The sequence below is a fragment of the Felis catus genome, chromosome B2 (assembly GCF_018350175.1).
Source record: "Felis catus isolate Fca126 chromosome B2, F.catus_Fca126_mat1.0, whole genome shotgun sequence".
Lineage (NCBI taxonomy): Eukaryota > Metazoa > Chordata > Mammalia > Carnivora > Felidae > Felis > Felis catus.
In genome coordinates this window covers 76,151,549-76,439,906 of record NC_058372.1, presented here as the reverse complement: position 1 = coordinate 76,439,906, position 288,358 = coordinate 76,151,549, and the positions used below count along the sequence as shown (strand labels likewise).

At 40.3% G+C, this 288,358-nt stretch overlaps 1 long non-coding RNA gene across 1 annotated transcript; it reads left to right on the top strand.

The window, feature by feature from the left end:
- The first annotated feature begins 138,819 nt into the window (after window positions 1-138,819).
- Window positions 138,820-280,366, top strand: LOC111560496. The gene is made up of 6 exons (XR_006597979.1): window positions 138,820-138,901; window positions 143,390-143,522; window positions 144,080-144,189; window positions 189,086-189,207; window positions 270,053-270,201; window positions 280,069-280,366. It is a non-coding gene; the product is annotated as an uncharacterized LOC111560496 (long non-coding RNA).
- The last annotated feature ends 7,992 nt before the right edge of the window (window positions 280,367-288,358 follow it).

Genomic DNA, 288,358 nt, shown 5'->3' with positions numbered 1-288,358 from the left:
GTTCCATGCCCTCCATGACTTAAAATTCATCCTGACTTCAGAAAATCATGACCCAGAAAAAACAAAGGAAATTGTCCTGTGTCTTTCTACTTCTCCAAGGGGCTGGTCCTCACCACCATGGGAAACATCTCTTCTGGAAGGCTCAGGAGCATGGGGAAAACTGGCCAATGTAATTTCTAAACTTACTTTTCCTGTTAATATGTGCACATCGTTATTTTAAATCCTTCTAAAGTGAAGTAAGGGATAAAAATATGAACACGGTATGTATTATGGGTTGAATTGTGACCTCCAGTGCCTAAAAGGTTATGTTGGAGTCCTAACCCTGAGTACCCCAGAATGTGACCTTATTTGGAGACAGGGTCTTTATAGAGGTAAACAAAGTCATTATGGTAGCTCTTATCCAATATGACTGATTTCCTTATAAAAAGGGGAAATTTGGACACAAACATGCGTAGAGAGGAGATGACATGAAGAAACCTATAGAGAAGATGGCTCTCTACTAGCCTGGAACAGATCTTCCCCTCACAGTCTTCAAAAGGAACCAGCTTTGCTGACACTGTGAATTTGGTCTTGTAGCATCAAGAACTGCAAGACAATAAATTTCTCTTGTTCAAGCCACCTAATCTGTGGCACTTTGTTACGGCAGCCCTAACAAACTAACACAGTATGTACAGTAAAACCTTGGTTTGTGAGTATAATTTGTTTTGGAAACATGTTTGTAATCCAAAGCACTTGTATATATCAATGAGAATTTCCCCATAAGAAATAATTGCAACTCAGATGATTCATTCCACAACCCAAAAATATTCATATAAAAATGATTACAATACTGTAATATAATACAAAATGATAAAGAAAATACAGAATATAAGGAAAAATAAACAAATTAATCCTTACTTAACCTTTGAAAACCTTCGTGGCTGGTGTGAAAGAGACAAGAGAAAGGAGGGTTTTGTGTAGGACGAATTTCACCATCACTAACAGAGTCACTGATATCTATTGGCTCAATGGGATGTTTTCTCTTCATGCAGCTTTAACAAGGAACCTATCCAATGAACTTGCTTTTGCATCCTTTTGAGGATTTCATGGAAATGTGACATTGCATTGTTGTTAAACAGATTCATCGCTCGCCTTATTTGGGTGGTGCTTTTCTACAAAATTTTGCATTGTTTCCCACATTTTACACATCTCCCTAATCTCACTTAAAGTGAGGGATTCATCCTCCTTTTTCTCCTCCTCCTCTGCAGATGAGATCTCCATAACCTCTTGTTGTTGTTTGTGATGCAGATCCATCAGTTAGTTGGTGGTCAGGGTCTGGCCGTGTTCCTTCAACAGCTGGCAGCTCCTGCTCACAACCAAGCCCCTCTAAGTCATGTCTAAGAACGCAGTCAGGCCACAGGATTCTCCAAGCAGAATTCAGGGTTCTTTTGATGATCCCACCCCAGGCTTTATCAGTGATCTTGAGGCAGTTCACCATGTGGAAATGATTTTTCCAGAACTCTCAGAGGGTAAGGTTTTTTCCTTTGGTCATCACCTTGAAGCATTGCTGAAATAGTGCTTTGGTTTAAAGCTTTTTAAAATTTGAAATGACCTGCTGATTCCTGGGCTGGAGGATTGGAGTGGTGTTGGGAGGAAGGAACTTGACCTTAATGAACTCAAATTCCTCCAGTAAGTTGTCCTTAAAGCCTGGAGGCTGAGCAGGAACATTATTCATAACCAGCAAGGCTTTGAGTGGCAGATTTGTTTCCAAAAGATATTTCTTCATTGTATGACTGAAGACCTACCTCACTGATCCACTCAACAAACAAGATGCAAGTGACCCAGACCTTGCTGTTGGACCTCCACATAACGTTTAACTGGCTCTTCTGGACCTTGTGTTTCTTGAAGGGTCGTGAATTCTTGGAATGATAAATGAGCAGAGGCTTGATTTGGAAATCCCCGCTTGCACAAAACAAGAAGGTGAGACAGTCTTTCATGGGCTTGTGACTGAGCATTGCATTCCCTTCTTCTGTAACGTAGGTCCTCTTTGGCATCTTTTTTCCAAAAAATCCCCATCTCATCGCAGTTAAAAACTAGCTCCAGCAGGTAACACTTGAAAACCATGAGCTTCTGGAACTCGGTAGGGAATGCCGCAGCTGCCTTAGTATCCAAACTGGCAGCCTCTCCATGCCTCACAACACTATGGATGCCACTTCTCCTCTTAAAGTTATCAAATCATCCCCTGCTTGCCTTGAAGCCTTCTTTATTTTCTGTTGGCGTACCTGGCAGTTTACTTACAAGGTTTGTGTACTAAGCCTTTGGCTTCTCTCAGAGAAAGTTCTCAGTCACAGTATCACCTGCTAGTTGCTTCTCATTTATCCAAACCAGAAGCAGCTTTTCTATATCTTCCAGAGCATATGGCTGTTGCTTTGACATTCTTGTGACTCCTTTTGCTGGATCTAGCCCCCTTCTTTCTTCTTTAATATTGTGCAAATGGTCAATGTAGACTTCTTATTAAATCTTAAAATTTCGACCACTTGCATACCTCATTCATACTTCTTGATGATTTCCTTCTTAAGTTCCACTGTAATCATCTCCTTCTTACCACCTTTCTTTTCAACCTTTTTCTGCATGGGGGCCATTGTATATGCTGGCACATATGTTGACTACTATATAGTATTAATAAACTCTTGTCATATCTTGTATTTAATGTAACTGGCAATAAGGCAGCAGAGAAAAGGGCCTATTGCTGCAGGCAGCCTGACCTAGAATGAAGCAAAGCATTCCAAAACTTACCCTTGTATGGAAGAGCAAAGGATTTCCCATATGTGTTTTGAAGTGACAAAAAATACACTAGTGCCAGTTGTGGGCACCTTCCAGCGTTCTGAAAAATCACTGATTTCTGCCAAACACTGCGACCTGAGACTGAGCATCTGAGCATGGGAGACGATCACTCACAATCCTGCAGAGAGAGAGAGAGAGAGAGAGAGAGAGAGAGAAGAACCATTGGCTCAGTTGTGATCATGTAATATTCAGCGTTATGCACTACTCATATTGCAAGACATCCCTCATTCATCAAATTAAAATTTATTAGAAATGTTTGCTCATCTTGCAGAACACTCACAGAATAAGTTACTTGCAACCCAATGTTTTACTCTGTATATAAAAATAATAACATAATAATAATTTTATCATTGCATGTTTATCCATGTTATCCAAGGTGAATACTAAAGACATCTAACTGATTCTGTAGGGAAAAATGAAAATCAGTTTCATTGTTTATAATGAGTTGTTTATAATTATACTCTATATAAAGGAAGATTTAGATCAATGCCATGAAACATACTTTCCTTCAAATGCCTGAATTATGCCATGAAGGAACTACAGTATTTTCACCTGTATACTTTTGTGAATGCTAATGGGCATTTATTTTGTGACTGCAGTTCATTAGTTGGCTGTTCTCCCAGAGTCTCAAGATGAATTTGGGTGTTACATCTTCCTTGAACTCTTCCTTTTCTTCTTCCATTTTTGATCTGTATTTGTAAATTAATTTTGGCGTTCATCAAATTGGAAAGGTCAGTTTGGATTGGTATTAACTCAACTTTATTTTTAAGTATCGTGAACAGTGATGCAGCAGCTTGAGACAACTGTTGCTATCTCATTATACCTGGGCACCTTGTTTATCACACCTCTTCGGTCAGTTGCTCTTAATTGTGCACACTGAGTGAAGGCTATTATATTTATGGAGACAGGAGGGGAGGAGGAACTTCAGAAACAGTGGGCACCCTGACGGAAAGGAAGAAAATTTCTAGTTATGAAGTTAAGTGATCCAACAGCTATAGCAAAATCAATCCAAGCAAAACTCTAGTTATTGGCGAAACAAACTTCATTACGGTGGGGATGTTTGACTCTGAGGTGGGTGATAAATTCAGGAGCTGAGATTTTGGATGCTGTGTTGTTTAGTTTTGCTTTAAAGACCTCTAGGTATAGAGCCAAATGAACAATTCTAGGCACTTAAGAATTTGGAAATACCATTTTTTACTGGCATCAAATAAGAAGTGAAATCTCAATTGAGATGATGGGGTCCAAACTAAATTCAAATGTGAGAAGTCTATAAATCACCATGCCAAGACTTGGAGCACAGGGGATGCTGGCCATAGCCTGTGGTGAAAGACTTCAAGCCAATGTCAGGACTGTGGCCACAAGACAGGAAGTAAGATCAGGAAACCAAACAGGGGTGCAGGCATTCCTACTGGAGGTGCAGCCGGGTCTGTAAGCCAGGAGTGAGACAGCCAAGAACATCAGGCCAGCATGCAGACAGGACTTTGGTCAAGCAGAAACAGAAGTGGAATCAGTGCTTTGGAAAACCAGAAGTAGGTTCTGCTCCACCGGTGCTCGTGGCATGTCCCTCCTGTGTGACACAGTAGTCCAAGGAGATGGTGAGTGGGCAAAGGCATCTGGAAGAGCCAAGAGTGGGTTATCCTTGGCGTAGAAGATTGTGAACAAGTAGGAGACCAGGTAGCTCTGAAATACTCTTTTCTGAATCATGCCACAGTTAGGGCATTCCAGGTCACCAGCCCTTTAACATGGACCTAAATTGATTATGGCACTAATGTCATAATGATATACTATAATATGTATATTACATATATTATGCAATATGTAATGATTCTACATAGATTGACAGACTAAACCAGATAAAAGCAGAATCTCACTTAGCTATCTTGAAATATTAATTGTGGGAAAAAGAGCCAAGGAGCCTTTAATTCAACAATTATTAAATGTTTTCTATGAACCCAACACTATACAAGGCCATATGCCTACCAAGATGAAAAAGATTCAGCCTCTGACCTCAAAGAGCTCACAGACTAGAAAGGCAGGTAGAATGCAATAATCACAGTGCAGCCAGATGTGCAAACCAGAGCTATGTGCATAGTTGTGGCTCAAGAGCATAAAAGGGACTTAAGGATCACAGTCTCATCGGGAGGTGGTGGTGGCTAAGGTAGGACTTGTCTTGAAGCTGTGTTTGCATATAATCATATCTCACTCAGGTTGTACACTCTTTGGGGTGGTAGAAGGATAGGGTTTGGTGCCACCAGAGCTGGGCCTGTGGTAAGATATGTGAGGCACTTGTCTTGCCTTGACTGCACCAAAAAAAAAAAAAAAAACAACAACAACCAGTTTTCAAGATAAATAATATTTTAGTGAAATATTTTTGAAAATAAAAATTAATGCCAAAAAATCCATGACAAACAAAATAACAGAGATTTCAATGCAGACTGGATTAGTGCTAAGCCACATTGGAGCCAGAAGGAAAAATCAGTGATACTGATCCTATCTTTGTCTAAAATTTTGATATTTTGTTCATCATGAATTTTTGTTCTACCCATCAGAGACACAGACTCTACAATTAGATAAAAAAAAAAAAGCGCTGTTGGTTGAATGGCTCTGCTTTTTGCTAAGAAGAAGCTATTTGGAATGGTGGTTCTGAGTTTGGTTTTTGGAAGCCAAATCATAGTTCTGCTACTTACTGCTGAGTAGCTGAGTGACTTCAGGAAAGTTTCTCGTCTTCTTGGTTCTTCAGTTTCTCCATTTGTAACATGCAGATAATGTTAATAACCACCTCATGACATTATCAGGAGGATTAAATGAGTTACTATTTGTGAAGCACATAGAACTCATCTGGCACATAGTGAGTTCTAAATGAGTGTTAAAATATAAGAAATAATGTTGTAGATCACCTTTCTGAGGCAATTGTCAAAGAAGACCAGGGTAAAATTCTGGGACTTTTTAGTGTGAAAGCATTATTAAATATGGGTAGGATGTCTAGTGTCTGGGAAGTTGAGAGATCCAGGTAGGTAGATGTTGTCCACATAAGGGAAAACTCTGGCGCTGGGACATGGTACAAGAAGCTATAAATCTGCGAAGACAAAGCAAAAGAGCTTGGTGGGATCCAGAACTCTCAGTAGGTAGACCTTAAAATTGGAAGAATGCCCACTGTGTACAAGGCTTGGCCACTTGTCTCTCATTCCCCAAGATAGAAGCTGATGGTTTGCTGCAGGAATTTTGTCAGTTTCTGGAAAGGGTTCATTGGCTTCTATAATCTTTTTGTGTGGTGGGGGGAGGGGTTGGGGGGAGTGCCAGTTTTATAGAAATAATGTCATAAAGACATGGATACCCATGACAGTTTCACATTCAATGACTTGACCGTCTCTGCCTGGCAGTTAGTTGCTTTTCATGTGCTTATTACTCTGCCTGAAATGCTTCTCCCTTCCCTCCTGCCTCAACCCTCAGTAACTCCATTTGTCCTCTTGGTTTCAGTTTTAACATCACACAGGAAAACGGTCTCTACTCCCCTAGTTTATGTATGCTCGCATGACATTGCCTTTATGTCCTTTGTTGCACTTTGTAATACATTCATTTTTGGATTACTTATATGTTGCCTATTTTCTCCCCTGCACAACAAGCTCCATAAGGGCAGGTTTTTGTTGTCGTTGTTGTTGTTCACCATTGTATCTTTGATGCCTGCGTAGTGCTAAGACAATGTAAGTGCTCACTAAATATTTGTTGAATACGATGATATTTTTGTTGAATAATGAATGACTGCATTGATGCTATGCTATACTCAGCCACCCAAAAGGTCTCTTGGTTTTCTGAATCCATGGGGATTCCTTTGGTAGTAAATGGTTTGGGTGTTTGGAAGCTGCTTTCAGATTGGGATTGATAATCTACAATGTCTGATGATCAGGGCTTTCTTACGGCAGATGAAACTCCAGAGTAGCAAGCTGAGTGGCATGGAACTGGGTCTGTCATCTCAAGTGGGCTGTCCTTGTCCTCCTGTGGTTCTTGAGGGACCACCTCAAAGATCACCAATGGTGCTGATCTGTTGCCTGGAGTGGGAGCATTACATGGAGTGGGACAAGTTGAACCCCTCATAGTTTTGTCACACACCATTAGTAATAGGGAACAATGCCACCGAGATGTCATCAGGTCTAATGTGGCTGACCGTATTAAATGCTAGAAATAATAATGGAAGAAATGTGAGCCTCTCTTTGCTGCAGTATGTGTTGTTGAGGAAATGAAGAATGTCGCATTCAAAACCTCATTTCCTCTCTTAACTGCAAGGGATTTTAGCATCAAAGGACTTCATACCCAGACTTCTGCCTTATAAAAACTCAGCCTATAAGGGAAACCAGCAGGGGGCACTGCTACCCTTTCTAAGAATCCTTTAGCTCTCGCTGTAGAATAGTGACATCTGGATTATGAACCAAAGATGATCAAGTCTGATATTTATGACACCCCAGTTACAAACCTGAAAAGAGAAGGGTTTATGATGGTATAATTTATATGCTTTCTTAAAAAGTCACATGAACCAAGTTTGTGTTAGCAATCTGTTTGCCCTGTAAAAATGTTCCCATTTAGTCTGGGAAAATTACCTTATGAAAGAAAGGATGACCCAAGCTTTGGAAACATTGATTTAACGTGATCCAAATTCACACGTCAGTTTAAGGTCATCTGAGTTACAAGGGCTTGTAGGAATTTGGATGTGACTTCTCAGTGAATGTGGAAACCAGTAAGGGAGGTTGAAAGATGATTTTGATAAATGAAGGGGGGGCTTTTCATAATGATTACACTAAATATCAAAATCTGATTGTAGCCTGAGGGAGGCCTTCAGGGAGAGCATACAGCAAGCAGGATGTTAAAGGGAAGCGGGTGGTCTTATCTGCAGAGGTGTAGCTGGCGTATCTAACTCTCTGGGACACAGCCCTGATGTGAGCCGCCTGGGTTTTTAAAAATCTGTGCCACCTGAAAAGAGTTTGACCCTGAAAGTCTCGCTGTTTCCAGGTGGTTTTGGGTTTCTCTCAGGTTCATGTCATTGTAGACTATAGTGGACAGTCCCAACAGTAACCTCAAGCCTCCTCTCTTCTGTTGCTGAAATTGAGGCAGATGATCAGACAGGATCAGCCTCTCACAGTGGGGTGATGGCCCTTAACCCATCTCCAGGGCGGTCTGTCTGCTGAGAGCTGGTGAGATGTGGTGCTGGCCCCATTCTCCTTACATGATCCTGGCTGCTTTGATGGATGCTACGGACAACCCCATATGTTTCTCTCAGGCCATTTGATGACCAACGGGGTGGGGTGGGGGTGGGGGGAGACCTTAAAGCACTGATGGGGGGAATGGAGGAAAGGCATTTCAGGAGCCGCTCTGAGGTGGAATGATACAAGTGACAAGGAAAGCGGACATTCCTCTCAAGGTTGCTGAGTGTTCCTCATTCACGTTTCTGGCCACAAACATTTCCTGGGAAACATCGCTGCTAGTACCTGTTTCTTTAGTCCTGGGGCTATTTCTAGCACTTCCAATTCTTTCATATTAACAAGGAAGAAAAGTTTCCTGCCCTGCTGTTTCAAGCCAGCAGAGTGGGAATTTTGGTAGAAGTCAGCCCTGCAAAACTTGAGGCTTGATTGGGAGTTTGATTTGGGGAACAATTATCAATCCCCTGTTAAAAGAAGGGGGGCAAATATTTCATATGTGTCACATGCAGCCTCCCTAATTGAAGATCTATGAGTCTTTTTTCCCTGAGAAGAATGAAACACTCCCAGGCTCCTGAGTGTTTAGGAATTTGCCTCCCCTCACGCTGGCCTCTTAGAAGCCGAGGGCTGCCAGTGGCCATGTGGGGGATGGTGGGGGGCCCTGGCTGCCTGAGACCCACACCTGTGCCTTAGCCCCCACGGAGATTAGAACAAGACTGTCGGCTCAGGGGCCAGAGCTGGGTGACACCGCACACATAAGCGGGGGCAGATGTTGGAATGTTTAGAGACAAGGGGGCTGGTCCTATTTGCTGGGGTGGGATTGATTAATGGAGGTGGGGCCAATGCAAATTCAACAAGCCAAGGAGACTGCTGGCAGGAGAGCTGGTGTTTGAACACTTTTTGTAAAGACTTCGTGGAGGTCTTTAAAAACAGGGTAAGTCCCCATGTGTCTAGAGGTTTAGTGGGAGGTCTTCCCATAAGCTTGGGTGTGGATTCGATGAACCCTCAAAGTCTTTCTAACATTCTGATTCTGTGGTCAAGATTAGACAGACACATGTGGCCACAAAAGAAACAAAATAGAAATCCAATGGAAAATTTTATGTTCTGTATCTTTAGTTCCTGCCTATTTCCAAATGGAAGATAATCTCTTGTATGCTGCAAGACTGATCCTGTCCTGTCTCTGTTTCAAAAGCTCCATAGGATTGATTCTCTTCATCTTGACCTTAACATTCTGCTTTAATGTAGAAACACTTATTCCAAATCCTTTTTAAGAACTCAAAGCAAAGGGTTTGAGAAAATGTACTCTTCTAGGATATGACAGATGTACCTATTTGAAATCATTCATTTAAACCTCTCATTCCCAATTCCACCAACATAATTTGTTTTGTTCTGTTAACATTTACAATTTGTCCCAAAAGAAATAACAACCATCCAAAACAAACCAAAAATTCAACAACTGTCTTACAGAAACTGTCTTTTTCTTTGTTGGTGCTTTTTGCTTGAAACAAGAGGATCTTGTGGTGTGATAAAATATGTTTTGAATACCCAAGGAGGGCCTCCTTTTGAAGGTTTATGCACTGCAGTCTCTCCCAAGATTTGAATTTACTCAGAGAAGAAAGGTGAACTGCATTTGTTCCAAGTCAAATATACATCTGTATTATTCACCATCGCACCCCTATTCCATTATAAACAAATACTGACCTTGTTCTTCTGATGTGAAGCCAGAGGGGGTGTGAAATATAGCAAGGAGAACAGTCTGATGCAGAAATATGAACGTTCCAAGCAACAGAAACACAATATTTAAAAGGAGTAGGGAAGGTCCCAAGTTGGTCTTTCTAATTCCTATTCTGCTGCTGACCTTGGGGAAAGTAATGCAATAGTTATCAGTCACTTTGGGAAAATTGCCTGTTATTTCAGATTGCCAGTTGCTTTTTTTTTTCCTTAGGATCTATTTCTTGGAAGTCCTTCTGTTTCTTTCTTTTGGACTTAAAAAACTTCTTTCGAAAATTTTTTTTTGGTGAACTTTTGGCCTAGATACTAGAAACCAGTTTCCATTTGGATGCTGAGCAAATCCCCTCCTTTCTGTGGGGCTGGAAGCTACTCCCCTATTTGTGATTTTTCTTAGCATGACATCCTAGGAAAGGCTCTTGAATGGTGGAGGTCCTTGGCAAACATTATATTAGAAGAAAGAAAGGGAACACAAGTTGGAAGAAGACACTCAAGATGTGGGATTTTGACATCAAATGGAAACCACACTCAGTGTTCCGTGCTTTCTCTTGTAAAGTAGGGATAAAAGGAGGATTAAATGAGACAATACAATTATTTCTGCTACAGTGTAATATGTCTTCCTAAAAATCAAGGCATTATAGAATTTCATGCAATAAAAATGATGGGGCTTATGGGAAAAATAGAATTGGGTAGAACATTCAGCACCTGTATAGTCTAGTAAGGAATACCCTTCCAAAAACCCAATAAAACTTTTAAACATCTTAAGTCCCCAATAAATTAAAAAAAAAAACTATGGTATACATAGCACTTCACAGAAAGCATGAGGTTTGCACAGTGGCATCATTACGTGAAATGTGGGGCTTTCTGAGTTCTGGAGGAAGAGAGGGAGGGGAGGAAACAGGACAGAATGTTGTGACACCAGAAGTGCGGTGCTTTGTCCCGTTTTCCTTCTGCATTACCTTAAAACAGATATCCAGTATTTATTGCTTTGCCATGTCCTTCTTTCTTTATGAAGCAGCCAGTGCGGCTGTTAAAGGGAAGCCATGATGTGCCAGCTGCTCTGCATGGTGTTGGAGGCATTGCCGGCCATCCATGCAGGTGCCTGTCAGCCCAGTTCCAGCAGGCCACAGTCCTGGTGTTTTCGGCTCTGGTGGACAGCCATCTGACCTCATCATTAGTTCTGCATCAGCGGCCCCAGCGCTGTTGCTTGCAGCCTCTTCAGGCTTGTTCAGGAGGCACTGCAGCCACCACACTTTCTCCTGCTAAACAACTTTCTATGATGTTTGCTGCGTCATCACTGATGGTGCACCAGGCTAATTTCCTCAGCCTCTTGCTGTTGCGGTATCACGAGTTCTCTTGTTTCTTTTTATGTTTTATCATTTTAAGCTTCTCCTCAAGATCTGGAGCTTTCCTTTTGCATTTGCTATTTGGGTTCATCTACTCAGGATGCTATTCATGTTTAGGTGGTTGCAGTAAATACTTTTAGCAGGAAAATTACGTGAATTTGGGAAGAACTATATACACACATTGGGTAAAGCAGGTAGGTAAAGTGGGGAAATAGAGAGATGAGGGATGTATGTCTGTGTTTCCCCCATGGTCACTGCGTGCAACTGTTTGGCGTTTTTGAATTTACTTGGTATTGCTAGGTGATATAAATAATAGTTATCTTGTGAAAAATTGTATAGCTACCACTGTTTTGTGTCTTGGGGACTGTATCCCCTATTTATCCATCTTGTATGAATAAATAGGCACATAAAAAACAAGTTCTGCAGCTGAAAGAGTGTGCGTGAAAAATGCTTACAGCCATACCAGACATATAATACAGCAAGCACTCAAGAATTATCAGTGAACGATATGTAAATGAACAACAGTTTTGAATTGCTAGGCACTTTCAGTAGTATGGTTGATATGTGTGCATGGTGAGGTTTTCCGTTGTGTAATTAGTGAAGACAATTGGACGAACCCCGGTGGAATAAGGTATGAACTGGTACATGCTCGCCGCAGCTCCAAGCCTTAGTTTTGCCACATCCTAGCAATATGACTGCAAAAAAAAACCAAAAAACCCCCCAAAAAACACTACTCCACATCTTTGACTCTCTATTCTCAGCTCCAACTGAAAGATGGAGCTATTAAAACCTGCCCTCCCTCTGTACCTGCTGCAGCAATTTCTACCTGTGAATTCTAAATGGGAGAGTGAATGAGAAGGCTCGCTGAAAAGTGTGAAGTACTGTGAAAACGTGCAGTCTCATTCAGTCACTGATCTAAGAGACCACAGTGCAGGAAGGTGAAAATTACTTGTGGGTATACAAAGGGCATTTTCCTCCTCATAGGAGCATCTTTTTGCTTTCCTGTTCCCACCTCATGGGATAGCTAGCCACATGCCTTCCATAATTTTATAGATGTTGCAGAATTTCTGCATGTGTGCATGTGTTCTTTTTTGCTTGCATTAGGACTGTGAAGGGGAGGTCTCTACCTAGGGTCTATTTCAAGCCAAATCAGGATACGTATGGAGAAACACTAAAAGCTGTGCCCCTCATCCCCAAATCTCTTCCCAGGGAAGCTTTGGAGAGTGTCTGAAATTCTTCCACAAGGTTTATTTTGTTTTTTAACTTGGGCAAGAACACGGACATGGTGCCAAGGTGCTCATAAAGGCAGTGCAGCATCCACATTGTCATCTGGAACACTCGCACTGGGTTGAGTAAGAAATTCAGGTATCCCAAGGCCATGATGGTGGGAGGAAGCCGAGGCCTCAGAGGGAGGCCGTGCAAGGTGCTCTGATTGACAGTCCCAGCTGAGTTCTGCTTCTGCTGCAGTCAGTGTAGCCCCCAAGCTAGACATGGGAGGGAAGGAGCTTCCAGATGGTTCCTATCCTCAGCTATTGAGTCACCTTCGGCGTTTGAGTCTTCTCAAGTGAGACCAAAAGATAAACATCCCCGCTGTACCCTGTTTGATTTACTGTCATAAACAAATGGTTGCTTCAACCACTGATTTGGGGGGTGGTTTGTTACCGAATAATATTAACCAGGGCAGTGGACATCCGCAAATGTCCACCTCAAGAAGGTTCAGCACCATCATCTAAGCATGTTCACCTCACTCCACAGAACAGACAGATTTAAAGTTGTATATAAATAAAAATAAATACAGTATCTTTAAAATTATGAATATAACCTAAGCTATGAATATAAAATGTTAATTGAATCATGTTTGAAAGGACTAGTGCGTTTGTTCCTAAGCACATGTGTAGGCCAAACTCTGGGTTAGCCACTTAAAAATAAGGATTCCAGAGCCCAATCTCAACCATGTTCAATCAGCCTCTCCAGGTGTGGGAATCAGCATGTCAATGTTCAAAATCTGTCTAGGCTACTCAGAGGCACACCCCTAGCTGAGAAACATTGATTTAGACATTTTACATGAGCCATTAATATCAACATGCAGTTGGTGTCAGACTGATAAATTATTGATGAAAATATAAAATGTGAAAATGTGTGAATCTTAAGGGTTGATTAAAAGTTGAAGTTGGCCTTGTACTCAAGTCTTTCAAAGCATATTTCAGGTATGTTAACAAATTGCCAATTCTGCATGACTAGTTGAGGTAGGAAGGCCAAATTGTGGCATAATTCAGATATGTTTATTTTTCCAGTGCACTCATTCTTCCTAATGAATTAAATTAATTTAAATTGCTATGTGTTGAAGGGTAACGGACCCACAAATACCATTATGAATGAATTAGGAACCCCCAGAAGATTTTGAAAGTAGCATGTTTTGAAATTAAATTGACACAAAACATTAATGTACCATTTGGAATCCTTCTGAAGTCATTGGCACACCCAAACGCACGCAGTATTACTGCTCGGAGTTGCCCTCTAAGATCTCTCATAGCTCCATCTTGAGTGTTTTCTCCCATTTGGCAAGTGTGGCTGGTCACATGGAGGCCATTCACAGCCACACGTGGTCCTCGTTAGCACTTCATTGCTCCGCATCACAAAGTCTAATACCTGGGTGATTAATTGGATGCTATCAGCAGTAGACTTACTGAGAAGGCCGGACCACTAAATGAATGCTGAAGGTGCCATGGTGTAGCATAAAGGCTCTGTTTAGGATACTTGTATTTTATGATGACTAGAGTTGAATGTGTGGATTTTCCCCCAGAGTGGTAGGTGCCTGTTTAATGATTCCCTCTGCTTAATATAATTGGAAAACACCTTCTCCATTTAGAAATTCATACTTTGAGGATTTTTTAGAGCTCATGGCAAAGAAAGGTAGATGTTGACTTTATGTTCTTTGAGTGGTGAGCAGGGAGCTGAAAAAAACTAGTGTGAACTCCTATTTTTTGCCAACTTCACCAATGATTTGACAGTTGGTATAGATTATGAGAGTAAAGAGTTTGGAATTTGGGAAATTCTAAGAACTTTATGGAGAGAGACTATGTTGTTTAAAAACATTTTGGATATAAAAAGGGAAATTTGATTTTTCAATTCATGGAGGGCAAAGTGCTTACACTGCAGTGTTCTGGAGAAGCTCAGGACCTGTCTAACTACATTAATGAGTAGTAATGGATTACATTTGAGTAGGCACATATGGTTTACCAGCAAAACAAAAGGCAGTATTATTTGGATATATGCAAAGCAGCAGCTGGCCAGTTTGGGGACATAGTAAACATAAGCTACAGCATTGGGGAATACATGTGGATACCATCTCAGCTGTGTGTGTGAGGGAATGTTCTAGATCTTTGAGGGTGTATGTACTGTTGGCTCCAGTGGAAGATGAGTTAGGCCTGGGGTGGGCCAGAGACTTGCGGGGTTAGCTCTTGAGATGCACATGCTGTGAAAACAAATCTTGCATTCCCGGGGGGGGGAGTATCAACATCCAGGAGACAAATACTGGTCTTTGGGGGCAAAATATCATACTCTTTCTTTTTTAATATATGAAGCACAGATACATACTTGGTACAAAAACAGATGTACAGTTTATCTGTGGCATTACATTTTTATTGGGGAGTTTGGCTGGCTTAAAAGTGCTCTCTGTAGGGGGGACAATAATGAAAACCAGTTTAGCCTAAATAAAGAGGAAAAGTTACTCCTAACACAAAAGTCCAAACAGGTCAAAGCGTTTCCATTATCTGGAACATTCTTTCCAAGTTCATGTCCGGAAAGGCATAAGCCCATGGGAGGGAACATCATCAGATGCTCATGAACATTTCTGCTATTTCCGTCCTGACATTCCAAGAGATGTTCCATGTAGTGTATTTGCACCAGTGTCTTACTTAGAATGGGGCCTTCCTTTAGGGCCCTTTCTTAGAAAATGTGTACACTAGGCTTTTCTGTATTGCTTCCTAGGAGATTTCTAGAAATAATGACAATGCATCTTAATCTTGGGGTGAATGGGTGCGTACAACTCAGAACAATGCCCCCAAGCCTCACTTGTTCTAGCATACTGCAGTCAAGGAACAGCTGAGATGTTTGTACCTGCTCATGAGGGGCCACAACTCCTCCCACAAACCCTTCTAGTAGGCCCTAGGTGAGTTTCTCTTTGTGTTCCTGGGACTCAGGCTCTTCATATATCTATTTTTCCCCTCTAGAGTCTATGTTGGTGTCCACTGCTCACAGGGCAGTTAAGGGAGGGACCTTGCCCTTGCCCTGTTGCTGGTGTCATCCACCACAAAGGGTCACTGGACTCCCCACTTCTTCACTGCAGCTCAGCCCCAGAGCTGTTTTGGAGAAAGGGAAACTATCCTCCTGAGCTCAGGGGTCTGATGGAGCCTCTAAGTCGGTCTGGAGCCAATGATATATCCTTCCTTCCATGGTCCTTGTCATCTCTATCCCTCTTCTAAGTTACTTTTTTTTAAATGTTTATTTATTTAGAGAGAGAGCGTGCCCATGAGTTGGGGAGGGACAGACAGAGAGGGAGAAAGAGAAGCCCAAGCTATCCCAATCTGTGCTATCAGCACAGAGCCTGACACAGGGCTCAATCCCGTGAACCTCGAGATCATGACCGCAGCCAAAATCAAGTCACTTAAACAACTGAGCCACCCAGGAACCCCTCTTCTAAATTCTTAACAAGATGATTTTCTTCCCACAGGATCCCTATGTCCCCATGTGTGTTAGGCTGCTCAGGCTACTGTAACACAATGCCACAGACGGAGTGGCTTATAAACAACAGAAACTTATTTCTCACAGTTCAGGGGGCTGGAAGTCTGAGGTCAGGCTAGCAGTATTGTTGGAGGAGGGCTCTTTTCTCAGTTGCAGACTTCTTTCTGTATCCTCACATGGCAAAAGGGGCTAGGGAGCTCTGTGGGGTCTCTTTTATAACAGCACTCATCCCATTCATGAGGGCTCCACACTCGTGACCTAACCTAACATAACCCATCTCCTAACACCATCTCATACTATTAGGATTCCAGCTTGTGAATTTGGGGAGAGGACAAACATTCAGACCACAGCACCATATGAAGGAGCTCGCTCATTAGATAGTGGGAGAGGGAATACTCCTGACCTCACATCCAGCCCTCTGTCAGTGTAGGCTCCATAAGACCACTTAGCTACAAGCGCATGGTAATAATGATCAGTGGGGGCAACGTGTAACTTAGCAGGGGTTCCGGAACACTGAGTTGTCCTTTACTTCAAGAGAACTCACAAATGAGTTAACATACTCACCCTCAAATTCCCAGAATTTTCATAGGTTGCTTTTTACTGGGGAAGTGTTGATAAGTACCCCTGCTTTTTTAGAAACAGTAAACGCCCAGAGGAAAGAAACGGGAAAATAAATTTCTGGGAACTTTTAGCAGAGTATGAGAGAGATTTTTAAAGAGTGACAGGGCACAGCCTGGGTGGTAGAACAGACACTCGGGAGCTGGGAAGGGGCTAGCTAGGAAGTGAGCAGGACCTCACAGGACCAGGAGAACTAACATGGCAGGTGTGTAGTGGGGCCCAGCATGCCACCTTGAACACAAGCCTAACCTTCTTCTGGTATCATTGGTTTACAGCCCTATGACACAGTACATCAGAAGATTTTCTTCAGGGATCAAAACCTTCAATTTCATAATGAAAATCAAAGTACAAGTTGGGTTATTATTACAGCATTCTCTCTTTTTTAATGCCAGCTTTGCTTTACTATATCTCTGGAGATATAGGGTTATTTAAACATTGACTTCCTACTTTATTTAACTGTGAAGTTAACCCATTTTTCCAGGATCTAGAGATAACTATGATGACCCTAAAGGGAATCAGGAGATAGGTGCTGAAAATAGAATGAATACAGTTCTATTTCTGACAGTATTATATCTGTGTATTTATGTATCTCTATCTCTCTCCCTCTGTCTATCTCTGAGAATTGTTATCTCCATATCTGTCTCTCCATCTCTGTATAATCACACACAGCCCAGGAATTCACCAGTAAGAATGGATACCTCTGTAGGTACCAGGCACTAACCTTTTATTTGCTAGATTGTTGATGGCTGGAGAGGGAGAGGGGCACTCAGGTGGTTTAGAAATAGTCCAGCCTTGGGGCGCCTGGGTGGCGCAGTCGGTTAAGCGTCCGACTTCAGCCAGGTCACGATCTCGCGGTCCGTGAGTTCGAGCCCTGCGTCGGGCTCTGGGCTGATGGCTCAGAGCCTGGAGCCTGTTTCCGATTCTGTGTCTCCCTCTCTCTCTGCCCCTCCCCCGTTCATGCTCTGTCTCTCTCTGTCTCAAAAATAAATAAAAACGTTGAAAAAAAAATTAAAAAAAAAAAAAAGAAAGAAATAGTCCAGCCTTTAACTAGATAGGACAGGCATCTTGATGGATATTTGCTTTTCTTTGTTTAGATTTCCCTTTAGTTATCTTTTCCTTTAATGAACTTTTCATTTGTTTATTATGATTTTGTAAGGGACCGGGGCAGGAGATGAAAATGATTACAGTGTTTTATTTTTTCTTTATACTAGGCATATGGGCAAATATGGAAACTTAGGGAGACCTGGGTTGGTGAATATGGCCAGGGCCAAGGAAACCATTGTAAGCCAAATGGTTTTGCTATCGGAGGCCTCCTGATTTTTGAAAGCTGTTTGCAAGAGTGATTTATTTGCAAAGAGGTACTGCAGGGAAAGGTTTTTTGTATCTCTACTGTTGAAGGCCACCCAGTTCAACAGTGTAAAAGTTCCTAGGATCAAGTATGATTCCAGACTCACTGTTTAGTTATTCAAAGACTCATTGGTCTTCTTAAGAGGGTGAATGGAATTTAAAAAAATGGGTAAGGCCTTTTTACGCTCCATTTAGTTCAAACAGTCCAAAAGTGCCAAGAAAATGTTCTCAAGTTCATGTCTTACATGGTAGACGGCTTTGAGCTTGCTGGACTGTAATGTTTATCATTTCACTGTTTTTATGTTACTGCTCCTAGTACCATCATTTTTCCAGAGTGGTAACATAGAGCTACTTTTGTTGCTTAACTTTAATTAAATCTGAGAGATTGAAAAATGTAATGATACTTCTTTTCTCAGAATTGTACTATGTAAGTCTTTTATCTTACAATTGTTGGAGTCATATATAGGTTTATGGTTTGAAGTAGAACAGAAGTATTATTCATGGTTCAATTAAGGTAAGAAACTCTATTCCTTTTCTTACTGAAAGTGCTGCAGTATACAGCTGGATCCCACCTGTGAATACTGGGAAGAGTGGTTCTAGTAATAACATTTCCTTTTGTGGGCCACCCACCCCTCTAGCATCAGTTCCAGTCCTTATTCATTATTTTTTCCCCAAATCATCACTTCTGTCCAAAGTTAGCTTTCCCCGTTTAAATTCACCCTAGCAAGTGCCTCATACTTGTAATCCCTTTCGCAAGTTTGTACCATAGCACGTTGTGATTATAGATTATTTGCTCATTTGATTTTGTCCTTAAATGAACCATCCTATAGCACTTCATTCATTCGTTCAACAAGTATTTCTTGAGTGTCTAGTATGTGTACCGTGTCTCTTATATCACGAAGGCTACATTATTGGCTGAATGAATGAAAGAGTGAACACCAGTCAGTCCACTGGTGCTGCTCATTCAACAATAAACAAAAGAGATGAACTTCTTAACCTCATGGAGCAAATAGCTTGGTGGGGAAAGAAGGTAGATATTAAAAATTACATATAATTACATAATTAATATTTTATATCATATAGTTATATAACTAATCATTTAGCTATCACTACTCTACAAGCTATTAAGGAAAGGCATATGGTGCTAAGTCTGTTTAATAGAGGGACCTGACCTAGTCTGGGAGTGAGGTCAGATCTCCCTGAGGAAATGGCATTTTATTTATTTATTTATTTATTTATTTATTTATTTATTTAACTTTTTAAATATTTTTTTTTAAAAGTTTATTTATTTTGAGAGAGAGAGAGAGAGAGAGAGAATGGGGGAGGCAAAGAGAGAGAGAATTCCAAGCAGGCTCCACACTACCAGTGCAGAGCCTGACATGGGGCTTGAACCCAAGAGCCATGAGATGGTGACCTGAGCCAAAGTCAAGACTCACACGTTCGACTGAGCCACCCAGGAGCCCCTTCATTTTTATTTTTTGGGAGAGAGAGTGTGCATGCACCCAGATGAGTGAGTGGGGGAGGGACAGAGGGAGAGGGAAAGAGAGAATCCTAAGCAGGCTCAATGCTCTGCGCAGAGCCTGACTTGGGACTCAATCTCATGACTGTGAGATTATGACCTGAGCCAAAATGAAGAGTTGACACTTAACTAAGCCATCCATGTACCCTGGAAGTGGCATTTTAAAATAAGACCTGAAGGATAAGTAGCCATTACACTGATAAAATTGTAGTGAATACTTATAGCTCTCCAAATATTACGACATCTTTGCATCTCTTGAGTTTGGCACAGTGCCAATGCCAAGTAGGTACTCAATACATGAGAATAAGTAAATCTCAATAGTGAATATTAAACTTGTCCTATTATGAACCAGTCACTGTACTGGTTTTGTTAGAGAAGGGGTGGGTGGGTGCCCAGGATGTGGTGTGGGGCAGGGAGGAATTTCCAGCATCATCTTCCCCAACCATCATAGGCTCTCTCCCCAGTGCCCTCCCTCACTGTTGCCCCACTTTCCTCTCAGCACAGATCCTTAGCTGCTTCTTTTCAGACAAACTGAGTCCATTTGTATGGACTTCGTCAGCTTCCTACTGCCACTCTGCGAACTTCCTTTCTTTGTTCTCTCCCTTGCCAGCCTTATCACCAACCTCACCTTCCTTTCCCCAAACTGATTTCTCCACCTGTGCTCTTGATCAGATCCTCTTAGATCTGTCTTTAAGGACTGTACTCATATTGTTGAATTCAAAGGAATCTTTGTCATTTCTCATTTTTGTCTATGTCCTTGGTAGAATCTGTTGCTTTTGAGTGTCTTCATTCTTGAAGTGTTCTCCAGCTTCAGGACTATTTTTGTTATACCAGACCCCTTGGTCTCCCTCCAACTGGAGAATATTCTGCTCTTTTCTGTCTTTTATACTGTCCCCTCCTCCTCTATTTGCTCCTAACATGGTAGAGGAACACCAGTTTCTATCCTCTGCCTTATTCTCTTTCTCTACACACTTCTTCATGGATCTTACCTGCTTCTCTTACTCAGTCTGACACCTGTAAGTGTATGGTGCCCAAATCCATAGTTCCAGTCCAGACTTCATCCCCAATCTCTCAAACCATTTATCCAACTGCCTTTTGGATGCCCCCACTTGTGTTTTGTACAATTGCTTCAATGTCAGTCTGTGCAAAATTGAGCTCATTCTTTTCTCCACAAGCTGAACTGCTCTTCCCATTAGTTCTTGCCTTGATAGATAACACTGCTCTACACCCTGGCATTCCAACTGAAAAGCTGACAGTCATCTTTGACTCTGCCCTTTCCTTTTCCCTTAATTCTTAATTGGTGAACAAGTGTGTGCATTCTCAAAGACTCTCTTTTATGTTCCTCCTGTCTCTTCTGCCACTAATTTATTTCAGGCTTTTTGCCTGCAACAGCCTTCTATCTAGGATGCTTCCCTTCAGTCTCTGAAATCTCCAGCCCATCCTCCATGCTGCTGTTAGAGTGAGTTTTCCAAGGTACAAATCTGACCATGTCTCTCTCACTTTAAGCCCTTCAGTCATTCTTCATTGCTAAGGATAAACTTCAAAGTGTTTAGGTAGCTTTAAAGGTCTTTCATATCTAGATCTTATGCCTGCTCTGGTCTTACTTTTTCTACACCTCACCATATGCTGTAGTTCTTCATACTATTTCATAACTTCATGCTCTGTACTATGTTTTACTCTGTACTTATGTTTTACTCTGTGTAGAAAGCTGTTTTATCCTTTGATTGCCATGGTAAAGATTTAGGCCCTTCTTAAAATACAGTGAAAGGACCAAATGTTTCTCAGGTTTAAAGCATATGCACGTCTGTATGTGTATGAATAATATAACTCATTCATATACACCCAGCACACAAACACGATTAATTTAAGAGTGGGGAAGGGAGTTGTATATGGTAACACTTTTTTGGGGCCTTTGGTTATTCATATATCTTCCTTTTTAGATTACCAGGAATAGCAACGCAAAGGTTCTAATACATTCGTTAGGAATTCTTTCACATAGAAGGCCCTCAGTAAAACCCTGATGGTTGGCCAATTATCTGACATCAAATGTAGCAGGCTAAGAGACTTTCCTAGCTTGATGAGTCAAAGGGGGTAGGTTGGGGGCAGGGCACAAAGCTGGGAAACAAGCCTGGAGAAAGAGTAAAAGAAAAATAGGAGGCTTTGAGTCTATTGTTGGTTTGTTCATTCAATGTCTTGGGATATTGGTGGAGTCAAGTGACATCTGGCTCTCAGGTGGCAAATACCTACATGGACAGGGCACTGGGTAGAACTTGGGTCTTCCTGACTATTCTGGGTCCTCTCATATTTTGGCAAAGTGAACCCACAAGCCAAAGGGCAAGTTTATTATACTAAAGCAATCTCTTAGCTATCTCTCTATTTCTCTTTGTGAAAATGAAGGAAAGGGGGGCAAAAAATGAAAATGGATATGGGGCGCCTGGGTGGCGCAGTCGGTTAAGTGTCCGACTTCAGCCAGGTCACGATCTCGCGGTCCGTGAGTTCGAGCCCCGCGTCGGGCTCTGGGCTGATGGCTCGGAGCCTGGAGCCTGTTTCAGATTCTGTGTCTCCTTGTCTCTCTGCCCCTCCCTCGTTCATGCTCTGTCTCTCTCTGTCCCAAAAATAAATAAAAAAGGTTGAAAAGAAAACGGATAAATCTCCAAGTGTGAGGATTCATAGCCTTCTGAGAACAAGTCTGAGTGACTTTGAGAATTGCCTGCTGAATCCCAGTAAAGCCCCAGAAGTATACGTGGTGTTTCTTTCTAGCTGGCAGAATAAAAGGCAGTTGGCATAAAGGAGAAAGCCAATGTTAATAAATAGGCTAAAATAATAAATAAATAAATAAATAAATAGGATAGAAAGTTTGATTCTTTCTAAATGTGCGGTTCAATTTGCTAATAAAACCACTTATTTACTTTAGCAAAGCCATAGGTTTAGCCAGAGTTCAGTTTTATAGGTTTAATATATAATTTCAGCATCACTTATCATAATCATGCTCTTAAAATTTTTGACTTTCAGAATCTTGAGAAGGAATAAAGTAGAAAGTATATTGGACTTGCAAGGAGTGGAGGCAAATTTTTCTTTCTTTTTAAAAAAATGTTTTTATTTATTTTTGAGAGAGAGAGAGAATCAGCAAGGGAGTGGCAGAGAGAGAGTGGGGACAGAGGATCCAAAGCAGGCTCCACACTGACAGCAGCGAGACCAACATAGGGCTCAAATTCACAAACCGTGAAATTATGACTTGAGCCAAAGTCAGATGCTCAACTGACTGAGCCACCCAGGCGCCCCAAGGCAAACTTTTCAATGGAAATTTTATAGTAAAGAGTAATTTGGAGGAAGATTTCAACTTTGTTTTCAAATTAACTTTAGTCTGAGATGGTTTCAGGAGTAGCAAACCTATTTGTTTGGTTCTGTAAAACTTTATACTCTAGGCAGGCAGTCAAACTCCCTAATCTTGTCAGGTTTCCTCTCTTGAATAGAAAAAACAAAACAAAACAAAAACCCAGGGGTCTTGGTAGGACTGCTCTGGAGAACGATTTTACATTAGTGTGACTTTGAAGTGGAACGCCTGTTGATCCTATTAAATCTCTACTAGAGGAGACTAGCTGCCACCTATTGCTGAGGTTTTAAGTGCTACGTAGCCTGAATGCCAGTCATTATAGAAAATCTGCTCTCACCATCAGGGCTCCTTCCAGGGCCCCACAATACTTGGGTCATTTCTGTCATGGACTCGTATGCCCTATTGTAGGGATTTCTTTGAGTTTTTTTGAATCCATAGGACCGGGGGGAATCTTGCACATCTAAGGAATCTTCAAGGTCAGTTGGACCACTTAACTTCTCTCTCAGGAACCCATTTACAGGTCCAGAAAAGCCATTTCCTCATCTCAGACCAAAAACGATCTAGGGTTTCCAACATCTCTGTGGCATGAAACTACATTAATTTGATATTAGGGTTTTTAATCTCCCTCAGACCTCTGGGATGGCTCATGTTCAGTTTGAGAGGTATATAGCACCTGAAGAGGCCTCCTCACAAGACTTGTGAGCTGGCACGCCCAGTTGTGACTGTATTTCCCACAGGTTCACTCTAAACTGATGTGTATACCATAAGACCGATTGGTTTGTTTATTGTGAGAATTGTTCTTGGTGAGGGCTGGACACTTGAAAGTTGGCAAATACTTTTTCTCCTGAAGGTTGTGCTTGGTAGGTACAGAACAAGAGCCATGAGAATCAGGATCTTGCAGGATTTTTTTTTTTTTTTTTTTTTTTTTTTTTTTTTTTGGCTACAGGGTAACTGCCCCTCAATAGAAGGTTTCTCTTTAGTCTTCACATTTATTCTTTTTTATAATTAGTTCTTTTCTTCCTTGACAGGACTGAGTAAACTTTGACAAATTCTTACTCCTTAGTTAAAGAGTTAGTTCACATATGCTTTCTTCAGGTATGTTGAGGCCACTAATAACACTAAAGATTTTGTTTACATTTCATCAAGACTAAATTATTTTTTCAGCTTCCTTCCTTCTGTTTTTGATGTGGAAGCTACAAGCCTTCTGCAGATATCCAATGTCATTTGCCACGTGCTGCTTTTAACCAGTTTAACCCTTCAGATTCAGGGATTCTTAACTCCATAGGTACTAACTACAGCATATGTTTGCAATATTTAATTAAAGTGAATTACAACATATTTTGTTTTGAGAATTACAACAGAATTGGAAATAATAAGACACTATAAACAGATTAGAAAATGTCTGCCTTAGAATAATTGCAAAATTATAGACAATTTTTTTTCATTTGGGAAACTCAGAAGGGATGTTGAAATTTGTTAAAGGATAAAATGGAGGAGTATAACACATTTACGATAGCAAAATAAGCCAACAGAAAGTGCTAAAACATGGATAGGGAAAACTGTAAAACATCCTGAGAAACACAAAAGTGGACTTGATCAAATGGAAATGCATACCAAGTTCCTGGGTAGAAAGACTCAACATCATAAAGATGTCAGTCCTGAGTTAACCTATACGTGTAATGCAATTCCAATAAAAATGTAACATTCTAGAAAGCAGAACAAAGATGCAAGAATATTCAGGAAACCTTTTTAAAAAAGAGCAATGAGCAGAGTGAATTCTGTGAGAATATTAAAACATATTACAGAGCTTCTATAATTAAAATAGTGTAGTGTTGATTCATAAACCAAATTGCAAATGGATATAGAAGTTATTATACAGGCAGCATCAGAGTTCAGTGGGGAAAAGATAGAATTTTATTTATTTTGTTAATCTGAATTGTATGGAGAACTCTCATGTAAACTTTCCTAAGATTTCCTAAGATTTACTTTATCATTTCCATTCTATCTCTGTCCGCTCTACACACACACACACACACACACACACACACACCCATATACACACACACACACATCTATATATCTATATATATAGATATATAGATGTGTGTGTGTGTGTATATATATAGATGTGTGTGTGTGTGTGTATATATATATATAGTATAGATATAAATATTTAAGAAGAGGTGCACAATCATGTCCTTTTACCTGATAATATTTTAGTGCATATTTCATAAGAAAAAGAGTATTCTTTTATGTATCCACAGTACAGTCATAAAATTTGAAAATTTAATATTGATACAGCACTTTAATATATAATCCAGATTCTAGTTCTTTCAGTTATCTCATAATGTCCTTCGTGGCAATTTTTTCCCTAGTACTATATGCTGTGTAGAATCACATATTGCTTTTAGTTGTCATATCTCTTTAGTTGCCTTTCTCTGGCCTTTGCTGTTGTTATAGTTTGATGAATATAGATCAGAACTTTTAGAGAATATTTCTTGGGTTTCTGTGATGTTTCCTCTTGATAGATTCAGATTATAGGCTTTTGGGGGGCTGAAACAGAAGATAGAGTTTTAAATGAGTAGTAATAGGATAATAGCATAACCATGTGGAAAAATATACTATTTACCAGGATAAATCTAAATGTTTTAGAAATTTATTATGAAAAAATGAAAGCGATTAAAGCATAGATGAGTTTCTTTATAAGATGGGAATTATTTCCTGTAATTCAAAGTCCATGAGCAGTAGGAGTTGATAAATATATAAGAAAAAATCTTTTTTATGCCCTCCCTCCAAATAGTATTCATAAATATAGTAAAATGGCAAGATGGCAAAATATTTGCAACTTCTCTCACAGATAAAGGATTAATATCCTATTATTTAAAGGGCTTCTAAAAATAAAAAAAGAGCAAAATCCTACAGAAAAATAAATAAGAACTAATAGCAAAAGAAATTCAAATGGTTTTTAGAAATGTGAAAAGATACTCTGTCTTGTTTCTAATAAGAGAAATATACATCAAAACTACACTGAAATACAACTTATCTGCTATCACAAAAGTTTTACATTAAATACTGTCAGTTTGTGGAGAAATACGTACTCTTGGGCATTACTAGTGGAAATGCAAACTACCAGATTCTGACAATATTTAGCAAAGTTACATACACATTTATCCTCTGGTCAAGCAGCTCCACTTCTAGGAATGTGTCCCAAGGACATAATCTATCCCCAAAGTTATGCCTCCAAGTTATGTCCAAGACAATTTATTGAAGTAGTATTTGCAAGAGCAAAAGGCTAGAAGGCACATTTGTCCACAATAGAGGACTGGTTGAATAAATTATGGTATAACCACCTCCTGGAGTGATATGTGACTGTAAAAATAAATGAGGACCACTATGTAACTATAAAAACAAACAAATGAATATGTCTGTATACTTTCATGACATTGACATTATTGCTGAGCTATGTTGTTAATATATTAAGTGGAAAGAGTAAGGTGGAGAAAAATGATCAACAAAAGGGGATATGTATGTATGTTTTTGTTTATATACATATCTATTATATGTATATGTATGTAAAATCTCTAAAATATCAAATGGAAATGAAAACATGGCAAACAGGCACATGAAAAAATGCTCAACATCACTAAACATCAGGGAAATGCAAGTCAAAACCACAATAAGATATTATGTCACATTATATCAGATTGGCTACTATCAAAGAGACAAAAAATAACAACTGTTGGAGAGGATGTAAAGAAAAGAGTACCCTCTGTTGATGGGAATGTAAACTGGTGCACTGCTATGGAGAACAATATGGAGGCTCCTCAAAAAATTAAAAATAGAACCATATGATCCACCAATTCCACTTCTGGGTATTTATCTGAAGAAAATGAAAACACCAATTTGAAGAGATATATGTACCCCCTATGTTCACTGAAGCATTATTTACAATAGACAAGATATGGAAATAACCCAAATGTCCACTGATAGATTAATGGAATAAAGATGTGGTGTATATATAATAGAATATTACTCAGCCATAGAAAAGAATGAAATCTTGCCATTTGCAACAACATGGATGCACCTAGAGGGTATTGTGCTAAGTGAAATAAGTTAGTCTGAGAAAGACAAATACCATATACTTTTACTTACATGTGAATTCTAAAAAATAAAACAAACAAACAAAACAGAAACAGACTCATAGATTCAGGAAACAAACTGTTAGTTACCAAAAGGGAGAATGGTTAAGGGGTGGGCAAAATAGGTGAAGGGGATTATGAAATACAAACTTCCAGTTATAAATAAATCCTGGGGATGTAATGTACAGCATAGGAAATATAGTCCATAATATTGTAATAACTTTGTATGGTGACAGATGATGACTAGACTTATCATGGGGATCATTTACTAATGTATAAAAATACCAAATTACTATGATGTACACCTGAAAATAAGAGGATATTGTATGTGATTTATACTTCAATAAAACGAAAGGAAACAAATGAATCCAACTAAGTATCAAGTTGGTGACATAGCCACATAAAGGTCTATTTCCAACATATTTTAAAACACATCTCTCATGATGTTTTCCCTAAAATCAAAAAGTGTACCTTCCAGAAAATAAAAAGAGAGGGAGGGAGCCAAACCATAAGAGACTCTTAAAAACTGAGAATAAACTGAGGGTTGATGGCTGGTGAGAGGGAGAGGAAAGTGGGTGATGGGCATTGAGGAGGGCATCTGTTGGGATGAGCACTGGGTGTTGTATGGAAACCAATTTGACAATAAATTTCATATTAAAAAACAGTGTACCTTACAGAATTGTCTGACTTCAGCTCTGCAGTACAAAATATGTAAGATGAGCCTGGAATAGCTTATAACATAAAATGAAGAATTAAAGACCATGGGATCATGACAAAATAATTCAGGAACCAACTTGAAGGGATTCTGATTAATTAAAAATGGAACAGATACCACCTCATGCCTGTTAGAATGGCTTAAATCAAGAAGACAAGAAACAAGTATTGGTGAAGATGTGGAGAAAAAGGAATTCTCATGCACTGTGGGTAGGAATGTAGATTGGTACAGCCACTGTGGAAAATGTATAGAGGTTCCTCAAGAAATTAAAAGTAGAAATACTATATGATTCAATAATTCCACTATCAGGTATTTACTCAGGAAAAACGAAAACACCAATTCGAAAAGATATACACATCCCTGTGTTTACTGCAGCATTATTTACAATAGCCAAAACATGGAAGCAACCTAAGTGTCTATCAGTAGATGAATGGATAAGGAAAACATGGTATATACACACAATGGCATATTACACAGCCATAAAAAGGATGAGATCATGCCATTTGAGACAACATGGATGGACCTAGATGATATAATGCTAAGTGAAATTAAGCCAGAATGAGAAAGTCAAATACCAATATGATTCCACTTGTAAGTAGAATCTTAAAAAATGAATAAACAAACACACAGCAGAATCAAAACTATAAATACAGAGAACAAACTGGTGGTTGCCAGAGGGGAGGTGGGTAGAGGGTTGGGCAAAATGGATGAAGGAGAGAGGGAGATACAGACCTCCAGTTATGGAATGAGTAAGTCACGGGAATAAAAAACAGAGTAAGGAAAACAGTCAATGATATTGTAATAGCAATGTCATGGGACAGATGGTAGCTATACTTGTGATGAACATAGCATAATGTATTAACTTGTCAAATCGCTAAGTTGTACACCTGAAACTAATGTAGCACTGTGTGTCAACTATACTCAAATTTTAAAAAAGGGGTAATTCGAGCATCAATAAACAAGGGACTAATATCTGCAATAGATGAAATGTACAAAATACTTTTAAATTCATGAGTTCATAATGATAGTAAAAGTAAAAACAGAAAAATCCTTTTATGGATGCTAGGGAATGAACTCAATTTTTTGAAAATTGATAAAGAGAAAGAAAGATCAAGCATTTTACCTTCTTTCCTGTTCAAAGTAGACCCCAGGGCAATCAAATCATTGATGAAGGAACAATTCTCTTAAAAGAAACATTCAAGCTAAATGAAGAAAGAATAGAATGAGAATCATCTCCATTTTGCAGCCACTAATGAAACAATTCAGCCAATGGCCTTCAATGTCTGCTAATATCACAAAAAGAGACGACCAGGTATAATGACATAATGTGCTTCTTGAGGCCTGCATTTAACCACACATGGGGTATTTTTGTCAAAAAAAAAAAAAAATCAAACCTAAATTTAATCAAGCCTTTAGACCTAATTAGTAGTTTGCAGTAAGAAATAGGCAAAGAGGGACATGTTAAATGACACTATGGGGATACAGCTGGTAAAATTCATAGTGTGAGAAATGATTCAGGAAAAAAATCCTGGTCTGTTCAATAACAAACAGCAAGAGAGAGTACTACAGACTGAAGTATGAGATGTATCAGTTGCAACATATAAGGACCTTGATTTCAATGAGTAACGAGTTTGATTACTTACTGGATGTTTGATGATATTAAATAATTGTTTCCAAGTTTTCGTATATGTTAATGGCTCTGTTAAAAAAAGAGTCCTTGTCTTTTAAAGATAGACCGATATGTTTACAGACGAGATTGTGTGATGTCTAGGATTTGCCTCAAGGAATCCAGTGTTGGTGGAGCAGAGTGAATGAGTTATAGATGCAGCATGATTGGCCAAAAGTTGGTAATTGTTGAGACTAGGTGATAGATGATGGGTTCATTATGTTAGTCTTCTATTTTAGTATATGTTTGACACTTTGCATTAAAAAGAGAGAAGAGGTATACTTAGAGATATGCCTTTCTTTCATAGGTATGGTGAAACCATGGAATAAACTGGCCCTTTCTTCATTAAATGGGAAGCTTAATTGCCATTTTGGAATCTTTAGAGTATTGTGACAAAAGCAGGTGTATCCCCTATAAAATGCCATGGGTCTTCCTAGAGGTGTTATGTGCACTTGATGACTTCTAGCTCAGTGCGTCCCCTCTAGGACATTGAGAAGGACATTAATGATTTTGGTTCCAAGGTCAGCTCTTGCATCTTGTTCCCAGAAGGCTGCACCAACAGAGTGCTTTGAGGGACTCAGCTGTGCCTTGTCTGTGAACTCAGAGTGTGAAGTGTATGTAACTGTCTCTGCTTCTGTTCCAGAAGTATTTGACTCCCCTCTGTGTAGTCTGTCAGTGGCTGATCAGGTGCTGAATGGGAGTCAGGTGGACCCCTTACCAGGAGCCATTCTAAGAACTCCATCTTAATTTGCTGAGTGAGGCTGTCAACTGAAATTGGTTTTCTGAAGGGAAAAGTAGATTTCCTATTACCATTGCCAGAGCCGTTGTTCCCACCAGTGGTATTTTAATTGCATACCAAGCAGCTGTCTGCATATTTTGTTGTCCAACATGTCTAAATTTGTTCCCCAAATGATTCCAGTGCATTTTCTTTTTCAGCAACAGAATGGAGTATCTTAAAGGAGGATGTGTTGCACAGACATTTATCAGGGTGAGGTCCCTAACTGTCTGGAACTGATACAATGACTTACTTTAACATCAAAAATTTAATTCTTGAAATGGTAGAGTCCCTTCTTTCACACATTTGGAGGCAATATTAAGAATACAAGAGGTATAAATCATTGCTATGGTACAGTTGATAAAATTTTTGTCAACTTTAGATTATTTCTGTCTGGAAATAAAACTGGATATGTTGATCTCACTGCATTTTATTACCTGTTCCCATGGGTAGCTGAGGGCATATTCCCACAGAAGAGTGTTCTCAAAATGTTCCCTTGGCCTGACTTAGCTTGAGAAATAAAGCTTAAAGCTATTGGATTATCTTTGGGTTGGGAAGCAGGAGGCTAGTTCAGGACCAGAATTCAGACCTTTTCCACACTCGTCCTGGTTGAATCTGTTGATGTTGGCCTGTGCCTGTCCTTAGCTGTGTCACGCATTCAGAGACTTTTTATCCCCAGCAAGTGTGTCCAGAAAGCATCAACGTGAAATGGAAGACAATGGCCTACTCCAAGTGTGTGTCACTTGTCAAGACCTTGTGTCTTGATACGGGGTTAGAGCTGAGTCTACTAAAGTGTCTGGAATTCCATTCTGAGCCTGTGCTATTTCTGGATTTTCTGTCTTAGATGCATCATTTCAACTTGGATAAGGAATAAGTAGAAAATAAACCCTCATTTATTTTTAAATATTGTGCTCTTGTCTTGGGGAAATCATATTGTCAAAGTGCTTCAATATCTGACTTAAAAACAAAAGCAGAGTTTCTTGGTCAAAAGTAAACTGAGATAAGTTCAAAAACACTCATTTAGTTCACACTGTGGAAATTTTAGTCCTTTCTTGCATTTGGCCAAGTGTGGCAAAACTGAGGAAGACATTGTTTTTTTCTTCAAAGAATTCTCAGCATAAGAAACCCGACAGTTATAAAACTGGACCTTTAATGTTCATGGATTTGATATTAGAGATTTTGACTCTTCTGAAGTTATCCTCAAGGCCTAACAGGGAGCCATTTAGAATTTTGCTGAAACCAGATCATTGTCAGGGGAGGGGTATGGTCACTGAACTGGTGATTGAGTCCAGCAGGCTCCCCCATCCCTTCCCTCCCTCCACAACAGTCCTTTTGGAGCTCAGTTTTGTTGTTATGTACTCCAGCACCAATTTTATAGTGTAGACTATAGGCTTGGTGATACTGAGGGATTTGCTGATCTGTGATGATTTCAGGAGTGCTAAGCTGAAGAGAGATCTCACAATGTGAGAGTCAGCAGAGAAGCACTGACCCAGCCTAGATAGGTCAGAGATGGCCCCATGTAAGATAAAATGCCCTAGCTGAGCCGAAGAGAAGTGGTGGGAATGGGCCAGGGGAACACATAACTGGCAGTCACTGATGATGTGGAATGAATTTTGCATTCTCTTCAGAGAAAATAGGACATTCATAGAGCAGGGGGGTGGACAGCATGACATATTTTGGAAGGAAAGTAAGCAATTCATCTGTTCAACATTTGATAAATATTTATTTATTGAGCATCTCCTACATGTTTAGGTTCTATTGTAGGGGTTAGGGATATAGTGGTGAACAAGACTGATAAGCTCCCGTTTTCACAGAGCTTGGGGAAGATAGTAGTTAAATAATCAATAAATAAACAAGATAATTTCAGACAAATATAACTGCAGGAGGATATACCAGAGTGATTAAGACTCAGGCTAATAATTTAGTGTAGTACTTCTCCTAGGGCTTTACATTAAAAAGGCTGCTTATTTGTTCATAGGATTGAATGTCTAATTATGACATTTTAGAGGAAGTTTTATGTTATAGCAGAAGAGTCCTTTTGACTGTCTCTCAAATCATCCAACATGATATTGATCTTGTCCATGAGAATGAATGGGGGCATAGGCAGTATATGATAAGGGAGAAGAGGGGAGAAACTAATAGTGTTAGGCTAAGAAAGAAGAGGGAAAGAGTGGTAGAAAGAATGAGAAGACCAGGGTGCATATTGTGGAGTGGATTATTAAAAATAATTGCTGGCATTTTTTGAGTGCTTATATTGATCAGGCATGGTGCTAAGTGATTTAGATATATTAACTTATTTTATCCTCACCACAACACTCTGAATTAGTTATCAGTATCACCCTCATTTTATACCTATGGAAACTGAGGCAGAGAGGGATTTGATGACTTGTCCAAGGGCTTAAAGCCAGAGGTAAGCGTCAACCCAGACTGTTTCCTCAGTCCAAACTCCTCCCCATGAATTTCACTGCTGCTGCCAATGGCCTGGGACAGCTTCCTGGTGCTACATCCATTTATGTGCACACAGGATTGGGAGACTCATCTTTGCAGTCTTGGAGCCGGGCCAGCCTTGTGATTTTGCAAAAACGATTTTAATCTTTCTAGTGTCATAGCTTTGGGCTCATTTCTGTTTTGCCTCCTAAGAATGTCACCCAAGTAGACTTTGAGGATCCAGGGAGAAACGTATAACCCAATACAGGGTGTTATCAGAATCTCTGTTCCCCTCCTACGGGGATGAACACGCACATAACCTAGACCACTGGATGGCCTGTGAAAACTCTGGTGCTTTAGAGTCATGGAAATGAAGACTGGAAAGGAAACATAGGCATTGCCTCAGTGATGTCATGATGATGAGAATCTAGAGACAAATTCCAATACCTTCAGGAAAGGTGACTTCACAGCATTCTTCAGTCATTCATTCCTATGTCTAACCACCCTGCGATCAGCATATTTCTTTTCCTCTCTTAGTCTTATACTTAACTGTGACTTCATTGCAGATGAAGTGGCCAAAGGGTACTTCGAGGTGGGCTGAATTGAATGCTGTGAGCAAGAGGAGATGTCAGCTTCCTTCCCAGCAACCTCCACCCCAGCCCTTTCCCTTTGATACAACTGAACTCTCTCCAGAATTTTCAGTTATTTGGGATAAATACTCACCTTCTTGACAGAGCTTTTTCTGGACTTTCCTGGGGAGTTTCACACGTTAACCTGAGCAGTCTATTTTGGGGAGGATTATATGATGCATATAAAATTTTCTAGTTTCATGCTTAATTTGTAAAATACTTCTGGAATTATAATTTTATTTTTGTATATCAATTATTGCAAAATTGCTTCTTTGTATGGAAATGAACGTTGATTTGCATGATGGTAGACAAGAAATACCACAATAATATTTTTAAAATAATGCTACATGAGGGACAGGGCTGGGTTTGTGCAGCAGAGGCCCAAGTCCTGGCTCCATTGCTCACTGGTCACCCTGGAACCTGTAGTTTAAATATTTCATACCTCAGTTCATTCAGCTGAAAATTTAAAATTTAGATGAGATCATTTTAAAATTCTTTCCAGTTTTCAAAATTAAAGACTCCAAACTCTTAGAAACCAAAAGTAGGGTGGTGGTTCCCAGGGACGAAGAGGAGAGAGGAAAGGAGAATTGTTAATGCGTATAGAGTTTCAGTTTTGCACTATAAGAAAGTGCTAGAGATGTGTTGCACAACAGTGTGAATACAGTTAACATTACTGAATTATAAATTTAAGTGTTATGTGTTTAAAAAAATTTTTAATGTTTATTTATTTACTTAGAGAGAGAGAGAGTGCAAGTGGGGGAGGTACAGAGAGAAGGAGAGACAGAATCCCCAGCAGGCTTTGCAACATCAGCGCAGAACCTGATGCAGGGCTCGAACTCACGAACTGTGAGATCATGACCCACGCTGAGATCAAGAGTTGGATGCTTAACCGACTGGGTCATCCCTAAGTTATATGTGTTTTTTACCACAATTAAAAGTCACGAACACTAGCAGGTTTCTATGTTTTGTATCTCAGGATAAAATTTTTTTAAAATTTGGAACGTGAATACACTAAAATTGTAAGTCATATTTATCTTGAGGTCTACGTGAACTTGAACTCCCAGACACATCTAACTCCCTACTTCAGAAGGCACACTCTCTCTACCTCTGTCTCTCTTTTTCTGGGGAGTCTCTATAGAGTTGTCCCTTTTGGGTGCATTTTAATGGCAAGGAAGTTGTCACAGTGCTCCCAAAGTGAAGATTGCTTGTCTGGATTCATTTATCTTCAAGAACTTTTTCTTCATGATGGGCCTGGAAAAATTTAGCATTTATCTCCAACATGGGAAATATTATCCTGCAGTAGTCTTTTCAAAGCTTGTCCTCAAAGCCAGAGAGTTGGCAAAGGCTTACATTTGGTTTTGGAGCAAAGAGAACTGAAGTGATTGTTGCTTCTGTTCAGAGTGTGTGCCTGAAGGAGGTCCTCCACGTTGCTTTTTCAACACTTTGTTGGATCCTCTGTGTTGACATGGTAACTTGGAAGAGAGTTGAGCTGCTCTGTGAACATCAGAGCATCCAAATCTAGTGGGGCCAGGGGGTACTTCGAGGTGGGCTGAATTGAATGCTGTGAGCAGGAGCAGATGTCAGCTTCCTTCCCAGCAACCTCCACCCCACCCCTTTCCCTAAACTGTGTGTGTGTGTTTGTTTGTTTGTTTATTTATTTATTTATTTATTCACTTATTTATTTATTTCGTACCAGTAACATTTCTCCGTTGTATATATTGATACAGAATACATTAGTTTTGCTGAAGCTTCAGGAAGTTTTAGAAAGGAAAATGTGAATATTCTTCTACTGAACATTTAGAAAATTAAGACTACTGTGCCTACCAAAAAAGTAAAAGAAAATAGAGATTCCACAAAGGGACAAATGCCTTTAGTAATGGTGAACTTCATTGGGCTACTTCTGTTGGGATGTTGTGATGCCTGTCTTACCTTCTATAGTTTATGGAAAGCTGTGGACTAACTCAAGGCACAAACTAACTCTGCATGTTTCCCTTGTGGTAAACTCTGGCTTTCTGATCCCTTCAGGGCAGAAGAGAGGCAATGCTCGGTGGGCATGTGGCTTTGTGCTGGTGATGGTGGGCTGGCGGGGGGGGGGGGGGGGGTTGTGGGATGGGTTCTCCAGCTGAAACCAATAAAATCCACCTTGGAAGAATTCTGCAAAAGTCAGATGATGGCTTGACAGTCTCAAAATGCTCACACAGTTCCAACAGATGTGCAGTCCTTTAAAAAAAAAAAGAAGAAAAACAAGTTTCATGGAAAAAAAAATAGACAATGGTTCTGAATTTGTCTCCCCACCCCCACCCTATGTCTTCCTCTAGGTCCATGATCATAAGCACTTACTTCTGAGTGATGTTAATTCATTAATCATTGCAAATACCCCCTGTTCAGACATCTCTGAAGTTGGCCACAACATTTCTTGATTTTTGGTAGAAGTGTGGTCAGTTTCATCCCCATTGATTTTGTCTGGGTGGAGAACAGGCTCTGTGTTAAGTGTGCTCAGGGGCCACTAGCCCAGGGGTTTTGCATTTTGATATGTGGCTAAGAAAACATCCAGGCTTTCTACTTTACTGGGTCTGGGTTATCTTTTAAGTTAGTATTACTGCACACCTTGCAACTTGTAGAGAAATGGGTGCTGAGTTGCTATCTTAAAAATGTTTCTCCCTTTCTTTTGCCATAAATGATTCCTACTTCTCAGAAACTTGCACATAAATTGTTTATAACAACATTGTTCATATTAGCCAAAAGGTAGAAACAGCCCAAGCATCCATTGATAGATAAATGGATAACCAAAATGTAGTACATAAATAAAATAGAATATCATTCAGGTATAAAAAGAAATAACGTACTGAGACATGGCACAAATTGGATGAACCTCAAAAAGACACAAACTGTATGATTCTTATTATGTGATAAATCCAAACTAGACAAATCTATAGTCAAAGAGAAGGTGAAGTTGGTGGGGGGTGGGGTGGGGAATTGTATGGGTATTTTTGGCCCTTGAACTAGGCACAGTTACTGTTTAGCTTATTTCCTTATATTCTCCCCCAGAAATTTATACATTCATGGTATATCATTTTCATAGTATATTATTCATAATACCATTTTCTTTTTTTAATTATTAAATTTTTTTTAAAAAACAGGGAGGGGGACAAAACATAAGAGACTCTTAAATATGGAGAACAGAGGGTTACTGGAGGGGTTGTGGGAGGGGGGATGGGCTAAATGGCTAAGGGGCATTAAGGAATCTACTCCTGAAATCATTGTTGCACTATATACTAACTAATTTGGATGTAAATTAAGAAAATAAAATTTAAAAAAATTTTAATGTTTATTTTTGAGGGAGAGAGAGAAAGCACAAGCGGGGGAGGGCCAAAGAGAGGGGACAGAGGAGCCAAAGCAGGCTCCGTGCTGACAGCAATGAGCCTGATGTGGGGCTCGAACTCATGAACTGCGAGACCATGACCTGAGCCAAAGTCAGACACTTAACCAACTGAGCCATCCAGGCACCCGACATACCATTTTCTTAGTGGCAGATGTATTCTTTTGAAGAGTCTATACATCTGTGTTCATATCTAGCTCTGATTACAACTGAGAACTCTGGAAAACTGGTGGAATCTCTGGAACAGACAACTTGAGATGACTAATTGGTTAGCTTTGCACAGCCTTATGGGTCAGACTACAACAAATACAGTTTTATTTTCTCTTTTTCTTTATTTCTTTCACTGAAAAATCTCCTTTGCTTCTGTTCTTTTATTCAATTTCCTTGGCTGGTTTCCTACGTCGAATGTTTTAATAAAGGAAAGAGTTTTTCTTTTGCTTAGTATTCTACTGGAGCCTCAAAGTAATGGGAGATGCTAAAGTGAGCCTGTTTGTAAGAGTAGAACGCTGTATATCCCACTGTCACTGGGCAGTGGTAATTCATATTCTGGATAAGAGTGTCTCACTAGGAGGAGAACATGACTGGGAGGAGGCTGTAGAGGAGGATGGAGAGAATGAATAGAAGGCAGGTAGAGAAGTCCACTGGGGCCCATTAGAAGTGGAAGAAAAGCAACAAGAGTGGACTTTTAGAGTACTGGGGCCTTTGCATGCATTGTGAGGCAAGACTTAAAATAGGGTCACTGTGCTCCCCTGTTCCACTATACAATTCTGGATAGAATTGTATTTCAGTTTCGTGGTCTTGCTCTTTTTTTTTTACATCCCTTAGCTACAAGAGACAAGGAGAACAGTTTTTCTCCTAAAACTAAGGACAACCTAATGTTGAGTAAATTTAGTGTTGAATCACTTGGGGGCCAGAGTGACCAACAAAACTCAAGCCAAAGCAGTGCAAGGTTCAGGTTTCATATACTGAGGGTGAAAGTCAGTGTTGTTCATAAGGAAAGGGCTGCAAAAACTTTTTAAAGACCTTTGGACTTTGGGTAACTTGGTCAATATTGAGATGAGTTAAGTGAAAATTAACACATACATTGAAGTTTATCTTATAGCACATGGGTTTTAAAATGATAGAGGTTAATTAGCATAAAAGTCTGAGGAATTTCAGGAAACTGCTTCTTGTATTGCATTTCTAGACATAGAAATTCTTAGATAAGAATTCAGATTATCCAGAAGATTCTGAAACCAGATCAGATTACTCATTTTTTACAAATACTTGTTCTTGCCATATCAATTGGTGGTTGTTTCATAAGAGTTTCAAAATATAGCTAAAAGGGACAGTTCTTAAAAGAATAAGGTTTTCATGTAAGAACATCATTGTTTTTGGAATAAAATCTAAAATTAAGGCAACAGAAGATTGATTTGACCTATTCTTATATGAGAGTTTCATGTTTCTCCCAGCTACATTCTCAGAGTGCCAGAAAGGAGTACCTTTAATCACAACTGATTGGATCATGTGTGGGCATGTGACTCAAGATGGACTAATCAGATTTTATCACCTGGAGAAATATGGAATTGGGGCATGGTGACTGTACCAGTTCACTCTGAGTATCTGGGGAGTCATGTTGAATTGGAAGATGAAGTTGCCATTGATAAGTGGATAATTAAATTGAGAAGCTGGCTTGAAGAGAGAAGATAATTAAATATGTATGAAGAGACACACAGAATTAAGTGAATATTTGGTCCCAAAGAGAGAGAGGGAGCAAAGGTACCTGATGACTTCCCAGTTTCCCTAAGGCCCCACTCTGTTTCCTCTATTTGTTCTGCTTAAGATTCTCTTGTGTTCTCATAATAAACTTTTCATTCGTGCTTGCTTGGGTGAGTTTCAGTTTCTCACAATCCCCAAATGATCCCCAAATAATTCAATACTCTGCCTATTCCCCAGAGCCAGAACCTCTAGGGCAAATAGTGATTTCCTTCATTTTAAAAGCTTTTCAGGGATGGGGATTCTAACTCTCATAAAAGCCTATTGCAGTATTTAGAAACCTTTAATTAGAGTCTTTTTTATTCCATACCAAACTTTTACAGAGATGAGAGCCCTTTTTTTGTTGTTTCTTTTTGTCCAACGAGATAGGTAACAGTTTCATTTCTTACTCAAAGTAGATTTCAGATCCTTCATTAATATTTCCCAAACTTGCTTCATTATAGGAATCATCCAGGAGGTATGAGTTAAAAATTCAGATTCCCTGTGTCTTTTTCTGGATCTGATCCAGAAGGTCTGAGGTGGAGCTAGGAATCTGCATTTTTAACAAGCATCCTTAGTGATTCCTATAATCAGGGAAGTTGAGAAACATTGTACTTAAAGGTAGTTAATAAGTTATCCCTTGTGATTTACTGTCTCCAAAAAATTTCCTCACCTCTAATTGCCTCCCCACCTATGTCTACAAGTTCAAACTCCATTCTCTTTAAGGCTCAGAACAAATGCCAATGTCTTCATGATCCCACAACTGGAGGAAATCTCTTCTTTCATTTTAAGTATAGAAGACAATTCCTGAACAGTGCTTGGTGCAGTACAGTCTATCCTTGACCTTATCTGTGGCTCTTTATGGAATTTGTTCTACTTTGCCATTATGATTCTTCAGCTACTTTTTGAATATTTCCTGTCAGACTGTATACCCATTCATTCTGGAATTCTTTGGAGCACCCAGCAAAGGGCTCTAGAAAAAGTAGATTCATGTGGTATGTGTGTATAGGGACTGAGGGAGATCCTCTTTCCTGGAAGCCATTCAACAGTAGCTCAGGGGTAGGTTATAGTGGGACACACACCCCCCTTTACCTGGCATTGGGAACATTTACTGAATTCTCTCAGGCCAAGTCCAAAAAGGGCTTGCTTCTTAATGTCTGTCTCCCTACCCTACCCCATTGAGAGAGGCTCAACAGTTTTGAGATCTTTATCAAGAAAAGGTAAAAGAGGGTGAGTGAATGACCTGATTTTGGGGAGAATGTAGAATTTGTCAAGATGCAATGGTATCATTCTCCTCTCTTTGCCTTGGAGAAAAGGAAACATTTGATTTGTTCCTTTGACTGTCGACAAGATTGGGGTACTCAGAATATTCTTCTCTCTATAGTTAGGAATGGGTAATAGTTTCTTCTCTGTACCCCTAAACCCTAAACCATCAGAATGTGTAATACTGCTTGTGAGAAAAAGGAGCAGGAAAAGAGATGGCAGAAGAGAGAGGGAGTTCTAGGATGGGGTGGATGGTAGTTCCCACTCTCTGCCTTCCCATTGTTTGACTTGACAAGGAATTCTGGGAGTTCCCTGTGGTCAAATGGAGACCTCAAGTGGGGACTGAGCTTAAGTTCGCTGAATTTTGGTAGCAGCCTCTAGGGGTGATGCTTATTTGGGCAAAGGGAATTGAGGCCCAAAAGGATATGGATTGGGCTGTCCATTTTGGTGAATGATGGTGGGGAATAAGAGGCATAGCCACAGAACCTCAGCAGACTTCTCACCTAGGGGGGCATTAAGCAGGGAGAGGTCACTGAGTGCCCTTTGAAAAACAACATGTGCACTCCCATGAGACAGTCAGCATTTGGCTGCCTGTCATGGTGAAAGAAGCAGCAAAAAAGAACCAGCAAAAGGGACAGTGGACTTACTATCTATGATTTTTGGCTACTGAAGCAAGAGGTGCCAGACCTCCCCAGCACTCACTAAAGAAACTTTTGCAGTGACCATATGCTAGAAGGGTAAAGAAGGAGGAAGAAAGGAGGGAAGTGAGAAAAAAGAGTGGGAGAGCAGACCAACCCCCACCTCCCCAACCCAAGCAGCTTGAATCAATAGTTCAGCTAGACCTGGAGAGAGAAGGAAGCTTTACACAGGACCTGAGATGGTTTTAATTGCAAAATAAATGATGGGAAAATAATGGAAGTGACATTTTGTCAGAAGGGAGATTTTGTTAAGGGAGGTAGCTACTCAGCAGAAAGGGGATTTTGAAATGGTGACACTAGTAGCTGTTAATTAGGAAATTTCAATAATCCAAGCTCATATTTCTTAGTCCAGCCAGTTACATATGCAATGAATAGATTTTCTATTGAATTTCATTCTGTCATTTTTCAATATGGACCCTAGACCAACCTCTTTACTCAAATAAGGGAATGACCAGTGCCATTACATTATTTGCCAACTCTTGCACAACAATACCACGTTGCCTTTCTGACAGTAATACAAAAATGATGCATAAATACACTGAGCTGTCCATTATAATGCCAGTTCCTTTTTCTTCATTTGGAATTACTCTTTAACTTTTATTTTATGTTTATGTGTTTGTTTACTGTTTTACTGAGGTATAATCGACACAATCAAGACAATGAACATACGTACTACTCCCCAAGTAGTACAAGGAAGTACTACTTCCTTGTGTCCTTTTATAATTCTTCCTTCCTGCTATTCCTTTTTACTGTTCTCATGCCCCACATCTCCCATCCTCCAAGGGCCCAGGCAACCACTGATCTGCTCTTGGTCATTTTTAGATTAGTTTGTGCTTTACAGAATTTTGTAAATGGAATTATGCAATGTGTAATCCTTTTTTTTTTTTTTTTGGCTCCTTTCATTCATCATAATATTTTGCAATTCATTCATGTTGCAGTGTGTATTAACAGTTCATTCCTTTTTATTTCAAGCACTTCATTGTGTGGATATACCACAGTTTCTTTATGCAAACACTTGGTAATAGCCAATTGAGTTGTTTCCAGTTTTTGGCTATTGCATATAAAGTTGCTGTAGGGGTGCCTGGGTGGCTCTTAAGTGTCCAACTTCGGCTCAGGTCACGATCTCGCAGTTCGTGAGTTCAAGCCCTGCGTCGGGCTCTGTGCTGACAGCTCAGAGCCTGGAGCCTGTTTCAGATTCTGTGTCTCCCTCTCTCTCTGACCCTCCCCTCTTCATGCTCTGTCTTTCTCTGTCTCAAAAATAAATAAACGTTAAAAAAAATTTAAAAAAAGGTTGCTATAAACATGAGTATACAGATCTTTGTATGGACATAATCTTTAATTTTTATTCAGTAGATACTTAGGGATTTGAATGATTGGATCACATGGTAAATATATGTTTAACTTTTTAAGAAATTGGCAAACTGTTTTCCAAAACAAGTACAGCATTTTGTGTTCCTACTAGTAGCGTATGAGGGTTTATTTTATCCATGTCCTTGCCAACATCTCTTATGTTCAATTTTCTTAATTTTACACATACTACGAGCTATGTAGTGGCATCTCATTATGGTTTTAATTTGCATTTCTCTAATGACTGATGATAATGATTAACATCTTTTCATCTTGTTTGCCATCTGTATGTTTTCTTTAGTGAAGTATCTGTTCATTTTCTCCCCATTTTTAAAAATTTGGTTTATTTCTTTTCTTATTATTGTGTTCTGTTTGGAGTTTTTTATATATTCTACACACAAGACCTTTATCAGGTAAATGACTTATAAATATACTCTCCCAATCTGTGGTTTGTCTTTTATTCTCTTAACATTATCTTTTGAAGAGCAGAAATTTAAAACATGTTGAAGAAGTCTATGTAATTTTGTTTGTGTGCTTATTTATTTATTTACAAATCATGCCTTTGATGTTATATCTAAGAAATCATTGCCTCACTAAATGTATGTTTGTTTTTAATCCATAAGCATTCTTAAAGAGCATCATTTTGGTTTTAGCCAGATACCTTTATTTATTTGTACATTTTAATTAATATGAAATTTATTGTCAGATTGGTTTCCATACAACGCCCAGTGCTCATCCCAACAGGTGCCCTACTCAATGCCCATCACCCATCCTCCCCTCCCTCACACCCCCCATCAATCCTCAGTTTATTCTCAGATTTTAAGAGTCTCTTATGATTTGCCTCCCTCCCTCTCTAACTTTTTTTCCCTTCCCCTCCCCCATGGTCTTCTGTTAAGTTTCTCAGGATCCACATAGGAGTGAAAACATATGGTATCTGTCTTTCTCTGTATGACTTATTTCACTTAGCATCACACTCTCTAGTTCTATCCATGTTGCTACAAAAGGCCATATTTCATTCTTTCTCATTCCCACATAGTATTCCATTGTGTATATAAACCACAATTTCTTTTTTTTTTAATTTTTTTTTCAACATTTTTATTTATTTTTGGGACAGAGAGAGACAGAGTATGAACAGGGGAGGGGCAGAGAGAGAGGGAGACACAGAATCGGAAACAGGCTCCAGGCTCCGAGCCATCAGCCCAGAACCTGACGCGGGGCTCGAACTCACGGACCGGGAGATCGTGACCTGGCTGAAGTCGGGCGCTTAACCGACTGCGCCACCCAGGCGCCCCGAAACCACAATTTCTTTATCCATTCATCAGTTGATGGACATTTAAGCTGTTTCCATAATTTGGCTATTGTTGAAAGTGCTGCTGTAAACATTGGGGTACAAGTGCCCCTATGCATCAGCCCTCCTGTATCCCTTGGGTAAATTCCTAGCAGGGCTATTGCTGGGTCACAGGGTAGATCTGTTTTTAATTTTTTGAGGAACCTCCACACTGTTTTCCAGAGTGGCTGCACCAGTTTGCATTCCCACCACAGTGCAAGAGGGTTCCCGTTTCTCCACATCCTCGCCAGCATCTATAGGCTTCTGATTTGTTCATTTTAGCCACTCTGACTGGCATGAGGTGGTATCTCAGTGTGGTTTTGATTTGTATTTCCCTGATGAGGAGTGATGTTGAGCATCTTTTCTTGTGCCTGTTGACCACTTTAGAGAAGTGTCTATTCATGTTTTCTGCTCATTTCTTCACTGGATTATTTGTTTTTCGGGTGTGGAGTTTGGTGAGTTCTTTATAGATTTTGGATACTAGCCCTTTATCTGATATGTCATTTGCAAATGTCTTTTCCCATTCCGTTGGTTGCCTTTTAGTTTTGTTGATTATTTCCTTTGCAGTGCAGAAGCTTTTTATCTTCATGAGGTCCTAATAGTTCATTTTTGCTTTTAATTCCCTTGCCTTTGGAGATGTGTCAAGTAAGAAATTGCTGCGGCTGAGGTTGGAGAGATTTTTTCCTGCTTTCTCCTCTAGGGCTTTGATGGTTTCCTGTCTCACATTCAGGCCCTTTATCCATGTTGAGTTTGTTTTTGTGAATGGTGTAAGAAAGTGGTCTAGTTTCAATCTTCTGCATGTTGCTCTCCAGTTCTCCCAGCACCATTTGTTAAAGAGACTGTCTATTTTCCATTGGATATACTTTCCTGCTTTGTCAAAGATTAGTTGGCCATACTTTTGTGGGTCCAATTCTGGAGTCTCTATTCTATTCCATTGGTCTGTGTGTCTGTTTTTGTGCCAATACCATGCTGTCTTGATGATGACAGCTTTGTAGTAGAAGCTAAAGTCTGGGATTGTGATGCCTCCTGCTTTGGTCTTCTTCAATATCACTTTGGCTATTTGGGGTCTTTTGTGGTTCCATACACATTTTAGGATTGCTTGTTCTAGCTTTGAGAAGAATGCTGGTGCAATTTTGATTGGGATTGCATTGAATGTGTAGATAGCTTTGGGTAGTGGTGACATTTTAACAATACATATTCTTCAAATCCATGAGCATGGAATGTTTTTCCATTTTTTATACCTTCTTCAATTTCCTTCATAAGCTTTCTATAATTTTCAGCATACAGATCTTTTACATCTTTGGTTAGGTTTATTCCTAGGTATTTTATGCTTGGTGCAATTGTGAATGGGATCAGTTTCTTTATTTGTCTTTCTGTTGCTTCATTATTAGTGTATAAGAATGCAACTCATTTCTGTACATTGATTTTATATCCTGTGACTTTGCTGAATTCATGTTCTAGCAGACTTTTGGTGGAGTCTGTCAGGTTTTCCATGTATGATATCATGTCATCTCCAAAAAGTGAAAGCTTGACTTCATCTCTGACAATTTTGATGCCTTTGATTTCCTTTTGTTGTCTGATTGCTGATGCTAGAACTTCCAACACTATGTTAAACAGCAGCAGTGAGAGTGGACATCCCTGTCATGTTTCTGATCTCAGGGGGAAAGCTCTCAGTTTTTCCCCAGTGAGGATGATGTTAGCTGTGGGCTTTTCATAAATGGCTTTTATGATGTTTAAGTATGTTCCTTCTATCCCGGCTTCCTCAAGCGTTTTTATTAAGAAAGGTTGCTGAATTTTGTCAAATGCTTTTTCTGCACTGATTGACAGGATCATATGGTTCTTTTCTTTTCTTTTCTTTTCTTTTCTTTTCTTTTCTTTTCTTTTCTTTCTTTTATTAATGTGATGTATCACATTGATTGATTTGCGAATGTTGAACCAGCCCTACAGCCCAGGAATGAATCCCACTTGATCATCGTGAATAATTCTTTTTATATGCTGTTGAATTCAATTTGCTAGTATCTTGTTGAGAATTTTTGCATCCATATTCATCAGGGATATTTAGCCAGATACCTTTAGATCACCAAATTCTATTCCTATTTTTTCATAGTGTTCCCAATTTGTTGTCGAACATTCCAGTGACATTGTGTTTCTTATCCTGCCAGCTAAGTTGCTGATAAAGCCATTAATGAATATCAACCATCTCACTCAGTGACACCCCTTAACTTGAGTTGAGTATAACCAAATTTTGGGTTTAGTCCTCTGGTTGATTGTGTGCGCTCACACATTAAAATATTCTAGACAGTGTATTTTTCAATTATTCATAAAAATGTCATATTTGGAGAATCAGATTCTCTGGAAATATTTTTTTTTTCCTTTTTGACATCATCTATCTATTGAAGAAGAAAACTAAATTGACCCGGCATAATTCTCCCTCTGGGCTCTCCAAACATTTTACACACACCTATCTTTTAGACTCACCTAATTTAGATATTGATTTACACTAGGCACAAATAATCAGTGACATGAATGAGCATATTTTCAGATACGTGATGACTAGTAAATATCCTTTGAACCTCTTCTAGCTATTAGTTAAATTGACTTAAAATTTTGGGACCGTTTCTACCTTTTTTTTTTAATTGAAGGAATCACATCACTAATTTTTTTTTCACTTCACCACTCTTCAGGGTTCTCTTCTGAATTCAGAGCGCTCTGCCTCTTCTTTTGACTTCTTTTCATAAGGTTTGCAGAGAACTCACATTCCATCATAAGGAATTTACCTCTCCATTAGGCTTTTATTGTTCAGCTTGTCATAAACCTCTTATTTATGGCTTATAATCACTCTTCCTGGGTGTGTTGCTTCCAGCTCCACACATGTCTTAGAACAAAGTTTACTCATACTATTTTCAACCACAATTCAACATGTTTCCCTTTGTATTTCCTGCGTGGCTGTTTTCCATCAGATTTCCAATTCTTATCTCTCCCTTCTTTGACATAGTAGCTCTGTTGGAGACTCAGCCTTATTGACTTTTGTGGAACAATCAGACCCATGATTCTTCCATACATCTGTCCACCATCTTTCTACAAAGAGGCTAATTGTCTTGACATGCCAATTTGTCAACATGAAAGTATATTTTATGTGAACTCTGTCTGTGGCCCCTTTAGAAAATTTAGAGATTTGAAAGTATTTTTTGCATTCAGCTTCAGTATGATCTTGACAGTTCTGGGAGATTCTGAAAATACAACAAATAAATGAATACATGATGAATGAATGAATAAATAAATAAATAAATAAATAATAACATCTTCATCCCCTGTGGGCTCTTAAATGAAATGTATATATTCACTTGATTTATTCAATGATGAATAAACCTGGTGCTTGACAACTGTTAAGTAGCATGCTTTGGCTCCATCTTCTTCCACCTGCTTTGCCTAGGTTACTGCTTTACTGTTATAAGAGTTCTGGAGAGAGGATTTTGGATTGATCTGAAGTAACATGTGAAAATGTGGTCATGGGTTCCTTATGGTCTCCAGTGGAAATTTGTCCACATCAGAGAACCTTTGCATGAGGTGGCATGACTGGCTTTATGTGTTCCAGGGAGGCCTAGTATTTGACAAGTTGGGAATGTTTTGGATTAAAATGGAAGCACGTTGGCAGAATGATGTGGGGAAGCTTGCATAATGTATAATGCCTGTCAGCACCCTGCCCTGATCGAGCCAGTGCTTATGAGTCCCTCAGTTTAATGAGTCCAATATACACCTATGAGTTTTTATAAGCTAACACCAAAGCAAGTTAGAAAAAGTTGAAACACATATGTTTTTTGACCAACTGTGATATTCTCAGGGACTCACCCACGAGACTTTAAAATGCCTATAAAATTTTCTATTGGAAGCAGTTTCTGGCAACAAGAGTGTGCTTAGGGTCTAAATTTACACAGGCCTATGAAGGTGTGTCACCTTCATGATCTGAAGATCTGCCTTGTGGTGATTCCTTCTTCCCCATTTTTCTATAGTCTTGTATTCATTTATTTTGGCTAGAAGCTGAAACCTTTTGCTTAATCTAATGCCCCTTGATCCATATATTTATTCAAATTTTGAAAGTCCTGGAATTACCAAAAGCATTCATGAGTAGTAGAGTTGAGTGCTTATAATAGAATTATCTGGTTAACTGAGGCTTGACAGTGAATGCATTTTTGTTTCCTTCCTCACTGATGAAAATCCTATTTGAACATTTCCTAACCTTAGTAAGTTCAATATAGTAAGCATAAGCTATTTTTTTCTCTAATGATTGAAAACATTGTGCTGAGGTCACATATCTGAACATTTTCTCTCATTTGGAGCAGTCCTTAGCATACAGTAGGTGCTTGGTGAATATTGCTTAGGAAAAGTGAATGAACTGCAAAGTACTGCCATTACAGAAGATGTGAGAGAAGGACTTAAATCCACACTGACATCAGGGTATGCATTGCCTGTTTTCCTGTAAAAGATTTTCTCCTACTCTTTATTATTTTTTTCTAAAGATGGAATGCAGAATCATTCAATTAACTGTGAAATTTAGATGAGTTCTAATTAACAAATGATATTTTTCTCCTTGCGTCCTTTGTAGAGAAAATATTCAAAAGACTGACATTATTAGTAAGAAACAGGTTTGCTCAGATGTAGCTTAAGACACTGTAAAGCTGTCTTGAGCATTCAAGAATGTAGTGGGTTTTGTGTGTGCCAAAACCCTTTAGCTTATACCATCCCAACTCCAAGATCAGAAAGTTCAGTGATCCACAGAGTCAAAAGGGGTGCAGCTCAAGCCAAAAAGAATGACAGGATACACTGTATATATTGTATATTGCCCTCTTTTAAGAGATGCTTTTTCAAAGAAGACATGAAATGAGAATTCCCTAGCCAGGCTCTCTACTCTCATCATTACAGCATAATTGGCACGATGGTTTCCCTGACATCTGTACCAAAGATGTTGCTGATTGCTGAACGCATGATATTGGCAATAGTTGTCAGCTGTTCTGGGTTAGCGTAGCTGATGTAATCACCAAAGTTTCATTCATAACAAGCGCTCATCTTATATGGCCCCTTAACCACTTGAATATGGATTTGTGCTGTATGGGTCAAAGTTCGAGTATATATGCAGCGTGAAGCAGTCCAGAATGTTCTGGTAGGTATTTTATTTGCCAACAATGTTTCTTTCAGTTCTGTCCAATAAAAATAGTTTGAGTGGATGGATGGTGTGGAGAGACAAGGTTCTTATACCTATAGGTCTCTCTGATCTTTCATCTTTCCCCCTGAGATCTCTACTACACTTTTCATCAAAAGCACCAGATACACGCTTCGTCAGGATTGATTCTCATGGCTGTTTCACAGCAATTGATGATGTGTGCTTTCCTTGTGTAGCCATGTGCATGGTGTAACTGATCTTCCTTGTTTAGCAGTTAATAAGCACTTTTCTTTGCCTGGCAGGCTCCTACTTCTCTTTTAAGACTTGGCTCAAGCATTCTCTCTGTAAGACTCATTTCTTGACACTTCTCCTGCCCCCAACACTTCTGCTTCTGCTCTCATAACATCATGTGTTTATGTCTGTCAAAGCACTCATGGCACTGTATTGAAATTTTGTGGTATATATCTGTCATCCTCTCTAGAGTGTAAGTTTTTCTAGGTCAGTGGCTGCCTGGGATTTCAACTCCAATTTTTCTGATTTTAATCCCCCCACAAACTCTTCACACTTTGTCACACATGGGTTACAAAGTGAAGCTATGGATGCCTGAGTTCTGGAAATTTCTAAGAGCAATACATTTAATTTAAGCACACAGTGTTACATGACTGCGCACAAATCCTTCTTTTAAAAATTTTTAAATGTTTTTATTTATTTTTGAGACAGAAAGAGACAGAGCATGAGCAGGGGAGGGCCAAAGAGAGAGGGAGACACAATACGAAGCAGGCTCCAGGCTCTGAGCTGTCAGCACAGAGCCTGATGCGGGGCTTGAACTAATGGACAGTGAGATCATGACCTGAGCTGAAGTCGGATGCTCAACCGACTGAGCCACCTTCTTTTAGAGTCCAGAGTGCTAACCATTACACGATGGAACCAAGCCACCTTCTTTTAAAGAGAGAGCAGTATCTGAGGGCTCTAGCAAAGCACATACCAGGGGCCAAACTCATTTAAGAGTTGATTGTCATTGTCTTAAGTTTCCTATTGTGAGCATGATCTTTGTATAGAGGTAGATTGGCTGGAAATGTTTAGGGTCTGTGCTTTATTTCCCTTTGTTTTTTTTTTTCATGGTTTTGTAAGAAGATGGGAATCTTAAGTGGTCTTACAGGTTGAGAGAATGATGTTGGTTCAGAATGGGTGGCTGTGAGCCCATGATATATATGGAATGGCGGAGGGCTTCACCTCTTTTCTGCATTAACTGTGAGGAGTAAATGCTACTGAATGGGTTCAGAGACTTTCCCCAAAATGCTTAATTTCCCTCTTGAGCAGAATATAGCAGAGTTATGTAATCTCAGATTTGGAAAGCACTTCAAAGATTATGTTAATATATTGGTGACAGATAGATTGGGTAGATAATTCTAACTTCCCATATCCACAATGCTCAGTAGTTGGTTAATAAACCAACCATTAGCTCTTTTCTCAGACAAATGCTTTGCATTAACAAAAGGTAGAGACACTTAGATTGATTTGCTTTGTTAGCCTGATCCATTACACATACCACTTGATACAATATTCCCAAGTGGTGTATATATGTTTCTAGAGTAAAATTCAAAAAATATTTTACCAATATATGTTATAACTGTACACATCTTAGTCACATTCTCAGGTGTACAAAAAAAGTAACTGTCTTTAATTTCCTGTCACTTGAATTTATTTCTATGTCTCTATCTACATCTTTGCAGAAAATGAAATCTTAGAAAATGCTAGGCAAATATAATCATCTTAGATTAAAACTCAGTCTATTCATGATTTCATTCTGCCTCTTTCCCCAGGCCATGCCTTCATTTTCCAGGATTCCATGCAGGAACTCTTGGACTCCCAACAAGCTCCCATCGGAGTAACAGGTAGGAGACACAGGCCCAAGGATTCTTAGAAGTTGTCATCAGGCAACTCTTCCTGCCACTCTCTAGTCCTTCTCTAGTCTTGTCTCATGGAATCTTTATTGAATCTAAACTGACAAACTCATGATAACCAGTATTACATCTGTCCTTGTTGTTCAAACCAGGACTCAAATGATGCAGAGGATTCAGGAATTTTCAGCTCAAAAGCCTTCTTCACAAAGCCATAGTTTCTTCTAAAGATTCATGATTGTGTTTGAGCCTCAAAAACTGAGTCTGGATCACTTGATGTTGGGCATGTTGGAGTTGATTTTATTATAAACTTTTATGGAATACATATATATTATATATGTATAGTTTTTCATGAGTGAATATTAAAAAAAAAAAACAAACTGATCAGTAACTTTCTGTATCTTGGCAGTACAATTCAACTCTGAAAGTATGAGGCTGGAACACCTGGCTGCCTGGACTTCTGGTGGCAGGGACTCTAGGAAACAAGGACGTGCAGGAGATGGAGGCCATACATTACAAATTATTCAAATAATCATCCTTCCACATATATGGAATCATTCATTTTTATAAGTCTGATGAGGCATTAAATGTTATGATACTTCTAATCTCATTATAATAAAAGCTTATTCTTTTTTTTTTTTAAGTTTATTTTTGACAGAGACAGAGTGGGAGCATGAGCCGGGGAGGGGGGTGGGCAGAGAGAGAGGGAGCCTCAGAATCCTAAGTAGGCTCCAGGCTCCAAGCTGTCAGCACAGAGCCTGACACGGGGCTCGAACTCACGAACTGTGAGATCATGACCTGGGCTGAAGTCGATGCTTAACCGACTGAGCCACCCAGGCACCCCTAAAAGCTTATTCTTATAGTCTACTGAAGGGCTCGATTTTTTTTTCTCTTGAAATTATTAATCACAATCAATAAAATATGGAAGAGGATAACTTTTTTTTATTTAAGTGCTTCAGCAGAAAATGTATTTAAACATAATAATTTTAATTTTACATATTTTTCATGTTGTTTAAGATAAGGGTATATTTTGAGGGGTGGATTAGAGTGCTTTATCGCCATTGGAACGTAGGATTAAAATGGTCAGTAATATTGTGAGTGTCTAGCAGTTGCCCTGGGCGCTGTCTGGCAGGCCCCTGATACCCTGAGGAGAGCAGAGCCTCTGGAACCAGACTGCTTGATTGCATATGCTGGCTTTTTTCTCTCTCTCTCTTTTCGTTGTTTCAAGTTTTTATTTAAATTCTCATGAACATATGGTGTAATATTGGTTTCAGGACTAGAGTTTAGTGATTCATCACTTACATGAAACACTTAGTGCTCATCCCAACAAGTGCGATGTCCATCACCCATTTAATCCATCCTCCTGCCCACCTCCCCTCCAGTAACCCTCAGTTTGTTCTCTATAATTAAGAGTCTCTCATGGTTTGCTTCTTTTCCCCCCTATATTCATCTGTTTTGTTTTTTAAATTCCAAATATGAATGAAATCATATGGTATTTGTCTTTCTCTGACTGACCTATTTCACTTGGCATAATACTCTCTAGCTCCATCCACATTTTTGCAAATGGCAAAAATTCATTCTTTTTGCTGGCTGAGTAATATTCCATTGTGGTGTGTGTGTGTGTGTGTGTGTGTGTGTGTGTGTGTGTGTGTGTATCTATCTCTATCTATCTATATTATCTATTCATCAGTTGATGGACATTTGGGCTCTTTCCATAATTTGGCTATTGTTGATAATACTGCTATAAATATCAAGGTGTGTATACCCTTTGAATCAATATTTTTGTATCCTTTGGATACCTAGTAGTACATTATTGGATTGAAGGATAGTTCTATTTTTAACTTTTTTAGGAACCTCCATACTGTTTCAGAGTGGCTGCATCAGTCTGCATTCCCACTAACAGTGCAAAAGTGTTCCCTTTTGTCTGCATCCTTGCCAACATCTATTGTTTTCTGTGTTGTTAGTTTTAGCCATTCTAACAGGTGTGAGGTGATACCTCGTTGTAGTTTTCATTTGCATTTCCCTGATGATGAGTGATGTTGAGCATCTTTACAAGTGTTTGTTACTGACTTTTCGCTTAATGAACAACCTACCTATGTGTTCAACTTCCTTACCTGTGAGATAGCAACAATAACACTACTGCAGAAGGTTGTTGTAGGGATAAAATGAGTTAATGTATGTGGAGAATTAGGTCAGGGAATGAAATCTTAACCATTAAACCTTGCCTTTTACCCAAATCCAAATGAACATTTTTTTCCCTCATAAACATGATGTCTCAGGGCCATAATCATTAGACTGACAGACTTCTCACAAACAGAGGACAGACAGACTCGTTTCAGAATACTCCTGTCAATGGATGTTGTCAGATTACATCCTTGGGCAATTATTGGATATTTACCATGTGTCAAGTGGTATGCTTGGGTGGATGGCAGGAATATGAAGTGGCCTTAAACGTGGTCTGTATCCAGGGAATTTAGAAACATGACAATAAAATGGGCACATAATGGGTAGTTTTCAGAGCAAGATAGTTTGCACAGGGTCAGTTGAAACCATAATTGTGCAAAGAGAGTTTAGCTTATGTTGACATGGACTGGTTGTCCAGGACTTTGTATGTGGTACTCTACTTCATGCTTCTTTTATTAGAAAGATATCTTTTTCCTCCTTGAGGAAGCTTTCACTGACTCTACTGCCAGTCTCCTCTGGCACACTGGGCAAAGAATGGGGAGGGCATTCCATGTAGGAGGAACAATATAAACAAAGCACTGAAAACATTGGAGAGCAAGGAGATCCTACATGGGTTTGGTTTTGTGAAAAGGTAGTGTGTACCATGGAACGTGATAGGAGTGTTACTGAGACAGGGCAGGTGATGGCAGGCCATCAGAAGCTTTTAGGCAAAATATTGTTATAATCAGGCTTTACATGTTAGGAAATAATCCAATGTCCATGTGGAGGATGGTGTTCCCAGAGACAGGACAGGAAATAGGGAAATCATTAGGAGGCTATTGTAATAGTCCTAGTGAGGCTTGTTGCTGGCACTTGTTGTGGCTTAGTCAGTGGTCATAGGCATGGAGAGGAAGGCATGAGCTATTTGGGAGGAAAAATCTGCAGAGGTCAGGAGTCATATGAGTGATTGGGATTCATTAGAATATGTCATTGCCTGAGATAGGGGACATAGGAAAAAAAGCAGGATCAGACAGATGGGAATCGTGAGTGTAAAGAACCCATTAGACATCCAGATAGCAGAGTCTTGTTGAGGTCAGATGTGAGTCAGTTACTAGCATATGTGGATGAAATGGGCCAGAGAGTATGTGGACTGGGCAGAGTGGTAGGCCAGGATGGGGTCTGGGAAACACTCATATTTAAAGGTGGGAGGAGAAAGAAGAGACACAAAGGAGCCTGAGAAAAAGCAGAGATGGGGGCGGGGACAGGACTGTAGGGAATGGGAAGGAAGTGGGAGGAAACCAGTGTGGCTTACGTTTGAAAACTTGACTAGTCAGGTTTGGAGAGACAAACACTAATTATAAGAGAATAGGCAGAAAATAGGTAAGCAAAGGGAAGTTTGAATAGGAAAACCAGGATAATCCTGCTGGAATGGTCCAGGCATGGGGTTGTGACTGTATGAACCAGAGTGACAACAGAGAATAGAAGAAAAGGACACTAGGAGGCTGGGAGACTGGGCAAAGATGATGCTATTGTCAGGAAGGTCATCCCCAGTCAGGCTACTTCCAGGGATGTGTTCTTCTAGGTTGATCATAGTGTAGAAATTACATATAAAACAGGATGTAATAGTGTTATTATTGAAAATCAGATTCTATTTGTATATACTAGTAAAAAGTGTTTCAGTGATGTTTTTCACAGGCACTCACTTTTTTTTTAAATTTATTTTGACAGAGAGAGAGAGGATGTACAAGTGGGGGAGGGACAGGGAGAGAGAGAGAGAAACAGAGAGGGAGAGAGAGTCACAAGCAGGCTCCCTGATGTCAGTGCAGAGCCTGATGTGGGGCTAGATCTCATGAACCATGATATCATGACTTGAGCCAAAATCAAGAGTCAGATGGTTAACGAACTGAGCCACCCAGGTGCCCCATGGGCACTCACTTCTTATTTAAATGTGCTGAGACTGTGCCTTAAAGTGACAAATGAAGATAATACCAATTTGCATCTCTCAACTGGAGGGCAACTAGTATAACATACTGTGTAAACTCTCAGACCCTGCTAGTTCCCACTTGTTTAAAGATGGAGCAGTAGAATACCTTCCTGAAAATGTTGTTTTGATAACTCAATGAGATCAGTGTGCACATAAACATAGTGACTGGCACATGATAAGCACAGAAGAAAAGATTCATTGTTAGTGTTATTCTTATAGTGGAAGTTACTCTTATGTGTGATTTTTATGCAAATTGAAATTTATTGTACAGTTTCAGTAATTTGAAAATTATTATTATAAGTAAGCTTATATTTGCTTCCAAGCTATTAGCAAGAAGGAGATATTATTAGCAAAATAAAATGTACAGAAATTATTAAAAGGAACTATTTACCTACTTGAGAAAGCTGCTTTTTCACCATTTTAGGAAAGCTCTTCATATACACATGATTGAATTCCATGTAAACTAAAGCTAATGTGCAGATAATTGGAGTACATTAGAAGTTATTCAAATCTGTCAAGGAGTGCAGAATGTCTACTAAATAACATTTAGCCCAATTTAGCCACAGGGAACTTAGTCTTAAAATTCTGTTTGTTTGTATATATTCTATAGCAGAAAAATTGTATTCAGTTCAGAAAATATTTCTTTCCAATAGGTCAAAATTACCAGGGATTTGGTAACTTTTTAGTTTATTTTGGGGTGTGTATGATTTTATGGCCGAGACTAGGAAGGGCTTTATTTTATGTTCCCTCTGAAATGTGGCATTCTCTGGGACTGTATTATACATATGGGAAGTATTCACTAAATATTACTAGTATTTGTGCAGGAATAAAATAAAATTTTTGCAATAATTTCAGAAATTGGTTCATCATTGCATGCAGTTTATTGGAACATTTTAATGTTTATTTTAGTCATCTAGTGTCAGGATAGGAAGATATCTTACTTTAATTAATGGTTTGATTATCTTCTGGAGCATGTATTTACAAATTATTTCTCTTTCTTTCCCAGAGAATAGACTAATTCATTGTAACTAGTCTTCCTGAAAATTTGATGCTTACCATCAGGCTGTGGCTATTCTATTTATGAGCAAGCAACAAGAGTCAGGTTTCTTCTTCTCATGGACAACTAAGGTTTCATATCAAGGAGTATTTTATTTATCAATCTCATTTCCTTCATCAAACTCTGTGAGATGTGATCTATTTTAAACTCAATCTGAAATATACTAAGATTTGTAACAGTCTTGAAGTAAATTGATTCCTCAAAAGGTTTTTCAGTTAGCTATTGATTTCCCTTTTCACAACTGTGGTTTTGGTCTTCAGTGTAGAATAAAGAAAAGAGATGAGTTTCACCCTTCCTTGTCCAGGGTGAATTTTAGGCCTTCTTGAGTTAAATCAAAAGAGAAATTATTATATAATCTTTCACTCCCATTGTAGGTGAGATTGCTCATCCATCGTAATGAAGATATTTCTCCCCCCTCCCCCCATTTGACAATATCTGTTTCCTGTCTTTGGAGAAAAGCAATACCTTTTCAGAAACGAATCTGAAGGGATTCCAGCATGGTCTGTATGGCCTGATTTAGTTGGAGGTAGGGGGTCAAGTTTGAGAGAAACTGTCTGAACTGGGGAAGAAGATCCCCAAGATGCCAGAACCCCATCTTGATAATGTTTTGGGTCTTCCTTCTTCGAAATCTCTAAAATATCTATTTCAGGGAGTTGTACTGAATAAAATATTCCAATGAGGTAGTCTGATTGTTTATAGCACTTCACTAAATCCAATAGTTTATGTGCATCTATAACTTTATATTTTGTGACTTGTGAAATGACCTAAACCTCATTGGTCAAGTCAGATAAGACTTGGTCTTCCCAATCACTGTTTTAGTTTCTCCAAAAGAAGAAGAAGAAGAAGAAGAAGAAGAAGAAGAAGAAGAAGAAGAAGAAGAAGAAACAACCATGCATTAAAAAATGGGCAGTACTTACCAAGAGCAAAACAAACAAACAAACAAACAAACAAACAAAACCCCCTTTTAGGAGCCTGATGCTTGATGAGACTTGACAAAAGAAATGAATTCTGTGATAGATCCTCTGATTTTAAGTCTAAGGAGCCCCTTTGTTAGCATTATAAGCAGTATGCAATTAAAAACACTCTTGGTGAATCTTTTTTTTTTTCTTAAACATATTGTGATTTGCCAGTCTCTTATTTTTCCACATCTATTTCATCTGTTCATTGAGGTTTCAAATTCCCTTAAAAACCAGATAAAACCTTTTTTTCCCCAATGATAAGATTTCAAGCACAGATAGAGTGTGGGGGTTGAGTAATTCAAATTCACCCTAAGGTATACAATGACTAACACCAGAGTCTTTGCACAAAGCAGAGATCATTTGCTCCTCAAATGGAGGGCCTGAAACTGGTCTGTTCTAGGAGCAGGCATAATGCAAATTGGATGTGTTGTTCACCATTTCTTCTGTTTCCGTGTGACTCTGTTTATGTCTTGAATCACCAGATTGACTCTATATATCACCAATAACACATTCATCACTTCTGCATGTTATCTCTTGGCTTTTGGATAGTGTATAGAATTGGAATAATTATAACTCAGGCTGTTCATAGATTAAAAACATATGATTTGAAACAAACATACCTTTAAGAAAAGACAACATTTGGAACTTGTTATCTTGTAAGAATAATTTTTTTTGAAAAGACAATCGTATGGGATTCTAATGCTCTGGCTGACCTAAGAGAGGAGCAGTAAGGGGCTTAATGCTTTTCTTTCCTCACACAGTTTTCCTGGCCAGTGCCTGCGATCTGAATGATTGGCAAGCCCTGTAACTGAGTTCTTGGGAAAACAAATGATCTCATAGATGGAGCTGCTCCATGTTAGGAAGTGCAAGAATTATGAAATGCAGTCACAGCAGGGAAAGAAGTTTGTTTGCATTTGGATGGCGACCTTTTGTTTCTAAGGTACCGCGGGGTGGATGAGGCTAATAAATGCCTTTACTGGGGTCCTGGGGAGAAATTCTGGTTTCTTTTCCCTACCCTCCTCTCATTTAATTCTTTTTTTTATCTGGGTTTTTGGCAGCACCTCTGAATCATGGGATATGCTTGAGGCAACCAGGTGAGAATACCTTTTGGCTTAAATTTGATTCCAGGAAGCAGAGCTTCCTGGTTCCTGGCTCTTTTAGAGCATTCATCTATGTAGCCCTTTAGTGGTTTATGGTCATTTGTCTATGTTGAAGTGATGTATATTATTTCCTATATGTTATAGGAATTCAACAAGTTTAACTAGTACCCTTTTACATCTTCTCGTATATTCAGGAAGCTGTAGATAAGGGGGAGAGGTGGAGATCTTGCCCTGGGAAAGGGCTTGTTCTGTGATGGGACTGAGACCAGGAAGGAGAGGTCTCAGTAGTCTCAGTCACCAGCACATCTGGTCATTCCAGATCCTGTCAGTTCTATACTCTATACTCTACCTGTGTCTATACTCTACCTGTGTCTGGGTAGCTCCTAGCAACCTAACTTAAGCTTTTATCTTTCTGTGGTCTATTTCTTAAGTGCTTTCCTGGACTCTTGGGCTCAGAATATTAACAAAGAAGAATCTTCTTCCATCCTTCTAGTTTTGATCTCCAAGCTTCTCCTGATTTTCCTCCCTTTTAAAGTCTTTTATTTTTTTATTTTATTTATTTATTTATTTTTTTCAATGTTTATTTATTTTTGGGACAGAGAGAGACAGAGCATGAACAGGTGAGGGGCAGAGAGAGAGGGAGACACAGAATCGGAAACAGGCTCCAGGCTCTGAGCCATCAGCCCAGAGCCCGACGCGGGGCTCGAACTCACAGACCGCGAGATCGTGACCTGGCTGAAGTCAGACGCTTAACCGACTGCGTCACCCAGGCGCCCCCCTTTTAAAGTCTTTTAAAATAGACTTTATTTTTCAGAAAAGTTTTAGGTTCACAGGTAAATTGAGTAGAAGTACAGAAATTTCCTATATACCTCCCACCTCCCTATCAACAGGTAGCAAGACAATGGTGCATTTATTGCAACTGAGAACCTACATTGACTCATCATGATCACCCAGAGTCCATAATTTACATTAGGGTTCACTCTTGGTATTGTACATTTTGTGGGTTTGGACAAATGTATAATGACATATAGCCATCATTATAGTATCATGCAGATAGTTTCACCACCCTAAAAATCCTTTCTTCTCTGCCTGTTCACACCTCCATCTTTCCTAACCCTTGGCCACGACTGATTCTTTTACTGTCTCCATAGTTTTACCTTTTCCAGAAGGTCATATATTTGTAATCATATAGTAAATAGCCTTTTCAGGTTGTTTTTTCCACTTAGTAATATGCATTTAAGTTTTCACCATGCCTTTTCCTGGCCTAATTGCCATTTTTTTTAAAGTGCTGAATGATATTCCATTATCTGAATGTACTACAGTTTATTTATCCATTCACCTACTGGTGGACATCTTGGATGCTTCCAAAGTCTGGAAATTATGAAGGAAGTTGCTATAAACATCCTTGTGCAGTTTTTTGTGGAGATACATTTTCATAAAATTTATAAGTAAATTTTCAGCTCCTTTAGGTAAATGCCAAGGAGTGTGATTGCTAGATCGTATGGTAAGAGTGTGTTTAGCTAAACTGTCTTCCAAAAAATGGCTGTACCATTTTACATTCTTATCAAGAATGAATGAGAGCTCTTATTGCCCCACATTCTTGCCAGTATTTGCTATTGTCAGTGTTCTAGATTTTGGCCATTCTAATATGTGTAGTGGTATCACATTGTTTTTTTTGTTGTTGTTGTCGTTTGTTTTGTTTTGTTTTGTTTAAGTAGGCCTCATGCCCAGCATGGAGCCCAGTTTGGGGCTTGAACTAATGACCCTGAGATTAAGACCTGAGCTGAAATCAAGAGTCTGATATTCAACCGACTAAGCTACTAAGCACCCCACATTGTTGTTTTAATATATAGTTCTCTAATGACATTTGATGGTTGGTTCTCAACCGTCTTTTCATATGCATATTTGCCAGCATTATATCTTCTTTGGCATGGTGTTTGTTCAGGTCTTTAGCCTATTTTAAAAATCAGACCATTCATTTTCTTATTGGTAAGTTTTAAGATTTCTTTGTATAATTTAGATAGCAGTCCTTTATCATATAGATCTGTTTTTTGTAAACATTTTCTCCCAGTCTGTGGCATGTCTTTTTATTCTCACCATGTCTTTTGCAAAGCAGAAGTTTTTAATTTTAATGAAGTTCAGCTTATCAAATTTTTCTTTCATGCCTTTGGTGGTGTATCTAAAAAGTCATCATCATACACAAGATAATCGAGATTTTCTTCTATGTTATCTTCTAGGATTTTCATAGTTTTCTGTTACAGTTAGTTCTCTGATCTATTTTTTTTTTAATTTTTTTTTCAACGTTTATTTATTTTTGGGACAGAGAGAGACAGAACATGAACGGGAGAGGGGCAGAGAGAGAGGGAGACACAGAATCAGAAACAGGGTCCAGGCTCTGAGCCATCAGCCCAGAGCCTGACGCGGGGCTCGAACTCACAGACTGCGAGATCGTGACCTGGCTGAAGTCGGACGCTTAACCGACTGCGCCACCCAGGCGCCCCAGTTCTCTGATCTATTTTGAGTTAATTTTGTGAAAGATATAGGGTCTGTGTCTAGATTCACTTTTTTTTTTTTTGCTTATGGACGTCCAGTTGTTCCAGCACCATTTGTTGAAAAGACGATCTTTTCTCCATTATATTCCCTTTGTTCTTTTGTCAAGGATCAGCTGACCATATTTATGTGGGTCTATTTCTGGGCTCTCTATTCTGTTCTATTGATTTATGTTCTTTCACCAATACCAGACTGTCTTCATTATTGTAGCTTTATAGAAAGTTTTGAAGTTGGTTAATGTTAGTCTTCCAACCTTCTTTTCCTTCAAAATTACATTGGGTGCTTTGGGTCTTTTGCCTTTTCATATAAACTTTATAATTTTTGTTGATATCCAAAAAATAACTTGTTGGGATTTTGACTAGATCTACAGATCAAAGTTAGGAAGAATTGACTTCTTGGCAATATTGGTCCTGATTATTTTCTCAGTTCAGAATTGTTCAGCCATGCACAATCTTATTTATACCATATGATAACCCCATGATGAGCAAACTGCAAAAACCAAGGTTCAGAGAGGCTGGGTAATCAGTTCAAGGTCACCAGGTGGGAAATGATAGAGACAGGATTTGAGTACAAAACTGCCAGGCCCAGAGTCCTTGCTCTGAGACATTTTCCATGGTAGTGTCATGGAGTGCTTCAGCAAGCAAGCTTTGGTGTCAATATAGCAGGATTTAAACCTTGGCTCTGGCACTTGCTGGGTGTGTCACCTGGCATGTAAGGTAACCTCTTTTGCTTCAGATTTCTCATTTGTCAAATAGAGTGATAATAATAGTACCTGCTTCATAGATTTGTTTTGAGAATTAATGGAATTGGTCACAGGCAGTGATGAGAACAGTGCCTGGAACATAGTAAGAAGTTAATGAGTTTTAACCATTGCCAGTATAACCACTCCCTGTTGGTCATAATGCTCTTTGGAGCCTGGGAATTGGCATTTGGGCAATGCAGTCTAAATATTGTAGAAAGGGCAGTGACCATCTGGCATGTTGGAAGAATGCCTACTCACTCACTGGTACAAAGAGAGCTTTGAACCTAGTAGGGGTGAGCCCATGTGATAGTGCAACATCTTTTGTTCCCAAGTTTGATAAAAGACTTAAAATGAAGATATATTTACAAAAGACAAATCTTTCCTTAAGATTTTTCTAAGGTAGAGATGATTGATATAGCAGATATTTTCCTTGGCACAAAAAGATTGTGTACCAGAACTTGGGATCAGGGGCAGAATAGAAAGGGAGAAGAATGCTAAAATTGGAAACCAGAGACACTAAAGGCAATTTTCATTACTAAATATATGAAAGAAACATCATTAACAAAACTAAGTCTATTCTAGATCTAGACCAGTGTCTCTTAACCTTTTTTCATTGCCCGTATGTTTAAGGAGAAAACGAAATTAAATATAAATTAATGAATTAAATAAATTAAAATAAAAATGAATTTGATTTCTCCCTAATAAGAGAAGTCAAAACCCAAATCCTAAGAAATGATATTTTGTTACAAATATTATCATCATAAATATTATTAAAAAGTATTAAATATCTAAGATATTTTTCACACCCTGTTTCCCCACCAAGAACCAGTTATTGTCCCTTTGGGGGTGATAAAGCCCTTGTTGAAAAGGTATAATCTATACTATAGTAGCCTATGAATTACTATGATAAGCTTATAACTGGGCTTGATGCCTTTAAACCTTTTAAATTGACCTACAGACAAAAGGACTTTTGATGGAGGTTTATTTTTGGTTTGAGACTGGTTGGAGAAGATGAATTTTGGGATTCTCCTTAACATTTCCTCACCACTTTGTTTTCAGTTGGATCTAATACTTGAATTGAGTATGATTGCCATTAGTATGTCATAAGATTATGCCTAAATTCTGTAGCATCTTATTTTAGGCCTCTGTCAAGGGCTGCTTGGTACCTAATACCTCTGGCCTCTTAGGACCCATCCATAATAGCCAGGCCCATCACTTTGCTTTGCTCTGTATCTCAGGTACTATTCCTGTCTCTAAGATTTCGTTTTAGTGCTTTTCTGTTTATTCACAAAGCCCTCTCTGTATGTTTTCAGTCCACACAGATACCATTCTTCCTTTAACAATTTGCTCAAGAATCATTTCTTGTGTTATCCACCCTATATTCGCCTTTTATTTCTCAAGAGGTCATTTGCTCTTAGTCCATGCTACACAATCTTGCCCTTGGCAAGATGTGTGTGCACGTGTGTGTGTGTGTGTGTGTGTGTGTGTGTGTGTGTGTGTGTTTGCTTGGTTTCTTTCTAGTTCACGTGGGTGCTTGTTGTTTTACAACTAGACTATAGATTCTTTTTTTAAAAATGTTTTAGTGTTTATTTTTGAGAGAGAGAGAGAGACAGAGCACGAGTGGGGAAGGGGCAGAAAGAGAGGGAGACAGACAGAATCTGAAGCAGGCTTCAGGCTCTGAGATGTCAGCACAAAGCCCGATGTGGGGCTCAAACTCACAAACCATGAGATCATGACCTGAGCCAAAGTCAGATACTTAACTGACTGAGCCACCCAGGTGCCCCTAGACTACAAATTCTTTACTGAAAAGGACAGTTCTTTCTCTCTTCTGCAGGAATTCTAAGATTTGTACTGAGTACACGGAAGATGCTCAGGAAATACTTCTAATTTTAAAAACTCTGGTATCTTGGGGCGCCTGGGTGGCACAGTTGGTTAAGCGTCCGACTTCAGCCAGGTTACGATCTCGCGGTCCGGGAGTTCGAGCCCCGCGTCAGGCTCTGGGCTGATGACTCAGAGCCTGGAGCCTGTTTCCGATTCTGTGTCTCCCTCTCTCTCTGCTCCTCCCCCGTTCATGCTCTGTCTCTCTCTGTCCCAGAAATAAATAAACGTTGAAAAAAAATTAAAAAAAAAAACCTCTGGTATCTTGAGTAAAGCATTCATTTAGAAGTCATCATGGAAACCTCACATTCATCTTCTGTTGCCATATGTAAGCTGCAAATTTCAGGAGGACTGGACTAGCTTAGTATCTCTCAGACTTTGGATTCCATGGACCAGTAGAATCTTTAAAAACATATTTTGGGGCCTAGGGTAGAATTGTTTGCTTTTTTACTTTGTTAATTGTGGACAAAATACTAGGAATTATCTCGTATAGTTACATCATTTCACAAAAGAAAGGACATTTATACATCAGAAAAATAGAAATGACATATCTCAATTATGTAATCATTTAAATAAATTTAACTCCATTAAAAGCTCATTGTATTTTCCTTATTGTGCCTAATTTTCCACCCATGAGTGAAAACTGGCATACACTAACAGAGTGCACTGATGAGATCCATTCTTCTTTTGTTTAGTCCTCCATAATATCTCTTTCTAACTAATTCTGGAAATGGCTCGATGGCCCTAAGTAATATTTAAAAATCCACTACAGTGGCAAAAAATTATTTAAAAATTAAGTGTCATTATTCTGATAATTTCCCTATCCATATTATTACATATGGTTGAGAGTCAAGTACAGAATGTGCTCTAGTGCAAGTATTAAATTGACTTTCAGATCACCTGTGTCATAACTCTATCTGTTACTTAATTGTGGCCTTCTCTTGTTTCATCTAAAGGCTTCTGTAAAACAATGATATAATGAACACAATATTTGTAGCAGTTGACATTTTGTTCAAAAATTTAGTTTCTGAAAACTGAATATACCCAGAAGAGTTAGAGAGAAGCAGCTATTTGTCTGTATATTTGCAACTTTAGTACTGGGATTCTAGAGTAGCAAGTGTCCTGGAGAACACAGAAACTAAAGGCAGAGTATGTGGTAAGCTCGTGCCCAAATGACAGGATATCAGCTCTGATGTCCTCAAAGGAAAGATGAAGCTTATAAAGTTATCCCAGAAATTTCATACATAATTCTTGTCAGCAAGGCAAAGAAAGCATGAGTTGGAAGCTGTGGTCAGCAGTCTTCCCACTTTGCTTTCTGGGGCCCGCTGTGGTCTCTGGGATTTTAGGTTACACTTGTTTGTGAAATGCAGGATACCTCTCCTAGACTGCTGTGTGTGTGTGTGTGTGTGTGTGTGTGTGTGTGTGTGTGCGCGCGTGTGTGTGTGTGTGTGTGAAGTTTTTATACTCTGCATGTAAGAAGTTTCAGGGGCTAGATATTTATTTCTCCTCTAGGTGGATTGTGTGTGATCAAGACATCATAGATAATATTCTGTTTGTATAAGGCCATTTTAAAGGTCTGTGCAATTTTGTGGGTACCCCAGAAGCTCAGTTCCATGTCCCCACCTTAGAGACCTTCCTGTCCTGGGGAGTTTTACTGAACAAATGAATTAACTCTCAGCTAAGTGGACATGCTTGTCACGTTACATGTTACTTATCTGTAAGTTATAGAAATATTTGTGCATTACTTTATATAACCTTTAAATGAATTCTACAGTGATTACTTCCCTATTTCTGAACGTTTTAACACGAGTGTTTTTTACAGCAAAACAGCAAAACCTTTAGTAGTTTTTTTACTAATCTTCTGCAAGTTTTGTCTATGCTTTTTTGTTTGTTCTAAATGAATAAGACACACTGAATGTTTGATTTCTGTTCTTTCTTGCTGCCAAAAGTCTGTTATTGAACAGGCAGTATGGCATTGTTTGAGGGGTTTACAAAATAGGCAGCATAAGACAGAAAATTATGGCAGATTGGGACAGACTCACCAAGTAGATGTGCCATCATGATATGCATTTGAGAGGTAAGGGAGTAGGAAAGGGAGGCACTCTGTGAATAGCATATTGGGAGAGATCATCGCTTTCATTCTAGGTTGTGGAAATGGTCAACTGGAAGAGGTTAGAGGTCATTTATATAGAAACTCCTTTAAGTATTTTGTGTGCTTTTGAGGAAGAATACAATGTTGAGACAGAAATGGGTTCCAGTTCAGATTCTTTGCTGCCCCTTATTATCTAGGATTAACTTCTCTGTGACTTAGTTTTCTTACCTGTAAAAATGGAGCTAGTGGGAAGTCTTTACTGTCATTCAGGGGTGTAGGCTGATGGAGGCTCTGCTTTCACAAACATGTGGTCTTCAACCTTGTGTGATTGTCTCATCCAGTTACCTGGAAGGGGAGGAGCACACAAGACTTAATGAGAGAGACCTGGAAGTGGCTCATACTACTTACACGCATCCTCCATTGGCTCCATCTCATTACAGGGCCAAATCTCACTGCAAGGAAGGCTGAAGAATGGGATTAGCTGTGTGGTCAGGGAGGAGAAAAAGCAACATGGATTTTGGTAAAGATTCAGCAGTCTAATACCAAATGTATTAACACTCAGCAGAGTGTTTTTGTTACTATGACCCTTCAGCTTGATGTACTCTGTATGCTCAGAAAATATTAATTTATTTGCTTGTTTATTTGTGTCACAGATATTTGTTAAGATCTACTATGTGCTATTCATTATGCCTGGTTCTGATAGCTAAAATGGAGATGACTGATCATTTGTTTATTTATTTATTTTTGGTAGCAATGGAGAAAAATTCCAAAATTTCACAACATATATGTGTTATGTTGCATCATAATCTATAATTGAAAGCAGAAGTCAAGCGAAACCCTAATTTCTTTTGCATCAGTCTTATACATCTTCCAGATCTCCTTTCTGACTTGGCACAGTTCTGACTGAACATATAGTAAGCATTCAAATATATTTGTTGATTAACAGTGTATTTATTTGATCAAGGAAAAAGTGTGCCTGAAACCCATTAATAAATATTAGTCACTCTCTCCCTTATGTTCCCTGATAGGATTTGAATTCTAAGAGAATATTTTGGTTTTTATTAGATATTTTGGCTAAATCATTGACCACTTCATTTACTACTGTGTAGACAGGACCTTTAATGCTTGGGGTAATAGATCTTATGGGACCAATTTAGTTTTATTCAGAAAAGCAAATTTCCCTCCTTGAATGAGATCTGATTTTCATTAGATGGGTTTGCTACGAGATTATTTAGTGAAAGTAATGTCCAGAAGCTTCTGACTCAATTCAAACTTAGCTTCTTCTCATCCACGTGCATCCCTATGGTGCCTGAGTCTGGAAGCAGGTTGGAATTTCATTTGGGAAGCTACCATTAACACAATTTGGGCTGAAAGCATAGCTCTCTATGGAAGACAAATGAAAGGATGTTTGAGCATGACTTTCTCAGAAAAATAAATTGAAGATTAATATTGCATTCCAACTAGAGTTGGTCAGTGATTATTCTTTGTGCCATGCTTTCTCAAATAGCATAATCCTTGGGTGAATCTCAGAAATAAAAGGAATAAAGGAAAGAACTAGACCAGCTCAGGGGGGCAAATTGCATGGGAAATATTCTGAACTACCTAAAGCATATTTTAATTAGCCACAGTGGAGCAAGCACCAGGTTAACTATGCTTTGGACCCAAGACACCTTGAAGCAGCTAGAGGGATTTGGAGAGATGAATAGCTTTAGTTTTGTCCAAAGAAAACCATTATATAACACATCTGTTGGTGGTTAGCAGATCTTCAACCAACATGTCTGAAAGACTGAAAAATATTGTATATTTAAGGGGTATAACTTTGAATTCTCTGCTTTCTCATGAATTCAGTGGTAGAAAGAAAAACTTATTAGAAATGGGGCTTCCAAACTTACTTATGAGAACTTTTAGAACTATTCTAAGAAAAAAAAATTCCATCTAAAAAAGCCATGGCGGTGGCCGGCCGGGGCGGGGTGGGGGGTGGGGCGCCTGGATGGCTCAGTCAGTTAAGCGTCTGACTTTGGTTTAGGTTGCTCAGGTTATGATCTTGCAGTTCGTGAGTTTGAGCCCCCATCGGGCTCTGTGCTGACAGTGCAGAACCTGCTTGGGATTCTCTCTCTCTCTCTTGCTATCCCTCTCTGTCTCAAAATAAATAAATAAACTTTAAGAAAAAAGAAAAAAAATTCCATGGACCTTCATAGTACCTGGAGGAAAACCCAGCAATCTAAGGAAACTTTAAGACACTCCTCTCAGCCTAAGCACTATGTCAGCAGAAGAATATGCTTGTAAGAGCTGTGCAGTCAAAATTGTTGATCTTTGTTGGCTCTCAATTCTCTATTATACACTTTCTCTTCTCATTTGGGTAATTATTTCCTAAGAAGATCTTTCAGAAGACTGGAACTGGGGAGAAAGTTGTGTGTGGATTGGGAGTGGGAACACATGGCAACTCAGAATGCCTTCCCTGGAAAGGCTGGTTGTTAGAGCAAAGAAGAATCTAGAAATTGTTTTCATAACTGCTGGGGCTGCTGCCTCCAGTTACCCTGTAAACCATGTTGGTGCTGCTTGTCTCAGAGTTGGGGGTTTTGGACAATGGAAGGTCCCTGGAAGAGATGAAGTGGTTCTCAGTGCTGGGTGCATGTTTGAATCTCTTGAAGAGTTTAAGAAATAAAGATGCCAAGACTCATTCTTAGATATTTAGTTCAATTGATTTGGGCATCCCCAGATGTATTTAAAAATAGTCCTCAGGTGATTGCTGTGCAATTAGCATTGAAAGCCACAAAGGCAGAGGAAGCTCTGTATTTACCAAGGCCCCAGAGGACAGTTGCATGCTAGATGAATTGCTTTCTTCCATAGTCACTTGCAATTTGTCTTTTTCAAACCCCCATTCAATTTTTCTGCCCTTCTCACTGACTCTTCTGTTAATAGACATTTTTAGAAAAGGTATAGCATTGTTCTTTAACGTTGGATACTAATCAGGGATAGTTCCCACTTTTTCAGTTGATCTACATTGCTTGTAATACGTTACTTCAACTACCACAATTAACTAGAGTAAACCATATCCATGGCTGATTAGGGGCAGGTTAACTTCTCTTTGATGCTTTGAATTATTTTATAGTTTAGTTAGTCTGCTGTCAGTCAGTGATGTGAAATAAAATTTGGTGCGTATCATACAGAATGTATAATAGTAAAATCTGGCATGAAAAGTTCAGTGAGTCTACAATGAAAATATCCAAATCACATCTCTACCTAAACCTTTCCTAGTCAACACTCCCATTCTTTTTAGGATAAACATGCCTGTTTGTATCATACAGTTTATGCAAACCATATTTTGTGGATGAAGTTGAAATGGGTTTCTGTGCAGTGCTAAATTGGCTTATTGATCTAACCCTGCATATTTGCATTAAGTTATAGTCTTAGTTTATAGTCCTATAGTTTCAGTTACATATAGACTAAATAGTCTTAGTTCCCTATAGAGTAGAGTTACTTCTTTGCTGGATCTGAAGTTATGGAAACATTCTCAAGAAAATCCAGTTGTAAACATCAATAATCAGCAATAAATTGAGTAGTCTATTATTTGTTTTGTTAAAAAGATTATTATAGGCTTTCTTTAGGGATTCAGTTTTTAGGTATTTAAAAGGCGGGCCACACTTGTGTAGAAGAGTATGATAGCTTATTGATTCCATTCCACAAGGAGCACCCGTATAGCCTTTCATGAGAAACCTCAGTGTAATTTTACCTAAAACAACAAAGTTTGTAAGGACATTAATCATGATTAGTAGGTGAAATGCTTGGTTAGTTTGTATCCTTCTGAAGACAACAGACCTGGGGAAGCTGAGGATGGCAGAAAGAAAACCTAGAGGGAGTGGGGAGCATCAGAGAGAGCACCAGACTGGGAATGGAGGAGATAACATGGGGTTGGTTCTGTCACCTGCTCCATCTGATAAATGACCTGGCTGAGCTTGATTATGCCTCACTTTCTTTCCAGTCCTAACAATCTAAGTTTTGTTCATTATCTAAGGTTCATTACCATGTTTTACGTCTTTGTTTTTGTGTATCAGGTCATTTCCTCATCATGCTTAGGACCAGCATTGATATGGTCTTAAGTGCTGATGGCATGTAGGGCGGTGCTTCTCATTTGCCTTATTAAAGTCATAATGGTTTTTAAATGATTGTTAATTTTTGTGTTTTTAATAAAGGCATGCTTCTTGCTGTCTTCTCAGGATACCTTAGGAGGGGCTGGTCACTGAGTGCCTTTGAGGAAGGGTTGTGAGTCAGGGGAATTCTAAAGGGATGAGGGAATTAGTGAGAAGTTGGGTGAGTGGGGAAGTGTATGAAAGAACATGGAAACATGTGAAAGAAGATAGGTGTGGGAGAGGTTTTATTTAAAAGTTTCCTTCCTTGTCTCTGCAGTTGAAATTCACACAGATGCCAATTGGTATTATTATTTTTTAGAACAAGTTCATGAATTGTAGTTGTTACTTTGAAGCTTTCCCAACCACTTGAAAATAAAGATTACTGAGAACAAATCCCCTAGAAGTTAATCTACCTGAGTACAATCCCAACTATCCAGGCTGTAATTCTGGGCTGATGTCAGATTGGCGATCAGAGGCCAATCATTGGCGAACAATGATTTCTGTTTTTCCTAATCCCTTACTGGCTCTCCTGGGCATTACCAAAGCCAAACTGAGGTGGTCTTAGGAGATGTGGCTGCAGAGCTGGCCTGAAAAAAGGAATCTTAGGAAATTTCTGTGGGGGTCTTTGTTGTTGCTTCCACATTCAGGATAAGACCCTGCTCTCCATAAAGCAGCAGGTAAGAAAGGAATTCAGCTAGAAACATGGACAGGCCCAGCAACCCCATCACTGAGAGAGCAGGTCTGGGGTCATTGTTATCTCAAGTTCTATTAGCATTGACTGAAAAATTTTCAGGGTGCCTGGGTGGCTTGGTCAGTTAAGCATCTAACTCTTGATATTGGCTCAGGTCATGATCTCACAGTTCATGGGATTGAGCCCTGCATCAGGCTCTGTGCTGATAATACACCACCTGCTTGGGATTTTCTGTCTCCTTGTCTCTCTGCCCCTTCCCCTGCTGATATACATGCATGCGTGCTATCGCTCTCAAAATAAATAAATTAACTTAAAAAAAAGAAAAATTTTCACAAAACTGGAAAATGTTGTATTATAATGAGATAGTTTGCCCTTTTAGAATTTTTTTTTTAAAAAGCTGGGTTTTTTTGTCAACTTTATTTTTTTAATATATGAAATTTATTGTCAAATTGGTTTCCATACAACACCCAGTGCTCATCCCAAAAGATGCCCTCTTCAATGCCCATCACCTCCCCTCCCCTCCCTCCCACCCCCCATCAACCCTCAGTTTATTCTCAGTTTTTAAGAGTCTCTTATGCTTTGGCTGTCTCCCACTCTCACCTCTTTAAAAAAAAAAAACTGTTTTATAATGACTTTTTATCAGTTTGTTTTACTTCAACAAAACATCAAAACCACTGGATATGTTGACAGGTTGGGAGAGTTGGGACTAACTCAAGGAATATTTTCATTTTTGTTTTCTACTTTTGTTCTTCCCTTTTGTTCACTGACTACTTCACTGGGCCAGACATCCTTCTCTACATACCTCATGACTTCCCTTGACACAGAGACCCCTCAGTGTTACTCACTGCCTGGGGAGTATTACTACTCAGTGTTACTACTGAGCTTTTTGATACTCTCCTTCATTCTGCCTCTCACTTCCTTATTAAAATGGCAGGGCAATGTACTTGTTTCCTCAGAGCTTGTTAGAAGAGGGGCCAATCTAGTAAATTAATTCAGGATGAAGGGTTAATGGACCACAATTGTCTAAAGCAAAGACCTGCAAGCTTTTTCTTTAAAGGTCTTGGTTGTAAATATTTTAGCCTTTGTGGGCCATGTGGTCTGTGTCACAACTACTTGACTCTGCCATTTTGAGAAGGTAGCTATAGACAATACAGCATGGCTATATTCCAAGAAACCGTTATTCATGGAACACTGAGACATGAATTTCATATAATTTTCATTTGTCGTAAAATACTTCTCTTCTTTTGAATATTTTCAACAATTTACAAATGTGAAAACCATTCTTAACTCATGGATCATACAAAAATAGGCAGCAGGCTGGATTTGGCCCACATATACGGGACATTACATTTCTTTAACAAAAGAAATAATTAGCAATTTCGTGTGTTGTGTGTATGAAGGGTAGAAAGTAACTGTCTGTTACTCTTGCTTCCTTAAGACCAGCTGTGGAAAGAGCCCCATTTATCAAGTGCATCTTGTCAGCCCTGTATAAATAAGTTCCATGGTTGACTAGGTTTCACTGAATAAACAACTTGTACTTCTCATTTAGGGTCTAGAGCCCAGAAGGCTCTGATTCACAGTGTGTGCCAATCATGGAGCCCTACTGATTTATCTTTGGAAATACTGCCAATTCTTCCTTTTTTTTTTTTTTTGAGTCATGCTCTCTTGTTATAACACTAGTCCACAGTGGTCCACCATCCTTGTTTCCTTCTTCTTTAGGGTATGTCAACTTTGGGAGTATGTAACAACGTTAAAAACCCTAGTGGCTTAACAAGTAAAGGTTTGTCACAGTCCAGTGCAGATTGATGGGCTGTGTGGTCGGATGCAGGTTGTGGGAGATGTCTCTACTCCATTCAGTTCCTCAGGGACCCAGGGTCCTTCACCTAGTGGCTTTGTCATTCTCCAAGGCTTGAAATTATCCAACTAGACTGCATCTGAACAGCAGACAACAGAATATATAGAGGATCTTGTGAAGGGTGCTTTAGAGGCTAGGCTGGGAGACCAGCTTAGAATTTTGGCCAGGAGCCTCAATTACTCTCCATCAGAGTCTCTCTGTGGCACTGTTTCGACTTCCTCACAGCATGGCAACTGGATTCCACAAGCAATGCTCCAACAAAGAAGACGGGAATGAGAAACTGCCAGTCTTTTAGAGCCTAGGCCTGGAAAAGGGCACAATATACCTTCTGCTGTATTCTATTGGTCACGCAGTCACAGATGTAATTCCAATTAAAGAGGAGAGTATAGAGATCTTAGCTCTTCCAACAGAAGAATTTCAGAGAATCTGCACTCACTTTGAATCTACCAAAATGTTACGCTGAGGGTTGATATGAGTGAGTACAAGAGCATGATGCTAACACAGAAGTCCATCTGTATTCACATCCACTGTGAACTATGGATCAGCCATTCTGGGAACATGCTGGGGCTTCAGGTTGAGTGCCTACAGCAAGGCTCAGCAAACTACAGCCTGTGAGTCATATCTGGCCATTGTCTATTATTGTAAATAAAGGTTTATGAAACACAGCCATCATCAGTTTTATATATATGTGCATATGTATATATGTATATATATGTATATGTATATGTGTACGTATGTATATATATACATATATATAGTTTGTAGCTGCTTTTGGGCTTCAACAGCAGAGTTAAAAAATTGTGATAGAGGTTATGTGGCCTGCAAAGCCTAAAGTATTTACTCTTTGACCTTTACTGAAGAAGTTTGCTGATGCCTGTTCTTAAGAGACTCAAAAAAATCCCCATCATTAGGACTGAGTGAAATCAGCTTGAAAAAGCAGGATCTTATGATTGACATGAGAACAAGCACATTACTGATGGGTCATGAGTTTCTATGGCTTTGATAACTGAGTCCTTTAAAAGTGTGCAGGTTGTGCATTCTGCTATCAAATCACCCAAATCTCTAGCAGGATTGAATTTTCTGGTAACTTGAGTATTTTCATTATTGGCAACTCCTGCCCAGAACCTTGGAAAGCTGTATGTTCCCTTTTACCATTTTGCTCAGCAGTATCTAACTCCGTTGCTTGCAATGATGGTTGCAGTGGGCAGGACTTGGGGTGTGTTTTCCTAGCCTGATGGGGCTGATTTAGGAGGCTTCTGATGCTAAGTTGGTCTGGACTTTGCTGTGGGTCTTCTCAAACATTGTTGACATTATTGTTGGTGGACAAGGATCTCTCACTTGATACCCTTTCTTTTAAAGCAAAATTCCAAGCACTGGTCTTATGTTTTCTTTTTGTTCTTGAAGTCATTTCTAGATTATCTGTATTACTAGCATATGTGTGTATGTGCTGTAGGGATAAATTAAAAATGAAGAATAATCTAATCACTTCTTTAAAATTGACATTTGGAATTCTTTTTCTTTCTTCTTTATTTTCTTTCTCTGTGAAGGAGTTCTTTAATCAAGTATTCACAGAAAATCCGCATTGAAAATTCACATGTAAAAAGCCTGACTTTAGGAAACCTGAGAGTAACTTTTCAAACTTCCTCTCTGTGTTCTTTTCTGTCCCTCTTTCTCCTTCTGCAAGAACAGAGAGGGCTTATTGTCACAGAAATGACTTGGAAACCCAGTCAGATTACATGTGCTATGTTCTGTTTATATAATGGGTCCTTTGGTTGACGTTTTGTCTAAAGGCATGTGGAGGAGGATCTTTGTTTAACCTCTGTTTTATCATCTCACCATTCGATACCAAGGAATACACAGAAACCTAAAGATTTCACTCTCAAGAAAGCCAGGTATTTGAAAGTATCCTGAACTAATGCTTTCTGTTTTCTTTAGACTCCACATCAACACAAAATTGTGTGTTCTCCTTTATTATTATTTTGCAAATTCTATCTTGTTTTTTATTTAGTTTCTTATTGATGTTAATCTGAAACAGGCTGCTAATTCAAAACAGTAGAAACATTCACTGATTTGATTCCTCAACATTTTATAAATACTTAGCAGAAGCCAGATTCATAGACGTGTGTATTAGGTAGGTTCCCCGCCCCACCTTTGCCCATCAGGTCAAGTGAAATCAATATCAGCACAGGCTGTAACTGTTATTACCCCTACATTCATTGGCTTTTCTTAGCTATATTGGGACCAGTAGAGAGAGTTTACTAGCCAAGGGAAGTGGCAGTGGAAATGAATGTAGCACTTAACAATATTGGAATATGGGTTTTAGGAAATGCATCCTTTCCTCCAAGATAAATGCATATGTTCTCTCCTTAAGAGACCATGAAAGCATTCTGGGAGGTTCTTATAGGTAAACATAGCTCTTCATATGCTCACAATCAGACAGTTCTACCTGCAGACATTTCTATCTTTCCCTTTGATAGGCAGCCACCTTAACCAGCTGAATCAGTTTGGGCCATCGGTAAGGCGAGCAGTGCTAAATCCCTGACATTCACTCCCTGGAATGTTATTTGGCACATTATTACAGTTGAGATTTACTAATTAGTGCCCTAGTGTAGTAAAAAAGTTTATATCTCTTTCAAAATACTGAAAACATTGCATAAAATACTTCTGCTTTGGAAGAACTGGTTTTACCCTTTGTATCTTTAAGTAAGAATGGGGCTTAGTTCTGAGTATAACACTTTACAGACAAGAAAGTAGGGCAAACTGATGGCAAATGTCTTGCTTGAGTTTCTGAGCAGGACTTGAATAGTCTATAAGTATTGGTATTCCTTTCTCCCTTTCTCTTCCCCAGTTTTCCTCTCTCCCTTCCTTCTCAACTGGATTATCTCCATTAATCTCTGCCTCACTCTGGGCCAGAATCTACGATGGACTCATGGCCTTTTCTTTAGCTACTAAAGCTCCTGGCTTTTCCTCTTTCCTTATAGAGTCTCCTAGGCAGAGTTGTCCTATGTATGTGTGTTAGGAGGACAGTTGGTTGATTAGGAATTGCCCAGTGATTTCTCTTAGGCAAATATTCCCTCTTTTAGGGCATGGTGTTGGCTGGCTTCAAGCCTGAGAGAAGGGAGTGAATCTATTCTGTGTGAGGCAGAAAAACTTTATGGACTGCTGAGAAGTTGTGGAGGACAGAGAGTAAAGGGCCATGGGATAGTGTGATGCTATCCAGTACATTACAGGACACTCCCCTTGATTGGTGAAATTACTAAACTCACACATCATTTTGCAAGAACAGATTTCTTTGTGGAAGGTGAAGAAAAAGCTGACAGCAGAATTAGAAGAGATCTCCTGGAAACACACCCTAAGCAATTTACAGAAACCATGAGGAGTTTGGACTGTCATGGACCATGGAATTGAGCACTCCAGTTAAGTGTATGTAGGTTCTCAAGAGTTGAGAAAGCCTCAGGTAACATCTGGGATATTGGTCAATCTGTCAGAAGCAAGGGGGTTTAGGTCACTATTGAACCAATACATGTATGGAACCCTTCGTTCCTCTAATAGGGAGGCTTAAACTTGGCAAGGAGCGGGGATAGAAGTTCTCAACCATTTTTTTTTCTTGGAATTTAAGTTAGGACATGTTTGAGTGAAGTCACCAGAGAGGGACATCTCTGACTACCATATACTAGAGATGGGGTGCCAGGAACAAAGAGTAGCTAGTGGACACTTGAATAACTGGACTATAACCCTCTGTGTGCCTGTCTTTGCTTCTCTGTCTCTGTCTCTCTCACAAGAAGGCAACTCAACATGGAGGGAGCAAGATGGGCTGTGAAGTCATAGTGTCACCTGGATGGGCATTTTCTCTGGACAGAGGAGGTCCCTCTTTTTCTGATTCCCATCCCCTCAAGGCTAAAATGCCTTGATCAAGTATTAAAGACTTTTGCTCATCAATTATAAATAAGGCCTAAAACAAGTGTTCTTGAAAGGGGCTCTACCTTGATTTAAAATCACACTATGTGGGGCACCTAGGTAGCTCAGGCAATTAAGCATCTGACTCTTGATTTTGGCTCAGGTCATGACCTCATTGATGAGATCAAGCCCCATATTGGGCTTTGCACTGACAGTGTGGAGCCTGATTGAGATTCTTTCTCTCTGGCCCTCCTCAACTTGTGCTCATGCATTCTCTCTGTCTCCCTCTCAAAGTAAATAAAAAACATTAAAAAAATAAAATAAACTCACACTGTGGATCATTGGCTAGTATCAAGGCCTGGTATGGAGAATGGGGAGGAAGAAGGCATGAGGAGGGCTGGAATGCAGGAGGGAAATAACAGTTATGGAAGGTCCACAGTTTTAGACTCTCATACATTTTTTTTAAAGTTTATTTATTTATTTTGAGAGAGAGAGAGAGAGAGAGAGAGAGAGAGAGAGAGCAAGCAGTATAGAGGCAGAGAGAGAGAGAGAGAGAGAGAGAGAGAGAGAGAGAGAAAGAATCCCAAGCACAGCCCAACATGAGGCTCATACTCAAGAACCATGAGATCATGACCTGAGCTGAAATCAAGAGTCAGAGGCTTAACTGACTGAGCCACCCAGGAACACCTAGACACTCCTACGTTTTAATCTTTGCAAGAACTCCCTTGAAGAGGGCATTATTTTCTTCAACTTACAAATGAAAAGAATGTCTTTTTATACAAATAGGAAAAGCAAGGCACTGAAAGTGACCATTGGATGCCCAGCAGTGGTGAGGTGAGGTGGGGAAAGGTGCATAAAAGGGAACACAGTGTTCTGAAGAACAAATTTTCCTCTTTCATAACTTGCCTTGGGCTGGCTATGATGGTTGTTGGGGCTGGGGGAGGAGAAGGGAAAGATCAGGTGAATTAGGGAGGGAAACTGATGAGATCAGGGGAAGGACTAAACGTGAGAGAGGAGAGAAAGAAAAGTAGGAAAGAAACGGGTGTGAGGAGGAATGAGAGAAGAGCTCAGCTTTGCAGCAATAGATATTCATATCCATCGGTGGTGAATTTCCCTTTATGCTCTATCTGAACAGAATAAATTCAGTAGGATGTCATAAGTGAAATTCAGCAAAAATATTGTGCATGGTCTGGAATTGGTTTTAAAAAAATCAGAACAGTCTCGGAGAGATTCTTTATTTTTCTGACTTAAAAAAAGTTGCAGATAAATGTGCTTCTGATCAGAGGGGAAGCAAGGAGAGGGCGTTGGGCCAAACATATGTAGGCAGGTGCTGTACAACTTCTCCACACAGCTCTGCCAAAGCACCCCGTGGGTGACCTTGGCATTTAATGGGAAATGTGTGTTTCTCTGTGCACACATCAGGAGGAGGATGCGACCTCCTAGCCAATCTGGATTTGATATCAAGACGATATGTGAGCACATCACTGTGAAGGTGTCAGAATGGGCAATTCCCTTTTCATGTTTTGTTCTGCCCCACGCCTCTACCCAAACTCACTCTAATGCCCTAGTTGTGGTTTATCCAGCAACAAAGGATGGGAGCCTTTTTATCTCCTAGAGTGATGAGGCTGCCGAGCATCAGTGTTGGTAGAGTTTGAAAAAATAAGAGAGAATAACTGCCTCCTGGCCCAATCCCCTATCCTTAGAATAAGCAAGATTTGCTGATTTGTCCCTCAACTTTCTGTGGTTAGCAAATATAAGGCCAGAGGAATGAAGCATAATGAGGTGGAGTGCATTTATATTGTCTGAGAATAGGTATGGGGGAGGGACTCATCTTCAGCCAGAGTGGGTGTCTTAGTTTCCAATGGCTGCTATAAAAATTACCATAAATTTTGGTGGCTTAAAACAGCAGAAGTTAACCTCTTACAGTTTTGGAGACAAAAAGTTCAAAACCAAGGTGTCAGGTACTATGCTCCTTCTGAGACTCTGGGTAGAATCCTTCCTTGCCTCTTCCTAGCTTCTGGTGGTGGTCATCATCCATCCTTGACATTCCTCATCACATGGTGTTTTCTGTCACTGCCCTCACATGGTTTTTGCCTCTTCTTATAAGGACAGCAGACATATTGGGCTGGGCCCACTTTAATGGCCTCATCTTAATTTGATTACATCTGCACAGACCCATTTTCCAATTAAGGTCACATTTCAGGTACCACAGAGTAGGACTTCAACATCTATTTTTTTGGTGACACATTTTAGCCTATAACAGCAAGTGTTCAGGTCTGATGTGCTGGTGGGGCAGGTGCTACTGTAGGGCCTAACTATTCTTGCTGATTGGCATGGGGTAAGGGTGGGGGGCAAGAAGGGAGAAAGGACAGGGTCAGTGCAGGTCTGTTGCAGTCCCTGGTTCACCCCAAGGAGACAAGTTTGAGGCCAGCAGAGAAGGGCCACAGACTGAACTGTCAGGAAACTCTGGGGAGGCTCAGGCCACAGACAGTCACTGCTCTGGGGCCCAAGTGATACAGCATGCAGAGAGGGAGAGGATGAGAGACTTTCTTTACTTTTTCAAAAAATACAGTGTGGCTTTGGCACATTGAGAACCCCAGGGACACACAGCACTTCTTGGCAACTTAAGGGCTGACATTCTTAAGTGTGTGGGGGGAGAGTAGAGATGTTAATGGAGACAAATGGCAGTGGCAAGATGAGGCCTTCTCAAGATAGTTGGGATAGGAGTAGAAGGGCAAGAGAAAGCAATAAGCCCCAAGGACTCTCAGATTGCTGCTTTTCAGAAGAGTGGCCACATAGACAACTGTGTGAACTGGGAGAGTAGCAGGAGTCCCCTGCATTGCTGGGACTTCTCAAGCGTCATGGTCCTCTCCTCTTTAGAGACATGTGCAGTGTGAGTAGGACAACCCCTTTCAGTGCTGACCTTAATAATAGGGGGCAGTGGGTCTATAGGGCAATAATCATTTTTTTTTAATGTTTATCTATTTTTGAGAGAGAGACAGAGCGTGAGCAGAGGAGGGGCAGAGAGAGAGGGAGACACAGAATTTGAAGCAGGCTCAGGGTTCCAAGCTATCAGCACAGAGCCTGATGCAGGGCTTGAACTCACAAAGTGTGAGATCATGACGTGACCTGACATCAGACGCTCAGCTGACTGAGCCACCCAGGCACCCCTATAGGGCAATTATCTTTTACTGAATTGAATTGATTTGGAGGTGGGCTACAGGTGACAGTGCAATTGTTTTGACTTCAGACTTAACTTTTATTTTTATTTAAAATGTTTTAATGTTTATTTTTGAGAGAGAGACAGAGCATGAGTGTGGGAGGGGCAGAGAGAGAGGGAGACACAGGATCCCAAGAAGGCACCAGGCTCTGAGCTGTCAGCACAGAGCCCCATGTGGAACTCAAACTCATGAACCATGAGATCATGACCTGAGCCGAAGTTGGACGTTTAACTGACTGAGCCCCAGATGCCCCAAACCTAGCTTCTTAAAATGTCCCTTTTTTAAGCTAATTGAAATGATACAGATTTTGCCTTTGGACCAAGAGTCCCTCCAGAATAGTGTCCCCCTTTTTTTGAGACAATGCAAAGGCTGCAGGTAAATGCACAACAGCTGCTTGTACTGGTGGAGGGCCCTGGCTGGGGGAGGGAATGACCTTACCTGAAACACTGCTGATACTGGCAGGTTGATTAGAATAGCAAGTGATCACCATTGACACCAGAAACTGAAGTGATGAGGGTTCCATGGAGGACTTGGGGACTGGGAAAAGGGCCATTAGACACTTGCCTGAGTCCAACACCTAATTGAGGGCCGGGGAATAGAGGCTAGTGGGGGGTATGGTGGTGCTGAAAAGGGGTCTTAGGAAAGGGCACAAGAAGAACCAAAGATATGCTATGTCTACTTCTCAAGTATCTAGAAGCAATCTCTTTTATACCTGGAGGGAATCACTGGTGGGAGAATTCAGATCCATTTAGTGTCTCTTCCTGGTTGGTTACCATCCTTCTCTAGGAACCAGGCTGCCTGGCTCCCCTGAAAGATATTTGGCTCCAAATATGACATTAACAACACAGATACTATTATGGGCATTTCAGGGGCTCCCTGATTGCTACTCTAGAAGAATGCAAAGAGCTGAGCTGTCAGAGAGAGTCTTTGTGAAGGCCAGTGAAGTTTACCCCAGCTGTCCTAGGCAGGCAGTGAGAGTGTCTGAGGCTAAGTCTGGCCCTGCATCTTTTCTAGTAATGCCATGCCATCATCTGGGATGCTGCGAACTTGGAGATGTATGGAGAAAAGATCATCAGTGTTCAGTAAGCTTTTACTTGCAAGAGGCTAATAGCTTAGTGACATTCCATTCCGTTTATAAGTGACTAATGACCATTTTTTTTTTTTTTTTTTACTCAGCTTTATTTTAGTCTTGTTCAGCCACGCATGGTCCTTGGGACCTTCAATATTAAAACAGTGACGTTTTCTCTAAACATTGCATTTCTGATGAACTTACTCTTTGGTACTGACCTCTGTGACTTCATATTTTCTAAGTCTATAAACTTTATGAGCTGTTTGATAGCATTTACTCTTTCTAACTTTATCTTTCATTATGCCCTTCTTAAATCTTACAGCTATTTAGTAAGTTAGGGCTGATCCAGTTGAAAACATATTACTGGGCCCAGATTAGAACTTTTTCGAGTGGCAATAATTTGAAAATTATTAATTTACTTTTCTCTTTTGTCTTATGGAAATAGAAGCTTTGTTCTAGTTAGCCTAAGGCATCTGTTTGTTTCGGGGGGAGGAGGGCTTGCTGCTGGCACAGTGTGAGGAGAGAGGAATATTCAGCTTCTTTCTCAGTCCAGGTCACTCAGGAAGACAGAGCTGCTACAAGGATGGTGGGAAGAGGGATTTAGTGTCAGAATTAGATCTGACACAAATGTGGGAGGAGCTGGGCAAGGGGTGGTCTAGGGGAAGGTTTTGGGACACCAAAGAGAGAACCCTTCCCAATGCACTGGTTGCTGGTGAACTAGTGAGGGCCTGCAGGGAAGCCCAAGAAAGCCAAGCACATGTGGCCACTGAAGCGAGACCATGAAGGGAACTCATGGAGAGGTCTATGGGAAGCTATTGACCTTGATAGCTGCTGTCCCGTAGGTCTGTGTCCAAGTGTCTGGTGGTACTGCTGATCAGCAACATCAGCAGTCTGGAAGACGAACATTACAATCTTTTCTCACTCTTCATTTGGACAAAGGTATATTCTGTTGGAATTACTTCTTACTTACTCAAAGGTTGAATGGAGGGTAATCCAAAATCCTCTTGCTGATCAATTATTGCTAAGAGGAAGTCTTATGTTGAAGGAACAGTGCAGCTGGGAAGGAGATGTGAGATGAATGGCAGTGCAGGTGGACAGGGAATGGCCATTGCGACCCCTGCTTTGTCAGGATGTTGATTTGCTGTGGTTTGTTTTATAGTCCTGTTTGAGAGATTCCCAGTTCGCTTTTCCAGATACATAAATTCTCCACAGCACAAGATGAAACCATTTCATCACTCAAATCAGCCTTGTATCAAATATGCGAACTTTAGGTCTGACACCTGTCTTACATCGTCTCTGCTGAGTAAATTAAAATGAACAAGCAGAATAACAAGAAGGAAGTATCTTTATGACTTTTTAAGCTTAAAAGTCTGGGTTAGTTGTTTTATTCTTTTGTTCACTTTCAAGCTTATGGCCACCTCTACTTGGTTCATTCTCTCCTCTCTTTTTAGGGCTCCCATTATGCATGTGTTGTTATATTGATGGTATCTTACACATCTCATAGGCTCTGTTTATTTTTATTCATTTTTTTCTTTTTGTTCCTCAGACTGAATAAGCTCTATTTATCTGTCTTCAAGATCACTGATTCTTTGTTCTACCAGCTTAGGTCCCTTGTTGAGCCACTCTAGTGATTATTTATTTCTTCAGCAATTGCACTTTTCACTCTGAAATTTCTATTTGGTTTTTAAGTTTATAGAATTCTACCTCTTTATTAATATTATTTATTTAATGAGATATAGTTGTCAGACAACTTCCCTTTAACTCCTTAGCTGTTTTAAAAATCTTTTTCTGGGGCGCCTGGGTGGCGCAGTCGGTTAAGCGTCCGACTTCAGCCAGGTCACGATCTCGCGGTCCGTGAGTTCGAGCCCCGCGTCGGGCTCTGGGCTGATGGCTCAGAGCCTGGAGCCTGTTTCCGATTCTGTGTCTCCCTCTCTCTCTGCCCCTCCCCCGTTCATGCTCTGTCTCTCTCTGTCCCAAAAATAAATAAACATTGAAAAAAAATTAAAAAAAAAATAAAAATCTTTTTCTGACAAATCCACATATGGGACCACCTTAGGGACAATTTCTACTAACTGCTTTTTGTCCCTCTGTATATGGGCCACACTTCCCTGTTTCTTTGCATGTCATGTATACCGGTATTTTTCCCTAAATATTGGACATTTTAGATAATATAATGTGGCAGCTCTGGAATCAGATTTCTAATACCCTACCCCTGGAGTTTGTTGTTGCCATTTTGTTATTGTTTGTTTAGTGACTTTTTGGACAAATTCTATAGAGTCTGTATTCCCTTCAGTATGTGGCCACTAAAGTTTATGCTTGTTTTTGTTTTTTAAATTAATTTATTAAAAACTTAATTTTTTATTTTTATTAAAATTTTTTTATTTTTGAAAGAGAGAGAGAGAGAGAGAGAGAGAGAGAGAAAAGGTGAGGGGAAGAGAGAGAGGGAGACGCAGAATCAAAGCAGGCTCAAAATAAACTCTTTAGATTTTTGCAAGCTCTTGCTTAATTTCCAAAATTACAAAAAAAAAAGTTGATGTTAATATTTTTGCCAGTATTTTTGTGGTTTTGATGGAGCACTGGATTTATGGAGGTACTGATTCTGCTATTCCATAAGTCCTGCCTCCCCCTCTACTGGTTCCATTTTATAATATGTTTTGGTTGATGCAGGTTTCTTCATGGACAAAATAACCAGGAAGCATCATTTCTCAATCCAGTGAATTCAAATCACAAATCATATGCATCTCTGGTCAAATACTCTGTTTGCACTAAATTATAATTCCATGGAAAAAAAAGGGTATATCCATAGTGAATATCCTTGGACTCAGGTCTTTTGTTTTCAGTGTCTAAGAATGTGGCAGTGGTATAAACATTCCAAACATTCTGGATGTTATTCAGCAATATTAAGTTAAACAGAAAGAATTTAAAACAAATATTGCTGAGAAGGACTCTAACATTTACTGAGCATTTAGTACATGCCATTTCATAAGAAAAATATCTTAGGTATCTAATACATAGTAGTTAAGCAATGAATTCTTCTTTTGGGTTCCTGCACTGGAGGTAAGGGAGAATTACTGGACAAAAGAGTGCTTTGAGGCCACTTTAAGATACCACATTCCCTCAGCACAAGTCTTGCTTATTTCTATGTGTAACTGACAATGTTACATGTATATTCATGGTAAATAATAAACATTGAGTGAAAATGTTAATACATATATACATTTAAGTTTTGTTCATTTTTGCTTTTGCAAGCGCTGGTAAATTTGTTTTTGATCCCCTTTCTCTATTCGATCCTAAGTAATTTGCCTATTTCTTTTTAATTCGTAAGTGTTGTGGGTATAGGCCCATCCCTGTGCAACAACACGTGTTCAGAAAGTTGCTGACTTACTGACTGTCCACTTTGAAACCCAGTTTGAGACTGGGCTGTGCCATGCCTGTACCTTGAAAGAATTCCATCATAGTTCACAAAAAAATTATGTAATTCTTGTCTGTAAAAATTGAATTTACATTTTATGCTGAGATATCAGTACCTAAAATATGTCAAACATGAAGCAAAGGTGAAGCAAAGGTTTTTGTTCTTCTTTGCTATTTATAATAATCAAATTGTATGTACTTCCAGATCCATGCACTTACCCAGAGGAAGCAAAAACTTCTGGTGTAGATTGAATACTACCTTCTGTCTGTCTTTCTTATCCCCTTCAGTTTAGCCTCACATACTGAAGTTATACATCACACTGAGACTAGATGATACAGCAGTGAGTTTGTGGGGAACTGAAGAGGGCTGGGGACAGAGCATATTGAGGTAGACTGGTTCCTGAATGAGGCAGAGAGCAGAGAATTTTAGGGTTTTTACTTTCTCTGTATTTCCAAATTGTGTGATAGTCTTTTCTATCTATCTTAACAGTGCAAAGGAACTTGAAAGAAAGTATGGAGGGAAGTCACTTCCAGATCAAATTCTTGCATATGCTTTTTATGTCCTTCTTACTGTCATATTTCAGAGTAACTTTTAGGGACAGCAGTGAGGATTTACTTCTCTGAATGTGAATATTTGGCTGGTGCACTGCTGCTGAGGGAGCTAACAGTGAGTATCAGATTCAAAGTCCTGGGAGCTATGTACAAGTTCAAAAGTGAGCCTCATGTTCTAGAAGGCTTTGGAGCTTCTTTGGATGACCCCGGTCATAGTCCCTTTTCTGGGCTGGAGGCTGGAGGACAGACTACAGTCTGGAACTAGTGCAGACCTGCTCTGGATCTGGGCTGGGGCCTGTTGGAAAATCTAATTCTAGCCATCCCCGGGATTGTTTGTCGGCATAGGTGATGGAAGGGATATAATATAACTTATTAAGTCATGCTGAAATCCCATGTGAACGTTTACATTTAAAATTTTAACTGGCAAAATTAGAAACAAAGGATTGGCATGTCTTTTCAAGCTCTTCAGGTGACAGCTTGTCTGTCATGTATATAGAGATTTAAGCACAGAATTGTTAGATGTTTCAGAACTGTTTACAGGAGTGATATATGTTAAGAGTCCAGGTTGTTTCCACATTTGTAGTTGTGGCCCCTCTTATCTCCTTGCTGCATTATGTGGAGAGTGAGTGAGACCAAGAACTTAAGGATAAACAAAAATCTTAAGGATAGATGGGAATCCTAGCTTTAACTTTATAATTTAGGCTCCTGACCTCCTTAGCTCCTGTGCTCCCCACCCTACCCCAGGCCTGTTGACTTCTGGGAATGTCATGTTCTCATGACACAAAATCTTTGAGATCATGAGTTATTTGTCTGAGTCTGGAGTGGAAGAGGTAACCCTGGGAGGGTAAGACCTGTTGGCTTAGTGAACAGGATTTTGTTCTCTTAAGTTTATCCTTGTCTTGTAGTTAACAGTATTTCTGTGTATTTCTTTTTTTTTTTAATTTTTTTTTAACGTTTATTTATTTTTGAGACAGAGAGAGACAGAGCATGAACGGGGGAGAGTCAGAGAGAGGGAGACACAGAATCTGAAACAGGCTCCAGGCTCTGAGCTGTCAGCACAGAGCCCAACGTGGGGCTCGAACTCATGGACCGCGAGATCATGACATGAGCCGAAGTCGGCCACTTAACCAACTGAGCCACCCAGGCGCCCCCTCTGTGTATTTCTTTATGCTAGTTTGGACTTCCCTTAGCAAAGGTGTGCTGCTGTGGGTGAAGAATACAGCTGGTCAGGATTTGGGGCCATGAGTAGATATGATTCCTTTGGCACCTTCCATGCGGTTCTACTCCAGAATTTCTTTTTTGATACATTTTTTCTCAGGGTGGGGTGTCTAAATCTGGGCACTGGGGAAAGTGGTGGAGATTCAGTCATTGTTGCAGCAGGATCTCCCCTTTGCTTTGCTGGTGTTGGGGGCCTCTCATTCATGGCTTTCATGATGCACTTTAGTCTGGAGTTGTGGGGACACACGAGGATCATTCTGCTACTTCCACCATCTTTTGGAAAGCTGGTTGGCACCTTTTCTGGGTAATTAGTCATCCCAGGAAGAGGGCACCATGGGGAGATGTGATGTTGTGGCCTTGTGGGGGCTCACATGCTGTGCAGCGTCTTTGGGAGATCCGAGGAGGAGGCCACATCATCTGCATCCCTGAAGTCATTCCAGTTGTAGCTTGAGGGTGGCCGCAAGAAGTCTCCATCTTAACAAACAAGATAAGGTGATGTCTGTTCACACCAAGGACAAATAAACAGAGATGACTTACTTAGCAGAGGGGATAAGCAATAGGGTTTGTTTGACTTCACATAGGTAGAGAACTGAGTCAAGAACTAGAAAAGCATTTTTTCACTAATTGCCCGGTGTTTCCCATTACATTTACCAGACTATCTTGCTAGGTACAGCAAGAAAATGTATATACATCATTGTTCATTATTTACTAAGCGTTGTATTTGTGGTATGTGAAGGAAACTTTAACATGGGAGTTGGCATTTTGTGGAGTAAAGCTTGTAAGTCTTTGGTTTGATTGAGACATCAGATAGGCTAGCATTAATATCAAACCTTTTCTTGTATGTATTCAATATCTTTCAGTTCAATTTCTTTGGAATTTTGATAAGCTGGTGGTTTGTAATATAGGAGGCTATCCAGTGGAGAAAAAGCAAGGCTTAACTTGATAGACAACTCAGGAAACTCAGGTAGAATAGTAAATTGTTTATATCACCTGAAGCCCACAGAAACTGAAACTCATACTTAGAGTCTAGGGCAGCTTTCTGTATTATGTGGAAAATGTGAAAAATAAGAAATTGAAAATGAGCTGAAAGCAATGTTAATCTTTTGTCCTGACAAAATTGTAGGTTTGACTGTAATTTAGTCTCATGACCTCTGCTAACTCCTGTCAATGGATTAATCTTTTCTCTTTGCTCCCTTAGCATGTTTGGCCATCTCTGTAATATCATTTACCACACGTTAGGGCAACTTATCCATCTGCATGTTGTTCTTCCCACTATATTTTTAGGGCCTGGGTCTTAGCCAGCACTTAACACAGAGCCAGGCCTCAGGAAGTGCTCGATAAATGTTTGGTGAGTGGAGTTGTGTTAGTGGCCGCCCACACATAAATAAAACCTCTTTCCTCTCTTGGTTTTGTATTCTTCAGGCCTCCTGCTGTCTTGCAGCCTGCTCACTCCACAAGTGCCTGTTGTTTTAATTACTCCATCAAAATAACTGCAATCATCACATTCCTTTCTGATCTTTACCTATTGTTTTCATTCCCACTGAAATGCTAAAATTAGAGCTGGAGAGGACTTAGAAGTTTCTAGATATTTCTCCTTTTGCTTACTCATTGGAATCTTCTCCTTTGGATGTTAAATATTTATTGGAACCATATCCCCATTGTGCTTTCTGTCCAGTCAGAACCAAGTATAGTGTATGACAAAATCCTATGTTCAGAGTCCACTGGGGAGGAAATCTGGGTTTTGACACATTATAGATGCTATAGTGAGCAGACAGTAAGTAGCTACTCTAGGCTATGAAGCCATTTAATAGCAAAGCCAACACAACCAGTACACTTGAAAGTTCTCAGGTTAGTGTGTTATTCTGGGGCCTTAAAGATCTCCCTAACTATCCTTAGAAAACCACAAGAAAGGAAGGAAGGAAGGAAGGAAGGAAGGAAGGAAGGAAGGAAGGAAGGAAGGAAGGAAGAAGGAAGGCATGAAGGAAGGAAGGGAGGGAAAGAGAAAGGGAGGAAGGAAGGAAGGAACCAGATCTGTATTCAATAGTTTGGTTTTCCAAAATATTATCAGTTTCATCCCGTTGTAGGATGTCTGCCAAACCTGGGGTTTGTGCAGAGGGGAAGAGATCTTACTATGGTGCTTCTTGAGACTGGCAAATCTGGATGCTTCATTTTTGCAGAGATCTGGAACTTTTGCTTCTGGAGTTGTATGCTTCATATCATCGTGTTTTATATCCTATTCTTCCTCTGTAAACATTAAGTAACCATTTGTGAAATTGCTAAAATAGTAAAATGTCATGTTTTGTATTTTGTAGCTGAGTTAGAAAAAGAAGTTTCTAGTTGACTACTAGCTTTTTGCTTTTTCATTCTTAAAAGAAACTATGGCTGTAATTCTTCTTTTGATGCTGCTAGCTGGATGAAATATTTTAATAGCCAACTTCACATTTGAACGTTTTTTCAAAAGCAAATTTATTCACTGGGCTCTCCATAGACAGTTAAATTACACATTATAAAAAAATAGGTTTCTCTACATTTTAGGGAAAAAAAAGTGTCAGCGTTGACTGCATAGATCTTTAACCATAAGATCATTTGGGAATTTGCAGCGTCACATGCATTTCAGCAAGGCGTTCAAACAGTCTCTCAGGATTTCAAACACTCCTGGTTATGAAAACAAATTTTCATCTTTATTTTTCCAAGCTGTCTTCTTATATATAGCACTTCAGAAAACTCACCATTACGGGTTTTACGGCCTGATTGCTTAAGAGTTAATTGGTTCAGCACCTGGGCAGGAAGCTATTTTGGCAGAAACTCTGTTTTCTTCAAGTTCTAGCCATAAAATTCTGGATAGTGAATTGTAATCAGGCACTCCTTTTTTACTACAGAGCACACAAGAATACTAATGTGTTCGCTGAAGGAATTGCAGAGCCCTCATTTGGAATATGGAAATCATTTCTTGGTTAGAACAGCCTTAAAGGAGCACATGTCTTACTGGATTTGGGGTCTACATTCTTAATACTTATTTATAACATATCAGTTAATCTTCTATACTTTCTTCTTACTACAGATTCCCCCTGAATGTATAATTTCATGCCCTTAGATAAGAGAGGGGCTTGACGCCTTGGCTTTTTCTCTAATTCTCCTAGGTTGTTCAAGTGGAAATGAGAGATCATTGACTAGTGTATTTTTTTTAAATATGAAATTTATTGTCAAGTTGGTTTCCATACAATGCCCAGTGCTCATCCCGACAGGTGCCCTCCTCAATGTGACTAGTGTATTTTCAATAAGGCCACCCCTGACAAGTTTCCTATCTGTGCTTCTCAGCACCTTCCATGTTGTTGTCACATCTTTTATACAATGTCTGCATTAATATATGACAGCGAGAATTTGTAAGATGGTAGTGTTCACAGCACACTTCTCCATACTCCCAATCTGAGAATGAGTAGTTGAATTGCTAGTTCAGTAGTTAGTGTGGGAAGAGCTACAGAGGTGCAGGAAGGAGGCAGGAGAGGCATGGAGACTGAGTAAGTGTTTTTGAGATCCTTATTATGGTTTTCTGTCAATTATGATCCTCGTTGTGGTTTTCTAGAAATACAGCAAAAAATGGAATTCCTTTTAAATTACTTTTGGCTAATGAACTGTGTTTCTTGATTTCGTTATAGCTCCAAGACTGAACGTGTGGGGCCAGGTTCCATTAGGGTTATATGTTTGTCCTAACAAAAGACAACTTCCTACATATACTTAGCTTTCCCATAATTCTTTGTCCACCCGGGCCCTTTGACTCCTGTTCTTTAAAAAGAACAGAGCATTGGCAGGTTGCACATAAGAATTCTGCAGAGCTCTGTGTGTTTATCTAAGCTCCAATAGGAACACTTGTTTTCCCAGCTTATGTAAAAGAATATTACTTTGACCTCTGAAGTCCACTGTATACTGTTTTCTAATCTCATTGCCCTTTCCTCCCTTTCACAGGTGAGCATGATTCTCAACTGTTTTTTAGTCTTTTCTTTTCTTTATAGTTTCACCACATTTTTTGCTCCTAAACAATATATTTAATTTGCATATTTGGGAAATTTATGTAAGTGAATCATGTGGGTGTATGTCCTTCTGAGACTTGTCTTTTCTACTTAACATTATGCTTCTGTGACTTATGGGCACTGTTGCTTGTAGTTGAAATTCACTCACCTTCACTATGTATATTTCTCCATATGATTATATCACAGTTTATTTATCATTTCTGTTTATGAGTGCTGAGAAAGGGTACATGAGAGGTGAATATTCTAACATTTTGCCTGACTGAAAATATCTATTTACCCTTATACCTGATTGATATTTGGGCATAGATTTTCATTTGGAAATAATTTTTCCTCAGAATTTTGAAGGCATTGCCCTAATGTCTTCAACCTCTAGTGATGCCACTGAGAATCCAGATATCATTCAGATTCATCCTCCTTTGTAGAAAACCTGTTTTAACTGTTTAGAAGGTAATTCCCCTTGATCACAGGGTTTCAAAATTTCATAATGATGTGTTTGGGTACATTTATTTTCATCCATTGTGATGGGCATTTGATGGGATCTTGGCCTTTGGGAACTCATTCTTTCAGTTCTAGGAAACTTTCTTGAATGACATCTTCAGTGATCCCTTTATTTCTGTTTTCTCCTCCTCAAACTTTCCTTGGTTGTAGGATTTTCTAGGATAGTCTTGAAATTGTTTTATCTTTTCTTTGCCATTTTCTGTCTTTTCATATTTTTGATATAGTCTCTGGGAAATTTTTCTCAAATTTTTCTACTGAGGCTTTTACTGAGTTTGTCATTTGTACTGCTGTGTTGTTGGCTTTCAAGAGTCTTGTCTTATTTTCTGAATGTTTCTTTTTAAAATTTAAAAGATAGTTTCCTTTTCTTGTTTCATAGTTATAATATCTTTCCTTATCTTTTTATGATAAGTATATTTTCCTTTCTCTCTACATAGTCTTTATTTTTAACTAGTTTCTTTTGTCCTGTTTGGGGACCTTACTTTAAAGCTAGAGACCTTCCCCAGATGTTGGTGGATCTGTGTCTGCCTATGCATATATGAGAGTGGGGCTCTGAAAGGCCAGTTGTACTCATGGGTGGGTCTTATGGGACAGGCTTCAGTGCAGGATGACTGTTTTATTTCCTTGGGGAATCCTGATGTTTGTATCTTGAGGTTTTTTTTTTCCTATTGAGATGGTTAGATTCTCCAGAGAAGACTTCAATCTAGAGCTTATATACCTGATTGCCAGCATCCTGGGAAGCAAGTGGAGAAAGAAAGTGGAGAGTTCCAGCATTCAGTATGTAAAGTTTTATTTAATCTTTGTTTTTATTCGGTGTTACTGGCTTTTAATTATGCCTCGTGTTCTTTAGTCCAGAAATTTGTTTTACCTTCTCCAAATAATAAAATTCCAGTCTACTTTTGACATGAGGGAAAAGATGGGGGTGAATATTTTTTAAATGGACATTCAGCAAACCCTCCAGTTTTTGGCCTCCACCGCCACTTTCCAGAAATACCTGGTATCTCCATTCTTGAGCCTTTTGGGTGTTCTGCAGTGTAAATTGAATTGAGTCATGGATATCTCATCTGGCTTAGACCTTTCCTGGGTCAATTACCTATCACGAATTCTGCTTTCTGACTTACAGGTTTTTCTTGGTCTTATCTGTCATCTTACCTTTTTCTCCTCTTCCTCCTCATCCCTCTTTCTTTCTCCTCCTCTTCTGCCTCTTCCTCCTCCTCCTTCTAGATTTTATGGCAAAAGAATCATTAAAGGTTTCATGGAGAGGGTGTTGGTATTTGTTTATACTAGACTTAAGAACATATAGTCTCATACTGCTTTGGAGTTCTGGACTTAGAGGGTCAATGATGATAATTAATATGGCAATTGGTGATTTTGTTTCTTTACCTTTTTTTCCTAAATATTAGGTTAAAAAAACTCTATGTGTTCAATAAAGGGCAAAACAACAAATAAAACCATAACTCTATGTAAACAAAAGAATGGTTGCTGCTAAATCAAGAACCACAGAGCATATCCTTCCAATAAATTAAATGGTCAAGAACAGCCCTTGAAAAAAGTTGCATAAGTTTTGCTTAATCTACTTCCCTTAGTATTTCACTTCCATTTAACACTAACTGGGACATAGAGATTCTATTGGAGTTGTTTCTTTTATTTTTGATGATACTGATTAGAAAAGGCAAAAAGGAGGAAAGGAATAAATATTTCTATAGGTAACTTAAATCCTATAAATAGGCAAAAGCCATAATTTATTGTTCAATGCAATGCTTTTTAACATGGACAGTAAAACAAGTGGGAAAAAAATATTCTGTCTCAGACATCTAGCATATAAAGATGGTATCCATTTTTTAGTTTTCAAATTTTAAAGTGGAATTATAAAGGAGGAAAGTGTCCCAAGAGTCAAAGGAACAAAACCTGCAGAATTTCAATTGAAGGGCGAGGTGGGGGTAAACTCTGCAGTTGAAAAGCAGTTCTGGATAAAAGAATAAGAAAATTCTCTAGGGATCAAATCAGCTGTGGGCCAAATTTTAATCTCGATTCTTTTCCAAGTTGAGAAGTTCCCTGTTGCACATGTGCCTTGAATGTTAGAATTGAAACCCTTTCTTTGCCTGCCAAATCTCTGCCTGCCTGATTTTAATGATCAAGCTGTAGAGAAGCTCCAGTTATGATGGTTTTAAAAGAAAAGATGGAAAACCAGTAAAGAGATTTGCTAAGCAAAGAGGGAGTCAGGAAGGGAAAGTTATTTTAACCTCACAGTCTATAGAAAATAAACCATATACCTTGGTTTTTTGGCTAGTTTACAGCTGGTGAAAGGATCTGGAATATTGTTGAGACAATGGGAGGTGATGTGGTGGGAAGGCTGTGTAGTGAGAGAGGTACTAAAGGAACCCGGGGTCTTTTTCATGAATATGCTTTTCTCTGGTTCCTGCCAGGGCTGGAGATGTGGCTTTCACCTCTAATTCACTAAGGTGTCTGTGCCACCTTGGCAAACCAGGCGACTGCACTGCCTCTTAGGTACCCCAGGCTGTCCAAACATGATCTAAAAATGTTAAGAGCCCAGCAATTCAGAATTTGGTACCTTGAAAGAGAAATGGGTTTCAGAATTTCTTGAACTGATGCCTTGTACCATCAGTTGACTCTGTAACTTCCCATGTGTTTCGGCCTTGCTTCCCTTTTGAGATCATCAGGAACTTGAGGCAGAAGTCACATTATCATTCATTCACCCAGCAATTGTTTACTAAGAATCTGTGATATAGTAGTCACTTTGCTAATGTGGAAAGATTTAAAGAGAACTAGCGAAGTCAAGGAGTTTGGATTATATTTTTTAGTGTTTTGCCATTTATAAATGATTTTTCTTATATATAACCATTAACTATTTTAATCCCTAATAATAATTATGATATATAGTTGATCTTCATTACTTGTAGATTTCATATTTGTTAATTTGCCTACATGCTGAAATTTAATTGTAAACCCCAAATCAATAGTCAGAGTGCTTTTGTGGACATTCATGTACATGTGTGCTCAGGGCAGTGAAAAATCTGAGTGCCTATCAAGTTCATTCCCAGCTGAGTCGAACAAGGTGACTCTTTGCCATCTTATTTAGCTCTCATGCTGTCAATGAGTGTCCTTTTGAGGGTCTATTTAGTGCCATGTGTTTTGGATTTTGTGCTTTTTGATGGCAATTTCATTTAAAAAATATTTTTTAATGTTTATTTACTTTTGAGAGAGAGAGAGAGAGACAGAGTGTGAGCAGGAGAGGGGCAGAGAGAGGGAGACAGAGAATCTGAAGCAGGCTCCAGGTTCTGAGCTATCAGCACAGAGCCCGACATAGGGCTCGAACTGACGAGCCGTGAATTCGTGACCTGAGCCGAGGTTGGATGCTCAACGGACTGAGCCACCCAGGTGCCCCATGTGATTTCGTTTTTAAAATGATTCCCCCCAAAAAAACAAATAAATAAATAAAAATAAAATGATTCCCAAGTGTAGCGCTGAAGTGCTGTGTAGTGTTCATAAGTGCAAGAAAGCTATGATGTGCCTTACAGGGAAAATATGTAAGTTAGATAAGCTTCATTCAAGCATGAGTTGTAATACTATTCATGAGTCAACAATATATATTAAATAAGGTGTTTTTAAGCATAAGCCACATAAACCAAGGTATGTACTGATGAGTTGGTTAAAATGTGACTGGGGATTTTCTGGAACCTAACCCTGTATTTTCCCTAGGAACAATAAGTTAGTATTAGCTTAATTCAGTATTCAGGGTGATTTTATAGAACACAATTACCCTGGATAACAATAATTGACTATACATATTACCCTTATTCTCATTTTACAGATGATGTAATTGAGGCTCAAAGAATAAATAATTTATTTAAGAATGTCACTTTTATAGTGGAGCTGAGGCCCTAACCATATCCTCTGATTCTAAATATGATTTCCTCACCATAGTACATTGCTAAATATCTTTATATTCACCAAATGCATATCCCAAGGTAAACCTTCCAATACTGGTGGAATAAAACATGTGAAAACCTCGTGGGCTGTTTACCATGGTAAGGAATATCTTTTGATATAGGTTCAGTGCCATCAGGAATGTAAAATGTACCTGCAAAAATTTTATTTTTGGAAATATATCTGTGTGTATGGAGAGGTAAGAGGGAGCAATGTACCCAGTTGTCCTCTTAAGCTATTGTGATCCTGATATGTTGCTCTGTGCAGAATCTAGTCAGCTTCCCCCACTGCAGCCCCTTAGCTCCTGTGCACTAGCAGCATAAGAGCAGGTATAGCCATAACTCATGGATAGTCAAGGTTTTGAGATTGGTTGTGGAATTTCAGAGGATGATTGTCATGGGGGCATTCATGGGCAGGCAGGGACACTCAGGGAGCCTGCGTTGGAGGATGGGTGAAACAGGTGATAGGGATTAAGAGAACACTTGACATGATGAGCACTAAGTAATGTATAGAATTGTTGATTCACTATATTGTACACCTGAAACTAATATAGCACTGTATATTAACTATACTGGAATTAAAACATAAACTTAATTAAAAAAAGAAAGAAATGAGATGGCCTTCTGTCATTCTAGAATGGTTTAAGGTGCTGTTGGACCTGATATTGGCTGTGGAGGTGGTGGAGCTTTATAAGACCTTTGTGATTCCTTTCAGTGTACTAAGTTGATGACTTGTACTTCTGTCTTAGTACACCAGTCCCTGTCTTGTGGACCCTTCCATTCACTCGTTACTTTTCATGGAGGAAAACTGCTAGAACTTGAAGGAAGTGGATAGTTTCTCAGTTTAACTCATTTTCCCCTGGAGTCCATCTAATTCAGACATTTGTTAGCTGCTTATGGACTTTCATAACAGAATCTATTTTATGAATAAAGAGTATTCCAAAAGGCCATGTGTAAATTAGTGGTCTGGAACCTTTACTAATTTATTGATATGATGCTATAAATGGCGTGTCAGGTTTTAGACAAGCCCAATCAAATACATTTAATGCCAGCCACTAGTAAATACAAAATGCTTTTTTTTAAATATTATTATGTGTTCTAGGTGGTAGAAATTGGGAGCATACGGTAAGGGGAATAGGAAGGAGACAGAAAGTTTCTTTATCCTTTACAGTGTGTGGATTGACTCCAGTGAGTTTCCAAATTGTTATGCTTTTTGGGGAGTCACTTTCCTATCACCTTTTGTACATCCCAGCTTATTCCCCAGGTCTCTTATCTTTGGGGCTCTTGGGCTGCAGCAATTACATATTTTTCCTTTCCGTGAAATTACAAGTTTGCCATTGAACATCCGAAGGGCAGCTAATGCCAAGTAGATACTAACAGGAAAATAATCTGATTGAATTTCTTACACTAATATACCCATGATTGGTAGTTAACTTTCTAGTGGTAAAATATTTTTAAAGAAGGGTCAAGCAAATATTTAATCAGCAGAATTCCAGGGAGTTTAAGAAAGTGAAAATGTACACTTAAGCAGAGTTGGGAGAGATAAGAATACTTTGGGTAAGAAAAACACTATGAAATATACCAGTATATCCTTCAGCACAGACGTTGAAGCCTTGCTTCTAAAACTGGGCACCCATATATCAGCCTAGGCGGGGGATGTGGTGTATCTCCCTGGCGTGTCAATTATCTTTACAGTAACTAATTTAAAATATATCAATGTTAAAACAAATACAGAAATATTAGTTATAGAGTGCTGACTCATTTGAATTAAACTTAGACTTTAGTCACATTTCCTGCTCACAGTGGGCCATTTTGGGCTAGGCTCTCAAACCCTTGTTGGGAGACTGGTTTACAGCCTGTGCTCCCCTGGATCCTCAGAAGAAACATTTGAGAAACCACATAGAATTTTTCCTGTGTTTCACAGTTTCTTTGTTGTATGATCTCATAGTTTCTCTAAAGGTTCCATGTTTTCCCCAAAGCTAGGATAGGGGAAGAGGGCAGGCGGTAGAGCACTTTGACTTTAATGTTTGCAAGTTTGCAAGTATTTTAAAATCTTCCAAAATTTCTTCCATTTCAATAAACTCATCTCAGAGCTTTTCTTGAGGGAATGTCATTAAAATAAGTAGAAGATGGGAGAGTACCTCATGTTATTGTTGATAATACATTGGAAGGTTTTGGGGTAGATTAAAAGAGAGAGAGAAAGAGTTTGTCTTTTCCCTCATTTCTTTAAAGCACTAGATAAAATCAATAATCTTTCATTAATGTAAGAAAATTCTAAGGACAAAACTTTTGTGGGTAGTAGAGTGGATTGTCAGAGGAAGATATTTGACCTCTGACTAAAGTTGATGGAATACAGGGCTGGTTTGTAAATGCCTTAACTATACTATGATCTTAAATCTAGGTAGGAAGAGAAGTGGGATTTCGTTCTTTTCTTCCTTTCTTCTAAAAACAAAAAGGATTAAATCTCTTAATCTAGGCTTAGTGTAGAACCCAAACCACACGGTGTAATCAAGAACAGGAAATTCGTCCATGTGGATATCTCTATGGGTCTTCTATTTTCAGTATTAAAAACAGACCTGCTCTCAATGAGCCTATAGTGGACCTTTATTAAGGCGGATATTTCCAGTTTGGCTAAAGCCTATCCCTGTGGTACTGAAAAACTCGAAGAAGTGCGTGCACAGGTCACAGTTAATAAGGGATAGGAAAGGGGAGAATTAATTACCTGTTTTTGTATATTAGAGAACACAGTCGTTTCCGTTACTTCCTTCATTCAGCCATTTGTCTCTCATTGCTTTTTCTATATCAGGAGGTTTGGCGGGGTCAGGCCCAAGTAAGGAATGTGTGAAATTCACAGCTCCTATACAGCAATCCAGATTTTTAAAATTGAGGGGGAAAACCTTGAGGTTTTATGCATTCATCCATTGATCTTAGAGTCCCCCAAGGGCAGGTTTTTTTGTTGTTTAAACAAAACTTGGCCCATTATCCAATTTCTAACTGCAGCACTTAGTTGGCTATATAGGCCCAAATTAAAACTTAGACATGTCTTATGAAGATTTGAATGCCTATTTTAGACAGTTAAATTTTGAAGGTCTTCTCTATTCTGGAATGATAATATATGAATGACTGGGGAAAGAAGAAAGGAGGCAGAAAGAATAGTTTTGACTCATCTATTATAAAGTTAATCATAAAAGACCCCCAAAGATTATTTGTGCCACTGTGAATATGACTCTCAATTTCCCAGATTTATTTTTCTCATTGGTTTTATTTTTGAGAGGGGACTGGAGCTAGTGAATTCTTCAGGCAATTTTTGCCATCTTGCCTTGTACACTGTTCGGTGGTCACAGTACAAAGTGCACAGATAGGCCTTTAAGGATGGCAGCCTTTAGAGATGGTGTACATGGTAATCACAATTGTTCATGCTCAGGACGCACAGTCTAAGTCCTAATAAACAACATGAACAATGCTTCCTGACTATCCTTAGTCATTTTTAGTTTGCATACCAGTGAGACCAGTGGTAGAAGCCACTGCCTCACTCAAAAGCAGTGATATTGTTATAAAACCCTTGGTGCTTTCACCTAAAAAGATTTCAAATGAATATGGTGGGTTGCTGTTGTTACCATATTGAAATACAAATGTTCCTAGGAAAAGTTCGTATTGAACACATATAAAAGAGATGGAGTGAAAAATTCCCCAAAGCAACTCAAGATATTCTATGTCCTTGGAATCTGGCCATTTTTCTTTCCTGAGATTTGCTACCAAAATTAGAGATAGAGCAAGTTATTGGAAGAGATTCCAGTGGGACACTGATGGTATCATCATTCACCATCTTCTGGTGGAGTTGCTCAGTATGGAGGGGTCCACTGTGAATCACAAGGTGCCATACTGGTGCAAACACTGGTTTGCAGTCCGTATTGCAAACATGTTCACCCCTCTGTCAAGGAATAGGGGAGGAGCCAACTGAAAAGAAACTTTGATTTAGGAGCCACAGAATGCTACAGTTTCTCAGCAATAGCATAAGATGCATGATTCTTTCCTAGTTAGTGTCCTACTCCATCTCATAGCAAAAAGAAGAATCATTAAGCCACAATTGTATTTCTTGAAAAGAACCCTGAAGTTTGAGTCTCCCTAGCTCAGTGAAAGACTTCCTGGGACTTGTATCTCTAGCTCTTTATGTGTGTCCCTTTGTAGCTCTGTCTTGCAACAGAAGGTTGTTGAAAATGTCTCAGGAGGATCTGAATATAGGTCACAAATTCCTAACAGTCTGGTTCTATTTCTTGTAAATTTATGTTATATTAATGTAATTTTGTATTTTCCACCCAGGGCTAGACAAGTTGAAATCCAAAAATACATCCTAAAGGAACAGTTCTCCAGGATTGCAAGTGAGTTTTCATTGTGTCTTATAGATGGTCTTGAAGCTGTAGAAGAACAAATTGAGTATATTTTCCCAGGTCCCAGCCTCACCTCTTTGTGTGTTCAGCTAAGCACCATGCATATTAACTACATCTCAGAAGACTACCTTCACCCAGTGCAAGAGTAGGCTGCTTCCATCTGCCTTAGCGCATTTGTGGTTCTTGGACACTGCTGACCCATCTCTACACAGATAACGTTGACCACTCCCAGAAGCACGCTGCCAACTCTTTTTTGCTTCCAGTGCAGTTCCTTTGCCTTATGCTATTTGCAAAATGCATTTAGAATTGACCTTCAGATGTGAGCTGACAGTAAAGAAGGATTTACATGGTGTGTGTGTTCAAGTTGGGTCTCTTTCTCTACTGCCATATCCTGCCTTACGTGTGAGTCACGGTCTCCGATTCCATACAAAGCACCCTTTTCCTGAGATTTGAATCGGACTCTCGGGTTCATTTTCCTTGTTAAATTTATGTTCTGCTTGTTTCCTTGCTTCTACCCAAAGTCTGGAGATATATGACTGCTCAAGAAATGCCTTTCCAGGAGAGATGCCGGCTTTAAGCTATGTGTGTGCCAAAGGAGTATTGTTTTTCCCAGTTACTTTGCCTGCCTGATGGTCAACACCTGATTCTTTTTGAAACTTTGAAGAAGGTTTATAGTGGTGGGAAGAGGATATGTAGAGTTTTATTCTTTTGTGAACACAAAACATTAGAAACTCTGTGCCAAGTTGCTGAGTTCTGAACCTATCAGGGGAGATGAGCACAGAGATGAGAAAACAAGGAGGGGATGAGGAGACCAGTCTTGCCCTGAATGTCTCATAGCCCCTCTGCTGGACGTATTCCATTTGCTCTTTTGTTTCTCCTCCCCACCTCTTCCCAGCCTGCTTTCTGTCCTGAGGCCCACCTGCGTGGACTACACTGATGGACGCCCGAAACTTCTGGCTCTCTTTGCGTTCAGCCAATGGGGATTAGAGGGAAGGGAGAGAATGAGGCCAAGGTTTTTATTTCCTGGCCCTGTCTCACTTTGGTTGTCTTGGACTGGACCTTCCCCTTGGCATAAGTTACTTTCTCCTCTCTAGAAAGCCAGTGCTCTGTGGTTTTACTTCTAGTTCAGGTACCGTCTTCCTCCCTTTGTCCTTTTGGGTCTAGGGGTGGTGGCACCTCTGCTGCTGTTAGCTCCAGATTCCTGAACTATCCCTTGTGGTTCCCATTCATCCACTTATGACTGTGTGAGCAGTCCCTTTGGAAATGGTCTTTCCTTGAATTATCTTTTTTTAATGCTTTTTTAAAAAGTGTATTTATTTTTGAGAGAGAGAAAGCACGAGTGGGGCAGGGAGAGAGAATTCCAAGCAAAATCCGTGCTGTCAGTGCAGAGCCCAATGTAGAGCTCGTCCTCATAAACCATGAGATCATGACCTGTGCTGACTGAGCCACCCAGCACCCCTCTCCTTGAATTATCTTAGTGTGAATATACGTTTGGTCTGTTAAGACTTTGACTAATAGAACTCTCTTTGATTTAAAAAAAAATTAAGTTTGTTTGTTTATTTATTTATTTATTTATTTATTTATTTAGAGAGCAAAGGAGGGCAGAGGGAGGGAGAGAGAGAGAGAATCCCAAGCAGTCTCTGCACTGGCAGCACGGAGCCTGATGTGGGACTCAAACCCAACAACTGTGAGATCATGACCTGAGCTGAAATCAAGAGTCAGATGCTTAACCAACTGAGCCACCCAGGTGCCTCAGAACTCCCTTTGAACTTAGCTGTTAAATGACTTATTTGATTAATAAGCTCTTCACTTACAAAGCAAATTCATCTTGGTAAGGGTAAGTCTGTATTCATAGTAGAGTGTGAAGGACAAATCAGGTTTTAGGGAGTCTGGGATTTTTAACTTGAGGATTTGAAGGGAGAAAAAGAAAAGGAATTTTTGAAGCATGGTGGAGATAGGAGAGGTGAAAAAGGACAAAAGCCAAAGGTGGGCTACATCACAATATATTACCCCTGCCTGTGGCATGGTGAGGGCAGATGGACAGTGCCTGTTGTCTCTCTACCTAAAATATTTTCTCAATAAACGCTGCTGTCCCCCTGGACCCACCCTGTCCGCATGTGCGTGCCCCTCCAGCAAGCAGATTAAGCAGCTTGTCCAAGTGCACACAGTTAGGAATTAGCAGTTGGGATTTCAGCCCAAAAAGCCTGACTTCATAGTCCGGACTTCTAACCCACTAAAGGTATGTTTTCAGCTGTGCGTGGTTCTTAGTGGCCTTTATGTGTCCAGGCCACAGAATAAATGGAGAAACCATTCCTTTGGTAGGAATCTTGGGATTTCAAGCATTTCAACCCGGCGGGGCCAGAGAGTTTAGAAACATACGAAAACTACAGAGACGTACAAGAAAGCGGAACAAAATCCATTTGGAATTTGTGACCAACATTCGAATGTTCCTCAGAGACATTTTTATCATCCTGAATTTGTGAGACTTCTTATAAAGGGACCTAGGGAAGGAGCCAGAAACCACAGGGAATGTCAGGCCAGAGAAGACCTGTAAGGCAGTAATAAAGACTTCCATGCTCCCCATCAACCAGGATTTCCACTCGCTATCAACCAAGTTTGTCACTGAATCAGCCACCTCAAGCCCCAAAACTCTTTATCCCACTAATAATCCTCTAAGCCACTTAAGCACCGGATTTAAATATTTTTCAGCTGTTTTCCAGACAGGTTGTGCCAAAAAGCTGTTTTAGGTGGAGGTAGTGGGTGTTAATATTCAAGTGAGGCAGCACTTCTGAGCAGGTTGCCTGCATAAACCTGGGGGTGTTTTTAGTTTGGGGCTTAAATTCAAGCAGTCAGGCAGGGAGATCTGCACACTGCGGGATGCCTGGGAAATCTTACTCTGAAAACAAAGTGCTCGGCTCCGTGGTCTAGTTGCTGCCTTGGCCATCAGCATTGTCTGCCGAATGCACAAATCTGGTTGAGGTGAGTGGAACACAGGTCTCTTGTGCTTCCCACACACCTGCCAGAATATTAATGCTGCAAAGAAGACCTAGAGATAAAGGGGCAGCTGGGTTAGACTTACACAGGCAGTGGTTCAAAAGGTGACACACGTAGTGTGTTTAGTCTGACAATTGTGAATTTGAGATTTAATTTTAACTGAAACTCGATGATACGTTAACTTGAAAATTTATTAGCTGTAGCAGAAAGCAACTCTTCCACTCCACTGAAATCTCTGACATGCTTTAAAGACAACAGCTGGTTTATTAATTTAGTCAACTTATGTGAGGTTTAATCATGCCTCAGCCCTCTAAAGGATCTTAAAACTAGATGCACAAAAATAATGAACAAGCACAGTGACTGTGTTTTCTTTCAGTGGAGTTTTTGTGTTGAATGGAAGTCAGAGCTAATGTGCACTTTGGTTTCCAAAAAACAAAACAAAGAAACAAACAAACAAAAACCCCGAAACCTCACTATATTCTGATTGTTTGTTCCCAGAAGTTAGGCATGAAAAGTACTTAATCAGAGGTCAACCCAATAAGGAGGCCTGTTAACTTAGTATATCTCTTTTTAATATGCGAATTTAAAAGTAAAAATGTATCCTTTAACAAACTCTCCAAGTCTAGGATGAAATTTAGCAGGATCCAAAAGTAGCTGGAGAAGATGTGGTAGGAAAAGTCTTTGGGCCACATCTGTTACCTTTTTATTTTTTTTTCTTTTCTTTCCTTACTTATTTTTAAACCACTAAAACTACATTTTGGTCCCGTCTCTTTTCATATAATAAAGTGTTATTAATTTAGACTTTCCTAGATTAGACTTTGTGGCATTTTGGACACAATGGTTCTCACACCTTCTTTGTGGTGTGGCATTCATGAAGAAAAGGACTTGTTAAAAGAATAAGAGTGCAAACATGATTTCCAAGGGGAGTTTTAAAATAATTAATATCAAATCCTTTGCAGACTTTCTACATTAACTGTATGCTACTATGGATAATTGAATCTTAGGTTGTATTGGGGAATAACATGATGAAATGCTTGTAGAACTTTTGAATATTAATTCATCACATGCTTTTCTTCCTTAAAGCAACCTCATTTGACTTCTTAACCACCATTTGTTAGCAGCAGTATTTTTTAGTACAAGTTTCACCCATTTTAAACTTGAGCTCTGTGATTAGAATTTTCTGAATAAACTTTTAATGACTGATGGAGGATGAATGACTCATTAACATATCTAGATAATTCAAAGGTCCATCCAAAAAAAAAAAATAATAATAATGATGAAAAGGCACCTGGCTGGCTCTGTCGATTAAGCATCTGACTCTTGATTTTAGCTCAGGTCCTGATCTCACAGTTCATGGATTTGAGCCCCATGTTGGGCTCCTCACTGACAGCACAGAGCCTGCTTGAGAGTCTCTCTCTTCTCTCTCTCTCTCTTTCTGCCTCTCTCTCTCTCTCTCAAAATAAATAAATTCAAAAAATTATGAAGTCCCTATTAAGCTCCCCAGAGTGTGTAGGTGCTGTCTCTGCAGTAATGCCCCACAGCAAAGTGACTCCGCATGGTGGTAAGCACTCCAGCCTAGGAAAAACAAAATGTGGAGGGCACCCAACCATTCTGGTGAGAAGGGCAGGAGTGTCTGAGATGGCTTCATGGAAGATGTGACGTTGGATTGGGTCTTGAAGAATTGATCAGGGGGACTGCAGTGTGTTCCTTTCAAATGCTTGTGCAACTTTGGGTTTGAGAGTAAGGTAAAAAGTTGACCATGAGACCCCAGAGAAAACATCTTCCCAGATTCCCCATATTACAAGATTGCAAAACTGTGCAGCTGCTTTGCCAAGAGGTAGGTGATGCATGTGAGTGATTTCTTAAACTTAGGGTGGGAAAAAATGCTTTCTGTGACACCCTGTCCTCCTAACTGGCCAGGTTTCACATAGCTCTAAATCTGCAGGGATTATCACTCAGAGTTCCTAACCTGACATAGGAGTTTAGTGATTTACTACCATGGACCAGCCGTCCACTTTTGGGCTATATTTCTGATGAACAAGCAGTTCAGGGGCCATGTAGGCAGGGCTTCCACACTGAGTGCTTAACTGCTCCTGAGAAAGACCCTCCAACTTCATGGTATTACTCAATATGACGTCTGAAAGATTTACAAACAGGCAGACCAAAAAGTTCACCTCCAGCCGAGAAAACTTTAATTCTTCTTAGCAGCAGTTGGATAAAGAGGGTCTATGAATAACTTGATAAAATATCCGGTAAAAACATATTTTATAGCAGCAATTCTCATGGGGATAAGGATGCAGGGAAGCAGGTTGATACATTGTCTTTATGTAAAAATCACTTAGTTTTTGGCTTTAAATTCTTGGGGTTTTCTTTTAGCCAACTCTCAGGAATGTTTTCTTTAGCTTATGCCTGGCATTCCATGACTTGTCATTTACATTACACTGTATCATAAAGTTTCTTATTTGATAGCAGACCCTGACAGGTCCAAATAATAGCTGGCCTTTTAACCCAAGCATGACTCTCCAGTCAACTGCCTACCATTCTCTATTGCCTTGGGAACCTGACTCACTTTTGTTTTCTGCCTCCTTTTCCAGGGTTGGGATTGCAGGCCCCCTTTTCTGTGCCTCAGTCTCCTCATCTATAAGCCAAGATAATATTAGTATTGACTTCATAGGGTTTTATATTGATTAAAAATGTTCATCTAGGTTGAAGGATTAGCACATGTCCTAAGTTCTCCATTGGTATCTCAGCTGTTATTGTTATTCGTCTTGCACAATTTGTCTGTTCCTACAAAGCAAGGAGGCAGAACAGGTTTTGACAATCATGACAGGTGAGGGGAAAGGACTGTACCTGCCTTGTGGCAGTTATGGTTCAGCAGGAGAAAGCTGTCCCCTGGCTCCACCTGGACAGCCCAGGCTTTGGAATGGTAAAAGGACAGAGAAGCCCTGAGTGGGCCCCGAAAAAATTTCCCCAAGAGACCAGGTTGGGTTAGGAAGAAATAGAGCTTTGTTCTCTGGGATCTTGGTCTATGTAAGATCATCCCAGTGAGTGTGACTGGCCTGGAATGACTCAAGGCTCGGGTCCATGTGATGAAAGCTGTAAACCATCAGTGAAATCACAGTGAGATCTTGAATCTCCCAGCTCCTCTGAGAGCCTGTACTAGAGGCCTCTAGGCTGCAACAATGTAAGTTGTTTTCAGGGTTTTATGACTTTAGTAAGAGTCCCTCTGAATTCAGTTAGCAACTGTTGAAAAGCAACAAACATTTTTTAAGCATGAGGAATTTTTCCTTCCAAGATTATTTTGTCAAGCTTATTTGGAATGAGTAACATTTTGAGAAAAATCATAGAATGGTTTCACAGACAACAGAGTATTAATGTCACATGTGATTGTACTTATAAAAAATACTAAATTTAGATTTTTACTTGAACTTCTAAAACATTTTAAATGCGACATTATTTTAATTCATATACTACATGGTAGCCTAATACAATAAGAGACTCTGTGTGTGTATCATACATTTTCACCTCTGCTTCAACTACTAAGTTTCCACTGCAGTTTGAAATACTTATCTCTCCACCTGGAGAAAATGCCTTAGCTCTTAGTGCTGCCTCTTGAGAACCTCAGGCCTGTGTTTCAAAGTCATACTCAGCTGGATTAACAAAATAGACGTGGACATTTGTAGTTACCAAAAATTTTGATATTGTTGTATTTATCCAGAAGAAAAAATTTCAATCCTCAAGTCCCTAAATAGACCAAGAAAAGTAAACGTTATATACTAACAGTAGTGTCTTGTGTTTTAGAAAATTGCAACTGTATGCTAAAGAGGATTCTTTCTTGATTTGAGCTTCAGAAGTGATAATGGAGTTAATTCTTTGAGTTCCCAGAAAAAAACACTAGCAAGCAGGGTGATATTCTTTCAGCTTTCTGTTCCTAGCTTTGAGCTGATATTGACAAGCTGTTAATTTGAGAATTTTCTCATTTTAAGATGGGAGACTTGCTAAGCAATGCATACAAGCAGTCTTTGTATGAATCATTAAGAAATTGACTAGACAAATGGAGTTTCTCCCTTTCTAATCAAGCTGTGGTTGGAAAGAATGCAGTTAGTCACTAAATGTCTCCTAAGCAGACTCTTCTGTAAATATAGCTTTATTTTCAAGGTTGTCTCTTAGAGGTTTGGGACTCAGGATAAATCATGCAGAGGGCTCTCTTCCTGCCCTGTTTTAGGAAGGTGAAATTTGCCTAAAGTGGACGAACACCCTGAGTATCTCAGAAGGCTCTCCTCAGGAGTCTATGTGGAAGGAGAGAATTGTCATCACGTAATGTAGGAACCACATTTTTTCCCTTTTTAACAATAAGCTGATTGAAAATATAAAACCCTTCTAATATTTTCTGGGCCACACAATTATGTGATTCTTATAGCAGGGCAGAGTCCCTTAAGCATAGTCCCAAAGAAAGGCACCTACTTTGCAGTACCTTTGGGAGGCATCAATGACGGTATGGCCAACTCCAGGTATCCTTGGTAATGCTTCACGGGAGAGCCAAGGGCGTTAAGTAACATGGTAGATTTTCATATTCTCCACTATATACTAAGATAATGTGTGTTGTAGGTGATCTCTGTATTGTAACCAGAAATATAACCAGGGAAAGGAGGGCAGGGCAAGGATTAAAACAAATCATTTAAATATGACCATTAGAAACAAGACCACATGTTCAGAAATAGTTTGTATTCTCTCTGCCACCAAGTATTTTATCGAGCTGTTTGTTCTGTTCATCTCTCTCTCTTGGGGATGCAGCTGGAGGGAAGGGTGATGGCGCGGGTAGGCATGGTGCCTCAGCCAGGCAGAGCAATGCATGGGAGGCCCTCCAAGTAGGTTCTGCTGCTGTCTCACACCTGACCTTGCCGTGAAGTGCATCAGAGCCTTTTGCTTCCTTAAGTCATGGTGTGTTCACATATACAAGTCTTTTGAGTGATGAACAGTATGACAGCCATTAAACAAGTAAAGAAGCTAATAAGTCGTTTGTTTTAAAAATAGCCAGTTATGCAGGAGTTTGTTGGAAACCTTTCCCTTGCAAGACTTGTTTGGATGTGAATCTTCAGTATCTTTCTTGTTTTAAGTCTGTTATCCTCTTGAGTTTCTCCCCTTTGGGGAAAAACATATCATATGTTTTTCTGTGCTATGGAAAGGGGTTCTAAGTTACAGAATCGTTGTCTAGCCTCTGGAATCCTGCTGCAGAGAGGAGTTGGGGGACAGTGATGTGGAAGGAGCTATGTATAGTTTAGTGTTATTAGGGATCTTGGGAGTAAGTAACTAGGATCTTTCCCAAATCATAAGGCATTTTATAAGGCATTTTAAAAATCTGGCTGGGGGGAGAGAATAGACACATTGTAAATCAGTTAATACTATAGGCTACCCTTGGTAGGAGTTTCTCCCAAATCATTAAACCCACAAAAATTTGCAAGAATCCCTCCCACATTCATCAGTGCCACATCCTGTAACTTTGAATATTTTGTTCATAAAAAGATACAAACATCTCCCTCCAAACTATAGCCACAGTTTTCACATAAACAGTGTGCAAACTAAACACTGGAAAAAAGAAGGATGTGGTAGTCATGGTTGTAACAGGCTCTGTTCACACGTGGATGTATGGGCTGGTGCTTATTTTCTCATAATGGCACACCTAGTGACAAGCTTCTCAAGGACACTGATTTTCCCTTTAGCTGCACTTACCTATGGACCCTGTACTGACCTCACTGTCAGTGATTGATATGTCAAGAGTCTCGTGAACATGGGGGCTTTGGCGGCTTTTCCTCCCTCAGGGAAAGGAACGGCTTTATATCTGTGTACAATTCCATGCTGTGCACATGTCCCACAGCAGACATGATCTGCCTGGAGAATGTCTTCACTCCCTTTTCACTTAGTTTCTTTTGATCCCAGCTCCTGTTTCAGGAGGTTGCAGCCAAGGCATAGCTTCACCATCACAGTTTTCTGTCCCTGGGGTCTCACACAGCTGGGCAATGTTAGGGTGTTTAACCATTGGCTGGATCTGAGATTCATCCTTTATAGTCTTTAGAACATGGGAGCCTTGCTTGACTTTCTTGTTGATGACTTTGATGGCTACCTAATCACTGGTGATATAAATGATACCCCAGTGAAAGTTAAGTAATAAAAACAGCAAAAGTGGGGCGCCTGGGTGGCTCAGTTGGTTAAGAAACGTGGGTTTGAGCCCCATGTCAGGCTCTGCATTGACGGTGCAGAGCTTGCTTGGGATTCTCTCTCTGTCTCTCGAAAAATAAGTAAACATTAAAAAAAAAAAAAAACAGCCAAAGCAAGCTCAATTTTTTAAAAGCACAAAACAATACATAATACATACATAATAACAGAGATTTTGTAATGTCACTTTGTTAAATTGGGATGTGAATAAAACACAATATTCTTATATATATCTAAAGCTGAACTTTTAGTAAGTCAGGATGGATGGTAACTACACTAAAATGTAATTGTATTTCAGCAATCTATTGGCCATGCCTTTGTGGACTTTCCTGATGTAGCTGTCAACAAAGCTGACAGTTATCCCTTTATTTTAAAAAACACATTTATTAATAAAAAATTAATAAGTAGGGCTAATATTTTAGAATAGATATCAACCAAAACCAAAGGATAGAATTGGTTCAGAAATAAAAATAAATATGGAAAGAAATCTTATATATCAATAAAATTAGCTGCAATTCATTCTAGGAAAACTCATTAAAACTTCTCCTTAATTCTCTTTTTTTAATAGTTGTTAGTTTGACAGTAAAAAATTCTCCCTTTGTTTTTAGTAGGAACAGATAAAGAAGCACATTGGATGAGAAAACCAAATAGAAATTATGCTGTGATATTTGTTATCATGTTTCTCTGGATTTGTTTTTATCTGTTGTGAAGATAAATTAAGTTTGATATGCTTTAACATGCTTAATTGGAATACACACACATTTCTGGACTAACAGATAATCCGAACTATAAGATTTTCATTGAATTTAAACTATTTGAACCATCTCAAAGACTCTAGATTGTAGGGCAAGTAAGCTTTGCAAAAGGAAGACTATCTTTTTCCTGCACCCAGAAGGAAAATAAAACAGAATTTAATAAATTGAAGTAGTCTCTGCCATTTATGACTACATAAAAAAATCTTAGTGAAGAAAAATATATGTAGCTATGAGACCATTAAAAATAGGATGAAATTTATAATTACTTTGATTATTTAGCAAGCCCCAAGAGGTGAAAGTGGACATCCTTGTCTTGTTCCTGATCTTAAAGGAAAAGCTCTCAAATTTTCACCAGTGAGTATGATGTTAGCTCTGGGTTTTTCATATATGGTGTTTATTATGTTGAGATATGTTCCCTCTAACCCTACTTTGTTGAGAGTTTTTATCATGAATAGATGTTGCACTTTGTCAAATGCTTTTTTTGTTTTTTGCATCTATTGAAATGATCATGTGGTTTTTATCTTTCCTCTTGTTAATGTGACGTATCACATTGATTGATTTGCAAATATTGAACCACCCTTGCATCCCTGGAATAAATTTCACTATATTGTGGTGGATGATTTTTAAATGTATTATAGGGTTAGGTTTGCTAATATTTTGTTGAGGATTTTTGCATCTGTGTTCATCAGAGTTATTAGCCTGTAGTTACCTTTTTTTGTAGTGTCTTTATCTGGTTTTGTATCTGGATAATGCTGGCCTCATAGAATGAATTTGGAAGCTTTCCTTTCTCTTCTATTTTCTGCATACTTTGGAAAGCATAGGTACTAACTATTCTTTAAATGTTTGGTAGAATTCACCTGTCAAGCCATCTTGAATATACCAGAGTCTATGCTTTCAGCTACTGAAAGACATCTTGCTTGCTTCTGAGTTTATGCAATTATGAATAAAGCTGCTATAAACATTTATATGCAGGTTTTTCCATGGACATACGTTTTCAGTTCAATTGGGCAAACATATAGGACCATGATTGCTGGATCTTACAGTAAGACTATACCCTAGATTTTTAAGAAACTGTCAAATTGTCTTCCCAAGTAGCTTTAACATTTTGCACCCCCATCAGCAATCCATGAGAATTCCTGTTGCTCCGCATCCTCACCAGCATTTGTTGTTGCCAGATTTTTGGATTTTATAATGTTTCTAATAGGTATGTAATGGTATCCCATTGTTAATTTGCAGTTCCTTGACGACATATGATGCTAGGAATCTTTCCATATGTTTTTTTTTAATTTTTAAATGTTTTATTCATTTTGTGTGGGGTGGGGGAAGGCAAGGCCAGAGAGAGAGGAAGACACAGATTCCAAAGCAGGCTCCAGGCTCTGAGCAGGCAGCAAAGAGCCCAATGCAGGGCTCGAACCCATGAAAATCATGACCTGAGTCGAAGTTGGATGCTTAACCGACTGAGCCACCCAGGCCCCCCTCCTTTCATATGTTCATGTGCACCATCTGTGTATCTTCATTGGGAGGTTTCCAGGTCTTTTGTCCATTGTTATTTGGGTTGTTATTTTATTGTTGAGTTTTATGAGTGCTTTGTATATTTTGAAGACAAGTCTTTGATCAGATATGTATTTTGTAACTATTTTCTCCCATAACTGCTTTTGTAGAGCTGGAAACAGGGCTCTTTCACACCCCAAAATATTATGCTACATACATAGATCAATAAAATGCAATTAGCTACAAACTTGTGGTAAGGGCATTAAAAGTGCTGAGGTTACATTAATGCCTAAGGATATATAACCCACCTTACTGCTTTTTATTATAGTAAAGCAGTTACTTTTTGGAGTCTTTTCTGGAAATGCGCATTTTTATGGTTAGGCTGGCTTGACCTCTAGTTAAAAGCTGGTTAGATCTTATATCTTAAAAATCCTTAGTGTTAAAGGGATAAAGCTGACCATCCATGTAAATTCTAAAGGAAATTTGATATTCACTGTTTTAAGGCCTAGGACTATTTCTCCTAATGATATTCTAAATAAAGAGTTGTACAGTGCAAATCCTTGTTACCATTTTGAAGTGGTATGACAGTGGAATGTCATAGTGGAAATGATTTCTTACCTTGTTTTGGAAGATGCAGGCTCCCTTGTGGCTCAAAGCTCAGGTGGGATTATATACTCCAGTATCCAGGCTTTAGAGGTTTCTAGACCCACCATCAATTCTGCTATCTTTATTGTACTAGTAAGGACTCTTCCCGTTCTTACTCAAAGAACGAACTTACTAACTTATTTACTCTCTCTGTCTCTCTCTCTCTCTCTCTCTCTCTATATATATATAATATAAAGATATTATATATATTATATATATATAATATAAAGATATTATATATATATTATATATATATATAATATATATATAATGTTCTGAGTGAGGAACACTGGATGACATTAGTTAGGGAAGCTTGTATTTTCTTGACTGAAGGGAACAAGGTATTTTTTAAAAAGTTAAAACAGTCAGTATTTCCCATTTTTCGTAGTTGTTCTACCATAAATGTGCTTAAGAGATTATTAATTTTGATGAAATTTGGCTAATAGTTACCCAAATAAAATTTGATGTTTGCTTTGTGGGATGGTGGGAAAACATGACATCTTATGACACTGATTATTCCTAAAAGTGAGTCACAATTCAGGAGGAAACAAATTTGAGGGCAGAATATCATAAAAGTAAGGGATTATTTTTCTGGAAGGGTAAGGAAAGGTATTTAGTATATGCCATGAAACCAGGCATTTTATGAAATTTAAAAAATCAACTTAAATGTTGCCCACAACTTAATGTTCATTCTCTTTTATTTTAATTTTTTTTCAACATTCATTTATTTTTGAGAGACAGAGACAGAACCTGAGCAGGAAAGAGCAGAGAGAAAGGGAGACACAGAATCTGAAGCAGGCTCCAGACTCTGAGCTGTCGGTACAGAGCCTGACATGGGGCTCAAACTCAAAAACCGTGAGATCGTGACCTGAGCCAAAGTCGAATACTTAACTGACTGAGCCACCCAGGTGTCCGATGTTCATTCTTAAAGTCTTTAAATCACAGTACTCAGGGTTATACTCTGTAGAAGTCAAAGCAGCCTGTCCTTTTACACGTTTGTAATTTTTATTATAGGAAGAAATACAATTCAGTAGTTTTCCAACCATCAAATATTAGGACAAGCTAACTGTCGTAATTAACAATTCTAAAGTCTTCATGGCTCGACACAGTAAAAATTTACTTCTTGCTGATGTCATGGTACAAAGTAGGCTGGAGGGAGTGTGTGGTGGGGTGTGCTTCACATGGTCATTAAGGCCAAGGACCATTGATTTTTAAAGAGTCCCACATCCTTAGGCCTTTGGGATCCTCTTCTTGATCTTCTGCATCTACTCGGCAAAAAGAGAAGAGATGGGAGGTTTTTCATGGATCAGGCTTAGAAGTAGCAAATATCATTTCTGCCCCATTGGCCAGTCATATGTCTCTGCCTATCTGTGAGGGAGGCTGGGAAATGTAGTTTTGCTGTATGCCCAGGAGGAAAATAAAACAGGATTATAAATCAGAGTAGTCTCTTCCACTTATACTACACCAAAGGAAAAAAGAAAAAAAAATTTGTGAAGAAAAATATTAGTAGCTACTAGAGCCTTCCAAAAGGATGCAATTTATAATTCCATTGATTATTTAGCCTTTCTGTTTACTTTCAGGAAGAACTGACCTCCTGAACTTACACTTGTGTTTTCAGAAGCTAAAACACTAACCTAAACCTTTCTCCTGATAAATGGCTATCCATGAATGAATGGGAAGGAGGGCATTGTTTCCATTTGACAATGTTGATGAATAGTGGGAAATTTTTTTTTCATCTTTAAGGAGCAAAACTATAGACAATGTTTTATTATTTGTTTGATATCAGCATTATTTTAGTTTTCTACTACTCAGAAACATTATCACCCCAGACTTAATGGCTTAAAAGAGCAATAACATTTTATTATTCTGTCACAATTCAGAAATTTGAGAATGGCTCAGCTGGGTGGTTCTGGATTATCTTTCATGTGGTAGCAGTCAGATGGTGGCTGGACCTGTAATATCAGGATGCTGAAGCAGCTGAACGGAGGGAGAGACTGTGGAGAGCCACTACTCATGTCATCTTTGTATCTCTCCATATGATCTCTCTGCACAGTCTGGTTTGGGCTTCCTGTTCCAAGTGGTATCATTAGGGAAGTCAGACTAACATAGATGCTGAAGGCTTCAAGAGGTATTTTTCTGCCTTGAAGTATCCTTAAGGTTATCGTTAAGGCTGAAGGATTGTTAGGTTCATTAGATACCTTTCCAGTGACAGTGCTACCGAACTTTCTACCTCTATGTAACAAGGCTCCCCTTTCCTCCAGCTTCCAATAACATTTTCCTTACTCTCCTTTAAGCTCTCACTGATAGTGTCTTCAAGAGCCTTTAGGGTTCTGCTAAATACCGTCCTTGGGGCCCTTTAGGTTTCCACTCACAGCCTTCTTTGGGCTCTTCCACCCACTTCGCAGACCCAGAGCCAATGCTGCATGGTCTAGCTTTTTATAACAGCAGCATCCTACTTCAGGCACTAATATCTGTTTCATTTATGTATTTATGCATAATAAATTGCCACAAAAGTTACTGGTTGAAAAGAACAGCAGTCCCTCCATTCGCTCTACAGTGTCTGTAGATCAGGAATTTGAGAAGGGCTCAGATGGCCAGTCCTGGTTAGAATCTCATGCAGTTGAAATCAAGTCATGCTGGAGCGGAGACAATGGTTGGTTGGCCACTCAGCAAGTTAACGTGAGGATTAAAAGATATGTTCATGAAGTGTTTAGTACTGTGCTTGTGATGGCATCAGTGTTCAAAATATATTAGGTCTCGTACATTTTTATGTCCTTCATGAAACCTAGCTTAATCTTTTACATTTAATGGATTATTTGTAACACCTATTTAATAGATAAAATAAGATAATGGAGTTTTAGTGGAAGAGGAGTTAAGATGGCAGAGAGTAAGAGGACCCTGGGCTTCCCATCATCCCTCAAACCAGCTGTATTGAGGTCAGGTCACTTGGAACACCCAGGAGGTCAATCTATGGACTGGCAGAAGGATCTCCACAGTTGGAGGGAGACAGCTTGGCAGGTACAAGGTGCATGGATGTGAGTTGGAGGAGAGAAAAACATCAGAGCGTCAGAGGGGAGGGAACCCCTTCCATGGAGAGACAAAAGGGAGAGGAAGAGAGGTGTTGAAATAGTGCAGCATCAAAATAGCACAAGAGGAAAACCTCTCTGGACCCTGGACTAGCGAACGAGAAGCACTGAGTGCCCCAGTTCTTTTTTGCAACAGCTTTGGAACTCAATCTCTGCGGTTATGGGAGTGCATGACTTTCTCTGGAATGGAGCTGTGGAGCATGCTCCTGGGGAGGAGGGAGCTGGCCCAGACCGCGTAGTGTGGTGTAGCAATCTCTGGGGCACACTGGGAGAGAACAGTCCCCTTCCTGAAGTACTTTTGGAAGAGGGTTTATTGCCTACCCAAGGACAAAAGACCCTGTAGGTGCTAGCCAAAGGCCTTTCATCAGCAGGGTAAAGAGGCTCTACTCCAGAGGAGGGGAGCAGATCCATACTGGGCCAGGTCCTTTAAGACTTGGGTTTTGAATCATAGCTGTGTACCAAATTCTGGGTCCTTTAAGACTTTAGATTTTGAGTCCCAGCCATGTGCCAAGGAGAGGGTGCAAGATAGTTATGGCACAGGCGAGCTAACTGCCCTCACTATTCTGTGAGGGCTGCCTCAACAATGGAGGTTGAGATCCCCAATCCAGGGATGAGAGTTTGGGGTGTTGCCATTTTTCTCCCCAACACCACACAGTGGGACTTCAGAGGGCAGCACAGCAGCTCCCAGTGGAGGCAGGACCCACTTACACCAAACCCTGCCCCTCCGTGCCTGGCAACTGCTTGTATACTGGGGAAAGACTGACCCAAAGCAGCTGGCCTCTCCTCCAGTCTGGCACAGCCACTGGTCCCAGGAACCAACAGACAACTTTTTTTTTCCTCCTTTTTTTTCTTTTGGAATCAGGCTCATAGTTTCTGATTTGTTTTTTGTCATCTCCTTTTACCTTTTTTTTTTTTTTTTTTTGTATCAGGCTTTTCATTCTTTTCTTTATGCTTCCTTTTTCTTTTCTTCTGTTTTTTTCCCCCTTTCTTTTTCCTCAGAATCAGCCTTTTAATTTTTTGATTCTCTGTTTGGTTTCCTTTTGTTCCCTTTCCTTACCTCTTTTCATGGGATCAGGCTTCTTTCCGCCCCCCCCCCCCCACTTTTTTCCCTGAGTTACTTCAACAAACAAAGCATCCCTAATTAAAGGTCCAAACATTCCACCACTGCAAGCAAGGAGGAACTCTGAAGAACTGACCAGTGAGAAAGAGCAGCCAAAACACAGCAGCAGAGTGCACACAGCATACACCAGAAACACTTCCTGAAGTCCCAGGCCCTGGAAGTGTATGACCCCTTTTTAATATAGTAGTACTTTCAGGTGCAGGAAACATAGCAAACTTTTAAAACACACAAAAGACAGAAATGTAGCCAAAATGACAAGACAGGCATTCTCTCCAAAAGGAAGCAAGAAGAAATCACTGGGGCACCTGAGTGGCTCAGTTGGTTAAGCATCCAACTCTGGCTCAGGTCATGATCTCACTCATGGGTTGGGCTCTTTGCTGTCAGTGCAGAGCCGCCTTTGGATCCTCTGTCCTTCTCTCTCTCTATGCTTCCCCCTCTTGTGTGATCTCTCTCTCTCTCTCTCAAAAATAAATAAACATTAAAAAAAGAAGAAATCACATCCAGGGACTTTCTCAAAACTGATATAAGCAATATATCTGAACAATAATTTAGAACAACAGTCATAAGACTACTAGCTGAGCTTGTAAAAAGAATAGAAGACACCAGAGAAACCCTTGCTGCAGAGATCAAAGACCTAAGAACTAGTCATGATGAATTTAAAAATGCTATAACTGAGATGCGAAATAAACTAGATACAGTGTGACAGCAAGGATTGAAGAAGCAGAGGAGGGAATAGATGAAACAGCAGGTAAAATTATGGAAAATAATGAAGGTGAAAAAAAGAGGGAAAGGAAACTAATAGATCACGAGGGGAAAGTTAGAGAACTAAGTGATTTTGTGAAACAAAGCAATATTTGTATCATAGGAGTTCCAGAAGAAGAAGAGTGAGAACAAGGGGCATAAGGTTTATTTGAACAAATTGTAGCTGAGAACTTAACTAATTTTGGGAAGGAAACAGTCATACAAGTCCATGAGACACAGAGAGCTCCCTTCAGAATCAACAAAAACAGGTCAACACCATGACATATCATAGTGAAACTTGAAAAATACAAGGATAAGGAGAATTCTGAAGGCAGTTAGGGACAAAAGGTCCTTAACCCACAAGGGTAGACACATAAGGGTAGTAGCAGACCTGTCCACTGAAACTTGGCAGGCCAGAAGAGACTGGCAGGAAATATTCAAGATGCTCAATAGGAAAAATATGCAGCCAAGAATCCTTTTTCCAGCAAGGCTGCCATTCAGAATAGAAGAAGAGATAAAGACTTCCCCAGACAAGCAAAAACTAAAGGAGTTTGTAACCTACTAAACCAGCCCTACAAGGGAATTAGAGAAATTTTAAGAGGGACTCTCAGCAGAGGGAAAAAAAGCCAAAGCAGCAAGAATACAAAGGATCAGAGAACATCACCAGAAACACCAAATCTAGAGATAAAACAATGGCAATAAATTCATATCTTTCAGTAATTACTCTGAATGTAAATGGGCTAAATGCTTCCATCAAAAGATATAGAGTAGCAGAAGGGTTAAAAAAATATTCATCTTTATGCTGTCTACAAGAGACTCATTTTAGTCCTAAGGACACCTGCAGATTGAAGGTAAGGGATGGAAAACAATCTATCATGCTAATGGAGGTCAAAAGAAAGCCAGAGTAACCATACTTACATCAGACAAACTAGATTTTAAAACAAAGACTGTAACAAGAGATGAAGAAGGGCATTGTATCATAATTAAGGGGTCTATCCACCAAGATCTCTAACAATTGTAAATATTTATGCCCCCAACCCTAACACCCAAATATATAAATCAGTTAATCACAAACATAAAGAAACTATTTGTAAATAATACCATAATAGTAGGAGACTTTAATACCCCACTTACAACAATGGACAGATCATCTAAGCAGAAAATCAACAAGGAAACAATGACTTTGAATGACACACTGGACGAGATGGACTTAACAGATATATTCAGGACATTTCATTTTAAAGCAACAGAATACACATTCTTTTTGAGTACATATGGAATATTGTCCAGAATAGATCACATACTGGGCCACAAAACAGCCCTCAACAAGTATGAAAGGATTGAGATCTTACCATGCATGTTTTCAGATCACACCACTATGAAACCTGAAATCAACCACAAGAAAATCCCTCAGATACTTGGAGGTTAAAGAACATCCTACTAAAGAATTAATGGGTCAACCAGGAAATTAAAGAAGAAAAAAGAAAAATACATGTAAGCCAATGAAAATGAAAACACAACAGTCCAAACCTTTTGGGATGCAGGAAAGGCAGTCCTAAGAGGAAAGTACATTGCAATTCAAGACTACCTCAAGAAGCAAGAAAGGTTCCAAATACACATCCTAACCTTATACCCAAAGGAGCAGTAAAGCCTGAAGCCAACAGAGGAAGGGAAATAATAAAGATTGGAGCAGAAATGATATAGAAACAAAACAACAACAACAACAAAACCCCGGTAGAATGGATCAATGAAACTAAAAGCTGTTTTTTGGAAGAATAAACAAATTGATAAACACCTAGCCAGACTTATCAGAAAGAAAAGAGAGAGGACAAGATAAAATCACAAATGAAAGAGGAGAGATCACAACCAACACCACAGAAATACAAACAACTATAAGAGAATATTGTGAAAAATTATATGCCAACAAACTGGACAGTCTGGAAGAAATGGACAAATTTCTAGACATTCACACTCTACTAGAACTCAAACAAGAAGAAATGGAAAATTTTAACAGGCCCATAACCAGCAAACAAATTGAATCGGTTATCAAAAATACTTCCCCAAATAAGAGTCCTGGGCCAGGTGGCTTCCCAGGGGAATTCTACAAGACATTTAAAGAAGAGTTAATACCTATTATTCTCAAGCTGTTCCAAAAAATATAAATGGAAGGAAAGGTTACAAACTCACTCTATGAAATCAGCATTACCTTGATTCCAAAACCAGACAAAGACCACACTAAAAAGCAGAATTACAGGCCAATATCCCTGATGAACGAGGATGCAAAAATTCTCAACAAGATACTAGCAAATTGAATTCAACAGTGCATTAAAAGAATTATTCACCATGATCAAGTGGGATTTATTCCTGGGCTGCAGAACTGGTTCAATATTCACAAATCATTCAATGTGATACACTACATTAATAAAACAAAGGATAAGAACCATATGATCCTGTCAATAGATGCAGAAAAAGCATTTGACAAAACACAGCATTGTTTCTTGATAAAAACCCTCAAGAAAGTAGGGATATAAAGAACATACCTGAACATCATAAAAACTATATAGGAAAGGCTCACAGCTAACATCATCCTCAATGGGAAAAAACTTGAGAGCTTTCCCTCTGAGGTCAGGAACACAACAGGGATGTCCACTCTCACCACTGTTGTTTAACATAGTGTTGGAAGTCCTAGCATCAGCAGTCAGAGAACAAAAAGAAATAAAACACATACAAATTGGCAAAAAAGTCAAACTTTCACTCTTTTCAGATGACATGATACTCTATGTGGAAAACCTGATAGACTCCACCAAAAAACTTCTAGAACTGATTCATGAATTCAGCAAAGTCACAGGATATAAAATCAATGTACAGAAATAGGTTGCATTTCTATATTCCAATAATGAAGCAGCATAAAGAAAAATCAGGGAATCGATCCCATTTACAGTTGCACCAAAACCATAAGACATCTAGGAATAAACCTAACCAGGGAGGTAAGGGATCTGTACACTGAAAACTATAGAAAGATTATGAAAGAAATTGAAGAAGCCACAAAGAAATGGAGAAACATTCCATGCTCATGGATTAGAAGAACAAATATTGTTAAAATGTCTATACTACCTGAAGCAATCTACACATTCAGTGTAATCCCTATCCAAATAACATCAGCGTTCTTCACAGAGCTGGAGTAAACAATTCTAAAATTAGTATGGAACCATATAAGACCCTGAATAGCCAAAGTAATGTTGAAAAAGAAGACCAAAGCTGGAGGCATCATATTACTGGACTTTAAGCTGTATTACAAAGCTGTAAGCATCCAGACAGTATGGTACTGGCACAGAAACAGACACATAGATCAATGGAACAGAATAGGGAACCCGGGAATGAACCCACAAATGCATGGACAACTAATCTTTGACAAAGCAGGAAAGAATATCCAATGGAAAAAAAAGACAATCTCCTCAACAAATGATGTTGGGAAAACTGGACAGCAACATGCAGAAGAATGAAACTGGACCACTTTCTGATACCATACACAAAAATAAATTCAAAATGGATTAAAAACCTAAATGTGAGACAGGAGACCAGGCAGCAACCTCTTTGACCTCAGCTGCAACAACTTCTTACTAGACATGTATCCAGAGACAAGGGAAATAAAAGCAAAAGTGAACTATTGGGACCTCATAAAGATAAAAAGCTTCTGTACAGTGAAGGAAACAGTCAACAAAACTAAAAGATATCTGATGGAGTGAGAGAAGACATTTGCAAATGACACATAAGATAAAGGGTTAGTATTCAAAATCTATAAAGAACTCATCAAACTCAACACCCAAAAATCAAACAATCCAGTGAAGAAATGGGTAGGAGGCATGAATAGACATTTTTCCAAAGGAGACATCCAGATGGCTAAAAGACACATGAAAAGATGCTCAACATCGCTCATCATCAGGGAAATACAAATCAAAGTGCAATGAGATACCACTTCACACCTGTCAGAACGGCTAAAATTAACAACTCAGGAAATAACAGATGTTGGCTAGGATGTGGAGAAATGGGAACGCTCTTGCACTGCTGGTGGGAATGCAAACTGGTGCAGCCACTCTGGAAAACAGAATGGAGGTTCCTCAAGAAGTTAAAAATAGAACTACCCTATCACCCAGAAATTTCAGTACTAGCTGTTTATCCAAAGGATACAAAAATGCTGACTCAGAGGGGCACATTCACCCCAATGTGTATAGCAGCACTATCAACAATAGCCAAATTATGTAAAGGGCCCAAATGCGCATTGACTGATAAATGGATGCGGAAGACGTGAGATATAAAATGTGATTTCAGGGGCGCCTGGGTGGCGCAGTCGGTTGGGCGTCCGACTTCAGCCAGGTCACGATCTCACGGTCCGTGAGTTCGAGCCCCGCGTCAGGCTCTGGGCTGATGGCTCAGAGCCTGGAGCCTGTTTCCGATTCTGTGTCTCCCTCTCTCTCTGCCCCTCCCCCGTTCATGCTCTGTCTCTCTCTGTCCCAAAAATAAATAAACGTTGAAAAAAAAATTAAAAAAAATAAAATAAAATAAAATGTGATTTCACTTATTTGTAGAATTAAAGAAATAGAACAGATGAACATAGGGGAAGGGAAGGAAAAATAAAATAAAAACAGAGGGACTCAAACCATAAGTGGCTTTTAAATACAGAGAACAAACTGAGGGTTGCTGGCAGGGTGTTGGGTGGGAGGATGGGCTAAATGGGTGATGGGCATTAAGGAGGGCACTTTTGGAGGTGGCACTGGGAGTTACACGTAAGAGTTGACTCACTGAGTTCTATTCTGAAACCAGTACTACACTGTATGTTAATTAACTAATTTAAATAAATAAGTTATAATAAAAAGGAAATTAAAAACTTTATATCAACAAATAATAAATTAGGCAAATTATAAAACTTCAAAAAAAGATAATGGAGTTTTAAGAATCATTTAATCCTCATTTCATTGTGAATTTCCAACAATATTTTGGATTGAGTTTATGATCAGGAGTAAGAAAGAATTAACTATTTAAAGGTAGCACTGAATGACACAGGCAGAAATGAGGACATTGCATTTCTGTGACTTAGGCTAATTTCCTACTCTGGACATGTAACGACTACTTCTAACAAAGTTTAACTTGCACTTGTGTTTTCTCAGGAAGTTCATGTTGTGTCAGAATTGACTCACCCCACAGAGTAGAACTTCTAATTCTCATTATTTTTAGTTCCATTCAGCCAACCAGGGGTTCCTCATCTGGCCAAGAGAAGATAGAACTTTCTGTACATTTCTAAGATTGACCTTTCCTATGTTTGCAGGGATTATTATTATTATTTTTTTTTTGACTAGCAGAAAGGGTTTTATTTTTTATTTTTTTTCAATACATGAAATTTATTGTCAAATTGGTTTCCATACAACACCCAGTGCTCATCCCAAAAGGTGCCCTCCTCAATACCCATCACCCACCCTCCCCTCCCTCCCACCCCCTATCAACCCTCAGTTTGTTCTCAGTTTTCAACAGTCTCTTATGCTTTGGCTCTCTCCCACTCTAACCTCTTTTTTTTTCCTTCCCCTCCCCCATGGGTTTCTGTTAAGTTTCTCAAGATCCACATAAGAGTGAAACCATATGGTATCTGTCTTTCTCTGTATGGCTTATTTCACTTAGCATCACACTCTCCAGTTCCATCCACGTTGCTACAAAAGGCCATATTTCATTCTTTCTCATTGCCACATAGTATTCCATTGTGTATATAAACCACAATTTCTTTATCCATGCATCAGTTGATGGACATTTAGGCTCTTTCCACAATTTGGCTATTGTTGAGAGTGCTGCTATAAACATTGGGGTACAAGTGCCCCTATGCATCAGTACTCCTGTATCCCTTGGGTAAATTCCTAGCAGTGCTATTGCTGGGTCATAGGGTAGGTCTATTTTTAATTTTCTGAGGAACCTCCACACTGCTTTCCAGAGCGGCTGCACCAATTTGCATTCCCGCCAACAGTGCAAGAGGGTTCCCGTTTCTCCACATCCTCTCCAGCATCTATAGTCTCCTGATTTGTTCATTTTGGCCACTCTGACTGGCGTGAGATGATATCTGAGTGTGGTTTTGATTTGTATTTCTGCAGGGATTATTTTTAATTGTCTTAGAAGAGTGTCATTCTATTGAATATACCCAGAGAGCACTGCCAGATCAAATTGCAAATTTTTAGGACAATTGGGAAGAACTCAAGATTTTGGAGGTCAAGGCAAACATATTCCCTGAGTGGTTCCCTGTAGTACTAGATGGTTCCCTTAACCCCTACCTTCTGCTGATTGTATTTTGAGGTGGTGGTAGACAGGGGAGGACAGAGATACAAGATCTGTAATTGAAAAGTATAATGTTGGAATTGAACTTCAGTGTTCACTTTTGGCATATGTTTGAAGGAAGATAAGGGACACACTCTCTTAAAAATGCCACACATTTTAAAACCTGACATCTGACTAATCTATGGATTGCTACCATTGGGGACCAACCCAAATTGAAACATTTCAGGGTCAAGAAACTTCCAAAAACATTTCTTGAAGTCATTCTCTTGGCACCTCATAGAATCTTTTCAGAAAAGAAAATCTGCTCGGGGCGCCTGGGTGGCGCAGTCGGTTAAGCGTCCGACTTCAGCCAGGTCACGATCTCGCGGTCCGTGAGTTCGAGCCCCGCGTCCGGCTCTGGGCTGATGGCTCAGAGCCTGGAGCCTGTTTCCGATTCTGTGTCTCCCTCTCTCTCTGCCCTTCCCCCGTTCATGCTCTGTGTCTCTCTGTCCCAAAAATAAATAAACGTTGAAAAAAAAAAAAATTTAAAAAAAAAAAAAAAAAGAAAAGAAAATCTGCTCAAGGCAGATTTTTAAAAATTTGGTTGTTTTGGTTTTGGTTTGGGAATATTTTACTTGATAGACACCACCCTCCTCCGCTCCCCTCCCCCCCCCCCCCAGCCCAATCAGTTAAAATCAGTCCTTGAATATGAAAGCAGCCATAGGTCCAGGGAGGCAGTTTCCCTTCTGGCTGGATTTGCAGCTTGTGTGTTAATGCGTTGCTACATTGAAAAGGCATAGGAGAACATCACAGATGCAATGCTCACAAATGGATTCCAGTCAGTGGAGAATAAACAGACTTTCGGAGAGAGAGAGAGAGTATTGGAAAAGTCTCAATATTCATAATACAGGTTTCTGTTCAGAAGACTGCCTTGCCCAAGTCATTCTTCTGGAATTCTGCTGCCTTCTTAATTTTCTTTATGTTGAATGGGCATTTCTATAAGGAATGAAATGAGCTGGAAAAAAAAATGTGTGTCATTTCAGAAATACTGATTGTATTTAATCAGTTTTTGATCTGGATGTCAAAGGAATAAGGAGGACTTGCATTTCATAAAAAGCTACCCTCCCTCCTTTTTAGTCCACTTTAGAAAATGCTAGCCTGAAAAGGGATTGACAATGTCAAGACAACTGGAGCAGTGGTGAAAAGTGTTAGTCTCTAAAATTTATAAAATGGAAACAAGAAGTTAATTATCTGCTTTTGCAAATGTAAGAATTTACTCATTATTGCTGTCAGCATTTGGATTTTGCATCTATTAGTAAAGTTTAGAAAGCTTTTTAAGATACATGGAGATATTATTCTGGATGATAAATTTGGAATCCTAGAATCCTAAGGAATTCAGACTTTGCATTTGACTTCAAAATGCCTTCTTAAAAATAATATTCCAGGGGCGCCTGGGTGGCGCAGTCGGTTAAGCGTCCGACTTCAGCCAGGTCACGATCTCGCGGTCCGTGAGTTCGAGCCCCGCGTCAGGCTCTGGGCTGATGGCTCAGAGCCTGGAGCCTGTTTCCGTTTCTGTGTCTCCCTCTCTCTCTGCCCCTCCCCTGTTCATGCTCTGTCTCTCTCTGTCCCAAAAATAAAAAAATAAAAACGTTGAAAAAAAATAATATTCCATATGTAGTTTGATGTAAAGTTAACTGGATTATGAGGCTGTTTCCTTTTTTATGTTGGCTAGACTCTTTTCATTAATTGCTTACCCCCCTGTTTCTAATGTTAAGTGGATTTGTGCCTTTCAACAGAGTCATGTTTAAGGTGGCAGACTTCTCTTTTGTATTCTCAGGTTACCCATTCAGGGTATCAAATGCAGGTAATTTCCAGGAATATGTGTGATACCTACAAATAGGTTACAAGGATCAGGGTCTAGAACTTTGAATTCTGAACTATGAATCTGGAAGATGAATGCCTACAAATATACATAAGTCTGAGTGTGGGGCTGCCACATTTCCTGGATGGATCACAGAGTAAAAAATGAGGAAGGGGTTTCTACTTCAGGGAGAACTTTTGAAAACTTATGAAAATAAAGTCATTAATGCTACTTATGGTGATCTGAGCCCCACATGGATTGTGGGAAGGCTTGGACTTTGGTCTTAGGTTTTCCTTTTAAATGTGCCAAGGAATTCCATTTTTATGGCTTAAATCATGTCCTATCGTGTATAATTTTTACTTTTTACACATCTTTTGGCAAGAACATAGTTTAAGAGTTACTGATTTGTAGGTGCAAGCTTAATAGTTTTATAGACTTTCTTTTTGGGGGGTATAATCTATGAAGAAGGTGTAAATTTTTTTGTAAAGTTTTTTTTTTTGGTGTTTTTGATCTACTAAGCCCCTTCTCCATGATTCAATGGCAACTTGTAATGAGAACATTAACCACAAACAGATACAACTTTTTTCTGCCATATGAATGTCGGAACATTTACACAAGTGATCCTAGCTTGTAGTTGAGAGCACTGTGCCAACTTTTAAGTTGTTTTGGGGGTAATTCTGGCTTAAAATACAGAATCATAATCTATGTGAGATCTGTGCTAATGCTCATTTTTTAGTTTTAGGCTAAAATTAGAAAGCCACAAGGTCATGTTAGAACCATTTAGTGACATTCAAGATAGCTCTTCCAAGATGATGGAGAAAGTTGAAATGGGAAATTGTGAAGTAATTGACAGTTTCTACCCAGAACCTTCAAGTTGTGCCACTAAGAAGATACCTGCACAGAGAACTTCATATTCCAATGAGACATTTCCTTTTCCTGTTGGTATTAATTTTGGACGAGCACCACAGGCAGTAACCCTACCTGTCAGTGACAATGATAATTTTTTGTATTAATTTGTAGGTTAGAGGGAAATAAGAAGCAATTTCTGAGGTGGAACAAGGCAGTGTATGTGTGTGTGTGTATGTTTGTGGGTGTAGGGATAGGTCTAAACAGTACCTAATGACTATTTGATAGAAGGCAGTAGTCTTTCAGCTGACTACTATTGCTCAATAATGTTGCACAATTAGTGCTTGATAACATTAAAGAAATAGGCTTCTAATACTTATTTCTTATGTTCAGGGACTAACAACTGGTTTCTCAAAGCACTATTTGGGTATTGTAAAAAATGTGTTTCCTTCTCCTTCTAGAGGTGGACCAGAGTTAGGGCAGGTCTGGGTAAATTCAGAGACTGCTTTAAACCCATGGTCACTCTTGACTTACCACACTCCCTGTCCTCTACCACTCCCAACTCTAACTCACCTGTCTTAGATAGGCCATTTTGAAAGGATCCCCCCTTATCCTCAGAGATGCAGAGCCTTTATTATGCTTATTTTTCCTTAGAAAACCAGTTCTTTCTCATGTACAGTATGTAGTGCCAGAAAGTAAGAAATACCGTGCTTTCCACAGAGGTGCATGCGTTCTGTCAATCAAACACAAATAACCACTTCAATAACCCATAATTATCACTGACAGTATAGTTCACACTTAACGTGTAATCATCACAGACACTGTTTTCATAATTAGCCCCCTGACTAACCTGGGCAAGAAGTATAACAATGGAGAGGGGTGTGTTGTGTAGACCAGTTGCCAATGCTATAGGCAAGTTGATCCACCCCTCCTTGGTCCAGAGAGGAAGATTGTAACTCCTCCCATCCCCCCACTAATAAAACATGCATCTGCAAGTGTTCAGATCGATCATGACTGTCAGTGCCTAAAGAATAGTCATCTCTGATTGTTCTTTGGAGTGAGAGTATTCCCACAGTGCAAAGTTAATGCAGCAAATCACAGGATGTGTGGCCAATTTGGAAAAGAGAATAAAAGAATCCAAGTTGTAAATTCTTGTTCCTTTAGAGTAACAAGTTAATTTTAAATGTATAGACATCATCTTGGATAAGGTTCCCAGAACCTCCTGGGTTGAGAATCACTTCTAATGGGAGATATATTCAGGTTGGAGTCATTTTGCCCTGGTGACCATCAGCATAGGGAGCACTGGGCTGACAAGAAGACTGTGGATAAAGGCTATGGAAGTAAGTGGCTAGTTAAGCCTGAACCATGTGTTCTCATCTCTGACACCATCTCTCAGGGCTTCCTGTGATTTAGAACACATTCCTGCAGAGTATGAATGTAGGTTTCCCCCAGGAACTTCCGTCTCTATCTATACCCTCTTGGACTGCTTCTTCCTCCACATGTAAACAAAATTCTTTGCTTTTTTCTCTCTTCCTCTCATTAGTGTATATGTACTTAGCTGCCAACTAGCCCTGTTCTGGGTAGTAGGGACACAAAGATGACAGGGCACAGCCTCTGCCCACAAGGAGTTCATATGAGGGACACAGACATGTAAACAAGTAATGTCAATACACAGTCAAAAAAGCTATAAAAGAGACAGAGACAAGGCATCGAGTAATGTGGAGGGACAGCAGGGACATGACAACTTCTTCTGGGACACTTAAGGTGGAGGGATAGCTTTGCAGAAGAGTTGATGCTTGAGATGCATCATGGAGGATGAGTAGAAGTATGCCAGACAGAGAATAAGGAAAATTAAGGTGCTCATTTGGCGAATTTAGATTTTATTGTGTAGACAACACAAATCCATTTAAGCAGCGGGGTATGTGGTTAGAAAATTAGAAAGATAACTCTAGCAGTAGTTTGGGGGGTACCTCTAGAGACTCTAAGAGCAGGAGACATGAGAAGGAAGATTTCATACTCTGGTAGACAAAAGTGAGGACCTGAAATAAGGTAATAATTCTACGTATATATGAGAAGGTGGACAAAAGGGATTTCTGAGAGGTGGAATTGACAGGTGTTGGTGAGGGATAGGATTTGCGATTCCATGGCTTTCAACTCATGTAACTGGGTAGATGTTGTACTTTGTCATTCAACAAATACTTTTGAAACACCTGACATGTATAACACATAAAGATAATCAAGGTGAAATAACTGTCCTTAAGATATTAGTTTTAGCTGGGCACAAGAATCATTTGGGAGGTTTTAGAAATTCTAGTGCCCAGGCTGCACCTCAGACCAATTAAATTAGATTCTCAGAGGGTGGGCTGTGTTTGTGGGGGGAGTGGGATCCAGCATTAGTAGTTTTGAAAGTTCTCCAGGTTGTTCCAAAGTGTAGCCAGAGCTCTGAGGAATCACAGGTTAGTCAACATAACATTGTAAAACAGTGTGATAAAAGCTTGGGACACATTCCTCTGGCAATAGGGAGAAAGACCATCTAGGTCTGCTTTCCAGCTCAGGGCAGCCATCCTAGAGAAGGGGCTCTAGGATGAAACTAGGAGAATGGAGTATTATTTACAGGAGTTGAAGTGGGGTGGGCATTCTGCTCCATGGAGCAGTCCTTGCAAAGGAATATGCCAATATAGAGACTAGTTGATGAGGAGCACAGTGAGGGAAGAGGAAGGACACAACACATTCCATGGGACATCCAGAAAGAAAGGTCAGCATCAGTTGGATCTATGAACCTGGAGTTCAGGAGAAGTGAGATCTGAAGGTACAGTTTTAGGAGACTCAGGTTCATGGTTGAAGCAGTGGAAGTGGACATGTACAAGATAACTCAGGAATAGTGTGTGCAGCGTGTGCATCCCTAATGAACACTGACACTTACTTGGGAGCCAGTTAGAGAGAAGAAGCCAGGAGGGAATGCATTTCTCTTTGAAGATGTCTTCCATTCGACAAGCCTTGTGCATCTCCCTATGATTAATTCTAATCTAGTTATTGTCGGATGTTAGCCACTGCATAATTCTAAGTTCTCATTATACATGTGAGTGGGAAAATTGCCAGCAAAGGCCATTCACTTATTATTACTGTTATTTCCTTTATGAAGAGAGTATCATTTGTTCAGACAAAGTCTAAACAAGACACTAGGGGTGTATACCTTCCTTGCCTCTAGGAGCTTGTAAATGTCAAACCATAAAATATAAACATGTTCCTTAACCACCAATTGAGAAAGCTGAAGCTACTCCATGTATAAAGTATCTCCTTTCTTAAATCTTTGTCCTTGTTTTCAGTCTTTATTTCCATTAGTTACTATCTTTCCTGTAGTTTTTCTCTTGGGAAATAAATTCTAGAAGAGTAAATGGAGAAAAATGGAGTTAAGAAGGAGAGAAATTTTTTGAGTGTAGGAGGTGCTTTCTGATTAATAGAAAGACATATATTAAAGATCAACTATTTGGTCAATAGAGTATGAATTCCTTGATGGAAGGGAAGCAGTTACATTCACTATTGAATGCCTAGTCCAGTGTCTGGCACATAGTTTATGCTCAATAAATGTTTGTTAAGTAAATGAATTTAAAAAATGCAAGCTGGCCTGGTCTGTACTTTGAGCACAGAGGGAAAGACAAATCTAACACAGAAGTTGTTTTCAGGCATTTTTGTAGTCTAAGAGGTTGGGTCTCAGAAGAGTCTCAGAAGTCTCCAAACTGTTATAATACAGGTTGGAGCATAATGAATTCCTTGTGGTCATTACAAGCTCACTTACAGGGATTTAGAGAAGGGAAAGTGTATATCAGAGTGGGTGGGGTTAGGGGCAAAGCTCAAGAATATATGACAGAGGAGGAAGGGATTAAGATGGTCCTTAAAAGATCAATGGGACTCTGGCAAGTAGGAAAGGATCAGGGAAGAAATGCCTTGAATGAAGGCTGCAGGTTATCCATGTAAGAGTAGATATATGAAAAATTCAGTGGGACGTAAGGGAAGACAGGTGGGTTATGGAAGACTCTACCTGCTTTCCCTGAACACATCATGATCCATCACTGCTTGAGCAGCAGTAGTCCTGAGCACCATTCAGTCCTTCACAGGTAAAGGCATGTCCCCTAGAGATGAACCACCCAGTCCCAAATGGACAAAGAAGAAAAGAGGGAACTTGCATGGTAGTCCCTTCATGCTTCTCACCAAAGTACCCTTTCCCCTCCCCTGCCTGTCCTATTGAGTCCTGAGGGAGACTGCACAGGGCTTCTTCCTTCTGAGTGAGGAGGGAGGGCAAGGAGGAAGGGTTGTGTGTAACATGTAGGTATCACTGCCCTTTAATACTGTGAGCTCCTGGCATGGAGGAATTGTCTCTTTTAGCCCTACTAATGTCCCCCCGCCCCCGGCCCCTCACCAGAGTCTAACATATGGAAGAACTTCATTAATATTTGATGAATGAATGTGTGTGAATGAAGTTCAATAAACCTTTATATTTCACTTTTGGAGTCCATGTATAATGAGGTTAAAGAGGGCTTCTCTTAGGTGCAGGATTTATTTCTGAGAAGCAAAAATGCTGCCATGTCTGGCCGGGGTGACTTGCATGGCATGAAGCACGGCCAGGGATGGGACTACAGGTGTGAGCCAGGCAGGGTTCGGTGTTCTGTGTTCATTTCAACTACCCTGAAAGCCGTATCCAGTGATGACAAATTTATCTCAGTCTTCCACCTAAGAGCTTTAAACACATTTTCAAAATTGTTCTTATTTATTCAACATTTCTTCAAAGCTGATTGTACCTTTAAAAGTTAATTTAGGGGCTCCCGGGTGGCTCAGTCAGTCGAGTGTCTGACTCTCAGTTTCAGCTCCAGTCATCATTTTGCGGTTTGTGAGTTTGAGCTCTGCACCAGGCTCCACGCTGACAGTGCAGAGCCTGCTTGCAGTTCTCTCTCTCTCTCTCTCTCTCTCTCTCTCTCTCTCTCTCTGCTCCTCCCCTACTTGTGATCTCTCTCTCTCAAAATAAATAAATAAACTTAAAAAAAGCTTTAAAAATAATTTAAAGTTTCTGTATATTAACATAAGGACTTTAAAAATTTTTGATCTTTTATCAATGAGTAGCTACTACTTCTCGTATTTAGTATGATTTTTAGTATTAGTACTTTATTTTATTTTTATTTTTGTTTTTATTTTTATTTTATTTTTTATTTTTTAAAATTTACATCCAAATTAATTAACATATAGTGAAGCAATGATTTCAGGAGTAGATTCCTTAATGCCCCTTACCCATTTAGCTCATCCCCCCTCCCACCACCCCTCCAGCAACCCTCAGTTTGTTCTCCATATTTATGAGTCTGTTTTGTCCCCCTCCCTGTTTTTATATTATTTTTGTTTCCCTTCCCTTATGTTCATCTGTTTTGTCTCTTAAAGTCCTCATATGAGTGAAGTCATATGATTTGTGTCTTTCTCTGACCCACTAATTTCACTTAGCATAATACCCTCCAGTTGCATCCACATAGTTGCAAATGGCAAGATTTCATTCTTTTGGATTGCCAAGTAATACTCCATTGTATATATATATATATATATATATATACCACATTTTCTTTATCCATTCATCCATCGATGGACATTTGGTCTCTTTCCATACTTTGGCTATTGTTGATAGTGCTGCTATAAACATGGGGGTGCATGTGTCCCTTTGAAACAGCACATCTGTATCCCATGGATAAATGCCTAGTAGTGCAATTGCTGGGTCATAGGGTAGTTCTATTTTTAGTTTTTTGAGGAACCTCCATACTGTTTCCAGAGTGGCTGTACCATCTTGTATTGCCACCAACAATGCAAAAGAGATCCTCTTTCTCCGCATCCTCGCCAACATCTGTTGTTGCCTGAGTTGTTAATGTTGGCCATTCAGACAGGTATAAGGTGGTATCTCATTGTGGTTTTGATTTGTATTTCCCTGATGATGAGTGATGTTGAGCATTTTTTCATGTGTCTGTTGGCCATCTGGATGTCTTCAATCAGAAAAACTAAAAGGCAACCAACAGAATGGGAGAAGATATTTGCAAGTGACATATTAGATAAAGGGTTAGTATCCAAAATCTACAAAGAACTTATCAAACTCAACACCCAATACTTCTCCAAAGTATTAGTACTTTAATTCTTTTAATTCCTGAAAGAAGATAGTATGGGAACTTTAATTATTTTAAACCTCATTCATTCAGAATCTACTCATTTGTAATACATAAGGTATAAAATATAATTATTCAAATACATTTCTAAGCATATTGCTACCCTAAGGATGGCCAGGCATATTCTACTCAACAGGGTGGCAAGCAAACTGATTTGGGGGTGTGTGTTGGTGCTCTGAATACTAACAGCGAAAGTGGTAGCAAATGAGTCTTCTCTTTTGTTAGATCAGCTCCAGGCCCTTTTGAGATAGGGGTGTCCACACTTGGGCACAGTGTACCCTTCAGATCTGTGTTGTGGGGTGGGGGCAGAGCAGTTGGGAAGGCCTGCTTTCTGGTCTGCAGCATTGGCCTCTCTAGGACTTCCATCCCAGGCCCCTGGACGGATGGCATAGTCTGGAAGTGGAGGCTTGGGGGCATTTCTCCCAAGGCGACACTGCAGTCACATTTGGCCAGACTAGCAAAATCTTCATGAGTATGAAGGCAGCTGAGACATGTCTCCTTCCTTCCACTGACACCCACCACAAGGGAGGTGGGGAATAAGAGCAAGATTGCTAATCCCTATTCTGGTAGAGAATGTGCTTTCCTTTCAGCCTGATTCTATGGAATAACACTGTATTTCTTTAAAGGCTTATAATAATTTTAAAGTCAGGTTGACCTCCCCAACCATGGTGAATAATAGCCCTTGTTAAAACTTAAATGATGTATTTATTGTCTTCACTGCAGAGAAGACGCATTCACAACTGTAGTTGAATTTTTCACCTGTTCTTATGGTATTGTCTCTGGAGGTCTTTGAACTTTTCTTTCCAAAATTACCTTAGAACCAAGGTAGAAACTCACCTAAGGAGAGAGGAAGTCCCACATCTAATGAGGGGTAACATGAACAGACTGGAATCCTCTGTCGCCAGGATGAGACTCATGAGGGTCTGCTGATATGATTTGCTTTATGGCCCAAGACAGTTTTCAGATCTGTGTTTCTTTTAATGCTATTCTAGGGTAGAGATTTATTTGCAAATGTTTTTATTGGATTCTCCCAAGAGCCATCTGATAAACTTAAAAGTACTAACATTTCTCTGGTTATAAAACAAGTGTCAGAATGTTTATTCATTTATTTTGTCAGTGTTATTTCTGCTCTGTTTCCTAGCCCTGTTTCCCCCTTAATTCAGGAAAGGAATTCAGAATCTCATAATCAAGTATTTATTATTAATAGAAAAATAAACGTCTTTTTAAAAATTATTTTTTATATTTATTTATTTTTGAGAGAGAGAGAGAAAGAGACAGAGCATGAGCAGGGGAGGGGCAGAGAGAGAGGGAGACACAGGATCCAAAGCAGGCTCCAGGCTTTGAGCTGTCAGCACAGAGTCTGACACGGGGCTCAAACCCATGAACTATGAGATCATGACCTGAGCCACAGTTGGATGCATAACCAATTGAGCCACCCAGGCACCCCAGGAAAACAAACATCTTGAAAATGTCTCCCAAATCTGACCAACATCATTTGAGTAATGTGGATGGCAGTGGACTCTTAACTCAGATTTCTCAATTATTAAAGCTTGTGGTGTATCTTTCACAGAAGAAGTGTTTTGAATTTAATTTTATATGGATGAGGCAATTAAGATTTGGGGAGATCAATTGATTTGCTGAAGGTGATTAGAGATATAGCTGTTGAATTTTCGTGTGTGTGTGTGTGTGTGTGTGTGTGCGCGCGCACGCATGTGTGTTTTAAGGCTCCAGATGGAAAAGAACACGTAGGCCTTCTCATTTTTCACCCATGAATAGTCTCTCATAATCCACGATTGTTTCTCATTCTCTTTCCTCCTACCACATGCCCACAGGGATTTTCCTGCCCTTACCTTTACATCTGAGCCCCCAAGGAATGCCTCTCATCCCATTTGGAGGCCACGGCTCCCAAACATGCTGTTTTGCTGCTTTCTTTAGTTACTGACAAACAGTCCATGTGGGCGTCACAGGGATATCTATTTCTCAAAATTATAACCTCCGTTACATCAAGGGACTGAGAGGCATTTTATAAAACCTTCCAAAATTGGTTAGATTGGTGATCACTATGATCACCAGCTCTATTCATTGCAATCTTGAACTGTTCCTCAGTAATATGAAAACCCTTTCAATCCTGTTTGTCATTCATGACAATAGCAGACTCTTCTTGGGGAGAAATGGGACTTTCTGCTTTTAGGCTTAGGACTTCCTTAAACCTTGCCTCCTGGGTTTCCTGATACATTTTTTTTCCACCAGGGAAAATATTTCAACAGTGTTCCATCTTTTTGTTTTGTTTTGTTTTGTTTTGTTGTTTTGTGAGGGGACTGCATGGGCGTTCATGTGACTGGTCTGCTAAGGCCACCGTGCATTTTTCAGTGAGAGAACTCCCAGTGTCCAGTTTCCTCCCACTGGCCTAAAACAACATAGATCTTCATTTTGGGGTTAGAACTTTTCCCTGGGATTGTGGCATATTTCTGAGCCATATAATTCATGTTCACTAAAGGAGAAAGTCTCCTCCCCCAGTGGGAGGCTCTGGACGATATCTCAGTTAGGCAGCATTTGCTGATTTTAATCCTGATGTTCCTGCCATGAGGTTTCTGAGGGTGTCCTGGAGAGATGTTTAATATCTTCCCAGGTACCCACTGTGATTTTGCTTCTGAGCACTGCCATGAAACGGCTCTCTTGACTTCTGATATCTGTAAACTCTCCTGGTACCTCCACTGCCTCAAACTCTCTCTGAGGAATCATCCTCTCCCCTCCCCCAGTCTGTGTGACATAGTTGGTGTGGGACATTATTTGAGTCTTGAGTCAAGCTATGTGAAAAATTGATTTTCTCTATTACACCAACCCATAAGTGATCTTATCTTGCTTAATGTGGTTTGGTCACTTGTAGCCAGAACCCTGTCTGATAGACTCAAATGGTAGTCAAGAACATGTCTATTCATGTCTTCTGCCCGTATAGGAGTGCTGATGCATAGGGGCACATGTACCCCAATGTTTATAGCAGTGCTTTCAACAATAGCCAAATTATGGAAAGAGCCTAAATGTCCATCAACTGATGAATGGATAAAGAAGGTGTGGTTTATATATACAATGTAATACTGCTTGGCAATGAGAAAGAAGAAATCCTGCCATTTGCAGCAACGTGGATGGAACTGGAGGGTATTATGCTAACTGAAATAAGTCAGAGAAAGACAGATACCATATGTTTTTACTCATATGGGGATCTTGAGAAACTTAACAGAAGACCATGGGGGAAGGGAAGGGGAAAAAAAGTAACAAACAGAGAGGGAAGGAGGCAAACCATAAGAGACTCTTAAATACAGAGAACTGAAGGTTGATGGGGGGTGGGAGGGAGGGGAAAGTGGGTAATGGGCATTGAGGAGTGCACCTGTTGGGATGAGCACTGGGTGTTGTATGGAAGCCAATTTGACAATAAATTATATTAAATAAATTCATTAGTTAAAAAAAAGAACTAGAGTGTGTGTGTGTGTGTGTGTGTGTGTGTGTGTGTGTGTGTGCTTTTCTTCAGCAATAGAAAAAAGATGAGGGACTCACCCATTCTAAAAATGCTCATCAGTACACTAAAAAATTATTTGGAACGACAAAATATGATTAGTAAATTTAAAAAAACCTTATGAGAAAATAGAAAATAGGAAAGAAAAAGAAATAGAAAGCAACAAAGACTTCTAGGTACACAGGTCACTTACAGTCACAGCAAAAGTTCAGCTTTTACTTATTTGTATCATTACTCCGTTCCAGGTCATGTCCACAGTTTGACCCTTTCTATATCAACTATTGAATAATTTGGTACAAAATATTAGTTTGGTGTTTTAAATAGACTTTGTTTTGAAATGTGGTTAGTTCTTTGACCTTGACCAAGTTTCTTCAGCTCACTTGTTATGTTATAGCACATGTGAAGTGCCTATACTGGGGGCTGGGATAAAGCAGGAAGTCAAAAGTTAGAGTAGCTGCTATTTATTATCACCACTCTTATTCAGACTCCTTGCTAGAAGCATGAGTGTCTCTCCAGGTTTTCCTCTTTTCGTGGGTCCCAATCAAGGCACTGAGGCCTCTGGCCTCAGCCTCCTCCCGTCACTGGTCTGTCCTGATCATGTGGAGGTTTCGCTGCCTTTTGTATTGATTGTAACTACCAGCAAAGTGGCCACTCCAGAAAATCTGTATTTCTCCTCATTAGTTATGTCTGGGCTTCTGATTTTTATTATAAACAAGGGAGAACATAAAATGTAGTTAGTTAAGACAGAGCTCAGTGATGAAGCAACAGGAAATGATGGAAGTGACTCCCCTCTATGTAAACAGTTATGTCCATAATCCTGCTGACCAATATTAAAAAATCTGAAATCGCCCAATGGTTAACTATGATCTTATTATATGCTACTCCAAGGGTGGCAAATATATGACTTCAGTGAGGCCATCTTCCAAATCAGTTGTAGCCTGTTTCTCATTGAGCCTTAGCTTGGCCTCAGAGTCCTTCTCAATGCAAAGCACTGGCAGGTGCTGATAATGGGTGGGGTATTAGTACCCAAGCTGTAAACTTTCTCCCCTTCATCCCTGGGCTTCTGCATTTTTGAGATTTTATTATTGAAGTTGCTTACATATTTTATTTTATTTTTTTTTTTCAACGTTTATTTATTTTTGGGACAGAGAGAGACAGAGCATGAGCGGGGGAGGGGCAGAGAGAGAGGGAGACACAGAATCGGAAACAGGCTCCAGGCTCTGAGCCATCAGCCCAGAGCCTGACGCGGGGCTCGAACTCCCGGACCGCGAGATCGTGACCTGGCTGAAGTCGGACGCTTAACCGACTGCGCCACCCAGGCGCCCCTACATATTTTAAATGTAAATGCTCTAACACATATTTTGGTGGTGGTTGGGGGATACTTCTGGACTTTGCTTTTTTTTTTAATTTTAAAGTTTATTTATTTATTTTGAGAGAGAGAAAGAAAGAGCACAAGCAGGGGAGGGACAGACAGAGATGGGGAGAGAGAGAATCCCAAGCAGGCTCTGCACTGTCAGCACAGAGCCCAGTGAGGGGCTTGAACTCACAACCTGCAAGATCATGACCTGAGCTGAAACCAAGAGTCAGCCTCTTAACTGACTGAGCCACCCAGGTGCCCCTGGACTTTGCATTTTTAAGTGGGGATTTAGGCGCTGAAGATAAAGATTCTGACTGAAGGAGAAGAACAACCAGAGTTGAGAATGGTGGAGGTCCAGAGAAGACCTGAGTGCTGTGCTAGGGGGATGAAGGAAATTGACATGGAGAAAATTCTGGCTCCTCAGTGTTCTCCAGAGGGCCAGAGAAAACTGTCTTGGAGTTTGGGAACAGTTTTGTTGATGTGTTGACAGCTAAGGTTAGAGTGGCATTTCCTTTTGAAAATCCCAAGTGTGTAGAAAATGAACACTTGCCGAATATTTCAGTTTCGGTTTAGCTCCTGCATAACCAAAGTGTATGTGTGCGTGTGTGCACGCACGTGTTATGTTTTGTTTGTTTTGGGCTATGTGGAGTCCATTGTATCTTAGGAGGGGAAATACGACAAGACAGAAGAAATGATGCAGCAAGGAGCAGACAAGCATGACAGTAGTTTTATATTTGTTTTATGCACGAGCAGTAGACAGAGTCCGGCATATTTGGTTGATGGGGAGAACAAATGTGGCAGAGGGGATACAATGCAATCGATGCTCTCAGACTTTGGCACCATCTCCCACCTCGTGACAGCCATTTGGGGTTGGGTAAAAATTCTAGAAAATAAGGGTAGATGGTCACTAAAAGCCATCTAGAACCTCAAACGTTCCAAATAGGTGAGGTAAGCATTAGGTGGGGACATTTTCACTTAAGCTATAAAATCACCAAGTTACCAAACAAGTACATTAGGTGGGAATATAAAAATACTAGTTAACATTTAATCACCTATTTTAATAAATATATATCTGACTTTGTTATTGTTGTCTTCATTCTCCAGGCTCAGAGGTTTTGGGTAGCTTGCCCAAAGTCATCATCTTGTCCGTGACCAAGCTTTGATGAAAAGTGGGTCTGACCGATACTAGAGGAGAAACTCAACCACTCAGCCATGCTGCCTTAAGAAATGAATCAACATAGTAGTTGTTACACACACACACACACACACACCGAAGTAGGAGATGATAGCTGAAATAATATAAAAACATATCTTTTAAGATCGTATCTGTTGTGTAGAGCAAATGCCACACTTTCTAAAGTGTATTGTTTCATTAGAACACATGGATAAAGGGCTAGCTTGAATTAGTTGTTCTTATCATCTTGTTGGTAGAAAAACAGTTGAGTTTCTCTGTTGCTAAAATTCATTTGTGCTACTTAGGTCATAGTGATTGTATGTGGCAGGGGATACACTAAAACTCTTTCTTCTGGATGACGTCATTGATGGGAATGCCATTCTCAGACAAACTCACCAGGTGTAAGTTTTGATGTTCTCGGAACAGATAGCTTGCAAAACGTGAAGAGTAGTTTGCTTGTGAGAGGGGTGGTTATGGTAACCCTCAGACTGTATGTCACTTGTACAAAGTGTTAGAGAAAACCATGCATCTTAGGGGAGCTGGAAGAGTTTTTTAAAAGGGTATCTGTACCCTCTATTAATAATCTCTTTAAAAATCCTGTCTTAGTAAAGCAAAGTGTTTTCTCTAAAAAAATAAAAAAAATGAGGATAGGAGCACATGTGTGTCCTAGATCCTTCTTAAATGAACTCAGTTTGCAGAATGTCTGTCTCTTCAGCAAGTATAGGTAGCATTAGTTAGGATAGTCTGTCATGAGGCATGGGGGGCAGGTGACAACATGTAACACTTCTGGGTTCTGACAGTCATGGAAGACACAGGATCCAGACAGGAGTCAGGACTTGCAGCAAGCAGGTGTGAGGCTTCTCTAAACCTCGGGATGCAGCCCGACTTTGGTGACAGAGTGGGCCAGAACCACAGACAATGGCAGCAAGGAGATTTGAGCCCAGGTCTGAAGAAGTGAAATACCCTACAGGAAGGACCACCTTGTGTCTTCAGAGAATTTTGGCTGACAGCTGGGATCTGTGGGCGGTACTCTGGAGCAGTGATTGCATGTGCTGTCTTACAGAAGCCACTTCATGCCACGTCTTCTCCCCAAACGATACCCCCCAAGTGAGAGGCAAGCCACTAACATTACGGATTCCTTAAGAACCATAACATTTGCCCCTCCTCTATGGTAATTCACAGAATATGTCATCAGTTTAATTTAGATGGAAAAAAACTTAAAGCAACCCTTTTCATTGTTTGCTCTGGTTATGTATTAATATGTACTGCACAGTCAGCTAGTGTGTGTGTGTGTGTGTGTGTGTGTGTGTGTGTATAAACACATGTGAATACAAATATATGATCTCATTTAATCTGGGTAACTTTATAAAATGATATACATATATAGTATATATGTATATATCTCTGTATATCTATTTCTTTACATATATAATACCTTTATAAAATAGCATGTCTATTTTATTAAAGAGAAAACTGGGACACAGAGAAATTGACTGATGAGTGTAAAATGTTGTAGCTAATGAGACACACAGTCCGGATAAGAACACAGCCTTCTGACTGTGAGACCAGGATCCTTTGGATTCTCCCACCACCCCTGCCCCCCAGTTTTGACTCCATGTGAAGCCCACTGACTGCCCTAGGCATGCTTGAGTCAGGACTTTGCTGGGATATTTAGCCACCTGGCACAAGTTCTCAAAATAAGAGAGTGACAGTGCCACATCAATGCATGCAAAAAGAATACCCACACCCATCGTGTCTGATTGCACTGTGCTTGACTTCATTTTTATAGGACTTGGGTTAGGCTTTCATTAGCACACCTTTCACAGTGGGGGAGTTTAGTCAACTGCTCAACAACATATGAGGCTGTCTGGTGTGGTGGAGAGAATGGGGAGCTAAGCTGGTTTGAATCCTGGCTTGAATGAGTGCTTATGTGACACTTAAGTGTCCTTTGCAAATTACTTTGTGAACTTGATTTCCTAACCTGTGAAATGAGGATGGCAGTACTTTTCAGAGTTGTCCTAAGGTGCTTGGCGTGGTGGCTGGTGATTAGTTGGTACTATTATTACTGTTATCAGAGGCACAAGTGGCCCAAGAAGTAGAAGGAAAGACCCACTCTCAGGGTCTCAAGGACCAATATTTAGGGACCAGAATGTCAAGGATCTGAGTGTTTCTCTGTCTCCCCTTCCTGTAAAGCCTCTAGTTCTCTCTGCCTACCTTTCCATTTTGCTGATTGGATTGTTGGGGAGGGGAAATGGCTGTGAGGCTCTAAAGAGGTTGTCTGAGTTCCCCTGCTGTTCCAGGCCTCCCAGTGATCGCCTGAAACGTGCACATCAGCTGTGTGGGCACCTGAGGAGCCCGTGGCTATCCTGGGAAGATTTGGGCAGTGGCTTATGGGTTACCCCCCACCTCTTGGGACTCAGGGTAGGGGACCAGCTTTGACATTTCCTGGTGTACTGTGGCTGGGAGACAGCAGAGGGCACCTCTCGCTCACGCTGGGAATGCAAACAGACACCCCCCTCCCCCTCCCTCCCCAGTCCCAGAAAGCATGGAGATAGATATTATGAAGTAACTCATCCCCTGTGGAGGCCACAGGGACTGCTGCTCCCTCCACAACCCTTGCCTTGCCTTAAAACGCGACATTTGTTTCATCCCCATGTGTTCTTGACTCCACCACCTCCCATGTCTGCTGGGGACAGCCCGTTGGTCTTTCCCTACTTCTGAGTGAAGAGGGAGCTTTGGACTCGGAGGGGGTTGTTTCCCCAGGAAGCCTGGGGACTGCCTGCAGTAACTCCTCCAGGCCTTTGTTGAGAGAGGCCTCCAGTCGTGTGTGGAACTTTGGTTTATTAAATCTGATGAGTTCTATATTTCTGCCACATGTCACAGATCACCCACGTTGACTGAGCCCTGCCAGAGCTGGGCTGCTGTTACCCTGAAATGAAGCCAGATTTTTTAAGTGGGTGGGGGTAATTCCAGTTTGGTGCAGTAAATTATATGGTTCTGCTTGATTTGCTTTGCTCTGGGCTGGGAGAACTCATGATGGAACATATCTTGCAATTTGTGTGTGTGTGTGGGGGGGGTGGAGCAGAGGGGAGGGGGAGGAGAGCTGGGGCAGGGGAGGGGAGAAGGCTGAAGGGGTGAAGGAGAGGGGAGCAGGGGAAGGGGGAGGGGAAAAGGGGGAAAGGGTGGGGGAGAGGGGTATGGGGGGGGGAAGCGGGGAAGGAAGAGAGAGAATTGTAATTTCTATAGTGAGTGGGTTGAACAGCAGATACATGCATAGCCCCTGGCTTTTCTTTTCCATCTTCCCCAACTCAGGCACTCCTTTTTATTTTAGGCTTTCAAAATTCACTGGCTTTCTAAAACTCCAGCAAGAAACTTGGAGACTCAAGTTACCCATGAAAGGTAACAATTCCTTGTACTCCCATATACTTCTGTGTCACAGAAGGAAGCTCTGGGGACTTAGAATACCAAGGAATATGCTCTTTAGAAGTTGATTTTTCTGTCAGGAGGTTTTGAAGGAGGAGGCTGGAGGTCTGAGATTACCACTGGTTCAGCCCACAATTAAGTATGGTTAGTGTCTGGGAAGAGGAGTATAGAATGACATAGATAAGGGGGAAAAAAGGTTTAAACTTCATCTTTTGCTTAATTAAATGGGAGATTAGAATAATCTGAACTTTAGGGGCAGGGGATGAGTATAGAAAACATATTATGGGGGAGTCCAGAGAAGACTAAAGTTGAGAATCTGCTTTCAAATTCTGACTCTATGCTATTCCTAGTCTTACTTTGTTAATCTGTAAAAGTGGGGATAAAATCCACCTGTCAGGATTACCATGAGGTTAGGTGAGAAAATGTGGGTGAATTCTATTGTAACACCCAGACAGCTCAGTAAACTTTATTTATTTATTTATTTATTTATTTATTTATTTATTTATTTATTTTTTACTATCAACACAGTCCTGAGGGTGGATGCAGGCTGTTGTCAGGGAACAAGATCCATTTGTCTTCTGTGACTTGGAAGGGGGCAGGGCTGAGCAGTCAGACCCAACAGTGTGACTTTCCTGGACTTGCAGTTCAATAGAAAGGCCTGTGGTTCTAAGAAGAATTTTTGTAGAGAACTAAGAATCACATTTTGAAGACACTCTGTATTTATAAATGTGCCCTTCATTTATTTCCAAAACACATAGGTTTACGTAAGCCCATGACTGTCTTCTTTATTCAGGATCACTCTGCATACAGTGCCAGGTTTGGAAACTTACAAATAGTTTTAAAAAATTTTTCAGTGAGATCCAGAAAGCATCAGAAAAATTCCTAAGCAAATAAAACACTTTTTTCCGAATTCAGAGAATTCTAAGATATATATATATATATAATATATAATATAAAATATATATTTATTTTTTATTTATATAATAATTTTTATTTATTAAAAATAAATTATTTATAAAATATATTTACATATTTTATTAAAATTTGCTTCAAAAATCATACTAATGGAAAATCTTAGCTGACCAAATTGGTGAAAAGTTCTTTCTCATTGAACATTTATTTGCACTCGTACCCATGAGGGACTGGGTTGAGTTGAAGGTGGCTGCATCAGAATGACAGAAGGAAATCTTGGGCTTTCTTCTCCATTATTACATGTTTGTTGAAAGCTTGGACTCTGGTGAAAATCAGTGCTATCCAAATACAAATGAACTGACTTTCTTCATTGATCTCTTTGTTCTGAGGTTAAGCTCTTTGCTCTCTGGCTGGCACCTAAACATCTATCTTAGGTTAAAAAATTTTTTTTTAACATTTCTGCCTTTTACAACCTTGTGAATAAAAAGTTTAAGCAAATTATTTAAAAGCCACTAGTTTCCAAAGAAAAATTATAATCCGTTGACAATCAAAGGATTGTTTTCAGAAATCAGAGTGTTGAGCTAGGGCACCTGGTTGGCTCAGTCGTTTTGAGTATCCAACTCTTGATATGGGTTCAGGTTGTGATCTGGGGATCCTGGGATGGAACCCCGTGTTGCTGGGCTCTGTGCTGACAGGGTGCGGAGACTGCTTGGGATTTTCTCTCTTTCTCTGTTCCCCTCCCCCCCCCCCACTTTCTTTCTCTCTCTCTCTCTCTCTTTCTTTCTCTCTCTCTCTCTCAAAATAAATAAATAAACTTAAAAAAAAAAGTGTTAAGCTGGGAGGACTTGTTCAAGATGCCATGTGGGGCTCCTGGGTAGCTCAGTAGGTTGAGCCTCTGACTCATGGTTTCAGTTCAGGTCATGATCTCAGCGGCATGGGATTGAGTCCATGTGGTTGAAGCTCCATGTTGACAGTTGTGGAGCCTGCTTGGGGTTCTCTCCCTCCCTTTCTCTTTGCCACTTCCTCCCCATCCCCCCACCTCATGCATGCACACACACTTTCTCTTTCAAAATAAATAAATAAACCTGAAAAAAAAAACCCATGAGGTTGCCCAGTTGGAGAATCCTCCCTTTTGCTCTCACCCCTGTCCCTTCTCACTCTCAGCTTCTCAGCTGTTCCCCCCACCTCCAGTCCTTTACTCTGCCTAACCCAGGTGTCAGTGAGCACTCCATTTCTTCATGTTCTCTTTCTGGGTATGGCCTTTCCCATCAAACACTCAATCGCCCAAGATATATTATTACAGGAAATTAGCTAACAATAGTGTTGATAATCTGTTTCTCTCAGCTCTGTTTTCTGATTCCCTGACTATGCAAATACTTTCCCATTGAAATTTTTCAGTGATATTTTCTCCACTATTCACCCAGCCAAAATGCAAACCTTATTAAGGAACTTACTTATTTAAAATCTATTGAGTAATAGACTCTGTTCTATGCTATTACATGGAATCTGCTAAATCTTTCCTGACAAGCACTTTACTATAGAATGCCACATGTATTTCTACTCAAATTTCTTCAAACTGCACTGTTAATAAAACAAAAATTTCTGATTTTCTGAGTATTGCAGAGAGTCAACTGGTATCAAAATAAAGAATCCTTTTCAAAATAAAGAAAATTAGGCAGGCTTTGAAGACAATTGGACGACCCTACAGCTATCAAAAGAAATTGGACTCTTTTAATAGCTTACTGCTTATTTTCATAGCCACATGATTTTTATTATTTAATTCATTGGACTCTAAATGTACCTCTTTTACACTTGTTTTTTTACTTTCTGCATCATTATAACTCAAACCTCAGTGATTTCCTTGTGCTAGAAGACATTGTATTTTCCATTGGGCAGGAGTTGAAATGGGCAAGAAGAGGCACAGGACTTCATTAGCTCTGACCACATCCCTGCTTTATTTTTGAGAATTGTTAGCTTTATTTTTGAAGTGAATTAGCTTTGAAGGCAAAAGGGAAATGGGGGAGGTATGCCTCAGAGAGGTTGGCACCTTCTCTGACAGAATATAGAATTTTATTTTGTCTTCCATATATAATTTTGGACAATGAGTAATTATTTTCCAGCATCCACTAAAGAACTTCCTCCTAACTCTTACTTATCCCCCCTACTCATTCAGTGAATAATTGTTGAGCATCTCAGTGTTCACAGCACTGGTTTAGCCATAGGGGGAAGCAAAGCCATAGAAAGTAGTCTTTTCCCTCTCTATTTGTGCCCAGTTGCAACCAGGGACAAAAGATGTGGAACAGAATATATTGAGTAACAATGAAGCAGTAATAGAACAAATTGTGATATTAAATGAGGGCCACATCAGTGCCTTTTAAAGGAGCTCAGAGGGAGAAGAGAGCTAAAATGTGAAGGTGGCAATTTGGTTAATAGAAGAAAGTTTTATGTGTTTGTTCTGCGCACGCGCACGCGCGCGCTCATGCACACACACACACACACACACACACACACTTATTTTCTGCCCTGCTCTGAGTCTTGGAAGGCTTTCCTCCATGGACTGTATTATAGGCTCCCTGCACTCTAACTTCCTGTTGGTTCGACCAATGGTAGGCAACAGCAGGTGAGTGGAGAGGCTGGAACAGTCCTTTCTCTGGTTTCTCCCTGCTTGGTTGTGATTTTGGCAGCAGCTGCAAGGTCCACAGCTCTTGTCTAGGCAGCCCCTATTCCAGGTCCCACTATTCTCTCCTCTTGTTGTACAAGTAGAGGGGGTCTACAGATCTTCCTTGCTGTGATCCCCTAAACACTACCACACCTCTGTAAAGAGTGCTTTCATTTGCCAAGGCTTTTGAGTGCCATCATCCTGCCACCTGCTGGGACTCTGATTGACACCAGAGGCTTTCTAGGTGTGGAAAACAGTATGCATGGAGGCCAAGATCCAAAATAAGATCCAAAATAAGCTTGGGCAGACCTAGTCAGACCGGAAGGAAAGTTAAGTGAGAGGGTGTACCACACAAGGTGAGTTTGGAGATGATGGTAGAGTCCAGGTAGGGAAAAACATCAAATACTAAGATGTTTGGAGCCCTCCTGTGAAAAGAAGAAAGTCATAGCAAGTTTTCATTAAAGAATTCACATGCAAAAATAGTGTAGAGGAATCAATCTGGTGGTTGGATATGAATTAGAATAGAGAGACTGGCAGTAAGAAAATTGTTTGGTAAGCTATGACAGGAATTCTGGAATTCTTGTTGAGGAAGTGTCTTGGTCTGTCATGTAGAAAGCATCATTGAGAAATTGATGTTCCAGCCCTCCACACACCCCTGAGTCTGAAGAGATCACAGTTTGGGTGCTAGCTGAGACACCCAGTGTACAAATACATTATTGGTTTCTTTGGGTGACCGAAGGGTTAGAGGACACCTAAGCAGCTGGCAACACCTTTACATAGTGAAAATGAAAAATTACACAAGGGCTTTGCAGCAAGGAACACTTTAAAGGGGGTATGTTTTTGGCGTCGTGATATGTTTTGAATTAGAGATCTAAATATTACATTTCTTACAGATGTTGGAAGAGCATCTGCACTTCCCTGATTAGTTTCTGGTGGCCGCAGCCATGCCCCACTGTTAAGTTGACATCTGGGAGTCCCAAAATTTGGATGATGCCAGTTGTGAAGCTGTGAGTTTGTTCGCCCTCTGTAAGTACGGTTGATTGGAGATTATGGGGACCTTTCAGAGGCAGTTCTCAGCTTTCCTGATAGAGTCTAATTTGAAATTCCACAGGCAGAGATGATGTGGAGCAAGATCTCTGCATAGTAGTTGTGGCTTTCCTCCATTTTTGTGCGCAGAGTTGGACTTTAATATTGTATAGACTTAATAAAGAAACAAGATGTGTAAAGATGTTAAGAGCAGGGCTTCTCAACAATGGCACTATTGACATTTGGGCTAGATTATTCCTTTTTTTTTTTTTTAAGTTTTTGAGTGGGGAAGGGCAGAGTGAGAGTGAGAGAATCCCAAGCAGGCTCTACACCCAGCACAGAGCCTGGCATGGGGCTCGATCTCAGGACTGTGAGATCATGACCTCTAGAGGTGGACGCTTAACCACCTGAGCCACCCTGGCACCCCTGTATGATTCTTTGTGGCACGTGCGTATTGGTGGGGGTGGGGAGAGCTGTCTTGTACAGCGAAGGATGTTTACCAGCATCCTTGGACTCTACCCACTAGACTCCAGTAGCATTCTATCCTTCTGTTCCAGTTGTGACAACTAAAATATGTCTCCACACATTGCCAAATGTTCTCTGGGGCAAAATCATACCTGACTAGAACCACTGCTAAGAGAAAGCAACAAGAGAAGTACTGTCTTTGGTAAGTTGAAAACAATTCTTTGCAAGTGACCAGTGATGCAGATTTGCAAGAAATAAAGAGGCAAGAGATTTGGTGTGATATAAAATAGAGGAAAAATGATTGCCCCTAGACCTCAGTCACACCAGCATTATGCTTTCACTGCCTAAGCAATGAGTTAAAGACAATGGGAAGCAATAAATTTTCTAGATGTGTGGCATAGCTTTGGATTCAATGATCAATTGGACCACCTATGGCCATTTCACTTCACCTTGGGACTTCCTTTTTCACATCACCGTGGAGGCCACTGAATTGCCTTGCTGTTGTTTTATCATGTAGTCATGGACTTTGAGTATTCATTTAGGACAGGAAAAAGAATCTAGACTTCTCTATCCTTGTAAGATCTTAGGGACATACAATAGCTAGAAATGTTTAGGAACCTGTATATTAATGTTTTTCAACATTGGCTCATTAGTTGGTTTTGTCCCATTTGTCGGTCACAAAATCATTAGTGAGCCATGATCAGTACTTTTTAAAAAATTAAATGAAATAAAAAGAAATATTAGATTGTATCATGCAAAGGATAGGTAAATATTGAATTAGGAGGTTGTGACTTCTTACAATGAGTCATGGTTAAATTTCGAAAACCACTCTTCTATGTAGATCAGAAAAGAGAAGTACTGATTATTCATTACTGGGAAATCATTTGATTTGGAATGATCTTTGACTTGACTTAATGTACCATTCAACCACTTTGCTTTAGTGTATTTCAAAGTAAAGTGATACAATATTCGATTATGAACAAGACATGATATGATGCTGCGGGCTGTGGTGAGATTAAAGATGAAGAGAATATAATTCATAGTGGAAAAATTTAAGAAATGAGAATTTCCAGTACTGGCTGATGATGGCAGTGAAGCTTTTCAAGGACTAGTTAACTAATGTGTGAGACAGATAAGAGCTGTTGTATGACTTCAGAGATCTCTGAAGGTCAGGGGTGCTGGTGAAAGCTGCATGGAGAAGAAAGGGGTTGGCTGTGCCTGAGTTCTTAACCAAAAGGAGATGTGTGGGAAGGGGAGTGGGGAGGACAGTCCAGGCTGCTGGTAGATTGTGGCGGGAGGCAGTAAGTGGACTGGTTTGCCCACCAGTCTGGGCAGTTTAGGATAAATTCTGAATATGTGTAGGGGCCAAATCTGGAGGGAATTCCAAGGGGTTTGAATTTCGTTCTTAGTCCACACAAAATCATGAAAGGCTCTGAGACAGGGGATTCCTAAATGAGCAGGATATTTCATTCATTCATTCACTGAACGGTAGTTATCAATCACTTGTTAAATAAAGAGAAGGGAGGAGTAAGGCAAAAAGATGCATAATATTTGGTTGCTTACTTAAATTTCTTTACTTAAAGCCCAGAGAGAGACTCATATAAACGTTAGCCTCTCAGGAAATACAGATAGAAGGCTAGAAGTAATCAGAGGAAGGAGAGATTGATTTTGCCTGATACTTCGAGAATTTTTATTTGTTGAGATGGGCAAGGACTTCATGAGCAAAGTCAGAGGTCCAAAAGAAGAATGAGTAGTTAATCTGGTTGGGTTGGGGCACTGGTAAGGCTGGTTGGGAGTGCCCAAAAAGTGCCTTGAATGCCAGTTGGCATGTGTCCTCCCTTTTGCAGGCAGGGCCACCTGCCAAGAATCTGTCAACCTAGAGACATGCAGTTAGAGGTCTGCTGCTTTAGGGTGAGCAGTCTGGAGGTCATGTGCCCAATGGATTAGAAGAGAAAGGCTGAGTGATGTAGCATTTCACTATGAACTTTAGTGTACCCCATTCTTCATCATCCTGTGAAGTCTGTGGTGAGCCAGGCTTTTGAGTACATGGGATTGAGGGCACCAGGTGAGCATCACCAACTTAATAAAGAATAATAAACAATGTTGGTCATTGCTAAGTATATTGTTCATTGAATAAAAGACAAAAACAATAAAAGGGTAGTTGTGGGCTTTTATTTTTGCCCAACTCCTTTGTCTTTGACCTATTTTTTTTTTGTTTGTTTAAACATCGGGGGGAAAAAAACAATAAAAGGGCAATATTCAAACAGCTCCTAAAACATGACATCAAGTCTCCACTTTATTTCTAGAGCTCACAGCCTTGGAAGGCAGCTTGCACAATCCCAGATTCCTAGAGTCTTTGTGTTTCCTTCCCCCTGTGGATCAATAAGTTAAGTAACACGTCAATACCAAGATAGCAGATGAACATCTGTCAGGGAAAACTGGTCCTGGGGGCTTTGTGCTCTGGTATGGAAAGTGTTTGATCTTGGTGTGCCGTCATCAAAGATGGGAGAGAGTTTATTATCTTTTATGATCCCAACTTACTAACAACACCTGACAGGGTGATTGTGTCTTGGCCTCTAGTTGGAACTTGGGATGTTCTCATTGGCTTGTGCTTGTACGAGGCCCAGAACTTGCTGGTGAAATATCAAAACAAGCTATAATGTGCTTCTGGCAATGGGATTCGGAACAGCTGCAGGGCTTTCTCCTATAGCCGGCCCGCAGGAAGATGAAAAATGAAAGTGGAGCAATCAATCTCTAGAGCATTCTATATATTAATAATGTTTGCCAACTCCAGACATTGTCTAATCAATACCGGGTGTAGGAGTTTGCAATGGTTTGTAATACTGGGTATACCTACTCCAAACAGCCTGAACCTGTGGCTTGGGAAAAAGGGGGCATCGTACCATGTGTGCTCTGGTGTCTGGGCAGGAAAGCGTGCTAAGACCCGGAACTTGACTCACAAAAGATGGGATCGGGGCGCCTGGGTGGCTCAGTCGGTTGAGTATCTGACTTCGGCTCAGGTCATGATCTCATGGTCCGTGAGTTCGAGCCCCGTGTCGGTCTCTGTGCTGACAGCCCAGAGCCTGGAGCCTGGTTCAGATTCTGTGTGTGTGTCTCTCTCTCTGACCCTCCCCCGTTCTTGCTCTGTCTCTGTCTGTCTCAAAAATAAATAAACATTTAAAAAAAATTAAAAAAAAAAGATGGGATCTCTCATATTGAGGAAGCTAATTCTTGACATTTTATAACAAGGACTGACTCCCAAAGAGGCTGGACAGCCCAGTGGTTTTCCTCCTCTTGTCTGCCTCACACTCCTTGTTTCTGATGTGTTCAGTGAATCCAAAGAGGGATCCTCCCATGAGATGGGCAGAGGAGAGGTGTGGTGCAGCCGCCAGGGGGAGCCCATCAGGCAGAGTCCTCAGGAAGAAAAACATTTTCTTCCTCAGGAAGAAAAACATTTATTTCATGGAGTTTGGGGATTAGAGATGATTGTAAACACTTGGGAGACTCACTGAGTGCAGACATTTGTAAAACAATAAAAATATGAACAAAAGTCATCTACTGCCATTGAAGAATGTTATTTAGCTCAAGTTTGAATGGTGTGGGCATAGAGAAGAATTTCCCTTTTAGGAAGGTCTAATCTCTAGAAAGCAATGATGATCCAGCAGGAGTAAAATGGAGCACAGAAGGGGTGCTGTGAGAGAGGCATTTCAAAAACTTTAACAAAAACCATTAGTGTAATAAATACATTTATTTTGATGCAGTCGGCTCTCATCAGTAACTTTTTCCAGGCCCATGGGCTATGAGTGTGCCCTAATTTTTTTTTTATAATCATCAAATTAAGTCTTCACTGTAAACAAAAACAAAAGAGCAAAATTCCAGCTCAAAAGTTGAGCCCTTTGACTTACGACAATGCCTCCTTCCCCCTCCCCCCCATGCAACACATTCTGGCAACATCATTTAAAGGCTGAATCCCCTGAGAGGCTGCCAGGTAAGAAGCCTATGCACACACATACATCTAACAAGCTGAAAACCAAAGCAGGGCTGGCAATTTGCTCATAAACCAGATAATTAAGGATGTGCCAAACTACCTGTGGGGGACCCAGGATTTATCAGTGGTTTTTATTTACTGTTTAATAGTATAGCATGTTACATAAACCTTTAAGTAAAACTATTTGATTATTAAAGAAAAAAACAACAGCCTTTTCAAAGTCACAACACCTCCCCTGCAGAGTTCTAAAATCAGTGGAAAATGAGCAGCATCAATAAACACGGTGACTTATGTCAATAAATGTTCTGCCCACCCGGGTACCTTGTTACCCAGGAGGTGTAAAAGGGCCAAAGTTGAACTATGAAGATGTTTGCCAGTTCTTCTTTTATGACTAGGATTTTAGAAGTGTAGATGTCTTTAAGCATAGATTTGAAAACTTCTTTTTTCAGTGGGTCTATTTCAAGGGTTGTCCTGTCTACCCTATATTTCTTGTTTAAATATTTTCCTCTTTTTTAAGGTTTATTTTTGCTAATGGGACTTGAGCAGTGGCTCTGAAACTTGGCTGCACATTAGAATCATCTGGAGAAGCTTAAAAAGTCTCGAGGCCTGGCTTTCAACTCCAGAGATTGTGACATAATTGGCCTAGGATTTGGTTCCAGTATTAGTATTAAAAAAAATCCCCCAACACTAATGTGCATAGTGATGACCCCAGAACCCTTGCAGAATCTGACTCACCAGCTGGGTAAAGAGGGGTGGGTGTCTGCATTTGTAAGGAGCTCCTGAGTGATATTGCTGCTATCTGAGAACACACAGTAGTGAGGAGTATCTAGGGGAAGTGTTTTGGGTATGAATATGTTTTGCTAAAACAAGCAATCTATCAACCAAGAAGGTTGATTTGGAAGGAAGATAGAAGGTAAGGTGGAAGGTTCTTTCCGTTTTTCTCTAAAGTCTGACATATGTGGAATTTCTGGGCCCATTGGCTTAGATTCTTTCACTCTTTGTAGTATAGGTAAATCCTATTAATAGGTAAGATTTTCCTAATATAACAGTAATTTGATTTAAAATGCACCCTGCTGAGTGATGGTTTACTTAGGCCAAGGTGTTTCTAGGGATGGCTGGAGTCAGGAAATGGAAGAGTAAGGTCACATTCTAACCTTGGTTGACTTACTGTTTGCCCAGGCACTAGGTCAGGTTCTTTGAACACATTGTGTTATTGAATCTGGGCTTGTTCTCTTTTCACATTTGCAGAAGGGGACCAAAAATAGAATTAATGACTGGGGTGGGGAATAATGTCTCTTTTTTGCCCATCTATGTGTTCAGGGTCCCAACTGCTCCCCTGCCCCTACCATAGTATCTGTCCCTTTTGGGGAGTCTGGCTTGTCCTGTTGGGATGACCTAGTTTTCTCCTTCTTTGTCAAGACTATAAAGTCTTCTCTTGTACTGGGTCGCAGCTACTCTGATAACTTATTTATGTTCACATATTAATGCGTTTTGTTGGCTAATATCTTTTTCCTGTGACATAATTATTAAGTGTTTTCTCTTTTATCTTCATTTCAAAATGATAAAGTTCTTACGATTGCGTTTCACTGTTTTCCTCATGGCTCTTAAGTGATGCCAAAGTAACCAGTCAATTCATTAAGAAAACAAATCTGTCAAGTGTTGTGTTTGAGGTCTTGGGGAACAAGCAACTGCTTGACTGACAATGTTGTTTTCTTTCCTCTGGCTTGGTTGGCATTGGATGGATCCGACCACAGAATCTTAAGTACTTATTTTTTAAAAACCTACCGCTGACTTGCATCTGAGCCGGGTGGCTTTCGTGGTGCACACAGTGACCCTGCTCACCACTGCTGGCTCTAAGGGGGAACACGGAACTGTGGGGGTTTTATCACACGCAGTCTCCTCACCCTTGGCCTGACCCCATGCCTCCCACCCCTTCATCCCTTCACTCCTCAGAACTCCCTTCAGAAGCAAAATGGGGATTTTTCTCTTCTTTGATCCTGTTGGACTTTCCCAAACTCAGGGCATGTATGGTGCAGAGTATTTGGGTTAGGAGAGAACAGAGATTCTGATGGACACATGAAACAGGTAGCAAGGACTTCGGCTGCCACTCCCCAACCGAAGCTGCCTCTCCCGACAGCTGCAACTGCTAAAACAATCTTGTTCTTTTGTTTTCCACACTTAAAAAAGGCCTTCAGCCAAACTGTCGCCCCTGACCTTGTTTTATATTTCCAACGTGCATTTTATTAACTCCTTTTTCATATGGTACATATGGAGCCTGCCACCAGATGAGAAGGAGGCATATTTTGCAACTCTGATGGAAAGAGCAGTGGTGAGCAATGAGACACCCTATGCACAATTTTTGTGGCAAATACGTCTCTTGTGTTGACCTGAGTTCCATTTGGGTAAGTGAGCTTCGTGCATAGGTGATAAAAAATGCATTTACGTTGCATGGATCACTTGATCAAGAAACACATACAAATAAACCTACCATTAGCCATGCACTCAAAGCCTTCTGAGAAGGGGAAGTCCTTTTGACCAAAAGATAATTGAGAAGAACAGGAATGTGCTCTGTTGTGATGGTGGAAGTTTCATTCTTCAGTTTGGCAGTTCATTAGGGCTGAATAAGGAAGACGTTGGAGTATCGTACAGCTTTAAAAAACTAATCCAAATAAAAATCCATCTTGCCTACACTTTCATTGATTTCTAACAGTCCTGTTCCTTACAGAACAACAGCCGGGAAAATAATTTCTGTCTATGTGGGAATGATGTACTGCCTTTTTTTTTTTTTTTCTTTTCTTTTTTTTTTTTTTCAAAACCAAAGTTAAACTTTTTCCCCCCATGTTCCCTCCCGGAGTGTGTGCCTGTGTGCAGGGGTGTCTATCTAATTGGCCACAAGAGAGAATTAAACTAAATAAAATCACTATCCACGGGGGCCTCTAAATATGCCTTTTTAATTTGAAAATTTTTGTGGGTTATAGTGTAATTCAAGCTTTTCAAGGTTTATTAGTGCATAGCTGTTCGCGGGGCTCACAGAGCTCAGGACTCCACGTCCGATGCTAACAGAGAAAGCAAAAGTGCCTTTCATCCGCCGACCACATAAAGTGACCCGACCTTCAAAAAAGGCCTCCCTCAAATAAAACACATATTAATAAAAGTGACTGAAGGGAGTTGAAGTTGGTAATTTGTGCTGCTGACTCGACACTGTGTTCGTCATCCCCTGTCGGAGGAATTCTGACAATTCACTCCCCAGCCAGGGAACACTGTGCTCACGATGAAGACGTTGCTCGCAGATAGGAGCGAGCGGATGCCAGTGACTTTACGCGGTCGCTGCAGTCGGAGTCAAAACACGCCGCTCTTGTGTAATTAATTGCTGCGAGAGGAAACGGACCAATGGCGCCTTCTGCTGTGAAGCTGTTAATGGAGAACTTATGGAGAGAAAGTCAAGTCCTCCCGTCCAAATTGGAATGTGAAAGAAATCTGTTGGAAGGTGATGACAGAAATGAAGTAAAACAGTTGTTTCCTGATCCGCGTGCCAGGTGTGTCTCATACTGTGATAAATAAGATCTGCGTCTTACACTCCAGAAATTGGGGGAATATTACAAGCGTTTATTATGGCGAGGCACAAAAAAAAATGCACTTGAAATGCTTTGTTTCTCCTGGCACCAAACGGTGAGCAGTTACCGCACAATGCCTGGAGCTGCTAATTCCTTTGTTTCGGTTCAAGCCAACATGGCCTATTAAAAGCTTAAATTCAATTTTATTGTTAAGGTATTTATTAACTGATTATGAAAAGACATTAAAAGCCTCATAATTAAGCCACTAAGTTGCTCCTTACCTTGATCAGTTCTCCTCTTTTCTTACACAACAAACTGTCCTTGCTCTTTGACCTGACGGTTCACTACCTGGGGGTTACTTGTTTCAGCTCTGCTGCAGCCAGAGCCTTACACTGAAGGTATCTGTGAAAACCAGTGGGTTACGGGTACAGGCGTTTCCCCACAGCTACAGTTGTGTGCAGTGCTTGTGTTCACTTTAAAATCAGGGCCATGTTGCGCCGAGGAGGGTGTGTGAATGATTCCTGACAAGTTTTTAAAGCGCCTTCCTGACGTCTTACTTGTTAGGAAGCTGTTGCTAAGACGTTCATGGGCACCCGTGTGAACACGCACTCGCAAGTGAACAGGCTGTGGGATGTCACCAGGGCGCTCGTGTATCTCTTATTTGTGGCTTGATCTTGGACATCCATGTTAAAATGATCATTATACTGAAATGATTTTCCTTTCTTGCTTTTTAAAGTTTGAAGTATTTTTGATGTATTCCATTCCAATTGTTTTCTCCGGAAACTTTAACAAAAGCACATATACAATGGTCTTCTTAAGCACAAAAGAAAAATTTTATTTAAAAATGATGGGAAATCCTGACTATAAATTGTAGTCTTTTTGGCCATATAAAGTATGGGTAAAAATGTGTGTCTTTTTGACAATGGAACTTACCTGTTGAAACTGTTTAAAAAGTTTTTCAATAGCAATAACTAATCCTCGGATAAAGCCCATTGATTGCAATACTACCAGGAGTCAAAGCAGGATTTGACGCTAAAAAATAAAGAAATTGCAACAACCTTGAAAACACAAGATATCTAGTTACTGTTGAATCATATGTCTTATTAAAATCTTCGATTTCAGTACCACAATCCCTGCTACTGTTCAGTCATTTAAAATTGGTTTGCAAGATGAAGAAGCCTAATTTTTAAAGAGGCCCCTTAAGCATATTAAGGAGATTAAGCACACTTAAGTAGAATTGCCTGCATAATGAGTATGGCTTAATAAAATTATAAACTATCAACTCCAGCTATGTTTCCTTCAAGGATGAACCATAATTTTTGTACTCATGCACATCATCAAGAATTTATAGAATTAGTGCTGAGATTTTGAAAGAGATTTGAGTAAGGGCCAACTTGAGGAAATTGAATCTTGGCGTCATTTGACTTTTTTCTTAAATGTTGAGTTACGGCTAATTTCAAAAATTTTAAATAAATGCTCACAAAAGCTAGTGTCCTTACCTTTGCACAACAGACTCAGAGTAGTTATCATGATAAGGGTTGTTGTTTGCCATTTAAAGTTGTCTTGTCTATTTCATAAAAATGTTGAGAGAGGAATCACTATTTTTGAAGAAAAACAGCTTTTCTTATGTGTTACTCATTACTGATAATATTTTTAATGTCCTTTATGTAATACTTGTCTAGGAAAAACAAGAATTATTTTGTTTGAATTATTCTCATTGGAATTAATTTATCAATCATATTTCCTTCATTATTAAAAGCATAAAAAAGAGATTTTGTAGTTACCATGCATCTTGAAAATGCATAATTAGCCTGTTTCTCAGCCTTTCAATAGGGTATTTCATTCATTCATTCTTTCTTTCATTCTTTCACTCACAGACTCACTCGCTCACTCACTAGACAAGGATTATGTACCTATAACGGGCACTTTTGGGTCCTGTAGACTAATAACAGTAAAAGCACAGTCCTTGTCCTTGAAAATCTCCTCTGGGGACGCCTAGGTGGCTCAGTCGGTTGGGCGTCCAACTTTGGCTCGGGTCATGATCTCACGGTCCGTGGGTTCGAGCCCCATGTTGGGCTCTGTGTGGACAGCTCAGAGCCTGGAGCCTGCTTCGGATTCTGTGTCTCCCTCTCTCCCTCTGACCCTCCCCTGTTCATGGTCTGTCTCTGTCTCAAAAATAAACATTAAAAAAAAAATCAAAAAAAAAAAAAAGAAAAAGTAAAAGAAAATCTCCTCTGAACAGAGGACTGGATGAAGAAAGAAGACTTGGAAAAAATGTGACCCAACTACCTATTTTATTTCTTCATATTTTTTTTAAGGTTTATTCATTTTTCAGAGACAGACAGAGCGTGAGGAGGGGAGGGGCAGAAAGAGAGGGAGACACAGAACCCGAAACAGGCTCCAGGCTCCAAGCTGTCAGCACAGAGCCCGACACAGGGTCCGAACTCACGGACGGCAAGATCATGACCTGAGCTGAATTTGGACGCTTAACCGACTGAGCCACCCAGGCGCCCCTATTTCTTCATATTTTGAGTAGAGAACCAGAAAAAAGTGATCTATAAATAATTCAGATTTGACTGTGGATAAAACCGTTTATACAATTGTCTTGTCTCTCGTTCTGTTGACTGCTGTCTAGGCTTCTCTTTTGTCTCTGTGTCTGCTCCTTTGTCACTCGCTCACACTACATGCATCATGTCTAATATATCACCAGCCCACAGCCCTTCTCTGATTGTTCCTGATGTCCAATCAGTGTCAAATCACAACTTCTCTGTCCCTAGATGGTCTGCTTTGAACAGAAGAAAACACAATTCCCACAGAAGGGTGTCTCTGCTTCTGTGACCTCTGGATCTGTGTTGTGTTCCATGTTTAAAGAATGCAAAGTAGGCAACTGAAGAACTTCCACATCCCTCAAGAAACCACCCCAAGTCCTGGGGGTTCCATTGAGAAGAATAACACAGCCATGAAGGAGCTGTCTCTTTATAAGAGCATTTCCCCCCACTGACCCAAGCCAACAGTATTTGCCAGGCAAATATTATCTGGTGGTGGGCTGCAGCCAGCACACCTCCCACTGCTTGAATCAAGGCCTGTTGGCAGCTACAGAAGTGAGGTGTCGCTAACTGATGTGTAATTATGGTAGACAGAAAAATGTAGACGTGTTAGCAAAGTCAATATTATGGAGACCTCTGTCTTCCCAAATATTGTAAGTCAAAGATATTTCTAGGGTATAGCCCATTACATTCTCCATTTTTACGACCAGTCACAAATGTATTTTTTATTAGCTGGTGTGCTCAATGTTTTGAATGTGTAGCCCTTATTTTCAATCTCATTTTAGTTTGTGGTAAGTGCGAAAGGATTTTTGCTGACTTGAAATAGTGAAGCTGCTCTCTTTTCACTGAACAGCAGGGCCTGTGGCACTGAGAGTTTATTCCACAGCCTTCTGTGACTCTTGACTGTAAATTAGTCTGTGAAGTGGTGTTTATTGCTTAACCAGGAGGTTAAGACAGCCTAATTATATGTTTGTGCAGGAGAAAACACCATGCCCCACCGTGAGCAATTATCCTGTCCCCCTCTCATAGCTTAATCTAGCTCCAGCTAAGAAGAATGAGGAGATGGCCTGTCTTCACCACAAACTTAGCAACCACACGTTTTCAGTGTTAATTAGAAATTTTGTTCACTGGAAGGATGACTTCTTAGCATAATTCAGCCTTCAGCCAAGTGGAAGGCATCTGGGAAGGCTACTTGAGGTGTCTGTCTGGATTTGATCTCTAATTCCACCTACGGGACAAACCATGGGTGGGACTCTTGCCATACTGTCAACTTCATTGAATGATGCCATTTCCCCTTTTTATACGCATGTCAGGAGAAGGACCGTGAGGGTACTGTGGCTCGGTGTAGGTTTTTTTTTTCTTTCTTTCTTTTTTTTTTTTTTTTAAGAAATGAAAATCCTGCTTATCCTAAGGGACTTTTTCTTATGTTAAGAAGGATGTAGTGAATGAAAACCAGAACGAGATCAACAGGTCAATGTCTTTAAAGTTGGTCATAAAATGTATCACAACAAAGAATCCGTAGGGTAGGAATGGCATGCCAAAGTACCTCTGTCTTTGTTCTTGGACACTTCTCTGTCACAAGGGCAGCATACTTCTGTTTCTCTTCAAAAGCATTTGGCTCATATTTTTTCATACACAGGCACATGCTGAAGTCTTACAATGCATAGGCTCAATTTCCTCTTAGGAAAATAAAAGATGCCCTTCATGTCTTCTCGCACTCAACTAGAAATGCTCATTGTCACTGAAACGAGCTGAGGGAAGAACCAGTTCTCTAAGAAACAGCATCCCAAATGAGGTCCAATCTGCTCTGAGATGATGGGTTGCCTCTAGGGAAATAGACTTCTCATTATTAGCAAATTTCCAAGCTATCACTCAGTTTCCCCCCTCTTTATCCCATTTCTATGAGTTTTGTTTCTGGGATGAAATAACATCTCTCTTTCTTTCTCTCTCTCTGCACCCCTCCCCCCTTTCAGCTTTCAGCTTTCTTTCCTTCTAAAACAAGACTTAAGCAAGACTCACTTTCCTTATTGGTTAACCCTTCTGGGTTCTTCAATAGCTTAACTTAGTTCCTCTCTTTTTCACGGTCTCTTTTTCACACACTATGCTGGAGGTACAGGCAAGAAAAGAAAGCAGTATGGGAAGCAGTATGGAGAGGAGGTTGAGTGCTTTTCTACTCCATTTATTTTAAGAACCTAAAACCTTCACACCATGTTGTAGGACAGCCAAGCACTCTAGGGTGATCCTTTGATGGGTATATGCTGCCTTTCTCTCCTTCCTACCCTCTTCCTTGCCTGTCAGAGGAAGATTATTGGGGTGCACAGAAGCTGTTTCTAGTTTCTTCATTATTTTAAACTTCTTTTCAAAAACTTCCCCGAAGGCCACGTACTTCCAAGTAAAATCATATCAGGCCCCCCTAACCACTCTCCTCCTATTCCATGTGTGTGGAAAAAAAGTCTGTGACTTTTTCTAGCTGGAAACCTTTGATCTCTTGGCTGGTGGAGCCTATCATATTGTAAGCTCGTTCAGTTAACAAAAATCTGTTAAACACCTATTATATGCCAGACCTTATTCACATAAATGATATGGGCCACGCTGCTGGCTTCTAGGGCTTCTTTGTGCTCTCCTACAGCACATCTTTGCTTTTTGATAGGTAAAGTTTTTTTCAATTTCGATGTAAAATTTTTGAAACGGTTTCCATCTCATGAAACAGCATTCTGTTTTAATAATGAGAATCAGAGAGTGAGAAACGGACTTCCCTGGGGATGTGTTGCTATGATTAAGGACTCTGAAGAATGGCGATCTGGTGGGGTGGGGGTGGGGATGGGGCAGGCACAGTGCAATGACAGCAGTCTCCAGAGAGGATTCTGTCACACTTTAAACCATGACTACTACTTTGGCATATGTTCTGCTTTAGCTGTCTCTTTATATCATGGAACCACCTGAAAATGACAGGGGAATTTTTTTTTCCTTGGGAATCAGTTTATTTTCTAATTAATAAATTTAAAAGGGGCCCCTTTGGGTTGGGAACTTACTTGGACCTGGCTACAGAAAGCACAGCTGTAACCTGGGCACCATATCTCCTCTCTGAAGGCCAGAGAGTTTAAATCCCTAAGTCCAAGGTCATACAGCTGATTAGTGGCAGACTGGCCCGAGAGCATGGGGTTCCTGAGTTCCACCTCAGCAGCAATCAAGCCACACAGCCCATGGGTTGACCTGACATTCAGTCAAAGGCACCACATGTCATTTTATTCACTGCCCTCTAGCCTTGACTTTGTTCGATAGTCAATAATTAGAAATTGTTCAAAAGGATTGCCAGAGTATTCTTCTCCAAGTCCATTTGAAAGCCTAGAAATAAACCTTGAGATAAAATTCCATAGCTTACTGTGTTAAATTCTTGCTCAACTTCATTCATGCCTTGAATTTCAGCTTTTCCAGTTTTAGGGGTTGTTGAGACTGAATTAAAAGCTAGTTGACTCTAACTTACATGAAAACCTGCAGGTACTATGCTTGCATTGGAGTCAAGGATACAGAGAATTGGTGTTCAGATAGAGATGTCTGTGGAACAAGAGGGTGACAGTTTCAGACCTCTAGAATTCCAAGGAAAGGAACCCCAGCATGGAAGACCACTTTTATACCTGGTGAGCTGGTGGGTTGGAATGAAGCTTGAGGCCAGGCTTTGGGAGGTAGGGTAAGGTGCTTATGAGAGAAACTACTACAAGGTATGCTAGAAAAGACATGGGCATGGTAAGCACCGATACTCAGGTTTGAATATGGGCTCTGCCATATTCTGAGACTGTCTTCAAATCTTTAAAATGGGAACAATAGTGCCTAATTCACAGTGAGCAATGACTGGAGAAGGAAGGGATAGACTGGGTATAATATGTAATATTGGGCCTGGGATGCTCATTACATGCTCATTCCCCTTTGTTCTTGTATGCAAGTGATATTCTCACTGATCCCCTCCCATCCCAGATGCCTGATGACATACATTAGACCACTTATTTTCACACTGCAGTGTGTAACCCATTAATGAGTTGAAAAATCAATTTATTATTCATGGCTGTGTCAGGTTGAATAATGACCACCCCCTCCCAAAGATTTTCACATTCCAACCCCCAGACCCTGTGTATATGTTACCTTACACAGCAAAAGGGACTTTGTAGACATGATTCAGGATCATCAGATAGGGTGATTATTCTGGATTATCTGGGGAGTCCAGTGTAATTACAAGCATCCTTTTAAGAGGGAGGCAAGGGGACATGTGACAGCAGAACCAAGAGTTTTTTGGAATTATGTGAGGAAGGGGCCATGAGTCAAGGAATGAAGGTGACCTCTACAAGCTGGAAAGGCAAGGAAATGGATTCTTCTTTTAGAGCCTCCAGAAAGAACCAGCCCTGCTGATGCTTGACCTTAGCCCATTGAGACCTGATTTTGGAAATCAGAGCTGTATGATACTACAGTTATATGGCTTTGAGGCACTAAGTTTTTGGCAATTTGTTACAGCAGCCATAATAAACTAATACAATGGCCAACATATTTTAACAGTTGAACAAAATAGCAAATACAACTGTGATTTCAGTGTGTGCATGTGTGTGTGCATGCGCGTGTGTATGTGCGCATGCACGTACCCACAGACATGTATATAGCCAAGTATGTACTGGATTGATTGCCACGGTATTGCATGGAATCTCTAACCACAGTTTGTAGTCAAAAGAGACTGAAAGCCACTGACCAGGCAATTGCTGCCTCCCTGGGTGTTGCTGGACCAACATTTCTTGCTCCTCTCGGCTGTGCTAATAGCTTGGGGAGTCCTTGCTCTCAAGAGCGGCTGAGTTGGCAAGACCATCTTGCCTTTCCCAAACCTTAATTATTCTTCACAGCCAAAGCCAAGTGAAAGTCTGGCTTACAGGAGAGGTATGGGGAAAGTGCTGATTTGGGCTGGAGAGCAACAGATGAGCTCATCTGCAAATCACGAGGTTGTGTCTGACAGTGTTCCACATTAAAGTTGGGAGTGGTTTTTCTGTCAGTAACATGAGCCAAATGTGAGGTAAACTGAGGTACAGTAGGAATCAGCTGCAGCTGAAGGAGTCATGTCCATATGCATTTGGCACATGGTAGGTGTGTTGCTGATAGATTCTTTCAGGAAATAGAGTAAAAATATACCAGAACCGATAGTAACTGGAATTTGTATTTGCAGGTGTGGTCTCTGAACTCAGAATGAGTTCTCTTCAGAATGCAGACAGGATTTTCCTTGAAATAAAAATGTAACTCCTGAGTGTGGAGTAAATCTAAACCCAATGACTGCAACGGCCAGCGAGCCGAGTCCTTAATGACAGACTTTCAACATCAAACTCAATTTCAGGGCAAGTTTTGTCAATGACACCTCCTATGTCTTAGCATCAAGTAGTGGGCAAGATTTTCCAATAATAATGTCTCCTGCTGGGATGTGGAGAATGGCTCCCAGTCCCACCAGAACTTGTAAAGCCTCAAGAAAATCTCTGTCACTCTGCCTTAATGAAGTCACATAATGACTTCTCTTAGATCCCCCTCACACCTGTTATCTTCCCTCTCCCTACTAACTAGGGATACATTGATACTTGATACATTATCAAGTTCCTGGTCATGCCAGGTGATTTGATCAGGTCTTCGGGAAGCAACATAATGCAAAGGTTAAACAATTAGTCTTTGACATTAGATTGGGTGGGGTACATCACATACTAACCATGTGGCTGTGAAGAATTACTTATCCTCCCCAGGCTTAATTTTCCTCACCTATATGGCTAAGATAGTAATAATATCCACGTCACTGGGGTTTTGTGAGGGTTAAGTGAAACATCACAGAAGTGCTCATTACAAGGTAGCTGTTGTTAATATTTTCCCCTAATGTTAAATGTGGATCATGGAAGTGTAAAATTATCCATTATGTTTATAACTTATTTTTTTTACTAGTCTGAGTACAATGTGAACCTACCTGAAGAGACTGAGGATATAAATATCCTTTGCTGTTGTCTTCCTCTCCTCAAGTGTAAGAGATAGAAACAGGACAATGCAGACTGAACCCCAAAGACAATCATAATCCTGTGATTTTCTCTGAGAAATGGCAAGTAACGATTGCTATCATATAATTGCACAATTCAATTCCTTTTTTATCTAATAAAAACAAGTTCAGAATGTTAAAACAAAACTTTCTAGAATTACAAAAAGAATCCTCACCATTTTCTGCTTCATTTTGAAATCATAAGATAACCAGGGAATTGGGATATTATAATCTCCCTTCTTTGTGCTCAGACCAAATTGCCACATGTCTGTGCCTTGAAGAGGTTGAAAATAAGCAATAAACCTACATTCAGCACCAATTCCAAGTATATACTGCAACTGAATTTTTTTTTCACCTATAAATCTTGCTACGAGTGTCTCAGGCCAAATAGCAACCAACTAGTGAAATCCATCCTGGAATTTCAAACTAAAAACCCGTATCTTGTAATGCCACCAAGCATTTGCTTAGGAAAAAAAATTTTTTAGCATTTTGGAAAAAAAAAGCCTAGAAATTTCTATCATCATGAATGATCATTTAAAAAATTACTTTCCAGTGCATGGTAAGTTAAGTAGTTCATCTTGTTAGGATTTTCTCAGTAATATATCAGATGTATTATCTTGTTTTGAATAGTGCTCACCTCTTAAACCATCCTTGTGTTCCACATCCAGAAGTCCACGTACATAACTTTCCAGAGATATTGAATTCCTTGGTTTCTTCTTTGCAGAATTTTGGCAAATGTAAAATGGAAAAGGTATCAGAGTACTTGAGCTAGGAAAACAAATGTCCTCATTTTCAAAATGGAGGATAGGAGGGGCACCTGGGTTGCTCAGTCGGTTAAGTGTCTGACTTTGACTCAGGTCATGGTCCCGTGGTTCATGAGTTCAAGCCCCACGTGGGATTCTGTGCTGACATCTCAGAACCTGGAGCCTGTTTTGGATTCTGTCTCTCTCTCTCTCTCTCTCTCTCTCTCTCTCTCTGTCTCTCTCTCTCTCTCTCTCCCTCTCTCCTCCCTACTGGCTCTCTCTCTCAAAAATAAACATTAAAAAAATGAGGAAAAGTTTGGCCTAAGAAAAATATTGATACACTCCAGGAAAAATTCTAGTTTAGCTAATTAAGCACATCCCTGACATGTCAGCACATGGCTGACAAATTATAAATAACTCTGGGATGCAGAGTTTTTTTTTTTTTTTTTTTTTTTTTGCTTTCACAAAACTAAACTTAATTTTTTTTATAGTGGGATTCACACATTTTTCTTAATTTTATTTGATAGAACCATTTTCCAAATAGTTAGGATCCCAAGTATTCAGCGGTTGTGTAATTCTCCCATAACAGTATTCCTACAGCTACCAAACACTGGCTTGGTCCCTAAGCTTGCAAATCCTTGGGGATTTCTTCATATACAATATGGAGAAATGTGGGTGAATGATTGCTTATCTTGGCCCAGTGATACCTACTTGAACAATTGTTCCCAAAGAGGGTTGACTAATGGATCAATGGCCACCAAGAGAAGAGTGGCTGGCTCAGTACTAGGGGTTCTGAACAGATTTGTGACAAGCACAGAGATGGAAAGTTGCACCAGTCCAAAGAGGGAATAAATATTGAAATGACAGTCTAGAAAAAGGGACCAAAACCATGTGCTAAAGTTTAATAATGAACAATTAATATATTTGTGTTCAAAAACCATGATGGCACTTTGCTTGAGAGCAGTCAGTAATAAAAATAGTAATAGGCCATGATAATATGTAAGATAATATAAAAATGACACCACTAACAAACTGCTTACTTGAATGCTAACTATTTTCAAGCACTCTTAAGTGCTTGTGAGCATTACTTCAGTTCCTGTGGAAAAGAACCATGTGTCATAAGAGTCAATACAATCTGAGATTCTAAAGATAGAGGTATCCAGATGAGACACGAGTCTCAGTCTATACTAACCACCCAACAGCTACATAATTGAGTCTAGTTCTAGGTGCCAGATTTTTTTAATGTTTATTTGAGAGAGAGAGAGAGAGAGAGAGAGAGAGGAAGTGGGGGAGGGGCAGAGAGAGAGGGAGACACAGAATCTAAAGCAGGCTCTAGACTCTGAGCTGTCAGCACAGAGCTGGATGCAGGGCTCGAATTCATGGACCGTGACCTGAAGTCAGATGCTTAACCGACTGAGCCACCCAGGTGCCCCTAGGTGCCAGATTTTACGAAGGGCACTGTTAAGAAGAAACTCTGACTTACTCAACACATCTCCAAAGGCAAGAGAATTAAAAGCAAAAATGAACTATTGGGACCTCATCAAGATAAAAAGCTTCTGCACTGCAAAGGAAACAATCAACGAAACTAAAAGGCAACTGACAGAATGGGAAAAGAGATTTGCAAATGACATATCAGATAAAGGGCTAGTACCCAAAATCTATAAAGAACTCACCAAACTGCACGCCCAAAAAACAAATAATCCAGCGAAGAAATGGGCAGAAAACATGAATAGACACTTTTCTAAAGAAGACATCCAGATGGCCAACAGGCACATGAAAAGATGCTCAACGTCACTCCTCATCAGGGAAATACAAATCAAAACCACACTGAGATGTCACCTCATGCCAGTTAGAGTGGCTAAAATGAACAATTCAGAAGACTATAGATGCTGGTGAGGATGTGGAGAAACGGGAACCCTCTTGCACTTGGTGGGAATGCAAACAGGTGCAGCTGCTCTGGAAAACAGTGTGGAGGTTCCTCAAAAAATTAAAAATAGATCTACTCTGTGACCCAGAAATAGCACTGCTCAGAATTTACCCAAAGGATACAGGAGTGCTGATGCATAGGGGCACTTGTACCCTAATGTTTATAGCAGCACTCTCAACAATAGCCAAATTATGGAAACAGCCTAAATGTCCATCAACTGATGAATGGATAAAGAAATTGTGGTTTATATACACAATGGAATACTACGTGGCAATGAGAAAGAATGAAATCTGGCCATTTGTAGTAATGTGGTTGGAACTGGAGAGTGTTATGCTAAGTGAAATAAGTCAGGAAGAAAAAGATACCATATGTTTTCACTCATATGTAGATCCTGAGAAACTTAACAGAAGACCATGGGGGAGGGGAAGGGGAAAAAAAGTTATAGAGAGGGAAGGAGGCAAACCATAAGAGACTCTTAAAAACTGAGAACAAACTGAGGGTTGATGGGGGGTGGGGGAGAGGGGAAAGTGGGTGATGGGCATTGAGGAGGTCACCTGTTGGGATGAGCACTGGGTGTTGTATGGAAATCAATTTGACGATAAATTATATGTGTATATATATATATATATATATATATATATATATGTATACATACATATACATATATATATGCATATAATAAAAAAGAAAGATTGAGGCTCTGTTTGAGGAGGAAGGGCTACTTTCTCTTGGAACTGAGGCAGCATAGTAGCTCGTTTCACCTACTTCAATGAGGGAAAAAGTAGAGGAAGGAGGGCAAGAGTAGCAGCACAAGGTGGAGGAAGTGAGGAAGCTTTCTAATGATCAGAGCTATGTGGTTGCCCAAATGCCGCTGCATAAAGCACTGAGCATTCTGTAACTGCAAAGATTCAAACTGTGGTAGAATGCTCATTTTTCAGAAATGTCATATGTAAGATCACAAAATTAAATGGAAGGATAGAATATATTTATATCTGTACCTATATCTGTGTATCTATCTGTGCATCTATGTATCTGTGCATCCAGGTATGTATGTCTCTATCTATTGGTATTATTTCTATAATGCTTAATGGATATCAAGACTTCTCAATATAATTTCACTCTATGTGTCTTTTTTAAGCTCTTCAAATCATGATGCAGAATGTTCTGCAGATGATGTTGAAATTCCTACCCCTCCTCTTGCCCCTCTTCCTTCTCCACTGAGGTAGAAAGCATGGGGATCAGGTCTTCCTTGTGTTCAGAGAAGAGCATAATCATGGAGTCAGGCTGAGGGGGAATTCTTTCCTTATGATTTCAGTATAATCAGAGCGGCTATTATGATGGCAATTATACTCCTGGGTCATTTGCTCTTTTTTGCTTTGTTCCACAATTCAATGCTGCATTTACTTAGAATGGAACTTCCTTGTGTTTTTGCACTAAAAATATTAAGAAAAGCGCATGGTTTTTTTTTTTCCCTCAGGGAAACACCCACCCCTGGCATGTAATGAGCATTTTATGATGATTGTAAGTTCACTGGAGAATGTGTGGAGGCCAAAAAAGTAATTGTGTAAAGAAGTTATTGAAGTATTATTATGCATACTTATTAGCAGCAAAAGGCGGTGCTAGTTGTTAGCTGTTTGTTTTCAAATTCATGCTGTCCCCTTCCTGCTCTGCTCTGTACTGTGAGGGGCTGGTTCCTGAAAACTATCTTTCTCAGGCTCCCTGGCCAACTGACTTCAAGGTGGTTCAGCCGATGGGAGGCACTAGAAGTTTACTGAGATATAGCAGGAAGGGTAAAGTCAGGCATTTCTTCTCCCTTCCTTTCAGATGACCTCTGAGGCCCTCTCCATGTTCTGTGTTCTCTCCATGGTTCCAGCTCCTCCTTGTTAGATATCCCCTTCATGGTCTCTGCTTCCCCTGGGAGCTCCCTCCACGGTGCTGCTTTCTGTTGAGCAGCCCTCACTCATCTTCCTGGGTTCCTTGTCTTCCTGGATTCCTTCAGCCCTGGGGCTGCTTGTGGCATCCTGCTTGGATACTGACCAGGTTTTCTCACCATATGCTGTTAGCTTTTCAGCAGTTCCAATGCCCTTGTCACTACATCCTGATGTTAATCCTTCCTACAAACTACCTTACATGGGTTCTGTTTTCCCAACTGGACCCTCACAGATGCAATGTCTAATCAAGACTTGTCATAGACAATATCAGTGTCTAGTGCCAAGAAACAGTAAATGTTGGCCTATAAGATTGTTTTCATGGAGGATCATTCTATGGAGATGTCAGGCTGGATCCTGAGAAGAAAAGGGTGCTGGATCTTCCTGGTATCCATAGCTGATGGTAGACTTTATCTACCGTGGAACCAAAGTATGTCAGAAATGAAAACCTAAATAAAATGGCTCGCATGAAATAGGTCTTTGTTTTCCTACACAAGTGCGAAGACGGGCAATTGCTGATCCTTATTCAGCTGCTTCACGTTACCTGGGTTTTAGGCTGGCATCTCTGTTGTCCTCTGAGGGCAAGCAGTTCTTATGGTTCCAAGCAGGAAGCAGGAAGGCAGGGATGATAGCTGCATCTGTTACTTTTTACTAGGAAAGCAAAAACATCATAGCACATTTTTCTTCATGTCCCTTTGGCCAAATGGATCCTAAGGTCACCATTAGCTATAAAGAAGTTGGAAAGCTGGGAATAGGAATGTCATGATGGACATGGGAACAGAGAACTAACTGCTGCTGGAAGTGGTATATATGTTTCCTCTCCTGTTTTTAATCTGTTCCAGGACTCAGCTCTCTCTCATTGTAGGGTGTATGTAAATTCTCAATTTATATTTTTGAATGCGTAAAAACTTAGTCTTACCTATTTTCTTAAGCAAATGTCACATTAAAGAATTTCTATAGAGTTTCTAGATAGCATAGCTATTTAGCAAGTACCTATGATCATTTTGCCCTCTACAGAAAGTGGTTTGTCCCAGGGAAATCTGCTTTGCTATGTGATGGGAGCTCATGGAACCCAGGTGGAGGGGGTTGAATGTTTCCCTCCAGAATAACCAAATATCCACATGGAAGAAAGTTCTAAGCTTAGGCAGATACCCCAAGGAAGCCAAGTTCTGTCTGGCATGGAAGCCGGTCATTTGGGTGGAAGCATAAAAAGTTGGGCCCTTTAATCAGGGAAAGATCTGATGCCTACCTAATGCAAGATGTTTATGAAAAGTAACCAAGTATTAAACCAAAGCAACCAATAATTAAAATAAGAGTTAAAAATTGATTTCCATGTCCTCCCTCATAGTCCTTTTAACTCCTCTACGAGCAGCTGCGAACCAAGTGCAATAATGGCTGCCAGATGTTGTTTCTTGGTGAATGTGGATCATCTGCTATTGGGGGAGGGGCACAGTGCATTTTATAAAATGTAGGTCTTATTCAAAGTTACCATTAAGGGGAAATTTTGAAAAAACCAAATTGCTTAATAATCACAATGGAAACAAGAATCAGTATATTCTACATTTTGTGTCCAATGTAAGCAGTTAGAAATATTTGTGGTTAGGGGCACCTGGGTGGCTCAGTTGGTTAAACGGCTGACTTTGGCTCAGGTCATGATCTCGTGGTCCATGAGTTCGGGTCCCACATCAGGCTCTCTGCTGACAGCTCAGAGGCTGGAGTCTGCTTTGGATTCTGTGTCTCCCTCTCTCTGTGTCCCTCTCCCACTCATGCTCTCTCTCACTCTCAAAAATAAATAAACAAGAAATTTAAGAAAAAAGAAATATTTTTGGTTAAAACATAAAATGTAGGGGACTTTTTAAGTGTATACTGGTACCACTGTGGGTTCCTTGTTATAGGTCTCTGACAAGATTGCAGAGTATGAGGACGGGAAACTGTAGGGTCCTTGTGGTCTTTCTGGAAAATTTATGTCTTTGGTGGAAAAAAAGGTCCTGCCAACAAATGGGCCTCATTGTGGTCATGTTATACCAAGACTCTTGTTTTCTAGGCTCTATCTTGTATTTATCGCCTCTTATGATACCATCGGACCAAAGATAGAATTTTAAAGATGCAATGGATTTTAGGAGTCATTTAATCTAAAATCTTGTTCAGCAGCTTTTTAAGTGGTGTCCCAGCTTGTACTCTTATGCCTTAGGATCCACTGTCCCACACTGCAAACATTTCTCACATGGCTTCCTACCGCACCTTGAATAAAATCCAGATATCTCTCTATGGTGTACTATGACTTTTTTGAACTGGTCCCAACTTACCTCTAAACGCTATCTTGTATACTATTTCCTGTTGCTCAGCCACATTAGATTCTTTTTCTTCCTGAAACATGCCTGCTTCATCCCACCCAATAGCCTTTGTTCTTGCTATTATCTCTGCCTAGGATGCTCTACCCACTATGCATCTTCACATGGTGAGTTCCTTCTTGTCACTCAGAAATCAGCTCCGGTGATACCTTCTCAGGGAGGCAGTTTCTGACCATTCCATTAAAGGCTCCTCATCCCACAATATCTTAATCATAGCTAGAAAGATTTATTTCACTCATGGCCCTTCTCTTCATCTGAAGTTATATTTTTCATAATTTACTAGTTTATTGTTTGTCTTCCCTTCCTAGGATGAGAACTTGATAAGAACATCAGTCTCATCTATCTGGTTTACTAACATATATCCCAGAACCCAGAATGGGAGTTAATACATATTAAGGTTTTGGTCATATCTTCATGTAAAGAGGGAATTAGAGTCACCAGGAGAAACTTTGAAATCATGTGGGCTTATTCAAATGAGGATATAGAGAGTCATCTTGAATAGATGCCATTGTTGCCACCACCAATATTCTTCAACTGAAAATTTAGCTGAACTACTCATCTGACAATGGTGTTTGGGGCTAGGGTCAAATATTAACTAACCATGAATTATCAGAATGCGTTTGCTTTGCCTCAGGGCGGAATTTTCTCATGCACAATTTGAACAGGAAAAATAATGAATCATTGGCTGTTTTTCAGCGGGGTTGCCCTTGGCATCTTGGTATGGACATTAGTCATGCCTGACTTTCCTGAGCATTATTAGAAAATTTAACATCTTTGGCTCCTGCCCACTGTCAATAGCATTTTCCCATCATTGTGACTATCAAAAAACACCCACACATTTGCAAGTGGCCCCTTAGAGGAATAGCAGTATCAAATCTGAGAACCTTAATTAGCAGGTATTGCTAGTGTGATATTAACCAATCATCTGAACTAAGACATAGGAAAGCACTCCTCCTGTTAGTTGAATTTTAGTAAGGTGCTTCTTCATCCTCCACTCTTCCTACAGGGCCTGTGCAGTCTACCTTGAAGGCGTGGTGTTGAGGCAGGCTGGTCCAGGAAGGTGAATAGCCTCTGATGGGGCAAAGCCTGCTTCCTGCTCACACAGTTTTCTTACTTGAGTACTGGGCAGAAATACATTAAGGTCTGAGCCTGAGAGCTCCTCAAAAACAAATTATCTTCATCTCCCAAGCACCCTGAGGCCATTACTTTGCTGTTGTGCCTCATTCAGTATTTCCTTCCTCCGTATATGCTATGCATACTCATAGACTCTGATTCCTGCATTCAGATATTGTGAGGATATCCGGGTTGGGACAATGATTATTATTTAGGTTTTTTTCCCTGTGTCTTCACTCCACAGTAGAATTATAATACAAATTATTGTTGTGGTTTTCTGGATAAAAATTGTTCTCAGACCATCTTTATTATAGGCTGTGCTCTTGGTGGTAACTACATTGCATTGACTTCTCCACTGGAGGAGTGAAGAAACCAGATTGGGTTATGTTCCCTAGAACAAGTGGTGATGATGCTGATGCTGATGATGACAATGACAACCAAGTGATGGCTATATTTACCGATTGCTTATGTGTCAGGCACGATTCTTAACAATATCTGTTTTAGCTCATTTAATTATCAGTAGGTGAATATTATATCCTTTATTTGTTTGTTTGTTTACACGGAAGTGTCATTGACGCACAATGTTATGTTAGTTTCAGGTGTACAACATAGTGATTCAACATCTCTATACATTATGCTATGCTCACTGCAAGTATAGCTACCATCTGTCACCCTACTTAACTACTACAATACCATTGATTGTATTCCCTAGGCTGTACCTTTTATCCCCATGACTTATTCGCTCTATAACTGGGAGCCTGCACCTCCCATTCCCCTTACCCATTTTGCCCACATAACCCCATTTTAGATTAACAAAAAGAAAACAAAACAAAACTGAGGCAAAGAGAAGTTAAGTTACCCAAGCTAGTAAGTTTAGTGCTGTGAGTCTATTCCCGGTTATGAAGCAGACAGCATGAGCAAGAGACGTGGGCCGGGTCCAGGAGGTAACCAGGTTGGTGGGGACAGTGATGATGTGGAGGACATATGCAGGGGCAGACATCACTCACCTTCAATCGTTGTGGCCAAGCAGGAAAGTGACCTGGCTCACTGTTGCCAAACCTTCTGACATCTTTTCAAGGGATGCAGGCAATCTGCAAAACCTCTCAATTTTAAGAGGTAGACTAAATTTTAAAATATATTCCATGACTCACATGAAATATTGCTATAGTAGAACTTCATGTTTTTGGCCTTAAGGTTTTCCTATCAAAACAAAAATTGTAGGCTCATGGCAAAAGTAAAACTTTAGATTTCAGGTAATTAATAAGATGGGGTGTGCCGGATTTTCTCCATACTCTTTTGGCTCCAAAAAGTTTCTCTTTCTGTTTTCCCAAGTCACAAACATCTGTTTATGGCCATCCAGCTAATTGGGCCCCATTGAGTGTTCTAATGAGGGCAGAGTGAGCGAGCAAGTGGATTTAATGCCCGTGGAAATGCATGTTTCTAATTGTGCATCCAGTGAAGGTGGAAAGGTTAGAGTAATGAGCTGCTCTCAAGAGTTCTGGCCAAGAGAGAAAGGGCTTTGTTGTTTCACATTTCATCTTTGTTATTGTCACTGAGATATGCACTTATTTCCACCATGGCATTGATTGCCAAGAGGCTCTGCTATTACATTTCATTATCATGCCATTTCTGAAGGAGGGGAGTCTGTTCTTACTAAGCAATGACAGTGTGCAGGCAACCATAATCACCCCTTTCTCTGCTGCACTCCCCAACATCTTGTATACAGCTGTGAACGGCTGTGGTAATGCCAATTAATCTAGGGGAGGTTTACTGAAGGAAGGGGTGCTGTACTGTACAAAAGGATAGTCCCTGAATTTTCCAAGTGGCATTTCTAGAGAAGAAATGCTAACTGAAAGGACCAGACAGACGAGGAGGCTGTCAGTTTTATGTTTCAGTGGGGGATTGACATTTCTAAATGGTTCCTCTCATCCTGCATTCTCAAGTAAGCATGGAAGCAGTGTCCAAATCAAAGGGCTGAATTTAGAGTCTCTAATCCAAGGGATTAGAGCTCAGACTGTGTGGTTGTTTGAAGACCTAGAGAAGGCCTGCTTTAGTTGAGTCACACTCAGTTAATTTAGTGACCACTGATGGTGAAGACGAGTAGCCATTTGAGAAATGAGGGGTTTCTCTTGCAGGGAGACTAAAATGTTTGGGTCCTGGGGGCACAGAATCATTGGGTGTGGTAGGGAGAAGTTTCACTTTCAGTGTTGATAAATATTTTACATTTTCAAACTGTCACAAAAGAAGCAGAATCTGTTTCAGAAATCAAAGTTCTGACTGTTAAGAGGTTTTTTTGTTTGTTTGTTTTGTTTTCTCATAATGCCTGCTTTCTGGCACCCTCACCAATCACGTTGTGCTAACTGGTATCTCTTTAAAGTTTAACACTTTGAAGATTAAATATCTCATTTAAAATGATTTGAGGTTGGGGCACCTGGGTGGCTCAGTCGGTTAAGTGTCTGCCTTCGGCTCAGGTCATGATCTCATGGTTCGTGAGTTCAAGCCCCATATGGGTCTCTGTGCTGACAGCTCAGAGCCTGGAGCCTGCTTCAGATTCTGTCTCTCTCTCTCTCTCTCTCTCTCTCTCTCTCTACCCCTCCCCAGCTCGTGCTCTGTCTCTCTCTCTCTCTCTCTCTCTCTCAAAAATAAATAAACATTGAAAAATAATATTTAAATGGTTTGGGATTAAGATATAACATAAATTCTGATGTTTGACTGTATTTTCAAAAACAAGGGAAGTGAAATAAAATTCCAAACCCCTTATCTTGGCTGACATGGCCCAGCCTGAGCTCTGCCTAGCCAATTCCCCAGTGCTGTCTGGTGCCTTTGCTCCCCCTCTTGTTCTCTTTCAGCCCCATGGATCTTCTTTTAGTTACTTGACCCTTTTAACTTCATTTCTACCTCTGAGACTTGACACATCCTCTTCCAAAGTGCTCCCCACCCTCAGATTTTGCTTGCAGGTTTCCTCTTACTTGTTCAGTCTCAGCTTAAACATTGCCTCTTCAGAGGAGGTTCCTCTGACCATTTTACCAATGGACAGTCCACATCCATACCTTCCAGTATCTCCACCATTTATTTATTCATAACATGTATAATAAAACCTACTGTGTTAGGGTATGTTTTTTTTTGTCTTTCCCACTAAATTATGACCTTTCACAAGAATTATAATTCTCTTATTCCCTGTATCTCTAGTACTTGGCTTATAGTAGGTCATCCATAACACAGTAAAGGCGATGATTCAAAAGATATAAAATTAAAAGGTTTGGTGTTAGATATTTCATTTTTAATTCCCCAATACCCATAATCTATGATAGATTATTTAGCTAGGGGACTCCTGTACCAGGTGATAGTTAAGAGGAAGATTTTGTTGTTGATGAGTGCCTTGCCCCTAGTTTCCTATAAATAGAGACCAGGCAAAGCTTAGCTAGTGCTCTACTGCAGGTGAAGAGTAAAGGCAAATGAAGCAGGGAAGAACGGAAAGCAAATACAAGGTATATTAGCAAAGCTGGTCATAAAAAGAACACTCCCTGGTGCTTTACCCAGTGGGTTCATTTCTGAATTGACTTCTTGGAAGTGTTCTACCTTGGAATAGTTCTTTAAGTTCAGGAAAAGAATTTATCCGCTGGCTCCTTCCTGTCTTTTGTCTCTCATTAGTCAAAGTGTGCACCACAGGGCATTGGCTTCTCTACCCTTCTGGGTTGTGTTCCCTAGCCCTTTTGGGTATCTTCTGGGAAGTCAAACCTGGTAAAACACTTTTCCCCACCGCACTATGCTTCATCTGGGACCAGGTGTGGTGGGAGAAACTAGAACTTCTGTGTATCTGATCAGCTTGGGCTTGAGGCTCCATCCTCCCTACCCCTGCCAAGGGCTGCAGAGGCCATGCCTAAGATGGTTCTTATTTTAAGAGAATTTGAGGTAACTGGTAAAATTCAGGAATGAGGTGGCCAGCTTGGACTCTCTAATGAGTAACTGGCCAAGGACTTGAGGGACAGGTGGAAATGAATAAATCTGAAAAAAGCACATAAATTGGGTTCAATGAAGACTCCTCAGTTCCTGGGCACTTGTGATTTTAGACAAGCCCATGGCATGAAAGCCTCTGTTATCTTATTGAAATGTCACACTTCTTTAGTTAAGCTCTCAATGATGAAACCTCAGAAATGTTTCTTCACTCAACTGGCACGGAGTCCCACTGGGGCCATTACATATACATATGTGATATATGCATATGTATATCGTATGTGTGTATATGTATATGTACACACATCTATAATCAGAAAGAAACTTATGCAAATATAAAGGCAAACCAAATGTATTTTCTACAAATCAAATCATAGTAAGCTGAAGTCCACAGTGTTTCATTTCAGGTCTTTTTAACATATACCCCCCTTCGAGTCTTCCTTCTAACTTGGGCAGCTGCACACTCAGTAGAATTATTTCTATTTGTGTCTAGGGAGCTGGAAACTTTCTCACACCAAGTCTGATCCACTTTCTAGCTGCCAGCACTAGAGTTAAATGACGCTTGCCTAGGGCTGCTTCTTGGGTATGAGACTTCTGCAATTGCACAGGGTCCCATGCTCAGAAGGACCCGTGCTTAGTTTATAATGCTCTGTTGCCACAGACTTGGGATTCTCAATAATTTCCTCACTAAAATTCTCAGGAATTTTATCTTTGAACTTGTGATTTTTAAGTGAAGTCTGATAATCAACAAAGCCTGCCTATGAACAGATTAGCACAGTGTACATGTCTGTCATGCCATCCTTTGCATCCCCCTCCTCATACAATATTTGTGATGTCTCATAAACGTTGAATGCTGATAGACCCACGATGTGTGGGAGTCAAGCGAGACTCAAAACGAGTACAAGGTAAGTGTGTTATGTCTATGAATGAGTAAGCCAGGACACTGATAGCCCTAAAGTGCTATACTTACTGTTTGAGCCAAAACTTTGTGCACAGGAAAAAGTCAGTAGCATTCTAAGGAAAATGAACAACTAAGGAACTCTATTAAACCCTTTCTTACCATTCTTATTTACCTGTATTACACTGCAGTTGGTGACCTAAGAGGAAGGAGAAAGATAGGCCAACCCATAGTTCCTTTTCTTTTCATCTTCCATACTCTTCAGTAATTTGAAGGTAGAGAGTTTAGGTAGAATGTGCATGTATAAAGAAATGAAATGAAAAGAGCTGAGTTAGTTTTGTGCAGTGTTTCCACTCATGTGGTAAGAATTACATATATGTGCATACATGCACTACAAATGCAAATTGAATAATTTTGGTAATTCAGCATAGAAGTTAAATGCTCTTATATTTGCATTAAAACTGGCATTATACAAATAAAGATTAACAGCAAAACTTATACTAATAACCTAAAATTTTAATTTTTTTTTTACTTAGAATGACATTAGATAGCAAATTTAAAAACTTAAAGAGAGACCACAGAAATAAGAAAAGGCTTTATTTTTTAGTACTGTTAACAATACCTTTTCCCTGCTTTACAGCAAGAGACCCCACATTTTATTTTGCCCTGGACCCTGCAAATTATGCTGCTTGCTCTGTTCTTCCCTTAGGGACTACTTGTTGCCCATGTGTGGAAACTTGGCAAGAAGTCCCATTTGCCATCTGATTTCCTATCTTTGGTCACTGAGCGGGGAATGAATGAATCGGTGGGGACTTTTGGTGACAATTGAAGGCCATCAGACCCTAGCCACAGTGAAGGAGTCTTCAGGAGCTCCTAAGAATGCAGTTTCTGGAGGCCAACCTCCAGCTGTTCCAAGAAAGCCTGAAGGATGGGAGGCTTCTTAAAGAATGAATAAACTGTAGATAATCAGGGATTTCTGTATAGATATGTGGGGCTTGCATTTTGACTTTGTGGAGTCTTCTATCCCATCTTTGATAATAAAATGGTAAAAAAAAATATTTAAACTGCAATTCACTATTTTATAATAACCTTTTTTCCTGCTGGAAATACTCATTCTATCCTATGAAGAGTGAAGTGTAAACTATAAACCAAACTCTGAAGCCAGCCTGCCTGGGTTTGATCCCAGCTCTGACATTTCTTAGCTTTGTGGCATTTAACTCTGTGGTTTGTTTCCTCCTCCCCCCCTCTTCTTCTTTTGTTTATTTATTCATTTTGAGAGAGAGAGAAAAAAAACATGTGCAAGTGGGAGAGGGGCAGAGAGAGAAAGAGACAGAGAATCCTGAGCAGGATCTGCACTGTCAGTACAGAGCCCAACCCGGGGCTCAAACTCGCGAACGATGAGATCATGACCTGAGCTGAAACCAAGAGTCAGACCCTTAACCAACTGAGCCACTTGGGGGCCGCATGGTTTCCTTTTCTGTAAAATGGAAATAATAATTGCATTTTAGGGGTAAATTGAATTTTCAAGGTTGTGGTAGGAATTAAATGAAATTAACTGAGAGTAATGTATGTAAAACTTAGTGCCTGGAACATACTCTCAGTAAATGTTAGCTATTGTTGTTGTTTCATTATTATTATTGGTGTATCTATGCAACTGTCCTCCTAGTCAGACTGCTAGATCTGCGAAGGCTGAGGTGTATCTCTGGCATTAAATGTGAACATATTGCACATTCTAGTTACTCAATAAACATCTTGATATGATGCTTTTCTCGATGTGAAGTAAACTGTGTTTTGCAAGTAGAATGTGCCTTCTTTATGGTGAGAAGAGAGCTCTCCTAAAGACAGTGGCCAAACCAAAGGTCATATTCTCACCCATGTGTTGCGGAGGATATAGTTTTTGTTCTAGGCAACTCATATGTCCTGAACCGAGAAATGTCTGTGAGCATGAGAAACACACCACTGGCTGTTTTCCAGTTCGGAATGAGTGTTTGCAGTTTGCTAAATCACGTTGCTGTTCCACCTGTTCTTATGCTCCAGCCATGACCCTCTTCACATCTAGCTCTTCAGGGTGGCAGAAGGCAATGAAGGAGTAGAGCTTCCAATGAACCCCAAGCAGGTCTGCTTAAAATGTCCCCTGCTCTCTATTCATAGGTATTGTTCAGAATATTTAGAAGTGTTCAAACATGAAGGAAAGTGAGCCCTATTTCTTACTTTACAAAGCAAGTAATATTTTTCCCACAAAAGCAAAGAGCACAGGCAAAGCCATTTAATAATCGTGGCAGCAGCCTCACTGTAGAATGAGGTGTGTGTGACAGGCAAGCTGAGCACTTGGGGGACCTTTCAGTTGCTTCCTCCCACTAAGGTCTGTCACCTACACCCACAAACTATCTCTTTCAGGTTGATAGATCTCTGTTTCCCACTCTTTGCTCTGGGGAGGACGGTATCACATTTCCCGCCCTGCAGGTGTCCAAGCCTTCTATTCGAACAACAAACCATGAAGTTGAGGCCGAGTGCCAGAGGCCCACTCACGTACAGCAGGCACTGCATCTGCCCGTGAGATGGGGTCTCTGATAGCTGTGCTGTCCCTTAAAAACAGAAGAAACCAAACCCCACTTTCACTACATGAGAAGGTGCCTCCTGACAAATTTTCCCTCTGTGAAGGTCTTATCCTGGGGCAGAACAGCATTCACAAGAGGAGACTGCAAAATCCCTTATGAAGAAAATTATCTGATCATAATTCTCCAGCCCAATCTATGGAACCACTTCTGTGGTTGGTACCTGAAGCGAATGCTTTTCTCTGTTTTCTTCCCTTTTACTTCATCATTTTTTCATTCTAGTACCTTGTTCCCTGTTACTTTTCTCCTTCCTCACCCCCGTCTTTTTTATTTTTTTACTTAAAAAATCTTAAGTTTTTTTATTTATTATTTTAATTTTTGTGTGAGAGAGAGAGAGTAAGCAAGGGAGAGGCGGGGGGGGGGGGGGGAGGGAGAGAATCCCAAGCAGGACCCATGCTATTAATGCAGAGCTCGACACAGAGCTCACAAACCATGAGATTATGACCTGAGCCATAATCAAGAGTAGGATGCTTAACTGACTGAGCCACCCAGGTGCCTCACTCACCACCCTCTTTTTTAAAAGGAGTGAAGTGTGGTTATTAAAACACAAGTCTAATAGGATCAGGACTACCTGAATTTGGATACAAGCTCCACCACTTACTAAGTGGACGACCTAGGGCAAGCTGCTTCCTGTTTATGCCTTAGTTTCATCACTGTAAAATGAGGCCAATAAAATAATCTCCCTTGTGTGCAACAACTCCAGACTACACAACCCACATTGTTTTCTACAACCCTCAGGGGTTGGTGGTTGCCATGAACTCTGCTTCCTGATCAAGAGTGATGACCTTTCTGAGACCAAACAGCCATCCCCAGGTCTTCTGCAATAAGTTCACAGGACATTGCACTGTGAGGAGCCCCCGGGCATTTCACAGTGTGGAAGGCGGCTCTTGGGGTTATGCAACACATCCTCACTGTTGTGATGATAAAATACAGAAACACAACTACAGCTCTTTGAATAATACCTAGAACATAGTCAGTACCTATGTTCACTAAACATGGGCCATTGTTCCTTGATGCCTCTTCAAGTACTCATGGCAGTCAAGGGCATGCTTGTTCTCATGATGGTACTCTGTTGTCATCTAGATCCAGGTCATCTTGCCCTTCACCTGGGAGCTTTCAGTTCCACTTAGTGCTCTTCCACAAGCTGGTTATCCTGCCTTCTGATGACTTCCCATATGTTGAGGACCCTTGTTTTCTTAGGACATTCCAGCTTTAGGGAATAAAAACTACTTGTATGACTGCTTATGATGCTGGGGGAGAGTTTTCTACTTAATGGTTGCAGATGTTAGAAACCAACTTTGGCCAGTCTGCCCTCCTTTTTCTTAAGTCTCTAAAAGGGGCCTCGTGCTTACAGCTTGTGCCTGCTATCCCACCATCCAGTGTGTTTTTATCAAGTGTCTTTTGTCTGCCAGACACTATACTTGGCACTAGTGCTAAGCCATGGGCATTTGGTGAAGACCCTCCGGTGCCTTACTGGGGTTTCTTCACATGCACAATCAATAAGCTGAGGCCAAGAGCTCTCCTACCTCGGGTCCATTCACTCCTGGGGATGATGCACCACATTCTCTATGTTGAGGGTGGGGAAGGTGCAGTGACCCAGCTGTGTAGTATTGGGGAGGAGGTGTGAATTTCATTTTGGCCTGCCCCTTCTGCGTCAGTGTCCCACTGTCACCCCCAAAGCCACCCAAGTGAGCCTGTGGGATTTTACCTAGTAGCAGCCTTCATTTCCTGTTGTGCTCAGGAGGTGAGCATGCAGACTAGGTCGCCTTTGCAGAGAGTATTTTCTTCTGTGGTGCTAATTCCAAAACCAGATGTGGTCAGCTTTTTATCTTTGATTAAAAATTCCTATAACTTAACTGCATTGTGGGTATACAAAAATATCATATTGTGCTTCAAAGTGTAGCCCATATTGTGCTTCTGAAGACTATTTGGCCAAATGAGATCTTAGGAAATATAAGAGTCTACATAAAAGAAGAACTTTATCCTACAAACTAGTTTGGACATGATTCCTTTCTGCCATTTTCATTGAGCCAGTAAAAATCCCCAAAAGAATGAAGTAGTGGGGTGCCTGGGTGGCTCAGTTGGTTGGGCATCCAGCTTTGGCTCATATCATGATCTTGCGGTCTGTGAGTTTGAGCCCCGCGTCAGGCTCTGTGCTGATGGCTCAGAGCCTGGAGTCTGCTTTGGATTCTGTGTCTCCCTCTCTCTCTGCCCCTCCCCTGCTCACACCTCTGTCTCTCTTTTAAAAAGAAAAAAAAAATGAAGTAGCAACCACACTGCTACTAATACAAACCCAAAATCAAGGCACTCAAGTTAAACCTTTGGTGACATAGGTTTCTTGGTAGAAAAAAGCTAACAAATTCAAAACCAAAGAATTCTTTTTTAAATTTGATTTTTACTTATATTAATGGGCATTACCACCTCTCCACATATCCATTCCTGCTCCCAGAAAGCAGTTGCATTCAACTTATAAATGATTTTTTTTTGTCTGCATTTTCGTATTTCTGTGTTACATGCTATAGTATTGCCACTTGATTTTCGAGATTTTATTTTATTTTATTTTATTTTCTATACTTAGATAATTCAGTTATCTTCCCGTTATGAAAAATGAGGGTTTTGATCTCTTTTTACACACTCCCCACAACTACCTAACACATTCACACACACACAAACACACACACATACTTGCTATCCTCCCAGTATAGTTAACTCTGATTTTGGTTAAATTAGATCTATCAGTAAATAGAGTTTTTTAATATATATATATATATATATATATATATATATATATATATGAATTTATTATTTATTTATTTATTTTGAGAGAGTCAGAGAGAAAGAGTGGGGGAGTGACAGAGAGGTAGAGGCACAGAGCCTGATGTAGGGCTCAATCCCACAAACCATGAGATCATGACCTGAGCTGAATCAAGAGTTGGACACTTAACCAACTGAGCCACCCAAGAGCCCCAGTAAATAGTTTATTTACGTTTTTATTATGTCAACACAATTGAAAGTTCTGCAAGATTTTATTATTACTTTTCCTTTCCTCCACATCTTTATTTCCTTGGTACTTGTATATGGTCTTTGTCTTTCTTCATTTTTTAGTTTACTATATGCACACCACTACTGTATCCCCAAACTCCTTCAGCTGTGTAAGTTTCCTCTGGGTACATTCAAACATACCTGATAGTCTGTCTGCTTTATCTGACTGAACCAGTCTTAGCAGTCTTCTGACTTGCCCTTTGAGTTTGACTGATCTTCAGGCCTCTCTCTAGCCAGGTATAATTGTGGAATCTCCTTTGCCACCACCTCATCATCCCAAGGGATTCTTTTTGCCACTGTCCCAAGTTGGGACCCCTATTTCCTAGATTCCATAATTTCCTCCTTTTTTGGGTTTATTCCTTTATGTTACCTATACACATGCTTCAATTTTTCCTAGAAAAAGCCCATGAATGGTAAATTTTGAGACTAGGTATCTTTATTCTATCCTCATACTTCATTTAGATTTTGGCTAGGTGTAAAATTTCAGGTTTTAATTGTTTTTTTTCCCCTCTCTCTCTGAATTTAAATTTTTCCTTCATTGTCTATTACTATTCAGTGTTTATGGAGAATCCAAAGTCATTTTGATACTTAATTTTTTGTATGAGACCCACTCCTCCTCTCTTATACCAATTAGAGGGATTTCACAATTCTTTCTTTTCCTTCTTTTTCTTCTTTGAAAAAAAAATCTCAGGGTGCCTGGGTGGCTCAGTTGGTTGAGCGTCCAACTTCAGCTCAGGTCATGATCTCACAGTTTGTGAGTTTGAGCCCCGTGTCGAGCTCTGTGCTGATAGCTTGGGGCCTGGAGCCTGCTTCGGATTCCGTGTCTCCCTCTCTCTCTGCTCCTCCCCTGCTCACACGCTGTCTCTCTCTAAAAAATAAATAAATATTTTTTAAAATCTCAGGCACTTTGAAAATTCACAGTGATGTGTATCACAGGCTGGATTTCCAGAAAGCAGACCCTGAGATGGAGATTAGTATGGGGAAGGTTTATTTGGGAGTGCTCTTGAGATCAACACCTATGGAAGGAAGGAAGGGAAGGGAGAGGGAGGGAGAAGTTGAGTTGTGATGTGATCTCAGAAGAACCTCAGCAGTGGGTCTGTAGTGGCTCCACAAGTAGAATGGCCCTTCAGAGTTGTCCTGGATGGGGCAAGGAGGCTGGTCCTTTACATCCCTGTGTTGATTGGATATGGGCCACCCCAGAAAGAGACAGGGTCTTGGGTAAGGCAATTTTTTCCTGCTGAGGCACTCTCCAGCGGAAAAACTCACTACAGCAAGGGGACTAAGTCCTTTGTCCCTGAAGGGAGATGTAAGGGATGCACCACAGCACTGTCACACTGTGCCTCACAGCATGGGCTTGATTTCATCCGTTGTGGTAGGCATACAGAGAATCCTTTCTATTGGAACTTCATCCATTGGTCTGTAGTATTTTCTTAAACTACTTCTTTGATTTGCTTTTTTCACTTTCTTTGTTTTCTTTTTCTGGAACCGTTATTATTCAGGTATGGGATTACTTCGAATTTCTTATCTTTCTGACCCCATTATCTTCTCTTTGCCCTTTTGGCTCTGTCTGTAATTTTTGTCAAGTTTATTTTTCAACCCTTCTTTGAAGCTTGCTTTTTTATATTCTTTGATTTTTAACATTATGCCATTCTTATTTAATGGATACAATATCTTCTCTTATCTTACTAAGAATATTAGCAATATTTTTTGTGAAATCTCCTTGCATTGTTTTTATCTCCATGCGATTTTTAAATGTTTATTTGTTTGGACCTCCTGCTTTTCGTATTAGATTCATTTCTTAAAGTTTGGCAAGTCATGTCTTTGCTCATGTGTAGGAACATAGTGCTACAGAGCTAACTGCAACCTGTGCACATGTTGCTGAGGCCCAGCTGTGGGCTGACATCAGGGTGATCTGTTTGGGTCGTTTCACTGGTGCTGCTCCAATATCAATAGCTTTGGACTTTTTTTTTTCTTCTTAAGGTGTTCAGATTCCCTAGGGAAGGACATTATACTGTCTTATTAGAGGAATAGTCTAGATTTCTGGAAGGCAAATGTGGAAAGAAAGCTAGAGTGCAGAGGCTGTTAATAATATTTCTACATAACACCTGATGTCAATGTCTCCCTATCATTATGTGGACCTGGTGTCTTTTAGCTCAGAGAGACTCTGTTTTACCTTCTCTGGAGAGTAAACATTTGTTTTCTTCCATGGGAAGGAGCAGCAGGCACTTGGCTCTTGGTTTCAGGGTAGGTATTTGGAAATCTCATGAGGACTATCAATCAACACTCCTTTTATTAGCTCTACTTTCACCCCTATTTCCAAAAGTCCAGGATGATGCCAATTCTTCATCCTCCTGGAGGTTCTATGGCATAAATGTGGTTTTGTCTTGGCTCTCCCTGCTGTCGATGTAGCAGTTAACTTTATTGGGTCTGCTAAGTCTGTTGCATTCATTTATTTTCTTTCTAGCATCCAAAATTTTGTTGCTTCTGTCTTCTTCCCTATTCCCTTGGTACTGTGGGTTTAGGACTTAAAAAAAAATCCTTTGCTTTCAGTCTAGTAGAGTTTTGGAGGAAACAGAGATAATGCAATGAGATTCCATCCTTAACTAGAAGTAAATACACAAAATCCCTGATCATTACATTTCTCTGAAATTCCCTTCAAGTAATTTAAGTGAAACCAGATTGATTCTAGGATCCATTAGAATCTTCAAGCTATAATTCCCTTCTATTTAATTTTATGATTAAAATTTTAATGATCACAAATCTGTAAATTTTCTCTGTAAACATGGGAATTAATGTAGGAAATAGAATACATTGATGAAATTATAGATTGAAAGTTAGCAAGAATACAGCAAAAGAAATTGTATCCTGTGCCTGGTAGCATTTTTGTGGTAAAAACTGTAAGAGCTTGGATCTCTATCTTGCCTCTACTACTTAGTAGCAGAATAAAACTTAATCCTTTTGAGGTCCCTGTTAAATAGACATAATAAACCAATACTGCATTTAGCTGAAGGTAAGATTGAGTAGGAGATGGAGATAGGATAGCCACCAATGTCTGGCACATGGCTGGTGCACAGCAGAAGTTAGTTTTTTTCCTTGGCACCAGAGGGAAGGGGGAAGAATAATGAAACTTCTCAGGGAAGATGTAAAAGGATGGGGCTAGGAGATGTTCCCCATTCCTAGGGCCTTCAACTAATCTTTGGAGTCCATACTTGCTCCTGTGGAATTTGCATGTTTTCTGCTATAATAAAGAATTCAGAAAGGGGCGCCTGGGTGGCTCAGTCGGTTAAGCATCAGACTTTGGCTCAGGTCAGCATCTCACAGCTCCTGAGTTTGAGCCCCACGTGGGGCTCTGTGCTGACAGCTCAGAGCATGGAGCCTGTTTCAGATTCTGTCTCCATCTCTCTCTTCCCTTCTCTCTCTCGGACTCTTTCAAAAGTAAGTAAACATTAAAAAAAATTTTTTTTTAAATAAAGAATTCAGGGAAAGGACACCCTGGAAAAAAGAGGGCTAGCTGGTGGTAAACAGAAAAAAAGATAAGAAGAGGAAAAAGAAGATAAGAAGGATAAAACAAAGGACATATTGATAGACATAGTATTGACAGGAGTGGCAGTGGTGGGACATCTGGTCACCCCAAGCATAATATCAGGGGTAAAAACAGTTTCTAAATTAACCTTAAAACCGAGGAGAAAACACATTCAACTTCAACTCAAGGGGTGATTTATTCAGTTAAGGGATTATATGATTTTTTCTTCTCTTTGGACTTCCTTCTATTGCCTGACTCTAGTGACTCGTTAGCCCTCTCAGTAGAGGGACAGTAAGATAAGTAAAAGAAAAGGAAACTTGAACCAGTCCTTTCAGAAACTGGCTAGTAACTCTGATGAAAGTTTGATAAAGGAGGAGGAAAATAAGCTTTCTTGATTATCAGTGGAATTAAATTATGCCTGGATACCTAGTCTCTATTATTGGGGATAATTGTGAGTTGGCTGCATGTCAATTTAGAGAAATGATATGTAACTTAAATAAATGATCTACATCTGGAAGTTTCTGTTTCGGTAAAAAAAAAATCTAGGGCTGAGTTAAATAGTTGGATGACTTTCAAAATTTTGAATTTGTCAGATTTTAGTGGTCATTAGTAGAGAAGCAGAAAGAGCAGCAAAAGAAAGGTTATTAGTTACCTAGGGAGACTATTAAAAATAATTGTTAAGTGCAACTCTGTTACATGCAACTCTGCCCAGGTAGGAAGGAGTTTGGGTCAAGTACTGTTCTATAAGGAAGGTTGCTGCTTATCCTTTGTTGTCATCCAGAATTCTAATTACAGCCCTCAGTTGAATCCACCCTGTATATGTACTTCTGTAGAAATCACTGGAGGGGTATCTTTACTTGAAAATTTATGAATATAACAAAAGGGTTTGAAAATGATTGAACCCTTGCTGCTGAGCAAGCTCTGCAGCTTGAAAACCAGTCAAATACTCACTTATGAGAAAATAGACTTCACAAACCAATACCCATGTGCAGTGGTGTATCTGGTATTGTTTCACACTCCCCATCCCTAGGCCATCAGCACAACTCTTTGTCAGGTGTGGTTAAGGGAATGGTACATGCCTGGGTTTTGTTCAAACCACCCTCTCCTTTCATCATCTTGTTCTGCATCATTTTTGGTCTTCAGTGTCCCATGATGCTCTGCATCCCATTGGAACAGTCCATCCTTGTAATGAGAGGAATATCCGAATTGTGGCAATTCTCACTGTCACTGCTGCAGTTGCTCAGATTGCATACTTTTAAAGTGTCATCACTAGCTGTATTTCTACAATGGATACAACTGCTGTTTCTAATTTTCTCACACAGGGCAGATAGCTACAGGGCTGGGATATAAAAGAGGACCTCTTTCCTTCAGCACACTGCTCTTGACCCTCCCCAGATCCTTGACTGTCTCTGGGCTTTGTCCCTGTGCTCTGCACATGCTCAGGAATAATAGAAGTTTTGTAGACAGCTACAGCTTTTAAAAAACTATATATATATATAAAACAATATTCTTGCTGAAATTTCTATAATCTGGAAATTTCTCTCCCACTTTGTTGAAGTCATTGATGGAAGTATCTCTCTTGGGCTATACTTTTAAACATCTTTCTAACTATGGAACTGCTGGGGTTGCTACCAAACTGTTGAAGGTCTATTCTGTGTGGCCATACAACGAGATAAAAGTTTTCTAATTAGTATAGTATATGTAGTAGCATTAGTATATAATGCAATTAAAAAAATTTGTTGTGAACTATGTCATACATAAAAGAGTTTTCATAAGATATATGTACAATTTGAAGACTAATAACATGAATACCCATTTGTCTACCACTTAGCTGAAGAAATACAATATTGTCAGTCCATTTAAAACCTTCTGGGTGCCTCTCTGATCCCATCTTCTTCCCTTTCATCAAAGGTAATTCTAGCCTAAATTTTAAGTGAGTCATTCCCTTGCTTTCCTTTATAGTTTTAACACATATGGATATACCTAAATAATGTATTATTTTTGAATTTTAAATAAATGGAATTCTACTATATACTGTGAACATTCTTCTGTGAGTCTTTTTTTTCACTCATCATTACATTGGTATAATTCGTATTAAAGCATTTAGCTACAGTTTGTTCATTTTTATTACTGTATGGTACTCTATTTTATGAATATACTATAATTTATTTACTCTCCTATTGATAGACATTTGTGGGTTCCTTTTTTATTTTGGGGTTCTCACAGCCAGTGATGCTCTGAATATGTTCTTGTGTGTCTCATGGTAAAACCTATGAGGATAATGCTGGCTCATAAGGCATATATGTAAGTTGAGCTTTTCTATGTAATCCCAATTTTTTTCAAAGTGTTTATAACAATTTACTCTCTACCAGCCATCTGTTAGAGTCTTCATTGTTAATATTTTTGCCAGTGCATAGTAGGGTCAGAGCTCTTAATTTTTGCTAGTCTAGTGAGTGTGAAATAATATTTCACTGTGTTTTTAATTTGTATTTCTTAATTACTCAATGGGGTGAAAGCCATTTCAGACATTTGCTGGCCATCTCAATTTTCTCTTTTTGAAGTGCCTTTTCGAGTCCTTTGCTCAGTTTTCTCTTGGTTGGACTGTCCTTTGATTAATGATTTGTAGAAGTTCTTTATGTATTCTAGATACAAGTTCTTTGTTGTTAATAGAAGTTGAAAATACCTTTTCATCTCTGTGACTTACTCTTTAATTTCACTTAGAATATCTTATGATGAACAACTTCTTTGATCTTAATGTTATAGTTACCAATTTTCTCCTTATAAAGTTGATGCTTTTTATATCTTAAGAAGGGCTATCATACCATGAAGTCATGAAAATGTCTTCCAAAATGTTTTTAATGTAAAATTATCTTCTAGATTATTATATATTATCTTCTAGAACCTTTATAGTTTGCTTTTCATAGATAGGTTTTTAGTTCTTTTGGAAGTAGCTTTTGGTATGGTGTGAGTTACAGGGTCCTATTTTCAAATTTTCTGTATGGGTAGCTGTTTTCCAAGCATCATGTATTAAAAAGTAATATCTTTCAGCAACTGATCTGCTGTGCTATATTTTTCCCCCACAAATCAAGTGTCTGTATATTCATGGCTTTCTTCCCAGGCTCTCATTTGTGTTCCATCGGCCTACTTGTTTTTCCCTGGGATAATTCTGTGCTACTATGTAAATTTTAGAATCAGCTTATTGAGTTACACGCGCACACACACACACACACACACACACATACCCTTTATTGTAATTTTGATTGAGAATGCATTGAATCCATGTCAATATGGAGAGAACAGTTTTTAAAAAAATTTTTTTTTCAACGTTTATTTACTTTTGGGACAGAGAGAGACAGAGCATGAACGGGGGAGGGGCAGAGAGAGAGGGAGACACAGAATCGGAAACAGGCTCCAGGCTCCGAGCCATCAGCCCAGAGCCTGACGTGGGGCTCGAACTCACGGACCACGAGATCGTGACCTGGCTGAAGTCGGACGCTTAACCGACTGCGCCACCCAGGCGCCCCAGAGAACAGTTTTTTAAAATTGAGTTTCCAGGGGACGAACAAATGAGTATGTTACCCTCCCATGAGGCTACTATGCTGCAAGAAGTCAAGTACATGAGGAAACGACAGGTAGGTTCTCCCCTTAGCAGTTCTGACTTCAAATCTTTTCAGCCCAGGGGCCAGGCATATGAGTGAGCAAATCCTCAGATGATTACAGTTTTCAACTGTAGGGTCACTTCCAGACTTCAGGTCTTCCCAGCTAAGAATCTAGACATCATGAAGCAGAGACAAGCCTTTTTTTTCTTTATTATTTCTTGACCCATGGAAAATGGGCAAAAAAAATTGATTGTTGTTTTAGACCCCCAATTTTGGTGATTTGTTATGTAACAATAATAAACAATAACAGGGTAGTCTTCTTTAATTTCTCCCAATAAAGTTGCATAGTTTTTCAGTGAAATCTTGTACATGTTTGTTAGATTGATTCGTAAGTAATGTATGTTTTCTATATGTCTCTGAGTTTGGCTTACAGATATTTTGCTTATGCTTTTTGAATTCATGTTTATGATAAGACTTTAATTTTACTTTCTTGTCCTGTCTTTAGTTTCGGTACCAATTCAGTACTAGCTTTAAAAATAGAGAAATATTTCTTCTTTTTATTCCCTGAAAACATTTGTAAAAAGGGAAGTGTCTTGTTCCTTCAGCATTTGGGAGAAATCATGTTTAAAACCATCCAATCCTGGTGTTTTCTTTTATGTGTAGAGATTTATACCTATGGACTTAAGTTTTTGCATTGATAGAGGACAAGTCAGGATTTTTATTTGTTCTTGAATTAGTGTGTTAATTTATACATTTTTAAAGAATGTTTTCATTACACGTATATTTTAAGTAGTCTGTTTGCTACAAATTCTTTGAAATGTGTTTTTAATTTTTACTTTATGGCCTCATACTTGTTTAATTCTTATAAATTGGCCAAAAGTTATTCAAAATACTTTTTTACATTAGCTTTTTTAATCTATGCTGCAAACAAGGAGTTGTAATCTTTTTGTCTCTTAATACTGTTTCTTCTCTATTTTGTTCTTGGTAAATTTTGCAAAAAGTGTATCAATTTTACTAGACTTAACCAAAAAAGCCAGCTTTTCTGGTTGTTTCTTCTGTTTATTTTCTCTAATGTGTCATTGTTTCATTATGTTTCATCAAGTTCTGCTCTTATATTTATTCCCTTTCTTCTATTTTCTTTGGATTTATTTTTTTCTTTTTTGAGCTTTTTTTAAAATTTTATTTTTAATGTTTATTTATTTTTGAGAGAGACAGAGTACGAGTGGGGGAGGGGCAGAGAGAGGGGGAATCATAGAATCCGAAGTAGGCTGCAGGCTCAGCTCCACGCTGTCAGCACAGAGCCTGTCTTGGGGCTCGAACCCATGGACCACGAGACCATGGCCTGAGCTGAAGTCAGTCGCTTAACCGACTGAGCCACCCAGGTGCCCCTCTTTTTTGAACTTTTTTAAGTTGAGTGCCTAGGTTAGTTTTTTTCAACCTTCTTTCTTTTTTAATACAAACATGTAAGACTTTAACTTTCTTTCCAGGTATTATTTGTAGATGCCTCCAACAAGTTCGATAAGTATTTTTCATGACCATTCACTTTTAAGGATTTTTAAATTTCTGTGATTCATGTATTACTTAAAAGTGTATTTTTCAATTTCCTAATACAGTGTGTTTTTAGTTACTATTATCTTCTTAATTACTAATTTGATGTGTTGTGATAAAATATGGTCCTCATAGCATAGAGTCTTTGAAATTTGTTGATAATTGTTGGGATCACTCCTTGTTTACTTATTGTAAATTTTTTCTGTGTACTTCAGATGAATGTGTTATTTTCTGGTTGCTGGGTGCGGTATTCTATATATGTCTGTTGGCTCAAGGATAGTATTTGTGTGATTCAGACATTACTTCACCTTATCGTATGTTACAGTATGTTTCTAATGCCCTTTGAGTGTGAGTTCCTTTTGAGTTTGACCTTTAGATGGCCCATTTTTCAAGTGCATTCCTCCAGAGCAGACTTTCCTTTGCCTCTGCTGAGCACATGAGGGAGCTATCACCTGAGACTGTTTCAAACTGTATTCTCGGTTTAGGGTATTTTTGTTTGTGTGTTTTTGACCATGTAGGTGTATGAAATCGGGCACCTACATCGTCCTCAGTGAGTGTGGCTCGAGATTAGGAATTCCCAGTGGAAAGGCAGAGGGAGGCATTGTCTCCCTCCATGGGGTGGGTTTTTTCCTACTTCACCCACTGGTAAAACTGCTCCCCAGAGATGCTGGCTTTTAGGTTGGTGTCTGTGACTTGAAATTGCCCCTCCTGAGAGCACTAAGAATTGGCATGTATTGCCCAGGCAAACTCTGGCTCCAACGTTTACTTACCCTGAGGATTTGTGCTTTCTCATCGTTTCTGACATCTGAGGAATTCTTACTCTCTGGCCAACTTCTCCATGCATTTAAATTATGATTATATATTTTAACTAGCATTTTTATTTGTGCAATCCTTGGAGAGGTTTCCACATTGCTAGAAAGATAAGTCTGTAATGTAATTTGGAAACTAAAAAAAAAAAAAAAAAGAAAAGAACAATCCTGCATCAAACTATGATTTCAGGTGAAAATGGCTCTGGATTTAATTTTCTACTTGGACTATTCCAAGGTACAGGAGGAAATAGTGTAGTTAAAAGGATAAATGGAAAAAGAACTAGAGAACATGACAGAGTTCACATTATAAGCTCTTTCCTATCTGCCAAACCAGTACAAAAGTTTCAACTTCCTCTCTCTGAGTTTCCATATCTATAAAGAAATTAATACTGCTACCAGATTTGTGAAGCTTTCATAAGGAAAAATATCTAAATCTGCTATATGTGGGACTTTGCATAGAGTAAGCAATTCAGGAAATGTGGGGTAGGATTGACTCTGAGACTCCTAGTGGGATTTTGATAGACGCTTCCCAGAGTTTGCCTGGAGACATAGTCAATGCCTCTATGCATGTGATAGTTTAAATGAACTCAGACTAAACTGAATACAATGGAAAAAGGCAATTCTAGAGGGGAAATCACTTTGTGGATAAAAGGGCAATTTTGATGGGTGCTATTTAAACACAGGTCTCAAAGAATTCCCATAAATTTCCAAGGAACATGACTTCACAGTGACTCAAAACCCTTCAAGCCTGATAGAGTTTAGACATCATCCTGATGCTATGAGTCTCAACAGGGCTGCTCATTTGCAAGAGTGGTAAATGTGGGACATTTCACTTCCTTGGATCTTAGCATCAAGGATAAAATGTCCCCACTTACTGCCTGAATTCTCATTTGATTCTTTTCATGTGCATTTTTTTTTAACAGAGTGGGTTTTCATCTCTGGAAGGCAGGAGAACAGCTTTGGGTTGTTTGGGTACAGAGACTGGGAATTCCAAGATGCCTTAGTATCTGGCGAAATGTAGAGGCTTCTACTTGGCTCATGCAGGGTGAGTGCAGATTATCTTTGACATTTACTGGATGGGGACGTTTTTGCTACAGGAATGAAGTGTTTTCCAGTTTATTTTAAACTGAGACCTCTCAATTCACTGTGATAGTTGGTTTGGCAGACTTAGTTGCCTTTAAAAACTCCTCCATCTTGAATGAAACTTAAAATGACTCTGAGCCCGGTGGAAGAAGGAAAAGTTGATGAAGTAACCCCTGGGCACTGCTGCCCTATGAGTCATAGCTGGGGAAAAGCATCAAGGGCTTCTGTCACTGCGTGTCTCAAAGACCTTGAATGATGTGGGGAATGGACTCCAACCGGTCATCTGGTCACACCCATGGCTTACTCCCTGGCTCGTGGACTGCTTCTTATGTTACTTAACTAAGACTACAGAAAAACTGCCTCAGCATATACCACATTCAGAGCCTTTATGATCTGGATGTTCGAAAGGGCAATGAAACAAAAGAATAAAGATAAAATTAGATATTTTTACTAATGGTTAGAAATTTTTAAAGCAATGAAAGAAAGTAGTGTAGCTCAAACGAATTGCTGAGGGAGGGCAAACTTCATGAAAGAAACATATTATGGTTTTGCCTGTATTTCTTTTTGCTTCTGGACATGTAAGGATGAGTTAATAAGCTTATAATGTGCACTATACAATATTAGTTTCTTATCAGAGGCTTGTTGTCCAAAATGCTTACATTATTGGATTGAGTTATAAGTATGCTTATTTTCTGATGACAAATTTGGGCCCAGGGAATATTTCCAATTGCATCTGTTGTTTCATTATGAATATAATAACACTAATTATTTCTGTGACTTATTTCACTAGAATCCTGGCAATAAAACGGCCCTAATTTTTAGATTATTATATTACCCTTCCCCATCAAGAACACTTTCATAGCACTGATTAAGAGCAGCATCAAAAGAACAGGCCTCATATCAAACATTTTGGTCCTCTGAAATGAGATAATTGTTTTTAGAACATAATAAACAATAAAGTTTAGCTCCCCATGGAATTGAATTTGATTCTGATCTTCAAATCAAGAATTAAATATTTTGTTAATGGATTGAAATTAGATGTAATCTATGTAAAAACTAGAGAAAGATATATTTTCTTTTTAAAACACAGTTCATACCACCAGGCACGGGTTTCTATCCTGAGGCCACAAACCCCGTGAAATGTGTGTGTGTGTGTGTGTGTGTGTGTGTGTGTGTGTGTGTGTGTGAAAGAGAGAGAAAGAGAGAGAGGGAGAGAAAGAAAGAGAGAGAGAGAGAGAGATGTTGTTTGTCATTGTCATTTTTTTCTGGGGCAAGGTATATAGTTTTCCTCAATTCTCAAAAAGGTCTATGATTAAGGATCTCTGCCCAAAGATAAGCATACAATTTCAGGTGAGTGATTTGGTTATTAGAGCCTTTTTCTACAGATGGAAGCTGATTGTGTTGTATTTCTGAAAAAATTTTTTCTTTATAATAACATTTATCATCAAAAATCTTAATGTTTGAGAAATTAAAATGGAGCATTCTGTTAGTATTAAAGAAAGAAGTGTTCAAAGATAGCTTTTGGGAGCTCCCCAGGATTTTACAATATTCTGCAGCTATGGTCTATTTTCCTGAATCATTAATAACCAAGATATATGGCCCTATTTAACTTGACATCTTAAGGCTTATAATTTAGTTGTTTGATTTTACTTTGTCATTTGCCATGTGTTCATATTCATAGCTCTTCAACAGTGTCTATCTAAAATTATGAAATTCAATTGTGAGGTGATTGGAACTTTAGGATAGCATTCAAATAAATTCCTTCGCTCCATCCCTTCTTTCCTTCCTTCCTTCTTTTTGTTTTATTCTTTGTACTTTTTTCAGTACTCTAAAAACTGAATGTGTTTCGCAAAGCCGTGCAATATTACCAATAATAGTAACAAAACAATAAAGCTTGATTACCTAAGAGATTGCTCTTTTTTATGGCTTATGATTTATTTGAGAAATAGGGGAAAAAAGGCTCCTACCTCATTAAGTAGGGGGAAAAAAAGCTATCCTCATTAAACTAACATCTGATCTACTGTAGTTTTAACTTTCATTTCAAAGCACTAATAACTTGTCATTTGTAGAAATGCTTTGAATAGCATACCGTCCCTGATTGACTGCAGGGCTATAATTCAATCACCAGCCTCTACTGACACTATGATCCCCAGGGGTGCAGCTTGAGGCTTTAGGAATGGCAGCTAAGTCCCAAACCTGAATTACAGCTCCGTTATTCAATCCGGAGCCATGCTTTGTTATTTATAGTACATAGAAAGAGAGTGTGGACTTTTCGAAGGAGGAAGACAATAAATCAAACTAACAAGATGACTGGCTCTAATATTAAAATGTAAAATTCTATGATGTAGAGGTAGAAAGATTAATGAGCATATGACGTAGGGTTATTAAAGGTGTGATGGGCAGGAGAGGGTTTGGATTATGGGGAAATTAAATGAAGTATTTCACTGGAAGGCAATCAAGCACACTGGAAGTTTTTAAATGACCAGCTAATAGACCTGGTCTTATTACCATAGTGATAGAACCCAGTCCTTTCTGTAATACCCTTTCTCCTAAAATCCCCAAGTCTTACTGTCATGACAAACAATCACAAAGGCATGCAAACACTCTCGCATGTTACTGTTAGGACACTGCCACTGATGTTTTCTTGCTGCAGTTGCTCTCCTGGGGATGGGTAGTTGTAACATTTGGGAAGGCCTGAAACAAAGCAATAATGAAGTGATGGTTTTCAGGAATGATCACCAAGTAATACATTCACCGTCATTCAAAGATATTAATGTAAGTTTAAGGAATGAGAAGAACACCAGGTTTTCCGATGGTTTCACTTGAGGTAGTATACCAATTAATAGAGTTACAAGTTAATATCGGAGGATCCCAGATTATTGGCTCCTGTTTCTGTGTAACAGAATCAGTTGCTAAAACCAATTTCTCAGCACGCACCCTTTAACCTTTGCTGTGGTTGTTTTTGCAATCCATTTACCTGATCCCTCTTTCCCCTCTCCTTCATCATCCCTTCAATACTTTAAGCCTCATTTCCTGTCTAGCAGTTAATAAAAGAAAAATGTCACCCCCATAACCCTTACCCAGGCCACCCTCCCTTTCCTTCAGATTTATAGGTCTTTGTTTTAGAGTTAGTTTTTTTCACCTTTGTTTAAAGTTTGTCAGCCTGTCCAAACTTTCAGAAATCTGCAAGTTGACACTCAGTATAATGATTGAGGTATCTTTTGTTTAAATTCAGATTCCTGAGGCATTACCAGTGGAAGCACTGTGAAATATGGAGGAAAATCTGGTGTTAAAAAATAACCCAACCACCCCCAAAACAACCACAGACCTCAACTAGATATGGCTGATCAGCTTTTTTCAGCGCATATGAACCTCACTGGAGGTCCAGGAGGACCACATTCTGTTCCCCTTCTGCTGCAGGGTGCCACCCTGGACGCCTGCTCTTCCTGCAGTCGCTTGCATGGGGTCTAAGAGGAACCTGCTGTTCTGCTTCAGTACTTCAGTAAAATTTCAGGGACCATTTAATACAGTTGTTTGTGGAGAGACAAACATTTTAAAATCTGTGTACTTGAAGGTTGTTCTCACTGCAGAGCAATTAATCCTTAAAAAGAATTTTTAAAAATTCCTCCTGTAGGGCTCGGTTTGCTAGTGTTAATCAGTTAAGGGAGATAACAAGATGAATACATTTTCAAAACACTTTTATTGTTACTTAGAGTATTAAAAAAATTTTTTTAGGGGTGCCTGGGTGGCTCAGTCGGTTAAGCAGCCGACTTCAGCTCAGGTCACGATCTCTCGGTCTGTGAGTTCCAGCCCCGCGTCGGGCTCTGGGCTGATGGCTCAGAGCCTGGAGCCTGTTTCCGATTCTGTGTCTCCCTCTCTCTCTGCCCCTCCCCCGTTCATGCTCTGTCTCTCTCTGTCTCAAAAATAAATAAAACGTTAAAAAAAATTTTAAAAATAAAAAAAAATTTTTTTAATGTTTATTTATTTTTGAGAGAGAGAAAGACTGAGCATGAGCAAGGGAAGGGCAGAGAGAGAGGGAGACACAGAATCCAAAGCAGGCTCCAGACGCTGAGTTGTCAGCACAGAGCCTGACATGGGGCTCGAAACCACAAACTATGAGATCATGACCTGAGCTGAAGTTGCACACTTAACCGACTGAGCCACCCAGGCACCTTGAAAAAGTAGAGTATTTTATATTTTTTACTTCCCTGGAAGGGAGAGATGATCTCAGGATGGTAGAATTGCAAGGGTGATTAGGTATGTGTATCAGTTTGCTGGGGCTACCATAACCAAGTACCACAGGTTACTAGATGCTTAAACAACAGAAATTTCTTTCCTCATAGTTCTGGAGGCTAGAAGTCTAAGATCAAGGTGTTGGCAGAGTTGGTTTTTCCTAAGGCCTCTCTCCTTGGTTGGTAGATGGCGCCTTCTTGTGTCTCATACAGTCTTTTCTCTGCCTATCTGGGAGCTGATCTCTTCTTATAAGGACACCAGTCAGCTTGGATCAGGTCCCCACCTTAATGATGTCATTTTAAGCTAATCACTGCTGTAAAGGACCTATTTCCCAATACAGTCACAGTTAGGGCTTCAACATATGAATTTTGGGGGGACACAACTCAGCCCGTAGCAGTATAATGTTCTCTTCATCTTAGAAAAGAAACTGACACCCAAAGAGATAAAGTAAATTGTCCAAGGTCACACAGCTAATTATTGGCATACCTAATATCAGGATTGGAGCTGAGACTTTGTAATTATTAGTACCTACCTGGCCAATATTTAAACAAAAACAAATAGAAGTTAGTAGAGAAGATTGTGAAATCTCAGCATTTGGCAAATAGTGGGCATTCAATAAATATCTGTTGAATGATTGACAGCCTCTCTTTAATTAGAAATAAAGACTTGTCACAGATTTGGTGACTTTTAAAATATGCGGAGATGATAAATGGATAGAAAAGTGGATAGACATTGGATTGAGAGACAGAAAGGAAGGATTGGCCAAGAACCATGTATTTAGGAATCATACTTTAAGGAGAGTCCCAGCTCAGCTACTATCTGAAGGGTTCTTTTATCTCACTGTAAACCCTTCCAAACATACACACTGGTACAGGATGAGAGAACTGGGAGGTACAAAACAGGGAGCTGCAGGGAAGGCAGGATACTGAGTTAATGGTCCCATTAGTGAGTGATTAGGTAAAAATGCTCCCGAAGATGAGCTCTTCCTTCAATCACTAGGCTCTCCTGGGAGGAGATGCAGGTATTTCAGGTCTCCCTCTGAGAGCTCAATGAAGACAGATGCTAAGATCTCCAGCACCTGAAACAGGCACTAGAACTTGGCAGTCACTCGTAAATGAAAGGAATCCATGAACAAAAGAATATAGTCATCAAGCACTGAATCATGACATCCATCTAACACTAAAGACTAAAACAATTCCTCATAGAACCCCTTGGCTTATATTCAGAGCTTTGCCCACACAGAAACTACCTAGAAGACAAGATATGTATGCTGCTCACTGCTGAACTGGGAAAAGGACCTCATGAATTATTTTATGAACCAGTTTGTGCCTCACCATTGTCTCCCACCCTTAAAATGCCTTTTCTATGAGTTACTCATTAGTTATCTCATACAGTAATTTACATATTTATAGGGTAGCCTGGGTATGTGTGGATCAATTCATTTTATTTTTTTTAAATACAGTCTCTTCTAAGTAGGGACAGCATGATTCCCTGCATGAATTGTAACCCATCATACAAAGGCACATCACAAACCTATTTGGAAAATTCTGTAAGCTCCTCTAGAGGGCATGGGCTGAGCATGTCTTCCTCTCTTGGCTCAGCCAGTGTTTCTGACCTTTGGTCAATTGCTTTCTATCTCTCTGAATCTCTTATTTGGATTTTACTCACTAGAAACAATAACCTATCTCTTTGCTGGTGTTCAGAAAGGATTAAAAATTGGAGATTCCTGGGCAGGAGTCTGAAATACAAAGATACGAATTATGGAAATCAAAGTGGTAATTTTCATCATTATTATGACATTCTCTAAAATGTCATCTTGGGACACCTGGGTGGCTCAGTTGGTTAAGCATCGACTTCAGCTCAGGTCATGATCTCACGGTTCATGGGTTTGAGCCCCATGTGAGGCTCTGTGCTGACAGCTCAGAGCCTGGAGCCTGCTTCAGATTCTGTGTCTCCCTCTCTCTCTCTCTCTCTCTCTGCCTCTGCTTGTGCTCTCTTGCTCTCTGAAAAGTAAATAAACATAAAAATTTTTTTAAAAATGAAGGCATCTTAACTTCTTTTTGGCATCTTCTGAGCCACCTCCCTCCCATTTTCAGGACAATCTTTCCCTTCCTTTCCTTGCCATTGAATAATTCTTGCAGCTAGTGCCTTTCAGATTTTATAGATAAAATGGCAATTCAAGCTATTAAGAAGGGGTGTAATTGGACAACTGAAGAACAAGAAGTTTCTACTGAGAAATACATCAACACGTTATTAACAAGCCCAAACTGAGCTCTTCGTCGTACTCCAACTGTGTGCAGTCACTCCCTTCCTCTCCTAGAGGCACCTTTTGCAGAAAGTATAAGCCCAGGAGACTCTAGGAGGAGCAGTAAAGTTTGCATAGGCTTCCAAATGGTGCTCCGATAGGGGGATTTCAGGTAACCATCATGCAGCACAAAAAGCCATTTTGGAAAACAACCTGAGAGGAGAGTAAAATCCTACGATTTATATTTTTAATGGCTGAAAATGGTGTTCTGACTCAAGTCACTCAAATCCTTATGGGCTATTTTTAAGCTAAGCTAGCACTGTGCAACTCTTCGAACGTGACACAGCAGCTCCCCTTCCTTCTCCCTTGAGTCTAGGTGAGCCAGAAGTTGGCAGTGAGAGGAAATGCTGAATATTGTACACAGGGAGTTGGGTAGGAATGTTGAGAACTAAGGAGTAGCCTCGCTTACCCTCCCTATTCTCTTAAAATTGTCTGGAGCACGTTTGCTCATACTCCCTAAATTTAAAAATCCCAGGACCCAAGTGAAACAAATCACTCTCCCTCCTAATGGATTTGCTGACTCTCAGAGAGGTAGAGACAGGCAGTCTGGAGGGCAGGTGTTGTAAATAATTTGTATTTTTCCCACCTGCAATTGTTTCTCTCTGCGTACTCCTTAGTATCCTTCAGTGTGACACTGAATAATCCACCATCTTGAACTGTATTCTTACTGTTTTTTTGCCATGGTTCTTGCCTCTCCCAGATTCCAAGCTCTTTAATATTGGGACCAAGACGTACAATTCTCGTCTAAAATGTTAAACCTAGCACTCAGCAAATATGACTTAATTGTTTGATGCAAAAGAGGAGCAAATGATTTGATAAGTGAAGACAGAGAAAAAACTTAGGAAGATTTCTAACATTTGAAAACATCAGTGTCTTTTTATGTTTTCACATTATGTGAATGTGGAACTGTTTGCAAAATCTTGGGGCATTCACAGGTAGTGCCCAAATAGTGTTTCTGCAGGAGATGTCCGACCAATGATTGTCCTCCCATGTAGACAGTGACATGAACATGCTTATATGACTGTGTCTCCTGGAATTTCCAAGTCTTCAGATGAGTGGGATTTACCCATGATAAATTAAGAGCAACTGGTGTCCAATATTAATCGACTGACAGACGGGTATAACAGGCATGTTTCACATGCCTCATGCTGTCTTCATGATGATTCAGTATGCACGGTACTGGCATCTTTAGGTCAGGGAGAAGAAAGAAGCTGAGCTTTAGAGAGCTTATATAACTTGTGGAAGTCACATGTTTCATAACAATGACCTTTACCTGTTTAACTCAAAGGCCTTAACCAACCACAAGCACTGCTCCTTGAGCCAGGTTTATTGTTTTTGTCATTGTTGCTTCTTTGCTAAGGCAAGATGTAGAAATGCATTTAAAACAATAAGAAAAAGAAGCCACACCTGTGGCATCCCTGGAAGAATATTTGGAAGGATTTAATAGGAAGTAAACATTTAAAAAATATCTTTTATTGATAAAGATGTATTAATTTTTGTGGTAGAAGAATAATTTGAGGGATAGATTGAGAAATTAATTGTATTGAATAATAAAGCCTTCTATTTCATTAAAAATGTATTTCTTAAAAATGAATAAGATCCAGAAAAGGAATTTCTGAAGGCATAGTTTTATTTTGCTTCTTCAGACATGAATTATGTTAAGAGATTGCATGCTATACATGTTTTAATATTCAGTAATGTGCACACATGCTAAAGTCAGAACTATAGCAAGGGCATTTATTCTCAACAATATAAACAATAAAACCCTACTTACACTGGAAAAGCCATCTTTGTAGGGAAGTTTACTTTGTGATAATTTTCCTTGTTTTTAGTCACTTAGTATGCTTTTACTAAGCACTAGATATGCTTTTTGTTTTCCCAAAGTTCTATTTTTCAGTTAGTATAAGTCTGGAAAGTTATTAGAACTTATTTCTGTATATTCTTTTTACCTGTGGCTTAGGGAAAGACATATTTCCCTATTGTTACTGTCTTGGTGGACCAAATTAATACATATCCTGTGTTTTAGTGGGGATATGTGTAAATTTGATGGTGACTGTATGTATAAAATCATATCGCAGTAGAAATTGTTTAGATTTTTGGAATTGGTTTACTCTACTTTTAACAGTTATTAGTAGGGGTCAACAGAATGGAGTGGTGGAAAAATCATAAGCTTAAGAAGTCAAACGACCTGGGATTTAATCCTTCCCTGTGTCCTTAGGTAAACTATAAAACTCTGAACTGTAATTTTTTTCATTGGATGATAAATAATTCCTTGAATTTAAATGAGATAATATATGCAAAGTATAGCTCTTTAGTGAGCACTTAGTACTTTTAGTTTCTCTTTCCATCAAGCTTATTTCCTACTCAGAGATAGAATTCTCATGAACTACAAGGGCATTTGGAAACAAGGTTCAAGACTGATTGCTATTATTTAATAAATTCATTAGTTATTCCTACTAATATAAACTCACAGATATCCCTGTGAAATCCTGCCAGGGGTCCTATGGAGGATGGCATTAGTGTAGCATTGACAGCTCAGGGAACTGGAAATAAGCCAACGGTCATAAATTGCAAAGCCTTGTACAATCCGAACGTGATGGAAACTATATGTCATTTTGGGGGCGATTTGAAAAGCACATGGTTTGGAGTTATTTTGATGGATTAAGTATTTTCCCTGAATCATCTAGTTTAGAAGATTAAAACTTGATTATAAAATACCAAAATGTTTTTAGATGTAGAAATAGTTGAGCATAAATCAAATACTCCAGGTTCATGAGAAAATAATCAAGTGAACAAGTGATGTGGTGTTCTCTTAGGTCTGATATTGGAGCTAAGAAACATTACAATAGTTTATTGTTCATAGAATAATATATTCTTGCAGAATTGTTTTGGAACACAGGCACTACCCAGAGTTGATTGGTGCTTGGCAACACACCAAAGTAATACCCATGACGAAGGAAAGTTATGAAAATGTAAACTTTTTCCCCTAGTACCTTATGTCTTTTAATTCAAATCCAGATAGAGGTGGTTTCATTACTCTTCTATGGTTGAAAGGTATTCCAGGATAGAAGCTTTCTGTCAGAAAAGGTTACATGATTGTCTAGAGCAATGGAGCTTAACTTTTTGGGTCACAGATCCCTTTAAAGAAACTTTATGGAAACACTTAAAGTCTATATGATAATATTAAGCTTCCCAGAGTGACTAGAAGGTGCCATTCTAGGTTCTTAGCAGTTATAGCCAGTCTCAGTGGGCCTTGCAGTGTGGTAGAAGTCCTAACCGTTGCCCCTATGTAATTCTTTATCCCATTCTCACCCTTGTTCCTTAATTTACTCTTTTTTCCCCATAATTCTTGCTCAGATGCAATCTCAGCAGGGATACTTTTCCTTTTTGTTAAAAATTAAAAAAAAATTCTATGAGAATGAACTATCTTAATATCCTCCCTACTCTACCCCTATACCTCTTTTTTTCTTTCTTTCCCTCCTTCTCAATTCAACCACCTGTGCTCCAAACACCAAGTCCCTTCTGTTTCTTCCAAGACTTTGTTGAAAGATCTTCCCTTTTCCATTATCTTTAACCCCTCCTTTTATAATGGCTATGTCTACTCCTTAAATAAGCACTGTCAACTCTACCTGAAGTTATATTAAGCAAACTGGAAACAAGGGAGCCCTATATGTATAATAAAAGGTGTCAGAGGGTAAGGGTGAGACCTCTCCCTGAGCAGCTAAAATGACAATAGCAGAGAGGAAAGATGGTACTGTAGGTGGGTGGCCATGAGAGAAATTTCCTGGCCACCTCTACGAACCAGAGCTTGGTTAGAGGATGTGCACTAGCCCTAGAAATAGAGTGAGCTACTGATCAATGGAAGGTATTCCCACAGTGAGACTCAGAATGAGGCTCTGGAAATGAGCTTCAGAAGAACATGAATAATAACAAGATCCTGCATGCCAGCCCAGGAATAAGATTAAGTATATCTGGTTGTGGATAAGGGGACTTCATGATGTAGACCAAAGTCACCAGAAATTCTTGGTGTTTCTAGGCAGTCAGTCCATGGACTATTTAAGATACACTATGACATTTTTGGTCCACCAGACTTTTTAATCTGTCTTTGTGGCAAGAATGTTAATTCAGTATATCAGATGGTCCCAGGAGTACTGGGGAAAAGGTTAGACAAGGAGGAGGAAGGCTTGAAAGACAGAAAAGAAAAGCATCTGGCTTAGGTCTACAAATAAGATCTTTTGCAGCTAATTCCCAGAGGAAGTGAATGTAGCAAAAGCATGGATTGAGGGATGTTTGACAAGTATCCTGCTAAAATAAAGACCCATCCACTGAATCTAAAGCCCTGATTAACTTCTCTAAGAATTCTACAAAAAATGTCATATACTCCGAAAGCCTTAAAGAAAGCCTCTTTATGCTTGTTTGGTTATGTTTTCATTAATTACCACAATGTGCCACTTAGGTGGGTAAGAATGAAAGTTTTACCATTCTTCATTTGTGTGTGAGATTACTGTTGGTTAGAGTAGCAAACTGGTTTAATCAAGGCAGAAAAGAGCAGAATCGAATCCCACTTATCTACCTAGAGTTCTACTCATTAGTAGAGCCCAACCTCCATGCATCAGCCAAATCATGTCATGCCACGATTTGACAAGATTTCTGGAGAACACAGACAGTCTAGGGGACCTACTAGTCTCCCCTCCCATGGAGGCTGGGGAGAAACCAACAGCACCACATAGCCCTGCTGGCTATGGAAGACCAACCTCTTTCCCTTTGCCTTGTAAGGAGTACTTGGTGTTCTCTCTCTTTATAAGCTTCAATTAGGTTTTGGTTATGGAGGGCTTATTAGTACAGTTTTATTGATGCTTTAACACATTTTTCTTAGCTGGAAGCTAGTTTAGGAGCCAGTTTGAGAAGCTTGTAAATGAGAACTGCAGGGAGTGGTCTTTCCCTAACGAATTCCAACCAATTGGCTTCCTAATATTACAAGAGTTTTTGTCATTTTCTGGTAGACTTTTCTTCCCTGATTAATCTGATCCTTGTTATCTTGCAGATGAATATGTTGGAAATGAGTGCATGTGGGAAATAATTGTTTGCACAGCCTTTTAAAAGTCTTCAATCCCTGAGTCATATTCTAAGTGCGTGAGGGCTGCCTGCATCCACTGTCAGAGGGCCAGCACCTCGAGGACTGGGAGTGTGCCTGATGTGCAAGAGGCCCATCCCCAGGATAACAGAGTCTGTAGGAGTGGAGTACTTTACCCTCCCTCCCAAGCTTGGAGATCTGGGACTTTTCTGTTGAAGAAACTACTTATAGTTTTAGATTTACAGAAAAATTGCCAAGGTAGCACAGAGAGTTCCCATGTAGTCCATGCCTAATTACCCCTTGGGTAATTGCTTCTAGACTTTGTCAGAGGAGGGGACATATGTGAGTGTATACTAACTCTTGTATACAGATATATCTATAGATATTTCTATAGGTATTAGATAACCCTTTGTTCCTATATATAAACATGCACTTATGCCAATGTCTCTAGGAAACAGGGGACTTAATTTTTACATATTACAGTGGGTAATCTAGTTTGTGCTGGGATATTTTAGTTTTCTCCTAGCTTTAAGCAGAGACTGGGGGGCAGCAGACAGGTAGTGGAAGGAGTGGGAAGAATTGTAAAGGCTCAATGGCAGTTTGAGATGCCACAGTAGAAGATATAAGGCAGCCACAGTTAGTAGAAATAGAAGAAGTACCAACTAGAACAGTATCACTTTTGGGGTGCCTTTTGGTATAGGGCAACCATTTTATGGGCCTCGTTGTAGCTGCCTAGAGGGAAATGTCCAGAAAGACAGTCGGAACTACCACAGATAAGAACAGTTTAAAGTCTGGGACCCCTTAGAGAAATAAATAATCAACAATGCCCACAACTCAGCAGTCACCACCACTGTTCTCTGTGGCCCTGATCACCACAAAAGATGTGACATGTGCACTCTGTTTATCAAGGGTGGGGGCATAATACATTTTAGAAAGATTTCTGTTAAAATGGTTAAACACTGTTTTGGTGCTTTAAGGTGCTTTTAGGTTTAAGTTTTCTGCCTTAGGATCTATTTGTTATGGGCCCAAGATTGCTAAGTCCAAGGCCTTCCACTGAGGTTTCTATAAGCCCAAATTTTGTAAAAAAGTAAGCTGCTCATCAGAGGATTTAAATTTAATGAATTTCTGGACAACATCCTCTGAGGTTTCCTTAAGGTGCTGTGTTACCCTGCCAGGCTTTGCCTTGGCCCTTGCCAGCCAAAACTCCTGGTTAATCAGCACTTACCCCCCCCCCCCCATTCCCAGGCTTGGGGATTCTGCCTTTCTTGAGATGCTCACTGCCTGTTGGTAAATGAAGCCTATGAAAGCTGCTTCCAGCCGGGCAGAGGGTCTGAACACCTTGGACCTCACAAAGTTTCTTTGGGGATGGGAGAAGTGTTCACCCACTTAATTCCCCACCCTCCTCCCTTTCTGAAGAGTCAACTTTTGGGGCAGTGATACTGAGAAACAGAGGGAGAATGCAGAGGGGTGAATCTGTGTCTTTCCTTCTCCCCCTCTCTCCCTCTCCTTCTCTGCCCCTCCCACCCCCCTTCCCTCTCCTTCCCTGCCTTTCCCACCCCCTCTCTCCCTCTCCTTCCCTCCAGCCCATCCCTCCAGCCCATCTCTCATTTGTTCAACAAATATACCTGGTGCCCTCACCAGTTCTGTGCTGGCCCTGAGCATCCAACAGTGGCCAAAAGAGACATGGTCTTTGATATTTCAGTGCCTTCTGTTTGGGAGAACAGACATGCAACAATGTACACAGTTACTCAGTTATTCAGTCACAGTTATGTTAGGTGCCAGGAAAAGTGAGATTTCACCTATTTGATGGAGGTGGGATGTGGCTTCGCAGTTGGCTGAGATCTAAAGGATTCTGGTGTTCATTTCAAATCACTATAGCTGCCATTCCTAGGGAACTTCTCCGTATCTGGCCCTGTGCTAGGCCCTTCATTTGTGCTGTGCTAATCTTCTACCAACACACAGTGATACCTACTTGGCTATTCTTATCCTCATTTTACAGATGAGGCTTCTAAGATTTAAAACGGTTAAGTTAAGGGTGCCTGGGTGGCTCAGTCAGTTAAGCCTCTGACTTCGTCTCAGGTCATGATCTCACTGTTTGAGAGTTTGAGCCCCTCATCAGGCTCTGTGCTGACAGCTCAGAGCCTGGAGCCTGTTTTTGAGTCTGTGTCTCCTTCGCTCTGCCCCTCCCTTGCTTATGCTCTGTCTGCCTTTCTCTCAAAAATAAACACTAAAAAAACCCTAAAAGGCTAACTTAACTTGCCCACAGATACAGAGCAATTAAGTGAATGCATCAGGACTTGCACCTGAGGTCAGTCTGGATACAAAGCCTGCCCTTGTTGTGCGCGGTACCCTGTCTGCCTCCCTGTTTGGCTAGCCTCATACTGAAAAGCAGGCAGGCACAAGTCATCAAATGAGTAAAGGTGTCCCTGTGACCAACCATCAACTCACCCGTAGCATTTCACCAGCTGCCCTTGTACAATATTTAGTTATAATTATAAAGGAGACCAATCGAAGATTTTCTTTTCTGAGCCCAACAGGTACATGATGGTCCTTGCCTGAGCCTTTCAGGGAGGGATTTGAACACAGCAATCTCGCCTGTCTCAGCAACTTGAAGATATTATGCCATATAGAGTGTTCATTAAATATATATATGATAAAGCTTCTATGTTAGTTAATTCAGTCTTCTTAAGACCTTTGAATCCTTTTTTTCCATCCATCTTCCACTGCCTCTTTTTTTCTGAGTCATTATCTTTTGCTTACATTGTTGCAATGCAATCTTCATTGATTTGGTGGCTCACCTCTTTTCAGCCCGTTTTCTGTTGCTTCTTTTGCTTCAAACCCTTCAGTGAATCCCATGTCTGACCAGATAGAATCCAGCATGACCTACTCATGGCCGGAGATCTGCTCTTCCTCCTTCCTCAGCTTCATCCGCCACCACCCTTTGTCCCCCATCAATTACTAGCCATTTGGTAGAAGCCCTCCCTCCCACCCCTTAATCCCTCACCTCTAACCTTTGGCCTATTGTCCCTCTGCCTTTATTATTATTCCTGATGGATCTCCCACTCTTAAATATGAGATTTGGTGCTTCCTGCTGTGTGCAGTACTCCTTGGTAACACCCCCTCCTCTGTGAACTGTTGACATATATGTCACATATGACACATATGTCATATATGTCACACCACATTGCAGCAGTCATCAATTTTTTTTTTTTTTTTTTTTGCCAAAGTTCAGATAGTAAATATTTTTGGAATTGTAGGCCCCAGGGTATTGTAACAATTGGGATCTGCTGTTGTCATTTGAAAGCAGCTATAGACAGGGTGCCTGGGTGGCTCAGTCAGTAGGTTAAGCGTCCAACTTCGGCTCGGGTCATGATCTCATGGTCCGTGGGTTCGAGCCCCGTGTCAGGCTCTGTGCTGACAGCTCAGAGCCTGGAGCCTGTTTCAGATTCTGTGTCTCTCTCTCTCTCTGCCCCTCCCCTGTTCATCCTCTGTCTCTCTCTGTCTCAAAAAATAAATAAACGTTAAAAAAAATTAAAAAAAAAAAAGAAAGCAGCTATAGACAATATAAAAGCAAATGAATGTGTTTATGTTCCTATATGTTACATACAAAAATAGGCAGCGGGTCAGATGTAGCCTACAGGCTGTGATTTGCTGACCCCAGCTCTATTTCAATCAGCTGTTCACTTGTCTCTCTTCCTCACTAGCCTGTGAGTTCCCCAAAATGAGAGAGCTGGTCATGTTCATATTTCTATTCTCAATGTCTAATCTGGGCCTGACACATAGGAAGTGCTTAATAAATGCTGCGCAGATGAATATATGGATGAATAAATGAGTTAATATCAAGTTAGGAACTAGGCCTTTCATGGAGTCAATAAGAACCTTGACTGAATGAATCATGGTGAAAGTAGAAACATATCAAATCTGTACAGAGGGGAGTAAACCTTTTTTGCATATGTCAGGGAACTCAGAGATAGCACCTCATATGATCAGAATCAGTGTGGCTAGAAAGCTTTGCCCCTTCCAATGTCAAGCTGCCAAAGATTAAAAGGAGCCTGGTGGGTAAGACCAGTTCTCCACAATCTCAGTCTCTGTAAATAGTGTTAAAGTTCAGTAGGAAGGTTAGTAAATGTAGATTTTGCTTTATACCTACCACTTTCCATGGAGGAATTCTTAGTCACTGATGGGTTTTGCTCCAGTGAGCCCTCAGGGTCTGGGTGTACAACCATCAGCCTTTATGCAGTTTAGGTTTGGAAACTTCTAAAGCTCTTCATTTACTCACCCAACAAGGGTTGGTCAGGCTTTATTCATTCATCCTAATGCAGTGGTGCTTAGTTCCTTGTGGTAGGAGAATTTATAAACTCTCCAAGTAATATCTGTGCTGGAGGAGGCTATCTGGAATTTTACTTGCTCTGAGCATCTCCTTCCCTGACAAACCCAGATAACAGAGAGATTAGTGTGCTACCAGAGGACAACTTCACCAATTGTTGGGTCTATAAGATAACATTTTTTAGAAGAACTTTCAATGTCACAACATCTTATTGAACGAAGACAGTTAGAAAGGTAGGTTGACTAGCATTTTGGTATTGAATTTTGATTTTGTAGGGGAGAGGAAAACCATGGGCACACAGTACATTTAGAATTTTTTTTCCTTTCTGTGAAAGGGAACAGATGAACACAGGATGAACAATTATCAATCGTCAAGTGGGTGGTTCTGTGTCCAATGGTGTGGAATGGGGTCACTCATATGGCTGCATTTAACTAGGAACTTGGAATGCTAAAGATGCTTCACTGATGTCTGGTACCTGAGTTGGGGTGGCTAGAATGGCTTGGGGCCCCTTGGTTCTCATCCACATGGTCTTATCAAATAGAAGTCTGGTCCATGCTCTTTTATATGGTGTCTGGTTTCTTTTAAGGCCTAGTGTCAGAAGTGTCACAGGGTTACTTCCAGGTTGGATTCTGTTTAGGTCATAAGGCCAACCAAGATTCAAGCAGTGGGAAATATACCAGAGGAGTGGCATGTGCATACAGGCGGGGGGCATTATTGGTGACCATCTTTGGAGACAACCTACCACACTAGAGGTATCATGAAGGTGCTCTGAGATTGCCGACGAAGAGTCAGACACTTTGCTAGGTTGTCTCTGAGAGTTTCTGTGTCGGGCTGTGGGGAGGGGGTGGGTTCATGGTAAGGGCATGGTTGATAGTGGGGTATCCAGGGAAGATGTGATATTTGAACTCTGAGTGCTCTTGGTAGGCAATATGTGGAAGCATTGTAGGCTGAGGGAATTGCTTGAGCAAGGACAGGGAGACTGGAAAGTATACAGGGGTTTGGGGGAGGTGCCGTGTAGCTACAGCATCATGTATATATATTTGGGGGTAAGGATGTTACGGAGTTCAGGTAGAGGGGGATGCCAGGAGATCAGCCTACATTCAAGCATGTTTGTGAAGGGCTTTCTGGGTCCTGCTGAGGTGTTTGGACCTCATATTGGGAATATGAACTGGGAGTTTTTAAAAAGATGGGATCATAAGAGATGAGCTGGAGGGAGGGGAGGTTGGGTATAGAGAGAGCAGTTATGATGACATTGTGACAGCTCAAATGAGATCTAAGAAGGTTTGCACCATGCAGGGAATGGAGAGCAACGTCTGTGGGGCAAGATAAAGAGAAAAGACAAAACTATTTGTACAGAGGAACAGAGCCACAGGACCAGCGTTATATATACTCTGAGGGCCACTGGGAGGCTAACCTGCCAGAATCCTTTTCTATCTATTACCATTATGGAATTTTGCTTTTATAATTGATACGTTTGTGTTAAGACTTGCCTGTTCCTTTAGTCCCAAAGCAGACCCTAGTGTGCATGACTTTATCAGAGCTATTTCCTTGGAACAGAAGAAAATCCAAAGTAGTATACAATCAGCGTGGAGTTTTTGGAACTGCTCCCTCAGAAGAACTAACATTAAGATAAGGTGTACATTGGAGCTAATTGGATACTAGAGAAGTTTCATTTCTATATTGGCTCAAACTTCTTACCACTGCAGAGGTGTTTACAGCAGAATAGACTATCCATTAATTCATTCAATAAGTATTATCAAGTGCCTACTACGTGCAAAGTACCATTCTCACGGGTGGATACAGAATAAATGCAATAAAATCCTTACTTTCATGGATGTTCTTTACATTTTAGCTATATGGATTTTTCAAATTCAGAGAAACCTTCAAGATTAGCTATATGGAGTTTTATCATGCTGACCTGGTTTAGGTGTTGCCCTTTCATAAGTGGATTAGGTGTGCATTTTATGGCAGCCCAGACCATAGACCTGGCTGCACTTACCACTTATCGACACTTATCATTAACTTGGGTGATCACTTATCATTAACAAGGACGTTGTTCCAAGGGATTGAACACAGAAGTGATAATAGGTGGCCTCCCAGGGAAGGAGAGTGGCATGCTCAGTAGTTGGGACCCAAAGTTTTCTTGTGCATATTCAAATTGTGACGTTTGAAGAACATGTTCATTCTTGTTGTGAATTTGTTTCCATCCCATTTGGTTTATTTTTAACACCCATTAACTGTCATATGCCCTTTGCCACTGAAATGGATCTCAAATAGCTACTGGACAGGAGGCATTTTGGCTGTGAGGGAATGGCTGCCTTTTCTAATAGCATCAGCAGGTGTAAAGAAGAGGCCTAGGAGCCACATGCCGTAGAGAATTAGATTAGTGCTCATTCTGGGGTTGTATTTACATAGGCACTTAGAGGATTCCAAGTCCTGACATTAATAAAACTTGGAAGGGTTGTATTATAAGGTCAATATCTTTCTGGATAAGCCATCAACCATGAATGTTTCTGTTATTTATCAGAATTCTATTAGCTGGCACTTGCATACAGTTGTGGCACAGTGACATCTCCTGCTAACTATGGTCAAAAGGCCCAGGATTATCTTGAAGGACGTTTAACTCACTCATCAAAGAAAGTCCATGTTCTTTTTAGAGTACTCAGTATTGAGTGCATTTTATTAGAGTCTAAATTACTAATTCACATATGGAACATATGATAACTCTCTTTTAACCAGAGGACCTCCATGTGCAACCAGACAAGATAACTAATCATTTATGATAAATTCTTTTAAACCCAAATTTTTCAACATCCTTTCTTAGCTTACTTACATTTCTTTTTTGGGCCATGTTTTCATTCAGTTTTGTATGCAACGCTTTCAATGACTTAAATGGTAAAAAATTATACACAGTTTGTCTAAAACTCAAAACATCTGTGTCTTTTTACATTTTTATTAATATGTATTAACGTCTTCAAAGCGACTTGGCTGCTAGAATGAGTGTGTGCTTGTGTGTGTGTGTGTGTGTGTGTGTGTGTGTGTGTGTGTGTGTGTATCTCATGCACACACATGATTCTTCTCAGAGGTGTTTGTTGGCAGATAGGAAAATGATCTGAGTAGCAGATATATGATCTCATTTTTTTTCCTGGGTAGTTTGCAATTTGGATTTAGACGCAAAGGATTAAGTATTTTAGTCTATGATGATTTCACCGACGCCAATTGCCTAGAACTTTTAATCTGCACCTTAAGCTATTTAGTAATTTCTAACTATAGAAATTATAGAGGATATTGTGAGCCCATTTTACTAGGATGGAAAGGAGTGTGCTGCCATTATTTTTGGAACATTACTAGATCCTTTGAAGCAGTTAACATGTGCTTTAACCAGTTTGTTCCTCAACAGGAATATTTTGGAAACAGTAGTAGTTGGAGTTTACTTTTTTCTTTCTTTTTTTTTTTTTTTTTTTTTTTTTTGCATTTACTCAAAGTTCATTTTGCTGGCAGGTTTTTTATTTTTTAATTTTTTTTAATGTTTATTTTTGAGAGAGAGAGCAGGGGAAGGGCAGAGAGAGGGAGAGAGAGGGAGACACAGAATCCTAAGCAGGCTCCAGGTTCTGAGCTGTCAGCACAGAGCCTGATGTGGGGCTCGAACCCACAAACCATGAGATCATGACCTGACTGAAGTCGGATGCTTAACCGACAGAGTCACCCAAGTGTCCCTTGCTGGCAGTTTTTGCTGAAAAAGACACCAAGGTAGCTCTAAATGGTCACTATTTATAAACAAGAAAGTAAGGATTATTATCTTTTAGCTGGGACTCTCAAAAATTATCTAACCACTAAAAACTTGATCATCCAAATAAAAATGGGGTGAGAATAGCAGAGATCAGAAGTTAGCAAACCCTCATATTTGTTATGTTGTTATGTCATATTGCCTGTTCCTGTTCACTCATCCTAAAAATATTGGTTTAGCATTTATAATGTGCTAGGTACTTTTTTTAGGGATATATTAGTTAAAGGAGATAAAGATGCCTGTTTTCATGAATTTTACTTTCTAGTTAGGGGAGATGGGCAATAGAAAAGAAACAAAATGATTAAATCAATTGAATAGCACTTACTGCTTTCTAATGTACCATACAGAGATAGAAAAAGGAGAGCAGGATAAGGGGAATTTGGATCTGGTGGGGGAGATTTGCAGTTTTACGTATACATTTTATATCTTACTGAGAAGTTAGCATTTAGTTAAACTAGTGAGACAAGTAGTCATGCATAAAGCTGGGGAAGGAATGCTCTAGGCCAGGGAGTCACCAATGCAAATGGCCTAAAGCAGGAATGTGCCTGAGTGTTGGAGGAACAGGCAACTGGCCAGTGTGGTTGGAGATTGTAGGCAATGAGATTACAGTTGTAACTGGGGAGATAATCATGTAGGACATTCAAGGCTTTTGTAAGGTTTTCAGCTTTTTCTCTGGGAAAAGAGGGGAATCACTGGGGATTTTTGAGTGAATGAGTGGTATGATCTGCCTTACAGTTTAAGGGAACTTTTCTGGTTCCCACGTTGAGAACAGACTATACTGGAATGTATTAATTTCTTAGGTTTTCTGTTACAAAGCACCACAAAGTGAGTAGCTTAAAACAACGAAAATTTATTCTTTCACGGTTCTGGAAGCCAGAAGTCTAAACTTAAGGTGTTAGTAGGGTCATGCTCGCTCTGAAGTCCCTAGGGGGAACATCCTCCCTTGCCATCCTCCAGCTTCTGGTGGCTGCTGACAGTCTTTGATGTCCCTTGGCTTGCAGTGCAACACTGTAGTCTCTGTCTTGTTGTCACATGGCCTCCTCTCCTGTGTGTTTCTTTGTTCTGTGTGCTTTCCTTATAAGGACGCCAGTAGTTGGATTTAAAGCTCATCCTAGGGGCGCCTGGGTGGCGCAGTCTGTTAAGCGTCCGACTTCAGCCAGGTCACGATCTCGCGGTCCGTGGGTTCGAGCCCCGCGTCGGGCTCTGGGCTGATGGCTCGGAGCCTGGAGCCTGTTTCCGATTCTGTGTCTCCCTCTCTCTCTGCCCCTCCCCCATTCATGCTCTGTCTCTCTCTGTCCCAAAAATAAATAAAATAAAAAAACGTTGAAAAAAAAAAAAAGCTCATCCTAATCCAGTATGACCTCATCTCAATTTACAAGTTAATTATATCTGCAGAGACCTTAATTCCAAATAAAGTCACATTCACAGGTACTGGCTATTAGAACTTGAATGTATATTTTTGGTAGACACAATCCAATACATTAAATAGGGTAAAGAGTAGAAGCAGGGAGACTAGATGGGAGAGAGGAGCACAGATAATGGTGGCTAGGACCAGAGTGGGAACAGTGGAGTGGTGACAAGTGATCCAATACCAAATGTATTTTGAAGGAAGAGCTAATGATTCCCTAACAAACTGGCTATGGGGTATGGCAGAAAAAAGAATCAAGAATGATGCTCTGCTCCGAATGTTTGTGTCCCCCCAAAATCCATTTGTTAAAATTATAACCCCCAGTGTGATGGTTTTAGAAGGTGGGATGTTTGGGAGGTGATTAGGTCATGAGAGTGGAGCCCTCATGAATGGGATTAGTGCCCTTATGAAAGAGAGTCCAGGGAGATCCCCAGCTCCTTCTACCAGGTGAGGATGCAGTGAGAAGGTGTTGGCTGTGAACCAGAAAGAGGGCCCTCACCCATCTGTGCTGATACTAGGATCTTGGACTTCCAGTGTCCAGAACCATGAGCAAAACATTCATGTTGTTTATGAGATACCTAGTCTGTGGTATTCTATTGTAACAGCCCAAACAGACTGAGACAAATGACTCCAAGACTTTTGACCTGAGCAGCTGGAAGGAGGAAGTTGCAACCAGCTGAGGTGAAAGGCTGGGGGAGGACTTGGTTTTGGTGAAAAGATCAGGAGCTGTTTTGAATATGTCTGAAATGTCTTTTAGATGTCTAAGCAGAGGTGTTCCGGTGCAGTGGGGACTGTAATGAATCCATGTTACTTCTTGTGTCTGTCAGTAATCCACTGACTGCTGAAAATTTGAGGACCAACTCCACAAGGAAGCCATAGTGTGAATTATAGATAAGCCAGAGCCACACCTTTGTTTTATCTACTAGTTGCCTTTTCCTTTAGCAGAACCTTTCACTTTACCTGCTCTTCCAAGGCCCAAGTGATTGGGTCTCCTCTCCCTGACCAGTGTCTCATGGAACAGCATTCAAATAATACTGAACTCCTAAAGTAGTTCTAGAGAATTACAGAGGGATTCTTGGATTGGAGTCACCAAGGACTCCAGTAAATGCAAAATGTATTTCTGCTCTCATTGGATCACTGCAGAGATTCCAGTTCAACACTTCTCTCCTCAACTTCTCTGTGCTCACATATTCTCTTTCCTCTCAGTTTTCCTAATATAAACAAAAGCCTGAGGCCAGCAAGTGCTGGGTTAGCCAGCAAGGCATAGTGGTTGTAGGGCTACCTTAGGGCAATGGAATAGCCCAGTTCTGATGGGAAACTGCATTCCTTCTGGCCAGTAGAGTCCCCTTTAGTAATCTAAATTCACTAAACAAATTGCCAAACAAAGGGGTGGGGGTGGGCAGGAGAGCTGAAACATGTAGGGTTAAATTTTGGTTGAAAAATCATACTTACACTTTTTATTATTTTCTTAAAGAAATCTTTTTCTGGCACTACATAAACTTCTTTTGCCAACTTCCTTTACTTTTAGTCCAGGATAACACTGAACTTTAATTTGTAATTTTCTGGATCCAGTAAGTCTTAGTCTAAGTTTCTGAACCAGTAACCTTTGGCCCAGTACATTCTCTTGTCGTTAAGCAGCAGCTACTATTACTAATGTCCACCAGTAATACCTTCAAACCAGATCTCAAACATGAAGAAGACTCACAGGGTTGTAAATTGTTTTATTTGCTTTTCATCTTTATCCAAAGGTTAAATTTTAGAACTTTTTTAGCATAAGACATTGATATAAAATTTATAGAATATTAACTTATTCAAGAAATATTTACTAAGCTAATGTTACTCAAGGTAGTAAGGATACATGATGGACAATATGGACAGAATATCCCTGTTCTTGCATAGCCTTCATTCTAGAGGTGGGGGGGGGGGAGCCAGAAAATTAATAAAACATGCAAGCAAAATATGTAGTCTATCAGTGGTGAAAGCTATAGAAAAAATATAAGATAGTAAAAAGGTGTGGGGAATGTTGAGGGAAGAGGGAACATTGAAGTTTTAAATAAGTAGATAAAAAATATTAAAAAGAAGATACTGAAGACTTTAAGGAGGTGTGAGAACCATGTAAATACAGGGCACATGCATTTCATAATTTTTTTTTAACTTTTATTTATTTTTGAGAGAGAGAGACAGAGCATGAGCAGGGAGGGGAGGGGCAGAGACAGAGAAGGAGACACAGTCTGAAACAGGCTCCAGGCTCTGAGCTGTCAGCACAGAGCCTGACATGGGGCTTGACATGACCTAGGCCAAAGACTCTTAACCAACCCGAGCCACCCAGGCACCCCTGGGGCACATGCATTTCAAACAACAGTTCAGCAAGTGCAAAGGCCCTGAGGCACAAATCCTGCAGGTTCAAAGAAAAAAAGAGGTCTGGTGGCTTACAGAGAAAAAAGTAAAGGAGAGAGTAGTAGGAGGTAGACTCAGAGAGGCAATGGGGACCTTCTAGGCTATCGTTACAATTTTGGCTTTTGCTCACAGGAAGATGGAAGGTGTAAAAGGATTTTGACCCCAAAAGTGACACATATATCAGGCAATGTCACTGACTGCTGTGTTGTAAATACCCTTAAGGGGGCAAGAGATGAAGTGGGCAACCAATAAAAAACGTTTGCAATAATTTACACAAAAGATCATCAGGGTGGTAGCAGAGGGTGGGGACCAGTGGGTAGACTCTGGATATGTTTTGAAAGCACAGTCAGCAGGATTTATTGATGGGTTAGATGTAGGGTTTGAGAGAAGGGAGTTAAGAGGACCCTAAGGATCAGGATTTCAATTTCAGACACAAAAGGTTTCAAATACCTATTAGTTATCCACATGGAGAAGACAAGGGAGTTTGGAATTCAGAGGAGAGAGTGGGGCTGGTAACCTAAATTTGGGAGTTTTTTGGGATTGCAGATGACACTCAAAGTGATGAAACTAGAGGAAATGATGGGGGGGGGGGGGTCAATATGGCCAAAGAAGAGAACAGGCTGATAAGGGGACACGTTCTGGCATTTCCAGTGTTAGGAGATGAACTGTTTTTACTCAAAACACTTCTGACACCAAATATGTGGGAATTTCCCATACTAACAACTGATTCTCCCCCTCTTCAGACACCAACAAAATATCCTACAATTTAAATTCTGACACTACTTACCCAGAGTTAGTATCTGACTTCATGTGTTTAAAGGGTCAGCCCCACAACACTGCCCTCACTTCAGAGGCCAGTCACAAGTGTTGGGTACCTAGATTACCCACATTTATGCCTGACTTGGCTACAAATTTGGGGTCCCCACAACTCCTGCTGCTTCAGGTTTCAGAATTTGCTAGAAAGGCTCACAGAACTCAGGAAAACAGTTTATTATGTTGACCAGTGTATAAAGAATACAACTCAGGAACAGCCAAATGAAAGAAATGCATGGAGCAAGTTTGGGGGAAGGTGTGTGAAACTTCATGCCCTTTCCAGGTGAGCCACCGCGCCCCCAGTGCCTTGATGTGTTTACCAATGAAGCCCTCCAAACCCCATCATTTAGGGGTTTTTATGGAGGTTTCCTTACTTATGTAGGCATGATTGATGAAATATTGGCCATTGGGGATTAATTCAGTCTCCAGCTTTTCTCTCCTCCCTGGAGGTTGGGGGATGAGGCTGGAAGTTCCAACCCTGTCATCATGGCTTTGTCTTCCCAGAAACCAGCCATCATCCTGAAACTACCCAGGGGCTCACACACACTGGGCATCTCATTATCATACAGAAGATGCTCTTATCACTCTGGAGATCCCAAGTGCTTTAGGAGCTGTGTGCCAGGAACCACAAACAAACCAAATATCTGTTTTCTGTTGTTCCACTGGAGGTTATGGAGATAAAGAGGACAGGAAAAGGAGACTGAAATGGAGCAGCCAGCACAGTAGGAAGAGTATAATTTTGAGGTGAGACTACTCTTGATATAAAGTGTTCCTGCTTTGCTATGTCCATTCATTACTGTTTACAGTTGACCCTTGAACAACATGGCAGCTAGAGGTGCCAGCTCTCTGTGCAGGTGGAAGCCTGTGTAATAGCTTACTATCGACCAGAAGACTTACCCATAACAAACAGTCGATTGATGTATTTTATATATTATATGTATTATATACTGAATTCTTACAATAAAGTAAGCTAGAGGGAAAAAGTGTTACTTAAAAAAAATCATGAGGAATAGAAAATACATTTTCAGTGCTATACTGTATTTATCGAAAAGAATCCATGTATAAGTGGACCTGTGCAGTTCAAAGCGATATTGTTCAAGGGCCAATTATATACTGATATGATTTGCTTTTTAGATGATTAGGTCTATTATCTCAACTAGAGCCCAGAGAAAGAGTAAATAGATATTATGAACCTGAGGTTATAGATCAAATGCACCCTTTCTCAAGTGGGAGTGTGGTTTATTAAAGGACCACAACCGGAACTGGGAATCAGGATCCCCTGGATTCAGCAACTCTAGGTCTCAGCTGTGTGGCCTTGGGTGGGTCACTACAATTCTGTGAGCCTCAGTTTCCACATCTGTCAAAAGAGGCAGGAGAACCAAGTGATCTCTCCAGTCCCTTCTGCTCTTGAATTCTATGAAGGTCCCTTAGGCTTGTGAGAAGTGTTCACCTCATTGAAGAACTGAAAGAACACAATAAAGTCACTGACTACAAACTGACAGCCTAAAGTCTGGAGCCAAGCAAACAACCTATCATTTGGAAGAACTGTTGATCTTGGACAAAGTCAGAGTGAGTGTGAACTGTGGGAGAGATGAACTAGTGGGCTGCAGAGAGGCATGTAATGGAAGGGCATGGTTTTCTATCTTTGTATGGGAATATCATTTGCATGTTTAATGTAATTTCCAGATCATTGATCCCAAAGTGGAGATCTGCACAGAGCATGGCAGGTTGCAGTGCTACATTTGAACTCCCCTTGTTTTCCCTAGAGCCAGATCAACACCTGGTTGCTCCCACCCACGCCTCCCCAAGTCAAGCAGCAGACACCGATGTCTGGACAGGCATGTTTCCAAGGGTCTGGCTAGTTCCCTGCTGGATCCCCAGTGTTTAGTGCAATGCCAGGACCATCATAGCCACTCAGTACACACTTGTTGAAGGAATGAATGTTGAATGAACTTCTCAGTCTAACAGACTTGCAGGAAAAGGTTCATCAACTCAATGTGACAGATGAAGAATCCTCTCACATTTCTGCACCTGTTAGACTGGGAATCCATGCCCTTAATAAATTTGCTTAGCAGCCCTTGGGAAAGCCACGTCGAGTGATGGAAGGAGCACAGAACTGGGAATCTGGATCCCTGGATTCTCGTGTTGGCTCAGCCATCCCAGGATGTGTGACTTAGAGCTGTGATGAGGTACATAGCCTCTGGAGACCTCAGTTTCCTCCAAGGAAAAATTAGAGAATAGTACCAATTAATATTTAATGGAATCCTTAGATTTTCTGTTTCTTCCCTATCCTTTGTGGAGGAACTGGGTCTCACTGGAATTCAAATGCAAGTTTCCTTCTGATAATAAACATTCTATTTTGGGGCACCTGGGTGGCTCAGTCGGTTAAGCGTCCGACTTCGGCTCAGGTCATGATCTAATGGTTTGTGGGTTCAAGCCCCACGTGGGGCTCTGTGCCTACAGCTCAGAGCCTGGAGCCTGCTTCAGATTCTGTGTCTCTCCATCTCTCGGCCCCTCCCCTGCTCATGCTTTGTGTCTCTCTGTCTCTCAATAATAAATAAACATCAAAAAAAATTAAAAAAAATATTCTATTTTGTCCAGTTCCTATCATCTTAGTAAAATTCAAATAAATCATTTTGGATTTGAAATTTTTAAAACATACGCAGTGAGTCAAAAATTCTACATATAATTTATCTTGATAATGTGTTGACTTTCTTCTGTGTTACATATGAAATCTAACGCTTCAAATGATTACTGCTCCGTGAGGCATTCTCTTATCCTCCCATCCAGCAGAGACCTCTCCCCAGAGTTCCAATGCCATAGTTTCTGATGGCACAGGTGGTCTACCTCACAGCTCTCTGTATCCTACTCTTACTTGCATTACAAATTGTCAGGTATCAGGGACTTGGATCATTGGGTAATCTCTGAAGGTGTCTCCAAGACAATCCCAATATTTGTTGCATTTAATTTTGTGAGCCAATTACCCATGCATTTACATTGTAAATTACTTTAAAAATATGGCAAAGGTACATAAGGTAAAAACTTAAAGGTCTTAACAGAAAAGAAAATTATAATTTAAGTGTTACCCAGTGTTTTTTTTTTTAATTGGGACTATATAAATGAAGCAATTAATTAAATGTGAGCAGCTTTTTAGGCATTGGTAATGAAGGAAATATTTCTAATGAAAAGAAACAAAGAAAATGAATACACATTTAATTCCATGTATAAATGGATAAGAAGAATTATTTATAATGAAAACTGGAAACAATTTAACTATCTAATAGGTTAAATAAATTATGGTACTTCCGTAAAATCTGGTACCATGTAACCATTAATAAGAATCTTCTTGTAGAAGAATCTTTAGTCCTATAGAAGGATGTTGGATGTTTTATCTAATAAAAGTGTGAACAAAGAAAATGTGTAGTAGTTTACATATCTGTAAAAATATATGTGCAAATACATTAACACACACACATATGTCAGATGTGAAAAATAGAAATTGTAGTAATTTTCTTTTTTGTTTTCTTATTTGTATTGTTTAATTTTCTATAATTAACAATGTCTTTTGCATGTAGAATATGTGCACCAAACCTATGATAAAGAGATAACTCCGTCCTGTTAAACATGTATAAATGAGACTCATAAGTACTATATATATTATTCTTATTTTTTTCTCTCAATATTTTATTTTTCTCTTAGGTCCTACAACCTAGCACTTGAGTGTACTGTTCTCTGCAGACACAGAAATGAAGTTCAGTAACTTAGATCTGAATGCTGATCCTGGGTCAGACATTATCTGCCTAAATGACCATTGATAAATTATCTGGTTTCTCATGCCTGTAACTACGTCTACAAAACATCTCAAATATTGACTTATCCTGAGTAGATGAACTTTTGAGAAACAGGCTTTGGAAAACTTGGGGAAAATGATTTAAAGGTACAGCTTCCCACCAATGACCCAACCTAAGCATTCTGTGTGGAGTAATACAAACTATAAGCCTTTCTTACTAATCCGCCATGCTGAAGTGCTATGGGTGACATAAATGTACCTGTTGCCCAAGTTGGATGTAAAAAGACCATCTGCCAGGCTGGGAATTAGTGAATTCACATGATCTCAGCTGGGCTCTGATACTAATGAGCTTTCCTAGAATAAACAGGAGGAAGATGGAGTGTGACCACAGCATGGATGTTAGTGGAGATGGCCACATTCTTGTGAACAGGTAGAGACTTCGGGCAGAGGAAAATTGAAGGCTTTATGCAGAGGGGCACATCTCCTACCACTTTTTGGTAGAATGTCCTCTGCTCTCATCTCCTTGGCTGTGAGTTTTTCCTCCCACTACATGAGAAGGTGGCAGAGATCCACCATTCCAGAAAGCTGTGATCCTAGAAAAGGCTCTCTTCCTCATCCTGACACACAGCAAGCCACTCAGCCCTGTTGGGTTTTCCATGAATGTTTTTCTTCCATTTTCACGGTTACTATTTGCCGTTATAACTAACCTTTAAGTCTTCTTCTAGGGGATCCAGGCTTCCTCTTCTGACCCAGTTCTGTGCACCTACCTGTAGCTCCCCGTTTGCACAATACTGTGTTCTTGTCCTCTTTTCAGAAATCTCCTCTTGCCAGGGTCATTCAGGTGCTTTTATGTTCGTGCCACTCTGTGTTCACCCCGCACCATAGAACATAGAGTTGTTCTATGATTAGCGCTAACTTGCTTGTCTTCCCTGCTAGACTGTGAGCTCCTAGAGGTGAGAACAGATTCTTTTACCTGTTAGTCCTCAACCATGATGCATTACCCATGGGCACCCTTGCCCCACCATGGATGCCAGCAGCCATTTTGCAGAGCAGATAGGAGATCCTGAGTGAGACCATGAATGGATGAGTGTAATTCCCACAGTCCCCACCTGGAAAATGAAAATGGATCATAACAATTTTTAGTTTCTCTTTTTATGGAAAGTCCCACTCTATGGAATTGAAAAGTTTTATAAAATGCAAAGAAATTCAATCCTAAAGAACACACTAAGATGCAAAAGAATCAGTAGTTTAGCAGCTATAGAATATCCTAATCATCTGGGGATTTTAGGGAAAATAAAGAATTCCAGTGAGTGCGTGTGTGTGTGTGCATGTGTGTGTATATGTGTGTGCTTAAAGTGGATAATTATGACTTTGTCTTTACATGTGTGTGTCCTCTTCTTCAAAAAATGGTAAACCAGATTTTCCTCATTTGGGCAAAATCTAGACTCTAAACTTCATTTAATCTATTAGCTCTGGGTCAATTTTCTCTTGGTTTAAGTGTTCCACACCTGAGAGGGCTTTTGTAACAAGGTCTTGCTCTAGCCCCTGGGGAGAGAGGCTGGAAGAGGTTTAATGGAACATGTAGCTTCTGTCACATCAACGTCAGCACGTTTGGGTACCATAGGTTGGAATTCACTGTCAAAGCCAGCTGTTTCTGAGCTCTGTTGATTGAGCTCTGGGTAGCAAGCTCCAGCAACTTTTAAAAAACTTGATGATATCCTTTATCTTTATTTACAGAAATTGCTAAGGGTAGGACATGAATTTTTCTTTACCCAACAGCATAAAAACATATCAGTCTCCCCTTCCTAATCCCTTCCCCCATCTCACCAAACCAAGACTTAAGAGCTTTCCACTGCTTTCTCTTCTGGGAGGCAGGCTGTGTGGCTTCCACTGGGGCACTGCTGTTCTCAGCCATGTAGCAATTTGGTCATTTGGTCTATTTTCCTATGCCTTCTTAATAGTTGGTTGTTCATGAGAGGCTGTGGGTTTCAGGTAGCTATTAGAGGGCAGTAGATTATCCTAATTTGCTTTTAGGAGGCCAACTTCTTTTTTAGACACAGGATCTAATTTTAGGGCACAAGACATAAGAAAGATTTAGTCTATCTCCAGTACATGTCAAGTGCTGTAGGGATCCAGAAAATGTATTGTTAAGGAGTGGCTCATCAACTCAATAAAAACATTTGAACGCTCACTATGCACATAGCTATGGACAGATGTATAAGACATTCTCTCTGAAAGGTAATGGACAAGAAAGTTAAAACCCACAAAGTGATTCAGAGGACCATTGGGTGTTACACAATCTCTCGTTATCTGTACTGAGGTGCTCCAACTTCAGTGTGTATGAGAATCACCTGGAGAGCTTATTGAACCGCAGATTCCTGATTCAGTAGATCTGAAAGAGGACCCTGAGCCACTGGCCTATTTGTACAGGAGGTTACAGAAGGGTAGATAGAACCAGCACAGGCTCTAGTAGTGGAGAGATTGAGACAACTGTGTGATTCTTCTTTTTTTTTTTAAATTTTTTTTTTCAACGTTTATTTATTATTGGGACAGAGAGAGACAGAGCATGAACGGGGGAGGGGCAGAGAGAGAGGGAGACACAGAATCGGAAACAGGCTCCAGGCTCTGAGCCATCAGCCCAGAGCCTGACGCGGGGCTCGAACTCCCGGACCGCGAGATCGTGACCTGGCTGAAGTCGGACGCTTAACCGACTGCGCCACCCAGGCGCCCCTGTGATTCTTCTGATTTCATTGCCTGAGTGTTGACCTAAGTGGAGCCTGGTGGGTCTTTCAGTAGCCTCAGAAAGTGGAGAAGGGAGATGGAGATCCAACTGGTTTTGAAAGAGGATTGGAATATTTGGATAGGTCATGATCACAAAGAGAGGTTTTGTCGACCAGGGAAACCCTGTGAGCAGAATCACTGCACCTGAAGTGACTGGGTCCTATGTCAGGGGTCATTGCATAGACTCTGCTGGGGTAGAAAGTATGTCCTCTTACTGTAATGGTGTCACTTACTGGAATGCATAAGGACTCTAGACGAAGGCCATGCTGGCTGTAACCAAAAGGTTCTTAACTTACAGCCTCTCCACATGCAGCTTTTGAGTCCACGAACTACTGAGGCAGGTGCAATGTAAAATGTTTTCTGAGTGTCCTCTCAGCTCCATCCAGTCACTAGTGTTACCCTCATTTCTCTCCCTCCCTCTTCCCAGCAGTAGGACCACTGCAGTAACAGGTGTTACTAATTCAGACTGATGGCAAGGACTGACACAGATACCATCCAGTCAAATACAGTAAAGTTTACCTCTGAGTTTGGAATGCCTTATAAAATATATAGAGGAAATTCAGTGTGGGCCTGGGCACAAGTCTGTGAGCCCCTAAAACCCTACCTGCGGCTTGTGCACGGTTATGAAAGAAGTCTAAGCAAATGAGGGCCACATTAGACTTGGAGAAGTTCAGTTTACCTCCAATCCCAGCCTCTACACAAAGAGTGGTTCTTCATTAAGGCCAGTCCGGATGTGTGTCAGAGACCCTCCTCACCTGAACTAGACACATTCCATTACTACTGCTGTTATACAAGCTGTTACATGACCACAGAGGATGGCACAGTGCAGCACATTCGATCCTGAGCACTACCCTCATTCACCACCCCAGCCTCCCAAACCATCACAGCCTGGCTGAAAGTACAGCTGCAGTGCCCAAAAATTAGACAGCATGCCCGCGGGCCCTCAGACTAGCTTTTGGGCCTACCCTGCACCTTCTTTCCTCTTTTCCTTCATCAAACAAAAATCTAGTGAACCCCTATGAAGTGGCAGGTACTCGTTAGGTTCTGCGAAGCTAAAGATGAATAAAACTCAAGTTTTTCACAGTCTAGTAGGGAAGACAAATGTGTAGACAGGTAAGAGCAGTCAATAGAAGCACAGATGAGATTCAGATGAGAAAAATTAATCCTCTTTGGCAGAATGTGGTGGCAGCGTCCTGGAGGAGGCAATTCTGAACTGGGTTTGATGAAATACACAGGAATTTTGCGGGCCCAGAGGTTGGACACAGTTATTCCAGGCCCAGGGATGCTATGTGGAAGGGCAAAGGGGCATGAAACAGTGCATTTAAGGAACTGCAATCACACGTGTTGCTAAATCATAAGGTTGAGAATAAGGTGGCGGGGGGGAGGAGTGGGTGTTGGGAGATGGGACTGGGAGTGGGCCAAGTACATGTTCACCTTTTCCTGGTGTACTTTCAACAGGGAAGCCAGATTTGTCCTGGTAAAATTGGTAAAATGGAAGTAATCTTCAGATCTCTCAGCCAATAACCCCCTCACTGAGAGTACAAGCCAAGTCTATGACATCCCGTGTGATCTTCCCCATTTCTTCTCAGACCTCTTTTCCCTCTCTTTGCTCCTCCTCATTCACCCACTCTAGGCACGCTGGCTGACTTGCTGGCTCTCCAACAGGCTGAGGCAGGCTCTGCCTCTGGGCCTTCACACTAGCTGTCACCACTTCCTAGGATGCTTCTCTCAGATCTAGCAGTACACGTAGTAGACACTCAATACATGTTTGTTGCATGAGTGGATACATATTTTATAGTGAAATCAAGATTGGGTGTTGTCCTGAAATCACTGGAAAGCCATCAAAGGACTTTAGGCAGGGGAGGAGCAAGAGGGATTTGCATCTTTATAGATCACTCTGGAGGTTGTGTGGCTTCTCTTGATTAACATGGGGGTAGGGGGTAGGAGAGGCAAGCCAGGGGTTGGGAAAACAGGCTATTGAAACCATCTTGGATTGGGCCGCCTGGTGGTTCAGTGGGTTAAGCAGCCGACTCTTGGTTTCAGCCCAGGTCATGGTCTCATGGTTTGTGAGTTTGAGCCCCATATCGGGCTCTGTGCTGACAGCATGGAGCCTGCTTCAGGTCCTCTGTCTTCCTCTCTCTCTGCCCCTCCCCTGCTCTCTCTCTCTCTCGCTCTCTCAAAAATAAATGCTAAAAAGAAAAAAAAAAAGAAACCATCTTGGATTTAAATACATGCAAGGGAGCCTGAAGAGTAGCAGTGACTACTAGAGAAAGGGGTGGCTTAAATGATATGCCAAAAATGGACTTGGCATTATTTGAAGGCTAATACATAGGATAAAGGAAAAGAAGGAAGGAGTCAAGGATAACTCCCAGGGTCTCTAATCAAGAGAGGAAAAACAGGAACAGCAGGAGCAGAATGGAGATGAGGTGGTAGGAGATGAGGTGTTCAATAATACTCTTTCAACCATCCTCTGTAAATAATGAGATGGTTGCAGTCATCATTGATGTTGTGTGGTGATGCTGCTGGGAGCAATGTGATTGGTGTATACCAGGGCTCAAGTTTCTCAGCTGAGATTTTCTTTTTTTTTTCAACGTTTTTTTTTTTAATTTATTTTTGGGACAGAGAGAGACAGAGCATGAACGGGGGAGGGGCAGAGAGAGAGGGAGACACAGAATCGGAAACAGGCTCCAGGCTCCGAGCCATCAGCCCAGAGCCTGACGCGGGGCTCGAACTCACGGACCGCGAGATCGTGACCTGGCTGAAGTCGGACGCTTAACCGACTGCGCCACCCAGGCGCCCCAAGATTTTCAATGAATCAAAGACTAAATTGAGTATTTGTTCATACTTGCAAAGAATCATAAGTGTTCATCATTTCAGGTGCTGTGGTTTCAGAGGTAAATGGGATATGCTCTGTGTCCAGTAGAATTCAGTCTAGAGACAGGAAGGTAAACAACAAAAACAATAAACACAACCCACCAAATATTAGTGCGGAGGCATGGATGAAGAGCCATGGGAGCAGAGAGAACCCCAGGTGTTCAGTGAATGCTGTTTGAGTGAATAACTTACTGTGCAAGGGTTGGAGAGGAAGTATGGGGCTTGAAAAATAGGAAAATTGTTGATGATGTGGAGGCAGAGAGGGAAATGGGGCAGAGAATCGGATTCCAGGCAGAGAAAAGGATGTGAACAAAGACAAATAGTTTGATATGACAAACTATTAGACATGTGGGTGGGGGAAAAGTGGCTGAAGATGTCAGAGCTTGAATGGGAGAGACTTGAATGCTAATACTAGGGACTTTAGATTTGTCCTGCAGCCGTGTGTAATGGGCTATTTTAGAGAAGGGATTAATATGCAACTATGAGTCAATTTGGGTAATATTGCAGAGGATGGTTGCAGGCAGAAGGAAGTGCAGGTGAGTGGTGTTCACAGAGGCCTAGGTTGGATACAGCAAGCAGGTGCTTAGATTGGCATTATGATGTAGAAGAGAACATGGAAATGGAAAATAGTTCATTGGTGGAATTGATCAGACTTACGCACTAATTTAGGCTTCTTAGAAAGAGAAACTCAGGATGAGTCTAAATTTATTGCCTAAGAGGCTGGGTAGACAGTGATATCTTCAACCAAGGGGATTAACAGATATAGAGGAGGAGGGGGGACAATGAGTTGGACAAACTGATATTTGGATCCCTGAAATTAGAACCAGAGTGTACCTGTGAGTAGTTTGGGTCTGATTTCCCTTCTCTGGAAGGTCATTTAGGATCTAGGCTGGCATTTTTGGCTCCAGTGGGTCTAGGGCTGGTGGCAAGAGGGCCTTTAATTCTTAGAAATGGGAGTGATATTAGTAATCAAGGGTATGGATCAAGATGAAGTTATTATAATAGTGGCCCCAAGTGGGTCATCCAAGCAAGGGTGGCCCTGGGCTGTTAGCAGGAAGCCGAGATCAAAGCCATGGATGGGAGAAAGAAGTAAGACAGAGACACAAAGTATGGGTGGGGCCTCAGAAGACAGACACTATCCAGTGCTGAGCTCTGGCTGCTCCTCAAGGTGAGATGGCTGGTCCTATGGAGTCCCAAGTAAGTAGACAGTTTGAACAGCTTCTTTCAGCAGGGCCATGCCTTTTTTCACTGAAATATCAAGGCTGTATTTGTTTATTTCTTTTTACTAAGTTTACTTACCAATATGTGTCCTTTTGTAATTCATACTGTAGTCTGGACAATCTCATGGCAAAGATAGACTTGTGTCTTCTTTCTGAACATGGAGTGCTGTAGGACACCATCAGAAAATGCGGTTCATGTTAAATTCAGGGAATGACTTCTTTCAGTTGGCAGATTTCTTTTACATTTCATAACTGGGGTGATAGGAATGAGAGAGCTGTTGAATTTCCATTCTACTCCACTGACTCTCACCCACCTGCCTGTTTTATCTATTCATCAATAAGTATTTGAGGACCAAGCATGAGCTTAGCACTAGTGATGCAACAGTGAGAGGATATAGGTAGTGCCCCCCGTCAAGGAGCTTGCAGAGAAGACGGGTGATGTCTGAGCACCATGAAGGAGACGTGTAGGGGACACAGGGGTTTGATATAGCCCAGACTACAGGATGCTTTCCTGAAGGAAGCAACATTTATAAGCCAAGGCCTGCAGGACAAGAAGATGCGATTCAGTGAGGGGAGGTGGACAGGGAGAGAGAGTGGAGGAGGATTGCTTCAGTGTGTGAAGACCTCAGGAGGAAAAGAGCAGGGACATTAGAAAAACCACAAAGAGTTTCCTCATGGCTGGTGGAGAGAGTGGGGAAGATAGTGGTGTAAGGTAAGGCTGCAAAGGTAGGCATGGACCATGTGGGCCCTTGCAAATTATACAGAGGATTTTACTTCTATCCAAAGGGTCGTTCATAGTGGCCATTGGTCCAAAAGAAAGTAACTGATATCTTTTTCCATGTGGGCTGTGATTGTGGACCATGTCCTCCCAGGTGACATCTCATGGTGGGCCCTTGGACCAATACTCTTCCTTTCTTACAGATGGCATCAGAGGGTCATCTCAAAAAGGGGGAGGCATGAGAAGGTTGGAGACTTCAATCTTTTTGCTTATACACTGAATCATTTTAGTAGTTCCTGTACATTTTAGTATAAATCTCATCAAGAACCACAGCTCCAAGTGTATTGTCAACAACCACTTAATAGAATGGGGAGCATCCTTCCCAAATAGTATGAACCAGGATCACACGGGACCAGTTTTGTTAAAGTGTGCTGAGGTCTGGTGGCAGCAGTGCTACAGTGCCTGGGTGCAGTACGTCACCCATGCCATATGGGAAGTTTCTGGATTGGGAGAATTCCACATATCTGGAAGCCTTTCCTCCCTTGGCCACCTTCAACAGCCATGTGCTTGTAGTTTGGCAGCACAACAGCGTGTTACTCATACATCAAGGGGGAGTGGTGGGGAGGGGGAGGATGGGTTTAAAAGGTGCTGCTATTTGATGAAACCAAACAATAGAAACATTCTGATACATTAAACATGTGGGCAAATGCAGGTTTTCTGGTAATATTCTCCCGCATAACAGCATATCATTGGGGTTTTTTTTTTCAGATTTTTAACATGGAGGTTAGCCAAAAGTATTATATATTCTTTTGGTTTTATGGATCGGAGAAGCTTTGTAGTAGCCAAGGTAAAAATGAATTTGGAATATCTTAAAAGGAATTTGGTATGTCCATCCAGTGATATATAATTCTGATGGGTGGCTACATCTTCATTTTGGTGAATTTTTCCTTTTTATCTTTTTCTTTTTTATTTCTATCAATACTTCTTGCCTTATTTTTTAATTCCACAATCAGGTGTTTTCATATATTCAGTGGATAGAAGCTAGCTAGCACTACTATTTCTACAAATTATAAAAGGATGCTCCCTCTAAGTGAATAAAGTACAAAACAGTGTCCTTTCCAGGTGATAAATTACAAAAAGGACTCTTTCCTCCATAGCCAGGGCATAAAACTTGGCAGAGCATGGGCTGGATTTCAGCCCTTACTTGTCCCACTTGTCCCTGCAGCAGGTACTTTGTGCAGTGCACAAACTGCGCAACCAGACATAGTGACCCTGAAGTTTTTTCATTGTCTTCATCTTCAGTCCCTTCATAGTTCATTTAACTCAAAAAATATTTATTAGACAAGGCACTATGTTAGCAACTTTGAAGGATATAAAGATAGGTAGATTTCAGTCCCTACCCTAAAGAAATTTATAGTCTAGTACTAACAGTAAAACAAAAACATACACAAACAACTGTATTAATTCTCTCTCTCTCTCTCTCTCTCTCTCTCCATATATACATATACTATATATCTACACACATATTTATGTATATAGTATTACATATATATATATATATGTGTGTGTATATATATATATATATATATATATATATATATATATGTAATGCCTCATCCTAAAGGTGTATATGAAACTACTCACAAGAAGACCCTCACAAGAAAAAAAACATAAACTAATGTTAAATTCATATTAGGAAATTTTAAGTTAAGAAAATTATGATCACATACAAGAATGGGGAGAAACACAGATAGTGACAATTGTGGTCAACCCAGAGCCTCAAATTCTGAGTTTCTGGGCATCCAAAGTTAAAAATGAAACATCTTACTATCAATACTTAGGTCTACAATAAATTGATCAGGATAGGCTGGGCCAAGCTGGCTTATTTCTTATTTCTTATCCTATAAATAGGCTGCAGGTTGAGCAGCTCTCCAGAACAGTGCACCATAGTGACTCAGGGGTCCAGGCCATCTCCATCTTGCGGATTACCATTTCAACCCAAGGCTTCTGTATGGGCTGTGGTGGGGGGTGGGGGGTGGGGGGAGGGAGAGTGAGTAGAAAACATGTCACTTCTGCTCACAACTCAATGGCTAGGACTAGTCGCATGACCATGAATAACTACAAAGGACCAAGAAATGTACTATTTGGTCAGGTTACCACCTCTAACACACACACTGGCGATGTAAACCTTTTCCTAAAACTGAATTCTCGAAGAACTTCTTTACATGAGACTTTATACAAGACAGAGTAGTAACAGAGGAATGAGCACTGTGTTATGCAGATTCAAGGAGAGATTTGCTTTGTTCACTTATGTAGAGTGACCAGAGGAAATTTAGTTGGAAGGTAGACATGAAATGAATTTTGAAGGATGGTGAAAACTTTGGAAGATATGGGGAAGTCAGGTAGAAAGGAGGTCATTAGCTGCAGGGAGAATGGTAGCATATACTAATTCTCTCCTGGGAACATCAAAAGGTCTAGTTTACCTAGTACCTAGGTAGTACCTAAGGGAAGGTAACCTGTGGGGAAGTCAGATTGGAATCATGGGCAGTGGCCATATTGCAGAGTCTTGAGATTTGTGTTTAGTAAGTATGTGAAAGCAGGAAGTCCCTGCTGCTATCATTTTAGCGTATTCTACTTACTGGAGCTGCTGAGAGGGATTTCCAAAAATCTTTAATCATGTTTCGAGGGATTATAAAAACACAGAAATCATACAGTTCCTTTTTTTCCCTCCCTTCAGACACATACCTTAGCAGCAAGGGATGTATCCTTAAATATTTCCTCAGGAAAAATTAATGAAGTGAATTAAAACAGACCTTCTTTCAAGCGGTTCCAAATGAACTCATTTCATAGCCTTTATCATGGCTTCCTTGCCATTTGGGAAATTTATTTAAGTTATTAAAAAAATTCCCTAAAATTCTCAGCTGAAAAATTGGCTTCTGTTTTTTCTACAAAGCTAACTCACCTGATTTGTCAGAACAGCTTGAAAATGAAGTGCTAACTGGTGGGTTTTATTGAAAGGAAACCAAGTGGAACAACATATGTATTTTCTTAGGAAACTCAAAAAGCTCACAGTCATGTGGCGTTCCTTGGGGTGAATTCTTTGTTATGAATTACAACCTGCTTACTGATGAGTTGTTAATAAAAAGTAGGCCTGCCGGGCCATTATTTTTTTCCACACAGTACACACAGTTTAGTTTTCTTTCTTTCTTTCTTTTTTTTTTTAAGTTTTCATTAATGCAGTGAGTGTGAATAAATCTGTTTCTAATTTGTAATTGTTTTCCCTTCATCTGGACAATAATTTATTGCCAAATCTAACACTTGTCTATTATTAACATCCCCCCAACAGGAAAATGTTTTAATTTTTCTTTTTTTCCCCCTTCTTACTTTCTTGCCTTCACTCCCCCCCCAAAACACCCCTCTTATTTTTTTCTTTTTCTTTTCTTAAACTGATAAGAGTGTGAGACCAAAAAGTTGCAGGATGGCAGGGGTCTTGTTTGTGGAGGTAACATCCAAATCTGAGCTCACAGAAGCCGGAGGTAACCCAGGCTCTTGCGGGCCGTCCACGTTGCATCTTAAGGCCTGCCAGCTGGAGTTGTTTGGAGCTGAGAAAATAGGCTCAGGGAAAACTGTGGAGGAAACTAGAAACAGATGGTAACCTGAGGTGGCAGGACAACTTTATTTAGCGTGGCAGTTTTAATTTATTTATTTATTTTACACACGCATCTGGTCGCGCTGGGGAGCCTCTATGCATACTCATTATTATGCTGTTAATAGTGTATCTGATTTGCCAAGGAATATTAGCAATTAAGTTCACTATGCATCCAAGTAGATTCATATTTTAGTGGGCCTTTGTGAGGCATGTTAGTGGTTAGGGTTTATGTGGAAAGGGCGTAGAGGCTGCTGTTTGAAGTTCTAGTGGTGTGGAAAATGTGTATCTACCAATTAAGGATGTTAAAGTGGCCCCACCACCAGAGAATATGCCAAGTTGTCAATAAACAGCCAGCGGGATGCTAATACATTGCTGTGGGTGCATTCTTGATTTCAGGATATTCAGGGTTGTTCCTTCATGGATGCATGGATGATGGGTCCATCATTGTTTTCATTGGAGGCCTGAGTACGGATCTAGGGATGGGTTTAGTGCATTTAATGCACGAGTCCCTGTCTCCTTTTTCCATCAGTATCTCCATCAATATCTAAAATTAGAAAAATTGTTTTTGTGATATTGGATACAGTTCGAGATGGAAAATTTATTTTGCAAGAACAACAAAAAAACTCAGCCTATTTTTTCTCTTAGTTCCTACTGAGTAAAATCCTTATCCTTCTGAGTTTTGTCTGGGTCTTAAATTTCTGAAAAATGTGATTACTGTGGTGGTTTCCATTGAGTTGTCAGGGCTCTGTCTTTGGGACAGGTGGATTCTTGCCTGATTTACAGCTACTTTTGCAGAATTGGGAAGCTTAGGTAATTTGAATTATCACCTGGAAATCTGGCTAGTCTTATCGTTACCCATCAGATTTGGTTTCCCCGGCTACTGGGGGCTCTTTCCCAAATGTGTGCAGAGAATACTTGATCTTCTCCAAATGCAGTGGTTGTTCTACCCTTGAATTGAATCCACATGGAAGCTGGTACCCGGGGGTATTGTATTAGTGAGCAAGACTGCCAGTTAGTCACTGCTCATCTAAAAGCCTCAGAATCTGTAAGTAAGAACCTGAAAATTTTATTGAAGCTAAATTATTGAAGTGTGTAAGAGAAACGTGTGTGCATGTGTATGTATGTATAAACTAGACTCTCCTAGATATTTGTTATGACGATGTGAAAAGGAATACCCACTCAATACCCTGTGCCTCTCAGGAAATAAGGACACTGCAGCTTTACAAATGGGAGCAGGCACTGCCATTGCAAATCTGGATTTTGCCGGAGAGTAGTAAGTGTGACATGTGGGCATGTCACCCCTGTGGGAGTCTGTTTGCCTCTGCTAGTGCTCAGAAGATGGCTGTCATCACTAAGCCAGGCCTGCCCATGGCAGCGCCACACGTGAGTGCCAGCTGGCTACCTCTTCTGCAGCAGAGTGTGGGATGAGAGAACTGAGAGGAGAAACAGAAAGGAGCTGGGAACTTTAAATAAAAAATGTTGATGTCAAAGTGTCATAGAATGGCATGTTTTTCCATCCCAGACAGTAGATAGCTACACAATTCCGAACATTTTTTTACTCAATTGGCAATTATTTATTTGGGGCCCGCTATTTGGCCACTCTAGATATACTTTCTTTTCTCTAGACATTACAGTTCTGAATACACAAAACTGTATCATGACTGGTTATGACCAGAATTCATTGCAGGGAAAAATCATTGCAGGGCTGGAAAGACTCTACCATGTATAAAGACTGAAAAGCAAAGGACTTGGGCTTTGGTGTCAAAACAACTGGCTGTGTGATGATAAAGAGGTTTCTTAACCTCTCTGAGCCTCACAGCTCATCTAAAAATATTCCTGCCTTACTTCTTATGAGGATTACACGAGATAATGAATGGAAAGCACCTAGATAGTGAGAATGTAAGTAAACAGGCAAGAAAATCCGTTTCCTCCCTCCCTTGCTCTTCTGTGGAAAATGCTCACTAAGGATTCAAGATTAGCTCATATTTTCTTCTGCTAACGTGTAGCCACATGTTGATGGATTCTTCAAGACTCCTTGAGCCAGACTTAGTCACAATTGGTCAAGAAAGGAAGTTTTTCTTAGCCACCAAAGCATGATGAAGTCTGTTGGGACACGAACCCATGTCCTCCAAAGTCAACATGTCCTGATGTTGAGATTAAATGAATCCAGCCTTTTCAAAATCACAATTCACATGAAGAAATTGAGCAGTAAATTATTGCAGGCACACACAGATGACTGTTAAACCTCATATCCCTTTTAAGGACAGAGCAACGTTACAGACTATAAAGGTCAAGCCAAGAAAGAATGGAAGCAGCCAGGAAGCTTTTTGATTAGAGGTTCAAATCCAAATGAAGGAGGAGCTCTGTGATTTCCTTTGAGTGAAGGGGTGGACTGGTCTCACGTGTTATGCTTCCGACTTGCTAAACATCTGTCTCCTTCAGTTCCTTCCCTGGAGGATTATTTAAATAGTCTCTGTTTTCTCACCATAGGCAACCTGGGCTGGAAAATCCTCTGCAGACACAATTTATATATATATATATATATATATATATATATATATATATATATATATATATATATATAAATCAGTGCATATGTGTTTGTGTGTGCGTGTTAAACCACACTTAATTCTTCCCTTTGGCCCTGATTTTTAGGACTCAAGCCCAGAAACAATAGGAGCCTAGCACCTTACCATATAATGTCTTTCGTCTTGTTTTTTAAAGCTTGTTAAAAAAAATCCTGATCCCTTGAGTTCAAAGCACTAATATGTCCCACACCTCCTGTGGGACCTTCTCCAGCCAGGCCTCTTGTTGATGCATCTAGTCATGTCTTCCTACATAGTCTACTGGTTTGGCAACATTATCAGCTGGTATCTGGCTCCCTTCTACCACCAGGGACTCTTCAGACCTCACAGTTCTTATCACATTGGTGGTTTCCCTCTCTGTGCAGTATTTTGTGTGTGTGCGTGTGCATGTGTGTGTGTGTGTGTGTGTGTGTGCACACACATGCCCATGTGTGCACACCCATGTCAAAATTCAAGTTTTTACTATCTCTCTCATCATCTCCAGAGGGAGTTTGGCCTTCCTGTTCTGTGTTTTTCACAAGTCTGGATATTTTCAGCTTCCACCATACAACTTTATACATTCCTTGGTCTGGATATCACTTGTGGATCAGGAAGCATACTGATGCATCTGTGTCCTGTCCTCAGATGAATAAAACTGATTAAAAAAAAAAGCCCACAGCATTTCCATCATGTCTTCACCAAAGAAAATGGCTGCTACTCTAGTTGTGCCTAGTTTTCTTCCCCCTGAGTACTGAGGGGCTTGACGGACGGGTTGTGGGTGAAGTGTTGTAGAATCTGTCAGTATGGTTGGACATATGTGTTCTTCATTGTGGGACTACACAGTTGGCTCAATCCCTGAAGCTGGCAAACAAGCTGATGTCTCATTTGGGGAAAGATTCCAAAAGTATCCAGGTTAAAAGTCAACTTGCCCCATTTTTGCCGGAGGCTCAACTTTATGGATCAATCATTGCAGCCCTTTTCTGCCTAGTAGAGACTTCTCTTCTTCATTTTGTATCTGGAACTTCTAATGAAAAGAACAAGAGGACCAACACTAGATGCCTAAGAAGAGAGCCTCCTGGCTTGTGAGTGAAGAAATTGGTGAGACAGAAGAGGGGAGGACAGTACAGTATGGCTCTCCAAGGACTCCCATGTCCTAATTCTAGGAACCTGTGAATATGTTGCCTTACACGGCAAAAGGAACTTTAAAAATATGATTAAGTTAAGGATTTTGGAATGGGAAGATCATCTTACATTATCTGAGTGGGCTCTAAATGTAAACACAAGGATGACAATGGAAATGGAGACTGGAATGATGTCCCTATGAGCCAAGGAATGTTAACAACCTCTAGTAGCTGGAAGAGGCAAGGGACAGATTGTCCCCTGGAATCTCCAGAATGGATCATCCCTGTTGACACCTTGATTTTATTGGAGGGCCATGATTCCCTAAGGGTAGAACATTTTTGTGTGTGTTCCTTCCCAGAGAGGAAGGAACTTTGTGAGGACAAAGTCTGCAGAACTTTGTGAAGTGTTCTTTTAGATGCCCCATAAAAATAATTATCTTAATTGGACTCTGGACTCTACTAGTGGCTGTGTCTTGTTTCCCTCTGGGTCTTTCATACATAGCAAATGACCCAAGTCTAGAAAATTCTCAGGAAATATTTGTTGTATGAAGAAATAATCAACCAACTAACTGAATGGGTGATTCCTCTTGCAACAACAACTCTGTCTTGTAAACTGTTCAGGTAAAGTGAGACCTGTCTCTAGAACTGATCAGAGACTGAGCCCCATGGTTGGTAAACTTTGTTCCAGGAATTTCTGGGGTGGAGGTGCCCAGAGACTTCTAAACTTCATCCCTGGGCCAACTTCCTTCTCAAGGTCTTCCCTGCCCATCACTCTAAACTGGCTTAGTTGTATGAGCCTTACTACAGGACAGTTGGCTTTCCCTCCTTTATCATAAAGGTGGCAGTGTGTTGTAGCTAAAACATCCACCATGCCAATAGGGGACAGGATTGACTACACCGTGGTTAGTGAATCCAAACACTTCATGAGGAAGAAGGGTGATGTTGAAGGTTCAGTGCTGTTGCCTAGATCCTTGTGGAGATTGGAAGTCAGAAGAAAGCCCAAGGAAAGAACTGGTTATACTATTTCCAGAGGTGTTTTCAGATCAGAAATTTGCTTCCCCCACTACCTTCCACTTCCAGAGATTATGAAGACATGATTTTCTACAGGTCATGTTTCTTCTTTTCGCTCTAAATATGACACTCCCCACCACCCCCTGCCACTGGGCTTGTATTATCCTGATATTAAAAAAAATGTATTCCCTAGAGGGAAAGCTAGTTCGAATGAATACAAACTCTGTCTTTAAAGAGATAACTAAGGTTAAATGGGGTTGTTAGGGTGGGCCCTAATCCAATAGGATTGCTGTCCTTTTAAGAAGAGGAGATTAAGTCACAGAGGTACAGAAGGAAGCCCATGTGAAGACACGGGGAAAAGATGGCCATCAGCAAGCCAAGGAGAGAGGCCTTACCTCTGACAACTTGATCTTGGACTTCCAGCGTCCAGAACTGTGAGGAAATAAATACCTGTTTAAGCTGGTCTGAGGTACTTTGTTCATCTGCAGCCCTCCCAAACTAATACAATATCCTGGAGGGGGAAAAAAATGGAACTTTGAAAAGGATACAAATTTACTTAAAATACATATTGTCCAAATGTGTTGGACATTTATATGTATGCTTGGACAATTGTTAACAGTGTTCTTTCCTCCTGAAACTACATTTTACAAATAAAATATAAATATGTTAAAATTTCTTTATATATATATATATATATATATATATATATATATATATATATATATATTTAATGTTTATTTTTGAGACAGTGTGAGCAGGGGAGGAGCAAGGGGGTCTGGGAGGGGTGGTGGGGACAGAGGATCCAAAGCAGGCTCTGCCCTGATAGAGGCCGATGTGGGGCTCGAACCCATGAACTGTGAGATCATGACCTGAGCCAAAGTTGGACGCTTAACAGACTGAGCCACGCAGGAACCTCTAAGTGTGTTAAAATTTCTTGAAAGCTTTTTTCTTATAAATAGATCAGCTATGCTCCCTACAAACTTTCTATCCTATTAATTCACTTAGCAGATTATTTATTTCTTCACTGAGAGTAGAAAAATAAGTTTAGACACAGTGCAGGCAAATGATCATATAAAGGAAAGAATAAAAATTAATTTTTCACATATTTCAGGGATTTAAAAACTGGCTTAATCTGAGTAACAATCTCCTATGTGAAGCATATCTAGGGAATGGTGCTCTCTCTGTCTCAGACAATATTCGCGTGAATTGTCCATGTGTGTTTCATGCTTGTTGGTCTCCGGCGGTGGGTGTCCTGCTGTGTCCAACAGTTGGGCATAGTCTATAGTACAGTGGTATTGCTTCCCAAGGCCATGAGTTTCTGTGCTGCAAATAGCCCAAGATTATTTGCGTCTTTGTTTTTTCCTTCATGGAGAGAGATGGACTGAGGCTGGACTTTGTAGAACCTATGTTCCCCTTTAAGCTTATTTGTAAAAGGAGCTGACATTGCTTCGCAAGGTTGCTTTGCAACATGCCCAGGAAAACACTCCATCTGAACACGGACTTCTGCCTGCCTCCGATGTGGGCTGAGCACTTGCAGCTTCTCCCACCACCCAGGTCACAGCAGGGAAGCAGGGGAATCCCTCCATCCTGCCGGCAGATCAGTGGCCCCCACGGGGCACTTTGACGATGCAGGAGCGCGGTGGGGCCTCTCTGCCAAGTTGGTTAAATGTTCATGTCACCAGCCGGTGGGTGTAAGGGCCTTCTCCCCTTTTACCTGGTTTCATCACCTCAGCCTCCTGCCCCGCTGAGGTCCAGGAGCTGAGGAAAGCGGTGTTGCAAAGGTCTGCGAGGCAAAGGAAGGGAATGAGGATAGTTATAGAAAGAGGGTAGAACTAGACTAGAAAAGAGGATTCTTTTAGGGTAGAAAAGAACTTGGGCTGGGAAAAAGGACCCTGAGTTGGGATTGTTCTATGAGAAATTTTGACCAGTTCTGAGAGGAGGATTCTTGTGAAAGGGATTTATTAGGACATGCTCCCAGGGAAAACCTACAGGGGACAGGAAAGCACAATTAGAGGGGTAAGAGACTAGCAAGGGCACAGTGTTGACCAAAGGCCCCTGGAGAGAAACCCTATCCTTTCTATATTTCTGTGTAACAAATTGCCTCAAATATACATTTATATTCCCTCAGAATTTAAGTGGGTCAGGATGTCAGGAGAGGCATGGCCAGGCAGCGCTGGCTCAGGGTCTCTCACGTGCTTGCGAGCACGATGTCCTCAGGGGCTGCATCCCTTGAAGGTTCGTCTGGGGTGGGAGGATGCCTTGTGAGGCAGCTGACTCACACGGCTGGTGAGTGGGTGCTGGCTGGTGGTGGGAGGCCTCAGTTCCTCTCCACAGGGGCCCTCCCAAACTGCCTAACTGTCCTCACGACGTGGGTGTCTCCCGAGTGCAGAGTCCAAGAGAGAGAGCCAGGCAGGAGCCAGGCCTTTTATGACTCAGCCTTGGATGTCACCTAGCATAACTTCCCTCATCTTCTATTCTTTGGAAGCAAGTCACTGTCTGGCCTGCATTTAAGGGAAAGGGAATTGGGCTCCATGTTTTGAAGGGAGGAGTGTCAAAGAATTTATGGACATATTTTAAAACCACAGCAGTAACTTTGGCTCAGCCTTGCAGGGAAGCACTGAAGATCACATAGTTTACCCATTGGAGTGGTTTCCACGAGCACCAAGGGAGCGAGAGTACTGACACCCTCGCACCTGCCTGTTACTGCTTAAGGGCTACCTGAGGTGAGAGACCCATCACATCCGAGTCTCCTGACTTACAAAGCGGGCAAAGTGGGCACCTGAGAACAGCCCTTGGATGAGTGACACAGGTGCTGGCTGTGGAGAGTGGACACAAACCGGAAGGTATGTCTTGGCCAATGTGGTAGAGGGGTCTGAGGGGATGACAGGCAACTCACTGATAAGGTCAGCTTCAACCAGAAGGCACAGTGTCTGATTCAGCACAATAAACAGAATCTTCTTCTCAGGGTGGCTATTCTGTTTATATGTTTGTTAGAGGAGTAACTCTGTGATGTGTCTTGCTGGCCTCCGGTCCAGTGGTGTTTGGGGGCGGGGGATGCCGTGTTTGTAGTTCTCCAGAATCCTTTAATGGGGTCATCCGGTTACAGAGATTCTGCCTTACCTTCCCCTTCTTGTGTGGCTCCATCTCTAAGCAGAATTCCCCATTATCTCCGAGAGCCTGAGAGCAGATGTCCGAAAACTACATAAGGAAATAAAACGACAAAATAGAACGAGGCGGATGCTTGCCCAAAAGAGCAGGGGAAGGAGATGGCTGGACACCAAGGGTTATTAATAACACTCTGTACTTTGATGGTGTCTTTCATCTGAGCCTTGAAGAGCTGCATGGCCATTTAAGTAATCCAGGGTTATTTTCTTGGATAGAATCTTTAAATCCAACAGGTCTTTTGAAAGTTTGGTGCTTTGAATATTTTACTCTTTCTGGATTGTTCTCAAGGGAAAAATGATTTTGATTTATAAATCGAATGGAGGTTTTTAAAAGTCAGTTATTCCTTAAAACAATAGATAGTGCGCTGCCTTTGGCAATATTATATGGAATTCACATGGGTTTTTTTCTTCATTTTTCCGTCTCAAAGCTGTCTCCGTGAAATTATTTAAGTAAGTGATGGAACATTTCTGTTCAGCGGGGAAAGCATATCTGAGGGTCCCGCCTGAAACTGGAATAACCGTTGGTTCCCGTCTTCTAACCATCTGTTAATCCTGTCTCTTGACATGCTTGATGACCAGCTGCAGAGGTCCTTCTGTTTTCTCTGCCATACACCCCTAGCGAGGGAGCTGGGCTGCAGCAGTGAGGTGGCCCTGGCAACAAGGAGAACAGGCCATCTCTAAACTGATACCTGGCTGAGCCAACAAGCTGATTTGCCCTCAAGATACTTCACCAAAGAAGCCAACTACAGGAGAGAGACATGAAAGGCTCCACCCTGACAGCAGCTAGAAGCAGGTTTCCAGCCCGTGCTGATGCCTACCTCAATTAGAGTCAGCCAGCACCGGGCACGCAGCGGCTTTCCCTGGCCTCCTGTTAGCATTTGACCGTCTGTGCAGAAGCATGGGATGCAATGGGGAAGAGACTTGGGCTGTATCTCATTAACTTGTCACATCTCTTCCCCCCGAAGTGAAGGAGGGTGTGTTTTGCCTACTGAGTGGTCACTGATTGTTTCATCACCGAGTCCTGAGCTGAAAAGGGCTGCAGCATAACAAAGCCCAGATCCGGGAGAGAAAAAAAAAAAAGAGTGAGTTTTACTGCCAGGGTTGAAACCACAGCAAAGGACATGTCTCTGAGGGGTCAGGGATTCACCTGCTGTCCTCTGCAGAGCCTGCCTTGTTTCTCCAGCGCTCAGCATGAGGAGTGTTTCTGGGCCTCACAGGCCTACAGAGCGGACTAACAAGGGATGTGTTTGCAGCTGTCAGGAGGCTGGTTGCTGCTGCGCTACGGATACTCCGGACCGGACAGTCTTTTCTGGCTGATGTTTTCTTTTTCCTTTCTTTTTTTTTTTTTAAATTGGGAAGCAGGAAGTTTTCCTTTCCTGGCAGGTCCCAAGCATTTGGAATTACCAACTACTTCCACTAGGTGGCAGCGCAAAGCACAGCCAAAGGTTTTCGGGCAAAGGGCTGGGTGTTAACAGGCCCAGGGCAGCCCAGAGGGGCCTCCTGCCCCCTCAGCAAGTGTCCATTCTGTCTCTTCCGTTTCTTTGAGAAAAAGCCATTCAGAGGCTTGTGTTTTGCAGACTGTTTCAGCAGTGGGCCCAGCTTCCTCCCAAATGGCATACTTTACATAAGAAGTGAGATAATAGTTTTTGCCCCAGCTTTATTTTGATATAAAGCAAGAAATTATAATTCCCTTTGTGATCATGCCACATTGCCTTTTTATACTGCGTGTAAGTCTGTGGAAATGAATGTTTTTCTCTTGAGGAAGAGATTCTGCTCACCCCTTAGTAATTCCTTTCTCCTGGAGGGTTTGTCTAGGAGATAGTCCCTTACTTTGGTTGAGTCTGGATCTCCTGGGCCCCACAACATTTCTCCCAGCAAGAGAAGAGTTAAAGAGGAGTTCATGAGGAGGTCCTGGCCCTTGAGGGATTAAAAGTCTCCTGAGAAAGCCCTGGGGGACCCAAATAAATGCAAAAGCCCACTTCATTTACATTCTGTGAAGTTTGCTCTAGTTTTCTGTCTCGTTGCCTTGACATTGAGTTCTAACATGCTTATGGAGGGGCAATCTGTACAACCTAACACCACCTGACATCAGCTCAGCTGGGAAAATTTAAAAACCCAAATGTTGATTCACTAATGTATTCCTCACAACTGTGTTTCTAAGCTCCCTTCACGTTTCTCCAAGTCTTCCCCACTCCCAACCCCTTGTCCTCTCCCTGTGCTGCTAAGTTCTGTGAGACAGAACTTTCTGGTTCACCTGAGTTCACTGCCCCCAATTCTCTCACTCACCCTTCTAAGTTCTATCATGCTCGCCATTCAATCCATTGAGGTGTTCACATTCCTAGCCCTGTCATAGCCGCCAAGCTGCAATTCCACTTCACTGGTCTCCTGGACATTCTACATCATTATATCATGACCACCATTATCCAGATATATCTAAAACCAAACGTGTCCACTCCAGGAATCAGAAAATAGCCAGAATTTTATGTGCCAATTTTAATGCCATCTCTGTTAACGACCTAAAAAATGTGGTGGTGTCTCTGTGCCTCCTCCTTCTCCCTTCCCCCTCAAATCCAGTAGATGTGGCATCTCCCTCCTTTTTTGTATTTCTACAATGCCAGCCTGGCAACCATGGTGTACTGGAAAGAGCCTCTCACTTGGAATCCGAAGGGTATGTGGATACCATTTGTCAGCTATGAGACATTAAGCAGGTAACTTTTGCAATGCTATCCCAATGTCATAGAATAAAATCGTAGCATCCAGAGATGATGGGCCTTTGGGGATCATATAATTCATTTCCCTTTATTTGTGAATTAAAAACCAAGTCCATGAAGTGGGTTATTTGAGGTCTTTGAGCTGAGACCCAATACTAGGTGTTTAGAAGACCAGGCCAGGGCTCTTTCTTCTGATCCACTGGGTCTTCAGGAGCTCCCCATTAAAACAGATTGGGGTGCCTGGGTGGCTCAGTCGGTTGAGCATCCAACTTCGGCTCAGGTCATGATTTCACAGTTTGTGGGTTGAGCCCCGCGTCGGGCTCTGTGCTGATGGCTCAGAGGCCTGGAACCTGCTTCTGATTCTGTGTCTCCCTCTCTGTCTCTCTCCCTCCCCCACTCACACTCTGTCTTTCTCAAAAATAAACATTGAAAAAAATTATTTATTTATTTATTTATTTATTTATTTTTGTTTTTCATTTCATTTTATTTTTTTTCAATATATGAAGTTTATTGTCAAATTGGTTTCCATACAACACCCAGTGCTCATCCCAAAAGGTGCCCTCCTCAATACCCATCACCCACCCTCCCCTCCCTCCCACCCCCCATCAACCCTCAGTTTGTTCTCAGTTTTTAAGAGTCTCTTATGCTGAAAAAAAATTTTTAAACACAAATGTGGCTTTAGGAGGAACAACACATGAAGCCATTGCTGTTACTAAACAACAAGACCATCTCCCACTAACCCTCCTGAAACAAAAGAAAGTTCACTTTTAAAGGGAGCAAAGGTAATGAGCAGAGTCTAAAGAAAGGCAGCATGAGCGGCTGTGTCAAGATTATTGGCATCCTTTTGATCTTTTTCCTATAATCTGTCTATAACATTACCTGTCCATAACATTGCCTCCCTCTCTTCCCCCACCTTGGGTTGGGGAGACATGACCCCACCCTCCCACCAGGACCAAGCCTGTCTGGCCTCATTCCATCTGCATATTCAATATTCTGGGCCTGTTACTGATGGATTGATGGGGGGAGGCACATGTCTTGGACAGTGTGTGAAGCTCAAGGTTTTTGCTTGGTCTGCCGAGAACTAGAAGTGACCCACGGAGCTCCAAGCATCCTTCCTCCACTCTTGAGGGAAAATCTGCCAAAGACCAGAATTGAGAAAGGAGGGCAGAGAAATCACATCCTAATGACATCATTCTAGCCCCTGGATTAAGCTTTGTGTAGAACCAGCCCTACCTTTGAATGTTTTATGAGCCAATAAATAAATTCTTTTTTTTTTTTAAATGCAGTTTAAGTGAAGGTTTCTGGTACTTATAATTTAAAAATTCCTTGCTGCTATAGTCGGGGAAAGGTAAGATTTTACATATATATATATATATATATATATATATATATGTATATGTAAAATCTTACTACATATAAATAATTTTACTACACACACACACGCACTCATAAAATGATGAGGAATAGGCCAAAAGGGGGATAGTAAAACCCATCCTTTCCCACCCATTCAGCAGCTAATCCATCTCCCTAGTCTATCCTGGCCTGGCCATCCTGCTCCTGGGAATATGCTCCCAGACCTGTCTCAGAGACAGAATCCCCTGGGAAGGAACCCCACCTGTTCCTCCCATGACAAGGAGGAGAGAACCTAGTGTTCTGGTTGAGAGTTTGGACTAAGAGAAGCCTGTGATGCCCAATGGGCTTTAGGGGCTGTTAGAGAAAGCATCTGAGGAAGAACAACAGTTAATTGTGGGTGGGTCATAGTTTGGCAATGGGAAAAGAAGAGAGTGCTCAGATCTGGGGAATCCAGAGTGCAGTTTGGGAGAATGAAGTTAGGTAAGGGAAGAAGAGAAAAAGAAGATGAGGAATGAACCATGATAAGTAGACTTTCGGTCTCACAATTCAGGATTTATGCCTGATCTGAGACCAGGATGTTAAAAACTTCCAAAACCTGCAGAAAGGTAGCAGGGAGTAGAGAAAAGTGTTAGGTATGTCCTATCAGGCAGATTCATCATTTGCTGCTTTTGGTGATGCATGCAGATGTTGCACAGGAGATATTATGTAATAATTAATCTATTTTCTGTCTGGTGGTCTTTGATAGTAGCACTTGAGGAATGACATAAAAGTCTCCACTATACTTATAATATGCTGAGACTTGCACCACATGTTTTATGCAGCCATATGAACCTGCAGAAGCAATTGCTGAGTGAAGTTGAGCATGTATTTAAAACATGTGAGGAAATGTTTTGTGTCTCAATATACTAATTTTACTACCTATAGGCTTCATCTTTCCCTTACCTCTGGGTTTTGTTTTTTTTAAGTCTACATCATGTACACGTAATGGTGTCATGCATCTAACAGCCATTTGTTGTAACCCTGTGGTAGTCATTAAGACTGTTTTCCAAATACTTGGGGCTTCCAGCCACATGGGAGAATTGCACTTTCCCTCTTCCTTTGAACTTGGGCATGGCCATGTGACCTATCTGGGCTAATGAAATGTGAGTGGAAATAATGTGGTAGAAGCATTAAAACCCTGTGTGCAATTTGCGTCTCTTTTTTGGGTTTGTTGTTGTTGTTGTTTAACCTCTGACATGGTGACAATCAACAGTTGGAATGGTGTCTGCTCTGTCAGTTGGAGTCTCTGAGTGACTCTGATGAGCAGAGCTATCTCACTGCTCCATCCAACCCCAATGGGCTTGTAGCCTAAGCAAGAAATAAATCTTTGTTGTTGTAAGGCATTAAGATTTCAGTGGTTGGTGCAACAGAACCTAATTCGTCCTGATTTATTTAAAATCAAAAATATTCTGGCAACTGTGCTTGAAATTGGGATGAATCAGGTGCCCCTTAGCCTAAAGTTTTTCACCATGTTGAGAAATGATGTGAAGAAAAATTATAGCAGGCAACACTTAAAATACTATCAGTTAAGGGGCGCCTGGGTGGCCCAGTCGGTTAAGCGTCCGACTTCAGCCAGGTCACGATCTCGCGGTCCATGAGTTCGAGCCCCGCGTTAGGCTCTGGGCTGATGGCTCAGAGCCTGGAGCCTGTTTCCGATTCTGTGTCTCCCTCTCTCTCTGCTCCTCCCCTGTTCATGCTCTGTCTCTCTCTGTCCCAAAAATAAATAAACGTTGAAAAAAAATTATAAAAAAAAATAAAAAAATACTATCAATTAAAAACTTTAAAATATTTTATGATTTACTCTTAATGTCTTTAACTCTGATATAACTATTTTTGTTAATACTATTCTTTATGTATACATATAGATATACTCATGATTTTTAGGCAGTTATAATTATTTTGGAGGTACATTGGGGATTTTACTGTCTTCTTTTTAAATATTTTTTTAATGTTTTTTCATTTTTGACAGACAGAGAGACACAGAGCATGAGTGGGGGAGGGGCAGAGAGCCAGGGAGACACAGCCTCCAAAGCAGGCTCCAGGCTCCAGACTGAGCTGTCAGCAAAGAGCTCAACGCAGGACTAGAACCTACGAACTGTGAGATCATGACCTGAGCTGAAGTCGGCGCTCAACCAACTGAGCCACACAGGCGCCCCTGTTTTCTTTAAGATTATTGACAAACACTTCCATAGGTTTACATTAGTCACCGCTGTTATGATGGCCATGCAAGATTAAATTAATTTTGATCCTATCACATTCTTTGGCAGCAAGTTACAGAAAAACTCAACTCCGACTGGCTTAAGTTGTAAGAAAGTTTAGTATTTCACAGATGTGGAATATTTCAGATGCAATGGAAGTTGCAGCTCTGGGTTGATTGATTTAGTAACTCAGTGTTGTCATCAAGGACTCCGGTTTTTCCATTTCTCTGGTGTGTTCTCCTCCATATTCATTTCCCCCTCAGGTGTGTCTGAAGATGGCTGCAGCAGTTCCAGGGACCACATCCAGCACCGTGCCCAGGATCAGAGGATGAATTGTTTCTTCCTGTTTCTTTTACTTAAGCAGAGATACCTTTCCCCAAACTCCTGAGAAAACTGTTCCTCTCATCTTAATGGCCAGAGTCGAGTCCTATGGCCATTTTATAAGCCAATTACTGGCCTGGGGGCAGAATTATTATGGTCAGCGTAGACCACAATGTCCCCTGTGGACTAACCATAATTAGATAACCAATTGCTTATTACTGAGTGTTTAGGCTGTTTCTTGTTTCCATAGTACCCGTGATACTGCTGGAAACAATCTGATTTATGTCCTTTCTCCTCTCTCCCTCCTTTCAAGTTTTCCCAAAGATGGAATTTCTGGGTCAAAAGGAAGAAGTATTTTTACTGTTCTTCCTATGTGTTACTAAAATATGCTTCAATCTGGTAAGCAATGTACCACAGTGCAGTGGCACCAGCCCTTGCGAATCATGTTGTGTTTTTATCTCTAAAATATGCTGTCGAGTAGTAGGTTATTACTGGTTTGACTTACAGATCCTTAATTATGAGTGAGGCTGAACATTTTTCCGTAGTTTGTTTGCTCTTATTGGAATGTGTTCCCTTAGAAGGTAGCTCCCTCTGGCACAAGAGTCGGAAATGTTGAAGTCTCAATCCCCCAAGTAAACTTGGCATCTGGCTCCACCTCTGACACAGCAACGATGGAACTAGAAACTGACTCAACATAAAGTAAATGCTAATTATCCAGAGACTCAAATGATCCAGATGGAACCCATGGGAGACCCTTAACAGAGAAATGTCACCAAGGCTCTAGGCCAAACGAAAGGAATTGCAGCACTTGGAACAGGATCCTTGGAGAGCACTTAAACACAAATTATTTTTATTACCATATGAAATTATTGAGTTAGAGGCATCAAAAAAATTTAAGATGATATTCACATTTAAAAACTTTGAAGAATGGCCTTATCCTCAAAAGACTGTCTCTGAAGAAAATGAAATGAGATAGAGGGCTATTTATGCCTGGGGTTAGCACAGGGTTTCATAGCAGACCCATCTCCCTTCACTGAAACAAAATAATCTTCGGAAATAATTTTGTTTTGGATGGTACAGTTGTCTTTGTTTTAAACCAGTTTCCTGCTTCCCGAATATCTTGATTCCATAATACAGTAGGCTTAAGATGTTTATGTTATCATTTATAGGGAGTGCCATAGAAGATTCTGAGGGATCTCTGAGCTCCTTGACATTGTTTGCAAAATGTTGTGTGCATGTGCATTTTTCACAAGAGCTGCCCATGGCTTTCAGGAGACCATAGAAAGTCCCGGAGACACCCTGCTGCTGTTCTCATCCGTTTCCAATTTTTACTACAGCCCCCGGTCACCCTTCTCCCACTCTTCAGTTTGCTTCCTTTCTATTATTTTTTTCACTCAGTTTCCCTGAAAAACTAGGGTTTTGGCTTGGGCTGCCCTACTTAGGGTTTCATCTCTCTGCTAGTTTGAATATTGTCTGTGACTCCTTTTTCTTTATACAGGATGGCCAGGGAACAGGATTTTCTGGTTAATAGGTTACACTGAATGCATAACATTTAAAAAATGTCCTAAAACATATTCAAGTGTATTAGATATTATTTATTCATTCTTTGGCTGACAAGTCACTCAAGGATCTTTGGTTGTCTCATCTCAACATTGTAAAAATTACTTTTCTTTCAATGTAAAAGTAAAGCGTCACTTGTGCTTTCTGGAGTTTTCCTTGGGTTCTTTGCATTTATGAAGTGCAACAACATTATGGAAGGCCGACAATGCCTCAAAGGAGGAGAACCTCTTTCCTGTCCCTCACCACCTCAACAGCATCATTCTGGCCTTAAAAATTAGAAAAGCACATGTATTATCCTTAGCCCTAAAAATACTCCACATACAGAAAAAAGCTCTTGTTGAGTTCAGAGACTACAAAATTTTGGATATTTGTTTCAGTACTAGAACCTCAGGAGTATATTTTTATCTATTCTAGAGAGTGACAAAGAATAAAATAGAAGTATAAAAGTAGTTCTTGTGTTTTAGAAACAAAGAGATGTAAGTGGAAGGATAATCAGAAAAATAGCCCTCTGTCAAAAGAAAGAGTCAGAGACACAAAGCCTATAATAAAATCTGAATCAGTGGAGTACAGTGCAAAGGGGACAGCTGCCTCCTTTATTTTTAAAGATACGATCATTCAGGGGACAGAGAGAAAGGCTCTTATGTACTTGCCAGATAGGCAACATGTGATCCCTGGCAGAGGACCCCATCTGGGTGGAATATGGAGAGGCAACAAAGGGGCAGGGGCTTTTACCTTTTCTGTAAATCCTAGACCCAGTGCTTGAGAACTTCGTGGCAAGAGCTTGTGCAGAGATGGGCTGTAGATTCTGGAGTGCTAGTGCCTTCTTGCCTGCTGACCATGGCTGGGACTTGAAGAGGGAGCCCACCTTAGTGATATCTGTGAAGTAATGGGTGAGATTTTAGCAGTTGTGATGATTAGTGACTCAATGCTCCAAGGGGGGAGAGTCTACCCCGTACCTGGAGTTTGGGGGTAGGGGGTGGTGCACATTGCTAGCTACTGTCCTCAGCCATAGGGCACACTGAGTGACATCATCTTGCTTAGGAGGGTAGCAAATCAGGAGAGAGAGAGAGAGAGAGAGAGAGAGAGAGAGAGAGCACTTTAATTCCACAATGTAAGGTGGGTATTTATTAGTTGGTAACAAAAATGTGCATCTGGGGAATTTTATTTCTGGAATACACATTTCTACACAGGCAGACCCACTCTGAATTTAATTATTTTCTCTTCCCATTCACATTGTTTTCCCTGTTTGTATTTAATATATTTGATGGTTTTTTGCTGGTATCTGCTTTTCAATATTGTCTCTCCTTTTCTCTGAGTTCCTTCCAATGATCACCTATTTCTCGCTTCTTTCCTTTGTCTGTCTTCTTCAATAACCTCTTTCAGCCTTTTTCTGATCAATTCAGTGAAGCCTGTTTTAATACTGTTTAAAGCCAATACTGTTTAAAGCAGGGTCCCTTTTGTTTTGGCAATTAAGAGAGCTGAAAATTCTATGTAAAAAATCCTTCTCCCTGGAGTTGCCAGGGTGGCTCTGGTGACATTGGAGAGAGCTGAGCTCTGCCTGGGAAGATGGACGGGGTTTAGATAGCTGAGAAGATGGCATACAGTATGGAATAGGGCTAAAGTGAAGGCACTTGCATATATGACTTTTACCAAATACTTGGCACAGTTTTCTATGTACAACTTAGTTTTGAAATCTGAGAGGGGTTAAAATGAAGAAATGGTAAGCCTGCATTAGGATTTGGGTAGCTGGAAGTGTTGGTCTGATCCTGAAAATCTTAGGCACCTATGGGCCAATGCATAAAGAATGAGAATGAGAAGAAAAATTCTAGAAATCTCTCAACATGGTGAGTGCAGGAAACAATGGGAAATTTGCTTCCAAGCAAGCCTGGATAAGACTGTGTTTACAGCTGTGAATGTAAACAAGGAAACCGAGCACAGTGCTCACAGCATGAGTGCGACATCATGTTTTTGTTACAAGGACTGAAAACTATGCATAAAAATTGGAAGATTATTTGGTATTTAAATACAAATGTGAACTTAGTTACAAACCTCTAAAGATGCATTTAAGTTTACAATTCCTCTTAACTCTGGCATCTTGTAGCAGGTATTTATTCTTTAACCACCCGTGCCTAATTTTTGACCTATCAGGCTTTGTATTGGCTCAATAAAGTAAATAGATATTTAGGTCAAACCAGAAAGATATCACAACATTGCTTGAATGTTATGTGCCCAAAGGGAGAAGGCTGATTCTGACAGCAGGGATTATAAATGTTTTAAAGTAATTAAAACCTGACTTGCCTTACTTGATGTATGCCGTTTTCAAAATGTCTAATTGTTTGCACAATTTAAAATAAGGGGAAAAAACATGGCAACTTTACTGAGCCAAGAGGGAGTTGTTTGAAATGGTTCAAGTTATGTTTAGATTCATGGAGGGGTATTTGAAAGAGCTCTGAGGCTGCTATAAAGGATATTTTTTCAGATGATTAAATGCAAATACTGTTTAAAAATGCTTAAGAAAATGATTTTAGAATAAGCAGGAAATAAGAAAAGATGGAGTGGGTAGCACAGGGGTGAAGGAGGGGATTGTTTGGGAGGGATTTCTTCTCCCGCAGTGACCCAGTCTTGATCTCACAGGATCTGAAGAGTCTTTGTTCTTCTGGAACTCACCGGCAGGAAGGAAGATGAGGACGCTGAGGCAGCACTTAGGCCTGAGGGAACACCCAGCCAAGAAGTGCCTACGGTGCTCCCTCCTCACTTTCCTCTCCAAGCTGGCAGGCAATGCCTACTTTCCCTAGGATGCCTGAGGTTTCCGAGTTCACCCGCGTACACAGAGCCCTGAGCAATTATGAAGACCCATCCAGATCCCCACGTGTCTCCTTTCTAGTATTTGATACTAAAACCGACATCACAATGCCCACACCAAAAGACCAGCTGGAAATCACAGCTCTGATACCTCCTTTCCTCCTAAACTCTATCAGGTTGAATTTGGCTTATGTTTGAATTATATTGTGTATGAGGTAAGTGGAGACCTACTTTAGTCCTGGCCTTTTACAACTCATGGCCAGGCTACTTTGCGTGTTCTATATCGGTAGGTGAATTTGGAGACATCAAAGTGTCTTGTGGCTGAAAAAGTTCAATACTCAGAAGTGACACCTGAAGTGACTGTCCTGAAGACTTGAGGCTGAAATATCTGTTAGAAAACGTTGGAGCAACTGTTCTCCGTGGGGTTTCTGCTGAGGTTGAAGTGGAGCCTGGTGCAATGTCCATTCATATCTCCACATTTTTGCTTTTGATGTAACATGAGTTCAGAAAGGAGAAAACTAGCCCTGAATTGGAGGAAGTTTCAGGAGCTTCAGGGAATTCTGCTTCCCATGGGTTTAAATCATCTACTTGCTGACAAGAATGTTTTATCAAGACAAGAGTTCTCTTTCAGTTCTGAGTTTAGATCCAACTTGAAGAGATTCTGGATTGGAATTGTATTTAGCGTTGGCAAGGGAGAAAAGGCGTAGGAAAGGACTTCTAAAGGCTTCTTGGACATCAAATGGCTATTTCACAACAACTTTGTGATGAGTTAAGTGTAAATGAATCAGAAACATACGGACCAAATTTCCTTTGAAATTCACATGGGTTTAAGAAATTAAGGCAAAGAAGTTCTTGGCAAAGAGTATTTTGGGATTTGCCAAATTCAAGCCATTTGAGAAAAAGTTGGAGACACTCTTTATGGACCCTAGAATGCCTCTGGGCTCCATCTTTGTTCCTTTCTCTTCTCCACCCATTCATCCAGGTGCTGTGCATCCTGGAAAAGCTTCGGGTTGGCCCAAAGTCAAGCACAAGGAGGTCCCCAAGTGCTCTCCTGGTCTGCAGGGAAAGACCAGAGCCATTCTTTAGAGGCAGCAGCAGAGAACTAAGCTTGATTTTGGAGTCAGAGGAGCCAGCTGTTTGAATCCTGCTCACATAGGTGCTGCCTTGGAGAGGGGGATCTCATCCTGGCTCTTCAAGAAATTGTGTAGTTGGGGGAGAGGGGGTTATATTTCAACTCTTTTAGAAAAGATTTGGCTTCTCAGTGGGGAGCACTTATTCTGGAGGCAGGTGGAAATGTTAGGCAGAAGAAGTGACTCTTTCTCTGGACTTGGTCTTACTCCCTTTGCCAAAGAGGGAGCCTCTATAGGGCAGAAACTCTGTAGTGTTGTTACTTGTTTACTGCACACAGACTTTCCTATGGGAGATGTCTGCAATGGTTGTTGTACTGAATTGAGAAAGAATTACAGAGGAAATGGCTTGCAAAATTACAAAGCAATTTTTTTGGTGAGAATCAGGAAATGTCATCAGAAGAAAGGGTCATTTCAGCAATGCTTTGGGATTTGGAAATCACTTACTTGTTGTAAAGAGGCTTTCACTGAAATGGAATTTTTTCAAATGGAATTTAACCTGAAAAGTGGGAAAAGGGACTGGAGGGTGGCACTTTTTGTAAGAAGAATAGCATGTAGGTAGGTAGTATCCAGCGGGGGAAGAGTAGTTAAGGGGGAAGACAATAAAGAAAGGAGGCAGAAACCATGATTTAGAAATGTTACAGTACTGGGGCACCTGGGTGGCTCAGTAGGCTAAGTGACCAACTTTGGCTCAGATCATGATCTCATGGTTTGTGAGTTCAAGCCCCGCATCAGGCTCTGTGCTGACAGCTAATAGCCTGGGCTCTGCTTCAGATTCTGTGTCTCCCCCTCTCTCTGCCCCTCCCCCGCTCATATTCTGTCTCTCTCTGTCTCTGTCTCTCTCTCTCTTTCAAAAATAAACATTAAAAAATTTTTTTAAAAGAAATGTTAGAGTACCAAGTCATCCTGTTTCTTGAACCACAGTGTGGGTCCCCTTTCTGCCAGCAACACATTTACTGGGCAAGAAGAGCTTGTCCCCTCTTGGCATCCAGGTTCAGCACATTCTAATGGGGGCAGCAGCTAAAGTCAGATGAGCCAATTCTCTTTTCAAGGACATGAACGTAATACCTGGCCCATAATAGGTGCTCAATAAAATTTTCTCAAATTGATTAAAGTTCATGTTTCTGGATGGTTTTTAGCTAATACTGAAAAAGGAGATGGCAAAGAAGACTGAGAATGAATGATCCAAGAGGAAGGAAGGCAACAGAAGCCAAGAGAGTGAGATATCGCTAAAATAATGAAGGAAGGTCATAATGTATGTTGAAGACACACAGAAGCGTGGTAAAAGATTAGAAGCGTTCCGATTTAGCTGCCTGGGAGTGTTTTCTAAACTTTCTAAGGGAGATTTCAGTGGGGAGAGAGAGAGAGAAAACAACCCAGGAGGAGAGAGTTTGTGATAGGGAAATAGAGACAGTAGATGTAAATACTGCCATGACACATCCCACTCTTCTGTCCGCCATTGATTCCTTTCAGCAAACATTTGATGAACACCCACTGTGGGCCAGGAGACGAGTGAAGCAAGTGGATACTGCCTTCAGGAAACTTGGGGTCTTTTCAGAGAGAAAGGGCAAGCTCAAAAATAATGAACGCAAGCTAATTAGGAGAAATGAGAAAAGGGATGCACAAACTGCTCAAGTCTGAGGAAAGAAAAGCTTCCTTCTGACTAGCTTGATAGAGAAGGTGATGTTTGAGCTCTCAGCCTTGCCTTTCACCTTCAACATGCCTCAGCTTCCTGGCCCAGCTGAGCAGTGCCCTCCAGAATTCAGCTTGCCACAGAATTCAGATAGTTTCTCTTTCAATCCTAAGGCAGATGCGACGCAAAGTCAGACTGAAGCCCTGGGCCAGGACCACATGAGCACCAGTCTGGGAAAGCTGCTCCTTAGCGAGGAGAAAGGACTTGTCAGAGTAGAGTGTCCCAATGTGTGTGTGCCCACTCCACACCCCACCTTCAGTGATGTCATAGTGACCCTCAGGGCTAACTTGCAATTAATTCATTTCCTAGACATCTGTATCTACCATGAATGTATGTGAGCTATTTTCATTTCCTAAGAGCAAGTCATAAGAAACCAGTTTTCATTAGTTCAGGTGTCTGCCTCTTCCAACTGTTTATTTTTTAAGACAAAGGCAATCTGCTGTGTATTTTCTTGCTGGCTCTAAGGTCATCAGGTTCCTAGGCTCTAGGACCCTTCCTTTCAGTTTTCCTCCAATACTAAGTGCTCTAACGTGGCCTTGTCCCTCAACCCAGCTCTCTCTGTCCCCTTTCCTTGTTCTTACCCACTCAACCCTCCATCCTCCACCCATTGAATTCAAGGGAATCTGGGCATCTAGATTCCTCCCTGGAGTTGTGGGGAGCCTCAAACCAGGTATATGACAGTCTCTCTTCAGGGAACTTCAGGGCTTCTCAGGATTCTGTTTAGTTTTATTGAGCTTTACCTACTCCTTGGACCCTTGCCATTCACAATGGCTTGCTTTTTCCATAAGTGGTCCTGTACAAAATAATAGAATTTCTGTAAAATTACTAAGCTGGGAAAGAAAAGACGTTTTGGCAAAATTTGAAACATAAGCAATGTTTACTTTTTAGGAGTGTTTTTACAGAGCTAAAGTCACATTAGTAGTGACTTGAGAACATTAAAACAACTTGTTTTGCTCATAAAATGATCATATTTGATATATCCAATATAAAATATATCTATTCAGAAATATGACTTATTCAGATATAATGGCAACTAGCTAAAGTGAATTTACTTTTACATGTTTTCAATTTTTTACAGAAGAAGTTTTGAGCTGATGAGCTCTGAGGAATCTGGAAACTCAACGTTTTGCCGTCATATGAGCTGGCAAAAAGCACTTGAGGACAATACCCCAAACATGCTAGAATGATTCTTGGGAAATATAAAATTAACAACAACAACAAAACAAAACAAGCCTACATTTTCTTCCAGTGTTTCTCCTGGGACCTTCTGTTTCCCAGTACTTTCGCTTGGCATTTGTAGAATGTCTAATGACTTGTCAAACTTCTTTCTGTGTCAGACCCCAACGGGCAGGTTGTGCTCTCTGCCACCCTAGATCTAACTTCTGGCTTATTATTTCTTCCCTGGCCCCCTGCTCTCAAGCTCTCTTTCCCCCATTTTGATGCACTTGGTTATTTTGATGCATTTGAAGGAAAAAGCTCAGGTGTGCAGTTTTTTAGTTATGCAGCTGCTCTCTATGACTGTAGAGTTGCTCTGTACATAGACAGATGGTCTTGGAGTCACTGGGGAAGCACAGCAGTGGTCTGTTAGCAACCAGGCCCTATTGGGGTCAGCCTGTGGTCCTTCCTCAGTCGGGATTGCCACTAAGGAAAGGTTGTGGTTAAGGGGGCTCGATAGTTGGTTTTTAGGAGTGTGACTAGATGGCAAGATCCCTGAGGGCAGATAGATTTTATTCATCTCTGTCTCTGCGGTGTCTAATTTTGTATCCAACACATAGTAAGAGTGTAATATTTGATAGTGTTCAAATGAATGAACAAAGAGTTTAAATATTAAAGGGCCTTTGGTAATAGAGTCTTCAAATGTGTATGTATATTATCTTGAATTTCAAACATATTGCTGCAGGTACTTACACCAATTCTATAGTTATAAGCTTAGTAAATTGTTGCCATTGTACCTAAAAAGAAATCATGATATGAAGTATTTAGTTGCTGTCCTAATTTTTAAAAATGCACAAGGAGAGGGGCGCCTGGGTGGCACAGTCGGTTAAGCGTCCGACTTCAGCCAGGTCACGATCTCACGGTCTGTGAGTTCGAGCCCCGCGTCAGGCTCTGGGCTCGATCTCACGGTCCGTGAGTTCGAGCCCCGCGTCAGGCTCTGGGCTGATGGCTCGGAGCCTGGAGCCTGTTTCCGATTCTGTGTCTCCCTCTCTCTCTGCCCCTCCCCCGTTCATGCTCTGTCTCTCTCTGTCCCAAAAATAAATAAAGACGTTGAAAAAAAATTTAAAAAAATCCACAAGGAGAACTTGGATTCTTTGGAGGTGAATGTGGACATAAAACACGACCCTTGAAGATGTGCTTGAAAATTTGGTTTTGCCAAAAAAGTCGTTTTAATCAAGAAATTCCCACGAGTTATATTTCTTCACGAAATATTATGTTTTGTTAATCCTGATCCTCCAAGAAGAAGATGTTAAGCCAGGATTAAATCTGCAAGGATTTTATGGACAGAAGTGGTCTGTATGAGAGAAAATAGGGAGGGCTGGAGAAGGCTGGGGGATCACTTTGCCAGTCTGATCCCCTGTGAAGACAGGAGGAAGAGAAGGCTGAATGGAGGATTCTTAACGAAGTTTCCGTGAAACAGTTCAGAGTCCTCCAGCCACAGTCCGCTGTCCCATCAGTCACTGGCTGGGAGCAGCTGCCGAGAGGTGTGGTATGTGGTCAGTTACAAAGTCTGCGTGTAATGGGAGGTCTGTGAGCACATTCTCATAGGGTACCATACCAGCCCAGGATTGTTCACCTCCAGATTTCTCTTCTAAGTAAATGAAATAAATGTCTATCTTTTTGAAATCACTGTCACTTTTGGTTTTCTATCACTCACATCTAAACCTAATTTTAGTAATATAGGCAGCTTTTTCTGAAATGAAGCTTAGGGAGACTAAAAGTGACATGCTTCTCATGACATAGATAATAAATGGTAAATTTAGGATTTTAACCAGTTCTCTCAACTTTCAGGTTGAAAATTCTTAGTATTAAATTTGAAGTTCATGTTAAATGTCACCGTGCCACAATATTCTTGCCACTACTGATTTAATATTATATTAAGTATATTATATATATTGTATATATAATATTATTATATTTAATATAATATATATTTAGCTTATTTGTACAGTTCTTAGCCTAGAACCATGTTTATGTGAATTTATAACATTCCATCTGATGGCAATGACTAAGCCTAGGAATGAAAATTTTGTTATAGTATATTTGGTCATATCACAATTCTAATTGAATGAATTAATGAGCAAGAAGTCTAAGGCTTGAACAAATGGCCTTGTGGTCTCAGACTGCGTGGAGACTTACTTCAGAAGACAGAGATTTAAACTCCCTTTTTAATATATTTATATAAAATAAAGATAAGCCTGACATGTCTATTGCAAAGGAGATCATATTGCATGAATGTGATTGTTATATCACATTCCATTCCACAAGGTAATAGAAAAAACATAAAATTGTTACAGAAACATAAAAAGAGAATCACACGTATGAGATAATTCATGTAAAATTCCCTTTAAATGTAGTGGCCACATGAGTTGGCATTAAATATTTGAACAATAAATCCAGGAATTGTGGGTAGACAGATGATAGCTATGGTGCTTAGCTATTTAATAATGTAGAGAGACTTTTGATATTTCTGAAGACTCAACTTTTTTGGATGTTTAGAAGGAGGCATTTTAGGGATGACTGATACTATTTTGGGCAGCTATATTTTGGGAACTAAATATGTTCATAGCCACAAAGTACACCTTCCTGCAAAATAATAATGTGACCAAAATTTATAGGTTCTGACAGATAGAGGCTGTATGGTATAGTGGTAGCAGTCACAAGCCATGGGTTCAAGTCTTAGCTCAGTCACTAACTAGCAGTGGGACCTCACACAAATCATTTAACCTTCCTAAACATCAGCTTCATTCTTGGTAAAATAAAAGATTTGGTTTTGCCTTTCCAGAGCCACATTCACCTTCCAACTCGAATATCCTAAATTCTACTGCCATTTGTGCAATACAAAGTTGAAATATAAGACCTATGACTCCAGCATGAACAGTTGCTCATGGAGTTGAAATTTTGATGCATTTGCATTGAGGAAACACCACACGGGGGAAATATTAAGTGGGGGAAAGCTGACATCACATTTGGGCTGGGGGCTGACTTGTAAAACAGAGGAATGGTGGGCGCAGAGATTATGTTCCTTCACTCTGTGAAAGTTTGGAGTCACAAATGCCGTGTACACATGATTCAGATGAAATCTGAAACAATTATTAGATATTTTCTAACTACCCAGGGGTTTGTAATTGTGTTTGACAAAACACATGGTTGACATCACATTTTTCAATTTTCATCCAGATGTTAGGTGTCATATGAGCCCAGCCAAAGGCGGTCCATACTTCACAAAGGCAATTGCAAGTGATGAAAAAAATCAGTTCCTTTAGTTGCCACAGAGAACATTAAAAAAACCAAATTATTGACTTGGGCTTGACATTAGTATGGTTGAGTTCAGCCAAACTGAACTATGTTTTATGGCCTAACTGGGTGATTATTGGTTAAGATCCTTCCCTTTGCTGTTTATGCTATCAGTCTGCCCCCTCCTTTTTTTTTTTTTTTAAAAAACATATATCCATCCTCCTTCAGTGTCAGCAGACAGACTCACTCCATGGTTTAGGACTCTTAGCAAATGAGAGAAAACCCAGCCCAAACTAGCCTAAGCAAAATTAGAATTTATTGGTTAAATTAACTAAAAAGTCCAAGAAAAGACCTAGCTTCAAATGAAGCTCAGAACAGAGCCTTGATCTATATCACTAGGATGTGGTTTTTCTCAGTCTTCCCCCTTAGTTCCATTCCTTCTTGTTTATCCCTATTGTCAGAGAAGCTCTTCCCCCCATGGAAACAAGATAACTCATATCCTCTCTGCTTGAAGCACTGGTGGGAAAGTTTACCTGCCTCTTAACCAGAAGCCTCAGCAAATATCCCATCACGTGCTATTAGCTCCAGTTGCCACACAGGCCTAACCAGTTCCTAAAAATGGTGGAATGTGATGTTCCATTTTGGTCAGGACTGGATGGTGAGCTCCACCCCAGAGTCACAGAGTTTAGAAGGGAAAGAGTGGCTCTTCAAGGGAAATCAGGGTTTGGTTACCGAAAGAAGGTGATATGGCTGCTGGGTGGCCAAACCCAGATGTTCTCTGCACTTGGAACCTACTTCATCGAGACAAATGCAACCTCTTTTCACTTCTTGGTTCATACTCTTTCTTGCCAAGGTCCTGGGAGAATAGAATATCCCCTCCCAGTTTTCCTCTTTTCAGGATCTGATTTCATTAGTCATGGTTACTGTTTCAAATGTCTTCATCTCCTCTCTTTGTGCTGACTCTTGCGTCAGTTTATAAATACACTCAGGTCTATCTTGTCATAAAACACACACTCACATTCATTCATGATTTTGACCTATCTCCCCTTTGACCTGTCATCTGATATGTTGCCTCTCTCTCTCATAAGGGTATTTTTAACCCCTTAAAGTGTGCATATACGCTTGTCTCTACTTTTTTCCCACATATTACGTACTCTCAATCTGCTTTTTCTATACCTTTATGACACTATACTTTCTATATTAGCAAAGGTTTGCTCATGAAGACAGACTGTGTTGTGAGTATTTTGAGCAGGAAGAGATTTAATATAGGGTATTAGAGGCATTCACTTTGGGGAGCAGATTAAAGAAGCTGCTACTAGCTTTACAGAGTTGTAGTAAAATACAGCCAAAAAGTCAGCTGCCTGCAGAGTGAAATGGATAATTTGAAGACATTGGTAGAAGCTTCTGGTAGATCTCCAAGACCACTACCTACTGATGCTCGTGTACATGCCCTCAGGGAACCACATCTTCTCTGCCTTCTAATTCGCCTGTAAGTGCCTTCTATTTACAGAATCTAAATGAAACATTACTGTCCAGGGAGTTGGAGAGATGTAGTTTCTAGACTTTCAGCCCCTGAAGTACAGCTTAGAAGAGTGAAACCAGTCCTGAATATTAGACTGTAGCTGGCACATTATCATGCTGAGGCACCTTGTTCCTTCCTCCCTCTTAAATCTTTCTTGCTCAGAGTTCTGTCCTTGAGCTACTACTTGCTCACACTGTGAGCTCCCCTTGAGTCATCTCAGCTACTCTCATCATTCCAGACACCTGCAGGCTACTGATGACTTAGTCTGTAATTCCTCCACAGATTTTCCCAGGAGCTTCATGTTAATAACAACTCTCTGCTGGACCTTTGTATCCGATTCATCAACGAGGACCACAAACTCAACTTGCTTGAGAATGAGATCTTTATTTTTGTTCCCAAACCTGCTCTTCCTCCAGATTCTCTGTTCCCTTTAACCAGATATTCAGTCAATTGCTAAGTCTAATTTTTAATGCCTTTCCTATCTTCCCCATCCCTACTTTACTGTTCTGTCTCCACAGTTCATCAGCTTTACCTGGGTCACCACAGCCTCCTACCTATACTTCCTGCTTCTAGCCTCACCACCCCCCCCCCCCCCCCCCCAGGAATCTGTTCTTCAGAGACTCTGAAAGGAATGATCTCAAACACAAATCTGCAATGATTCTCTTTTTTTTCTCAGGACCCTTGACTGGCTATTTTAAGGCTGGAAAAGGGAGCAGTAATTAGTCACATAATTCTCAATAATTCATCAAAGAAAGTAAACAGATGGGCTGCAAATATTCATACAAAAATGAAGATGAGAATTGGAACAGAGAGAGAAAAATTATATTCCAAATGCTCTGGTTCTAATTACCCAGAATGAATGCTCCAGCATATCAGTTGAGGTGTCAGAGAGGGAAAATCTGATGCAGAATCCAATCTTTTATGGTCTAGTTTTTAGTATGGAGTTTATTAGACATCTGGTTAAGTTTGCAGGCCTTATATTGATTTCTCATGTATTCTTAGTTTATTTCTGATTTTCAGTGTGTGGACCTCAATGTGTGGTCTCTTTAAATACCAAATAGAATATGATGTATGGGAAGAAGATGCTCAGAAGAAGACAGAGACTAAGGGGGAAATAACAGCTCTACTAGATAAAACAGAAGCAAGAAAAAAAAATCCTCTAGGAAGAAATAATATCCACCTGTCTCCTCCTATGCCAAAATGCATTTGGTTAACTTGAATCAAAAGCCTCACTGATAGTGGTGTTCTAGATAGCTTCCTTCATCTGAGTCAGTTTGAGTCTGTGAGGAGAAACAATACAAGTAATATATCTAAATGTTACTTGGAGGGGCAGCAGTGCAGAGGGAAAAAATGCTGATAAAGTAACCTTCTCTCCTGGAAGTAGATGTATTTCTATATGCATGTAACATCTGGATGCTAAAACTTGGCAATGATCTCTTTAGCTATCAATCCTGACTTGTTTCCTAGAGAGAGGGCTTTCTTCAGTGTTTTGAAGGTTGGTGTGGACCTAGGTCTGCTTTGTCTACTCCATCTCTGTATGTTTTTTGCACCTTTGCTTCCTAGCCTATCAAAATTCACCCTCCTCTCCCTCCGCATTGATCACCTCATCACCAACATTTCCACCACCACTCCTCCTCCCTGCTCCTCCTCTTTGTTCTTCTTCTCCTTCTCCTTCCTCCTCCTCCTCCTTCTTCTCTCTCCTCCTCCTCCTTCTTCTCCCTCCTCCTCCTCCTTCTTCTCCTTCCTCCTCCTCTTTCTCCTTCCTCCTCCTCCTCCCCCTCCTTCTTCCTTCTCCTCCTCCTCCTTCTTCTCCTTCCTCCCCCCTCCTCCTCCTCCCCCTTCTTCTTCTTCTTCTTCTTCTTCTTCTTCTTCTTCTTCTTCTTCTTCTTCTTTTCTTCTTCTCTCCTCCCCCTTGCCTCCTTCCCCCCCCACTCCTCTTTCTTCTCCTTCTCCTTCCCCTTCTCTTCTTCCTTCTCCTTCTTCTTCTTCTTCACGACCACCACCATGCAGTGGGTTATCTATTATGGATCATTTAAATTCTAATTCCATACTGGCATTTGAGACATGGAAACTGATGGAGAATTACATAGGAAATAAAAGAAAACAAAAATTTTTATTTTAACATTTAAAGCAAAACTACTGATGAATTTTTATACCAATTTAAGGATTAAATCTCCCATCAGCTGTTTAATATTTTACCTCTAGTATTGCAAGCATCGTATATAAGCAAAATTACAATCCACCAGTGTATTGCTATACACTATACACAGTGTATTGCTTTTTAACATATTTAGCTCGAGCCTCATTAAATGGTAAATACAGTCTCTCCAACTTACAAAAGAAATGAGGAGGGGAAAGTTGGACCTTTTTAAGAAAAATTGTTAATGTTTATTTATTTTTGAGAGAGAGAAGGAGACAGAGCATGAGCAGGGGAGGGGCAGAGAGAGAGAGAGGGAGACATAAAATCTGAAGCAGGCTCCAGGCTCTGAGCTGTCAGCACAGAGCCTGATGTGGGGCTCAAACCCACAAACTTCAAGATCATGACCTGAGCCAAAGTCAGATGCTTAACTAACTGAGCCACCCAGGCACCCCGGGAAAAGTTGGACCTTTAATGCTGTTAACAATGATATTTGTATTTATTTGTTTATAATATCTTTTTGAACATTCAAGCTCTCAGCCCATCCATGCATAAAGTCAGTATGGTATGGTGGTTAAGACCACAGGTTCTAGAGTTCGACTGCTCAGGCTTTTCCAATTATTAGATGAGTGAATTTAACAAGTTTTTTTTTAACCTCTCTATGCCACCATTGTTTTATCTCTAAAATGACCATAGTGGTAGTTCATGACTTGTGGGGCTATTGTGAGGATTACATGAGTTGATGTGAATATAGTATTCAGATATACTCCTGGCATTAAAGACCTACATGTAAGACATACTTAAAAATGTATAATTGAAGACCAGCCTAAGAACTATTTAAAATTACCTTACTCATAGTTTTAGGGCATTTCTTTGGAACTTCCTCTAGTGGCCTTTTTCCTGTCCAAAAGGGGAGTTCATACTTGTTCTAGAATGCTGATGCTAGGAGCTTCTTAGCAAGCAGCACTTTTTTTTTTTAAAGAAATGCTTTATAAAGTAGTCTGTCAGTTTGAAAATCATTAGGTATTCCTTCTAGAAGTCAGAGACCACATTCAAAGCAAATTATATGCATGTTTCTTAAAAGTGTTAATGTGCTAATCTGTTTGTTCCCTGATCTAGGCAGAATGCCATAGTATTCCACATGAGCAGAATACCATAGTTCTTGAAGATTTCATATAAATATTACCCACTGTGTTTCACATTTCCAAGTGTTATACTTCCCCATTAAAGTCAACAAGCTGGAACTGGCATTGGGATAAGTAGAATGATTTCACTTCAAGTTACAGCCCCAAGTCCTTCTAATAAGGAAAAGTTAGCTGATTAGGCTATTAATTCTTTGACTCCAGTAAACATTTTGATTCTGTGTTATAAAAATTAAAGCCTTGCTTACAAGACATAAATTTTCTACCTTTCCCTTGGGAAACATCTCTAAATTTTTCTGGGGTTCACAGATAGTGCTGTTAAAATAAGGAAAGGGAGAAGCCATCCTGGAGAAGCCAGACAGAGTGTACTTTTGATATGATAGAAAGGGAATGAGACAGAAACAGTGCCAGAGAATGAGGTGAAAAGCTGCTTTGGTTATACTCAAGAAGGATTGCGAGGTAGAGGGATGGAGGTAATCGGACATGGGAGATGCACTTTCCCTCTTTCATGGCTGCGTGTCTTATTGTACTGTACTTTTATAAGCTGATGAATTTTACTACTCAAAGTGATGTTGACCTTCTGACCTTAGCTGAAATCAGGAGATTCCCAAGCATTCAGATTTTGTACAACTTCTCCAATTCACATTCCCAGTCTTAAGTAAATTGTCGCAATTGCATGTGCTCAAGTTTTTCTTCTTTTCCTTTTTTCCCTCCCTGCCTCCCTCCTGCTGTCTCTCTTTCTTGCTCTCTCTCCTCCCTTTCCTAGCCCCACCACTTTCTCTTTTGGTTTGGCTTTCCTTCTTATTTTATCCAAAACAACTCACCTCTTAAAAATAATAATGATAATTTATGCACAATTGGGTTTACAAGGTATTCAAGGGAGCACGATGCTACATGTTATACGTGAGGGTTAACAATTGAGCCATGGGTTAGGGATTTAGACATGCCCATGTGCCCATTCTTGGCCAAGGAAATCACTTTTGCTTCAAATGTACTACTGTACTCTATAATCTGAAACTTGCCATAATTGACATGCTTGCATTTGGCCTCGGGGCTTGTTCAAAAGTGACTACATTTTCTTGCTCTCTACTCAGTAGGAAGACTCCATATTCCTTTAGACTTCTTATAGTTATGTGGTTTCACTACATTGCTAATAGTGTCCTCTCCTCTATTAGAGAGAAAGTCGCTAAGTTTCAGGAAAAGGAGCTAAATCAATCATTTACAGTGTATTGCCCCTCTGGCTTTATATGAATTATTTTAGGATTAGGGTTTATTGTTTCTACCTCCACTAATCATCTATGTTGTATTTGAAATTAAATAAATGTTGGGGGGTGACTTGGTGGCATGAACTAAAATTTGTTACAAGCCATTGAATAATTGGTGCCAAAGACTCATATGCTGGTGGGCCCAGGGTCTCCTTACTATATTCCCTCCACCTTATCTTGACTACTGATGATGTTTATTTAATAGGACTTGCAATTATTACGTTTTATTCTGACTATAAAATCAATATAGATTTTTGAGAAAATTTGGAAAATCCTATAAAGCAAAGAGAAGCAAATAAAAATACTCATAATCTCAACATTCAGAGATAATACCCTTGAACATTTTGGTGTTTTTACTGTCAGCTTTTCTTTTATACCTCTTACATTTGTAACCAAATTGGAGTCTCTCACTCAAGTATGGCTTTATGTCTTGGTTTTGGTGAGTTAGCATTATGTCATTGATAATGACATCAAATACTCTTCAAAAACACTGTTTTTTAAGATGCCTTCAGGTTTGTACTATGATTCTGTGTATCAATTTGCAGCGATTCTGAGTCTTTCCCTCTTGGTAACAGTGCTGGGATCAGATTCTGTCCTTTTCAGTCCTTCAGCCTCCCCACAGCAGGAGGCAGCTGGGATGGTAGAACTGAGAAATAAGCATCACCAGAGCATGGTACCTCTTGGTGCATTCACAGCCTCTGTCCCAATGACCCATCGTCCGAAAGTAGAAGGATCCTGGTTTGCCCCAGTGATGAGGCCTATGCTCTAGTCTTTCAGTTCCAGGTTGCCAAAGAACGAAATCACAGAAAACCCTCATCCTATGGACCTCTCCGGCCATCCCCACCTCACCTTCTGCAGGTTCTCCCTACATCACCTTGTTGCTCACCCCACACTCTTGCACGCTGTTTCCCCTTCAGGACATGTGCTTCTTCCCTCCTGTTTTTTCCTTTCTGTTCACTCTTTATGTCTCAAAATCTGTTCCTTAATGCCCTCCCCAGTTCACCACAGAGTTAGTGGATCTTTCCCCTGTCTTTCATAGAAACCTCTCCCTCTTTCTTTTAGGTAATTCTAGAAGTTGTTTTATTGTTTCATATTTCTTTTTTTTTTTTTTTAATTTTTTTTCAACGTTTATTTATTTTTCGGACAGAGAGAGACAGAGCATGAACAGGGGAGGGGCAGAGAGAGAGGGAGACACAGAATCGGAAACAGGCTCCAGGCTCTGAGCCATCAGCCCAGAGCCCGACGCGGGGCTCGAACTCACTGACCGCGAGATCGTGACCTGGCTGAAGTTGGACGCTTAACCGACTGCGCCACCCAGGCGCCCCTATTGTTTCATATTTCTGTCTCCCTCCCTACAGCAGTGATGCTATTTTATTCATCTTTGTAATTCAGGCACCTCTCACCATGTTTGACACCCATAGAATGAATTCAGTAAATGTTGAATGTTTGTAACATGGATAAATGAGTGAATAAATGGTCCACTCTGGAGTTATAGGAGCAGAATTATGCTATGTTTGCTCAACACAGTATTGTATAGGATTCCCACATCAAGTGGAAAAACCACTTTTGAGGTGCTTACAAATCCACAGTAAATATCCTAGTTGAGTTAAATACATCCATTCAATACTGTCCACCTCTCCAGCCTCAGTTTACACCTCAGTATTCATGTGCCAGTCTTTTGTGGGTTCTTTCTCCTTGCTATGCTTGTATGCTCTACAGGGCATTTGCACCTGCTGATCCTCTATTTAGAAATCTTGTCCTTTTCTTCCTTACCATGTTAATTTCAGCTTATCCTCAGATCTCCCACCCTAGTGTTCACTTCCTTAGGGAAGGCCTTTCTCACCTCCTTTACCACTACTAATGAAAATAGTAAGAGTGGAGGTAATAGTAGCTAGCGTACTATATGACAGGCACTGTTATGAACATTTACACTGATTATCTCATATAATCCCCACAGCAATCCTCTGAGACAGGGACCAGCATTAACTCCATTTAAAAATAAGGAAAGGAAGCCCAGAGAAATTAGGCAGTTTATCTAAGCTAACATAGCTAAAGCATACTGAGCTTTATCTTCTTCTTCTTCACAGTATCTTCTTCATAGTTCCTATCACAGGTACAATTTGCCCTTCATCCACACAAATTGTTGATTGATATTTTTGTAACCCAGAATACTGAAAGCTCACTAAGGTACCTATATCCCTAGCTCCTTATATAACGCCAGAGGAAGTTTAGATAATCAATAAATATTTGCTGGAGGAATGTATTCTTTGGTTTCATCCAATATTTCAGGCTAGTATTGATAGGGAATGCTCCTGTTTCTCTGTAACCGTCAGAAGGGAATTTGAACAGCACACGTTAGCATGCAATCTTTGAATTAGACTTCTATTTCTCACCGTGCCCTCTATAATGATAGAGAGAGACTATGTGTGACGACGTAAGGACAGATGATCTCACAAAGACATCCCTACTAACCACACGCCCCTCTGGCCACAAAGTATGTGATTTCAGTCCCAGCAGCCTAATATCTGGTTAGTGATGGAGCACGTTGCTGCACATAATCCTGAAACAATATATTTTGTCATTTTAAAAAATGTTCTGCAACATGTTTTCCTTTTGGCCCAGTGGCAACGTTATATCATCCTCCAGGAATGTTGCTTTTGTATCCAAGGGCAAATTTGGCCTAGAGAAATGTTATCAGTGGTTCACCAGAGGTTTAATTGTATGCTTTGAATGGCAGAAGAGGGGAAATCCTAAAAATTCAGGTTAAACCTATTAAGCTGAACATCCTGGTTTGGGTTGGCTGCCAAAATACACTGTGATAAGAGTTTCAAAAGCTAATAACAGAGGGGATTAAATTGGTGTCCATTACAGATTTGTGGCAAGCTTTTTCTTTGCATTAAGACTTAATATCTGAACTGAGTAAGGTTTTCACCCTTTAATTTTTTGCTTCATTTGCCTATAGTTGTCACTTTGGCCCATGGATCCAATTTTCTTCATGGTGTCTTGCCATCATTTCTTCATCAGAAAATATGGTGAAAATTCGAAGTAGCAGACTCTTCTTAAGAGCCTTCATTTCCACATGGGAAGCAATGGAATGGGGAAAACAGGACACCAAATAAACCATGTTTAAAGTTATAAATTATTCATGGGTTACAGTTTTCCTTGAAAATGAGATGTTGCTTCTTAATTCCTCATTGACAAATCTCTTTGGGGGCTGTGTCTCTACCTATCTATTGTGTCTAAGTTCTGTGGCCAGTGAAGTGGATGCTTTGCCAAATTGTGTAGGGCATCTAGCCCAAACGTTTTCCTGTAATGTACAATTAATTTGGGAGAGTTTTGTTTCCCTTTGCACTTTGCTATGAATCTTTAAAAGCCTACAGTATAACACATGCTCACCTAATTGCAGAAGTGTTGGAAACTTAACCATGTTCTCTGAACTTTGAATAATTTTCTAGGCAACAGCCTCTGCACACAAAATAAGTGAACTAGCACGTTTTAAGGGACATCAATGGCTTGAAATCAGAAGATCTGGGGTCTGTTCCTTATGTTGACAAATGTTTTGGACAGTCTTGGGCTAATCACTCATCTCCTGTTTCTAAAGTATGGTGTATAATCCCTAAGCTGCCTTCCTGCCAGTGCTGAGTTGAAGCAATTAATGTCAATGATTTCCAACTTTCTTGCCACCAAAGAGTCATTTTATTAGCTTCTCCCTCAGTATTGTCATTGATGTCATGGAAAGACTTTTTTCCCTTACCTTATATACTGTATTTTAAAAACTAATAACTGATTTCCTATTTTAATGAATGAAAGGCATATTTCACTAGAATTCTAGTAAGAACCCAGAGGACCTTGATGTTTTAATTAGACTATAAAATATTTCTCAAGTAATGGTATGGTTTCCATTTAATGTGGTTAAACAGACTAACATTCAAATAACTAAACAATTCATAGATACCCCTGTGATTTCAGGGTCTCCATATTGAGAATGGCTAAGTAGAGAGGAGTGAGCCTTTGTCAATAAGTGCAGAGTTCCTTTAAATTCTCAATTTTGAACATAAGTGCATTTTTAATTATTTCAGTCCTAGAGGTGAGGAAAAATGTCACTAGGATGAGGTGTGGAGACAAAATGGTAAAGGCATTCGGGTGGAATAGTCAGTCACACAATAGATTGTCAGAAGCTTCCAGTGCTACTTGTTACCTACCATGTGACATCTGTGATCATGACAAGACCACCAGATCTGTCAGAGCCTAGCCATGAAGTTATGAGATCTTTCTGTAAGGAATATAATGTCAGAGACTATTGTTTTCAGCACTCTGATGTTGTAGGAAAAGTCTGTGATCAAATTCTGACTCCGTCAACTTTTGGCTGTGTGAATTTGAATGAGCTATATAAGCTGTCTCTACCTCAGTTTCCCAGCTGTAAAATGGGAGTAACTACCTCATAGAATTAAAGTCAGATAATAAATGTTGAAAATCTTCCATATCATAGACATGTAACAGACATTCTGTCTTTACGCCATTCTTACTAATACATTACATGGGACAGACCAGGCTGTTAGTCACAGATCCTTCTTTCTAGGCTTTACAGTACAATTATAACCTACCAAAGAGGTGATGAAGGCTTTGGCAATCCACTTGGAGTAGCTGTCAATGACTAAGTCCCCAAATAGCTGAAACAAGTTTATCAAATAATCAAGGTGACTGCCATTTCCTCCCCTTTTAGAGTTTCTTATACTACATATACTTCAATGAAAACTTTGGCAAGCATTCGGAAGCTTTTAGACCTCAGAAGGGCCAGGGTTGATTGCCATCACACATAGTAAGCTCCAGTCCTCCTCCAGCCCTACTTTTGTTGCTCTTCAGGGCAGGAAGAGAAGTGTGTCATACGCTGGGCTCAGCTACGTCCAGGCCCATCTTTAGAGCAAGTCTCCACCAAGAGACACTGAATCTGGGGATCTCCCATTCACAAAGCTAAAGGATGGACATTTTACGACAATGCTGGTTAGATGCCAGACAAACAGAAACAAAAAATGAGCACAAGGTTTCTTAGACAAACAAGCCTTGTCTGGTGAGCATGTGGCTCGACACAGAAACAAGTGTCCTCCTTGTCCCTTCGATGGAGGGAGCAGCTTCAGTGCCATCGGCTCTGCAGAAACCTCACTGACTCAGAAAACGGAAGAATGTGGCCAGCAAGAAACACATTTTCAACAAGCTGAGCAAACATGGCTTTGACGTCAGGGAGGGAGTATATGCATGGGTAACAAAGGAGACGTGCACACATGGGGATTTTTGTGGTACCTGGGCGGCTGCCCAGAGCACTAAATCCTGGAGTTGAGAATCCCTTTGAAGACCCTTCACAACGCTTGGGAATTTCAAAGAATATCATCATAACTCAAAAAACCCTCCAAATGTCATTTTACCTTGTTCTTCTGCCTCCCCATTGTGCTGGCTGTCCCCAGTGACAGAATGCAGCCCAGCCATTGCCTGAGGGAGGGGGTGGGTTGCCACAGATGTGCACATCTGGATCACCTGCTGCTAACCCATCAGGCCCAAGCTTCCCTGTGGCTTTGGCTTCCACATGACATTTCTGGGGGGTGGCCTCTTCTCTGAGGTAACTGAATCTGTTAGAATGAGGGTTTTAACTATTGATTAAAACATTAAACATTAAAACATTCCATAATGTTCAGGCTGACCAGTAAACTACATTTGGGGGGATGGAATCTTCCTTGTTTCCTCATATGGGAAAGGCAACTCTTGGATTGTAGTCCTTATAATGTATTTGAAAGTGGAGAATCCTTAGCAGGGGGTGTTGGGAGATCTAAAGGAGTCTTTCCACATTCTCCTATTATATAAGTAATTTCAGCAAAAGGCAACTTTGATTCTCACTCTAATTCTACCTTCCCTCTGTGGGTTTTCCACACAGTTCCTCTAAATACAAAGGGAAATCCAATATCTACATGGTGACTTTCAACCCTGTCCTGCCGTATTGGGTTCCCTTGTTTTTAATCATTAAATAGTGAGTATACAATGACACCGCACATCTGTTTCTGGTCTGGGAAGATCAGTAAGGATGGGGTGATTGAGAGCTACATTAGGTGAAGCAATTACAAAGAAATGTTAAAAAGTGGAAGTGTACCATTTCCCCCATTTTATCTAATACATCCAACATCTGGGACAGGATGACGTGAAGCTCAGTTGATGTAGTAGAGTGGGGGTGGTGACTTTTGGTGGTGCATTAAAGTTGAGCAAATGGTACACTCTGCAATAACCTAGCTGTAAAGATCGCCTGCTGGGAGAGGTGTCTATGAGTGATGGCAAAACCCATTGGAATTTGATGGCTGAGTTTGCCCCTGTGTGACTTTGAATATGTGATTGCTTCTTTATGTTTTGTCTTTTAAAACAATCTGGCATTTAATTACAATTTGGCATTCCCCTTTGATGATTTTCCTTTATATGGGCTTCCGCCTATCTAAAAGGGTCTAGGTAATGTTTTAAAGCACCAGACTTATTTCCAACAAGTAGCTTAAGCACTAGCAGAAACTGGCATATTAATATTAAACCCAATGGAAATGCAATTTTTTAGTTTGAAGAATAAACATATGTTGGGAATTGCATAAGTCAAAGTCCTCCAAGCAAGGTTAAGTTGCTCTTTAATACATTGAGTGTACATATTTAGAAGTCTGGGGATTTACAATCCGCGAGAGGACTATAACTTTCTCTTTTTCTGATTTGGTGTGTGTAAATTTGTAGTGCAAGTGTTTCATTTCTCTAGACATTTGCATTTAATTTGCTGCTGATTTTAATGTGAAAAAAGGAAAAAAAAATTTAAGGTAAGGAAATCATGTTCCAAGATGAATGCATTACGTTTTGAGGACTATGCTGAGTTTTTTCAGTTGTGTGTTGTAACAAAGCTGTAACCTCAGGGAAGTATATGTAACACCCTGCTCAGAACATCTAGTTTGACCTTAAAGTATTTCCAAAGATTCCAAATAGTCAAAGAGCCCCATGCTTCCTTAAAACATAATACTCCATCTCGATCTATACCTTCTTTCATTTTTTAGAAGTATAGTCTGCCATTTTCAACCTTAGTTCTTATGATCCTTTTTCTAGATCACAGCTGGCTTCTCCTTGTGATAAGAATGGCAACATGTATAATTTTTCCTTTGGTCTCTCACTTGTCTCTTTTGTACTGTTTTCCTTTTTTTTTTTTTTTAACTCACCACTTCGAGAAACTTAAAATCAAAGAGGGAGGGAAAACAAATAATTAGAAGAAAGTGGTGTAATGCTGAAATGACATTTAGGTTTGGGGGGCTTACAGACTGCCTTTGGGAAAGCCTGGAAATCCTTTTACATTCAAGAATTGACTCCAGAAAGAGATTTTTTAGCTATTAGAGCCAGTCCCTTGGAGATGGGTCTGGCAGTGACCCAAAGACAGAAATCATAGAACTTGTGGCATCTTCTCTAGTTTAAGGCAGCACACACAGTGGAAGTCAGACCTGCAGTCTGTCAGGTTGTGCTAGTGTAGGGATTCAGGATGTGGCCACTCTGGGCTTCACTAATCAGACACGCTGCACACAGGACAGCCTATCATGGGGTGAGGATAAAAATAGAGAGAAAAAGGACACATTTCTGTTGTTGCTGTTTACAGAACCCAATTCCTTGGTCTTCAAAGGTCTTAGCCTCATAAAGCTGTAGGTTGTTGTTTTTCATTTAATCCCCCAGAAGAATGTGGAGGGGGAAATATTACAAACACCCTCTGCTTTGGCATTGTTTGATTTTTAAAAAAAAAATTAATAAAAACAGTTCCTAGCAGCTGGTTGAAACAATTATGCTCTTCACAAAAGCCTTTGCAGATGACACCGAATGTTAAGAAAATAATTCTTTCAATTAGTGTGTGGCCAGTGCACCTGTGAACTAGAATCGTCCAAAGAACCATATCCGCGAATGTCAGTAAGAACAATTCAGGAATTCATCCCCTCTGCCTTTTTCTATGTCCACGTTCACACAGATGTTAATCCTGTGGTGCAGATGCTGTAAGGGCCGCCCACCTCTAATCCCAGGAGCATGAGAATCATGAGTTCAGATCAGGAAAACTATTAATTTCTAACTGTCTGCTATCAGTATCACTTCTCCTTGTTTTTAGGGCTGCTTCTTTTTTATGTCTTTCTGAAACTGTAACACGTAATCCATTGGTTCTTGTGCAGAGTTGGCTCTTGGGTACAGTGGCAATTTACCACGATCTTATTCCTCAAAAACATTTATTGAACACCCCATGTGCACAGCATTGTGTTTGGTTGTAGGGATATAAACGTGAACAAGACCTAACTTCTGTCTTGGAAATGCTTATCATTTTGCTTCAATCAGCTTTAGTGCTATGTTATATCATATCACCATCCTGTGTTTTTCAGGGTTCCTTTTTGGTCTGTGGGAGTAAACAGGAGTTTTGCCTTGTGTATTAATTATTGAATTGCTAGGTAACAAACCATCTCCAAATTAATGGCTTAAAACAACTATGATTTCTTTGTGCTCACGAGTATATTATGGATGGGCTTGAGCATTGTGCTGACCTGGACAGCTCGGACGAACTTGGCAGGGCTTACACTGTCATCTGTCATCAGCTGATGGCTCAGTGGGGACTGACGCAGTCTAGGGTGGTCTCACTTCCACGCCCGGTGATTGGCTGGCTCTTGGTTGGAGTGATGGGGTTGACTGGGCCACATTGTCTCTCATCATCTGGAGAGCTAGCCCAGGCTCATGTGAAGAGTGATGACAGGTTTCCAAGGAAGCCAGCAGCAGCATGCAAGACTGCTCAGGACTTAGGCTGACAAATGGTACAAAGTCCCTTCCTCTGTATTCTGTTGGCCAAAACAAGTCATAAGGCCATTTCAGATTCAAGAGCTGGAAAGTCACATAATAAAGAGTATGGATGCGGGACAGAGTGAAGAATTGGACCTATTTTTGCAACCACATCCTTTTTATTCTTTATGATGGTCTAGAAAGCAACCTGTCATATCCTTACACCTTATTGAATTTTATGAACCTTGCCCATGAATCAGTTTGTCTCTGACAGTAACCTGGATCTACCTTAATATGTATGCATCATCATCTCTAAGGCAATATTATAGATTAGGAAAAAATCTGTGTTAAAAAGAAGGACACGTTGCAGAAAAATTTCTCAAATCTTTCAATATGTTTGTGTGCCTGTGAATGGTTTTTGCATTTCCTAATCTTATTTGATCTTATCTTCAGGGGGTCACATGTGATCCAAGGATCAGTTGGTGGAAAATGGTGTTTCAAGCTGTGTTTCCAGTCTTGGGCACTCACCTATGAAGTGCAAGCTGTGGCAAGAATCAACCTTCTAGATCAAAGGGATATAATGACAAAAGAAAAGGACGAAGGTAAGGGAGGGGCATTTACACTCTTGGAACACCCAAACTTCCCCAATGAGGGAGCAAATGTCTCCATGTGGCTTCATAGCATCCTCAAACGCCTGAGAGGGAAATCAGACCCTCTTCTCCTGCATGCTTGCTCAATGCCACGCTACTGGTCAGTGTCACAGTTGAGATCCCACGGCTCCAGCTAATGCACAGAGTGGATGGATGTTCAATACAAGTAAGAGTTATTTGGTATTTTATTTTATTTTAATTTCAGAGAGAGAGAGAGAGAGAGAGCATGCATTTCAAGCAGGTTCCACACTCAGCACAAAGCCCAACATAGGGCTCAATCCCATGACCCTGGGATCATGACCTGAGCCGAAATGAAAAGTCAGGTGCTCAACTGACTGAGCCACCCAACGCAGGTGCCCCAAGAGTTGTTTTGTTTTTAAAAAATTTCTTTCGTAATAAAAAGATGAGACTCTTGATTTTAACAATTAAGCTTAGTCGTGATACTATTCGCACCTATCCTAGTGACGCTGGACAAACGATTTACTAATTCTGGCTTCAGTGCCCCTATTAGCAAATTAAGACACTTAGATTAGTTAAATAATTATTATTATAAGAGAAATGTGTTAATCACTTACTGGGTTAAGTTACCAGGCTCTTCCAGGTACTAAATCATTAGTGAAGACCGTACTCCTACTTTATGTCAGCAGTTTTTCCAGGAACTGGTCTACAGAGAAGTCTTCTGTTCCTACGAACTGCCATTTTAATGGAGGTAGGAGGTGTCTAACTAAGAAAATGTAAAACACTTATGAATGCAGCTACAGCTTTTTGTTGTTGTTCTCATGGCCCCAAAAGTTACCTGTCACATCCCTATATCTTAACTGTGTTTCAACTAGTGAATTAAATCAGGGAATATGACAGTGACCTGGGGGGCTACTTTTCTATTAGGAGGTTGGAAAAGCCATGAGGAAGTGGCTCTTAAAGAACAAGAAGCCAGTATGCATAGTCAGAGAATATTCCAGGAAGGTGACACAAGATGCTGGCTCCAGGGGAGTTTGAGAAAGTAAAAGAAAGCAGCAAATGTGAGTAAGGGCAGAGTAGACAAGGCATCAAGGGATGGCCTGAAGAGGCTGGTGTGAAGCCCTGGGGCTAAATCATGGAAGGTTCTGGAAGCCAGATGACAGCATTTGGATTGTATCCCAACTGCCTGGGAAGCCGTCACAGGTTTTTAAGCATGGGAGTGGTATGATCTTATGTATGAGCATTAACTGTATTAACCTGTCTGTTGTAGAATGCATGGATTACAGGGGACAAGAATGGAAGAAAGGAGATCATCCCCGGGCTACTATAGTGGTTTAGGTGGGAGATGGTGGCAGCAGGGTGGCTCGAGCAGAGGTGCAGAGGGGTGAATATACCTGGGAGTTGTTTCAGAAGTGAAGTTGAAAGGACCTGATGAGGATGCATTAAACCTGAGGAGTGCAGGAAAGAGAGGAGGTGAGGATTATCATTCAATTTGGAGTTTTGAGCAATTGGGTCGAGGTGGTTTTATTTGCTCATGGAGGTTGAGAAACCGGCAAAAAAGAAAAAAGTCTGCTTTCACCACAGTAAGGGTGTGTGAAGACTGAATGTTCCAAAGTGGCCACCACAGTCTCTTACCATGTGATCTTGCTGTTTGCCCTGCAAGAAGTACAATGTAATTCCCTTTCTATGAATCTGGTTTGGTCTTAGAGACTCCCTTATAACCAGAAGGTAGTGGAATTGATGCATGACTTCCAAGGTTAGGCCAGAGGAAGCTTTGCAGAGGAATGCAGACCTCTGAAAACAAGGTCCAGCTTTTTCCTGGCTTCTAAGAGAGGGGACTTGATCGGGGGCTGTGGCTCCCCTTGCCCTACCGGGGCTTGACAGGGACTGACCCTCAGAGCAGCCTTCCACCAAGGAAACTCTGGGGCTGGTCAGCTCGCCTCAAGCCTCATTCCCTTGCTGCTGTCCTCTCCAGACCACTATCCTCTCTCCCTTATCTGCATGATGCACATCTCCAGTCAAGCCCCCATCCTACAGGCCCCCATCCTCTGCCACACTCACACCCTGCTCCCACTCAGCTTCTCAGTTCCCCTAGCCCGCCCTGCCTCTGTCAAACTTCCACCCCCACCTCTTGCTCGGGGTCTTTTATTTACTAAGAGCCTTTTCTAAATATGTATTCTACACCCTTCTTACCTTAATCGGACCCGATTTTCCCTCTTGACATCATTTGCCTCCATCTCAAGCACAGGGCCTGACTTCTTGGGTACCCAGAACTCTGTGCTAGAAAGAGGGGCCAAAAGGGATCCTGCTTCATCTGCCGCCCCCTTGTCCTAAATAACCTCCCTTCCTCCTCCACCAAGCCTGCACCATGTGGCCAAGCCATCTCCCTCTTGCCCTTGGCAAAGTACATCTTTGGACTGGAAGACCACCTCCATACTCTTTTGGGGTCTCTCTCACAGTTTCTTCTATACCCCATATCTTTTCTTCTTCCTAGGCAATTTCACTTAAAATAATTTTACGTGAGCACTATTTTTTGAGGTGGAAACATGGCGGTGAATAAAGGTGCTTCATTCTTGCCCTCACGTAGCTTATAATCAACTTCGGTGTCTATATTCATATTGATTACTTACCCAGATAGCTTGCGCAAAGCCATTTACTAGGAGCTAAAGAAAGTATTTGATTGTAAAAACTGTGTTTCTTCTTTTTGCATTTGTTCCAATACACATATATGGAACACATATATGCTTATATAGACTGCATACTCCCTTGTCTGGGCCTCTGTAGCCCTTCGACCATTTTCCTATTTATGATGCTTTTGTTACTGTGTCAGTATTTCAGGTATGCGTCTACTCCTAAAGCACACCCTGAAGAATATCTTGAGGGCCGGAACCATGTCTAACTCACCTTCCTTTTCTTTCCCACCTTTGCTTAGTACCAATAATGGCTCAGTGCATCTAAAATGACTGTAGCCTTTGCTGACCAATATAATTTATTTTATGGATTATTACAAAACTATACACTTAAAAGCGAAAGGTAAAGTTATTATCAATGTCATGCTGTTTCTATGATAACAGAAAGTCCTTTTATTAACACATATTTTGCACATAATTTCTCTCTTAGATGCAAAAGCAGATGATCATGGCCTCAGTAGCTAGGGGTTGTTTCCAATACTCTTAGAAAGTTAGAATCAGCTCCAAATAACGCTTTCTGGAGATGCCTACTATTTGAGTGTGTGTGTTGGGGCGGAGTGGGGGGAAAGTGGGAGGGGAAATGATAGACATAAAGACTTTGGGCAAATTCATGTTTTAAAAACATGATATATTTGCTGACTGTATGACATTTTTGTCCCATGGTTTACTTTTATTTACTTTGTTATTGTTTCTTATTCCCACTGAAGAGGGAAACACTCAAGTTGTACTGAAGAACCTTATGGGTGAGGCAAGGTCTTCAGTGGGAAGCTCCTTTCTCAGCTCCTTTGTACAGTCAGGGGGTAAAATCTACCCTTGCCAGCTGGGAACGCAGCCCACAGCTCTGACAGAGAGGCATTGGAGGGTGTGATCTCCCTTTGGGGGAAGCATGTTTCACGTGTGTCTTGTCCATATCAGAGAGGAACGTAGAGACGCATGTAGGCGTGTGTTGGGCTGCCTGACACACCTTACCGTGGAGGATCTTTCTTACACCTGTCTCCACTTACCTGAGTGTCAGAGCTGGGGTTTATTCTAGGTTCTTCCAGTGGCTTTGCTGAGGGCCCGGGCAGGAGGCCTGAGGTCGATACACTGAGAGGATCGTTTGGTGTGGCCATGTTTGTATGTGTTCACATGTGTTTCTGTGTGTTGAATATGAGTGCTCTGTATCCTTGCCAGAGCGTCCGGCAAAACACAGACATCTCCATGGAAAGCTGTATCTGATCTTTGAAGTTTTCTTCATGGTTCACAAAACCTATGTGGGAGTTTACTGATTCTTGACATCTGAAGTTTGGGCAGTGGTCCTAGGGTCTTCTCATTAGTAATCCCACACTGGAAATGCCATTATTAAGTGAAGACAGATTATACCACCCGAAAACCACCATGTGTCTCTCATTTAGCTTCTTGCAATAGCATCGCAGTTAGGATAAATGGCCCAACTCCTTCTTGGAGCTGCCCTAGAGAGCACCAGAGCCTGTCTTGGTGGGCGAGAGAGTCTCATCCTTTACCTCTGGAGCAGAGCACGGACTGAGTGATAAGCAGATTTCAACAGGAGTAAAAACCACCTCTCCCAATCTAAATCGCAGAGCTCCAATCAAGGACCTTGATGACAAGTGAAATTAAATAAAACATGAGCGATGAAACACTGTAATATGTTTACGGTGAGCTAGTCCAGACAGCTGATAATTAACTGTTGCCCAAACAGCAACTTGGCAGTGGATGGCTGTAGCCAGGACACAAAGCAGTAGTGAATTGAAAGTCCTGGTAAAGATCTTTGTATCCTTGGAAGGAGCATGTGTCCTTCAACAGGAAACCTTCAAGTGCATAGGCTACCTCTGGGTCTGGATTCTGACCCCTTGTTGGTTTTCGGCTCACACATTCCGATCTGCCGTGGTAATGCTGTTTATGCTGGGCAGTCCCAAAGCAAATGTCTCTGTGTGTTTTTTTCCTGGACTACCACCCACAGAACCTACAAAATCTGAAAACAAATAAATGCAGATGCACACAATTTAAATAAGTTAAAAAACATGTTTTTATTATCTGCCTAGATTCTTACACTTAAAATAGTTTTGGTTTGAATCCTCTCCATACCCCTGTTTTTGCTGAATTTGAAGCAATACTACAGAGAGGAAAGATAGTATTTAGAAAAGGAAACCGATTCTTCAAATGAGCTGAAATCAAATTCACGTATAATAAGAAGCCAAGAAACTAAAAGGAGGCCTTGAAGATCCCTGGACTGTTTGCAATCTCAGCTTCTTATCTGTGAAACGGAGCTTGGATCAGATGACCCTGTGGTTCCTTAGCTCTTCTGCTTCATGGACTATTATTGGAATAGTATTCAAAGAATGTGCACAAGTTAAGGCCAAACACGTGTGATTTCAAATGTGATTCAGAAATAGAATGAGTGATCGTACAATATAACCCCTAATCCAGATTTCCCCCATGCTTCCAGAGCTGTGTACATAGAGGTGATAGAGCCAAATCTCAGAAGGCCAGAATCTGGTTGATCAGACTTTTCAATTGATGACATGCTAATAAGGATGGGGCTGCTTTGCATTATATTAATTTTTGTCCTCATTCCATTCCCCCCAACCTCATCAGCACCCATTCTTCTGTATGTCCTTGCAATCCAACTTCCATTTATTTCTATAAAATGTGTACCCTTGAAAAATGTATAGTATTACTATGTTTTTTAAAAATTTCCAGGGGTGCCTGGGTGGCGCAGTCGGTTAAGTGTCCGACTTCAGCCAGGTCATGATCTCGCGGTCCGTGAGTTCGAGCCCCCCCGTCAGGCTCTGGGCTGATGGCTCGGAGCCTGGAGCCTGTTTCCGATTCTGTGTCTCCCTCTCTCTCTGCCCCTCCCCTGTTCATGCTCTGTCTCTCTCTGTCCCCAAAATAAATAAAAACGTTGAAAAAAAATTTTTTTTAAAAATAAAAATTTCCATAAGGAATATTTGCTACAAATCTGTTTTACTTCTTTAAGTTATGCTTCAGATATCTATGAATGTTGATATATACACCAAAGATATATGTGCGTATATACACTTCTCAAAACGACTCTCATTTCATTTAAGGAGAGTTCTTCAGACCACAGACCAACAATCATCCCTTTGAGGTGGTGGCCGTGGGTGCCAAGAGAAAAAGGTATCTTGGTCTGGGTCAATGGCACTAAAAATGCTCATTTCCCCAGCTTGCCATCCTTACATGTTCTCCTCTCATCTCTTGTGACATTTGTTTTCTTCCCAGTCCCTGGGGATTGTCTTCAAGCAGTTGATTTTAGGGATTTGCAGAGTTTGCAATGTGATACTACTTCTCTTTTGTCTGAAGGCTATTCCTCCAGGGGAAAAGCGGTGATTTCCTAAAAATCCGTGCAAATGTGAAGAAAAGCTGTGTGTTTCTGGTTGTTGTTGTTTGCTACAGTGCGAAACAAAAATAGTGAAGAAAAAATACATCTCATTGCTTCTGATCACTGCATAGTATTCTGTTCATTACATGTATGCCCCATTTTATTTATTCATTTCCTTATTGATGGAACTGCAGACTGCCTTGATTTTCACCCATAACCCTGCAAAGGATATCTTTATACAAGTCTGTGGGCATCTGCATGGAAATTATAACAGGACAATGTACTCAGGAATAGAATCGCTGAGTCCTAGGGTATCTGCATATTTAACTGCACTCACTGCTATGAGACTATTCACCATGAAATGAGTTCAGACATCCATCAGCAGTCCATGATGGTTCTTATTTCCACACACCTTTATATGATTTGGCTTTCCAATACTTGACAGTGTGATGGGGGTAAATAGTATCTTATTGCTGTTTGAATTTGCATCCTCTAATTACTCTGGGGGTTGAGTATCTGTTATAGATTTGACAGAAACAATGCTGTGTTCACCACACCATTCTCTTTTTCTAGACAAGTGGAAAAGATACATTTTACAGCTTCTGTTATAATTATTACAAAATGTTTGTAATACTCAAAATTATTTGTAATATTTGCAAATCATTAACAATTTGCAATAATTTCGTAAATTTGTAAATTATTACAGTTACAAAACTTCCATTACATGTATGTTCAGATAAATGAGTCTGGGCCATCTGAATGTGATGGGAGTGTGATTAATATTAACATTTGCTATTTTCTGGGAGATTCTTACTTGGCTTCTCTTCTCCCCCCTCCTTATAATTGTGGGTGGGGGGAAGTGGCAAGCCATTCTCAGTCTTGTCTTAAGGAATGTACCATTTGCAAACATCACATCCTGACCCAGGGGTTGAGAGACCCGACAATATAACAATATATTATAACAATGTAACAACAACACAGGGGCTCTCACTTTACAAAGTTTCAACCAAAATTTGACAATGAGCTGTATGGGAAAATACATTATTTACTAAGGTTTCTTCCAGTTTAGGAAATCTTTATGATATTATACTCAGATTCAGGGAGGAACAAAAGTAGTGAACTGCTTTCAAGGAAGGGCTATCCAATGGTATCTGAAGTTGGCACTGGTGTGTAATCAGATTAGTGGTTGCAGCCTTCCTTAGAAGCCAACAAGGAGAAACAATCTGGCTTGGGCTTTACTAAAAATGCTATATTTATAATGCTCTGTCTTAGAAATTCACTCTTTAGAAAAATTATGTTTATTCTACAAAGCATCAAAATTTTAGGAGTAAGGAGGTGTGATCACATGTGAGCAGTTATTCAGTATTTTACCCCAGTGGATATGCAGCCCAAAAGGTTTCTTGAGTAAGTTTCACTATGTTAAGAAATAAAATTTTATCTGTTTCTGACAGGAGGGAATAACAGTCTTACCCTTAAAATAACACAGTCCATTGTATTTATTTTCTTGGATACACTTCATTATCCAACATCAGGCACATTTCTTTGCTCTAGGGGTTTATGATGCAACACATGGCCCTTGATTGCCTTATTGTGCACAGCTGCCAATTATTATTTTGTTCCTGTTTAAGAATTTGCGTTGTCTTTGGTCTAAAGCTGGGCATCAACAGAATTACTGGAGTGAATACACAGTGTATTTTTAAAAGATTCAAAAATATATATGGCCATAATTTTAGTTATTTCCAAAAGAACTTCCACCCCTCCCTGCCTCACACCCATATTAAATTGAGAGGAAAAAAAAAACACAAACTCTTAAACTTGAGTTTTTTTCAGTTCCTCAAATGTTTACACCATGAGATTAATACAGTTGTTTACAGGGTAGTCTCCAAAGTTGAGTGCAAAATGCCCGTGGGTTGAACAAGCAGCCCAGTGGAAGTGGAACAAGCACTTCCCAGTGCGGGAAGAAAATGTCAGGACTTCTACTCATCTATTTTTTAATCTAAAAATTAAGAAAGAATTAAGTATTGCTAGTATTTACTGTTGATATTGGCCCCTTGCTTTGTCTGCCATGGTGCCGTGAGCAGGGTTTCCTGAGGGAATGGGGTGTCCACTTTTATTATAAAGTTTGGGAGCACCTGGGTGGCTCAGTCGGTTAAGCATCCGACTTCGGCTCAGGTCATGATCTCGCGGTCCGTGGGTTCGAGTCCCACGTCGGGCTCTGTGCTGACAGCTTAGAGCCTCGAGCCTGTTTGGAATTCTGTGTCTCCCTCTCTCTCTGACTCTCCCCCATTCATGCGCTGTCTCTCTCTGTCTCAAAAATAAATTAACATTAAAAAAATTTTTTTTTAAGTTTGAACTGGACAAGTTCTCACAAAATGGACAAGGAGCTTGAAGTGATTCTGAGAAGGAACAGTAAAATGAAGATGGCACTAATAATTCAAGCACTGGCAGGTCTGGTGCTGATCAATGCCTAGTGCCTAGCCCCAGTCCTGCATTAGGTTGGTCAGATTGGACAGGAAGGTGACAAAACTAAAAATTACCGAGAAGACTATTCGAAGGGTGGATTTATAGGCATTCATATTAATGATGATCCTACCATGAGCATATATTGTACTTTGAAATATAGAGACCCTTACAAAGAGCAAAGGACCCTCAGACATTTACAGATCCTTGGTAGCTGACCTCTTGGCTGGACTCAACACCTGCGTTCCTTTGCCTTCATCATATCTGTTCATTGTCCCACCTGCTGGCCGGGCACTAATACTGTACTTTATGAAACCTAGGTGCCACTTGACTATAGTCAAGGTCATTTCTATGCAAGGGGACTGGGTGTGGAGTGTCAATGAATCGCTGATGCACCTAGAAACGGAAAAACAACTAGAAATTTCATGATGGGCAATAGCACCATCTTGAATGCAAAGGTCTGGCACCATTAGCTGGTACTGAAATTTTATTAGCGGCATAGAAAGGCACAGAAACAGAAAAGTATGATATATAATAAAATCTATACCTAAAATGAGCCTCAAAATATTTTTCAATCATATAAAAATGTTAGGTGATAAGAAAATATTGCGTCAATTTAATTGGTGCCATGTTTTCCCCTTAATGGGGCATAAAATAATGATGGAACTTAGCTGTAATGAAATCTAGTAGTAATTCTACGTGTCTTGCCCTTCATCTCTGAAGCAAGTAGGAGACAAAATTCTACACCAATTTTTCACAGAAATTGGCTTAAAGTCCTTACAGATTTGGTGGAAGAAAATAACCTCAACATCCCATTACTGTTTCTTTCCAATTAAAGTACTAGATTTTATATGTCCTATTAAAATATTCTCTCTCACCAGGTAGCTCTTTAGCTCCCCCCTGCTTCAGAACCCCCAACATGGTCTGTCAAAAAGTCGTGTGGGTATAAGAGGTATAATAAGAAAAGTATGTGCAAGGAGAAATGAGAGCTGACAACTGACATGCCACCCACTTCCCACTAAATGATAGTGGTTATTTGCCAAAACCGTGGGGATTAAGTCCCTTACATAACCTTTTATATCACCTTTAATAAACATGGCATACAAATCACAAACAGACCTCAAACAAATCATTGTAATGCCCTTGAGAGTTGCAAACACTGATTCATCCAAAGTTTAAGAAAGTTTTGGTGATAGCGATGTGTTTCAATGTGTTCACCTCCAGACCAAAATTCCCTTCTTCCTGGATTAAAACGGTTCCACGTTTAAGTGGGTACGGGTAAGAACATCAGATTTAGTGGAGTGATTAATGGTATAATAAAAAGCTGGGTACCAGTTAGGTTGAGACATTAAACTGTTACTTTTTTTTCAGTATCCCCAGAGTAAGAAATTCCAGACCAAAGTCAAGGCTGGACAGCTTCATGGATTAGCATCTATTAGATGTTTCATACTCGGAGCTTATACCGTAAAGTAGCATGGTCAACACACCAGCTCTTACACATAGCACAAGGACTACACCTGCATACTCTTGATTTACTTTAATGTTTTCTTTCCTACCCCAAGACTGGAAAAAGCACCAGTTTTGAGATTGTGTCTGATTTTTCATCCCTTGTGTGTTCCTACAGCTTTTTCCTTCCATGAGTCTTTAATAAAATGGCTGAACACATTTACTTTGTTCAAATTTGTCTCATTTTTACCTTGAACAACTTTCTCCGTAAGCAAGATCTCTTTCTAGCCAGTCCCAGAGAGGAGTTCTGTGTATAATAGATAAACTTGGTCCTCTAAATCTCTTAGGCTTTTATCAATAGTGCACACTTGGCAAATTGTATGTTGATACCTTTGCGTGGCACGCATGTCTTTTCTCCTTGGTTAAAACTGAGAGCAAACTGACAGCAAGAAGCCTATCACCACATATGACATAACAATTCATGCAGTTGCTAATTTAGTTTTTCTTCTCCCTATGTCTCCCCCCTCCCCCCAGCCCCTTGCCCAAATAAAGTTTTGCTTTTGAGTACAAACTTGCTCACAGTCATTTGCTCTCCTTGAGTTTTGTAAATACCTGAACTCACAGAATTATGCTGAATTATGCTGAATTATTATGTCTCTAGAAGAGAAGGGAAGGAAAGGGAAGGATGTGCTCAAGAACAGGAAAAATGGGGGCGCCTGGGTGGCTCAGTCAGTTGAGCATCTGACTTCAGCTCAGGTCATGATCTCATGGTTCATGGGTTCAAGCCCCGTGTCGGGCTCTGTGCTGACAGCTTGGAGCCTGGAGCCTGCTTCAGGTTCTGTGTCTCCCTCTCTGCCCCTCCCCTGCTCATGCTCTGTCTCTCTGTCTCAAAAATAAATAAACATTAAAAACGTTTAAAAACTAAAAAGAAGAAGGAGGAGGAAGAGGAGAAGGATGAGGAGGAGGATAGAAAGAATGGCAAGAGAAAGCTACTTCCTAGCTTGGGAAAGTAGAGAGGAATACAGGTATTTCCGCTAGTGGGGAAATTTGATCCTGAGAACTTTGGAGGAAAGGGTAGAGTCTCCAAGGGAAACACAAGGGTATATCTAGGGAAGCTGGATCTCACACATGGGGGAACAATTTTGGCAAACATTACTGCGCTCACATGCAATCCATCAGCAAACTGGACTTCAGGCTTGGATACTTGAGTATATCCATGATGACGATGGACTGAGGACGAGACACTCTTCCTTATCTGGTAAGTATCACTGGAAACTACAAGTTTTCGTGAGACAATTAGGGAAGGGGATGGAGCCTCAACAATGACAAGACAGCTTCCCACCAGCTTGACCAAATGGGAACTTCATAATAGTTAATTTACAAAACAAAAAAACCCCAAAAAACTAAAGAAACACACTCTTTTGTAGTCACATTTGATTTGGTACAATAATACTATACCTGCTAAATAGGAATTTTTGTAGTTAAATTCCTACTAGTGGGCTCTGAAATCATAGAAATATTACTCATGTAGCACACTTACTGAGAAAGTATTTATTTATTTTTTTAGAATGTGTTTGTTTTTAAAAGCTTCAGAACTAATTTCCTAGTCTCTTATCCAAGTAGAAAATTGCATGACATATCTGATAAGCAGCTTGATGGATAGTCCCTAAAGAAGAATTTTTGTCATTCACTTGGGTGGTGAAATTATGTGTGCATTGTTAAGTTGGCAGTTGTGATTTTGGAAAGTAGCATCTGGCAAAAGATATAACACCAAAATATACTATGACTGTGATAAGCTGGAAAAGTGGTGTGAAGTACTCATAATTAACTAGATGTGAAAGAGAATCAGCATAGAAGAGAAAGAGAGAGAGATTGAAAGCAAGACTCTTTAAGAGTATAGACTGTGTGCATAATGGGCAGCATTTAGTTACAGGGTAGTCAGGGTAGAAAACAATCTGTCACAATAACAGGTTCTCAGAGAGTAACTGCTCTTAGCAGAGCAGGTATAATACTGTGAACAGTTTATCAGAGGACGACCTCTTCATGCCTTCTCGTATTTATTCCCTCAAAGAGAACCCGGACAGCTCTTGGAGTCACACTGCCAAGGTTTGAATCCTGGCTCAGATATATATTTTTTAAATGTTTATTTAGAGAGAGAGAGGGAGAGAGATAGAGAGAGAGAGCATGCACACATTGGGGAGGGACAGAGAGAGAGGGGGAGGAGACAATCCCAAGCAGGCTTCATGTTGTCAGCACAGAGCTGAACGAGGGGCTCAATCTCATGAACTGTGAGATACGACCTGAGCCGAAATCAATGGTCGGATGCTTAACCAACTGAGCCACCCAGGCACCCCTTGGCTCAGATATGTATTACCTGTGTGACCTTTGGCTGATTTCTTAACCTCTCTGTCCCTTGATTTCCTTATTTGTGACATGGGGATGAAAATAACACTAATGCCACTGGATTGTTAAAACATTTAATAGAGTTATTATTTATAAAGCACGCAGAACAGTTTCCAGTCAAGTGAGCGCTATATAAGTATGTGTTAAATTAAACACATTCACTCAACATTAATTTATTACTACTAGATTTAAACCACTTCTTTGGGCACCATAAGGATGCCAAAACATATAAGACATGGTCCTTGTCTTCAAGGAGTTTACGACTTCACAGAGGAAACTCTGGAACTATATGCAAGTCTGAAATTACTACTTTAAAAGTGTTTGGAAAGTAGGTCAGCAGAGACAAAAAGACGATTGAAGGATAGGGTTGTGCCATAGATCTTCCACGGTGACGATGTAAAAGGATTTCTGGTTTAGTCTGGAATGTAGGAAAATAGACACTTTTCTTCATGACTAGCTGTTCCCTGTTGGAATAGAAGCTGGAAATAAAAGTAGACCAGCATTATTTCATGAGGATTTTAAGTTGGTGGAAGAAGAGCTTCCTGGCAGAGATAACTGTCACATGTAAGGGTATGTGACATCCATGGGAGGTCTTGAGTATGAAGAGGCTGCCTCTCAGAGTCTTGCTCAATCAGTAGTATAGCCATAGAAAATGCATGATATATCCGTTTTCATATAATACGGGTGAATTTAACATTATTAGCTCATTTATGGGTCTCAAATAATCTTATCAAGTATAAAAATTGGGGCCGAATACAAGTTTCGGTATTTTCACTTCAGATGCATTTTCCTGAATATCAGATAGTATTTTAATGTCATTTTTATGCAGATTTTTGTGCCGTGAACTTTTAAGTATTGTATGCTTGGGAAACATCACCTCCATTTTCTCTGCGGATGGGCCCAGTGTGAACTGAAGTAAACCCTAACTAATCACTACTGGAGAATTCTAGCTGCCTCCAATCTAGATGAAATAATATCTCTGCCACTTTTCACAAAGGGAAAGACAGATTTACCTACTGCTTCTTTATAATACACTTTTAATTTTTTTCAAAGCAACAGCAGAAAGTTGGTAGGGTAGACCTTTATGCTGGGTTCCTATTGTTAGAGTTTATGCAGAGCAGCAAGGAGGGAAGAAGTCTGAGAGAGAAACAAAGAAAGGAGAATTTCGACCAGAACACAACAGAAAAACCACTACCACGACAAATGATTTCTGCTGGAATAAAGAAAAATAAATAAGCCAACCAAAGTCTAACAATAGCCAAACAAATTACAACAGGGAAGTTTTAAAAACAAACAAAAAGATAAATAAGAAAAAATTTTAAAGGACAAAAATATTTGTAAAATGTGTTTTTAATGAAAATGAGAATTGCAGAAATAGCTCCCTTTTCTGAAATATCAATAATCATTGAGAGATGACAGCAGGGAAGAGTAAAAATGCAGGAATGTCTGGATCCTGCTTGGCACTGGACTCCATTCTCGAAGGCAGAAATAGAATGCCAATATGCTTTTTCATGAGAAATCTGAACACAGTGGATTCCTTCTCCCAGGGAAGCCTCGTGGTCGAACTTCAGCTGCCTTAGAGCAAATTAGTCCGCTTGCATGCCCTTTTGAGACACTGGCATTTTATTACTGGGGCCACCCAGAACTAGGTAAATCCTTAAGGTTGGTCTCCCCACTGCCTTTGTACTAGCAAAGCAGGGTCTAGCTAACACTGGTAAGGTGGGATTTTTATCACCACTGCAGAACATGGGCATCCCAGCCTCCCCAGCCCCATCCAACTGTGCGCCTCAATGTCAGAAAGCCCCTGAAATTCACATCCTGAAATCTCCAGAAAACCCAGAATAGTATGGGTTGAATTTTATAAAGAGTTCTTGCTCTACTTGTAAAAATTGGAATTACTTGGCTGTCGAGAAGGTAGGCTTTGGAAGTTGGTGCTAATGTCAACTGACCTGGCATGCTGAATTACTGGAAGCTAAGTTGGGAGTGGAAAGTTGTGATGAACTGGGGCTTGGATAAACTACCTCTGGGTGATTTCTTGTATCTCACTTTATAATGCCCAGCGTGTATCTCCACATCTTTTTGGAGACTCTTATGGACTGAATGTGTCCCTCCCAGGTGCATATATTGAAGTACTAACCCCTAAAGTGACTGTATTTGGACATATGGCTTTTAGGAGATAATTAAGGTTAAATGACATCATTAGAGTGGGTCCTAATCAGAGAGGGTTGAAGAGGATTAAGAAGAGAGCGATCTCTGTGCCATACGAAGATCCAGAGAGAAGGGGGCTGCCTGTAAGCCAGGAAGAGAGCTCTTATCAGAACCTGACCATGGACACCCTAATCTTAATTTCCAGCCTCCAGAACTGTGAGAATATTAATTTCTGTTGTTTAAATTACCCACCCAGCCTACGGTATTTTAAAATGGTAACCTGGGTAGACTAGACAGAACCAGACCTACCCAAGGTCCTAATTCTAGCCCTGAAACATGCTAGCTGTGTGACACTAGGCAAGTCACTTCCCTTCTCCGATTCTCAGATTTTTCATCTGCAAAGTAAGAATAATAGTAATCTTTTATAGGAATGCTGTCAAGATTAAATAAACTGATGAACTGACAGTGACTGTTACATAGCAAGTGATCAACAGTCAACAATTAGTGTAACTTATCGCCTGAAAATGTTACAAAAGACTTTTCCCCCTCCAAAGAAATATGAAACCATAAATTAGGTTTTTTTTATTTTAATAGAATCCTGCTTTGGTAAATACAATTAGATCCTTTAAATTTAATAGAATCCTGTTTTGGCAAATACCAAAAGTCCAGAAAAAAGAAAAATCCCTGATGTGTGTTAAAGGGACTTTTTACTGCCTTGCTGACCCAGAACAGACTGCTATGTATATAGATTGACATATATGAACCTCATGGCAACCACAAACTAAAAACCTACAATACACACACACACACACACACACACACACACACACACACAAATAATAAAGGAACCCAAATATAACAAAAACCAAAAACTACTGGATAAGCATTTAATGAGCCCTCCAAGATACTTTGGGCAATAGAAGAGGATTATGGTAAACTTGTAGCCTCTGATTTATACCCATGAAACTTCGAAAGTTGTATTTAGCAATAAAAATTTAAATGCCAACAGAAAAGGTAATGAATGACACCAATGGATGAAAGAGCCCAGAGAAGGGATAGCTCACAGAAGCCTGGGGGTTCTGGACAATGCCTCTAGACAAAGATAAGGCAGGATCTAGAAGGACTAGCACAAGAGACAGAGGAAGCCCTGGACTGCAAGCACCAGCCTCCTTGGGTCTGGTGTGGGATGCCTAGCATGGGCATGATGTTTGAAAAATACATATTTGGTGCTTGGTTCAAGATGAGCTGGAGAAGATAAATTGTTGGAAGAGAAGATATGTGCTATTGACTAGTGACTGTGCTAGGCGCATCCTCCCCGTCTGCACATGGGGTAAGTCATTGACGTTCAGATGCCCATGGGAGGGATAGGAGGCAGAAGGTCATTCAAGCATGCAGGAGCAAAGATTGGCAGTGTGTGCAGGTATGGTTGTGTGCAGAATGCACAGGGCTTGGTGCTTGATTTGACCTCAGAGATGACTAACTCATCCAGCCTGAGATACTAGGAAAGGTGGTATCACTGACCCCAGGAAAAAAAATATAGAAAGAAATGAAAAAAGAACTGGTTTGAGGAGGGAGGTTGATAAATTAAGCTTTAGTCTCATGGGATCTGTACTTCTGGAAAGAACCAAGAAATTTTTTGAGCTAATAAGTAATTGATGTATTGATTTCAAAAAGCAATTCATCACATTCCCTTTCAATCTTTCTGTGTCTTGACTTTTTCCCCGTTATTTTTTTCCTTAATTTTTCATGACCTTGATTTCATGATTTATAAAGCTACAAAAACAAGTGGGCCTATTTTTATTTCTTTCTTAACACACTCCTCTCCCCATGTTTAAGTTATTAGAAGCAGCAGAAGCCATGTGGTTTTCTAAGACACAAAACCATTCCTCAGGAAGAATGTTAAAACTTTATTTTTAAATAAATATGGATAGTTTTCTGTCCAACCACTATTCTCTAAAATTTCCCTTTTGAAAATAGACTTAAGAGTTGTTGTTATTTTGTTTTGTTTTTTAAGAACGTAAATATCATGTTTGTCAAGAATGTTATTCTCCAGGGGCTCCTGGGAGGCTCAGTTGGTTGACCATCCGACTTTGGCTCAGGTCATGACCTCATGGTTGGCTCAGGTCATGAGCCTCATGGTTGGTGAGTTCAAGCTGGCATCGGGCTCTGTGCTGACAGCTCAGAGCCAAGAGCCTGCTTCAGATTCTGTGTCTCCCTCCCTTCCTGCTCCTTCCCCACTCATGTTCTGTCTATCTCTCTCTCAAAAATAAACATTAAAAATAAAGAAACAGACTTCTCTACTTAACAAATATTTATCATTACTGATTTGTATGTCTTTTTTTTCTTATATGTAGTATTGCCCCTTATATTAAAATCATTGCTAATCTGTACATGATGCCATGCTTGGTTCTGTGCCGTTAACTTAGATAGACACTCAGACTATGGTCAGAAGTACTGAATTATTTTAGAAATTACTAATTATATATAGGTTAAAGGGTAATATGGGGAGGAACTAAATGCATCGATTTGGAATTTGGCATTAGAAGACAGTGGGGAACTAAGAAGCAAACTTGTTTGTGAGGAAAGAATTCTGGTGACTTAAATGTGGCACAGTATGCCCATGTTCATTCTGCTCAGAGAAAATCAGCCTGATTAGTTTCCCATTCTGTGATTTAAAAATAGTGGCCACATTTGTGTCCAAGGAGAGAAGGAACAGTCTCCTCACACAGTCATTCTATTTTCGTATTTCAGGTTACTTCTGTTCTTTCTGAGTATGTGTCATTCATTTATGATCTTTCTATGTCGATGGATTTCTCCCAGTTGTCCTTTTACCGTTTGTGTATTTCATTCCCTCTCCCCAGGAATGTGCACAATGCTCCTCCTCCATGCCATCTGACCCCACTGATTTATCAAGTGTTCACTACCCTCATCAGCAGCCCCTCTCTTCACAGAATGAGTCAGCTCTCCAACTCTAGGTTACTGTCTGACTTGATCTGGTCAGTTCTGAAGATATTAGGTAATAGTAGACCCATCTTTGGCCCCATGGAATTACATTTAATATCTCTCCCCTGTTTTCTGCCATGCCAAAAAATCAATGTATAATAAAGATGAATAAATCATTTTTCTAACTGTAATAAGATCATTATATTTTAATTATTGAGCCAGAAGAATCTTTCCTCAGAGCAGATGTTGAACCCAGGTCATTTGGGAGAACACCAGGCAAACTCCCCAATATAGGATGACTGAGAAACAGTCTATGAGAAAAAAATCCTTCTACAGGATTTTAAGTAGAGATCTTGTAATTAAAATATAACGATACTATTTCTGGTGTTTTTCTTTATATATTCATTAGTATTTAGGGGTGCTTTACAATTTTCAGACTGAAGGAATTAATGAGAATTATCTGAATTATTTCTGATCTAAGTTCTTTTTTTCTTATTACTATCCTCAGTAATTGTTAAAGTCTGATTCTTAGATGTATGCAATTAAACATGGGCTTATTAAGAAACGATGATTACAGAATAAAGGAAACCTTTTTGCCTAATGGTATCAACAGGCTAAATCTTTATAAATTCTTAAAGCTATGCACACCAGAGTCATTTTTATTATCATACTTTGATTAATAAAACAAAGTGCTAATAATACACATTAACCTAATTCATTC